Source organism: Manis pentadactyla, chromosome 4 (assembly GCF_030020395.1).
Source record: "Manis pentadactyla isolate mManPen7 chromosome 4, mManPen7.hap1, whole genome shotgun sequence".
NCBI lineage: Eukaryota > Metazoa > Chordata > Mammalia > Pholidota > Manidae > Manis > Manis pentadactyla.
In genome coordinates, this window is record NC_080022.1 from 143,521,799 (window position 1) to 143,792,156 (window position 270,358).

The window sequence follows — 270,358 nt, forward strand, 5'->3', positions numbered from 1 at the left end:
TGTTATAATTAACTCTCAAGTTAATAGATGTCCACTCATATATGCTTTTACAACATAGCTATGTATTAATTTGTACATTATATTAATAACATGCATATTACATAAACACTATCTACTTATAGTATATGTATAAATAATACATATATTAACAATATGTGCTTATAGACAGTATTATACTGTGCAAATCCCTTTGAAAGTTGCTTTTTCACTCATGATTATGTTTTTGAAATTCACCCATGTTGATACATGTAAATCTTATTCATTCTTTTTAAAAGCTTTATATATGTAGTTTTCCACTGTATGAATAAACCTTAGTTTATTTATCCATTCTCTTATGGATAGGCTGCTGTTCCCCTGTTATTACACACAGCACCACAATGAAGATTGTTGTATGTGTCCTTTGTGCAAATGTGGGGGTTTTTCTAACCATATAGTCACTGGATGATAATACATGCATTTCTTCAGTTAATACTAGATATTGCCAAATTTCTCTCCAGTGTTTTTCTGCAACACTTAGGACCATATTGTTTTAAATTTCAGAATGGTTTTGATCTTAAAAATACAATATGCTGAATGATTCCATTTCTTCTTGAACAAACAAAACTCTAGTGGATGGAAACAGATCAATGGTTTCCAGGGGTAGAGATGAGGAGGGGAGGTGATGGTTATAAAGGGAGAGAACTAGGGAATGTTTGAAGTTGTTCTGTATCCTGATCATGATGGTAGTTACATAAATCCACACATGACTTAAAATTCTTAAGACAGTACAAAAAGGAAAGGAAAAATTGTCATATAGTCAGTTTTATCACATGACTATTTAAAAAATAAAAATGTCTAAATCTAATATGGTGGATATACTGCATGTTACCTAAAATCCCCAGTGGGGTTTAGAGTAGCACAACATAATTAAACAGTAACATTTCTTCAGCAAAATATATAAACAACACATTAAGTTGAATACATTAAGATTATAAATAACCTCAAATTAATTCAGATCAGCTTTTTTTCTTCTTTCTTTTTTTAAATTATGGTGAAATACACATAACAAAACTTACCATTTTAACCATTTTTAACTGTCCAGTTCAGTGGTTTGAAGTACATTCACACTGCTATGCAATCATCACCACCATCCACTCACAGAACTCGTAGCATCTTGTAAAACTAGAACTCTGTACCCATTAAACACCAACTCGCCATTCTGCTCTGCTCCTAGGCCCTGGCAAACACCATTATAATTTCTGCCTTTATTATTTTAGCAACTCTGAGTACCTCATGTAAGTGGAATTATGCAGTATTTGTCTTTTTGTGACCATCTTTTTTCACTTAGCATAATGTCCTTCTGGTTCATCCGTATTATATAGTACATTACAGAATTTCCTTCTTTTTCAAAGCTGAGTAATATTCTGTTGTATGTATATACCACATTTTCTTTACCCATTCATATGTTGGTGGACACATAATGCTGCTATGAACATGGGTATACAAACATCTGCTTTCAATTCTAGATCAGGTTTTGTCATGAACTGAGTTTACATCAAATTTAGGAGGGGAAAAACAGTTTTCAGAGCTTTTTGGGTTTGGGGATTGCAGATAAAGGATTGTAGGCTTGTAGCAATTTATATTCCCATCAGAAATTTATGAGTTCTTCTTTCCCCATATCTTCACCAACATGGTATTATCAGACTTTTTAATTTTGGCCAATCTGTTGGGCATGAAATAGAGTCTCGTTATTTTTATTTGAATTTCCATGATTACTAGTGAGGATGAATATTTTTCATTTGGTTATGGCCATTCAGATTTCAACTTCTATGAATTTCATGTTTCTCTTAAATTGTTCTTTTATTGATCTATACGAACTCTTTACACATTCTGGATACAAACAAGTTGCAACGAATTATAGATATCTTGCTTTTCATATTTATGGTAACTTTTATCATAAAGGAGTCTAAAATTTTAAGGTAGTCAAACTTGTCAATAGTCTCATTTATGATGTGGGCCCTTTGTGTTTTATTTAAGAAACTTCACCACTTCAAGTTCATGAACATAGACTTGTAGATTTTTTTTTAAGTTTCAAAGTTTGACTTTTTATATTTATTTTTTTTAATGTATATGGAATCTATCTTTGAGTACGGTGTGAGTAAGGGCTCTAATTTTATGTTTTGTCTATGTTAGCCAATTGTTCTGCTATCTGGACCAATTGGTCTCTTCTTTTCCCACTGATTTGTAGTAATAGCACACCCCGTCAATATGTGGTCCATCTCCGGATCTTCTATTTAGTTCACTGAGCTGTCTATCTTTGCTAATAATAAATCTTTATGAATGGCAGGACAGCCCCCTCCCTCCTTACTCTTCTTTAGTAGTGTCTTAATTATTCTTGGCACTTTAGGTCTTTACTTATTTATATAAATTAAAGGAAAATGTGTCCATTTCTATAGGAAAACAGAGTTGGGTTTTGGTTAGTATTATCTGGAAACCACAATTTCCCTATTAGTAAGAAGAAAGAACACATTTTTTTTCTCAAAAGATAGAGGGCAGTCACACCTCACTCATTCTGAGGTTACTTTTCCACAATCTCCAATGTCTAGAACATAAGAGAAAATAAGAAGAGGTAAAAAGGTCCCTGAGAAACTATAGACACCCCAGAATCTACACAGGAAATTATACACACTTTTGTCACAAGAAACCTTAGGCCTCCCTCCAAAACTGCTTATTTTTGCTCTAGTCACTATATAAGAAACTTGATTGTCTGGTTTGCTAGCTTACAGCAAAGTAAAACTCCAACTCAGCAAAGAAGAAAGCATGCTGGTACTAAGTATAACAAAGAAAAGTCCAAATTCTCAAAAGCATATACAGGGATATAAGAGGTAGTGGAGTGGAACCTTCTAGACCCTATGGGTACTGCTTTGAATTTTGTAAACAGATGGCAGCTCTGCTCCACACGGTCATTCAGGAGCCACCCTCATCTTGTGATTTCCAGGTTGCTCTGACTATGGCCATTTTAGTCAGAGATGAGAAAGGGAAGTGAAGAACTTCAAGTCCAGCGTTCCCTCTTAGGCAAGTGAGGTGGGAATATTCACCCACCACCTGTGGTCCCATCCCTTTGGTGAGCAGTTGGCCCTTGGCCCTCCCCAGTTACACAGGGAATGGGAGACAGAGTCCTGTGCTGGAGAATGAGGCCAGACAGAGCCTGCAGACCATTGTAAGACTTTGGCTTTCACTCTGTGAGACTGAGAGCCATTGGAGGACTTGGAGCCCAGCAATGACCTGATCTGATTTGTAAAAGATCCCTCCAGCTGCTGGGTGAGAAGGCTGGGAGGGTGAAGCTGGGGGCAAGGGCAAAAGCAGGGATCTCAGTCCGCATGACCTGCTCCATGACACTTCCCCAGCCCCTTCCTGCCCGCTTCCTCCTTTGTTCCCTGTCTTCCAAGACATTTCTCACACAGTAAGCACTCATCTTTGGCTCGTCCAGCTTCCTCCAGGTTGATGTGTCCACAACACCTGGCCCAGAACAGGTGTTCAGCAACGTATGTTTCAAGCATGTTGGATGCAGCTGAAGTAACAACTGGAAACTGGGGTGTGGGTCACGTTCTTTCATTGCAAAAACAGAAATCAGTTCTGGCGATAAGAAGCGAAAAGAAAAGAAGACTAAAGAACAGAGAACTTGAGAGATGCCCAAATCCACAGGAAACCTGGAGAAGTAGGTTTGGAAGAAGCACAGGAAGCCTAAGAGGCAGCCAGGTTATGCTGCTGGGGTGAAGAAGCCAGCTGACATAACAGCCTCTCCCCACCTTATTTCAAAGGCCTGAGAAAGGGTCTAACTGGAAGGACTTAGGTTGTGTGTCCAGGCTTTGGTCCTCCAGAGAGAGGAACAACTGTAGCTGAGTGATCCTCCAGACAGCCCTTTGGCTTCCATGAGGAGAGGGCAAGTTTTACCGATTTATTGTCTCAGCAAGGCTGTACATGTCGGGGCAGGTCATGGGAAAGGAAACCCAGGAGCTGTTAGGGGAAATGAATGCTGAGTGGCCAAGTGCCACAAATGTCCACTACAATTTTCCAGGGCTAGAAAAGCACAGAGGCATGAACTGGGACCTGGGACCTGGGACCTGCGGCTTGTGGAGGAGATGCACCTTCCCCACCTTTGCATCTCTGGTGCTTAGCACAGAACCTGGTTATTCAGTAGATGCTCCCCTAATGTTTATGCAGTGAGTGAATGGATGGAATGACCAGCTGTGGAAGCCCAAGGGCTATAAGTGTCTCTTGAAACATCAATTTTATTAATCAAAGGAAATGAGATGACAGCCATCTCAATGAAGAGATTGGGAAAGAGGTTTCCTGCTGAAAAGGAAAAGACAATTTGTCTCAGAGAAGTTGTAGTTCTGTTCCCTCTGGCCCTTTCCAAAGGCTCTGTCAATCTAGCTCTGAGCTAGATGAACATTTATTTAAAGCAATTGGCCCCATGCAGCTCTGGCTGATTGCATTGGGTACAGTGGAGAGATTGGGCAGCAGGGGGTGGGCTGACTTCCAAGCTGTTTTGGAAGCCAGGGATCTGGCCCTGACAGGGCATCCAGGAGTGGAGCCCCACAGTTTCAAGGGAAGAACCAAGTGGGAAGTTTCAACTGTGTGTGCCATGAAGCCAGTGTCTTCCAAGGAAATCTGCTGGCCAGGCAACAAGAAGTGTCACCGTCCAGGCATGGGGGTTTGGCTATAGAGCTGGCCCGGAGGCCATACAGACCAGCAGTCTGCAAATGTGCTCCTGGAGCCTCCACATCCCAGAAGTGCCCCAGGTGCCTCCCAGGCGTGATGGGGAGTAGGAGGCTACATTCCCAGCCATCAGTCCTAAGCCTAGAGCAGTGACACACTTTGAGGTTTTCCATGGAAGATTGATTAAAGCGTTCTTCTGCACACCGACAACAAGAAGTTGGGGATCTAGTTCACTGACTTAGTGCACACCCGCTTTACAAGTGGCTTGGGTACATATGTGAGTAAGACACTGATCAGTTATGTGGTGTTATTAAGCCTCAATATTCTCATCTATAAAATGAGGATAACATCAGAAGACTGAGAAGAGAATAGATGGGATAATGTATGTGGCCGGATATCATTTTGAGATACCATCAATGTTCCTTTTTCTCCCTGTACATTTTCTTTTCCTTCCCCATGTTCAAACAGTTCTGAGGGATATAGCCGAGCAGAGAGGAAGAGGAAGGGGAGCAGTAATAACCTCAAACCCTTTCAGAGGCCTGAGCCCTTAGGAGAACTAAGTTTTGAGAGGAGATAAGAGGGGAAGGGATTTATGCGATTCCAGGCACCTTGGCCAGAGCAGCAGGGAGAGGAGACCCCCTCTGGGCCAGCAGGAGGGGCCCCGGGCCTGAAGAAGAATGACAGAGGGCAGAGCAGTTTGCGAGGGAGGCTGGAGCCCAGACAAATGGTTTGGAGGTGCATCTAGGCCAGAGAGTGACTGCGATGAATCAACAGGAAAATGTCAGACCTGAAGGGGCCCTGTGGACAGCGTGGGACAGCCTCAGAAGTGACTTGGGAGCTGTTTTACAGAGACCAAAATGTCTCCCTCCTGCCATGCAGCACTGCATTAAGACCTCTGAACCATGACAGAACTCCGGGAAGGAATTGTATCTTTTTCCCCACCAGACCAATGGAAACTGACTGGAAGTCAAAAATGAGGCACAGTTAATAGGAAACAAAGTTTTATTTCTTGTCCCCCTGAGATATCTGGGCACCAAGAGAAGACCCACCTGTGGACCTAAGGCCCAGAGCCCGGAGCAGGGCTGCAAACGCCCTGTGTCCCTCTCCGCCTTCCCTCTGGGCCTCTGTGGTTACCGCTGCCGCCTCTCCAGGCCTCATCTGCCCTGTGGTTTCGTCCCAACTTTGGCTGCCTCAGGAGCGTGGAGCCCCACTTTAGGAGTCCTGTGAAGTGTTGAGGGGGCAGCTTCCTTCTTCATCTGGGTCAGTTAGATTCTTGGGGTGCTGGGACAAGGGAATGAGGAAAGGATGCGGCAGGCTGATCTTTTAAGGCTCCCTGTGCCCCACGACCTGGCCCTCAAGATAAAGAGGTGGCCTGATCCCAAGACTTGGCACAACAGCCACAGATGTTTACAAAGTGATGAAAGGAGAGGAGGCGCCTAAGAAGAAAACAGCTTTCACACATGAAATGTCTGGAATATTTTCCAGACGCAGTATTGTTCTCTAGGGTGTTTTCAAGGCCAGCAGAGCCTGGAGAGGTGACTCTGGAGTGGCCTCTGGAGGTGACTCAAGTGTCCCAAGCAAATATGCAAACACTCCCTCTCTGCAGTGTGTATGTGTGAGCACATGTGTATATGTGTATGAATATGTATGACTGGGTGTGTATACATGTGAGTGCGAGTGTGTGTGTTCTGTGTGTGTGTGTGTGTGTGTGTGTGTGTCCATCCCAGGACAAGGACTCTCCCTAGATCTCTAGAGCCAGCAGAGCACCTAGCAATCCCCTAAATGCAACCACTTCTTTCCAGGGATATGGAAACCAAGGCCTAAGGGACATGACCCATCTGAGGTCACACCACTCTTCAGAGATAGAGGAAGTGGCCTGGGACTCTGAAATGGTCTTACCTGCACCCAGCATTGGTCCCTCTTGCCTGGTGGTGGCCACGCTTTCCAGATGGCACAGCCACATGATGAAGATAGCACAGGTGCTGTGCTCAGCACACCACCCTAGACCAGGCCCTGTGCTCTGTAGTTTTCATAGGTTATGTCATTCCATTTACTCCTCACAGTCATCTTCGAAAAGAGTCATTTTAATCTAGATTTCACAGATGAGGAAATGGAAGCCAGGTGTGTTTTGTTTTCCACAGCTGGCACTCATTCTATTTATGCATCTGATTGATATTTTTTTTGGTATCATTAATGTACAATTACATGAGCAACATTAAGTTTACTAGACTCCCCCCATCACCAAGTCCCCCCAACATACCCCATTACAGTCACTGTCCATCAGCGTAGTAAGATGCTGTAGAATCACTACTTGTCTTCTGTGTTGTACTGCCTTCCTCATGCCCACCCCCTTACATTATGTGTGCTAATTGTAATGCCCCTTTTTCCCCCTTATCCCTTCCTTCCCACCCATCCTCCCCAGTCCCTCTTCCTTTGGGTTCTGTGAGTCTGCTGCTGTTTTGTTCCTTCAGTTTTGCTTTCTTCTTATACTCCACAGATGAATGAAATCATTTGATACTTGTCTTTTTCCGCCTGGCTTATTTCAATGAGCATAACACCCTCTAGCTCCATCCATGTTGTTGCAAATGGTAGAATTTGTCTTCTTCTTATGGCTGAATAATATCGCATTGTGTATATGTACCACATCTTCTTCATCCATTCATCTACTGATGGACACTGAGGTTGCTTCCATTTCTTGGCTATTGTAAATAGTGCTGCGATAAACATAGGGGTGCTTATGCTTTTCAAACTGGGCTTCTGCATTCTTAGGGTAAATTCCAAGTAGTGGAACTCCTGGGTCAAATGGTATTTCTATTTTGCGTCTTATGAGGGATCTCTATACTGCTATCCACAATGGTTGAACTAGTTTACATTCCCACCAGCAGTGTAGGAGGGGTCCCCTTTCTCCCCATTCTCACAAACATTTGCTGTTGTTTGTCTTTAGGTGGCCATCCTAACTGATGTGAGGTGGTATCTCATTGAGGTTTTAATTTGCATTTCTCTGATGATTAGTGATGTGGAGCATATTTTCATGTGCCTGTTGGCCATCTCAATTTCTTCTTTGGAGAACTGTCTGTTCAGCTACTCTGCCCTTTCCTAATTGGATTATTTGCTTTTGGTTTGTTGAGGTGTGTGAGTTTTTTATATATTTGGATGTCAACCCTTTATCAGATCTGTCATTTACGAATATATTCTCCCATACTGTAGGATGCCTTTTTGTCCTATTGATGGTGTCCTTTTCTGTACAGAAGCTTTTCAGCTTGATATAGTCCCACTTGTTCATTTTTGCTTTTATTTCCCTTGCCCAGGGAGATATGTTATGAATAAGTTGCTCATGTTTATGTCCAAGAGATTTATGCCTATGTTTTTTTCTAAGAGTTTCATGGTTTCATGACTTACATTCAAGTCTTTGATCCATTTCGAGTTTACATTTGTGTATGGAGTTAGACAGTGATCCAGTTTCATTCTCTTACATGTAGCTGTCCAGTTTTGCCAACACCAGCTATTTAAGAGGCTGTCATTTCCACATTGTATATCCATGGCTCCTTTATCATATATTAACTGACCATATATGTTTGGGTTAATATCTGGACTCTCCATTTGCTCTACTGCTCTGTGGGCCTGTTCTTGTGCCAGTACCAAATTGTCTTGATTACTGTGGCTTTGCAGTAGAGCTTGAATTTGGGGAGTGAGATCACCCCCACTTTATTCTTCCTTCTCAGGATTGCTATGGCTATTTGGGTGCTTTGTGGTTCCATATGAATTTCAGAACCATTTGTTCCAGTTCACTGAAGAATGATATTGGTATTTTGATAGGGATTGCATTCAATCTGTAGATTGCTTTAGGCAGGGTGGCCATTTTGACAATAATTCTTCTACCGAAGAGCATGGGAGGAATTTCCATTTGTTAGTGTCTTTTTAATTTCTCTTAAGAGTGTCTTGCAGTTTTCAGGGTATACTCTTTCACTTCCTTGGTTAGGTTTATTCCTAGGTATTTTATTCTTTTTGATGCAATTGTGAATGGAATTGTTTTCCTGATTTCTCTTTCTGCTAGTTTATCGTTAGTGTATAGGAAAGCAACAGATTTCTGTGTGCTAATTTTGTATCCTTCAACTTTGCTGAATTCAGATATTAGTTCTAGTAGTTTTGGTGTGGATTCCTTAGGGTTTTTTATGTACAATGTCATATCATATGCAAATAGTGACCGTTTGACTTCTTCTTTACCAATCTGGATGCCTTTTATTTCCCTGTGTTGTCAGATTGCCATGGCTAGGACCTCCAGTACTATGTTGAATAACAGTGGGGAGAGTGGGCATCCCTGTCTTGTTCCTGATCTTAGGGAAACAAGAAAGCTTTCAGCTTCTCGCTGTTAAGTATAGTGTTGGCTGTGGGTTTGTAATACATGGCCTTTTTTATGTTGAGGTACTTTCCCTCTATACCCATTTTGTAGAGAGTTTTTTATCATGAATGGATGTTGAATTTTGTCGAATGCTTTTTCAGCATCTATGGAGATGATCATGTGGTTTTTGTCATTTTTATTGATGTGGTTGATGATGTTGATGCATTTTTGAATGTTGTACCATCGTTGCATCTCTGCAATGAATCCCACTTGACCATGGTGTATGACCCTCTTGATGTATTTTTGAATTCAGTTTGCTAGTATTTTGTTGAGTATTTTTGCATCTTTGTTCATCAGGGATATTGGTCTGTCATTTTCTTTTTTGTGGTGTCTTTGCCTGGTTTTGGTAGTAGAGTGATCCTGGCTTCATACAATGAGTTTGGAAGTATTCCCTCCTCTTCTATTTTTTGGAAAACTTTAAAGAGAATGGGTATTAGGACTTCACTAAATGTTTGATAAAATTCAGCAGTGAAGCTATCTGGTCCAGGGGTTTTGTTTTTAGGGAAGTTTTTGATTATCAGTTCCATTTCATTGCTGGTAATTGGTCTGTTCAGATTTTCTGTTTCTTCCTTGGTCATCCTTGGAAGGCTGTATTTTTCTAGAAAGTTGTCCATTTCTTCTAGGTTATCCAGTTTGTTAGCATACAGATTTTCATAGTATTCTCTAATAATTCTTTGTATTTCTGTGGTGTCCGACGTGACAAAACTCCTGGGCAAGATGAATTCACCACTGAATTCTATCAGACATTTAGAGAAGACATAATACCCATTCTCCTTAAAGTTTTCCAAAAAATGGAAGAGGAGGGAATACTTCCAAACCCATTCTATCAAGCCAGCATCACTCTACTACCAAAACCAGGCAAAGACCCCACCAAAAAAGAAAATTACAGACCAATATCCCTGATGAACATAGGTGCAAAAATACTCAAGAAAATATTAACAAATTGAATTTAAAAATACATAGAGAGGATCATACACCATAGTCAAGTGGGATTCATCCCAGGGATGCAAGGATGGTACAACATTCGAAAATGCATCAACATCATCAACCACATCAACAAAAAGGACAAAAACCACATGATCATCTCCATAGATGCTGAAAAAGCATTTGACAAAATTCAACATCTATTCATGATAAAAACTCTCAACAAAATGGGTATAGAGGGAAAGTACCTCAACATAATAAAGGCCATATATGACAAACCCACAGCCAACATCATACTTAGCAGTGAGAAGCTGAAAGCTTTTCATCTAAGAATGGGAACAAGACAGGGATACCCACTCTCCCCAGCTTGGTAATGAAGAAGTCAAACTGTCACTATTTGCAGTTGACATGACATTGTACATAAAAAAACCCTAAGGAATCAACTCCAAAACTATTAGAACTAATATTTGAATTCAGCAAAGTTGAAGGATACAAAATTAATACACAGATATCTGTTGCACTCCTATACACTAATGATGAACTAGCAGAAAGAGAAATCAGGAAGACAATTCCATTCAGAATAGCATCAAAAAGAATAAAATACCTAAGAATAAACCTCACCAAGGAAGTGAAAGACCTATACCTTGAAAACTACAAGACACTTATTTTTTTGAGAGGGCATCTCTCATATTTATTGATCAAATGGTTGTTAACAGTTAGTAACAATAAAATTCTGTACAGGGGACTTGATGCACAATCATTAATCCACCCCAAGCCTAATTCTCATCAGTCTCCGATCTTCTGAAGCACAAAGAACAAGTTCTTACATGGTGAACAAATTCTTACATAGTGAATAAGTTCTTACATGGTGAACAGTACAAGGGCAGTCATCACAGAAACTTTCGGTTTTGATCACGCATTATGAACTATAAACAATCAGGTCAAATATGAATATTCGTTTGATTTTTATACTTGATTTATATGTAAATCTCACATTTTTCCCTTATTACTATTATTATTATTTTTTAAATAAAATGCTGAAGTGGTAGGTAGATGCAAGATAAAGGTAGAAAACATAGTTTAGTGCTGTAAGAAAGCAAATGTAGATGATCAGGTGTGTGCCTATAGGCTAAGTATTAATCCAAGCTAGACAAGGGCAACAAAACATCCACGGATGCAGGTGATTTCTCTCAAAACATGGGGGGTGACGTTCTAAGCCTCACCGCTGTTGATCCCTACAAGACACTTTTAAGAGAAATCAAAGAGGACACTAACAAATGGAAAATCATCCCATGCTCTTGGCTAGGAAGAATTAATATTCTCAAAATGGCCACCCTGCCTAAAGCAATCTACAGATTGAATGCAATCCCTATCAAAATACCAATGGCATTCTTCAACGAACTGGACAAATAGTTTTAAAATTTGTACGGAACAACAAAAGACCCCAAATAGCCAAAGCAATCCTGAGAAGGAAGAATAAAGCGGGGTATCTTGCTTCCAACTTCAAGCTCTACTACAAAGCCACAGTAATCAAGACAATTTGGTACTGGCACCAGAACAGACCCACAGACCAGTGGAATAGAATAGGGAGTCCAGATATTTATCCAAACATATATGGCCAATTAATATACAATAAAGGAGCCATGGACATACAATAGGGAAAAGACAGCCTCTTCAACAGATGATGTTGGCAAAACTGGACAGCTACATGTAAGAGAATGAAACTGGATCATTGTCTAACCCCATACACATTCGTAAATTCAAAATGGATCAAAGACCTGAATGTTAGTCATGAAACCATGAAACTCTTAGAAAAGAACATAGGCAAAAATCTTTTGGTTGTAAACATGAGCAACTTCTTCATGACAATATCTCCCTGGGCAAGGGAAACAAAAGCAAAAATGAACAAGTGGGACTATATCAAGCTGAAAAGCTTCTGTACAGTAAAGGACACCATCAATAGAACAAAAAGGCATCCGACAGTATGGGAGAATATATTCATAAATGACAGATCCGATAAAGGGTAGACATCTAAAATATATAAAGAGCTCATGCATCTCAACAAACAAAGAGCAAATAATCCAATGAAAAAATTGGCACGGGATCTAAACAGACACTTCTCCAAAGAAGAAATTCAGATGGCCAACAGACACATGAAAAGATGTTCCACATCCCTAGTCATGAGAGAAATGCAAATTAAAACCACAATGAGATTATCACCTCACACCAGTAAGGATGGCCACCATCCAAAAGACAAACAACAAATGTTGGCAAGGATGTGGAGAAAGCGGAACCCTCCTACAGTGCTGGTGGGAATGTAAATTAGTTCAACCACTGTGGAAAGCAGTATTGAGATTCCTCAAAAAACTCAAAATAGAAATAACATTTGACCCAGGCATTCCACTCCTAGGAATTTACCCTAAGAATGCAGGAGCCCAGTTTGAAAAAGACATATGCACGTCTATGTTTATCACAGCACTATTTACAATAGCCAAGAAATGGAAGCAACCTAAGTGTCCATCAGTAGATGAATGGATAAAGAAGATGTGGTACATAGACACAATGGGATATTATTGAACCATAAGAAGAAAACATATCCTACCACTTGCAACAATATGGATGGAGCTAGAGGGTGTTATGCTCATTGAAATAAGCCAGGCGGAAAAAGACAAGTATCAAATGATTTCACTCATCTGTGGAGTATAAGAACAAAGAAAACATCGAAGGAACAAAACAGCAGCAGACTCTCAGAACCCAAGAATGGACTAACTGTTACCAAAGGGAAAGGGACTGGGGAGGATGGGTGGGAAGGGAGGGATGAGGGAAAAGAAAGCCGGGGGTGAGGGCATTACTATGAGCATTCATAATGTAGCGGGGTCACGGAGAGGGCTGCACAACACAGAGTAGACAAGTAGGGATTCTACAGCATCTTACTATGCTGATGGACAATGAATGTAATGGGGTATGGAGGGAACTTGGTGGGGGAGAGTCTAGTAAAGATAATGTTCCTCATGTAATTGTAGCTTAATGATACCAAAAAAAAAAGAAATTAGAGATTGGAAATATGTTACTAATAGAAGCTATCTTTGAACTGGCAGATCATAGATGATAACCAATTTCTTATTTTGGATAGAGTATTCTTGGTTCAAGGCCCTTCTGTTTCATTAAATATATCACGCCATTCTCTTCTGGCCTGTAAGGTTTCTGTTGAGAAGCTTGATGATAGCCTGATGGGTTTTCCTTTGTAGGTGACCTTTTTCTCTCTCTGGCTGCTTTGAATACCCTGTCCTTGTCTTTAATCTTTGCCACTTTAATTATTATATGTCTTGGTGTTGTCCTCCTTGGGTCCCTTGTGTTGGGAGATCTGTGGTCCTCCATGGTCTGAGAGATCATTTCCTTCCCCAGCTTGGGGAAGTTTTCAGCAATTATTACTTCAAAGATACTTTCTATCCCTTTTTCTCTCTCTTCTTCTTCTGGTACCCCTATAATGAGAATATTGTTCCATTTGGATTGGTCATACAGTTCTCTTAATATCCTTTCATACCTAGAGATCCTTTTATCTCTCTCTGCCTGAGCTTCTCTGTATTCCTGTTCTCTGATTTCTATTCCATTAACAGTTTCTTCCACTTCATCCAGTCTGCTCTTAATTCCTTCCATTGTTTGTTTCATTCCTCATATCGCCCTCTGGAATTAATCCCTTAGCTCTTGCATATTTCTCTGCAGGTTCATCAGCATGGTTGTGACTTTTATTTTGAATTCTTTTTCAGCAAGATGTGTTAGTTCATTCTCACCACACCCTCTATCTGGTGTTTGAGTGATTTTGGACTGAATCAGATACTTCTGCCTTTCCTTGGTGATAGAATTGATTGCTGGCATGTGGCGTGTGTGTGTCAGCTAAGAGCACAAAGTCCCTTCCTGCTTGCTGATTGCCTTGCCCATCTCTGCTGCCTGTGCTGGTTACCTGCACACAGGTAGCAGCCTCTGGTTTAATCCCCTGAGCTGTCATGGGCAGGGTGGTCCTCAGGATTGTCTAGGGCACTGGCAGGAGTTGCAGGCAATCTGCATGTGTTTGCTGCAACAGCAGAGCCCCTACATGCCTTCTGGACTTTGCACTGGCTTCCTCTGCCTGTGTCAGTCAACTGGGTGCAGGGGGAAGCTTCTGGGTTAATCCTCTGAGCTGCCCTGGGCAGGGGGCCTTTTGGATGGCTTAGGGCACTGTGGGGGTTGCAGGTGAGCAGCACGTGTTTTCTGTGAGAATAAGCCCCTTTGTGCCTTCCAGGCTCTGCACTGTCTCTCTGCTGTCTGTGCCAGGAAGCTGCACACAGGGGCAGCCTCTGGGTCTGGCCTGGTTAGCTGCTTGCTGGGAGAAGACTGTGTGGTTGCTGTGGGCAGGGCTGCTCCCCAGCTGTTCTGCAGCAATGGCGGGTCAGCCAGTTTGCTTGCAGTGCTGGCAGGGGGTAATGAATGGCAGGCTGCTTATCACTATGAGGGGCTTCAGAGCTGCATTGCCACCCAGGGGATTAGGGCACCTTAAGTTCCTTAAATTTCCCAGCCTGCTGGGCTGAGTGTGCCAGGACGATTTTGTCCACCTGTTAAACCCTTTTCCCTTTAAGACTTTTTAAATAATTAATTAATTAATTTTTTGGTATCATTAATATACAATCACATGAACAACATTGTATTTACTAGATTCCCCCCATTATCAAGTCCCCCCCATTACAGTCACTCTCCACCAGCATATTAAGATGCTATAGAATCACTGCTTGTCTTCTCTGTGCTATACTGCCTTCCCCATGACCCCCCCATTATGTGTGCTAATCATGAAGCCCCTTTGTGCCCTTATCCCTCCCTTCCCACCCACCCTCCCCAGTTCCTTTCCCTTTGGTAACTGTTAGTCCATTCTTGGGTTCTGTGAGTTTGCTGCTGTTTTGTTCCTTCAGTTTTTTTCTTTGTTCTTCTACTCCACAGATAAGTGAAATCATTTGATACCTGTCCCTCTCCACCTGGCTCACCTTTAAGACTTTTAAAGTGCCCGCTTTTCTTTTGTCCCAGGGCAGCCGGCTGTGGAGACCTATTTGCAGTCTTAGTCTTGGATTTTACTTTTCTGTTTCTCTAATATCCATTACACCATGCAATGTGTCCGTGCTCCCAGCGCAGATTACTAGGGTTGGTCATTTAGCAGTACTGTGCTTCCACTCCCTCCCCACTCTGACTCTTTTCCTCCCATGGGTGAGCTGGGGTGGGGGTGCGTGCTCAGGTCCCGCCGGGTCATGGCTTTGTATCTTACCCTTTTAATGAGATGCTGAGTCCTCGCAGATGTACATGTACCCTGGCTGTTGTACTGTATCTTCTGGGCTCTCTCTTAGGAATAGCTGTATTTGCTGTATTTTCAAAATATATATGGTTTGGGGAGGAGATTTCCACCACCCTACCCACACTGCCATCTTGAGAAGCTCCTCTTCACCGCTGAATTTTATCGAACTTTTAGTGAATACCTAATACCCAACCTCCTTAAAGTTTTCCAAAAAGTAGAAGAGGAGGGAATACTCCCAAACTCATTCTCTGAGGCCAGCATCACTCTAATACCAAAACCAGGTAAAGACACCACAAAAAAAGAAAATTACAGACCAATATCCCCGGTTTGGGTCAGGCCGTTAAACACTACAATAGGACATCTGGAGCCATGTGTAGCTAAGAGCTTTGCCATGAAGTTTAAATTTGTCATTGAGAAAGAGGGCACCTGCTTTGACAGGAAGCTCCATCCTGGCCTCGCAAACAACAAAGCAGTTTAAAGAGGCGAGATGTTTACCAAAAGCCATATCCTAAGGCTTGGTATGGGGAGTTCCTGGGGTTACAATTTTAGGTTTGGATAATCTTAGCCTAGCCTTGTTCTTATAGAGCAAATGAAAAGAAAATGAACTATCCAAGAATCTAAATTGAAATGCAAATAACACTCAGTTGTCTTAGGCATGTTATTCTGTCCTGGAGAAATTACCTAGCTCCTCCTCCCCACATTCCTCACCTAACGTTTTTTCACCATTTCTGATCAGGAGAAGTAACAAAAAAATGAAATCCAAAGAAGCCATTCTACTGCTGGGTAACAGCCTCTGCATAAGGCTTGATGAGGAAGAATGTCTGACACCCGGCCCCCCTCCCCCAGCACCTGGTGCAGTGCGGATTTCATTAATTAGGGTCTCCTGTCCCATGTGCAGGACCGCAGGATTATGCAGAACTGCCAGCAAAGTGGAAGCAGCCCCGTGGTGTTTTAACACCCCTCACCTCCCCCCTCCCCACCCTGCTGAAAGGGCCCCTAAGGACTAAATCTGGATCATGCCTCTAGGCCAGATACCATGGGACTCTGATTTTTTAAGATAATATCTTCTGGAGAAATTATGGTTGGTTTCCTTTCCTTTTTCATAGGAAAGCAAGCTTGCAGGGGGTGGGTACACAGACATATACCTTTTCGGTATAGTCTTGAAGCTCTCAGAACAGCAGAACAGCCCTCGTCCAGGTTCCACTAATTCCCTTGGACCCACAGCACTAACACCTAAGCCCTCAACTATTTCTCCTCCATGGCCTTTGGGCTCACAGGCTATCTCAGGAAGCTGCTTCTTTTTCATCTCCTCATCGCTACTTGACGGCATCACTACTTTTTCAGTCCCCTTTGGCCAAGAAAGTACAGTTCCTATTCAAGCAGGTTTGGGTGACCATGTCCTTTAGTCTAGCAGTGAAGGAATCACCTGAATTGGCTCTGCTTTGGTTAATAGCAAATCACATGACACCAGTTAGAGAAACCCCAGCTACACTTTTCTGAGAGAATGTGAGTCCCTCCTTGAACAGAGTAAGCTACAAGTCTGAGGAAGCAAGGAACAAACAAACCCAAAGTACCACTGACTTGGAGTTTTCCAGGTAGTGAGTCTTCAGCGATCCTCTCAGGCCTCATTTGCAACCTCTTGGTCTCCTCATTACTCATAAACACCTTCAGGCGGTGAGGGGGAACACTCCAGTGATGTAATTAAAGGAGGCATTACTTCTGAAGTAGAGACTGGGTCCTCTGTCTACACCAATGGATCAGAATGCAGGAAGCAGACAGCTGCCTCTGCAGGCTTCTTTGAGTTCTGCTAAGTTCTGATCTCTGATACCTAAGGCTGCTAAGTGATAAATTAACTCTCTCAAAGATTTAGTATATTATGTACTTATACATAGGTGTCTAGGGTGGCTTGGCCAAAGATGGCAGTATGAAAAGCAAATCACCAGATCCTTGCTTTGAGATTTGTCATCTCTCTTTTGAGTGGATATCCTTTCTAAGACTTGAGTACTGTTAGAAAAGAGGGACTGACACAGGAAGTGTCATCTTGGATTATATATATATAACCTCAAAACCACCAGAGTCAGAAGCTCCTCTGTATTCATCTTCCACCCAGACCACAAGATCCTTTGTAAATCACTCTTAGTAATAATGCCAAGATCTCTCTCTCTAGAAATGAACTTCAGCATGAATCCTCTCCTTGCTTAAAGAAGCAGATATACTTGGTCACTTTGGTAGAACTTGGTAACAATGCCAATGAGTATCAGTGATTCTACAGCCAAGCCACAAAGGACAGCATCAGAAATTGTGTTCACTATTTTGTAGAGATAAGATTGAGAAGTTGCACCTATCTGGGTGCCCGGAGATGGAATGAATGCCTCAGGAGGCAGTTTAAGTGCCACATCTTTGGTGGGATATGCAACCTGGACTGCCACTTGGCACAGATCATGGAAGGACATGTGTGGGGAAATAAGGTGGCCTAGATTAGATGTAAGGTCTCTTCTCATCTGAGAGCCGGTGAGCTGCAATAATGCTATTGAGCTCAGTGGGTTTAAAATTGCCTGGTTGGTTTATGGGCTTGAAGATCAGATCACAGACCTGATCCAGATCCTAGGAGTTGAGAGATGACATAAAGGTTTTAATTAAAATAACTCTGCAAAAGTGACCAGAGGATGTTTTTAAAATAGCCAATAATCATGCTCTAAAGTGTCCAGGAAGAGCTAAAAGTTTGAAGGAAAAGTGGAATTTCATGAAAACAAACAATAAAAGACACCAACACATAAAAAATAAACATCTCTACCTTTCAGCCATCCTGTGTAATCAGAGAATACCTTGCCCTAGTGTTTATCACTAGTGTGGCTGAACAAAAATCACTCTCCAACTTGTTTGCCTCTGAATAATATATGTTTCCCTGCAATGATGGAATGTCATTATTTTTTGAATGTCCAGAAAGAAATGTTCTGTCTGTCCTCTGAAGCTCTGTGTGCTGAGCCATGCTCGCCCGCCTGTGGAGCTGGCAGAGCCCCCTGTCCACCCTCCGTCCTCTAGGTGCTGCTTCTGTAGATCTAGCCTCTGTGCCCAACATTAACCAGTAGCGGCTCTGTTTAATCAACAACCTGGCCTCCTGCTCCGGGCTAATAATTTGCCAGCAAGCTCAAAATTTCGATTATCAATGGTACCTAAGTAGCGATATTTTCCAGAGGGCAATTAGTAACTTGTGTGGGGGATAGAGCACTGAGGTAGTTTGGAGATGTGGCTTCTAGTTTCTACTTCATCTGACTCATGACCTTGGGAAAGTTATTTCATGAGCTGTTCCCTATGAAAAAAACTTGAGACTGTGAATAGACCTTAATTTGGTCTGTTAGAATATAATGAAACAGTCAAAGCAGCTAGATCCTGTTCTCTGAGTCTATTAAAGATCTCTATGATGAAATGGCGTCTACTTTATGATCCAAATCTATTCTCCACTTCTTACAAAGCCGGAAGTCACAGTTATTAATTCCATTGCAAAGTTGGGAAGGGCCTGGAAGATGGGCATCTCTGAGGCTCTCAGGCTGGGCCCTGGGCTGCCCACTGTACACTCCCCACACACACTCTGAGAACCATAATATGGCTGATGAGTCTCACACTGGTTCATTTTTTCCAGCCAGAAACCACCTGTTTTCCTATTTCTTTTGAATCATGGTCAGAGAAGCTGTGGTTAAGATCTCACAACTAGTATTGATGGGGCTGAAGATGAGGACCCAGATCAGTGCTCTTTATGCCACACTTTTCCTAGTCAATCACTGGCTGAGATGACAGGAAATAATGCTCATTTTAGACTCTATAATGTAAAGGGTGTTTAAAAAAGGTGAATTAAACTCTTCAGAGCTGCTGGAGTCTACAACTCTGGGGGACCCACACACAGTACAGATGGCACTCCTAACCTTGTTTATGCACAGCCTGCACAGCCTTAAACCCCCTTTGCTGCCTTGTCCCCCTCTATCCGTTAAGAACAAGCATCTGCAAACTTAGTAGCAATTAGTCACTAATTGCCCACAACACATCCGGGAAAACCCTGGTCCCATAGTTCCGTTGATGAGGTGTAGGTGCTAGCACCAGCTTGTAACCACCAGGCCATGGAGCTGGCCAACCACTGTGGTAAACTTAATGTTCAAATTTCCAGTCAGGAAGGATAGGCTTTAAAACCTCAGCTTAACTCAGCATCTTTGATGTACTCAGATGATGACAACATTGGTTTTGGCTTGTTGACATGGGATACAGGCTAGAAGCACATTTTATTAATACTCTCCTTCCGCTGTAGTTTGATGAGCCCAGTTATGGGGATAAAGCAGGAAGAAATCCTGTTTTTTAAACACTCTTTGAGTTCCTCCAAATTCAAGGTGGGGCAGTGAAGTGCTAGAGACAGGAGACCTGGGAGCTAACACTGGCTCTGCCACACAGTTGCTTGACCCAGGCAAATAAAACACTATATAAATGTTAACCTCAAAATAGCTCAGTATCAACATTCTAGGAATTAAAAGCTGTGTTAAAAAGGTGAAACTGCTATTTTTCTGACAGTCTTCTATCCAATAAAGTAGGTGATCTCAATCATATTTTTTTTAATGAGACTTCAAACTATTTTCTCATTTAAAAAAAAACATAAATTTCAGCCTATGAAACCCCCTCCTCTGAAAAAGCCTTCTGACAAAGTCACTTAAACAGTATTTTAAACAACAGGATTGGGTTCAATATTCTGGACAATAATAGGGCTAAAATATGCTGATTATCCAATCTGGGAAGCCCAGAGGACATCACCTTGGAAGCTTTGTACAAGGTCCACGAACTACATACCTCTGTGTGTTCTTATTGAGGGGAGGAGCTGGAGGTATACAGACCACAACATAGGTGTATATAAAACTATTTGCGTTAAGCTATTAGAGCCTACAGTAGAATTATCTCACATCCACACACAATAGGCCACTTCACTCTCTGGGCAAACAGAATTGCAGCAATTAGACCTGAGAGCTTATGTCTGTTATCAGGAGTTAGTTCACTCTTACCTGTATCTTCTCACTTTTTAATCCTGAAATCCAGCACTGTGCCTGAGACTCAGTAATTATCCAACAGCCCCTGAGCTAAAATATACTTTATCTTTATGGTAATAAATTTTTAAAAACTGAGCAGACACTCTGTGTACTAAAATTACTTTATTACAGTTGATTTTTTAAACATTTCCTTTGCTATGATACAAAGGATACTTACAAACAAAATATTACATATGACCTTCTTTTTGCTCTTATGTTCTGACAACTTGGTAACAGCTTAAATGCACAATCTATACAATTAATACAGGTTATATATGAACTATAAGGTATGTTGAACCAGAAGAATACTGACAATATACTGTACAATAAGCCTTACCAATTAGTGCTGCGGACCATTTCTACCAAAAGGAAAATGCACATCTGTACAGTCACCTTTACCAGCTGGTGCTGACAGTGAGGGAGAGGCTTCTTCCTCATTGCAACCCTTGATAAGCCTCCACTGTGGGCATCTGTTTGGTCTGAAAATTGAGAGGACTGTGTATATTTAAAATTAGCCATCGGTAAAGTGGCATAATGTCACTTTCAACATGATATTCTCTAAAAAATCAGTTTTAGTTTTAAAAGAGCGTACATCCTTCGTCAACCATGAAAACCCTACAGGCTCAAGGGCTTTGGAAGATGAGATGAAGGCTGCCAAAAAAGGAGGCAAGAAACCAAGCCAAAACCTAGGTCTTGCAAAATCATCATTTCCCCTTCACCAAAGGGAACTAGAAATGTACAAATTCATCGATGAACCTCAATGATAACATATCAGTTAGCTGATAACCCTCATTTTTATCTGGACCCCTGACTTGTGGGAATAACTGAAAGAGACTGTGAGTAATATATACCACTTTTAGAAAAGAACCTCTTACTTAGTTAAAATATTCCCTTTAGCTACCAAAGCTGGTGTGTGCTACTACAGGTGTGCATTCATTTCTCAATGGTCTACTCAGAAATGATAAGGTTACAGCTTTTTTTCCTTTTTTTTTTTAAATAAAAAAGCAATTGACTGAAGCATTTTTCTTTTTTTAGGTAAATAGCAAAAATAAAAATAAAAACCAACCCTGGCATTTGCACAAATAATGCAAATGGAGCAATATGGCCTATAAGGAAAGGGCTTAAAGAAAGGAAGACAGGAGTGAAGAAAATCCATAGGAAATGATGTATTAGTTTTTCTTTTTAAAAATTTCTACAATACATGTGCAAAAAAATCATGCTGATTGAGGAAAACAAAAGGAAATGAGTATATAAAACTAAAGACATAAATAATATGTTTGGATGACTGGTAAAAGCAGAAACCAACCTGGGTTACAAAAAGGATTATACATTCAAGATGCTCTTAAACCCAGTGGGATAACTTATGTTAAAACTGTGTTAATAGTTACATTAAAAATCTCAAGTTTGTTTTTAAATCTTCACAATACAAGCAAAGCTGTTTTTTAAAATATACACTATACATATTTCTCATAGTCTCTCCAACCTCATTAATGCACAGTTATCTTTTTCATATACTAAAACAAGGGGGTTCTGAAAGCTAAACTGCTCAGAGTAACCCATCCATTACTAAATGTCTTAAGTTTTAAGTGGGTTAAAAACTTGAGCAGACTTATGTAAATAGGATTTAGCAACAAAAATGTTTGTTAGTTAAAAAAACTCTAAAGCATTTACAAATTATCAGGTTGGAATAGTCTGGAGAAGTTATGTGCACTATACTTTAAAATGCTATTTACATCAGAACATCGCTTTTGTAAAAATTTTCCTAAAATATAAAAAACAAAACTAAATAAATTTGGAGAAAACCTATTCTAACATAGTAGAGAAGGACCGTAGCAAGGAAAGGTACAGTAAGAACAAAATGACCTCCTAATGGAAACCCCATACGTCCCTCTCCACCTTGATCTTGCTCTATGAGACCACCTGCACTCCTCCTATAAGGCTCATATGTCAAGTGTGAAGACAACGTGTAAAATACCTTCTCAGATAAATTACTGGCTTAAGTGGGGTTTTTTTCCCACCTTGTGTCTCTGGCTTGGATTATTTTTGGACATGTGTATGTAATTGATTGGAGGGGCACTCTAAGTAGGCACAACTCCCATTTAATGTGCAATAAAAGGTGTAACATACAAAATGCTGTTGGGGAGAATGGGTGATGGTTTCTTTGAATTATGAAATGCAAGGAAACATATCTGGAATGGGGACCAAATAGAGCTATCTGGCAAACACGAGGGCAGCCAACATCTTAAACTTGATAAGAGAAAAAAGGGTTAGAAGGGTTCCAATACCTGCCCACCCCAGGTTTGTCTGTATGTGCCAGTCACATGGACCAGCCAGAATCTGCAAATGTTAAGCAGTTACATCCTTTTTAATCACATAATTGACTCCATGACCATGAGCGATTTATAGTAACAATAATGTTCATGCTGAGGCAATGTATTTGAGGGCTCAGGAAAAGCAAAATATGCCACTGAGAGAAACCTGTTCCCATACCACTGGTCTTTATGCTAAGGTGGCCCTAATATACCTTTGATGCTAAGCCCGCCATGCAAAAGCAAAGAGCACACACTTTTCAATAACACTGGTATCTCATTTCTAAATTCCACTGACCTCAGAGTTGCCAGAGAAACATGGGTACTGAAAGCATACAAATGAGGGTTTATGGATGTTTAAAAATGCATTTCCCTCACCTATGTTCACCAGCCTTTAATACCTTAGGCTATAGGACCTATCAGAGAAGGAGTAAATGGGGATAATGACAAAGGAACATATGTAATTCTGAAAACAGGAAAAAAAAAAATGCTCCAGAAATGGGATCAATGTGCCAGCAACAAGCATAATTAATTTCATTTACAAATTCAGCTAGAGAGCCTAATGAACAGTTTCAAGCCATAATGTTATCACCTGCATCATTTATACAAACACCAAAACTCTTATACTTTATAGATAAAACACACTTCTGTAAACATGGCCACTGGGGGAGGGAGGCTTCCTACCTCATTCATGATTCAGGACATGTAATCGGTATATTAAATAAAATGACTGCACTTCAAAATATTTAAAACCTGACCAATGATTAAGCTTCATTGCCCCCTGTTTAACATTTAAGCATTAATTCTAAAAATGTCACCTAGGATGGTTTCAGGGTTCGATGCTACGACCACATCTGGCAATGACAGCAACTCCTCTCTAGCTGGCACAGACTTATAAATTTTAGTACAAAAACAAAAAAATACAGAAACTAGGTCAATTTATTAGCTACATATTTACAGATAATTACATGACTTTTCACTCACAATTGCTAAAAACTATGAGTGTAAAGGAAACTGTGCAGGTTGAATTACCCGTACTTTGGGGGGAATCCTTGGGCATCAGGATACCCTTTTCATTCATTCAGAAGTCTCACCTTCTCTCCACTTTTCTTGGCAAACTACCTACAGATGTCCAGACTAGTATATCCAGTGGGCATCCTGTTTCAGAGAGGATTAACCTTTTTCTCTATGTAAGAAGAATCTCTTGTATATTTAAAAACAAAACAAACCCAAAATAATCAGACACATACACACACACAAAAATCTCTGAAACCTCAGGATTGCTGGGAAACAGGTAACAGTGATGGTGACATAGTAAATGGCTCCCCAGTTTGAATTCTCTGCCTGTATTTTCTTTAAGGACCATCTATTTTTGGGTGAGTGGGAGGGAAGTGCAAGTTTTAGAAAACCACAACAGGCAGATAAGGTGCATATTTTCTATTTCTTGTGATCTGAAGACAACCATTAGGCCAAATGGTTTCTCTTCCCTTGTATGAGTGAGATTTTGTAAATCTGAATATAAATGAGGGAAAAATTAGTCAATGTGACTTTAAAGAGGGCTCCTAGAATTCAGTAAAAATTATAAATGCACAATAAAGGAAGAGTTGCCAGCTTCGATTTCTTTTTCTAGATGGTGTTCAATAAAATTACTTCCTCACAAAGAGTCATTTCCAATGCAGACCTATTGCAGTGATTTCATAAAAGTGCAGACAACATAACCAGACACACAGCAAAATAGACTTCAATCAGTAGTCCTTGTACACTAGAGGCAAGTCTGCTAAATGTATAGCACACTCTTCATCCTTTTAAGGAATCTGAGCATGGGAAACTTCCAGTTATTACCAACTTAGAGTGCCTTTTCAAAGGCAATGCTACAAACTGGTTGGAGTACTACCATGTTAGATGAGAAAAAAACAAAATAGTGAATTTGTTTTTCTTTAATAATGATCTGTATTTTGGTAAGCATCTCAGAGATGGCAGCCCAAGATGTGACTTTTTTCCTTAGAGGAAGAAGTTTATCTAAAGAACAAGAACCTCCTTACATCACTAATATTCATACTTTATACTTAAACATATTATTTCCAAACTTGTATACACACTAGATACTTCACATTGCGAGAATGGGACAAAAATATGCAGGACCATATAAAATTCCTAGGAAAGGGCTGCTGTTGGGCCAAATCTGTACTTGTATAGTAGTGGCTCAGAAGGGGTGGGAGATGCACGAAGAACTATTAGCAAGCAAGAAGAGGCAGCTAGAGAGAGAAAACCCCAGGCCAATACCATATCCCTCTCTCCCAGTGGCCACTGCCTGTTGACTTAAGTTTAGGAGAACCTTAGATGCCTTAGCAGTAATTCCTTTCTTGGCTGTTTTGGTCCTCAGCAAAATTTTTAATTATTAGTATTAATGGAGTACAGAAAGTACAAGGATCAATGGCAACACTAAGAAAAATGTATAGATAGCATACATGAAGATTATGTGATTGGTTATCATCTTTGCAGAGGAATCACCACCAGTGTTTTTCAATTTCCACGGTTCATTTCTCTCTGCATCACTTATCTTTTACTGTATCACAACACAGACCCACGGAAACACTAACTGGCTCCATCCCCAGTACTATTTTACTGCATTGCAACTTATGGATCCATATTTTACCAAACTTTCTTTCCACCCACACAAGTGTTGAGGGTATTGAAAAAGAAAAGATAGCATCTAATGACCATCTTTTCATAAATATCAACCCAGAGTACTCACTCTTAACAAACACATGCATTCTTGCCTTAACTGAGGACTGAAATAACAAAGTAACAGAACCTTAAGTGCCCTGATGGAAATGTACAGTATGAGGTACATTCACCTATCTATACACACATATAGGCACTCATATGTATATACAATATATACATACAAATGATAATAGCTATACCAAAAATGTGCATATTTAACAGTTTTTTAAAAAGCCAGTAGATCATGGTATAATACAATTTATTTCCACTAGTGAATGGCACAAATGGAGAAATGCAAAAGAGGTGTTTCAAGTACAATGAAGTCATTTTTCACAGGTGAAAATAAAGAGTATTATTCCAGTGTCCAACACAATGTACTCTATAAAAGTTTAAAATGCCAGACATTTAGTACTTAAAGCAGAAAGTTACTAAAGTCTGCCTTATGGTCTGAAAAAGACACTCATAATAGAGTTTTTGAGTTTTGAAAAGGGGGTGAGGAAAAAGGTGGGAGTGGGAAGGAGAGTCAAGGACAGTTTCTTAGTGTGCTGAGTGGTGTTTACCTGATGTCCAGGAAGCTGAACATCATAATGATTATGCTAAAAAGTTCAATTTACTGATAAATCCTTGGCCTAGAGTACCAAGCATATTATACCTGTGGATGTGGCTTCAAATGCAGGGCTATTCATCTCTAGGTACAGAAATTACTAAAAAGAATGGCAGCTCTGAATACAAATAATTTAAATACATTTTCCAGCTAACCTTATGTAACAATGAAAATGCCTGTAGATACTGTAATTTGGGAATACAGCTGATTTTAATAAAGGGAGAAAAAAAATATGTATCAAAAGAAGGGAACCCAATTAAGGAATATCTCAAGGCATGAGGTTTTACATTTTCAAAATGCTAACTTAAAAAAAGGGAGAGAGAGTAAACACAACATTTTACTGCCAAGTTCTGGATACCAGATATAACATTTACAGATTTCTGATATGCTGGACAAATTTCCCATATTTTTTATTTTCTTAAACACATATATACTAAGTGAACACCAACACTGGGGAGGAGGTAGTATTAATTTAATCAAAGGTTGACATTTAAGCACTGATTGAGAAAGTGCCTGCTTCTTTCTTTAGGATCTTTCAAAATCCTTCCAATTTTCCTGCTTTTACTCTTTGATGATTCCTACCACGATTGAGATTCCTCAGAAGTTAATCTTACAAACACACACAAACCAATCTGAATGTTAAATCTGAATTAATTTGAATCTTTTTGCAAACTATATGTATTTTAATTCAAATTAACTTAATGGAATAATCCAGGTACAGTGATGTAAAACTGGTTGCCACACAACTCAATCTGATACAAAGCCCTACTGGACAGACATTTGGAGTCAGTATTCAATCACGATTTTACAAGTACATATACTCTGCATCAACTCAGTAACTCAATTTGACTAATTTAAGTCCTTTATGGACTTTAATATGTATTATTGGTCATTTTTTTGATTTTAAAGAGTTTTATATGGAAAACTGATCTGCTTCAGTAGTGTAAAAGAGCCAAATCTAGTAAGAATTTTTTAAAAGCTATCAAATTCCATTATATTTTTGGAAATTTTATTAATTCTAGAGCGTGGTCCTATTATTTTCCTCTAAACATGTAGATATCTCAATTTGTCTGACATACTGTGCAATATTTGAATGCAGAAGAGATATTGAAAAAATTAAAAGTCCCTTTCAATAGATACAAGTACATGTTATGTTCACCTAAAAACTGGTGATCTCAACCACGGCCAAGAGGACAATGGACCAGAGTGCTACCTGAAACACTGTCTAAAATTGTGTCTGAATTCTACTGCGATCTTGGCTTTAAAAATATTTACATTAAAATACGAATTTTTCTTCCAGTTACCTTTAAAGGAATGATAGAAACTCCTAAAGGGGTGGATTCAGGCAGACTGGACTGACATACCAGGAGAAGACTTAAATTGGTTGAGAAAACCAAGATTTCAATGGTGATTAGTCTGGTCTAGGTGGAGAGTATCACTGAGAGGGCCTTGGAGAATTCTACCTTGAAGCCCTCTGTGAAAAGCAGGAATCAGGCAGCAGCAGGGCCTCTGGTTCTTCAAGACAGCTGGGGAGAGGGCAGGACAGTAACCTAAAGGAACTTTGAGAGCTCACTGGAAAGGACATTTTTTCCCTTCAATTCATATTCATGGCTCCCCACCCAACTGCAGCTCAGTCTCCACACTGACGGATGGGACACCAAGTCACACCCGACTGTCAGCATTGGGGTGGTCCTTCATTGCAAAACAAAACAAAACAAACAAAACAAAACACACCCCTCTCTGGAACAAAAAAAGTTAGCTTTAGTCAAGAGATTTCCTGACCACTGTAGCTCACTTTAGTTTTTGTTTGTTTGTTTGTTTTTTTAATTTACCAAACTTGCTAGTTCCTTTTCAGTAGTACTTTAGCACAGAGGCTTCAGACTTCTGGAAGTGGTGTTTTCTGTGGTGTGATGATAACATGATGCCAAACAGTCACTAAGTCTCAAGGAACTAGAAATTTGTAAAGTATTGCAGCAACAAAAACAGCAATAAAAAAAAAAAAAGAGGACCTGCACATGCAGCAAAACCTACTGTGGTGCTGAGGGTTAGTCAGCAGCTGGCAAAGTCACTGGCTCAGTGACTCCTGGTTCACTATGGCAACTAAGCACTTAAATAATTCGCTATTCTACTTGTAAACAGGAAATCCCATAAGCCAAAAGGGGGTAATTGAATTATCTAAGAAGTGTAATGAGAATTCCAATGTGTTCCGTAAATACGGCATCATTCAAATACCTTTTGGCATTTGATTTGTATTGGCTATATGTCTTTGTTTTTGTATAAACAAAGTAAAAGTACTGTCTGGGGTCTTAGAAGTTAACAGAGCTTAGCTGAGATATCACAGTATAAGCAACAAAACGTCAGGATATATATAGGCTTCAACTCCTCACTCTGCTGTTGCACATACCCATCGCATGAGCTTTCAGGGGCCCCTCTCACCCTTTTTGTCTTCCCCTTTGGAGGCTCACAGGTTTGGTGAAGCAATTCCCATAAAACTTGTGATCCCCTGAAGCACCTCCATCTCACCATGCCACAAAGAAGGCACAATTGAATGGACAAAAAAAAAAAAAAAATCACTGACAAACTTGCAGCATTCAGAAAAAGAATTGGGTTGTCTTCTACTCTCTGAAAAAGTCAGTGCAACTCTTTAGTGTTCATGGATTTCCACTTTCTTTTTTACTCCAAATGAGGCCAATTTAATAAACAAAAGTCAGACCAATTTAATAAACAAAATATATTGGTGAGGGGATACAGGTGTTTCCATAATAACTTGCTTAAGCATATGCTGCCTGCTGTGAGTGGCTCATAAGAACCTGGGTGGGGTATATGGAGAAAGGCTTTAGATCTTTTCACAAATTTCTTAGGATAGAGTTGCCCAAAAGTGATGACTCAAGCCACTTTGCTGGATTCTGTTTTTGCAGTTTTCAGAAAATACCCCAAATCTAGCCAGTTTCTTTTTACCACATGCATTATATGTGTGTGTGTCTGTGTGTATTTGATAAACACACATATACACCAATTCCCCATTTCAGAAAATTTCTCCAAAAGTTAAAAACAAAACAAAACACAAAACCCAGCAGCCAAATACTATTACATCCCAATTAGTAAACACAAAACAGAACGTTTTACAAAAATGAATAAAATATACCACATGCACTCAGCTTCCACACGGTAGTACCCAAGTGAGGAGGCTGCTGGGGTGATGTCTGTAGGCAGTTTCTTTTGGCGGACAGCTCCAGCGGAATTGCCATTCTCAATTATTATGTGTAAGACATGTGTGACCCATTGGATATTTGTGAAGTGACACTCGTGCTTCTGCTCATGCCTTGTTCCGTCCGTCCCCCGGAAGCTGTCCGCCTTAGAGCCTGAGGGCTATTGCGGACTCCCATACTGCTACCTCGGGGTACCCCTTGCATTGGCCCAGAAGGGTGACCCCATGGCTGAGGGCCACCTTGCATTGGATGGCCCCAGGCTTGTGGTGGGCCACCTATGGGATGCCCCCAGTGAGGTCCTGGACCCCCAGTAGGATTGTGAGGCCAACCAGAAGCTCCCGGATAGCTGTGGCTGAATGCCTCAGGGGCAAGGTTAGAAAGGACCATGTTACTAAAACCTAGTCTCATGCTTTCAGAGTCGAAAGCTTCAATTTCTCTGGCTTGACGCTCCAGCAGGCTTCGTATTCTTTCAGTGCGTTCATTCTGCAATGTCAACATCTCTTCTTCAATCTGTTGTGGGGTTGGGGGAGGAAGCAAAAAGAATGCTCATATATTTTTTTAAAAATCTATAAACTACAGAAGCAATAATTATTCTGGTTTAAAGTGAATCATAAAAATGTCCACTCTCTGGGGAACCCTCCTACACTGCTGGTGGGAATGTAAATTAGTTCAACCATTGTGGAAAGCAGTATGGAGGTTCCTCAAAAAAACTCAAAATAGCAATACCATTTGACCCAGGAATTCCACTCTTAGGAATTTACCCTAAGAATGCAGCAGCCCAGTTTCAAACAGACATATGCACCCCTTTCTTTATCGCAGCACTATTTACAATAGCCAAGATATGGTAGCAACCTAAGTGTCCATCAGTAGATGAATGGATAAAGAAGATGTGGTACATACACACAATGGAATATTATTTAGCCATAAGAAGAAAACAAATCCTACCATTTGCAACAACATGGATGGAGCTAGAGGGTATTATCAGTGAAATGAATCAGGCAGAAAAAGACAAGTTATCAAATGATTTCACTCATCTGTGAAGTATAAGAACAAAGAAAAAAACTGAAGGAACAAAACAGCAGCAGACTTATAGAACCCAAGAATGGACTAACAGTCACCAAAGGGAAAGGAACTGGGGAGGATGGGTGGGAAGGGAGGGATAAGGCGGAAAAAAAAAAAAGTCCCATTACTATTAGGAGACATAATGTGTGTGGGGCACGGGGAGGGCTGTACAACACAGAGAAGACAAGTAGTGATTCTATAGCACCTTACTATGCTGATGGACAGTGACTGCAATGGGGTATGTGGGGGGGACATGGTGATGGGGGGAGTCTAGTAAACATAATGTTCCTCATGTAATTGTAGATTAATGATACCAAAAAAAACACTAATGTCCACTCTATTTTAAAGGATGTACATTTAAAAATCAAAGAGCTGTACTGTAAGAATCATATGTAACTTATATTGCTAAAATGTGTAAAATAAAGTTCTTAAAAGCAAAGGTAATAACCTCTATTGAAATAATACATCAAGGCAATTATCATTAATGGCTACTAAATCTATTAGGTAAAGAGAATGAAAAAGAAAATGTGTAAGGAGAATCTAGCCTTATAAGACATACCATAATGTCACTCTAATATAATAAATATGGTATTGGTGTAGGAATCAGCAATTAGTAAAACAAAAACAGAATAAAGTTTGTAAGTTTTTAATGCACAGCAAGAGTAATAATTAATTTAATGGGAAAAACAACACAGGCACAAGAGGCCAACCATCTGGAAGAAAATAAAAATGAAACCTCATCTGATGCCATATTCCAGATGGATCAGAGCATTAAGTGAAAACAAACAAAAACTGTAAAGTTTCCATTAGAAAGTTAGAAAACTCTATGTACTTAGAAATTAGTGGGTAGATAGCCATCATAATCAGTTCTGGACAACTCGAAGGTTTACAAATATATATAGCTGACTATAATTTTTTTTAATGTGAAAAAGTACATAATAAAGTCAATGACAATGGGAAGAAGTTGATAGAGAACTTGTTAATGAATGAGAATACCTGAACCCACTCATCAAATATCACTTCAAAGTGGGACAACTAGACATTATATATTTTTTGATGTGATGCAAAAGGAAGTGTAACACAGTAACCCTTATGAAAATTCCTCACAAAAATTTTTAAAAGGAAAAAAATTTTAAGTAAATATAATCATGCCCCTAGATCTAATAACCAGTTTACAGGAAATACAAAGTAAAGAGGAATGCATTAAATGACACCATGAGGATGGAATCAGCGAAATCCAAATGTGAGAATTCCTACAAAGCAAATGACCCAGTCCACAATAATGAAAAAAAGGGCAGGGGAGACCAAAAGACAATCAAATGCAATGTCTACAACATGTTTGAGCCCCAGTCTCAATAAACAAAGAAGACATTTTTTAGATACAAAGGGAAATTCATGTATGGACTGAGTATTGGGTAATCTTAAATATTTATTATAATTTTGTTAGTTAACACAAAGGAATTATGACTATGTTAAAGTATAAGAGTCCTTATTTCCTTATCTGTGTTTGGAGTTAAATGATTCTATGCTAGGATTCGCTTTAAAATATTCCAGATACTCTGCCCCATCTTCTGCTCCCCTAAAAAGCTGCATGTGGAGTGGGGAACCAGATGAAATATTAGCAAGATACTGGTAACTGTTGAAGTTGGGTAATGAGTATTTGGGGACTTCATTGTACTAATTCTTAATAATTTCATTAATACTTTTTGTGTGCATTTGAAAATTTCCATGATACAAAGTTTTTTAAAAATAGGAAATAAAGAGAATGTGTAAAGAAGTATTCAATTAGGTTTCAAGATATTTGAGGACTTAAGCCAATCAAGTCATTGTTCTCTACAGAAATCTAGTTCAACAAATATGTTTAGTTTTTTTGTATCTTTTTTTATTACTAAGTTATCATTGATATACAATCTTATGAAGGTGTCACATGAGCAACACTGTGGTTACAACCTTCACCCATATTATCAAGTCCCCTCTAATGTATCGTTTTTTAAAGTGGCCTTTTAAAAAAAACACAATTTAGCAATGGAAACACATGCAAATAAAAAACTGCAACATAATATGATCAGACGTAATAACAGATTTATAAGGTGAAGCAGAAATACAAAGGGATGGAGTAATTCACTCTATAGGAGAAGAAGAGTAGGGCAAAGAAGTCTTCTCAGAGAGGGTGACAGAGACTGGATTCTGAAGGAAAAGCACAAGTTTACCAGAAGACAAGGGAAGGGAAAGATATTTTCAGCACAGGGAACGTGGGCAAAGGCATGCAAAATGATAAAATGTGTGTGGGGAATTACAAATAGACCAGAATGGACTTTGGTAGGGTGAGTTTGAAAATTATTAAACTCTGAGTACTAAAGTGTTACAAAGGTTTACAGAGGGCACTTCCTAATGAAGGTTGAAAGAGAACTTAAGATTAGACACAAGGTTTCTTCTAAGGGAAAGATATCAAATTGTTAACTGTGGTGACTTCTGAGTGGTGGGATTAAAGACATTTTAATTTCCATTTGTTTCTATATAATTGCCAAGTTTAACAAAATATGTTTGTAAAATAATTTTTCTACTTTTAATATCTACATATAAAATATCCAATTCATATAGAATTAATGTAGATATCTGCAAGGATTCAAATAACTTCAAATTTTTCTTTTAAATCTTTTCTATTTTAAAATTTCAAAAATCCATTTATTAAGAGCATTTATTTCAAAGGACCTAATAAAAGCCTTGTACTGAGTATTTAACTTGAGTGCCTTGTATATTATTTGAAGGAAACTCATGGTAAAAATGTTAAACACATTAATGCTTATCCACTTTTATCCAGTAAGCACAGCTTCAATTTTGTTTGCTGAGTTAGTTTTGTCATTTAAGAAATTCAGAATATTTTTCAATAAAAATAAAAACTAAGATTTGTGATAGGCTACATTAACCCCCATTTCTTTGAAAATATCTTACTTATTACTGTAAATAAGAAGGGTGGTTTCACTGGGTATAAAACTTCTGAGACTTTTCTCCTTATCTATCTTCTCTGAAATCAAATGTGATATTTTTTGTGTGAATATTACCAGTCCGAAAGGTCCGATAAGATATTCCAATTGTCAATTCTTATTTAAAAACTACCAACCATGATGTTGATACTAAGTGAAATATTCAGGGAAAATTAAAGGAAATGATACAACAAAGAAAAGCCCATTTATACTTTGGAAATACTGCCACTTCTTATGCATGTATGAAATTCACATAGAATTTAACATTTATAGTTATGTTGTCATTTTGCTGAAATTTAATGTAAATGAAGCACAAGGAAAGTTGCAGTAAGACCTCATGTGAGCCTCAACTGAGGCTTACTCTATTGGTGACCTGAAGGACAATTCTTGATTCATTTGGAGGCTGAAAGCAATCTTTAAACAGAATTATTATTCATCTAGAAACAACTAACATTCTCTCTGGTTCCACCTCTATTTTCAGATGACTGTTTCTTATCTGTACAACCGGTAAGCACAAAGTACAGAAAATATAGATGTTACGATGTTTACAAATCATACCATGGGTGTATCACGGCCTTGGCAGTAGCCAACTGGCTGACCCCAAACTGCTTTATAGTCACGCACTTCACTTGAAATGTAAACATGAGCCCTAAAAATCAAGTAGCAACTCAAAGCACTGTAGATATATTCCACTGTTTCTTCTATTATTTTTAATACTAAATAATCTTATGCATGTCCATTATCTAAATAATATAAACCACACAACCAATCTACCATATTAATATAGCCATTATAAGCATTAGTTCAATTCACCTTAAGTGTGATTTGTCTTTATTTTATTCAGCACCTCATAAGCATTTTTTCACATTAATACTAATACTATCTTTATAGCCATCATTTAAATGGTTGAGTAAGATTTTAAGTGGCTTGGTCATGAGTACTTAATTATTTTAGATGGTGTTTTAAACCATTACAAATGATGCCATAATTAACATATTATGCATATTGCTTTCCCTGTATTCAGGATTTCTTTTCTCTGAATTCTCAAAATCCTTTGTTTACTGTTTGCCCTGTATTCTGGATTTCCTTTCTCTAAATTCTCTAAATTCTTTGCTTAACATCTGCACTCTTGGCAATGGTATCAACCCTATGCCAACACTTTACCTGGTTTTGTAGAACACAAAGGCTTTAGTTCATATATTGAAATAAGACTACACCTAAGATACTTATTAGAACTCTTTAACTCTGAGCCACTAGGTGGAGCTAAAAATACAAATAAAACAGTACCAATATTTCTCTCATAACACTGTTAGTGAAATATCATAGGTTTTTCTTTTAGTGATAAATTTGAAGCATAAGAGATGGAACTTTATATTACATTTTAAATATTCAAGTTGAAATCAGGCAGATTTATGAATTCTGTACATGGGACGATTACATTTTTCTAAAAATTTATATGTGTTTCAATCTGCCCATCTTGAATGAGAAACATAATTGAGGTAATTTTTAGAGGCAAATAACTGTCTAAGGAGCCAGTAATAAAGATAGCTGAGCCAGTGAAACAGCAACACCTTATTTAGGTGGACTTTTAAAGAATATATTTTTTAAATATAAATGAAGTATTCTACTTCTATCACAAGAACTGTAGAAAATAGAAGAAAATCTATGGGCCAATTAATGGTCCAGATGCAATGACAATTTTTAATAGACAAAACCATTAGGCACGTGTTAACTTACAATGGACCAATGGACCTAAGACCATACCAGCTGCTGGGAACTTATGGCTCAGGAATTCTGGAACATAGCATTCAATCCTAGAGGCAACTGACATTCTACTACTACTCAATAATGCCTTTCTTCTTTCTTTCTCAAAATCTTCTATCCATCGTTCTTTCTTCAACATACACACACACATAAGCCTCAGTACCTTAAAGGATACAAGTGAATTTAGGGATTCTAGTTCCAATATATGTGACAAAGAATAAGTAAAATAAATAAAGATATATCTAGATATAATATTTTCAGCCTAACTCTTCCTCTGTGTAAAACTGGTTTTACATTCTGTTTTCTAGTAATCTACCAATCTGTACAGTTCCAGACCAAGGATGAATGAATAAAGTATATTCCTGATCCTTTTTCCTTGCCTCTCCCAAGCAATTACTAAAGTTTTTCCCTTCACTATCCAACTTTTTCTCCAATTTCTTTAGGTACAACTAGGTACACAAAAAAACTGAGCAAGACAGAGCCAGAGCTATCCTTCCACAATTCAACTGCATCATTCCTCTAGCAATTACTACGTAGGTATAGTCCCTTAATATATCAAACTCATTAATTTTAAAGAAAAAGAAAACACTACGAAAACTAGAATTAAGCAAATATGGTGTTGTGAAAACAATCTAATGCCACCTCTATCATCATGAAAATATATTTACAAAATTATTTTGATGAAAGCAAATACTAGCATAATTACTTTTTTCTATTACTTATACCTTTTGTTCTAAGAGTGCCCTGCGGAGGGAGACCCTCTGTTCAAGCTCCCGAAGCTCTCGATCATGTTGTGCCTCAGCCTGCATCTTGATTTTGCTCTGATATGCATTCAACAGCTCCAGTTCCTGCTGCAGCTGCATTTTCAAAACCTGGCACTCTGCCTCCTGTGCTTCATCCAAACGCAGCTGAAAGAGAGAAAGAAAACAGATATATCCTCCTGTGAGCTATCTTTCATGACCTCTGGAAAGGAGGAGGTGTAAGTTAAGACAGACTACTCTTCTGTAGAGCACAGCTGTTCTCTCTTACATCTTGGAGTAAACATCTCTGAAAAAGGAAAACATAGCACCAATGATGGCATTATAAGGATAAAGCTATCATAAGCTATTTGGATGATGCCTAAATAATCATTATTTTTTTAAAGAAAAATATAGAATCTGATTGATATAAGACTCTGAATCTCTTCTCTCCAATGGAAATAACTATAGAACAGGGACAAGCATGCTACAGCTTATGGGCCAAATCTGAACAGCTACCTGATTTTTTGTTTTTGTTTTTCAATAGCCCACTAGTTAGGAATGTTTTTTATATTCTGAAATGGTCACATTTAAATGGCTATGTAAATACCCACATAATAACCTCAATTTTTCCTCCTGGCCCACAAAGTCTAAAATATTTACTATCTGGCCAATTAAGAAAAAGTCTGTAAACTTACATAGCAAATATTTTTTATCTGCACTCAAATGTAACCACCTGGATTCCCAATCAAGTACTACTTTCTGAACACTGCTTAACAAAGCTGCTTCTCTAATCTTGATACGCTGTTGGTGTATGTACTAAACCCCTGCAAGCCACCAGCAGAGAGCCTATGTAGAACCTCATGTCCAAGTGTATCAAAGAGAATTATATATACATCATGCATATTTCCAAGCAATGCTGAGAACAAGAAGAATATGGACCAGCAGCACTATTTCCCAGGTGAAGCAGAGTTTCATTTCCAACTTAATATTTTAATTGTTGGGATTTATTCAGGTGGTGGAAGGAAAAGGGCACTAAATTTGTTTTGCCTAAATAAAATAAACTTACAGCTTGTGTGGAGAGCATTTCATTAATGCTGTGGTCATACTGCTCAGCTAAGATGGCTAACTTCCGGGTCTGCTCCTCCTTAAGCCGTTTCAGAACAGCCTTGTGCTCACTCTTTGGTGTAGTCTCCAGTAAGTGATTTCTTAATGCTTTGTACTGTCTGGTTTGGATTTTGCAGGTGTCCTGGAACTGCTTTTTTATTTGGAGTTCTTTAGACTGGAAAGAAAAAAGATATATAATTTTTAACACATGGCATTTGGTATAGCATATGCTTACATGAAAAGGCTAGAATAAAAAAGAAGAAACAAAAACTCAGATCATAAGGTTGCAGGTACTTCGTATACTTGGGTCAAACCATTGGATTCCATGCAATTTTATAACAAACTCTAAAACATAAGAATACCAAGAACTTCATTTATCATAGGACTTCAGGCAATACTTATTTTGTTTTTAATTTAGTGACCTGAGTAAATATTAAAATTACCTTTGATTACTGTGTACACTGATGGCAGAAAATTACATTTCTTTTCATGCACTAAGGGCAGTAGACATAAAATAATTTTATTGGCCAGACAATATTTTATCAGATCCCTGAAGCAGAAAATAAGCATATTTACTCTGTTCCTTATCTAAGACATTTTGCTCCAATTTCTTTTAATGACAATCTCAACTGTAAATATAGTCTGTGACGGACCCCATAAAAGTAGGGCACTAGTAACTGACTGATATTGTTACTACAATTGTCTTTTCCTTAAGATACTGAACTAGGTAGAAACTACTTCATAAGGGCTTACTCTTTAGCACCATGAGCAAAAACCTGAAAGTTAACTAATCTTTCAAAGGTCAAAGAAAAGTTATGAGGCAAGGGAAGGGATGACAACCCTTCTTGCGGTAATGATCACAGACATGAACTACATAAACAGTTTTGAGATAAAATAATTTGAGTTCAGAAACATAATAACTCTGGCTTTAAATCATAGGTTAATTATTCTATGAACTCAAGTTTTAATAAAACTTAGTAAGATGAGATATTTTCTAAGGTATACCCATCAAGCCTACAAGTAGCAACACTCATTTACTACACAAAGGCAGAACCTATAGTTGAAATTATTTACCTTAATATATATACTGCCAGATATTGAATGGTTGATTTGGTGTGCAAATGCATGTATGACCAAACACTCTTGTCAAGGAACTAGTTCACACTCTTTGCTCCAATACTACAAAATCAAATATATATCCTTTCTGCATTTTATACCAATTGAGGTACTAAGTCATAGTCATGTACCTTTATTCTGCGAAGGATCAAGAAATGTCTAGCTAGAAAGACAAACTCTTGGTTTAGTTATGCTTAGCACTGCTCTTAAATACTGCCCTTGGTTAATAAAATTCCTCCAAGTTAGGAATGGAACAATGAAATTTAGAATTCTCCTCTGACTTTGTGTAACAGACTCCATTCTTTAAAATACTTTTAAATATTCAAATATTTTGCCAAGAAAACTATAGTCACTCCGTATCCCTCGCTAATGACAAAAAGGAATGCCCTGAAATTTTTTTTCAACAAGATTAATACTGATACCAAGAATAAACTATATCCCTCAATGTTTGACTCAAGTGAAAGCAGGATAAACATGTTCCAGTTGTTTCTTAATCATTTAATACTGACAAAACATCACCTGATGGCAGATGAAGAAATGGCAGATAGACAATAGGTGTTTACCCAAGCCATTCTACAGAAATGGTGCCCCAATGTCTACAAATACTGTCAGCTTACCTAAGTGTACACAAACTGAAGTCCTCCTATCCCCCTTTACAGTCTTGGAGAAAGCTGGAATAGTTGCAACTATGGAAGCTGAACTATTACTTAGTAAATAAAAATTTACCTAAAAAAGTTGCAACTGTTACTTGCGTAAATGAAATGACCTGGTCTTAAAATAGAGTCTGTTTTCTCCACAAAGGGACTAGGGTTACAAAGGGAAGTGTTTGGGGAGCATGGGAGGGGAGGGAGGGAGAAGGTCATTAAGGAGCACAATAATTAGCACTCATAATATAGGGGGGGTCATGGGGAAGGCAGTACAGCACAGAGAAGACAAGTAATGACTCTATAGTGTCTTACTACGCTGATGGACAGTGACTGCCATGGGGTGGGAGGGATTGATAGTATGAGTGAATGTTGAAACCACAATGTGCTCATGTGAAACCTTCATAAGATTGTTTATCAATGATACCTTAATTTAAAAAAAAAGAGTGTTTTGTTCAAATTGTGCAAGTAGATAGATATATACAACTAAGAGGAACATGGTGATTTTCTTTCCCACTAAAGTAACAGAACAATTTCTTTTATCAAAATCTTGAGCTTATGTATCATGAGAAGGAAGCTTTCTATCCAAGGTCTGACTATGATTGTGAAACATTATTTTTCCCCTTGATTTTTTAATAGCATCTGTGAGAATAAGACTAGTGTTTACAACCTTTCAAACTGAGAAGGCTGCAACAAAAGGGAAAAAAAAAGGAAAGGTTAAACAGCAAACTAACCTATTCCAAGCCCCAGAGAAATGAAGTCGTATCAGATTTATGGTCTGACCAAAGAAAACCAACAAGCTTTCAGTTTGGTTTACTTCTGGGTGCTGCTCATTTTAAAATTGTGATTAATTTTATAGACATGCTTTAAATACCTTTTGGTGGGAAACTTTACTGTGTAGCCACTACAAAGACAAAATAAATCTGGAAAATCATTATGAAATCTGATTTTTATAAGCATTAACTAATGATGGCTATGTGGGTAGTCAACATATGAGCCACTCTGTAAACGATGTTCATTAGCTGTTTTGAAGATACAGCAAAGTAACATTTTTCTTAGATTCACAAGGAAAGGGTGAATCTTAGCTTTTCTTCTGTATTTTGTTCAGGACAACCTATATGAATGGAGTTGAACAGGAATCAGAGATACCACGAGGTGTGGCTTAGCTTCTGGTTTTGACACAGATTACTTCTATGAGTGAATGTCACTTCACTTCAGGAGAGTTATTCAGGTAAGTGTTGTTACCTGGTAGTTTTATAGTTAAATTGTCAGAGTTGGAAAATGGGGGTAAAGAAGATATTGTGGGACCTGGGCCTTATTAGATGTAAATAAAAGTTTAAAATGTGCAGAGATGTACAGATTAATTGAGGTACTACTATGGATGACAACATATATAGTGGGTCGTTTTGATTTTTTGTTCATTAAGATTCATGTCATACTTCACATATTTATTACAAGTTATTTGAAAATTCCTTGGAATTGTTAACTCTGGTTGATTTTGGTAGAGCGGGCTGGACCAGGTGGCTTAAAGGACAAGGAGAGGGAAACCTTTAACTTTATAATAAATACGCTTTGGTATCTTTTGAATTTTGTATCCTATGAATGAATTCCTCTATGCATAGCAAATACAAAATTTAAAGTCCTTAGATATTATTATACATCACCAACACTTGTCTTTCCTTATTTGTCTACAAGAGGGCATATAATAATAACTTGCTTCACTCTGATGTACTAATTTAAAAAATATACTCCAACTTTACACATGCCCTGGTCTTACCTATGCTACCAAGCACAGAAAGAATGGGAGTAACGTGGTAATTCCACTATTCCTCTTAGGATGAGTATAGACAATGAAGGGAGAGGGGGTAAAAAGGCATTTTTTATTCACTGGTTTCTGTACTCATCAACAGCTTACTGCCTCTCTTGGATACAAATCACATTCAGAGGAAGTAAGATTCCAAAACTATAAAACTTGGAACAACAGAGAGAAGCCAACAGGTTAGTATGTTGATATATAGTTGTAGTGTCAACATTGGACATTTGGGTACACCTAAAATAAGAATTTTGAATCTAATTTATAATACTTTTCACAGTTAAGAAGTTCTGGCCATTTTTTGGTACTCTGCTGAGAAATACATAAGCAGAAGTCTGTAGCTACAGATCCTCTACATCAAAACTAACCAAATATGCTTAAAATGAAAAGAAAAAAGCTTATTCAATTTCTTTATGGCAGACATCTGGCTTAGACTTTTAGTGTTTACATGATGCCTTTTATCTGTTCTTCTTTGTCAAGAAGCTTAGGCTAAAGGTACCTTCAGACTCTTAGGCTGTTGTCGAACCTCCATGACATGCTTTCGCCTTAGTTCTCGTTCTCTCCGTTTATTATACTCCAGCTGGTTAGTGAGTTCGGTTTGATGCTGCAATCTGATCAACTCACAGCGCATCTTCTGAATTGTGTTGAGGTGGCGGAACTCCAGTTCTTGCATGGATTCATGCTGTCGCAGTAGCATTGCATGCTCCAAGTCCTTTTGAGTCTGTCTCTTATTTAACTCCTAATTCATAACAAAAGACAAAGGCATAATTTACTGATGTACAATGCCAGGGGTAAAAGATCCTAAGAAACAGAATAACCAGGATATAGATGTAATCCTCTGATTTAGTAATGCCTGCACAGTAAATATTAGTGTTTTATTATTTTAACTGTAGAAAATGGGCAAATAGTATCATAATTTATTTATCTGTTCATTTACCATTTACACTATTTTTAGCAATAAGCTTAAGATATATCAAATCTGTACCAAGAGACTTAATGCCCTTTCTACTCTCTTTCCTTCATATATGTTTCCTAATTTTGTATTTGAAGATGATTTCTAAGTCATCCTTTGAATTTCTTCAGAGTATACATTCAATTCTATTACATGCAGTATACCCAGTATAGTGTAGTGGGTAAGAACACAAGACTCTAGGGCTAGACTGCCTGCTTTCTAAATCCTGGCTCTGCTACCAACAAGCAGTAAGTCCTTGGGTTAATTACTTAAACTCTCTGTGCTTCAATTTCATTACTTCTCAAATGGAGACCATAATATAGGTGTTTCATAAAATTAACGTGAGGGTGAAATGAGTTCATAAGTGGAAAGCTCTCAGAATATATACCTCATGATCAAGAAATGTTATTACAATTTTTTTCAGTTTAAAAAGATCAAATGTACAACACACACACATACACACTCTCTCTCTCTTTCTCTATAGAAGTAAGTCGAACTTGCCCCCTTTGCCTCTGCTGCCCCTTCTCCAGAGGTCAACAATTTGGTGCATGTTTCCCAACCTTCCCCATGCTTATCGTGACACAACTATTACACAAAAACATACACTTTCAAAATTGAATAACAATGTATATTTTAGGCATATAATATGCTTTCTTTACCTAAAAATATAATGTACAAATATCCAGATCAGATCAGGACATACAGATCTTTTTTTTAAAGTTTTATAGTAAGCTTCTGCTTTGTGATGCCATAGCTTTTCCATTTTTTGCTTTATGACAAATTTTCAATAAACATCAACATGATACAACTTACAATTATGTTATTATTTCTTTAGGATAGAATTCTAGAAGTGAACTTGATGGGTAGAAGATACATGCAAATTAAACTGTACAAGCTGAATTATGCTCCAAAATGGCAGTATCAATTTATATTCTTACCAACATTGCCCACTTTCCCATGCCACTACTAGGACTTAACCTATTTTTTAGACTGTTCTTATCTAAGTGGTGCAATTGTTTTACTTTGAATTTATTTAATTATTAGTAAATTTGAATAATTATATTATATTTGAAGCTTATTTTAAGCCACTCTTGGAAATAAATTCATCTGTGCTCATAGGTATACCTGAAAATGAGAACCATTGTTTTCATTGACACAAAAGTTTTTACATATGCCCAATGAATAATTTCATGATTATAAAAATATATTAAATGGTAATATATACCTTCATGGCACCCATTTCAGATGAAAAGACATAAATTATCCAATTAATTTTCTCATATTTAAAAACTAATACTTCTTTCATTCATGGATTTAATATTTATTAAACATTTACATAATACATATTTATTGAATACCTATTATGGGCCAGTCACTACATATAAGGCCAGGATATATCTAGCCACTGGATATAAAAGCCCTGAACAAAACCTGGGACTTCATATAATTTCCATTCTAGTTGGGGAGAGAGAGATCCCCATAAAAAGTGTGTCCATGCACTCATGCATGCACGTGCGCGCGTGTGTGTGTGTGTGTGTGTGAGAGAGAGAGAGAGAAGAGTGCAAGAATATTTAAAGGAGAAGGATTTGGTGATCAGAAGTGAGGAGACATGAAGTGATGGAGAAGGTGAACCGTGTGGGTTGGGTTTCCAGGGAAGAAGGACTTAGGCAAAGGGAAGCAGAAGCACTCTAAGGCCTTAAGGGTGGGATGTGATTTGACATATTTTCAGGAAGATTCTGATTTCACACCATTTAAACATACCTCCCTGACAAGGTCCTGCTCCAAGTTATGGCGCCCAAGTAACATCCTTCTTTTGAAGCGACGGCATTCCAGCTCTAGGTACTGTCTCTGACGCTGAAGAAGATTAGCCTCTTCCTCTGCTTGGAAATGCTGTATATTCTCTTTCTGCTTTGAAAGCCATTCCTGTTTTTCTTTTTTGGGGGTGCTCTGGTTTTCATTCAGCTCCTGGCAAGATGAAAAAAACAACTGAGTTCAAAATATATAAAAATCAACTACATGAATATATTATTTGGTAGCTGGTAATCTTCAGTAAAATTACTTAATTTGTGCCCTGTCTTACGGGCAGGCAGGGCAAAGACCTTAAGGAGGTAGGTAGTAATTTTCCATTTCTTGAGTTATCCATGAAGTAGGACAAGAAAAGAGAAAACATACACCAGAAAACATGCATACTTTTTAGCTTTGCACAGCTATAATTATGATGACTCCTGGCTTTGAAAGCACACAATGATTGGTTAATAAAGTAAAACATCTTTCTTTAAATCCTTCCAAATCTGATGTTCTAGTATTGAGTTTAGCTTTTAGATTACAGTAATGGGAATACATAGCAGGTTATACTCTTTAGAGTTGGAAAAATCTCTTCAATGAATCTCAGTCAGCAGGGTATATATAGCAAGGCTTTGTGCCACCAATATGTCCTTAATAAGACTTATATATCTAATTATAAGTCAAATTCCTACACACACAAAAGCACTGTACCAAAGAGATTATGGTTATTTTATCAAGATAAATTTAACTGTGTGCTAATAATTTATTACATGGGCTAAAAATTTCAGTCCATCAGTCTGTAAGAGAGGGTGTAAACTGGGTAAGATTTGGTGGGTGGGGAATTTCCTTGGCAAAAGATTTTGAAAAACATGGCCAAGGGAATCTTTGTTTATATGCCTGTATTATCTCTGTCTTTTCATTGACATCCTAAAGTTGAGTACTACAGGTTCATGTGCTTTTTATATTTATGTGTTTGAGTATTTTATCAAAGAAAGTAATAAAGAATTGGTTTCTTTCTGAGTAACAGGTGAAGAACCATAAGGTCAATAGTCTCGGAAAAATCATCTTATACCTATGAAAGATGGCTGATTTACATTCGCTGCAATATAATACATATGCAATAGTTGACACATATCATTTTCCTGTCCTGACCACTATCCTGAATTATAATCCCCTTTCAGAAACTGCCTCAGAACAAATATGGCTTTCCTCAAAGTTGGACCACATCTGCGATAAAAAGAAGTTCAAGGAGGGATCACAGGAAGATGGTGGTGTGAGTAGTTCAGTGGAAATCTCCTCCACAAAACATATATATTTATGAAAATACAATAAATACAACTACTCCTAAAAGAGACACCAGTGGATGCATTACAACAGCCAGGATACATCTATATCTGTGAGAACTCAACATCACTCGAAGGGGGTAAGATACAAGCTGCGGCCAGGTGGGACCTGAACACTCCCCCACCCCAGAACCCGGTGGGAAGAAAGGAGTCAGAACAGGGAGAGAGTGAAAGCCCAGGACTGCTAAACAACCAGCTCTAGAAAGACGCACCCAGAGCGCAGACACAAGGTGCACGGTGTGCTGGATATTAGAGAAACGGAAAAGCAAAACCAGTGGGCAGGTCCCCACAACCAGCGCCCTTGAGACAAAAGAAAAGCGAGTGCTTTCCGCAAGTCTTAAAGAGACAGGGACCTCCACAGCTGGACGAAGTGATCCTAGCACACTTAGCCAGCAGCTGGGAATCCCGGGGAACTTTAGGCGCTCTAAACCCCGAGGCGGCAGCGCAGCTCTGAAGCCCCTCATGGCACTAAGCAGCCTGCCAGTTGTTCCTCCAACTGGTGCGGACCCTGACACACCGGCCCAGTAGTGAGAGATTGGCAGAGCGCGCCAGGGGCGGCGGCACTGGACGGGACCGGGAGCGGATCACGTGCGCCGGCAGCGCCAAAGGGGACCGGGAGCGGCTCGTACAAGCCTGCCGCAGCGGTGACCAAACACCCTGGGGGTGGGCCACGCGCGCCGGAGGCAGTGGTGCCAGAGGAGCCCAGGAGAGCTCCGCGTGGGAGAGGCCCGCGTGCACCTGCAGCGGTGCCAGAGGGAGCAGCCGCACTCCCAGCAGCCAACCAGAATCCCAGCTCGACGCACAGCCGCCTGGGCCAGACCCAAAGGCTGCTGCTGGCACACAGCTGCCAGGCAGGGGCGCCGCTATTGCAGAGGAGCGCACCTGGCGTGCCTCCCACTCGTGCAGGGCTCCACGCTGCTCTGACAGAGACCCCGCCCACAGCAGCATAGGGGATTAACCCAGTGGCTACTCCAGGAGTGCGGGTAACTGACACAGGCAGCGGAGAAGGGCAAGGCATTCAGCAAGCAGGAAAGGACTTTCTTTTCCCAGCTGCCACACCCGCAACCTGCCTACAGCCACCGCTATCACCATGAAAAGGCAAAAAAATTTACCCCAGTCCAAGATAGTTCAGACAACACCTGAGAGAGGATCTGCAGAGACAGACCTAACTAGTCTCCCTGAAAAAGAATTAAAAATAAAAATCATAAACATGCTGACAGAGCTGCAGAGAAATATACAAGAGCTAAGGGATGATGTCCAGAGGAAGATTACAGAAGTGAAACAATCTCTGGAAGGATTTACAAGCAGAATGGATAAGATGCAAGAGGCCATTGATGGAATAGAAACCAGAGAAGAGGAATGCATAGAAGCTGATGCAGAGAGAGATAAAAGAGCTCCAGGAATGAAAGAATATTAAGAGAAATGTGTGACCAATCCAAAAGGAACAATATCTGCATTACAGGGGTACCAGAAGAAGAAGAGAGAGAAAAAGGGATAGAAAGTGTCTTTGAAGAAATAATTGCTGAGAACTTCCCCAAACTGGGGAGAAAATAGTTGCTCAGACTATGGAAGCACACAGAACTCCCGAGAGAAGGGACCCAAGGAGGACAACACCAAGACACATAATAATTAAAATGGTAAAGATCAAGGAAAAGGACAGAGTATTAAAGGCAGCAAGAGAGAGAAAAAAGGTCACCTACAAAGGAAAACCCATCAGGCTATCATCAGACTTCTCAACAGAAACCTTACAGGCCAGAAGAGAATGGCATGATATATTTAATGCAATGAAACAGAAGGGCCTTGAACCAAGGATACTGTATCCAGCACGATTATCATTTAAATATGAAGGAGGGATTAAACAATTCCCAGACAAGCAAAAGTTGAGGGAATTTGCCTCCCATTAAACAACCTCTACATGGTATCTTAGAGAGACTGCTCTAGATGGGAGCACTCCTGAAAAGAGCACAGAACAAAACACCCAAAATAAGAAGAATGGAGGAGGAGGAATAAGAAGGGAGAGAAATAATCATCAGACTGTGTTGACAATAGCTCAATAAGCGAGTTAAGTTAGACAGTAAGGTAGTAAAGAAGCTAACCTTGAACCTTTGGTAACCACGAATCTAAAGCCTGCAATGGCAATAAGTACATATCTTTCAATAATCACCCTAAATGTAAATGGACTGAATGCACCAATCAAAAGACACAGAGTAATAGAATGGATAAAAAAGCAAGACCCATCCATATGCTGCTTACAAGAGACTCACCTCAACCCCAAAGACATGCACAAATTAAAAGTCAAGGGATGGAAAAAGATATTTCATGCAAACAACAGGGAGAGAAAAGCCAGTGTTGCATTACTCGTATCAGACAAAACAGACTTCAAAATAAAGAAAGTAACAAGAGATAAAGAAGGACATTACATAATGATAAAGGGCTCAGTCCAACAAGAGGATATAACCATTATAAACATATATGCACCCAATACAGGAGCACCAACATATGTGAAACAAATACTAACAGAATAAAAGGAGGAAATAGAATGCAATGCATTCATTTTGGGAGACATTAACACACCACTCACTCCAAAGGACAGATCCTCCAGACAGAAAGTAAGTAAGGACACAGAGGCACTGAACAACACACTAGAACAGATGAAACTAACAGACATCTATAGAAATCTACATCCAAAAGCAACAGGATACACATTCTTCTCAAGTGCACATGGAACATTTGCCAGAATAGACCACATACTAGGCCACAAAAAGAGCCTCAGTAAATTCCAAAAGATTGAAATCCTACCAACCGACTTTTCAGACCACAAAGGAATAAAGGTAGAAATAAATTGTACAAAGAAAGCAAAAAGGCTCACAAACACATGGAGGCTTAACAACATGCTCCTAAATAATCAATGCATCAATGACCAAATTAAAATGGAGATCCAGCAATATATAGAAACAAATGACAACAAGAACACAAAGCCCCAACTTCTGTGGGGCTTCTGCAGCAAAAGCAGTCCTAAGAGGAAAGTATATAGCAATCCAGGCATATTTAAAGAAGGAAGAACAATCCCAAATGAAGACTCTAATGTCACAACTATCGAAATTGGAAAAAGAATAACAAATGAGGCCTAAGGTCAGCCGATGGAGGGACATAATAAAGATCAGAGAAGAAATAAATAAAATTGAGAAGAATAAAACAATAGAAAAAATCCATGAAACCAAGAGCTGATTCTTTGAGAAAGTAAACAAAATAGATAAGCCTCTAGCCAGAATTATTAAGAGAAAAAGAGAGTCAGCACACACCAACAGAATCAGAAACAAGAAAGGAAAAATCACGAAGGACCCCACAGAAATACAAAGAGTTATTAGAGAATACCATGAAAACCTATATGCTAACAAGCTGGAAAAACTAGGAGAAATGGACAACTTCCTAGAAAAATACAACCTTCCAAGACAGACCAAGGAAGAAACAGAAAATCTAAACAGACCAATTACCAACAATGAAATTGAATCAGTAATCAAAAAGCTACCCAAGAACAAAACCCCCAGGCCAGATGGATTTACCTCGGAAACTTATCAGACATACAGAGAAGACATAATTCCCATTCTCCTTAAGGTTTTCCAAAAAATAGAAGAGATGGGAATACTCCCAAACTCATCCTATGAAGCCAACATCACCCTAATATCAAAACCAGGCAAAGACCCCACCAAAAAAGAAAACTACAGACCAATATCCCTGATAAACACAGGTGCAAAAATACTCAACAAAATATAAGCAAACCGAATTGAAAAATACATCAAAAGGATCATACACCATGATCAAGTGGGATTCATCCCAGGGATGCAAGGATGGTACAACATTCGAAAATCCATCAACATCATCCACCACATCAACAAAAAGGACAAAACCACATGATCATCTCCATAGATGCTGAAAAAGCATTCGACAAAATTCAACATCCATTCATGATAAAAACTCTCAGCAAAATGGGCATAGAGGGCAAGTACCTCAACATAATAAAGGCCATACATGATAAACCCACAGCTAACATCATACTGAATGGCGAGAGGCTGAAAGTTTTTCCTCTGAGATTGGGAACAAGACAGGGATGCCCACTCTCCCCACTGTTATTCAACGTAGTACTGGAGGTCCTAGCCACGGCAATTAGACAAAACAAAGAAATACAAGGAATCCAGATTGATAAAGAAGAAGTCAAACTGTCACTATTTGCAGATGACATGATATTGTACATAAAAACCCTAAAGAATTCAGTAAAGTTGCAGGATAGAAAATAAACACACAGAAATCTGTGGCTTTCCTATACACTAACAATGAACTAATAGAGAAATCAGGAAAACAATTCCATTCACAATAGCATCAAAAAGAATAAAATACCTAGGGATAAACCTAACCAAGGAAGTGAAAGACCTATACCCTGAAAACTACAAGACACTCTTAAGAGAAATTAAAGAGGTCACTAACAAATGGAAACTCATCCCATGCTCCTGGCTAGGAAGAATTAATATTGTCAAAATGGCCATCCTGCCCAAAGCAATATACAGATTCGATGCAATCCCTATCAAATTACCAACAGCATTCTTCAATGAACTGGAACAAATAGTTCAAAAATTCATATGTAACCACCAAAGACCCTGAATAACCAAAGCAATCCTGAGAAGGAAGAATAAAATGGGGGGGATATCGCTCCCCAACTTCAAGCTCTACTACAAAGCCACAGTAATCAAGACAATTTGGTACTGGCACAAGAACAGAGCCACAGACCAGTGGAACAGAATAGACTCCAAGCATTAACCCAAACATATATGGCCAATTAATATATGATAAAGGAGCCAAGGACATACAATAGGGAAATGACAGTCTCTTCAACAGATGGTGCTGGCAAAACTGGACAGCTACATGTAAGAGAATGAAACTGGATCACTGTCTAACCCCATACACAAAAGTAAATTCGAAATGGATCAAAGACCTGAATGTAAGTCATGAAACCATAAAACTCTTAGAGAAAAACATAGGCAAAAATCTCATGGACATAAACATGAGTGACTTCTTCATGAACATATCTCCCCAGGCAAGGGAAACAAAAGCAAAAATATCAAGCTGAAAAGCTTCTGTATAGCAAAGGACACCACCAATAGAACAAAAAGGCATCCTACAGTATGGGAGAATATATTCATAAATGACAGATCCGATAAAGGGTTGACATCCAAAATATATAAAGAGCTCACACACCTCAACAAACAAAAATCAAATAATCCAATTAAAAAATGGGCAGAGGAGCTAAATAGACAGTTCTTTAAAGAAGAAATTCAGATGTCCAACAGACACATGAAAAGATGCTTCACATCGCTTGTCATCAGAGAAATGCAAATTAAAACCACAATGAGATATCACCTCACACCAGTAAGGATAGCCATCATCGAAAAGATAAACAAAAACAAATGTTGGTGAGGAAGTGGAGAAAGGGGAACCGTCCTACACTGCTGGTGGGGATGTAAATTAGTTCAACCATTGTGGAAAGCAGTATGGAGGTTCCTCAGAATGCTCAAAATAGAAATACCATTTGACCCAGGAATTCCACTTCTAGGAATTTACCCTAAGAATGCAGCACTCCAGTTTGAAAAAGACAGATGCATCCCTATGTTTATCACTGCACTATTTACAATAGCCAAGATATGGAAGCAACCTAAATGTCCATCAGTAGATGAATGGATAAAGAAGATGTGATACATACACACAATGGAATATTACTCAGCCATAAGAAGAAAACAAATCCTACCATTTGCAACAACATGGATGGAGCTAGAGGGTATTATGCTCAGTGAGATAAGCCAGGCAGAAAAAGACAAGTACCAAATGATTTCATTCATATGTGGAGTCGAAGAACAAAGGAAAACTGAAGGAACAAAACAGCAGCACAATCACAGAACCCAAGAATGGACTAACAGTTACCAAAGGGAAAGGGACTGGGGAGGATGGGTGGGAAGAGAGGGATAAGGGCGGGAAAAAAGAAAGGGGGCATTATGATTAGCATGTAAGTGTGGGGGGAGCACCGGGAGGGCTGTGCAGCACAGAGAGGACAGGTGGTGATTTTACAGCATCTTGCTCTGCTGATGGACAGTGACTGTGAAGGGGTATGTGGGGGGGACTTGGTGAAGGGGGGAGCCTAGTAAACATAATGTTCTTCATGTAATTGTAGATTAATGATACAAAAATAAAATAAAATAATAAATTTAAAAAAAAAGAAGTTCAAGAAAGCACATAAAGGGCAAACACACATGAAATCATGTAGCCATAAAAACATAATTATCATGCTTTCCTATAAAAGAAAATGTGATGAGCAGAAATGCCTCTTACCCTTATACTACTGTGTTACAATCAGAATAAGAACAAATTATTGTAATCTGAGCCCAAACTAAGAAGATATGATTTACTTCTAAAGGAAGAATGTATGGCTCTTTTTCACAGCTAAAATATTTTTATTTCTAGTGACTCAGTTACTTAATAAGTGCTTAGGAAAGCTATTATAAATGATAGCTTTATAAAATAATTTACATTTTCAAGAGATTACTCTTTTTAGATCCCACTCAACTGAGGATCTCAGCCGTTGAAAAGTTAATACATTATAATCACTGTCCTCACTTATACTGATATATAGTTAGTGGCCACATACAAAAGAAAAATTTATCTTAATGGTTCTATGAGTAGATCAATATTGGATATAATCAGTAAGCATGTAAGTGGCTTGAAAATTTATATAAAGTAAATACCTCCTTAAGCTGTTCCTTTCGAAGTTTATATTCTCTCTTCTGGGACTCCAAAAAGCTATTTAGTTCTTTCTTCTGTTGGGCCTGAATATGTTGCTGAAATTTTTTCTCCTCGTTGGACATCAGTTTGGCCTATAGGAAATTTTTTAATGGATCAAATTAGCTAAGCAGATAAGCTTCAAAGCAGCCGTTTAATACACATTAGCAAGTATACTTCCTCCTACCTAAGAATATAAAATCAGTATAATCATTACCAAAACAAGAATATCCCATAAATTATTAATAAGTATTACTCAGCATCCTTATTATCTAAATTTCAGAGAACCAGTAAAATGGAACTCATCTTTAAAATGCTGATTTTTTACATGGTCAGTGTTTTCACCTTTTTTCCCCCATTTAACTGGAATACGCTGCCCAAAACCCATAATAAAACAAAACAAATGTAATTAAGTTATGACCTTTTATCTAGCTTGACTTGTATATTAAACACTCATCTTCAAATTAAACCTTGACTTTAAATTTTTATCTGAAATAATACGAAAATATTAAATACATGCATAATATTATTTTACTTCTCATGATATATGCAATATTTGACCCTTAAACAACGTGGGGATTAGGGGTGCTGACACCCCACATAGTAAAAAAATTCTTATATAACTTTTCACTCTCCAAAAACTTAACTACTAATAGCATGCTGCTGACTGGAAGCCTTACTAACAACAGAAACAGATATTCACACATATTCTGTATGTTGTATAAAGCCTTACTAACAACAGGAACAGATATTCACACATATTCTGTATGCTGTATAAATTATATACTGTATTCTTACAATAAAGAAAGATAGAAAAAGAAAATTATTTTCAAACTGTCTCCCAAAACATTTTCCAAGATCTTTGCTGAAAAACAATATGTGTATAAATGGGCCTGTGCAGTTCAAACCTATGTTATTCAAGGGTGAACTATACATATTCATTGCAGAACATTTAGGAAATACAGAAAAACACAAAGAAGAAAAATCCCTCTTAATTTAACATTCTCTGTATATTACAGTACTCTTCAATTATTCTGATGTAAAAATTCCACTATAAATTTAAGGTTTCCAAAAAGTACACACTGAATGATGTATGATTTTTTTAAAACCTAAATCACCTACTGATTTATTAAACTCTTCAGATAACCAAAGTACAGAAGGCCTAGAATGGAAGAATACTTAACGACCTTTTTTTTCTATTAAGGCATTTCTGATATACACTCTTATGATGGTTTCACATAAAAAACAATGTGGTTACTACATTCACCCATATCATCAAGTACCCGCCCCATAGCCCATTGCAGTCACTGTCCATCAGTGTAGTAAGATGCCATGGTCACTACATGTCTTTTCTGTGCTACGCTGTCTTCCCCGTGATCCCCCACACCATGTGTACTAATCATAACAGCCCTCAATCCCCTTCTCCCTTCCTCCACAACCGCCCTCCCAGAGACCTCCCCTTTAGTAACCACTAGTCCCTTCTTGGAGTTTGTGAGTCTGCTGGTGTTTTGTTCCTTCAGTTTTGCTTCATTGTTATACTCCACAAATGAGGGAAACAATTTGGTATTTGTCTTTCTCTCCCTGACTTATTTCACAGAGCATAATACCCTCAAGCTCCATTCATGTTGTTGCAAATGGTAGGATTTGTTTCTTCCTTATGGCTGAATAGTATTCCATTGTGTATATGTACCATATCTTCTTTATCCATTCACCTATTGATGGACACTTAGGTTACTTCCATTTCTTGGCTATTGTAAATAGTGCTGGAATAAACGGAGGGGTGTGTATGACTTTTTAAATCTGAGAACCTGTTTTCTTCAGGTAAGTTCCTAGGAGTGGAATTCACGAATCAGATGGTATTTCTACTTTTAGGTTTTTGAGGAACCTCCATATTGCTATCCACAATGATTACACTGATTTACATTCTCACCAGCAGTGTAGGAGAGTTCCGCTTTCTATGCATCATCCCCAGCATTTGTTGTTCCTACTCTTTTCGATGTTGGCCATTGTATCTGGTGGGATGTGATATCTCATTGTGGTTTTAATCTGCATTTCCCTGATAATTAGTGAAGTGGAGCATCTTTTCATGTGCCTGTTGGCCATCTGAATTTCTTCTTTGGAGAAGTGTCTGCTCAGATCCTATGCCCATTTTTAATTGGGTTATTTCCTTTTTGGTTGTTGAGGCATGTGAGCTCTTTATATATTTTGGATGTTAATCACTCGTCGGTTATGTCACTTAGAAATATATTCTCCCATACTGCAGGATGCCTTTTTCTTCTGCTGATGGTGTCCTTTGCTGTACAGAAGCTTGATGTAGTCCCATGTGTTCATTTTTGCTTTTGTTTCCCTTGCCCAAGGAGATGTGTTCAGGAAAAAGTTACTCATGTTTATATTCAAGAGATTTTTGCATATGTTGTCTTCTAAGAGTTTTATGGTTTCATGACTTACATTCAAGTCTTTGATCCATTTTGAGTTTACTTTTGTGTGTAGGGTTAGACAATGATCCAGTTTCATTCTCTTGCATATGCCTGTCCAGTTTTGCCAACACCAGTTGTTGAAGACAATGTCGTTTCCCCATTCTATGTCCATGGCTCCTTTATCATATATTAATTGACCATATATGTTTGGGATTATATCTGGGCTCTCTAGTCTGTTCCATTTGTCTATGGGTCTCTTCTTGTGCCAGAACCAAATTGTCTTGATTACTGTGGCTTTGTAGTAGAGCTTTAAGTCGGGGAGCATAATTCCCCCCACTTTATTCTTCCTCATGATTACTTCGGCTGTTCGGGGTCTTTTGTGGTTCCATATGAATTTTAGAACTCTTTGTTCCAGTTTGTTGAAGAATACTGTTGGCATTTTGATAGGGATTGCATTGAATCTGTAGACTGCTTTAGGCAGGATGGCCATTTGGACAATATTAATTCTTCCTATCCATGAATATGAAATGTTATTTCCATTTATTGGTATCTTCTTTCTCTTGGCTGTCTTGTAGTTTTCAGGGTATAGGTCTTTCACTTCCTTCGTTAGGTTTAACCCTGGGTATTTTATTCTTTTTGATGGAATTGTTTTCCTGATTTCTCTTTCTGCTAGTTCATCATTAGCATATAGGAATGCAGCAGATTTCTGTGTATTACTTTTCTATCCTGCAACTTTGCTGAATTCAGATATTAGATCTAGTAGTTCTGAGTGAATTCTTTAGGATTTTTTATGTATAATATCATGTCATCTGCAAACAGTGACAGTTTAACTTCTTCTTTACCAATCTGGATGCTTTTTACTTCTTTGTGTTGTATGACTGCCATGGCTAGGACCTCCAGATCTATGTTGAATAAAAGTGGAAAGAGTGGGCATCCTTGTCTTGTTCCTGGTTTTAAAGGAAAAGCTTTCAGCTTCTTGCTGTTAAGTGTGATGTTGGTGTGGGTTTGTCATACATAGCCTTTATTATGTTGAGGTACTTCTGTACTCATTTTGTTGAGAGTTTTTATCATGAATGGAGGTTGAATTTTGTCGAATTGCTTTTTCAGCATCTATGGAGATGATCTTGTGGTTTTTGTCCTTCTTTTTGTTGATGTGGTGGATGATGTTGATGCATTTCCAAATGTCGTACCACCCCTGCATCCCTTGAATAAACTTTACTTGATCATGATGGACGATTTTTAAATGTATTTTTAAATTTGGTTTGCTAATATTTTGTTGAGTATTTTTGCATCTGTGTTCTTCAGGGATATTGGTCTGTAATTTTTTTGTGTGTGGTGTATTTGCCTAGTTTTTGTATTAGAGTGATGCTAGCCTCATAGAATGAGGGTGGAAGTATTCCTACTCTCCTACTTTTTGGAAAAATTTAAGGAGGATGGGTATTAGATCTTCACTAAATGTTTGATAAAATTCATCAGTGAAGCCATCTGGTCCAGGGATTTTATTCTTATGTAGTTTTTTGATTACCAATTCAACTTTGCTGCAGGTAATTTGTCTGTTCAGATTTTCTGTTTCATTCTGGGTCAGCCTTGGAAGGTTTTATTTTTCTATAAAGTTGTTCATTTCTTCTGGGTTATCCAGTTTGTTAGCATAAAATTTTCCATAGTATTCTCTAATAATTCTTTGTATTTCTATGGTGTCTGTAGTGATTCTTTCATTTTCATTTCTGATTCTGTTTGTGTGTAGACTATTTTTTTCTTGATAAGTCTGGCTATGGGCTTATCTATTTTGTTTATTTTCTAAAAATACCAGCTCCTGCCTTCATTGATTATACTGTTTTATTCTTCTTGATTTTATTTATTCTTGCTCTAATCTTTATTATGTCCCTCCTTCTACTGACTTTGGGCCTCATTGGTTCTTCTCTTTCTAGTTTCGTTAATTGTGAGTTTAGACTGTTCATTTGGGATTGTTCTTCTTTCCTGAGGTAGGCTCATATTGCAGTATACTTCCCTCTGCATGGCCTTCGCTATGACCCATAGATTTTGCAGTGTTGAATTACTGTTGTCATTTGTCTCCATATATTGGTTGATCTGTTTTTATTTGTCATTGATCCATTGATTATTTAGGGGCATGTTGTTAAGCCTCCATGTGTTTGTGGGATTTTTCACTTTCTTTGAGTAATTTATTTCTAGTTTCATACCTTTGTGGTCTGAGAAGTTGGTTGGTACAATTTCAATATTTTTGAATTTACTGAGGCTCTTTTTTGTGGCCTAGTATACGATCTATTCTTGAAAATGTTCCATGTGCATTTGAGGAGAATGTGTACCCTGCGGCTTTTGGGTGGAGAGTTCTGTAGATATCTGTTAGGTCCATCTGTTCTAATGTGTTGTTCAGTGCCTCTGTCTCCTTACTTATTTTCTGTCTGGTTGATCTGTCCTTTGGAGTGAGTGGTGTGTTTGTTGAAGTCTCCTAAAATGAATGCATTGCATTCTATTAACTCCTTTAATTCTGTTACTGTTTGTTTCACATATATTGGTGCTCCTGTGTTGGGTGCATAGATATTTATAATGGTTATAACCTCTTGTTGGACTGACCTGCTTATAATGTCCTCTTTGTCTCTTGTAACTTTCTTTGTTTTGAAGTCTATTTTCTCTGATACAAGTACTGCAACTCCTGCTTTTTTCTCCCCATTAGATGTATGAAATATCATTTCCCATCTCTTTACTTTCAGTCTGTATATGTGTATTTATTTCTGGGTTTGACGTGAGTCTCCTGTAGGCATCATATAGATGGGTCTTGTTTTTTTATCCATTCAGTGACTCTATGTCTTTTGATTGGTGCATTCAGACCATTTGCATTTAGGGTGACTATTGATAGGCATGTACTTATTGCCATTGCAGGCTTTAGATTCATGGTTATCAAAGGTTCAAGGGTAATTCCCTTACTTATCTAACAGTCTAATCTAACTCACTCAGTATGCTATTATAAATACAACATAAAAGTTCTTTTTTTTCTCTTTTCTTCCTTTTTCTTCCTCCTCCATTCTTTATATATTAGGTATCATATTCTGTACTCTTTGTCTATCCCTTGCTTGACTTTGGGGGTAGTTGATTTGATTTTGCATCTGCTTCATAATTAATTGTTCTACTTTCTTTACTGTGGTTTTATTTCCCCTGGTGACAGCTGTTTAGCCTTAGGAATACTTCCATCCAGAGCAGTCCCTCCAAAATACACTGTAGATGGTTTGTGGGAGGTAAATTCTTCCAGCTTTTGCTTATCTCAAAATTGTTTGAAACCTCGTCCAAATTTAAATGATAATCTTGCTGATTAGAGTATTCTTTGTTCGAGGCCCTTCTGCTTCATTGCATTAAATATATCATGCCACTCCCTTCTGGCCTGTAAGGTTTCAGCTGCGAAGTCTGATGATAGCCTGATTAGTTTTCCTTTGTATATGATCTTTTTTACTTTCTCTGGCTGCTTTTAATAGTCCGTCCTTATCCTTGATCTTTGCCAATTTAATTATTATATGTTTTGGTGTTGTCTTCCTTGGGTCCCTTGTGTTGGGAGATCTGTGTACCTCTATGGCCTGAGAGACTATCTCCTTTAGACTGGGGAAATTTTCAGCAATCACCTCCTCAAAGACACTTTCCCTTTTTCTCTCTCTTCTTCTTCTGGTATCCCTACAACACAAATATTGTTCCGTTTGGATTGGTCACACAGTTCTCTCAGTATTGTTTCATTCCTAGAGATCATTTTTTTCTCTGTGCCTCAGCTTCTTTGTATTCCTCTTCTCTAATTTCTTTTTCATTTATCATCTCCTCCACCATATTTAATCTGCTTTGAAATTCCCCTATTGTATTCCGTAACGAATGGATCTCTGAATTCGCTCGTGAGTTCATGAATTTTTTCTGTACCTCCATGAGCATGTTTATGACTTTTTTTTTGAAATCTCTTTCAGAAAGGTTGATGAGTTCATTTCCACTTAATCCTTTTTCTGGTGTTTTTGGGATTTTGGTTTGAACCAAGTTTCTTTGATGTTTCATATTTGTGTGTGGCACCCTCTAGTACCCAGAAGGTCTACTCTCTGGAGCTGCTTGCCCATGGAGCAATGTCGGGGTCACATAGGAGTGGTGACTGGGGGTTGGGAAGAGCTGTTTCCTGCTCCCCGGCTACTGTGCCTCTCTCCACAGCCAGACCAGTGGGCCAAACACACAGGTGTAACCCTCTATGCTTTGCATTTGTAGCTACTGTAGGCAGGGCTTCCCACTGGCTTGACTGACTCCAGGGCAGGGGCAGCTGGTTTGCAAGCCATTGCCAGTTGGTTGGAAGGTGCAGCAGGCTGCGTATCATGGTGGAAGGACTCAGAGCTGTGTAGCCAGCCAGGGGGATGGAGCATCTGAAGTTCCTGAAAAGTTCCCAACCTGCTGGGCAGAGTGCACCTGAACAATTTTGTCTACCTGTCCTTTTTCCTGAGCAGCAAGCCCTGTGCAATCCTTGCCCCTTTAGTAGCCCTCTCACTGTTAGGAAGTCTCTTAGACTGCCTCCCTTTCTTTTGTCCCAGAGCAGCCAGATGTGGATCCCTGTTTTCCACCAGCAGCTGGAATCTCAGTCTCTCAAAGTATTCCTCTTGTCTAAGCTTTCCAACCCAACTAATCTGCAGAGCATCGTGCAATGTAGGTTCCTGCTCTCAGAGCAGATCTCCAGGGCTGGGTGTTCAGCAGTTGTAAGCCTGCACCCCCTCCCTGCTCTGTTTCTCTTCCTCCTGCCAGTGAACTGGGATGGGGGAAGGGCTTGGGACCCTCTGGATCCCAGCTTTGATATGTTACCCTTTTTGATGTCTGTTCTTTTCTCCAGGTGTAAGCAGGCTGTTGCAGGCTTCTTTCCTATTGATCTTTTAGAGTTAGTTGTATTAACTATATTTTTGCATTATATGTGGTATTGGCAGGAGGCCTCTGTTTCACCTCTCACGTCACCATCTTTAATCTGATCTACCTGACTTAACCACTGTTACACTATAAAACCATCAAGTTATCAGGACATAATCCCATACCTACTGGTTCCCAGACTCAGCACTTGATATTTTATCTATTATATAAATACTTCTCCCTTTCCCCAATCGATTTGCTTGGTTCTGGGGAACAGACACCCTAACATCAAAATGCCATCTTGGTTAATTTTGAAATAGTCACAAGTTAGAATAAATACATTAGTAATAATGATCAGCTACCTCTTTTTCCATAGCAGCCTGATGTTTCTTGATAAGTTTCTCCATTTCTGCCGCAAAGTTGTTACGCTGAGTTTCAAGATCTTTGTCTAATCTGAGACGATGCTCGTCCATCTCAGCCTTTAGCTTATTTTCCAGAGTCATCAGCTGTTTTTGATGTTGCCGCCTCATTCTCTTATAACCAGACATTTGTTCTCTAAGCTCAGAGTCCTGCTCATGTTCTTGCATTTGCCTTGTAACCTACAACAATGGAGAGGAAAGAATGAAGTAAAGCAAAACCTTTTTTTTTTTTCCAAAACCATCTTAGACCTGTCTACTATCAACTAAGTAGGTAATTAGTATAGGAGATCCCAGTCGACAACTTCTAATAAAATTTCACCTGAAGAAGCAGACAAGCTGGTTCTAAAATTTAAATGGGAATGTAAAGGACCTAGAATAGCCAACATTTTGAGAGGGGATAAAAAGTTGGAAGATGTAAACTTCAGTAATCACAACAGTGTGCTATTGGTATAAGGACAAACTGAATAGAGCAAAGGAACACAGTAAAATCTAGAAACGGACCCACATATATTCAGTCAATTGATTTGTTACGAAAAAGTCAAGTTAATTCAAAGAGGAAAGGAAGGTATTTTTAACAACTCCTGCTGTAACAAGTTGTTCTCTGTATTCAAGATAAATAAATGCTTAATCATGCTATATACAGAAATTAATTTGTAAAGAGTCACCTGATCTAAACCTAAAATCCAGAATCATACATCAGAAGAAAACACAGAATATTGTCATGACCTTGGGGTCAGCAAATATTTCTTGGGTAGGACACAAAAAAACACTGACTATAACGAAAAAATGTACAAACTGCATTCTCAGAGGCAAAATTCATAATGTAAGATTAACCATGTAAAGTGAACAATTGAGTAGCATTTTGTATATTCATGATGTTCTGCAACCACTGCCCCTACTATAAAGAAAAAAATGTACAAACTGGATTCTTAAATAGAGACAAAATTCACACAATGTATGATTAATCTTTTAACGAGAGGAATTCAGTAGCCCCTACTATAAAGAAAAAAATGTACAAACTGGATTCTTAAATAGAGACAAAATTCACACAATGTATGATTAATCTTTTAACGAGAGGAATTCAGTAGCCCCTACTATAAAGAAAAAAATGTACAAACTGGATTCTTAAATAGAGACAAAATTCACACAATGTATGATTAATCTTTTAACGAGAGGAATTTAGTATATTCATGATGTTCTGCAATAACTTCCCATATCTAGTTACAAAACACATTTAATACCTCAGAAGAAAACAGAAAACCCTGTATGTTTTAAGCAATTGCTCCCCAATCTCCCCTTCTGGTCATGACCAATCTATTTTCTGTCTATGCATTTATCTATTTTAGATGTTTCATATGCTATGTGACCTGTTGTATCTGGCTTCTTTCACCTAGCATGTTTCCAAGGTTCATCCATATTGTATAGCATGTATCAGTACTACACCCCCCCTTTTTTTTGGTATCATTAATCTACAATTACATGAAGAACATTATGTTTACTAGGCTCCCCCCTTCACTAAGTCCCCCCAACATACCCCTTCACAGTCACTGTCCATCAGCATAGTAAGATGCTATAAAATCACTACTTGTCTTCTGTGTTGCACAGCCCTCCCCGTGCCCCCAAACACACTATCCACGCTAATTGTAACGCCCCCTTTCTTTTTCCCTGCCCTTGTCCCTCCCTTCCCACCCATCCTCCCCAGTCCCTTTCCCTTTGGTAACTATTAGTCCATTCTTGGGTTCTGTGATTCTGCTGCTGTTTTGTTCCTTCAGTTTTTCTTTGTACTTATACTCCACATATGAGTGAATACATTACCTTTTATAGGTGATTAATATTCCACTGTATGCACATACCCTAATTTGTTTATCCATTTATTTGTTGCTGGACCTCTGTGTTGTTTCCACCTTTTGGCTATTGTGAATACTGCTGTTATGAACATTTGTGTATATGCATTTGTTTAAGTACCTGCTTTCAATTGTTTTGGGTATATATCTAGGAGTAGAATTGCTGGGTCATGGGGAAATGCTATGTTTAATTTTTTGAGAAATCATCAACTGTTTTCCACAGCAGCTGACATTTTACATTCCTACCAGCAATATACAGCAGGAGTTCCAGTTTCTCCACATGCTCCCTAATTGTCATTTTCCATCTTTGTTTTTGTTTTTCTCTTTTAATAGCTAGCCATCCTAACGAAACAGCAACAGACTCACAGAGTCCAAGAAGGGACTAGCGGTTACCAAAGGGTAGGGGGTAGGAAGGGTGGGTGGGAAGGGAGGGAGAAGAGGATTAAGGGGTATTACAATTGGCACACATAGTGTAGAAGGGGGAGACGGGAAGGCAGTAATAGCACAGAGAAGACAAGCAGTGACTCTATAGCATCTTACTATGCTGATGGACAGTGACTGCAATGGGGTGTTGGGGGGGACTCAATAACATGGGTGAATGTGGTAACCAATGTTGCTCATGTGAAACCTTCACAAGATTGTATATCAATGATACCTTAAGAACAAAAAAAAAGCACTAGCCATCCTAGTGGCTGTAAGGTGGTACCTCATTGTGATTTTGATTTGTGTTTCCCTAAAGACTTTATATTGAGCATCTTTTCATGTGCTTGTTGGCCATTTGTATATGTTCTTTGGATAAATGTCTATTCAAGTCTTTAACACATTTTTAAAAATTGAGGTATAGTTGATATATTAATTCTAATAGTTTTTTGGTGGAGTCTTTAGGGCTTTCTGTATGTAGAGTCAGGTCATCTCTAAACAATGACAGTTTCACTTCTTCCTTACCAGTGTGGATGCCTTTTATTTCTTTTTATTGCCTGATTAATGTAGCTAGGACATCCAATACTCTGTTGAATAAAAGTGTTGTGAGTAGGCATCTTTGTCTTATTCCTGATTTTAGAGGAAAAGCTTTAAGCTTTTTTTTACGGCCTTTACTCATCTTTAATGGGTTGTTTAAATTGGATTTTAAAACTAAAAAGTTTTAATTTATCACAGTTGGAGAAAAAATATTTTCAGGACATTTCTGAGATATAATACTTGTATCTACACTATATAAAAACTCCTACTAATTAGTATTAAAAAGATGAACACTTGAATAAGAAAATAGACAAAAGACTTAAAAAGATACTTCACTAAAGAGATACATGAATGGACAATAAACACATGAAAAGGTGATTCTGGTGCCATGTTCAGTCATAGGGAATTGCAAAAACAACCATCATGAGGTTCCATTTCATTCCCACCAGAACGGCTAAAATAAAAAAGACTGACAAACCAAATGCTGGAGAAGATGTGAACCAACTGCAACTCTTATACATTGGTAATGGGGATGTGAAACAGTACAACCATTTTGGAAAGCTGTTTGACAGTTTCTTTTGAAATCCAACATACATATGCCCTATGACTCAGCAACTTTACCCTATGTATTTGTCACAGAAATTAAAACATCACATTCACATAACACATGTACAATGTTTATAGCAACCTTATGTATAACAGTCCAAAATAAGAATCAAACAAAATGTTCATCAATAGAAGAACGGATAAAAAAATTGTGGTTATTCACACATAATGGAAAACTATTCACAGTAATAAAAAAGAATGAATTTGATAAGCACAACACATGGATGAATAACAAAAACATTAAGCTGAGCAAAGTAAGTCCAGCACAAAACAGTACAGTCTGTGTGACTGCATTTACAATCACTGAGTTAGACTGAGTTATGGCATATAGTATTTATATCAAATAATATAGCTATGCTTATCTTTGTACATTAATCTATATATTCTCTGAATGTTTTATTTGAAATAAATGTAATTACTGGGCTTAAGAATATGGATCTTAAATTTTCTAAATTCCTAATTTAAGAGTGTCCTTAATTAATCTGATGAAGCCAAAATTTAGGACCAAAGACTTGCTTGTTTAATACATGCCAAATCACATTGGTGTTTTTCCATGAGCTGGTCCCTTTCTAGGTATTACTTAAAATAGTCATGAAATAATTAGGCAATTTTTGCCACTTGCTCTACTCAAAGAGTTATTTACACGTAGCAAAATAGACTTAAGTCATCCCCCACTGACTTAAGTGGGGGATGGCATTCTTGACCCCAAGCCATACAGAGTCATGGGCCATAGAAGGGGATTTATAAAATCTGCTTATAAGGTTGGTAAATCAGATAATGCCTTCTTTTTATATGGTATCATAACATTATTTCTTTCTATTCCTAGTATCTTTTATCATATTTTGCTCCTACTTATATGATTGATCAGGATTGTAAAGTACCCCACTATAACAACATCCTTATAATGGATATCCTTTTTATTGTTATTTGGGAAATTAGAACTGTATTTTAAATATATCAAATTGGATTACCTGCCATATCCCAGATATTCACCCTCATTTTGGTTATACTCAGAATTTCCTTATCATCAATTCTTTTGTATTTTTTCACTCTGCTTGTGCGCAAAAACAACTGCTTATTAAAGGCTAAAACCATTTGTTTTATAAATACTTTCTTTATGGCCCAAATCAAAAGTAATCTGAATTCATATTCAGTACCTTGTAACCCTCTTAGGCATTTAACATATTCTACCACACTAGTTATTTGTTTTGAAGACATAATTAGTTTAATGTCTCTCAGAGTACTTTGTAGGTTTTCTCATAAGAAGCACTTAAATGTTCACTATTTAGCTAAGTAAATACAAAATACAAAAAAATAAGATATAGTTATACTTGATTATACACGTCTAAGTCCAACGTAAAAAAATATATTTCTGATTCAGGGGAGGTACATACCAGTGATGCCGTCCGTATAGTAGCAAAGTGTTCTCGGTTACGGTAGTGTGATTTATGACGAGATACTTGGGGTGGAGACTGTGGATCCGATGCTCTTGTTCTAGGATCTCCCTCTTCTCTGTAATTTTCTTCCTCCTAGTTGAAGAAAGAGATAATACTATATGAGGCAAACAAACACAGTTCATTTGAAATTTTAAGAAAATAAAAGTTTAAAGACAACTTGATCAATAAATCTAACACACAATTTTAAAAAGGAACAACAAAAATTGGGAATGCTGGCATTTTATTATCAATATAATTAGTATACAGAGACATTTTTTCCTCAGTGTTTGAAAATAGCACACAGATTCAGAATAAGTAAATGTATATGGCTAGATTTATATCCTATTCATTATACACAAAATTGAAAAGCTTTACTATAATTTAAAAAGGAAGATGATGAAATATGCAGACAGTTATTTTAAACAGCAATAATAAAATTAAGTATCTTGGGTTTTAGAAGCAATAATGTAGCTTAAAAATATCTTTGCAATACTTTATAATTTATAATACCATAATTTTGTAATTTGTCCAAGTAATTAAAAGAGTTGAACGGGTATCTTTCCATGCTGAAAAATACTTGACAAAATTCAACATCCATTCATGATAAAAAAAACCCAACAAACTGGGTATAATAGAAGGCACGTACCTCAACATAGTAAAGGCCATATATGACAAACCCACAGCCAACATCATACTGAACAGCAAAAAGCTGAAGGCTTTTCCTCTAAGATTGGGAACAAGACAAGGATGCCAACCCTCCCCACTTTTATTCTACATACTACTGGAGGTCCTAGCCATGGCAATTGGATGACACAAAGAAACAAAAGGCATCCAGATTGGTAAGGAAGAAGTCAAACTGTCACTGTTTGCAGATGACATGATACTGTACATAAAAAAAGCCTAGAGAATCCACCCAAAAACTACTAGAATAACTGAATTCAGTAAAGTTGCAGGATACAAAATTAATACACAGAAATCTATTGCATTCCTGTCACTAATGATGAACTAGCAGAAAGAAAAATTCCATTTACAACTGCATCAAAAAGAATAAAATACCTAGGAATAACCCTAATGAAGGAGGTAAAAAACCTACACTTTCTTCAAGAGAGAAATTAAAGAAGACACCAATGAATGAAAATACATCCCATGCTCATGGATAGGAAGGAAGAACTAATATAAAAATGGCCATCCTGCCTAAAGCAATCTACAGATTCAATGCAATGCCTATTGAAATACAAACAGCATTCTTCAATGAACTAGAACAAATAGTTCTAAAATTCATATGGAACCACAAAAGACCCCAAATAGCCAAAGCAATCCTGAGAAGAACAAAACTGGGGGGATTACACTCCATAACTTCAAGCTTTACTACAAACCTACAGTAATCAGAACAATTTGGTACTGGCACAAGAACGGACCTGACTCATAGATCAATGGAACAGAATAGGGAGCCCAGATATAAACCCACACATATATAGCCAATTAATATACGATAAAGGACCCACAGATATATAATGGTGAAATGACAACCTCTTCAACAACTAGTTTTGGCAAAACAGGATAGCAACATGGAAGAGAATGAAACTGCATTACTGTCTAACTCCACACACAAAAGTAAACTCAAAATGGATCAAAGAAATGAAAGTAGGTCATGAAACCATAAAACTGGAGGAAAACATAGGCAAAAATCTCTTGAATATAAACATGAGCAACATTTTCCTGAACACACCTTGTTGGGCAAGGGAAACAAAATAAAAAATGAACAAGTGGGATTATATCAAACTAAAAAGCACTGCTACAGCAAAGGACACCATCAGCAGAACAAAAAGTCATCCTATAGTATGGGAGAATATATTCATACATTACTTACCCGACAGGTTGTTAATATCTAAAATGTATACAGGAATCACATGCCTCAACACCCAAAAAACACCCAAAAATCAAATAACCCAATTAAAAAATGGGTGGAGGATATGAACAGATACTTCTCAAAAGAAGAAATTCAAATGGCCAACAGGTACATGAAAAGATGCTCCACAACACTAATCATCAGGGAAATGCAAATTAAAACCACAGTGAGATATCACACCAGTTAGGCTGGCCAACATCCAACAGACAAGAAACAACAAATACTGGTGAGGATGTGGAGAAAGAGGAACACTCCTATACTGTTGATGGGAATGTAAATTAGTTCAACCACTGTGGAAAGGAATATGGAGTTTCTTTAAAAAACTAGAAACAGAAATACTTTTTGACTCAGGAATTCCACTCATGGGAATTTACCCAAAGAAAACAAGATTCTTGATTCAAAAAAACATATGCACCAATGTTTTTCGCAGCACTACTTACAACAGCTAAGAAATGGAAGCAGCCTAAGTGTCCATCAGTAGATGAATGAATAAGAAAGAGGTGGTACATATACACAATGCAATACTATTCAGCCATAAGAAAGAAACAAATCCTACAATTTGCAACGACATGGATGGAGCTAAAGGATATTATGCTCAGTGAAATAAGCCAGGTGGAGAAAGTCAAGTACTAAATGATTTCACTCATTTGTGGAGTATAACAACAAAGCAAAACTGAAGGAACAAAACAGCAGCAGACTCAGAATTGAAGATGGGACTAGCCATTACCTAAGGGGAGAGACTGGGAGGGAGAAGGGGATTAAGAGGCATTATAATTTGCAATCACAACATAGGCAGGCCATGGGGAACGCAGTATAGCATGGAGAAGACAAGTAGTGACTCTATAGTATCCTACTATGCTGATGGACAATGACTGCAATAAGGTGGGGGGTACTTGATAATATGGGTGAATTCTGAAACCACAAAGTTGCTCGCGAAACTTTCATACGATTGTGTATCATTAGGATTCAAGACAGTGGCATGAGATGTAAGAGAGAGAACTCCTCCCAAAACCACATATAATACGAAAATATAGTTACTACAACTAACCCTAAAAGAGCAACAGGAAAGAAGGCTGCACCAGACTGCATACACCTGGAGAATAGAGCAGAACTCACAAAACAGGGTAACATACCAAAGCCTTGATCTGGTGGTACCCAAGACCTTCCCCCAACCCAGCTCACTGGCAGGAGGAAGAGAAATGGAGTGGAGAGGCAGCAGAACCCTAGGACTGCTGAACACCCAGCACTGGAGATCTGCTCTGGGAGTAGAAACCTACATTTCATGGTGCTCTGGAGATTAGTGGGGTTGGAAAGCTAAGATAGGCGGAATACTTGGAGAGACTGAGATTCCAGCCATTTGTGGAGGACGGGAATTCACATCCAACTGTTCTGGGACAAAGGAAAGGCAGTGGAATGAGAGGCTTCCTAGCAGCGAGACGCCTGCTGAAGGGGCAGCGTTTGCACGGAGCTTGCTGCATGGAAAAAGGGATAGTTAGACATGGTTGACTGGGCGTGCTCTGCCCAGGAGGTTGAGAACTTTCAGGGGCTTCAGGCCCTCCAACTCCCTTGGGCTGCCTACTCAGCTCCAAGGCCCACCACCGTGATATGCAGCCTGCTGCACCTTCCTCCTGGCCTGCTGGCATTGGCTCGCAAACCTGCAGTCCCAGCCCGGGCGTCAAGCCAGCCCGAGGGAGGCCCCGCCTACTACAACTACAGACGCACAGTGCACAGGCTTACAGCTGTGTGCTCCACCCACTGGTTCTGACAGTGGACACAGGCACTAAAGAAGGGAAGCAAGAATCAGCTCTTTCCTCCCTCCAGGCACCAGTGCCACTCCCCTGCAACCCAAGAAATCACTCTGGGGGCTGAGCAGCTTCAGACACTAGAGCTACTGAACACTAGAAGGTGGCATATATAAATGAAATGTCAACAGAACCTGGTTTAAACGAAATTCTCAGCAACACCAGTAAAAGGGCCAAATGAAACTGAACACACCAATCTTCCTGAAAGAGAATTCAAAATTAAAATCATAAACATGCTCATGGAGGTAAAGAAAAAATATTCAAGAACTCAGGGGCGAATTTAGGATGGAGATTCAATCAGAGAGAGGAAAAGGGAAAGAAAGAGTCTTTGAGGAAGTAATTGCTGAAAATTTCCCCAATCTGGAAAAGGAGATCGTTTCTCAGGTCATGGAGGAGCACAGATCTCCCAACACAGAGGACCCAAGGAAGATAACACCAAGACATAATAATTAAAATGGGAAAGATCAAGGATAAGGACAGAGTACTAAAGTAGCCAGAGAGAGAAAAAAGATCACACACAAAAGAAAACCCATCAGGCTATGATCAGACTTCTCAGCAGAAACATTACAGGCCAGAACGGAGTGGCATGATATATTTAATGTAATGAAGCAGGAAGACCTTGAACCAAAAATACCATACCCAGCAAGATTACCATTTACATTTGAAAAACAGATTCAACAATTTTCAGATACACAAAAGCGGAGAGAATTTACCTGCAACAAACCACCTCCACAGTGCATTTTGGAATGCTGGAAGTACTCAAAAGGCTAAACAACTGTCACCAGAGGTAATAAAACCACAGTAAAGAAAGTAGAACAGCTAATTACTAAGCAAATGCAAAATTAAATAAACTATTCCCAAAGTCAATTAAGGGATAGACAAAGAGTACAGAATATGATACCTAATATATAAAGAATGGAGGAGGAAGAAAAAGGAGGAGGAAAAAAGAACACTGAGATTGTGTTTGTAATAGCATATTAAGTGAGTTAAATTAGACACTTAGATAGTAAGGAAGTTAACCTTGAACCTTTGGTAACCACGAATCTAAAGCCTGCAATGGCAATAAGTACGCACCTATCGATAATCACCCTAAATGTAAATGAACTGAATGCACCAATCAAAAGACATAGAGTCACTGAATGGATAAAAAAACAAGACCCATCTATATGCTGCCTACAAGACACTCATTTTAAACCCAAAGACATACATAGACTAAAAGTGAAGGGATGGAAAAAGATATTTCATGCAACTAATAGGGAGAAAAAAGCAGGAGTTGTAGTACTTGTACCAGAGAAAACAGACTTCAAAACAGAGAAAATGACAAAGAAGGACATTAGAAAATGATAAAGGGGTCAGTCAACAAGAGGATATAACTGTTATAAATATCTATGCATCAAATACAGGAGCACTTAAATATGTGAATTAAATACTAACAGAATTAAAGGGGGAAAAAGAATACAATTCAATCATTTTAGGAGGTTTCAACACAACTTTCACTCCAAAGGACAGATCAACCAGACAGAAAATAAGTAAGGAGACAGAGGCACTGAACAACATATTAGAACAGATAGACCTAATGGACATCTACAAACACTCCATACAAAATAAACAGAATATACATTCTTCTCAAGTGCCCATGGAACATTATCAAGAATAGATTATTTACTAGGCCACAAAAGAGAGCATCAGTAAATTAAAAAGTATTGAAATTGTACCAACCACCTTCTCAGACCACAAATGTATGAAACTAGAAATAAATTATTCAAAGAAAATGAAAAATCCCACAAACACATGGAGGCTTAACAACATGCTCCTAAATAATCAATGGATCAATGACCAAATAAAAACAGAGATCAAGCAATATATAGAGACAAATGACAACAATAATTCGACACCATAAAATCTGTGGGACACAGAGACGGCCATGTGAAGAGGGAAGTATATTGCAATAAAGGCGTATCTCAGGAAAGAAGAAAAATCCCATATGAACAGTCTAAACTCACAATTAACAAAACTAGAAAAGAAGAAATGAGGCCCAGTAGAAGGGGGCCATAGAAGGAGTGAGTAGAAGGAGGGACATAATAAAGATTAGAGCATAAATAAATAAAATTGAGAAGAATAAAACAATAGAAAGAATCAATGAAAGTCGGAGCTGATTTGCTGAGAAAATAACAAAACAGATAAAGCCCTAGCCAGACTTACCAGGAAAAAAAAGAGTCTTTACACATAAACAGAATCAGAAATGAGAAAGGAAAAATAACTACCAACACCACAGAAATACAAAGAATTATAAGAGAATACTATGAAAACTTATATCCTAACAAAGTTGATAATCTAGAAGAAATGGACAACTTTCTAGAAAAATACAACCTTCCAGGGCTGACCCAAAAAGAAACAAAAAATCTGAACCACTTATGAGCAATGAAATTGAATTGGTAATCAAAAAACTACCTAAGAACAAAATACCTGGATCTGATAGCTTCACTGCTGAATTATATCATTTAGTGAAGATCTAATACCCACCCTCCTTAAAGTTTTCCAAAAAGTAGAAGAGGAGGGAATACTCCAAAACTCATTCTAAGACCAGCATCACTCTAATATCAAAACCTGGCAAAGACACAACGCAACAAGAAAATTACAGACCAATATCCCTGATGAACATACATGCAAAAATGTTCAATAAAATATTAGCAGATTGAATTCAAAAATACATAAAAAAGATCATCCATTATGATCAAGTAGGATTTATTCCAGGGATGCAAGGATGGTACAACATTCGAAAATGCAACATCATCATCCACCACATCAATAAAAAGGACAAAAATCACATGTTCATTTCCATAGATGCTGAAAAGGCATTAGACAAAATTTAACATACATTCATGATAAAAACTCTCAACAAAATGGGTATATAGAGGGCAAGTACATCAACATAATAAATGCCATTTATGACAAACCCACAGCCAACATCGTATGTAACAGCAAGAAGCTGAAAGCTTTTCCTTTAAGATTGGGAACGAGACAAAGTTGCCAACTGTCCCCACTTACAATCAAAATATTTCTGGAGGTCCTCGCCAAGGCAATCAGATGACACAAAGAAATAAAAGCACTCAAGACTGGCAAGAAAGAAGTTACACTTTCACTGTTTGCAAATGACATGATATTGTAGATAAAAAACTGTAAAGAATGCACTCCAAAACTACTAGAACTAATATCTGAATTCAGCAAATTGCAGGATGAACTAGCAGATAGAGAAATCAGGAAAACAATTTCATTCACAATTGCATCACAAAGAATAAAATACCTAGAAATGATCCTAACCAAGGAAGTGAAAGACGTATACTCTGAAAACTATAACACTCATGAGACAAACTAAAGAAGAGACCAATGAATGCAAACACATCCCATGCTCATGGAAAGGATTAATTAATATTGTCAAAATGGCCATCCTGCCCAAAGCAGTCTACAGAGTCAACGCAATCCATATCAAAATACCTAGAGCAAATAGTTCTGAAGTTCATATGGAGCCACAAAAGACCCCAAATAGTTAAAGTAATCCTGAGAAGGAAAAATAAAGTGGGGGGGATTACACTCCCCAACTTCAAGCTCTACTACAAAGCCACAGTAATCAAGACAATTTGGTACTGGTACAAGAACAAACACATAAACCGATGGAACAGACTAGAGAGCCCAGGTATAAACCCAAGCATACCTGGTCAATGAATATATGATAAAGGAGCCATGGATATGCAATGGGGAAATGACAGCCTCTTCAACAATTGGTGTTGGCAAAACTGGAGAACTACATGCAAGAGAATGAAACTGGATTATTGTTTAACCCTGTACACAAAAGTAAATTCAAAATGGATCAAAGACCTGAATATAAGTCTGAAACCATAAAACTCTTAGAAGAAAACATGGGGAAAAATCTCTTGAATATAAACATGAGCAACTTTTTCCTGAACGCCATCTCCCAGGGCAAGGGAAACAAAATAAAAAATTAATAAATGAGACTACATCATGCTAAAAAGCTTCTGTACAGCAAAGGACACCATCAGCAGAACAAAAAGGCATCCTGCAGTATGGGAGAATATATTTGTAAATGACATATGCGACAAGGGGTTAACATCCAAAATATATAAAGAACTCACATGCCTCAACACCCAAAAATCAAATAATCCTGTTAAAAAATGGGCAGAGGATATGAACAGCACTTCTCCAAAGAAGAAATTCAGATGACCAAGAGGCACATGAAAAGATGTTCTACATCGCTAATTGTCAGGGAAATGCAAATTAAAACCACAATGAGATATCACCTCACACCAGTTAGGATAGCCAACATCCAAAAGACAAACAACAACAAATGTTGGTGAGGATGTGGATGGAGAAAGGGGAATCCTCCTACACTGCTGGTGGGAATGTAAACTAGTCAACCACTATGGAAAGCAGTATGAAGGCTCCTCAAAAAAACTCAAAATAGAAATACCATTTGACCCAGGAATTCCACTTCTAGGAATTTACCCTAAGAAGGTAGGATCCCAGTTTCAAAAAGATATATGCACACCTATGTTTATCGCAGCACTATTTTTAATAGCCAAGAAATGGAAGCAACCTAAGTGTCCATCAGTAGATGAATGGATAAAGAAGATGTGGTACATATTCACAATGGAATATTATTCAGCCACAAGAAGAAAACAAATCCTACCATTTGCAACAACATGGATGGAGCTAGAGGGTATTATGCTCAGTGAAATAAGCCAGGAGGAGAAAGAGAAGTATCAAATGATTTCACTCATTTGTGGAGCATAAGAACAAAGCAAAAACTGAAGGAACAAAACACCTGCAGACTGACAGAACCCAGGAATGAACTAACAGTTACGAAAGGGAAAGGGACTGGAGAGGGTGGGTGGGAAGGGAGGGATAATGGGAATAAGGGGCATTACAATTAGCACACATAACATAGGGGGGTCACAGGGAAGGCAGTGTAGCACAGGGAAGACAAGTAGTAATGCTATAGCATCTTAGTACTCTGATGGACAGTGACTGGAATGGGTATGTGGTGGGGACTTGATACTGGGGGGAAACTAGTAACTACAATGTTGCCCCTGTCATTTTATATTAAAGATACCAAAAAATTTATATGTAAAAGAAAAACATTGTGTATCAATGATAGAAAGAGAGAAAGAGACAAAGAAAGAACTGATATCTCTGCTGATATGTAAGGTGGATAATTAACTGAAGAGAAAGCCAATTATGTTGGCAACCAAATAATTGTGGGAATAACCTTTTTCATGGCTAATTCTACTGCCTAAGAGTATAAAGATTACACATTATATCAACCTGAATAATACAACTACTTAAAAATCATTCCTAGTAACTCTGTATGTGTTGTAAAACATATATAAAATTTGACATTTTAACCATTTTTAATTTATGACTAAGTGGTGTAATAACATTTTCAGTGTTACAGAAACATCATATCACTATTTTGAAAATGTTTCCATCAAACAGAAACTGTATATATTAACAGAAAGTATTTATTTCATCTTTCACTTCCCCTTAGCAACCTCTAATCTACTTTCTAAGAATTTGCCAATTTTAGATACTTCATATATGTGGAATTCTAATAATATTTGTCTTTTTGTATCTGGCTTATATCACTTAGCATGTTTTCAACATTCACTCACATTTTAGAATATATTAGAATGCCATTCCTTTTCACAGTTGAATAATATTCCATCATATGAATATACTATGGTTTGTTTAGCCATTCATGTGTTGATGAACACTTTGATTGTTTCCATTTTTACCTACTGTGCCTAGTAACTTTTTGGTAATATTGAAAGCAGTGAAGTTAAAAAGGAAGCATTCCTATCAATTGTGAAAAGAAGTTACCTGACCTTCAAATGTTTTCAAGAAAACTTAAAATCTTACATATGAAAGTGTACCAAACATCCGTATTTCCTAAACCGAGAAGTTGTAATTTGCTACAATTACACTCAGTTTTATTTTAAAAATGTAAACATTATGGAAAATGCAAAAATGATTTTTGATATTCACCCACCTTACCCTTTTTACACTTCCCAAAGGCAACCATTATCATTAATATCATGTTGTATACTTACTATTTTTAAATACCTTCATTTTCATCTAAGTAACTTCAAATAACACATTATCAGGTATTTATTTATTTATTTATTTATTTATTTATTCTAAGATTTAAAAAATATTCTTTTTGCATTCTCAAAACATGTTTCCTAAATGCAGATATTAAACTGGTAATTAAAAAGCCTTTTGCCATTTTAAAATAAGTTGCCTAAAATTATGTTCCAAACTTCTGAAACATCAAAGGAAAAAAAAACCCAACCTCTTAAACTAACCAGACTAAGAAAATTAGTTACCAAAGTTGAAATTTTTTTCACTGAAATTGAAATACTCACGGGTTTTAAATGGATGACAGAACTATTAGACATGACTGTGTGGTCTCCCTCCATCATGTCTAGCTCACTCTTGTCATCTGAGGCATCTGGAAGACTGTTAACACTACTGCTTTGACTACTGGCACTGATGGACATACTGGGAATAGACTGATTACTTCCAACACTATTCACTGTTCCTGTCCGTCCAACACCGTGATCTTGTTCCTGAGGGAAAAGAGCATTAGATTCAAATATCTTCTCCTGAATTCTTGCATATTAGCATCTAGCACACTGCTTGGCACACACAGTCTTTAGAAAGTTAGTGGTCTATTTTGAGAAATTCCTTGTATTTGCCAAGACCAGGAAGTTTATCAATTGTTAGTTGACAGATTTAAAAAATGACCAACAAGTAAATACCAAAAAGCCCAACCATGTGAAAAAGTTAATCAATTCTGAGTTATTTCCAAAGTGTAGTCTTTTCTGTAAAATTTTTGACATTAGTTCAAAATCCATTTCTATTACACATCTCATGCGGTATACACAGAGACACTGCTCATTTCTCAATGATTCCAATGGTGAAAACAAACCCAAACCTTTTCTATTTTTAATCCTGTTAACATCCCATTTAGTTATTTTTTATTGAAGCCTTTTATATTTTTTTCTTCTTAGAATATAGTCTTTAGCCTAACCTTCTTCCACTAAGTAACTTCATATTAATTCTATTTTATGGGTGTGTAAAATTAAAAATTGTATATATACACCAATATTATAGTCTTACCAAACCAAAACTCTTTAAGATATGTGGAATAATAAATACAGACCCATGGTATATAGAGGATCTTTTCTTACATCCACAGCCTAACAAAGTTGCTGTCATTCTAATGTTTAATGACATTAGAATTTTATTAATTTCGCTTTACTAAAGTATTTCACATACCTAAAATAGCTCAATTTTCTAGTGACTACTGTTAGAACTAAAAAACAAGATAAAAACAACATCAAAAACACCAAAACTGTATGTAAGAAAGTCTTTTATTTTATAGTTCATTAATTATGTAGTGCTATTAAAAAGAAAAGTAACCACTACTCCTGTTTTCAGAATGCAGGGATCTTTCTCACTAGAAAGCAATAAAAAAGAATCAAAGCTTTGGCATTCTGGCATAAACAAAGAAGAAAACAGAAAATACTTAGACTAAAAAAGATAGCTCCACAAATAATAAGCTTTACATTTTCCTTGTGAGGAACTTCTGTAACATTTCTACTGCAAATTTGGAAACATGGCAAAATGGAAAGAACATGGTCTCAAGAGTAATATATGAATCCAAACCCATATGCTTCTACAGTAAGTTAGTTAACCACTCTGAGCCTTACTTAACTCACCTGTAAAATGAGTATTTTAGAACCATGTAGAGGACTGAATCCCTATACACAACTGAAAAGAATCGAGTGTTCTTTTTTTTTTTACTTATTTTAATTAAGGTATGATTGATATGCACTCTTATGAAGGTTTCACATGAAAAACAATGTGGTTACTACATTTACCCATATTACCAAGTCCCCACCCATACCCCAATACAGTCACTGTCCATCAGTGTAGTAAGATGCCACAGGTCCACTATGTGCCTTCTCTGGGCTACACTGTTCTCTGTTTGAAGAATCAAGTGTTCTTAGTAACAGAATAAGAATGCTTGGTAATTTTTTTTCCGCCAGGATAGATTTAGCTAACTCACATGTTTATTTTATTTATTTATTTATTTTTAAAGAAGCAAGAAATTTCCAATTTAATAAACATTTATCAAATATTATATAAAAGCCACTAGGGGAAAGGTTTATACAGTAACCAAAATAAGGAGAATGGTTGGTAATTCTAATGACTTCTGTGTGAGCACCGTCAACTTCCAAAGCCTGTAATTTCAAATACTTCCAAAGGTGTGTCCCATGCTATCAGACAATCAGGCAAAAAAGTGTTCAGTGGCCCAGAATTTTGAGAGGGACTAGATTAAATAAAAATTGAACAGGTTTCTTTAATAAAAGACTTCACAGAGCTTTACTATGCTAATATGCACTACCAAGAGGTTGGTTTAAAGAATGCAAAACCTGGGGAGGGGCGGAAGATGTCGGCGTGAGTAGAGCAGCGGAAATCTCCTCCCAAAACTACATATATCTATGAAAATATAACAAAGACAATCCTTCGTAGAATAAAGACCAGAGGACACAGGACAATATCCAGACCACATCCGCACCTGAGAGAACCCAGCGCCTCGCGAAGGGGGTAAGATACAAGCCCCGGCCCAGCGGGAGCCGAGCACCCATCCCCCCAACTCCCGGCAGGAGAAGAATAGGCAGAGCGGGAGGGAGACAGAGCCCAGGACTGCCGAACACCCAGCCACAGCCATCCGGGCCCAGACACAGTACATGCCCAGGGGGCCCTGGATACTGGGAAAACAGGGCATCAAGAACAGTGAGCGGGCACCGGAGGCCGGGCGCCGGAGGACATAAGAAAAGCGCGTGACCAATTTTTTTTTTCTTTTTTTTTGCTGCTTTGTTTTGGCGAGTGCTTTTTGGAAGCCTTAAAGGGATAGGGACCCCAATACTAGGGAATCAGGGCAGCAAGAACAGTGAGCGGGCACCGGTGGCCTGGCGCAGGAGGACACCAGAAAAGCGAGCGCCAATTTTTTTTTGTTTTCTTTTGTTTTGGCAAGCGCTTTTTATAAGTCTTAAAGGGATAGGGACCCCAATACTAGGGAAACAGGGCAGCAAGACCGGTGAGCAGAGGCCTGAGGCTGGCACCAGAGAATAAAGAAAAACGAGCGGCCACCTTTTTTTTTAATTACAAAGAAAATTTTATTTTTTTTATTTAAAAATTTTTTTCTTTTTTTTTTTTTTGGTGGTCGTTGTTTTGTTTCAGCGGGTGCTTTTAGGAAGTCTTAAAGGGGCAGGGCAGGACACTTAATCCAGAGGTAGGGAATCAGGGGATCTCTGGGCACCCTAACCCCTGGGCTCTAGGGAGCTCGGAAGCCCCTTAAGGAGATAAATAGCCTCCCAGCAGCTCCTGCTCCAACGCAACTCCACCACTTTGGAGTAGCTGCCCAAGCCAGGCCACGCCCATAGCAACAGTGGAGATTAACCCCATAGCAGCCGGGCAGGAAGCAGAAACCCTGTCTGCGCGCAGCTGCGCAGCACAAGCCACTAGAGGTCGCTGTTCTCCCAGGAGAAGAGGGCCACAAACCAACAAGAAGGGAAGTTGTTCCAGCCGTCACTTGTCCCAGCTCTGCAAACTATTCCTATCACCATGAAAAGGCAAAGCTAAAGGCAGACAAAGATCACAGAGACAACACCAGAGAAGGAGACAGACCTAACCAGTCTTCCTGAAAAAGAATTCAAAATAAGAATCATATACATGCTGACAGAGATGCAGAGAAATACGCAAGAGAAATGGGATGAAGTCCAGAGGGAGATCACAGATGCCAGAAAGGAGATCGCAGAAATGAAACAAACTCTGGAAGGGTTTATAAGCAGAATGGATAGGATGCAAGAGGCCATTGATGGAATTGAAATCAGAGAACAGGAACGCATAGAAGCTGACATAGAGAGAGACAAAAGGATCTCCAGGAATGAAAAAATATTAAGAGAACTGTGTGACCAATCCAAAAGGAACAATATCTGTATTATAGGGGTCCCAGAAGAAGAAGAGAGAGGAAAAGAGATGGAAAGTATCTTAGAAGAAATAATTGCTGAAAACTTCCCCAAACTGGGGGAGGAAATAATCGAACAGACCACGGAAATACACAGAACCCCCAACAGAAAGGATCCAAGGAGGACAATGCCAAGACACATAATAATTAAAATGGTAAAGATCAAGGACAAGGAAAGAGTTTTAAAGGCAGCTAGAGAGAAAAAGGTCACCTGTAAAGGAAAACCCATCAGGCTAACATCAGATTTCTCAACAGAAACCCTACAGGCCAGAAGAGAATGGCATGATATATTTAATACAATGAAACAGAAGGGCCTTGAACCAAGGATACTGTATCCAGCACGACTATCATTCAAATATGACGGTGGGATTAAACAATTCCCAGACAAACAAAAGCTGAGGGAATTTGCTTTCCACAAACCACCTCTACAGAACATCTTACAGGGACTGCTCTAGATGGGAGCACTCCTAGAAAGAGCACAGCACAAAACACCCAACATATGAAGAATCGAGGAGGAACACGAAGGGAGAGAAGAAAAGAATCTCCAGACAGTGTATATAACAGCTCAATAAGTGAGCTAAGTTAGGCAGTAAAATACTAAAGAGGCTAACCTTGAACCTTTGGTAATCACGAATTTAAAGCCTGCAATGGCAATAAGTACATATCGTTCAATAGTCACCCTAAATGTTAATGGGCTAAATGCACCAATCAAAACACACAGAGTAATACAATGGATAAAAAAGCAAGAACCATCTATATGCTGCTTACAAGAAACTCACCTCAAACCCAAAGACATGTACAGACTAAAAGTCAAGGGATGGAAAAACATATTTCAAGCAAACAACAACGATAAGAAAGCAGGGGTTGCAGTACTAATATCAGGCAAAATAGACTTCAAAACAAAGAAAGTAACAAGAGATAAAGAAGGACACTACATAATGATAAAGGGCTCAGTCAAACAAGAGGATATAACCATTCTAAATATATATGCACCCAACACAGGAGCACCAGCATATGTGAAACAAATACTAACAGAACTAAAGGGGGATATAGACTGCAATGCATTCATTCTAGGAGACTTCAACACACCACTCATCCCAAAGGATAGATCCACTGGGCAGAAAATAAGTAAGGACACAGAGGCACTGAACAACACACTAGAACAGATGGACCTAATAGACATCTATAGAACTCTACATCCAAAAGCAACAGGATACACATTCTTCTCAAGTGCACATGGAACATTCTCCAGAATAGACCACATACTAGGCCACAAAAAGAGCCTCAGAAAATTCCAAAAGATTGAAATCCTACCAACCAACTTTTCAGACCACAAAGGCATAAAACTAGAAATAAACTGTACAAAGAAAGCAAAGAGGCTCACAAACACATGGAGGCTTAACAACACGCTCCTAAATAATCAATGGATCAATGACCAAATCAAAATGGAGATCCAGCAATATATGGAAACAAATGACAACAAGAACACTAAGCCCCAACTTCTGTGGGACACAGCAAAAGCAGTCTTAAGAGGAAAGTATATAGCAATCCAAGCATATTTAAAAAAGGAAGAGCAATCCCAAATGAATGGTCTAATGTCACAATTATCGAAATTGGAAAAAGAAGAACAGATGAGGCCTAAGGTCAGCAGAAGGAGGGACATAATAAAGATCAGAGAAGAAATAAATAAAATTGAGAAGAATAAAACAATAGCAAAAATCAATGAAACCAAGAGCTGGTTCTTCGAGAAAATAAACAAAATAGATAAGCCTCTAGCCAGACTTATTAAGAAGAAAAGAGAGTCAACACAAATCAACAGTATCAGAAATGAGAAAGGAAAAATCACGACGGATCCCACGGAAATGCAAAGAATTATTGGAGACTACTATGAAAACCTATATGCTAACAAGCTGGGAAACCTAGGAAAAATGGACAACTTCCTAGAAAAATACAACCTTCCAAGACTGACCCAGGAAGAAACAGAAAATCTAAACAGACCAATTACCAGCAACGAAATTGAAGCAGTAATCAAAAAACTACCAAAGAACAAAACCCCCGGGCCAGATGGATTTACCTCGGAATTTTATCAGACATACAGGGAAGACATAATACCCATTCTCCTTAAAGCTTTCCAAAAAATAGAGGAGGAGGGGATACTCCCAAACTCATTCTATGAAGCTAATATCACCCTAATACCAAAACCAGGCAAAGAACCCACCAAAAAAGAAAACTACAGACCAATATCCCTGATGAACGTAGATGCAAAAATACTCAACAAAATATTAGCAAACCGAATTCAAAAATACATCAAAAGGATCATACACCATGGCCAAGTGGGATTCATCCCAGGGATGCAAGGATGGTACAACATTCGAAAGTCCATCAACATCATCCACCACATCAACAAAAAGAAAGACAAAAACCACATGATCATCTCCATAGATGCTGAAAAAGCATTTGACAAAGTTCAACATCCATTCATGTTAAAAACTCTCAGCAAAATGGGAATAGAGGGCAAGTACCTCAACATAATAAAGGCCATCTATGATAAACCCACAGCCAACATTATATTGAACAGCGAGAAGCTGAAAGCATTTCCTCTGAGATCGGGAACGAGACAGGGATGCCCACTCTCCCCACTGTTATTTAACATAGTACTGGAGGTCCTAGCCACGGCAATCAGACAAAATAAAGAAATACAAGGAATCCAGATTGGTAAAGAAGAAGTTAAACTGTCACTATTTGCAGATGACATGATACTGTACATAAAAAACCCTAAAGACTCCACCCCAAAACTACTAGAACTGATATCGGAATACAGCAAAGTTGCAGGATACAAAATCAACACACAGAAATCTGTGGCTTTCCTATACACCAACAATGAACCAACAGAAAGAGAAATCAGGAAAACAACTCCATTCACAATTGCATCAAAAAAAATAAAATACCTAGGAATAAACCTAACCAAAGAAGTGAAAGACTTATACTCTGAAAACTACAAGTCACTCTTAAGAGAAATTAAAGGGGACACTAACAGATGGAAACTCATCCCATGCTCGTGGCTAGGAAGAATTAATATCCTCAAAATGGCCATCCTGCCCAAAGCAATATACAGATTTGATGCAATCCCTATGAAACTACCAGCAACATTCTTCAATGAACTGGAACAAATAATTCAAAAATTCATATGGAAACACCAAAGACCCCGAATAGCCAAAGCAATCCTGAGAAAGAATAATAAAGTAGGGGGGATCTCACTCCCCAACTTCAAGCTCTACTATAAAGCCATAGTAATCAACACAATTTGGTACTGGCACAAGAGCAGAGCCACAGACCAATGGAACAGACTAGAGAATCCAGACATTAACCCAGACATATATGGTCAATTAATATTTGATAAAGGAGCCATGGACATACAATGGCGAAATGACAGTCTCTTCAACAGGTGGTGCTGGCAAAACTGGACAGCTACATGTAGGAGAATGAAACTGGACCATTGTCTAACCCCATATACAAAAGTAAACTCAAAATGGATCAAAGACCTGAATGTAAGCCATGAAACCATTAAACTCTTGGAAGAAAACATAGGCAAAAACCTCTTAGACATAAACATGAGTGACCTCTTCTTGAACATATCTCCCCGGGCAAGGAAAACAACAGCAAAAATGAGTAAGTGGGACTATATTAAGCTGAAAAGCTTCTGTACAGCAAAAGACACCATCAATAGAACAAAAAGGATCCCTACAGTATGGGAGAATATATTTGAAAATGACACATCCGATAAAGGCTTGACGTCCAGAATATATAAAGAGCTCGCACGCCTCAACAAACAAACAAAAAAATAACCCAATTAAAAAATGGGCAGAGGAACTGAACAGACAGTTCTCCAAAAAAGAAATACAGATGGCCAACAGACACATGAAAAGATGCTCCACATCACTAATTATCAGAGAAATGAAAATTAAAACTACAATGAGGTATCACCTCACACCAGTAAGGATGGCTGCCATCCAAAAGACAAACAACAACAAATGTTGTCGAGGCTGTGGAGAAAGGGGAACTCTCCTACACTGCTGGTGGGAATGTAAGTTAGTTCAACCATTGTGGAAAGCAGTATGGAGGTACATCAAAATGCTCAAAACAGACTTACCATTTGACCCAGGAATTGCACTCATAGGAATTTACCCTAAGAATGCAGCAATCAAGTATGAGAAAGATCAGTGCACCCCTATGTTTATCGCAGCACTATTTACAATAGCCAAGAATTGGAAGCAACCTAAATGTCCATCGATAGATGAATGGATAAAGAAGATGTGGTACATATACACAATGGAATACTACTCAGCCATAAGAAAAGGGCAAATCCAACCATTTGCAGCAACATGGATGGAGCTGGAGGGTATTATGCTCAGTGAAACAAGCCAAGCGGAGAAAGAGAAATACCAAATGATTTCACTTATCTGTGGAATATAAGAACAAATGAAAAACTGAAGGAACAAAACAGCAGCAGAATCACAGAACTCAAGAATGGACTAACAGGTACCAAAGGGAAAGGGACTGGGGAGGATGGGTGGGTAGGGAGGGATAAGCGGGGGGAGAAGTAGGGGGGTATTAAGATTAGCATGCATGGGGGGGTGGGAGAAAAGGGAGGGCTGTACAACACAGAGAAGGCAAGTAGTGATTCTACAACACTTTGCTATGCTGATGGACAGTGACTGTAAAGGGGTTTATAGGGGGGACCTGGTATAGGGGAGAGCCTAGTAAACATAATATTCGTCATGTAAGTGTAGATTAGTGATACCAAAAAAAAAAAAAAAAAAAAGGGCAGTTCCTGTGTGGTAACCTCCAATGAGTTCTACACAAGGGTATAAAGGGTATATAAAAGTGTAGGCAGAGTCTGTTTGTGTTTATACAGAGGATCAAAGCCTAATTGGGCTACCCCGAAAATGAACTAAGATACGATATGAAAAAGAACTTCCAACATCAGCACCCTCTGGAAGACTCATGCCAGAAGATGATCATCAAAAAACCCCAACAAAGATCCACGCACTGCTACAGCTGTAGATGCACTCATCCCACCAGTTCCTGGACTTGCCATGGGAATGAGGAAGGAGATATCTAAGCTGGCCTGTGCATACAGTAAAACAACAAATTTGACTGGATCTATACTGTTGGAACTCAACCAAGAATTGGGAGAAGTGCAAATTGTAGCGCTCCAAAATCTTACAACTACAGACTATTTACTGTTAAAAGAACATAAGGGATGTGAACATTCCCCAGGAATGGGTTGTTTTAATTTGTCTGATTTCTCTCAGACTGTTCAAGTTCAGTTGGACAATATCCACCACATCATAGATAAGTTTTCACAAATGCCTAAGGTGCCTAACTGGTTTTCTTGGTTTCACTGGAGATGGCTGGTAATTACAGGTATGCTTTGGTTATGTAACTATACTCCTATTATGTTAATGTGTGCGCGCAATTTAAGTAGTAGCTTAAAACCTATACATGCTGAAGTTACTCTACAAGAAGAAATGTCAAAGAAATAATCAATCTTCCCATGCTTTCTTCCATCTGCTACTTCTATAGCTTTTCTTCTTCCTTCCTAATTACAACCCTTAAATAGAATTCGTGCCTCATATCAAATTTACCGAGTATCATAATTCTTCCAAGTGGTAAAGATACCTCAAGACAAATGCTGGGCATAGAAGCTACAGGGCATAAATATGCAAAGAAATAAAAAGCTAACCATTTCAAACAATAAGGCTTCTCTCTCACTTACCAACTTTACATTTCCCTGTATGGCCCCGGAAGATGACTGGTTAGCCAGAGACGGGTAAGATTCCTCAAGGGAGGAACAACCTAAGACAGGCACAGTCGCAGGGGGCCATGTGGTGAGAAAATGGGGAGCAGCAGAGGTGAGGCTTAGCACCTCCCCCCTGATGTTCTGAGAGAAATCTTCTGCATACATGGATGTTTATTGCCCTCGTCTAGCTCGGATTAACACATAGTCTACAGGCACACACCTGATCATCTACATTTGCTCTCTTACAACACTAAACTCTGTTTTCTACCTTTATCTCGTATCTACCTACCACTTCAGCATTTTATTAAAAATAATAATAATAGAGAAATGTGGTATCCACATATAAATCAAGTTTAAAAATCAAATGAATATTCATATTTGAACTGACTGTGTATAGTTCATAATGCATGAACAAAACCGAAAGCTTCTGTGATGACTGCCCTTGCCCTGTTCACCGTGTAACTTATTCACTATGTAAGAATTTGTTCTCCATGTAAGAATTTGTTCGTTATGCATCAGAAGATTGGAGACTGACGAAAATTAGGCTTGGGGTGGATTAATGATTGTGCATTGAGTATTGACCCCCCTATACAGAAATTTATTGTGGTTAACAACTATTTGATCAATAAATATGACAGATGCCCTCACAAAATATATATATATATATATATATATATATATATATATATATATATATATATATATATAAACACACTTCCAATTGTAAAATAAATAACCGGGATGTAATGTATAGCATAAGGAATATAGTCAAAATATTGTAACAACCTGGTATGGTGATACCTGGTACCTAGAATTATCATGTATATAAATGTTGAATCACTGTGTTGTACACCTGAAACTAATGTAATGCAATACTGTTGTCAACTACCCTTCAATTAAAAAAAAAAAAAAAAAAAAAAGAACATAAGGGATGTGCACATTCCCCAGGAATGGGTTGTTTTAATTTGTCTGATTTCTCTCAGACTGTTCAAGTTCAGTTGGACAATATCCACCATATCATAGATAAGTTTTCACAAATGCCTAAGGTGCCTAACTGGTTTTCTTGGTTTCATTGGAGATGGCTGGTAATTACAGGTATGCTTTGGTTATGTAACTATACTCCTATTATGTTAATGTGTGCGCGCAATTTAAGTAGTAGCTTAAAACCTATACATGCTGAAGTTACTCTACGAGAAGAAATGTCAAAGAAATAACCAATCGTCCCATGTTTTCTTCCGCCTGCTACTTCTATAGCTTTTCTTCTTCCTTCCTAATTACAACCCTTAAATAGAATTCGTGCCTCATATCAAATTTACCGAGTATCATAATTCTTCCAAGTGGTAAAGATACCTCAAGACAAATGCTGGGCATAGAAGCCACAGGGCATAAATATGCAAAGAAGTAAAAAGCTAACCTTTTCAAACAATAAGGCTTCTCTCTCACTTACCAACTTTACATTTCCCTGTATGGCCCCGGAAGATGACTGGTTAGCCAGAGACGGGTAAGATTCCTCAAGGGAGGAACAACCTAAGACAGGCACAGTCGCAGGGGGGTCATCAGGTGAGAAATTGGGGATCAACAGAGGTGAGGCTTAGAACCTCACCCCCCCTGTTCTGAGAGAAATCTTCTGCATCCGTGGATATTTTATTGCCCTGGTCTAGCTTGGATTAACACATAGTCTACAGGCACACACCTGATCATCTACATTTGCTCCCTTACAACACTAAACTATGTTTTCTACCTTTATCTTGTATCTACCTACCACTCCAGCATTTTATTAAAAATAATAATAATAAAGAGAGAAATGTGGTATCCACATATAAATCAAGTATAAAAACCAAATGAGTATTCATATTTGAACTGTTTATAGTTCATAATGCATGAGCAAAACCAAAATTTTCTGTGATGACTGCCCTTGTACTGTTCACTATGTAACTTATTCATTATGTAAGAATTTGTTCTCCATGTAAAAACTTGTTTGTTATGCCTCAGAAGATTGGAGACTGACGAAAATTAGGCTTGGGGTGGATTAATGATTGTGCATTGAGCATTGACTCCCCTATACAGAATTTTATTGTCGTTAACAACTATTTGATCAATAAATATGAGAGATGCCCTCACAAAAAAAAAAAAAAAAAAAAGTACAGACTTCCAATGGTAAAATAAGTAAGTAACCGGGATGTAATGTATAGCATAAGGAATATAGTCAAGATATTGTAACAGCTTGGTAGGGTGATAGCTGGAACCTAGAATTGTCATGTATATAAATGTCTTATCACTGTGTTGTACACCTGAAACTAATGTAATGTAATACTGTGCGTCAACTACCCTTCAATAAAAAATAATTATCTACAAAAAAAAAAAAAAAAAGAATACAAAACCTTTTTCCCCACTTGAGACCTTAGAGAATCACTGTTAAGACACAATCTGGAAACCACTGATATAAAAGATTCTTGGCAAGAAAAGCTGCATAAGGAAAGAAACCCATAAAGAGACCCCAATATCTGAGCCATTTCTCAGTTATTACCTCTTCTTCTTCCTGTGCTTCTACTGCTGGTCCATTATGTGCCTCCTGGAAAAGGAGCTTCTTCATCTTTCGATACTGCAGATTGTCCAGCTCTCTTACTGCATCCTTTGTCCTTTGAATGAGATCTATTAACACTGTTTCAGGGCGCTCCCGAAGAACAAACATGTGCTGGTTAAGAGTAGAAGGCAAAGGTCAGGTTGAGACCTATATATTTTTTCATTCAGAACAAATGAATCCCTTCTTAAACCCTAGAGTAACTATCCTAAATAATGATAGATAATGCATGTAATCAATAGCTATCTAATTCTGCTATGCTTTTTACTTCTTATATTTATAAAATTTAATTTACATGTATACACTCTATGCCTACATAACATCCCCCGCACTTTTTATGAAAACTTTGAACATGACACTTTGTTGGCCAACTGAAAATGCAGAGTTGAGATAATCAGAGTCTAAGTAAACATTAAGAATTAAGTCCAACTAGAAGTCCTAAGTAAACGCTTACAAATCCTTAGAACTGATTTCATAGAGGAGACACGTTCAGTTCTGAATTACATTAGATTTCAACAGGAATGTATTTAGTGATGGTGAATTACATAACATACCACTTGGGTATTACGTCTTACTTTATCTTGCTTAAATGACACTTCATAAAACACTAGCAGTTGATTAAGATATTATGTATTAGTGATATTTACCATTAATATTTAATAAAGCTTAACATTATCAAATACAGAAAAGTAGAAAGAACAATTCTACTATAGATTATCACTGTTACTTTTGGTATTTTTTTGGATATTTATTTCTTCTCAGAAATTTTCTGTGTATAGATTTTGTTTTGTAGTTAGCATACATTGCAGAAAGATGACTTGTGCACTGGAGTTCATGAGATGATCTTGAATTCTTTTAACTTTTACCTCCTTTATTAGCTCAAATTTATTTCTTCTCTGAAGAGTTGTAACTATATATTATTCTCTTTTCATTGCTGTAAGTATTATGCTATTTCAACTCATAAACATAATGCCTACAGACTATTTCATCAAATGTTCATGCTAAAATTACATAAGCATTATTCTAATTCTGGATAATTATTTTCAATTTTTCATTATGAGATAAATAGCTTCATATATTAAATCACTTTTTTCCATTTTATTTTTTTTCCTTAGGACAGACTGCAACAGAAATGTGATTAGGCCAAAGGGAAGGATGCACTTGACAGATATTTCCTATCACTTCCAATAAGGTCAATACACAAAATGGACCAGCTACATGAATATATATGCAGGATCTGATCACCCAAGGCCAAGTATCCATTCCTGGAGGGTTGGGTTATTACCAAAAGAGCTTCTTTTGCCTTCACGAGGCAAATGTAAGAAGCCAGTCACATTCTTCCTTTTCCTGAGCCTTAGCTTGGTATGTACCACTATTTATGATATTTGGTCTTTTTTATTTGAAAATAATATATCTTGTACTTCTAAGTTATTTAATAGTTTTCTATAAATGGATCCTGCTTATTTTTCACTAACATAATTCATAGCTATACTAAACCTTTTGTTGCTATTGTGAACAATTTTTTAGGCCTTCATTTGAGACTGTAAGTGTGCTTATGGCCTAAAATTTTAAGTGTTACTGAAACTATATTGCTCTTCTACATACTGCAGTCGCAAATACTACTACTGAATATATACATGATCCTTTCAATATCCTTGCATCTTGAAATGCGTGTTGGTGAAAATAAACTGAACCTCTTTGAAATTCTAAAATACTCATGCAGAAAGTCTAATTTTCTAGTGAAAAATCCACAAAATTCCTTAGAGTCACAAAGAGATAGAGTCAACTGCTACTCACTAATGCCTTATCTAGATGTTTTAAGAACTATATTAAACTGAACAATACTATTTTTGCAATCAATAAGATGTCAACCTCTAAATGAAATAAAACATTTTTGAGAACAGAAAGCATACACTAATAATTTATTTTAATTAGGTAACCAAACCTATTGAAAAATGAATAGAATTCACATTACTTTTAAAATATTTTCATTGCTAAGTTAGAAAAACATATTTCTCAAAAGGAAACAAAAATGTGATATCCATTTTTAGCAGTTCTTTTGAAATCTCTTTTCTCCCACAGTATTTACATAAATGTATTACACATCATTTCTCTTACTTCCATATTATTTTATATAGGATAGATAGATATATAAAGTGTGGTAGACACAAAAATTAAATCCAAAGTTAAACTATGTTTTCCCAATTCTGAAATGCCATGGTTCCACATGAATTAAAATTTATAGTTGTTAACTCATGAATATATGCTTGCACATATAAAAATTAAGCCATTTAGTACTACTAAATTGGATATTTAACTATATATTCTATTCAGACATGGTAAAAGCAGCAAATTTTGAAAAACAAATGAGAAAACTTAGCAACTAAGAAAGTTTCCAAGAAAGAACAGTATTATGAAATTAGTATTTTAGCAAAAACAAGCACAGCGTACTTAATACTGATTTGTAATCAAAGAAGAATAAAACACATTCTTTAAAATATTTCTTAGGTTTTCAAAACAGAATATAACTGACCTTTAAAAGTTCCTCTGATGTAGGGCGATCTTGAGGGATTTTCTGGAGGCAAGAATCTACAAAGTTGCGAAAATAATCAGACCTATTGTAAAGGAAAGTATCAAGTGAACATATTGCTACTTCGTTTAAAAACACATTCACAAATCAAGGCATGGGAGAATAGAAATGATAAAAAAAAAAGCAGACACAATACACTATATATTTCATCATGTAAGTCTATAAAAAGCTATGCAAAGCAACTAATGAATCTTTACCATTTTCCAAAGATAAATTTGCACACATTATTTTAAAATCCTGCTCCCACATACTTAAGTATCACAACTCATTCTACATTGAGGTAAATTAGAGAAGTTAATCATTTTCTTTTTTGCATTCAAATCTAAGATAATGATCTTCTTAGTTATTTTTTCTTTTCTGTAACCACCTCTCTTTCTTACTTGACCCCTCGATCATCTTCCATATAGCATGTTTCAGAACATCACAGTATTCGTTTTGGAAGGAACATTTTTTATACCAAAGTGTTTAGCATCCTCGAGCAAATGGATAAAAGTTCCAGAAAACAGTAAGATGTTTTTAAAAAAATCTGAATTCTGGAATACACTATTATATAGTGTTACTGATGAGAGTTCAGTAAGGCAGTAAGTAAAAAATATTCCAACAATGCCTGTCACCAATAATAAAATAAAAATTTTAATTATTTTATACAAGAATGTTTGTCATCAATATTAAAATAAGATTTAATTCTTTTATACAAGAATTCTTTTTGAATCCCCAAAGTATCAACAAGTATAAAAACAGCCTGTATTTAGTGTACTTATTATTCAGATGTATCATAATAAACTGTGTCAAGATTTCTTCAAAATATCTCTACAGAAGCAGCAAAGACCTATGAACTTGTCTTAATTACATAATGCTTAAAAATAAATTATTGCTACTTTATGCATATTACTTGTGAATTTTAAAGTATGCTAGGTAGTCCCCCAGAACTTTTCAAATGCTAGATACACCTGAAGAATTTCCAATAAAAATTTTCTATTACTGATAAAAATCCTTGCTTCCTAAAATGTCCATCTGTTCCCAATAAACTTCTTTACATGAGTAACAGTATTATCAAAGAAATAGGAGATGCAACATCAAAGCAAATTCTTAATAACAATTAGAATGATCCAAAAATTATAAATTACCTGGTAACTCTGATAAATTATCAAATCATTTTTACCTATGTTTTATACCGTATCAATTATAAACCATTCCCCAATTAAATATCTCTGTAGGTTGTGGAAATCTATATATTGCAGTTATAAAATATGAATGGTCAAATCATGCTATTTATTACATAATCAGGGTTGTATGTGTCGCTAAAGTATAAAAAATATATTAATTTTTATACAAAAGGCATACTTTTTGCTCCCATGTACCATCATGTATCTTTTATTTCTAAACTGAGTTACATATAAGCTATGAAAAGTAGAGATAATAAAGGATAAACATGATATAAGGATAAAATAATGCTATTTTAATATTTCTTCAGGTTATATACACTTCACCTAATTGAAATGAAATCATTTTGATAACATCATGAAAAAGTATTTAAATTTTACCATGTTGAACAATATATCTCTCAGCCATACTCACCATTCATTAGACTGTAGTGTAGGGGATTCATTTTGGGCTATGTGATATAAGGCACTCATTGCATTCATATTAAATAGAGGAGGCTTCCTTTCCGCTATAAAAGAAAGAAAACTTCCTGTTAAAATATGTGCCTGTTATATAGGAGCGTGGAAGTACTGTTGTCTTTTTTTTCTTTTTTAATAAACCCCAACTTGGCAAAAAAGTTTCCAGTAGAGTTCAGAGAACTGATTCAAGTAAGTCAATAGAGTAAATTGCAGCCCTGATGCACATCATCTGTAAATAGTGTATTTTTCCAAAAAACAAGAACATTCTAAGAGAACCTAATATTCATTAAATCAGACCATTAATATGAATACATGACTATTACCTAATCCTCAAACTCCATTGTAGTTTCAATCAAATGTCCCACTAATGTCCTTTGTAGCAAAAATGGGCTTTGATCATCTGCATCCTTCAAGGAAATTGTCCATTTTTTCTAAGTTTTAAGCTTCCATAAAATTTCCCTTATAATCCTTTCAATATGTGTAAAATCTGGAGTCATGTCCCCTGTCATTCCTGATATTGGTTGCTTGTGTCTTCTTTCTGCTCAATCTAGCTAGAGGTATATTAATTTCATTAATTTTCTCAAAGACCTAATTTGCGATCTCATTGATTTTCTCTATTATTCTCATTTTCTATTTAATTGATTTCTGCTATGACATTTTTGGGTCTCTTTATTCTGTTTACTGTGGAATGAATTTGCTCTTCTTTTTCTAGTCTTAAGGTGACAGATGAAGTCATGAGCTTGACAATTCAGAAATACAAAATTTTGACTCTTGAATGTCCTTCAGTTTGCCTTTGTGCTGTTATTAAATTTAGTTTACACATCTGTGGCAGGAATATCAGAAGCAAATGTCACACTTTTCTCAGTGTATTCTATAATGTGGTACGTGGTTTCCGATCATCTTGTCATTGATAATGTTCACTTTGATAACTTAAGGCCATTCCACAAGGTTTCATGGTGAAGTTTCAATTTTTTCCTTTGTAATTAAGAATTTGTGAAAAGGTACTTGAGTCTATATAGATATTCTGTTTTGCATGAAGATTTTATTTTACTCTCTTACTGTATGGATTTAGATTCTTCATTTAATAATTTATAACCTGCTACTATCATTCATTTTGATGTTGAAATTGTTTCATTTTTCAGCAGTTAAGAATCTTCTTAACCTGACTTCTGTCTTTCTGGCATGGCTCCGTCATTCCCTGCTCAGTTCCTTACTTTCTGGCACACTAAGATGTTTCAGGATCATATTATCCTTTCCCTACTGCAGACACAGCTCAACCATTTCTCCAGGGAGCTGTGACAGTCAATGTGCTCACTGCTACAGCCCATGTCACTTCTCTTAGATCCTGTCAGTGGATAGAGGAAGGGAACACATGTCCCTCATATATTTGTATTCATACTTGCACATTAAATATTTACTGCCTTTATTTTATTTTTATTTTGTTATCACTAAAATAAAATTACATGAAAAACATTGTTTATAGGCTCCACCCTTCACCAAGTCCCACCACAAACCCGAATACAGTCACTGTCCATCAGCGAAGTAAGATGCTGTAGAATCACTACTTGTCTTCTCTGTGTTGTACAGCCCTCCCCATGCGCCCCCCCCAAATTATACATGCCAATCGTAAAGCCCCCTTTCTTTTTCCCCGCCCTTAACCCTTCCTTCCCACACATCCTCCCCACCCAGTCCTTTTCCCTTCCGAAACTGTTAGTCCATTCTTGGGTTCTGTGATTCTGCTGCTGTTCTGTTCCTTCAGTTTTCCTTTCTTCTTATACTCCACATATGAGTGAAATCATTTGGTACTTGTCTTTCTCTGCCTGGCTTATTTCACTGAGCATAATACCCTCTAGCTCCATCCATGTTGTTGCAAATGGTAGGATTTGTTTTCTTCTTATGGCTGAATAATATTCCATTGTGTATATGTACCACTTCTTCTTTATCCATTCATCTACTGATGGACACTTAGGGTGCTTCCATTTCTTGGCTATTGTAAATAGTGCTGCGATAAACATAGGGGTGCATCTGTCTTTTTCAAACTGGGCTGCTGCATTCTTAGGGTAAATTCCTAGAAGTGGAATAACTGGGTCAAATGGTATTTCTATTTTGAGTTTTTTGGAGAAACCTCCATACGCTTTCCACAATGGTTGAACTAGCTTACACTCCCACCAGCAGTATAGGAGGGTTCCCCTTTCTCCACAACCTCCCAACATTTGTTATTGTTTGTCTTTTGGATGGTGGCCATCCTTACTGGTGTGAAGTGGTATCTCATTGTGGTTTTAATTTACGTTTCTCTGATGACTAGCAATGTGGAGCATCTTTTCATGTGTCTACTGGCCATCTGAATTTCTTCTTTGGAGAACTGTCTGTTCAGCTCCTCTGCCCATTTTTTTATTGGATTATTTGCTTTTTGTTTGTTGAGTTGTGTGAGCTCTTTACATATTTTGGATGTCAACCCTTTATCGGATCTGTCATTTATGAATATATTCTCCCACACTGTAGGATGCCTTTTTGTTCTATTGATGGTGTCCTTTGCTGTACAGAAGTTTTCACCTTGATATAGTCCCACCTGTTCATTTCTGCTTTTGTTTCCCTTGCCTGGGAAGATATGTTCATTTGGAAGTCACTCATGTATATGTCCAAGAGATTTTTGCGTATGTTTTTTTCTAAGAGTTTTATGGTTTCATGACTTACATTCAGGTCTTTGATCTATTTCAAATTTACTTTTGTGGGATTAGACAGTGATCCAGTTTCATTCTCTTACATTTAGCTGTCCAGTTTTGCTGTTTTGCCAGCACCATCTGCTGAAGAGATTGACATTTCCCCATTGTATGTCCACGGCGCCTTTATCATACATTAATTGGCCATATATGTTTGGGTTAATGTCTGGAGTCTCTATTCTGTTCCACTGGTCTGTGGCTCTGTTCTTGTGCCAGTACCAAATTGTCTTGATTACTGCGGCTTTGTAGTAGAGCTTGAAGTTGGGGAGTGAAATCTTCCCCACTTTATTCTTCCTTCTCAGTATTGCTTTGGCTATTCAGGGTCTTTGGTGGTTCCATATGAATTTTTGAACTATTTGTTCCAGTTCGTTGAAGAATGCTGTTGGTAATGTGATAGGGATTGCATCAAATCTGTATATTGTTTTAGGCAGGTTGGCCATTTTGACAGTATTAATTCTTCCTAGCCAGGAGCATAGGATGAGTTTCCATTTGTTAGTGTCCCGTTTAATTTCTCTTGAGTGTCTTGTAGTTTTCAGGGTATAGGTCTTTCACTTCCTTGGTGAGGTTTATTCCTAGGTATTTTATTCTTTTTGATGCAATTGCAAATGGAATTGTTTTCCTGGTTTCTCTTCCTATTAGTTCATTGTTGGTGTATACGAAAGCAGCAGATTTCTGTGTGTTAATTTTGTATCCTGCAACTTTGCTGAATTCCTGTATTAGTTCTAGTAGTTTTGGAGTGGAGTCTTTAGGGTTTCTTATGTACAATATCATGTCATCTGCAAATAGTGACAGTTTAACTTCTTCTTTACCAATCTGGATTCCTTGTATTTGTTTTGTCTAATTGCCATGGCTAAGACCTCCAGTACTATGTGGAATAACAGTGGGGAGAGTGGGCATCCCTGTCTTTTTCCTGATCTTAGAGGAAAAGCTTTCAGCTTCTCGCTGTTCAGTATGATGTTGGCTGTGGGTTTGTCATATATGGCCTCTTTATGTTGAGGTACTTGCCCTCTATGCCCATTTTGCTGAGAGTTTTTATCATGAATGGATGTTGTATTTTGTCAAATGCTTTTTCAGTATCTACGGAGATGATCATGTGGTATTTGTCCTTCTTTTTATTTATGTGGTGGTAATGTTGATGGATTTTCGAATGTTGTACCATCCTTGCATCCCTGGGATGAATCTCACTTGGTCATGGTGTATGATCCTTTTGCTGTATTTTTGAATTTGCTTTGCTAATATTTTGATTAGCATTTTTGCATCTACATTCATCAGGAATATTGGTCTGTAATTTTCTTTTTTTGCTGGGTATTTGCCTGGTTTTGGTATTAGGGTGATATTAGTTTCATAGAATGAGTTTGGGAGTATTCCTTCCTCTTCCTTTTTTTGGAAAACTTTAAGGAGAATGGGTATTATATCTTCTCAGTATGTCTGATAAAATTCTGAGGTAAATCCATCTGGTCCAGGGGTTTTGTTCTTGGGTAGTTTTTTGATTACCACCTCAATTTCTTTGCTCGTAATTGGTTTGTTTAGATTTTCTATTTGTTCCTTGGTCAGTCTGGAGGGTTTTATTTTTCTAGGAAGTTGTCCATTTCTTCTAGGTTTTCCAGCTTGTCAGCATATAGGTTTTCATAGTATTTTCTAATAATTCTTTGCATTTCTGTGGGGTCCGTCGTGATTTTTCCTTTCTCGTTTCTGATTCTGTTGATGTGTGTTGACTCTCTTTTTCTCTTATTAAGTCTGGCTAGAGGCTTATCTGTTTTGTTTACTTTCTCAAAGAACCAGCTCTTGGTTTCATTGACTTTTTTCTATTGTTTTATGCTTCTCAATTTTATTTATTTCTTCTCTGATCTTTATTATGTCCCTCCTTCTGCTAACTTTAGGCCTCATTTGTTCTTCTTTATCCAATTTCGATAATTGTGACGTTAGACTTTTCATTTGGGATTGTTCTTCCTTTTTTAAATATGCCTGGATTGCTATATACTTTCCTCTTAAGACTGCTTTCGCTGTGTCCCACAGAAGTTGGGACTTTGTGCTGTTGTTGTCATTTGTTTCCATATATTACTTGATCTCTATTTTAATTTGGTTGTTGGTCCATTGATTATTTAGGAGCGTGTTGTTAAGCCTCCATGTGTTTGTGAGCCTTTTTACTTTCTTTGTACAATTTACTTCTAGTTTTGTATCTTTGTGGTCTGAAAAGTTGGTTGGTAGAATTTAAATCTTTTTGAATTTACTGAGGCTCTTTTTGTGGCCTAGTATGTGGTCTATTCCTGAGAATGTTCCATATGTACTTGAGAAGAATGTGTACCCTGTTGCTTTTCGATGTAGAGTTCTGTAGATGTCTATGAGGTCCACCTGTTCTAGTGTGTTGTTCAGCGCCTCTGTGTCCTTACTTATTTTCTATCTGGTGGATCTATCCTTTGGAGTGAGTGGTGTGCTGAAGTATCCTAAAATGAGTGCATTGCATTCTATATCCCCCTTTAGTTCTGTTAGTATTTGTTTCACATATGCTGGTGGCTCCTGTGTTGGGTGCATATATATTTAGAATGGTTATATCCTCTTGTTGGACTGCCCCCTTTATCATTATGGAATGTCCTTCTTTATCTCTCTTCTTACTTTCTTTGTTTTGAAGTCTGTTTTGTCTGATACTAGTACTGCAACACCTGCTTTTTTCTCTTTGTTGTTTGCATGAAATATCTTTTTCCATCCCTTGACTTTTAGTCTGTGCATGTCTTTGGGTTTGAGGTGAGTTTCTTATAAGCAACATATAGATGGGTCTTGCTTTTTTATCCATTCTATTACTCTGTGTCTTTTGATTGGTGCATTCAGTCCATTTACAGTTAGGGTGATTATTGAAAGATATGTACTTATTGCCATTGCAGGCTTTAGATTCGTGGTTACCAAAGGTTCAAGGTTAGCTTCTTTAGTATCTTACTGTCTAACACAGCTTATTGAGCTGTTCTAAACACTGTCTGGTGATTCTTTATTTCTCTCCCTTCTTATTCCTCTTCCTCCATTCTTTATATGTTGGTTGTTTTATTCTGTGCTCTTTTGTGTTTCCTTTGACTGCTTTTGTGGGTAGTTGATTTTATTTTTTGCCTTTAGTTAGTATTTGGTTGGTCTGCTTTCTTTGCTGTGATTTTATTTTCTCTGGTGACATCTGTTTAGCCTTAGGAGTGCTCCCATCAAGAGCAGTCCCTCTAAAATACCCTGTAGACGTGGTTTGTGGGAGGCAAATTCCCTCAACTTTTGCTTGTCTGGGAATTGTTTAATCCCTCCTTCCTATTTAAATGTTAATCGTGCTGGATACAGTATTCTTGGTTCAAGGCCCTTCTGTTTCATTTTATTAAATATATCATGCCATTCTCTTCTGGCCTGTAATGTCTCTGTTGAGAAGTGTGATGATAGCCTGATGGGTTTTTCTTTGTAGGTGACCTTTTTCCTCTCTCTAGCTGTCTTTAAAACTCTGTCCTTGTCCTTGATCTTTGCCATTTTAATTACTATGTGTCTTGGTGTTGTCCTCCTTGGCTCCCTTCTGTTGGGAGTTCTGTGTACTTTTGTGGTCTGAGCGACTATTTCCTCTCCCAGTTTGGGGAATTTTTCAGCAATTATGTCTTCAAATACACTTTGTATCCCTTTCTCTCTTCTTTTCTGGTACCCCTACAATGCGGATATTGTTCCTTTTGGATTGGTCACACAATTCTCTTAATATTGTTTCATTCCTGGAAATCCTCTTATCTCTCTCTGCATCAGCTTCTATGAGTTCCTATTCTCTGGTTTGTATTCCCTCAATGGTCTCTTGCATCTCATCCATTCTGCTTTTAAATCCTTCCAGAGACTGTTTTATTTCTGTAGTCTCCCTCTCTACTTTGTCTGTTAGCTCTTGCATATTTCTCTGCAGCTCCATCAGCATGGTTATGACCTTTATTTTGAATTCTTTTTCAGGGAGATTGGTTAGGTCTATCTCTCCAAGCTCCTTCTCTGGAGTTGTCTCTGTGATTTTGGTCTGGATCAAATTATTCTGCTTTTTCATGGTGATAGAGGTAGCTGTGGGGAGCTGTCACGTATGTCGGCTGGGAGAACGCCGCTTCTTGCTAGTTTGTGGCCTTCCTCTCCTGGGAAAATGGCAACCCCTTGCAGCTTGTGCTAGGCAGCTGCGCGCAGACGGGGTCTCTGATTCTTGCCCGGTGCTGTGGAGTAAGCTCCGCTGTTGCTGTGGGCGTGGCCGCTCTCAGGCTGCTCCTCCACTATGTTGGGGCTGCGTCGGAGGGGGAATGGGTGGGAGGCTGTTTATCACCATGAGGGGCCTCAGAGCTGTGCTGTTGCCCAGGGGGTTAGGTCACCTGGAGTTCCCTAGGATTCCCAGCTGCTGGGCTAAGTGTCCTGGGATGCTTCCATCCAGGTTTGGGGTCCCTGTCCCTTTAAGACTTTCAAAAAGCACTCGCTTTTCTTTGTCCCAGGGGCACCGACTGTGGGGATCTGCTCACAGGTTTTACTTTCCCGTTTCCCTAGTATCCAGCACCCGATGCATTGTGTGTCTGCGCTCTGGTCCAGATGGCTAGGGCTGGGTATTTAGCAGTCCTGGGCTCCCTCTCCCTCCCCGCTCTGACTCCTCTCCTCCCGCCGGGAGCTGGGGTGAGTGACACTCAGGTCCCGCCAGGCCGCGGCTTGTATCTTACCCCCATCGTGAGGTGCTGGGTTCTTGCAGGTGTAGATGTAGACTGGCTATTGTCCTGTACCTTCTGGTCTCTCTTTTAGGGATAGTTGTATTTGTTGTGTTTTCAAAAATATATATGGTTTTGGGAGGCTTCCGCTGTCCTACTCATGCCACCATCTTGGTTCCTCCCCCTGCCTTTATTGCACATTAAGGATCTTCATATGTTTATTGAAAACTGAGTTCACTACAATATCTCAAATCCAATACTATACTACTATTTACTCGAGCCTTCTCTTTCCATTATTTGTAACACCCTTTTCTGACAGTAAGAAACCTCTCTCATTATCCTTAATATATTTGATGCATCACCCCTGATGATCTGTCATCTTGGCCACCAACCTTTCCCCTTTTCCCCATCAAGTTTTCAAACCCCATTCCAAGTCTGTCTACTTCATCCACTCAGTTTCTGACACCCCATCCAAACTGGATCACTTTCTGCAGTGAGGCCCTCCTCATCAGTCCTCAGGAGGGAAGCCCCCTTCCTTTCAATCAGGCACTGCCATGTGTCAGGTTACCCACCCCCAAATATGGACCTGCTCCTTGGCCTCTGACACCCCATGCTCGGCTACTTCCAGGTATGAATGCTTCGGTTACCCCACCAGGACTCTGAATCTCCAAACTTAACTGTCCCCCTACCTGCGTAGGTTCTGTTTCCACATACAAGGCATTCTGTGCGTGGGAACTCCCTCCTCTACTCACAGGACAATGACACTCCACATTGGGCTACCATAGCTGAGTAGGTGACATGGACACCTACTTTATACTGTCCTACAACAGCTCTAAGAATGACTAGTTTGAACCAGCTATAAGAATGACTAGTTTAAGAATTACAAAAGAAATTCTTTTTTCTTTCTTTTGGTATCATAAATCTACAATGACATGAGCAACATTATGGTTACTACACTCCCCCCATCATCAAGTCCCCACCACATACCCCATTACAGTCACTGTCCATCAGTGTAGTAAGATGCTATAGAATCACTACTTGTCTTCTCTGTGTTGGACAGACCTCCCCGTGCCCCCACCCCCTACATTATGTGTGTTAATTGTAATGCCCCTTTTCTCCCCTTGTCCCTCCATTCCCACCCATCCTCTCCAGTACCTTTCCCTTTGGTAACTGTTAGTCCACTCTTGTGTTCTGTGATTCTGCTAATGTTTTGTTCCTTCAGTTTTTTTCTTTGTTCTTATGCTCCACAGATGAGTGAAATCATTTGATACTTGTCTTTACCGCCTGGCTTATTTCACTGAGCATAATACCCTTTAGCTCCATCCATGTTGTTGCAAATGGTAGGATTTGTTTTCTTCTTACGGCTGAATAATATTCCATTGTGTATATGTACCACTTCTTCTTTATCCATTCATCTACTGATGGACACTTAGGTTGCTTCCATTTCTTGGCTATTGTAAATAGTGCTGCAATAAACATAGGGATGCATATGTCTTTTTGAAACTGGGCTGCTGCGTTCTTAAGGTAAATTCCTAGAAGTGGAATTCCTGGGTCAAATGGTATTTCTATTTTGAGTTTCTTGAGGAACCTCCATACTGCTCTCCACAATGGTTGAATTAATTTAAATTCCCACCAGCAGTGTAGGAGGGTTCTTTCTCCACAACCTCGCCAACATTTGTTGTTGTCTTTTAGATGGCGGACATCCTTACTGGTGTGAGGTGATATCTCATTGTGGTTTTAATTCACATTTCTTTGATGATTAGCGATGTGCAGTATCTTTTCATGTGCCTGCTGACCATGTGTATTTTTACTTTGGAAAAATATCTGTTCTGGTGTTCTGCCCATTTTTTATAGGGTTTTTTTTTGGTGTTTAGTAGTATGAGTCTTTTATATATTTTGGATGTTAAACACTTATAGGATAAATCATTTACAAATATACTCTCCCATACTGTAGGTTACATTTTTGTTCTGCTGATGGTGGTCCTTTGCTGTACAGAAGCATTTTGTTTGGTATATAGTCCCACATGTTCATTTTTTTTTTCTCTTCCTGAGCAGTTGTGTACAGGAAAAAAATGATCACACTTATGTTTGAGAGATTTTTACCTACATTTTCTTCTAAGAGTTTTATGGTTTCATGTCTTACATCTAGATCTTTGATCTATCATGTTTACTTTTGTGTGTAGAGTTATAGACAGTAATCTAGCTTCTTTTTCTTGCATGTAGCTGTCCAGTTTTGTCAACACCAGTTGTTGAAGAGTCTGTCCTTTCACCATTGTATACTCATGGCTCCTTTAGTATATATTAAGTGACCATATATGCATGGGTTTATATCTGGGCTATTTTGTTTCATTCATCTATGGATCTGTTCTTGCGCCAGTACCATACTGTTTTGATTACTGTAGATTGATAACAGAGCTTGAAGTCAGGGAGCAAAATCACCCCAGCTTTGTTCTTTCTCAGAATTGCTTTGGTATATGAGGTCTTTCGTGGTTCCAGATGAATTTTAGAACTATTTGTTCTGGCTCATTGAAAAATACTGTTAGCATGTTGATACGGATTCCCTGACTGTAAATTGCTTTGGGCAGGATGGCCATTTTGACAATATTAATTCTTCCTATCCATGAACATGGGATTATTTCCATTTATTGGTTAATTTCCTCATGAAGAAGGTATAGGTCTTTTACCACATTTGCTAGGTTTATTCCTAGGTATTTTATTCTTTTTGAGGCAATTTTAAATGGAATTGTTTTCCTGATTTCTCTTTCTGCTAGTTTGTTCTTAGTATATAGGAATGCAACAGATTTCTGCATATTAATTTTGTATCCTGCAACTTTTGTGAATTCAGTTACTAGTTCTAACCATTTTCTGGTGGAGTCTTTAGGATTTTCTATGTGTAATAATATCATGTGATCTATAGACAGTGACAGTTTTACTTCTTCCTTCCTGGTCTGGATGCCTTTTGTTTCTTTTTCTTGTCTAATTGCTTTGGATGGTATTTCCAACACTATGTTGAATAAAAGTGGTGAGGGGATATCCTTGTCATGTTCCCAATATTAGAGGAAAAACTTCTAGCTTTTAGCTACTAGGTAGGGTATTAGCAGTGGGATTGCTATATATGGATTTTATTATGTTGAGCTGTCTTCCCTTTATACTTATGCTAAGAGTTTTTATCACAAATGGATGCTGAATTTAGTCAAATGCTTTTCTGTGTCTATTGAGATAATCATGATTATCAGCCTTCATTTTGTTAATGTGGAGGATCACAGTGATCTGCAGATATTGATCCATATTTGCACCCTGGGATATATCACAGTTAATCATGGTGTATTATCCTTCCAATGTATTGTTGAATTACGTTTGCCAGTGCTTCACTGAAAATTTTTGCACCTATGTTCCTCAGGGAATTTGGCCTGTAACTTTCTTTTCTTGTAGTGTCCCTGTCTGGTTCTGATTATGAAGGTAATGTCGGCTTCATAAAATGAGTTTGGAAGTACTCCCTCCTCTTAAGTTTTTCAGAAGAGTTTGAGAAGGACTGCTATTACTTCTTTACATGTGTGTTAGACTGCAATAGTGAAGCCTAACTGGCAGTGGGATTGCGAGTGAATTTCCTATTTTACTTCTGGTCCTGGATTTGGTTTCTGGGATGTTTTGATTACTAATTCAATCTCTTTACTAGCACTCAGTCTGTTCAGATTTTCTATGTTATCATGATTCCGTCTTGATTGGTTGTATGTTTCCAACAATTTATCCATTTCTTCTATGATGTCCAATATGTTGGCATATTAACTGCTCATAGTAGTCTCTTGTGATCCTTTGTATTTCTGCAATATCAGGTGTAATGCCTCTTCTTTCATTTCTGATTTTCAGGCCTTTTTATCATGGTTAATTCTAACTAAAGGTGTGTCTATTCTTTTTATCTTTTCAAAAAACAAGCTCTAAGTTACATTGATCTTTTCTGTTAACTTTTTAGTTTTTATTTCATTTATTTCTGCTCTCATCTTTGTTTTTTCCTTTCTTCCTCTAACTCTGGGACTGGTTTATTCTTGTTTTTCTCATTTCTTAAGGTTTCAACTAAGGTTGTTTATTTGAGAAACTTCCTAGCGTCTTAAGGTACCCATTTATTGCTATGAACTCCCCTCTTAGAACTGCTCTTGGTGCATCCCATATATTTTGGTATGTTGTATTTCCATTATTTGTCTCCTTATGTCTCCTTCTCCTTTGATGCATTGGTTGTTACAATAGCATGTTCTTTACTCTCACATAGTTGTGAATTTCCCATTTTTCTTGCAACTGATCACAAGTTTCATACCATTGTCTCAGGAAAATGTTTGATATACTTTTCATCTTCTTAAATTTATTGAGACCTGTTTTGTGTCCTAACATATGATCCATCTTGAAGAATGTTCCATGGGTGCTTCAGAAGAATGTGCATTTTGTTGTTTTGGGATGGCATGTTCTGTATATGTCTGTTAAGTTCATCTGGTCTAGTGTTCTGTTAAAGGCCAGTGTTTCCATATTAATTGTTTTGTCTGAATAATCCATGCATTAATGAAAATGGGATGTTGAAGTCCCGTACTTTTATTGTACTGCTGTCTATTATTCCCTTTAAGTTTATTAATATTGCTTTATATACTTAGTTGCTACCACGTTGGGTGCATAAATATTTACACATTATATCCTCTTGTTGGACTGATCTCTCTATCATTAGGTAATGTCCTTGTCTCTTATTAGTCTGTTTTAAAGTCTATTTTGTCTTTTGTAGGTACAGCTACCCAGGCTTTCTTTTGGTTTCCATTTGCATGGAATATCTTTTTCTATCCTTTCACTCTCACTCTGTATGTATCCTTACATCTGAAGTGAGGCTCTTGTAGGCATCATACACATGAGTCTTATTATTTTTAACCCATTCAGCCACACTGTCCTTTGACTGGAGAATTTAGTCCTTTTATAATTAAAGTAACTAGATAAGTATGTACTTATTGCCATTTTGTTTATTGCTTTCTGACTGTTTTGTAATTCCTTTGTTCCTTTCTTTTTCCTCTTTCTGATTTGATTTCCTTGGTAGTGGTATGTGTAAATTCCTTTTTACTTTTTGTGTATCTACCATAGCTTTTAACTTTGTGGTTATCATGAGGCTTACATAAAACTAATATTTATAATTATCTATTTTAAACTGAAAATTGGGAAAGCATTTAAAAGTTCTACATTTTTATTTCCCATCATGTTTTACATTTCTGATGTCATAATTTACATCCTTTTATTTTGTGTATCCTTTAACAAGGAACTGCAGTTACAATTACACCGTTGACATTTCTGAAATTTTATACTCTCAACATGTACTTTTATAATCAGAAAAAAACGGCACATTTTATTTTCATAAAAAGAACTGTGCAATCATGCACATTGCCTGAAAAGCAACCAAATTGGGGTCTTTTTCATGAAATTGTGAACAAACATATAAAATCTATGCGAAAATTCAAGTTATTGCAACCTCTAAATTCATAAATAAACATGAGTAAATCATTCATTAATACTTGTCATATTTATTTAGAACTGTATTTACCAAAACCAAAGACACTAAAATTGACTTCACTTTTGCTCTCTTACCTACCCTGTAAGAAAAGTTGGCTTTAATTCATTATCCTTAATTATTTTAAAGTAGAAAAGCATGTAACATATATTTCCCAAGACAGCTAAGCGAATTTGCATACCAATATCAGGCCTTGAGAGGGAGAAGCCAAGATGGTGGCGAAAGTAGGGGAGCAGAAATCTCCTCCCAAAACCATATATATTTTGGAAAATACAACAATACAACTATTCCTAAAAGAGTGACCAGTGGATAAAGTACAACAATCCTAGATCTCCATTTGTGAGAACTCAGCACTTCACAAAGGGGATAAGATACAAGCCACGGCCCGGCAGGACCTGGGCGCTCCCCAGCGGGAGGAAAGGAGTAGGAGCAGGGAGGGAGTGGAAGCCCAGAACTGCTAAATAACCAGCTCTAGTAATCAGCACCAGGAACACACTCATTGCATGGTGTGCTGGATATTAGAGAAACAGAAGATTCCCCGCATCTGTGAGCAGGTCCCCGCAGCCAGCTTCCCTAGGACAAAAGAAAAGTGAGTGCTTTTTGAAAGTCCTAAAGGGACAGGGGCCTCACACCTGGATGGAAGCATCCCGGCACACTCAGCCCAGCAGGTTGGGAATCCTGAGGAACTTCAGTCGTCCCAGTCCCCTGGTGGGAACACACCCCTGAAGCCCCTCACGGTGATAAGCAGCTTCCAGTCTTTCCCCAGCCAGCGTGGCCCCAACACACCAGTGGAGCAAATGGAGAGTGGCCGCACGCACCCGCAGCGGCAGAGCAACTGGAGAGTGGCTGCACTCAGAACAACTTCCCAGAATCTCCTTCAGCGGCGCAGCCAGCTGGGTCAGACCCAGAGGCAGCCACCAGCATGCAGCTGCCCAGTAAAGGAAGAGGAAACTGGAGTTAGGCGCGAAGGGATGCCATTCCCGCAGGAGCGCACACCCGGCACGCCTGCCACTCCCCATAGGGCTCTGGGCTACCCTGATGACGACCCCACCCTCGGCAACTTAGGGGATTAATCTGGAGGCTATGGCAGGTGTGTGGGTAACTGACACAGGTAGCTGAGAAGGGCAAGGCAACAGCAAGCAGGAAAGTACTTTGTTCTCCCAGCTAACACACACACTACCTGCCTACAGATACCTCTACTGCCATGAAAAGGCAGAAGAATTTGGTCCAGTCAAGAATTACCCAGACAACTCCCCGAGAGAGGGCCTGGGGAGATAGATTTAACCAACCTTCCTGAAGAATTCAAAATAAAGGTCATAACCATGCTGATGGAGCTGCAGATAAATATGCAAAAGCTAAAGGATCAAGTTAGGAGGGAGAATACAGAAGTAAAACAATCTCTGGAAGGACTTAAGAGCAGACTGGATAGGGTGCAGAAGGCCGTTAATGGAATACAAATCAGAGAACAGGAACACAGAGAAGCTGAGGCAGAGAGAGAGATAAAAGGATCTCAAGGAATGAAACAATATTAAGAGTACTGTGTGATCAAGCCAAATGGAACAATATTCGGATTATAGGGGTACCAGAAGAAGAAGAGAGAGAAAAAGAGATAGAAAGTGTCTTTGAAGAAATAATGGCTGAAAACTTCCCCAAACTGAGGGAGGAAATGGTCTCTCAGACCATGGAAGCCCACAGATCTCCCAATACAAGGGACCCTAGGAGGACAACACCAAAACACATAATAATTAAAATGGCAAATATCAAAAACAAGGACAGAGTATTGAAGGCAGCCAAAGAGAGAAAAAAGGTCACCTACAAAGGAAAACCAATCAGGCTATCATCAGACTTCTCAATAGAAACCTTACAGGCCAGAAGAGAATGGCATGATATATTTAATGCAACGAAACAGAAAGGCCTTGAACCAAGAATACTGTATCCAGCATGATTATCATTTAATATGAAGGAGGGATTAAACAAATCCAAGACAAGCAAAAGTTGAGGGAATTTGCCTCCCACAAACCACCTCTACAGGGTATTTTAGAGGGACTGCTCTAGGTGGGAGCACTCCTAAGACTAAATAGATGTCACCAGAGAAAATAAAATCACAGCAAAGAAAGCAGACCAGCCAAATACTAACTAAAGGCAAAAAATAAAATCAACTACCCACAAAAGCAGTCAAAGGAAACACAAAAGAGTACAGAATAAAACACCAAACATATAAAGAATGGAGGAGGAATAATAAGAAGGGAGAGAAATAAAGAATCATAAGACTGTGTTTACAATAGCTTAACAAGCTAGTTAAGTTAGACGGTTAGATAGTAAAGAAGCTACCCTTGAACCTTTCGTAACCACAAATCTAAAGTCTGCAATGGCAATAAGTACATATTTCCAATAAACAACCTAAATGTAAATGGAATGAATCCACCAAACAAAAGACACAGAGTAATACAATGAATAAAAAAGCAAGGCCCATCTGTATGCTGCTTAGAAGAGACTCACCTCAAACCCAAAGACATACACAGACTAAAAGTCAAGGGATGGAAAAAGATATTTCATGGAAACAATAGGGAGAAAAAAGCACGTGTTGCTGTACTTGTATAGGAGAAAATGGACTTTAAAACAAAGAAAGTAACCAGAGATAAAGGACATTACATAATGATAAAGGGATCAGTCCAACAAGAGGATATAACCATTATAAATATATATGCACCCAATACAGGAGCACCAAAATATGTGAAACAAATACGGACAGAATTAAAGGAGGAAATACAATGCAATGCATTCATTCTATGAGACTTCAACACACCACTCACTCCAAAGGACAGATCCACCAGACAGAAAATAAGTAAGGACACAGAGGCACTGAACAACACACTAAAACAGATGGACTTAACAGACATCTACAGAACTCTACACCCAAAAGCAGCAGGATACACAATCTTCTCAAGTGCACATGGAACATTTTCCAGGATAGACCACATACTAGGCCACAAAAAGAGCCTCAGTAAATTCAAAAACACTGAAATCGTACCAACCAACTTCTTAGATCACAAAGGTATAAAACTAGAAATAAATTGTACAAAGAAAACAAAAAGGCTCACAAACACATGGAGGCTTAACAACATGCTCCTAAATAATCAATGGATCAATGACCAAATTAAAACAGAGATCAAGCAATATATGGAGACAAAGGACAACAACAGCACAAAGCCCCAACTTCTGTGGGATGCACCGAAGGCCATTCTAAGAGGAAAGGATATAGCAATCCAGGCCTATTTAAAGAAGGCAGAACAATCCCAAATGAATAGTGAAAAGTCACAGTTATTGAAACTGCAAAAAGAAGAACACATGAGGCCCAAAGTCAGCAGAAGGAGGGACATAATAAAGATCAGAGAAGAAATAAATAAAATTGAGAAGATTAAAACAATAGAAAAAAATCAATGAAACTAAGAGCTGGTTCTTTAAGGAAATATATAAAATAAATAAGCCTCTAGCAAGCCTTATTGAGAATCAGAAATGAGAACAGAAAAATCACGACGGACCCCACAGAAATACAAAAAATTATTAGAGAATGCTATGAAAATCTACATGCTAACAAGCTGGAAAACCTAGACAAAATGGACAACTTCCTAGAAAAGTACAACCTTCCAAGACTGACCAAGGAAGAAACAGAAAATCTAGACAGACCAATTACCAGCAAAGAAATTGAATCACTAATCAAAAAACTACCAAAGAACAAAACTCCTGGTCCAGGTGGATTCACCACTGAATTTTACCAGGCATATAGAGAAGACAAAATACCCATTCTCCTTAAAGTTTTCCAAAAAATAGAAGAGGAGGGAATACTCCCAAACTCATTCTATGAGGGCCAGCATCACTCTAATACCAAAACCAGGCAAAGACCCAACTGAAAAAGAAAATTACAGACCAATATCCCTGATGAACATAGATGCAAAAATACTCAGTAAAATATTAGCAAACCGAATTCAAAAATACATCAAGAGGATCATACACCATGACCAAGTGGGATTCATCTCAAGGATGCAAGGATGGTACAACATTCGAAAATCCATCAGCATCATACACATCAATAAAAAGGACAAAAACCACATGGTCATTTCCATAGACGCTGAAAAAGCATTCGACAAAATTCAACATCCATTCATGATAAAAACTCTCAACAAAATGGGCATAGAGGGCAAGTACCTTAATATAATGAAGGCCATATACGACAAACCCACAGCCAACATCATACTTAACAGTAAGAAGCTGAAAGCTTTTCCTCTAAGATTGGGAACAAGACAGGGATGCCCACTCTCCCCACTGTTATTCAACATAGTACTGGAGGTCCTAGCCACAGCAATCAGACAAAACAGAGAAATACAAGACATCCAGACCAGTAAAGAGGAAGTCAAACCGTCACTATTTGCAGATGACATGATATTGTGCATAAAAAAACCCTAAAGACTCCACTCCAAAACTACTAGAACTAATATCTGAATTCAGCAAAGTTGCAGGATACAAAATTAATACACAGAAATCTGTTGTTTTCCTATGCACTAACAATGAACTAGCAGAAAGAGAAATCAGGAAAACAATTCCATTTGCAATTTCATCAAAAAGAATGAAATACCTAGGAATAAACCTAACCAAGTGGATGAAAGACCTATACCCTGAAAACTACCAGACACTCTTAACAGAACTAAGAGGACACTAAAACAAATGGAAACTCATCCCATGCTCTTGGCTAGGAAGAATTAATATTCTCAAAATGGCCATCCTGCCTAAAGAAATCTACAGATTCAATGCAATCCCTATCAAAATACTAACAGCACACTTCAACGAACTGGAACAAATAATTTTCAAATTCATATGGAATCACAAAAGACCCTGAATAGCTAAAGCAATCCTGAGAAGGAAAAATAAAGTGGGGGGGATTACACTCCCCAACTTCAAGCTCTACTACAAAGCCACAGTAATCAAGATAATTTGATACTGGCAGAAGAATAGAGCCACAGATCAGTGGAACAGAATAGAGAGTCCAGATATTAACCCAAACATGTATGGTCAATTAATATATGATAAAGGAGCCATGGACATACAATGGAGAAATGACAGCCTCTTCAACAGTTTGTGTTGGCAAAACTAACATGTTAGAGAATGAAACTGGATCATTATCTAACCCTATACACAAAAGTAAATTCAAAATGGATCAAAGACCTGAATGTAAGTCATGAAACCATGAAACTCTTAGAAAAGAACATAGGCAAAAATCTCTTGGACATAAACATGAGCGACTTCTTCATGAACATATCTCCCCATGCAAGGGAAACAAAAGCAAAAATGAACATGTGGGACTATATCAAACTGAAAAGCTTCTGTACACCAAAGGACACCACCAATAGAACAAAAAGGTATCCTACAGCATGGGAGAATATATTCATGAATGACACATCCAATAAAGGGTTGACATCCAAAGTATATAAAGAGCTCACCACCTCAACAAACAAAAAGCAAATAATCAAATCAAAAAATTGTCAGAGGAGCTGAACAGACAGTTCTCCAAAGAAGAAATTCAGATGGCCAACAGACACATGAAAAGATGCTACACATCGCTAGTCATCAGAGAAATGCAAATTAAAACCACAATGAGATATCACCTCACACCAGTAATTTGGCCACCATCCAAAAGACAAAAAAACAATAAATGTTGGCAAGGTTGTGGTGAAAGGGTAACCCTCCTACACTGCTGGTGGGAATATAAATTAGTTCAACCATTGTGGAAAGCAGTATGGAGGTTCCTCAAAAAACTCAAAATAGAAATACCATTTGACCCAGGAATTCCACTTCTAGGAATTTACCCTAAGAATGCAGCAGCCCAGTTTGAAAATGACATATGCACTCCTATGTTTATCACAGCACTATTCACAATAGCCAAGAAATGAAAGCAATCCAAGTGTCCATCAGTAGATGAATGGATAAAGAAGATGTGGTACACATACACAATGGAATATTATTCAGCCACAAGAAGAAAACAAATCCTACCATTTGCAACAACATGGATGGAGCTAGAGGGTATTATCAGTGAAATGAGTCAGGCAGAAAAAGACAAGTTATCAAATGATTTCACTCATCTGTGGAGTATAACAACAAAGAAAAAACGGAAGGTGCAAAACAGCAGAAGACTCACAGAACCCAAGAGTGCACTAACGGTTACCAAAGGGAAAGGGACTGGGGAGGATGGGTGGGAACGGAGGGATAAGGGGGGTGGGGAAAGAAAGGGGCATTATGATTAGCATGTATAATGTGTGTGTGGTGCACTGGGAGTGCTGTACAACACAGAAAAGATAAGTAGTGATTCTACAACATGTTACTACACTGATGGACAATTACTGAAATGGGGTATGTTGGGGAACTTGGTGAAGGGGGGAACCTTGTAAACATAATGTTCCTCATGTAACTGTAGGTTAATGATACCGAAAAAAAAAGAAAGTGCATAATGAAAAAAAAGAAAAAGAAATACAACTGCATTGTACGTGTATGTTGTACATGTGTATACCACATGTACTTATATGCGTCTATACTGTAGCACATTTGGGTTGTTTCTCATCTTTGTTGTTTACTATTAAAAAGACTGATGCATTGAATCATTATGTTGTAAAACTAAATCTAAGATAAAATCATATGTCACTTCAATTTAAAATAAAAATTTTTTAATTAAAAAAATACCAGGCCTCTATACCTGTTTTGTCTAAAAGAGCAGCTACATGTTACTATTTAAATGCAAATTATTTTTTTAAACAATTTTTAAAATTAAGTTATTATTGATATACACTCTTATGAAAGTTTCACATGAAAAACAATGTGGTCACTACACCCATATTATCGAGTTCCCCCCATGCCCTATAAACGCAAACTTATTTAAATGAAATAAAATTTTAAATTCAGTTTCTCGGTTGCACCAGCCACATTTCAAGTGCTCAAAATTCATGCAAATACAGAATATCTCTATCACTACAGAACATTTCATTGGCCTATGCTACTCTAGATCTTTCCCCTGGGTCCAGTGTCAGGTTCTGGTTCATGACATTTCAGAATTTAAAACATCTGTAAGTAAAAATTTTAAAAGTGATCATGTAGGAGTTTCTAAAAGTTGAAGATGCCACATGCATGCCTAAAACTCTAAGAATTTCTTCGAAATGTCTCACTCCTTAAAAATTATCTAAAGGCGGTCACATCTGAAGTTGCTGTATTCTAAGTGTAAAAACTCTCATTGTGAAGGATGTCTATTTTATGAACTATAATAAGAAACTAGAAAACATGGAAAAATAAGAATCCATCCTATAGAAACTCTGGAGTTTATACACTTCTTTCTCAGCAGTATAATTAGCCAAGGAATACTTTCTAATCAAATGAATATCAAAATATATCAATGATATCTAAAAGGATCATTAATGCAATTTCACTATCCAAAAGGGGCACATACATGCATCAACCACATACCCCATGAAAATACCCCATAGCCAGAGCATATTAACCAGCTTCTGTACATTTACACCCAAGTTTCTTAAGAAATTAATTAGGATGTACTGGTAGGAAAAAGAATCAGGAGTTAAAGAACAAGAGTTTAAGATACCTAAAGATATTTTCAAATGGAAGAAACACTTTGAAAACCTCAAATTGAGACCAAAATATCAGAAGAGGATGACATGGTAATCTCCAAATCTCTCTTTGCTGATGTCAAGCTTTAAAATATATATGATGATATAGAGCTTGAAGGGAATGATTAATGTGGGAATCCTAACAAAAGTGAAAAAATATAAAGGTTATATATATTATTTTGGAAAAATATTAGATTGCAAGAAAGAAACAGCCTGGTTATAGTGGAAATTATAGTATTTATTGTGTAGTGATAAGCAAGCTTTTACTTTTATTTTACCTCAATTTCCCTATCTGCTTTTTTTACTACTGACAAACCCAGGTTAATGATTTATCCAAATGACACATAGTTTTTACTTTAAACGTGCTGTTTTCGATCTTTGGTCACTCCTGGAATTGTTCAATAAAATATTCCCAGTATTTCCTACTATTAAATAAAGCTTAAAGGAAAAAAAAAGGGAAGGTATTATGGACTGGTGCAGGGACTCAAGAGCAAGAAGATGGCCATCAGCTTCAATTATACTGACAGTTCAATTACCCACCCTGGCTCACTTACAATGGGAGTATTAGCAGTTTTGATGGTCCACTGCTTTAAGCATAATTCCACTTAAGGCAACAGAATAAAATGTGTGCATAAAATCAAACTGTACAATAAGGTATGCAGCCTGATAATCTAATCTTGATCCCTAATACAAAGTATTAAGTAACCAAAGTAGTGATAAGTAATTCATGAATGCTTTAGAGACCCTTCATACATGGTAAATCTATAACCATAGACATATTCTAGGTGTTTAACAAATACTCATTAAATGTTAGACACAGATACCTCAAAAAATTAATACCACAGTAGAAACTATTTTAGACCTAATAATATATTTAGAGCTAAGCAAATGTAATTTACCTAAACTAACATATATATAAAAATTGCCAAATAACAAAAGTAACAACTTTAATAGATTTATTGCTCCCCTTAAGCACTGGTATAAAAATAAAAATCTGTAATTTGGTACAGAAATTGAGGTAAAACATTGATCAAAACTTACTATACACAGTAATAAAGAGCAATGCTTACCTAGTTCAATACATGTTATTCCAAGAGACCATACATCTACTTTGCCATCATACTGCCCTTCATCCATGGCTAAAATTACTTCTGGGGCCATCCTAAAACATAAAATGTCATTTAAAGTTAAAAAAGAAAAGTACACTATTCTTTAAAATCGTAATGACCATCTACATGGAGAACACCTGTGTGAATTCCAGATGATATATGTGGACAAAAGAATTCTCACAATTGGAAATAAAGGCATTACAGGTTGTGAGGTAAATATTTACCATTGCACATACAGTGTGGGACTTATTCTCACCATTTGTCACGATCATGTAACAGCGTCCTGGAGGAAAGATTCCCCAGAGAAGGGTTGTATTCTGCATCAATTCAAGTTTGCAGATTTTAATACTGTATATACTTTATGCCAGTGGTTCTCAAACATTTTGGTTTCAGTATCTTATTACAAAAGTCTAGATTTTGCTTGAAAGAGGGCATTTTATCACTGGCACTGTTTCCTTGAAGTAAACAAGCTCACTACATTTAGCTGAGAAAATATCTGCCACAATAAGCAAAAATGAATAAGCAGTCTGTCAGTCTTTTTTTCTAATAGTAGTAGTGTTCTGTGATCAAATTGGCTACGACTGCTACTCATAACTAAATAAATCATACAATTATTAACCTTAGAGGCATCTCGGTTATAAAATGAAACACTAATTCGCATCTTCAGCTAGACTCTAATGTTCGCACTGGTATGCTTCACCTTATACTTCCTTTGTACTTGTTAAGCACAGACATTTAGAAGAGTTTCTGACTGCTCAATAAGATTATCACCAGGAGTATGTGTGTTCCTGTGTGTAAAAACATGTAAATACGTACACAGTACTGTTTTCCTAATATACTATGTACAAATTAACACATGTAACTTTCAATTGCCAATAATAGAGGGGTTCTAATGTGTTAAGATGTTGAAGTAAGCTTGGGGAGTCACTAAGTTCAACAAAGTTTAAAAAGTAGTTTTATTTCTAATGCACAACTTTCTAGCTCCTTTCTAGTATCTAATATTGATCACTGATTTGTAAAGAGGGGGACCATTAAGAAGCATTATTTGTCCAAAGAACCCCTTTTTTATAGAGGGGCAGAGAATTCTATCTAACTAGGGTTCTACATAACAAATTTTTGGTCATACAGAGCAGTAGTCTTCAAATTTTTTATTTTCTTACTTCCAATGAATTTATTTTAAAAATGTATCCACTTGTACATTTTTGAGTTGGCATCAAAATTTTATAAACTTAATAACTGCAAAGGATATAATTCACACATATGTATGTACATTATTCTGTATATGTGCTTTACAGATATTTACAACTTGGAGCTGAGGACCTAGCTCATTCAATTCATTAAAAACACTGCTGTATAATAACCTAATTAGCAAACCCAGTCTGCACGGTCATATCAACCATTCAAATCAGAATTATTTTCTATCAGGAAATGCCAAACTTCTTTTTCAATGTAAATAACATGTTAATGTGTCCTCATGACAATTGTCCCAGTTATAAATGAGGTAATTCATGATCCACTAGAAAAGAAGATGGGAGGGAAGATAACTGGGGAAAAGAAAGAGCAAGGAGTAAAAGGAAGTGAAGAGAGATGACTGTGAAGGCAGAAGGCCCTTGCCAAAACTTTGTGTCCTAACTCTTCAATATTTCTAATGCTATATATTCTAATGTTATGTATTCTCAAGTTGTCCCTCTGGTGATGGTTTGAGGCTTTTAATCCTCAGAACAATGCATCATTCTACTTTCAGGACTGGTGAGAAGCCTTTCTTTAACAAAGTGGGAGTTGGGAGATTTGAAAGGTAAGTGGAAAAGAAAATGCAGTAGACCTAAGACACCTCTCAACATATACAGAGAGAAAACACCTATGGAAGGTGAAGATGTGGAAAATTATTCCCCTCAAACTTGCTGACATTAATATGGAATTATTTATGAATAAAATTAGATGATGTCTAGAACTTGCTTCAAATAACTGGAGGTGGAGGGAGGGCAAGAGGAGCAAGTACACAGGGCAGCTGGGCCCTGGGGTAGTGCTGTTAGGCTGAGCTGACCGCTATGTGAGCCTTCCTTATATTTTTGTCTATTTCCCTGTATACTTGAAATTCTCTGTAATAAAAAATTAAAACAAAAAATTCCTCATCAGCTACCAGTCTTCAGGTACTCTTATTCAGAAGATGACACACAGTAAGTATAAATCTAAAGAAAATTTCCACTTAGGATTATCTATCTTCTCCCTTCTTATATATTTAAATTTTTTTCACTCCTACACCCAATATATGATGTAGATGATAACAGGAAAGAAACGTTGGGGGGACAAATGAAATAATAGGAGATACAAGGGCAGCACTCCAAATCTATATTTGAAACTAACCATAGTGCTTATTTAGAGTAATATCTAAAGTAGCACTGTATTTCCAAGATAAAGATAAAGCATCTGAAAAAAGTACAACCACACTGCCTATTTCAATTATGAGGATCAATACCAGACAGAACTATTCTTACCAATATGGCGTTCCCACAAAAGAATTGGCAGGAGAGGCCATGGAAGCAGATCCAAAGTCAGCAAGTTTCACCTGGCCTGGTTCTGTCAGAAGGATATTTCCTGCTTTGATATCTCTGGGTTTAATTAACACAGAAAATTAATTCTCTTTCCTTCATAAGATTATACTGAAAATGATAAAAAGCATATAAAAATTTATAAATAGGGAAGAAGAAATCATAATAATTAAGGCCCTGGTTAATCTCTCAGGTGGGATGAGAATTAAGATCCAAATTAAGAAATGAGAGACACAGAATTCCTGTAAGTATATAGTAACAATTTTCTAAAAGAGAAGATAAAATAGCAGTAGAAAAAGAAGAAAAAATTAGGTAATTAATAGCACATACTCTATATTTGAGTTTTTGTTTATTGGTACAAATAATGGTTTAAAATTTTAGCTGTACATTCTTATGTAACTATAAGATTTCCGAGTATATCCTTAACATTAAAATGGAGAAAAAGAACCTCATGCCCCAAATTTATTTTTTTTAATTACTCATATTATTCCTAACTTTAGCATAGTTCTCCTACCTAAATACGAAATGAAAACTGAAAAACAAGGATAGGTATTATCAATGATCCCAAATTTACTTTTAAGCTCTTTTCTAAATCAGTAATGTACATGTGAACTAAGAAAATTATGATGGGATTGTATGCCCAATGGGCACCATAACATTCAAAACGAAATAAATTTCTAAGCACTTGTCAATTTATACTATATAGTATTACAGTGGATATAATATTAAGTCAATCTATTTTCTTCCATTTGATTTTTTAACAAATGGATAGGTTCTTTGAAGTTGAGAAGACCTTAGGTTTTACTTCTAACTCTTCCATTCTCTTACTTACTATGCATGTGGATTTCTCTTGGACCTTAGTATCCTCATCTAAAAAACTGATAACCCATTAATTTGCAGCGACTCTACTTTAAAGTTTACTATGTATTGTCTGGTTCACATAGATAATTTTTTAAATGCTAGCTTCCTTCTAAAAACAGGGAAAACCAATACCAATGTTAAAAATGTAGTTTATGATGGTTTAATCTTTAAGGTACTATCCACTATCAAGGATTATCAAGGATTATCTCAAAAGCATAGAGTCTTAAGTAGCTTTTACTTGTCTCTGTCATGGAATCAAATCTGGCATTATGAGTCACCAGGAGGACAAAAGATCTAGGTTAGTTCTAGTCTAATCTATCTTGCTTGTAAGCTTTGGGAAGTTAGTCACAAATTGGGGCATCAGTTTCTTCATCTGTAAAATGAAAAAAGTAAGAATACATCATCCCTATTGTCTCTTCCACCTCCCAAATTATTCTATAATTAAATTTCTATCACAAATCTATAAAGTGCACATACTTCAGAAAGCCCAGCAGCATGTGTAGAAAAAGATAAAAATTATCCTCAACAAAGAGATCAAATAAATTAGTATATTCTTTTAAAGAAATGGATAACCTAAAAAAATATGAGTTTCTAAAACTCCAGAATACTTTTATTTAGCTAAAACCACAAAGCTTTCAGGATTAATAAATTCAAGGTCTGATAAATTCAACAAGCCATTTGCTTACTGATATATGATAATTTTTAAAGTACTTACCTATGGATCATGGTATGAGAATGTAAGTAGGCTAATCCCTGGAGAGCACCATGTGTAATTGCTGCTATTTCCATTTCTTGTAATGGCTTTTTGTGAACTTAAAATAAGAATTTATTTGAAAATAATTATTCTATAGAACATTTCTATTTAAAAATATATATACACATATCTAATATATGGGGAAATTTTTAAAAACTAACATTTAGCAAGAAGGAATTTTTTGCTTTCCAAGATACACAAGGCAACTGAACTTTATAACAAGCATGCAGTTGTGCCTAGTTGTTATAGTTCACAGCCAATTTTCCTCTAACATGTAACAATTATTTCGTGATTATAAAAACACTGAAAGAGAAGCTTTCCCTTTTTATATTTCTACATATCTTCATTCTGAACAGAAGGAATAAATCAAGTTTAATGATAAAGAAAGCAGAAAAATGCCTGTTAAATCATAAAGAAGGAAAACTCATCTGTTACGTTAAAACATAGTATTTAATGAAGACAGTGCACACCCATGCTGAGACTCTAGAAAAGGCAAAGTTTTTACACTTCCTGGAAAGTTTTAACATTATTTTAAGAATCTCTTACTGAATGAATTCTCATTTTATTATACTAATACTTTTCTTTTCTTATTGAATAAAGGAAACTTACCTTCCAGCAAATCTGAAGCAGATCCTAAACAATATTCCATTACAAGCTACAAAGCAAAAAATATTATAAAAAACATTAAAATACACTGCTAAAATAAAAAGATTCTTTCTGAGATAAAATAAATTCACCAAGGAGATCGAGAAGATAGTTTGAAGTGAAACAAACACTAGTTATCAATTACCTTTAAATATAAATATACATTTAGGAACTTGTTAAATGCATACATGAAGTTAAGCCAATGCTACACTAATCTTTTATAATGCCGACACAGAACTGCTTGCAGATGTGTGTTTCATATAATTACTAACTAAAGCTATAAAGGAATATACATATTCTATTAATATTAACCTATAGTAGCAACACTGGTATTGTTAGGAAGCAGAAAATTGTCCTCTGGTACTATATATACAAAGTTTAGGTTACAGTTTAAATCTTTCCTATAAAGCAAACACAGAGCACCTCTTATGTGCCAGGTATTTTATATATATTAACTAATTTAATCCTCATAACCACCTTTGGAAGTAGACCCTATTATCATCCTTGTTTTACAGATGGAGAAACCTGAAAGACAGAGAGGCAGCCTACCCTCTCTGCCACTGTTATTTCCTTAACCACAGCCTCACATTTAGGAGTAATATCACCACCATATTAAACCAAACATTACAAATCTAAATCTAAGTTCTGTATATTAAAATGATAATCAGTTATAGCTTATTAAAAATAAAAGGTATTCCTGTTTAAAAACTTAGCCTTTCTCTTAAAAGACATAATTACTATGCCTATACTGTTGTAAGATCACTACCTCATCTTAGTGCTAACAATGGAGCAAAATTAATTTCCATTTTCTGCAATAAAATGTCTCAATTGTCTACCTTTAGTACTACTATTCACCAAAGAATCACAATCAGTTCAGATTTCACCAGGATTCACCACCAATATTCCACCCAAGATACTTATGGTTAAATAGCTTGCAATACATTTATGTTAAAAATATATGCTGATTTTCATCCTTGCATGATAGGACTGTTCTCAACAAATGTTTGATAAAGCATTTGAAGAATGATACCGCTAACATACATCAGAACATTTTCCCATGCAAGTAATGATCAGGTGAATCTCTGAAGTAAACTGGCAAAAGTTCTATTATCTCTACTGCCCAAGAGTTCTAGGAAAAGGTGCTCCTCCTTTCTCAGTATGAACTAACATTTCAAGGTGTTTGTGCATGGCTTTACACGACTATTTTGAGACATTTTAGAATTAATTATAAACTAAACCTTCTAAAATTACAGCAAGGGGAGAGAAGATACCTACCCATGCTGTGTGCTCACGTAAATAGCAGCCTTTGTATTCTATACTGTTGGGATGTTTTATTCTTTGTAGAAACCTGACTTCCTTAATAATATCCTGCCATTTCTGTGGGGAGAAAAAAAAGAAAAAAGAATTAGGAACCGTTGCCTTTCCATAGAAAGCTATATAAGAAAAAAGTAACTGTTAGATTAAAAAGTTAACAAGAACATACAACTCTGCTTTATTTGTAATATGTAAATGTCAAAGTAATACATTTTAAAGAAATTACATTAATATAGTTTACAACTGAATTAAATAAAATTCATTCAAGGTAGGACATATTTTTAGTTTCATAAAATTTATTATGTCTTATTAAAATTTTACAACCACACACCAAGCCTGCTGAAAACTATATACTACATTTAGTGATTTTTCCTCAAAAGTTCAACCTCTCCCTTCTTTTGTGCAGCTTTATTGTTACATAATTTGCATACCTTAAAGTTCAGCTGTTCTGTTTTTGGCTTATATTGTCTACCAAATGTTAAGTTTTTTCTGCTGTTTAAACTCAAATCAAGTAATTACCTAGATTCCTAAACACACATATTCTAAAATGCTAGTGAACACTTAGGTTATCACAGAGGGAAGTCGACAGAAAAACCAATCAGCATGAAAACATTTTCCTACAGGATTTTATGAAGTCTTCCCATTGACACCTACTAGTAAATAACAGATAAACCTTCAGCAATAAAAGCTACTCTATGACAACTTCAGAAACTTCAGCCATATCCTAATATAGTTACTTGTAAGAAGCAATCAGGGAACTCTGAAAATACAGGTGCTTGGGTCCATACCCAGAGACTCTAGAGGCTTAGTAGATGTGGGATGGGAACTTGGAATCTGTTTTTTGTTCTTGTTTCAGTTTTTCCAAGCTTTGCCACTCACTTGTATCATATTTTTAGAGGAAGTGGAACTAGAATACAGAACTTTAAGAAATGTTTTGCACTAGAATTTAAGATCCTATATCCCCTGTGTTATTTCATGAGCCCTCAACGAAATAGAGCAAAAGATGTTCACAGTGTAAAATGTGTAAGCTATAAAATGCTAAGTTCAGAAAGTGTTTTATGGGCTTTACATTTCAAATATAGAATGCTCTGGGAGGCAAACTCTCAAAACAAAACAAAGCTAAAACCTATATTCTTCAATGTAATGAAAATTTCCATGAAGGATACAATATTAGATGAGAGATGATGATGCCCGTGAAACTTTTTGTTCTAGGCATGACTAATTAAACAGACTCCAACACAAGTCTGCTATGAAAGCTAGTTTTAAAGTTATACTATAGAATGGCAAATAAAATTAGAGTGAAATTGTCAAAAATGGAGGTTTTTTTAGTGATTTTAGAAATTATTAAGAGATTTTTTTTAGGTATCAACATGATGGAACAGTGATCAATCACAATGGTGTTATCATACTCATAAATATGATTATCACAAAAAACAAGATTTGTCATAAAATAGAGATTCCAGAAATGCAGAAAACCAAAATCTTTAAAAATTAAAGACTGATCCAGCCATTCTACCTCTGTGCATATACCCTAAAGTATTAATAGCAGGGATTCAAAGAAATACTTGTGTACCTATGTTCATAGCAGCATTATTCACAATAAACAAAGGGTAGAAGCAACTAGGCGTCCATTTACAGATGATGGATGGACAAAATATGGTGTTTTTACACAGACACACACACACAGAGTCACAAACACACACAACAACATGGATGAACTTTGAGTACATTATATTAAGTGAAACAAAGCAGTCACAAAAGGACAAATAGTGCATAATTTCAATTACATGAGATACCTAAAGTAGTCAAATGCAGAGAGACAGAAAGTAGAAAGGTGATTTCCAAGGGCTGCGGGGAGAGGGAATGAGGAGTTATTGTTTGATGAGTGTAGAATTCCACTTCTGCAAAATGAAAAAGTTCTGGAGATGAATGGTGGTGACGGTTGCACAACAATGTAAATGTCCTTAAGACCACTGAACTTACACTTAAAGTGGTTAAGATGGTAAATGTTTTGTGTACTTTACAATTAAAAATAATTAAATTTTTTAAAGAATTAAAGATATATATAACAGACTTAGAAAGTAGACATTTTATAAACTTATCCAATTAAGAACTAATCAGAATACTGAAGAACAAAAGTACATGCAATACAGTATCAATAATTTTATTTCTCAGATTATTACCACTGCCTTATTTTTCAGACTAGATATATGCTGCCTGATGATTATTTGAAACAGCCATTAAACAATTTCTCAACCATTAAAAATTTATATCCAGTATACTTAGTGTCAAATGTACCTTAGTTTACTTTCTTAGACATGATAATCCCATTATAGAATAATCTTCTAAATAACAATTTAAAAAATTAAACTCATGTTAGCAGGACATATTTAAAAATATGAAAAGTAAGGGACACAGATGGGAGGCTTCTGGGATGTCAAGAATAGTGTTTATGGCTCTAAGTACAAGTTAAATGGGCACACTGAGACTGTGGAAGAAAATTCACTGAGATATACACTTAATATTTGTATACTTTTCAATATACTTTTTTTTAATTCCCACCTATCCCCAATTAAAAATGGTATGGCTTTAACAAGCCAATACAAACATATATATTTCACCTACCTCAGTAGACTGCTTTCCACTATAAGACATTTTCTTGATAGCCACCACTTCATTGGTGCGCACATCTCGTGCCTAAAAAAGACAAAAGACCATTGTAAAAATTAACAGATTAAATCTGGGCAACCATTTCTCTGAGAATAAAAGAATTTATAAACTACCATGTCAAAAAAGATATCAAAACTGCTTTTAAAGAACATTAAAAAATAAGTAAATAGCAAAAAACGTATCAAATTATCAAGGATCTGGTACTTTAGAAACAAAAATAATGCATGTTTTTCTTTGAATGAGCTAGTTGAGAGGAAAAATATAGAATTTGAAAATAGAACTATAAACAAACAAAAAAATGACTAGTACATACAAGTCTATGGTAGGCCTGTAAACTTCAAAATTTCAATGAAATGGACAATTCTCTAGGAAAGAACTACTAAAATTGATCTAGAGAAGAAAATTTGAGTAAAACACTGGTGGCAGATTGAAAAGAATACTAATAGTCTTTAAAATAGTTGTGAGTGGGAAAGTTTCACCAGGGGAACTTCCCAGGATAAAAGGGGAAAAAAAAGGAAAGCTATCCCATTAATTTTATGGAGGCAGTCTAACCCAGCAACTAAACCCTCACCAGCAGCACAAAATAAAAAGTTAGGGACCAATTTGACATGTAAATATAGACAAAGGAACGCTAAATAAAATTTTAAAACCAAATATTACAGGGCATTAAAAGAATATTTCATTTGGATAAAACATTATCACAGAAATGCAAAATTTTGATACAGGAAAACATTTCATAATGTGCCATATTTTTTTTACAAATCAAAGGGGAAAAATATATACTTACATATATATAAATACTCAATGAATTCTGAAAATGCAGAAAGGGCCCAACTCTAAATGTATTCAATGCAGGGAAGACCAAACTCTTAGAAAACCCACGTGGGAAAGGTAATTCCTCAACATGATAAATCATGTCTATTGTAAACAACTATTAACTAGAATTAAGACAAGACAGCTAAAATGTTATCACAATTATTATTTACCACTGTTGTAGAAATTTTGATAAAAAAATAAAAGCATAACAGAAACATGAAAGCTAACTCTTTAGAAACTAAACCCAAATTCTCATTATGTGTTTAAAAAAAAAAGATGATATATGAAGAAGGCACAAGAGGACAGTTGCAAAATATTTCAAATGAGTTCAGTAAAAAGGGTTAATCATCTCTAGTCATCCGTGGAAGAACTCATCTTCAATTCAGTCTTTAATGAATTCCCAAAGATAAAATGTTTTAAAATAGATGATGGTGATAGCAACAAAATTCTAAATTACTAAAAATCTATGAAATGCACACCTAAAATTGGTGAACTTAGAGTGTGGAATTTAAATCTCAAAAAAGCTGTTAAAAAGTTAGACAAGCACATATGTAAATGATACCTAAATAGACTTGCTTAAAAATATATATATATATTATATATATAATATATATATATTCTTTTAAGTGGGTCCTGGGAACAACTAATGACATTCCAATTTCAATTACTGGCAGACTAGTTAATGAAAACGTGCACCACTTACCATAATGCATGAAGTGGATCTATCCACGTAAGATCTTGAATATGAATTAATTTTTCCAAAGTGTTCTTTACTCATCTATTTGTGAGCCCCTTGATTTTAGTCAATAGGTCTAACCAGCTATATTCTTTTCTAACAGTTTTAATGAGATATAATTTACATACCACATATTTCACCCATTTGAATGTGTGTAATTCAATAGCTTTTAGTACACTGACAGATACATGGCAATACTGATTGATATGACAGATATATGCAATTTACTAATAACTACAATTTTAGAACTTTCATTACCTCAAAAAGAAACTCCAAATTGTTTCATTTAAAAATGGTTAAAATGTTAAATTTTATATTATGTGTATCTTACCTCAAATTTTTTCCCAATTAAAAAAAAAGAAAAAAGAAACTCCACACCCTTTAGCTATCACTCTCCTATCCCTTTTCCTCACCCCTTCAGCCCTAAGGAACAACTAATCTACTTTCTGTGTCTCTGGAGATTTGCCCATTCTGTACACTTTGGAACCATATAATATACGGTCTTTTATGATTGGCTTCTTTCAATTAGTATAATTTTTCAAGACTTGTGACAAGTGAATGTTGAGCATCTTTTCATTTGCTTTTTGGACATTAGTACATCTTTGGAGAAATGTCAATTTAGATCCTTTGCACATTTAAAAATTGGGTTGCCTTTTTATTATTGAGTTGTAAGAGTTCTTTATATATTCTAGACACAAGTCCCTTAGCAGACATATGATTTCAAATAATTTCTCCTATTCTGTTGGTTGTCTTTGCACTGTTTTTAAGCATAGAAGTTTTACATTTTGATCAAATCCAATTATCTATGTTTTTCTTTTGTTTATGCTTTTGTTGTCATTTCAAAGAATCCTTTAACAAAACCAAGGTCATGCAGTTTTACCCCTAAGAGTTTTGTAGTTTTAACTGTTATATTTAGATCTTTGACACATTTTAATGTTCATATATGGTAAGAGGTAAGGGTCCAATTTCATTGTTTTGCTAAAGAGCTACACTTCCAACTAGCCTAAGATAAAGTTCAAAAGTGGGTATACTAAATGCAGTGTAGTATCCTGGAGTAGATTCCAGAACAGAAAAGAGCACAAAGACTGGGAAAATCTGAGTAAAGTATGTAGTTTAGTTAATAGTATCAATGTATCAATTTTGATTTCTTAGTTTTGATAAAGGTATTGTGGTTATGAAACTTGTAAACTTTAAAGAATTTGGTTGAAGATTATAGGGTAAAACTCTTTACTATTATTGCAAAATCTGCAAATCTAGTATAACTTTAAAACAGTAAGTTAACGTGACAGTGATTTATTAAAATCCAAACTCATTAGTAATGACAATTATATTAAAATTAAATCAGATTAAGATGAGATTACTTTTGCCTATCACACATACACAAATAAAAACCCCACAGAAAAATATTTAATGTCCACAGTCATGTTTCTCTCTCCCTTCAGGATTACAAGTTGTGCTTACTCATGTCTTATTCATCTCCTCTAATATGGAACAATTTGCTCAACCCTTCCTTGTCTTTTATGACACTGGCAGTTGTTGAGACTACACAGCAGCACTTACCTTACTAAATTTGTGTTTGAAGCTTCTTCAAGATTAGATTCTGGTTACATATCTCTGGCTGAAATACTACATGAGTTATATTGTGTCCTTTTCAGGGTATCATATCTGGAGGCATACAATGTCTGTTCATCACTGGTTACTAATTTTCATCACCCACTCAAGGTATTTGACTGTTTCTTCCAATGTATATAGTTATAACCCCTGTTTCCTACTTTGTATCTAACAAGCAATCTGTGGAGAGATACTTTTAAACTATATAAATATCCTGCTCATCAAACTTTCCCCCTAGGTTTAGCAACCACTGAAGATTCTACCCAAAACAATCTTTGCAATGATTGCTGCAATCTTCAAAATGCTGGTTTTTCCCAACTCTACCATTCCCTTCACATGTATCAGTCAGCATTCTATTATAAAGAAAAGCCCTCCCTTTCCAACTATCTATCCATCCTTCATCTATCATGGAAATTAGGAATTCCTATTTTATTCAATGGGTTATAATCAACAAATGTTTATGTTGATGCTCAAATTGTTCCAGATCTGGCCAGTGGGAGCACCTTCAAGCTGGTTCTAGCATCCTCTTGAAAGAGCCCCCCCCCCTTTTTTAAAGCACTTTTTAACCTTCTGGTACAAGATATTCTAAAGCTTATCTTTAATGATCCCAGTCCCCACAATAGAATGAACCATTACTCCAAGAGCTCTTGATCCATGTAGTGAGGAATTCAAGATCTGAGTGCTAAATGTGCTTGATGCTACTGGGATATAAATGCAACTAGAATCTTACAGAAGAGAGAGCTAGGAAATATATATGTCATATAATTAGTTCATATTAATGCCAAAAATTCCTATCCAATACCTATCTAGTCCCACATGGTTCTTGCTCACTTTCGCCAATTTCCTATTTCTACAATTCTTTCAGTTAGGATCTGACTACAAATGACATCAAAATTATTCACTGCTTAATCTTTAAACACACAGTTTCAGAACTGTCACACCCATACCAATATGAAACAAATTTACTGAGAAGAGTTCAAGATTTGTTTGCAGTTTCCCCTTCCCAATGAGACAGAGGGTATAAAGTTAAAATACTGTGTATGAAGTTACTCGTATTAATTTTGGTTTTTAATCCAATGTGGTTACAGCCCAAATACAGTTGGATTCATTGTTCCTGTTTACCTTTTCATGACTCCCCCCATACATAATGACTTAATTTTAACTTTTAAATATATAAAATATTTATTATCAAAACAGGTAAAACAAGTTATCGTTCTGTCCTCTATCTACTTCTTTCTAGTCCCCACACTATCACCATTCTGTATCTTGAATTGTTGCATGGCATATAACTTGTCTAATTTCATCAAACTATACATTTAATATATCTGTATTTACTGTATATAAATTATACTTAATAAAATAAGTCAATTAAAAAACACTACTGACACACATCGAAGGGCTACATGACAGGGATTTTTTCAACAGGGTTCTCTTATTGGTTCTCTTATACAAGAGTCTGTATATTTTTTTCCTTTACTAGTCTATATTTCTCCACATTAGTATTAAGGAGAATAACGGGAGAAGCATACATTCAGAAAAAACTGTAACAGAGAAAATGGTTGTTTATGAAATACCTGTTTTATGAGTGCCTCTTCCCTTATTCTGTGTCCAATCCAGAAATCAAACAAACATAACCTACATCACACACACACATAAGCATGCGTACACAAAAAGATCCTGCAAGATGTTTATCTAAATGTTAACAGCAACTGTCCTTGGGTAGGAAAATTACAGAGGGAGTTTCTACTACCTCATTTTTACCTCTAATTTACAAATGGGAAATAAACAAAAAGTTCAAATTGTTAAGAATTTGGAACACATTTTTTCTAAGGAAAAAATATTTCAATTGCTGTTTTATTCTTAAGATACCCATTAAAATTAAAAAACTAAATCTGTAATACTACCAAAATATTAAACATCTACACAAAACTTGTTGCTGAGAAAAAAAAAAGCAATCTTAATAGGAAGAAATAATGAATGAATAATAATGAGATGTGGACTTTACATAAGTCAGTGTTTTGCAATATTTGATTCAATAGCAATGTAAGTCATAAAACTGCTAAAGTAGTGTAAACAACATGGAAAAGAGAGTATCTTTCCCATTTTTTCAATAATATAAGAAGCTCAATAAATAAAATGATCTCTTTTCATATACACCTAATGCAAGTGACTATAAAATAGACTATTGCCTATGTTTTTATATTACTGGTTTTTACTCTGCCAGGACTGGATATTAAATAAATGCTGGTCACTGACATTAAGCCTTTAACACTTACAAAGTATACCGCTCCAAAGCTTCCATGGCCAATTTCTCTGAGATCTGTGAAGAGCTTCTCTGGATCTTCTTTGAAGAAGAGTTCTGCAATTTCAGGGTCCTTCAGACTGCCCGCTCGGTTAGTTGATGGCATCCTGCTGGGCAATCAGCTGTCTGATTCTAATTGTATAGCGCTAGCCCAATCCTTGGTTCATCCGTATGAATGAAGCCACGTTGGCATAAACTACTGTAGAGAAATAAGAAAAGAAAAACGTCAGGAAAAGCAAAAGTTGCTAAGAATAATTAGCATAACATTATTTTCTGACAACATATATAAAATTATCTTAGACCTGGAATTTCACTGAAAAGAAGTGTTGCCTACTAGTGCAGGAGTCTTAAACCCGGCTCATCATCACAATCACCTACGCTGCTTTGAAAAAAAAATTCCCACTATACAAAGTATGTAAGTACATACTATACATACACTTCTAAAAATTAGATAAATCTTTATGTCCTGGAAGACTTTCTGTATCAGTACTTAAAAGATTTATCTAACTGATGCAATAAGCTCATCAGCAAAAGAGATAATATAGTAGGAAGACCATTAAAAACATATGAAACAACTCAAAATGTACCCATAAGTTTTTAACAACAGGAAGATTCCCATCTATTAATCCCTTCAAATGTAAGAAAACAGACAATAGATTTAATTCAGTAAGATTTCTTTTCCTTTCAGATATCACATGGCAGTGTTTTAACAACACTAACACAGACATTCCTAAGAAAAATGCAATGGGAGAAAATAATGAATTTAACATAGATAGATAACTGCTTCCTAAATAACCTGATTCACATTAAAAAATGGCCTTATCAAATCTGCTTCGTTACATAAGTAGATACACTACAGAATTCCCTGGTGGTCCTGATATCGGTTCCTTTATATCAGATTACCAAATTTTTTAAATGACTGCCATAAATGAGAGGCTTCAGAACCTGGTTCTAGAATGACACTGCCTAGATAGGAATCCTGGCAACAATTATTAACCAACTATGAACTTGGGTAGCCTAATTTTCCAAATCTATGAAATGAAAGAAACAACCCACCTCCTAGAGTAGCTGTGAGGGTTAAATGAATTAATAAATGTTAAGTACAGACTAGTACACAGGTGGAGTAAGCACTATATTAAATGTTAGTTATCATGACCTCCTTAAATTTACCACTTGAAATAAAAAACTCCAAAATTGATTTCATTAAACTCATAAGGGAAAATAAAGCTCTAGCCAGTTCTTTCCATGCCCAAAGCATATTTTTTTAATTTTTAAATGTTTTTAATTTCAAAACGTTTTTAAACTAAAAACAATTTTTAAGCCTGTCTCATTTTTAGTGAAGTCAACTGAATCAATTGTAATGCTTGTTATTAAACTTCTAACTACATAACACATTTACATATCTTTTGCACCTCCCTAAATTAATACTACATTACAGTAAAAACTCAAATTATTAGTTTGTATTCCTTTTCTAACATATTTTCAAGGCTGCCAGATAGAGTATACTTTTACCAATCTCTCTACTCTGGAATTTCCCTGGAACAGTGCTTCAGTAACAATTCTTCCAAGAATATGTGACCATAGGAAAGTCACTTACCACTTCTAAAATGGGGAGCTTGAACTACATTCCATATAAAGTGTTACTGTTCAATTAATATACCTGTAAAAAACAAAAAGTCTTCTATATCACATAAGACCTTATTTAATAACTTTGATTTATCAAATTACAGCACCTTTATTACAAGCATTATTTTATAAAATTTTTTAACAACTTCCACAATTTGCATCTTCTTTTCTATCTGCATAACAAATTACCATTCAAAATCTTACAAAGTTTAGATCAAAGGTAATGTTTGTGAAGTTTTAACTCTACTAGGAGACCTGGTCACTCTCCCTTCATGCTTCAAAACATTCTTCAGCATTTACTATACCACAATCATCTCTCTTCCCTAGAAAAGTAGGCACAATGTGACTCATTCATCTTTACATTACCTTTCTACATCCTACACACTAACTCTTACAGTTAATATACAAATATATGTTGAAATAAAAGAATACTTAATTCTTCTCCCTACAGCCCCTTTAAAAATGCTTTTGCTTCCACAAATATTTACTGAGGGGTATGAGACTATGATGCACAAAATATTAATGTTGATAACAGAGAAAGAGAGTAAATTCATAATGACAGCACCCTCTAGAAAATCAAAGAAACAAAAAATAAGGGGGGAACTGGAATATATGCTCTACCAAATACCAAAAGAGAATACAAAAATGTCATCACTAGAATAAAATAGAGCAAGTAAATCAATATGAAAGATTTCAGAAACAAACCCATGTATGTATATCTGGAGATTTAGCATATGATTAGGGGAGAAATAAACTTCAAAGAAATGGAGAACCAACTTGAAAAACATTTTAAGATTATATCCTAGAAAAAGATGGCAGTGTGAAAGGTGAGACAGAGGCTTTTTCCTAAAATCGCATATAATATGAAAATATAATTAATACAACTAATCCTGAAAGAACAACAGGAGAGAGGACTGAGCCAAACTGCATACACCTAGAGAAAAGAATAAACCTCACGGAACAGGGTAACGTATCAAAGCTGTGGCCCGGCAGGACCCAAGCCTTTCCCCACCCCAGCACACTGGCAGGAGGAAGAGAAACAGAGTGGGTAGGGAGTGGAGGCCTGGGACTGCTGAATATCTAATTCCAGAGATCTGCTCTGGAAGCACAAACCTATATTTCATGATGCTTGCATGGTACTCTCATGATTAGGGCGTTGGAAAGGTAAGACAGGCAGAATTCCTGGAGAGACTGAGATTCCAGTTGCCTGTGGAAAGCGGGGATCCATATCCGGCTGCTCTAGGACAAGAGAAAGGTGGGCAGTCTGAGAGACTTCCTAACAAGGATGCCCTTAGCAAGAGGACTGCCAAAGGGGCAAGGATTGCACAGAGTTTACTGATCAGGAGAAAGGATAGGTAGATAAAATTGTCCAGATGTACTCTGCCCAGCAGGTTGGGAGCTTTCATGACCTTCAGGTGCTCCATCCAGCTCCCTGGCTGGCTACACAGCTCCAAGGACACCCTCCGTGATACACAGCCTACTGTGCCTTTCTCCTGGCAAGCCCCACCTGGCTCAAAAAGCGGCAAACCCTACCCTGGCGTTAGGCCAGCCAGAGGGAATATCTGTCTTCAGCAACTGCAAACACAAACCACAGAGGTTTATACCTCTGTGCTCAGCCAACTGGTTCAGGCAGTGGAGACAGGCATAGCAGCCAGGAAGCAAGAAACAGCTCTTTCCTCCCGCCAGGCACCAATACCACTCCCCTGAGACCTCCAACATTGCTTCAGGAACTGAGCAGCTCCAGAGAGTAGAGCTTCTGAACACTAGAGGGTGACATACACAAATATTAAACGCCAAAGGAACCTGGTTCAAAGTAAAATTATTAATACAACTTCTGAGAAAGATTTAAATGACATCGACCTCATGAATCTTCCTGAAAGGAAGTTCAAAATAAAAATTATTAATATGCTCATGCAGGTACAGAAAGATATTCAAGAACTCAGGAATGACTTCTGGTCAGAGATCCAATCATTGAAGAGAACAATGGAGGATATTAAAAGGAGATTAGATAAGGTGGAGGAAACGATGAACTACAGAAGATGAATACAAAGAAGCTGAGGCACAGAGAGAAAAAAGAATTCTCTAAGAATGAAAGAATATTGAGAGAACTGTGTGACCAATCCAAACTGAACAATATTCACATTATGGGGTACCAGAAGAAGAAGAGAAAGAAAAAGGGAGAGAAAGGGTCTTTGAGGAAATAATTGCTGAAAACTTCCCCAATATGGGGAAGGAGATAGTCTCTCAGGCCATGGAGGTCCACAGATTTCCCAACACAAGGGACCCAAGGAAGACAACACTAAGACACATAGTCACTAAAATGGCAAAGATCAAGGATAAGGACAGACTATTAAAAGCAGCCAGAGATGGTAAAAAGATCACATACAAAGGAAAGACCATCAGGCTATCATAAGACTTCTCAGCAGAAACCTTACAGGACAGAAGGGAGTGGGCATGATGTATTTAATGCAATGAAGCAGAAGGGCCTGGAACCAAGAATACATTACCCAGCAAGATTATCATTTAAATTTGAAGGAGAGATTAAATAATTTCCAGATAAGAAAAAGCTGAGACAATTTACCTCCCACAAACCATCTCAACAGTGTATTTTGGAGGGACTGCTATAGACGGAAGTGTTCCTAAGGTTTAATAGCTGTCACCAGAGGTAATAAAACCACAGTAAAGAAAGTAGAACAGCTAATTACTAAGCAACTGCAAAATTAAATCAACTATCCCCAAAGTCACTCAGGGATAGACAAAGAGTACAGAATATGACACCTAAATTATAAAGAATGAAGAACAAAGAAAAAGGAGAAGGAAAAAATAAGACCCTTTAGATTATTTTTGTAATAGCATATTAAGTGAGTTAAGGTAGACACTTAGATAGTAAGGATGTTAACTTTGAATGTTTGGTAACCACGAATCTAAAGCCTGCAATGGCAATAAGTACATACCTATCGATAATCACCCTAAATGTAAATGGTCTGAATGCACCAAACAAAAAACAGAGTCACTGAGTAGATTAAAAAACAAGACCTGTCCATATGCTGTCTACAAGAGACTCACTTTAAACCCAAAGACATACACAGACTGAAAGTGAAGGGACGGAAAAAGATATTTCGTGCAACTAATAGGGAGAAAAAAGAGGAGTTGCAGTACTTGTAGCAGACATAATAGACTTCAAAACAAACAAAGTCACAAGAGACAAAGAAGGACATTACATAGTGATAAAAGAGTCAATCCAACAAGAAGATGTAACCGTTATAAATATTTATGCGCCCAACAAAGGAGAACCTACATATGTGAAACAAATAGTAACAGAATTAAAAGGGGAAATAGAACGCAATGCATTCATTCTAGAACACTTCAACACTCCATTAACTCTGAAGGACAGATCAACCAGACAAAAAATAACTAAGGAGACAGAGGCACTGAACAACACATTAGAACAGATGGACCTAACAGACATCTACAGAATTCTACACCCAAAAGCAGCAGAATACACATTCTTCTCAAATGCACATGGAACATTTTCAAGAATAGATCATATACTAGGCCACAAAAAGAGCCTCAGTAAATTCAAAAAGATTGAAATTCTACCAACCAGTTTCTTAGACCACAAAGGTATGAAACTAAAAATAAATAGCTCAAAGAAAACGAAAAAGCCTACAAACACATGGAGGCTTAATAACACGCTCCTAAATAATAAATGGATCAATGACCAAATAAAAACAGAGATCAAGCAATATATGGAGACAAATGACAACAATAATTCAACACCACAAAATCTGTGGGACCCAGCATAGGCCATGCTAAGAGGAAAGTATATTGCAATACAGCCTTACTTCAGGAAAAAACAATCCCAAAGGAACAGTCTAAACTCACAATTAACAAAACTAGAAAAGGAAGAACAAATGAGGCCCAAAGTCAGTAGAAGGAGGGACATAATAAACATTAGAGCAGAAATAGATAAAATTGAGAAGAATAAAACAATAGAGAGAATCAATGAAAGCAGGAGCTGGTTCTTTCAGAAAATAAACAAAATAGATAACCCCCTAGCCAAACTTATCAAGAAAAAAAGAGACTCTACACATATAAACAGAATCAGAAATGAGAAAGGAAAATCACTACCGATACCACAGAAATATAAAGACTTATTAGAGAATACTATGAAAAATTATATGGTAACAAACTGGATAACCTAGAAAAAATGGACAACTTTCCAGAAAAGTACAACCTTCCAAGGCTAACCAAGGAAGAAACAGAAAATCTGAATAGACCAATTACCAGCAAGGAAATTGAACTGGTAATCAAAAACCTACCTAAGAACAAAATCCCTGGACCAGATGGCTTCACAACTGAATTTTATCAAACATTTAGTGAAGACCTAACACCCATCCTCCGTAAAGTTTTCCAAAAAGTAGAAGAGGAAGGAATACTCCCAAACTCATTCCACAAGGCCAGCATCATGCTAACCACAAAATTAGGCAAAGACACCACAAAAAAAGAAAATTACGAATCTAAAGCCTGCAATGGCAATAAGTACATACCTATCGATAATCACCCTAAATGCAAATGGTCTGAATGCACCAAACAAAAAACAGAGTCACTGAGTGGATTAAAAAACAAGACCTGTCCATATATCGCTGATGAACACAAATACAGAAATACTCAACAAAATATTAGCAAACTGCCAGCCCTCTGCAGCCGGGCTGTGGGCAGCGGCGGGGGTGGGGCAGGCTCCCAGGCGCCCCTGCCCTGCCAGGCCCTGCAACCTGCAGCCCCGGCCTTGCGCCTCCTCCCTGACTATTAAATTAATGCTTTTCACTGTCAACAAAGTAGAACAGAAAAGCACAAGGAAGGAAGCTCTTGGGCCGAACCCTTGATCCCCGGAGACAACTGGGTTAACATTAAGCCCTCCTTGTAGCCTGGAAAAGATGACAGATCTTGTAGCCATTTGGGATGTTGCTTTAAGTGATGGAGTCCATAAGATTGAATTTGAACATGGGACAATGTCAGGCAAACGAGTGGTATACGTAGATGGGAAGGAAGAGATAAGAAAAGATTGGATGTTCAAATTAGTGGGCAAAGAAACCTTCTGCATTGGAGCTGCAAAGACAAAAGCAACCATAAATATAGATGCCATCAGTGGTTTTGCTTATGAATACACTCTGGAAATTAATGGAAAAAGTCTCAAGAAGTATATGGAGAACAGATCAAAAACCACCAATACTTGGGTATTACACTTGGATGGTGAGGATTTTAGAGTTGTGTTGGAAAAAGACACTATGGACATATGGTGCAATGGCAATAAAAAAGGAGATGGCAGGTGAGTTTGTAGAGACGGGACTGAAACTCACTTCAGTATTGGGAGCCATGACTGTTACATAAAGGATGTCAGCAGCGGCAAGTGGAAAGAAGGGATCATTCATACTCTCATTGTGGATAATAGAGAGATCCCGGAGATTCTTGAATGACTTCATGTTAATGAATTTTCATCTTAAGAAGTAAGGTCAGGACTTTTAAATTACTGTGGTAATCAAATATGTTCAGTATGTACTTTCAGTACATTTAGTCTGCCATGTTTTCATTTCTTACTTGAAACTAGTCTTTGAAGCATCAGGAAAGAAAAGAATTATGTACAATCATAACAATTGCAATTTATTTTGTGAATAATGCAAAATATTTTAAAGCCAAGTGGAAAATAAGATATGGACCCAAATCACCAGTGTTTTACAAGAGGAGCTTCTACTCTAATAAACACTAAAAAATAAAAAAAATAAAAAAAATATTAGCAAACCTAACTCAAAAATACATGAAGAGGATCACACACCATGACCAAGTGGGATTCATCTCAGGGATGCAAGGATGGTACAACATTCAAAAATCCATCAACATCATCCACCACATCAACAAAAAGAAGGACAAAAACCACATGATCATCTCCATAGATGCTGAAAACGTATTCAACAAAATTCAACATCCATTCATGATAAAAACTCTCAACAAAATGGGTGGGCAAGTACCTCAACATAATAAAGGCCATATATGACAAACCCACAGCCAACACTATACTTAACAGCGAGAAGCTGAAAACTCTTCCTTTAAGGGTGGGAACAAGAAAAGGACGCCCTCTGTCCCCACTTTTATTCAACATAGTTCTGGAGGTCCTAGCTATGGGAATCAGATAACACAAAAAAATAAAAGGCATCCAGATTGGCAGGGAAGAAGTCAAATTGTCCTTGTTTGCAGATGACATGATATTATACATAAAAAACCCTAAAGAATCCACTCCAAAATTACTAGATGTAGTATCTGAATACCGCAAAGTTGCAGGATACAAAATTAATACACAGAAATCTGTGGCATTCCTATACACTAACGATGAACTAGCAGAAAGAGAAATCAGGAAAATAATTCCATTCACAATTGCATCAAAAAGAACAAAATACCTAGGAATAAATCTAACCAAGGAAGTGAAAGATCTATACTCTGAAAACTACAAAACACTCATGAGAGAAATTAAAGCAGATACCAATAAATGGAAACACATCCTGTGCTCATGGATAGGAAGAATTAATATTGTCAAAATGGCCATCCTGCCTATAGCAATCTACGGATTCAATGCAATCCCTATCAAAATACCAACAGCAGTCTTCAGCGAATTAGAGCAAATAGTTCTAAAATTCATATGGAACCACAAAAGACCTCAAATAGCCAAAGCAATCCTGAGAAGAAAGAATAAAGTGGGGGGAATTATGCTCTCGGACTTCAATCTCTACTACAAAGCAACAGTAATCAAGACAACTTGGTACTGGCACAAGAACAAGCCTATAGACCAGTGAAACAGACTAGAGAGCCCAGATATAAACCCAAGCATATATGGTCAATTAATATATGATAAAGGAGCCACGGACATACAATGGGGAAATGACAGCCTCTTCAACAGGTGGTGCTGGCAAAACTGGACAGCTACATGTAAGAGAATGAAACTGGATTATTGTCTAACCCCATACACAAAAGTAAACTTGAAATGGATCAAAGACCTGAATGTAAGTCATGAAACTATACAACTCTTAGAAAAAAAACATGGGCAAAAATCTCCTGGACATAAACATGAGCGACTTCTTCATGAACATATCTCCCCAGGCAAGGGAAACAAAAGTAAACATGAACAAGTGGGACTATATCACACTGAAAAGCTTCTGTACAGCAAATGACACCATCAGTAGAACAAAAAGACATCCTACAGTATGGAAGAATATACTAATAAATGACATATCCGATAAGGGGTCCAAATTATATAAAGAGCTCATGCACCTCAACAAACAAAAAGCCAAATAATCCAATTTAAAAATGGGCAGAGAAGCTGAACAGACACTTCTCCAAAGAAGAAATTCAGATAGCCAACAGGCACATGAAAAGATGCTCCAAATTGCTAATCATCAGAGAAATGCAAATTAAAACCACAATGAGACATCACCTCACACCAGTTAGGAACCAACATCCAAAAGACAAACAACAACAAATGTTGGTGAGGACGTGGAGAAAGGGGAACCCTCCTACACTGCTGGTGGGAATGTAAGCTAGTTCAACCATTGTGGAAAGCAGTATGGAAGTTCCTCATAATAGTGAAAATAGAAACAGCGTTTGACCCAGGAATTCCACTCCTAGGAATTTACCCTAAGAATGCAGCAGCCCAGTTTGAAAAAGACATATGCACACTTACATTTATTGCAGAACTATTTGCAATAGCCAAGAAATGGAAGCAGCCTAAGTGTCCATCAGTAGATGAATGGATAAAGAAGATGTGATACATATACACAATGGAATATTATTCAGCCATAAGAAGAAAACAAATCCTACCATTTGCAACAACATAGATGGAGCTAGAGGGTATTATGCTCAGTGAAATAAGCCAGGTGGAGAAAGACAGGTATCAAATGATTTCACTCATCTGTGGAGTATAAAAACAAAGGAAAAACTGAACGAACAAAACAGCAGCAGATTCACAGAACCCAAGAATGGACTAACAGTTACCAAAGGTAAAGGGACTGGGGAAGATGGGTGGGAAGGGAGAACTAAAGGTGAAAAAGGGGCATTACGATTACCACACGGGGAAGGCAGTATAACAGAGAAGACAAGTAGTGACTCTGTATCATCTTACTACACTGATGGACAGTGACGTAATGGGGGTGTGTGGTGGGTACTTGATAATAAGGGAGTCTAGTAATCATAATGTTGCCCATGTAATTGTACATTAATGATACGAAAATTTAAAAAATTTTCTCATTCCCTCAAATTTGGAAGGCTATATATACCAAAATGTTGACAATTGTTATGTGTGGGTGGTAGGATTTATAGATGACTTATTGTCATTTTGCTTATCAGTATTTTCTAAGTTTATTTTGCTTTCTTTGGATGTAGTTTGTGTGAATTTTTTAAATGTAAATTAAAAAAACAATAGAATTGCAGTGATTCTTGAAAGTGTCAGAAACTTATATGCATGTAGGAAAAGGCAGGATTTTTTAAACTTCAATATATCAACAAGTGTTAAAACTTCAGAAAGGAGAAAATATTTTTGTTTAAAGTTTGCAAAATTTCCGTGCATGCATTGAAAAACAGTATTCTGAAAAAGTATTGACTCAAAGATTTGGGGAGCAGAAAAAAGACTGTCAAAACTATTTATCTACAATTCCACGCTAAATTTTAAAATCTCTCAAGGGAAGATTTTCTGTTAGAACAGAAATTAGCTTCAAAACAAGTCATATGAAGTCTTCAAAATGTCATGAAAAACAAAAAAGACTTGGGAAATGTTTTAGAGATCAGAGACTGAAGAGACATAGCAAATAAATGCAATGTGTGGTAATTGACCTAGGGGAGAAGAAATTCAGCTTTTAAATACATTGTTGTGACAAACTGGAATAATCTGACTACAGACTGTATATTTCATAAAGAGTATTACACATTGTTAAATTTCCTGTCACAATTTTATTGTGCTTTAGTAGAAGAAAGTCCTTGCTCTCAGGCAATACATGCTTAAGTATATAGTCATGTCTACAATTAACTCAATTAGTTCAGGGGAGAAAAGTGTGTGTATATGCAATACAACAATAGTTATTGTATGTTACATATATGTTAACTGGTGATTCTTCGTAAGGAGTACAATGGGTATGCACTCTCTTGGTCTTGCAACTTTCCAATCAATTTTACATTTTTCAATATAAGAAGTTGGAAGAGGGTGATGATGGCAATGAGGCTGTGGGTGCCTCCTCAGGGCCCAGGCTACCACCATTAGCCCGGGGTAGTGGAACTGCCCACTGAGGATCTGAAAGGGCAGGAGGTAAAGTGAACTCTGTGCTTAAAGCTGCTGCCCATCTCTATAGCACAGTGTGATTAGCCCAACAAGGAGTTCGTGATGTGTGGCTAGGAAGAGAAAGATCTGTGAGAGTATTTAAAAACGGCAAGCTGGTCAGCAAGTATGCCACAGACTTAGGCAGATAAACTATGAGGAGTTTTTTACAGAATATTGGGACTTGCACTGATTATTCCAGCCTGCAGTTATTTCAACACTGTCACAAACGGCAGACAAAGTTTGACAAGTGTGTGCTAGACAAATTGGGCTGCTTGAGACCTGACCTGGGAGAGTTGTCAAAGGTCACCAAAGTGAAACAAAATCTCTCTCACTCAAGACCAAGACCACAGCCCAATCCTGAGAAAGAAGATATGAAGCCTGCCAAACATACCAACTACCTTTTTTTCTCACCCACATAAAGACTGGTCCAAGGCCCATATTCAGTCCCATGCTCAGACAATGAATGATGACAATTCCAAAGCAGTTTGCATCAACCAATAGAGTGTTCTTTCAGGGATAACAAACATTAACAAAAAAAGTTCATTTGTATGACATGGCAGTTATTCTGTATCCTTTCCTGGCCATTAAAAATTTTTAAGGAAAAAAAAAAAGTTGAGGAGGAGGAAAAACTGGAAACAACTTAAAAGCCTAACTGATGGAAATAACTAAAACTTGCTCAAGAGGTAGAAAGAATGACAAAGTATTACATTCAGTTATGATTTAGAACTTGATAGTTGTATTGGTGAGTACTTTCCAACTTCAAAGCAGAAAGGTAGGAAAATTTTTTAATTTGTTTTGATACTTGCATAGCCCTAAGGATAGGAAAACAAAAACAAAACAAGAAAAATCCACCAACCAATTTTACTTTGAATTCATGTAAAGGTTCTATTTTCTATAGAATATTCAATAAATAATATTCAAACAATGTTTAAATTTGGGATTACAGATATGAATGCTGTCACTGTCTTCTCAGTACTCCTCCCCCATATTTACAGAAGACTTTAATTCACCAGCATTCTTTGAGGTCTACATGCAGCTCCACAGTCCTTATTAGCATCTCCCCTTCATTTCATTAGAACCAAAGTAGAATGCAAAACTTATTTCCCACTTCCAGATTTTCTGCTTTAAAAAAGCTAAATTAGATTCCTATTCCTTATATATCATATGCCAAAATTAATTGGAGATAGACTGACGAGTTTAGTCAGAAATAAAAACTAGAAAAACATTATTTGAAAATTCTTCTTTCATAATGGAACAGATTAAAGATAAAAATATGTAAGAAACCCCAATATATGGGTGGGACTTGATAATATGGGTAAATGCAGTAACCACATTATTTTTCATGTGAAACCTTCATAAGAGTGTATATCAAGCACACCTTAATAAAAATAAGTAAAAAAAAAGAAAAGAAAGAAACCCCAATAAAAAAATACAGCTATATAAATTTTAAAACAAGTATTCCTAAAAGTGTTGAAAATTCACAAACTTCAAATTGCTAGAAATAATTTCAGGCTATATTTTAATATAAATAAAGGCCATCAATAAAAAAATCAAATAAATAAGTAAGGAAAAAATCAGTAAAAGAAGGACTACATCATGTAAGTTCACTCTGTCAATAAAACCACACCAATAAAAACACATATGAAACAAACGGGCTTTTAGGAAACTGAAATCTCAAAGGTTTTTGTGGGTTTTTTTAATGGCAACACTCAGGGCTTGCAAAGATACATTCTCATATGTACATAAGAATTTATGAGAAATCAGAATGTATACTGATTCTCATTTATGGAAAGCAATTCAGGACTAGGTATCAGTATAAAAATATTCCTGCCCTGAGGAGCTGAACAGACAGTTCTCCAAAGAAGAAATTCGGATGACCAACAGACACATGAAAAGATGCTCCACATCACTTGTCATCAGAGAAATGCAAATTAAACCCACAATGACACACCACCTCACACCAGTAAGGATTGCCACCATCCAAAAGACAAACAACAACAAATGTTGGCGAGGTTGTGGAGAAAGGGGAACCCTCCTAAACTGCTACACTGCTGGTGGGAATATAAATTAGTTCAACCATTGTGGAAAACAATATGGAGGTTCCTCAAAAAGCTCAAAATAGAAATACCATTTCACCCAGGAATTCCACTTCTAGGAATTTACCCTAAGAATACAGCAGCCCAGTTTGAAAAAGACAGATGCACCCCTATGTTTATCGCAGCACTATGTACAATAGCCAAGAAATGGAAGCAGCCTAAGTGTCCATCAATAGATGAATGGATAAAGAAGATGTGCATATATACAATGGAATATTATTCAGCCATAAGAAGAAAACAAATCCTACCATTTGCAACAACATAGATGGAGCTAGAGGGTATTATGCTCAGTGAAATAAGCCAAGCGGAGAAAGAGAAATACCAAATGATTTCACTCATATGTGGAGTATAAGAACAAAGAAAAACTGAAGGAACAAAACAGCAGCAGAATCACAGAACCCAAGAATGGACTAACAGTTACCGAAGGGAAAGGGACTGGGGAGGATGGGTGGGAAGGAAGGGATAAGGGCAGGGAAAAAGAACGGGGGCATTACGATTAGCATGTAAATGTGGTGGGGGTGCACGGGGAGGGCTGTGCAACATAGATAAGACAAGTAGTGATTCTAGAGCATCTTACTACACTGATGGACAGTTACTGCAGTGGGGTTTGTGGGGGGGACTTGGTGAAGGGGGGAGTCTAGTAAACATAATGTTCTTCATATAATTGTAGATTAATGATACCAAAATAAAAATAAATAAAAATAAAAATATTCCTGCCCTTTGATTCAATTCTATCCCTATGAATTAAAGAAATAATCATAACAAATACATTCAAGACCAGCATTATTTATAAGAGCAAAACAATTCAAAATGATCTAAAGGTCTATCACTGCAGTAAATGAATCCACTTGATGAACTTCTACAGTCATTTAAATTTCATTTTCAAAGAATATTTATGACATGGGAATGTGGCCCCAATAAAAGCTTTAATAACAGATTAAATACATTGCATGTATATGCAATTCTTAAAAGTATGTAACATTTATTATGTCCGAAGCACTATACTAAACATATTACATCCCTTAATTTATCCTCTTAAAGGCACTATTTAGTTGGTCTTAAATAGGCATTTATGAGGATCAAGATTTTATACATAACATATGGAGTAAAGTACCCAACACAGCACACAGTAACAGTAACATTTACTTTTATTATTCCCATATCACAGATGTGAAACTCAAGAGTCAGAGAAATTCAGAAATATGCTAAATATCACATAGCTAATAAGTGATGGAACAGAAATCTGAACCCAGGGGGTTTAATTCTAGAATCCCCACTCTTAATTACTATACTGCATACCTCCTATATATTAAAACTTCAGAGAAACAATAGTAAAGGAAATACGCCAAAACCTAGTGATATCTCGAGGTGGTAAAATCAGGGGTGGTTTTTATCTTCCCAATGTTCTACATCTATACATGAATTACTATTAAAGCTGTTTTTTTCCAGAGAACTTAAAAACATTAGGAACATATATATCAACTTTAGGACCTAGAAGTTATAAAATTTGCATCAAAAGCTTAGTCTTATTATTTCAATATCACAATGCAGAGTGCCCACATATTTTCTTATAAAGGGAAACTACTGGATCTAAGCTCAATAATCAAAATCATATAACCTCAGAATAATTTTCAACTTATTTAAGAAACATTAGTCACATCTTTTTTCAAGAAAACTTTAAGAGAATAGTTAAAATACCCAATATGCCCAAATGTATAAAGTAATACTGTGGCGACTTATCAGTGCTGTATCAAATAAATACGATGGGGAAATAAAAACACCTTCCTTCTGGTATAACTATTCCTATCGTAATCTATAGTAACCTGGATAGCTGTAGTTTAGGTAAACCAATAATGATTTATTTATTAACAAAAGGAAGGAGACATTTAACTTCAATATCCAAAATGGATTGTTTTTAAACCATTAGATTTGGATTAGCCCTCTTCTCACTAGTCATTTCACAGGGTATACTCTTGGTTCTGCCATTCTCCAAAGGAGAACTGTCCTAACACTTACCTGAGTTGCTTGCCTTTTAGATCAAAAATCTTTTCACATTATTTTATTAGCTCTAATAACTGACAGTCAAACTCTATTTACATTCTTTTTGTTTACCAGTAACTCAAGAGACAACAACTGTGATATAACCCTGGAAAAGTATAATCAGCTATGTTATTAGAGACAAAAGAATGGGCAGCCCATTTATTGACAACAGAGAAAGTTCAAAGACACTATAAAACTATGTATTTGACATCTCCACTTGAGTATCTCAAAGGCACTTCTAACTCAACATAATATACTCACTCAGTCTTCTTTCTGTGTGTCCTACATGAAATAAAGTGAACCAACCTAACGTAGCCAATTCAACAACTCTGAAACCTAAGAGTTATTTCTTGTCATCCTCCTTTCTTTCACTAATAACCCAATCCATCAGCATGTCTTGTAGATTTGTCCTAAATCTTTCTCAAATTTATCCACTTTCCTGGATCTCCACAATCACTTCCTTAATTCCAGTCAGGCAACTACTTTATCTCACTCAGGCTACTTACTGTAACAATCTCGTAAATAGTACCATTGCATCCACTCTTGGCCCCTCTCCAGTCCATTTGGTCTACTCTAACCAGAATGACCTTTCAAAAATGCAAATCTGATAATGCCATTCCCTCTACCTAAGTGTTCAATGCCTTTACACTGTACTTTGGTTGAAACAAAAATCCTTAACATGAATTTCAAGGAATTACATGGTCTGACCCTACCTACCTAAAGCCTCATCTCCTTCCAACTTCAGTGCTCTGATTACACAGGCCTCTCAGTTTATTGCCATGCTCCTTTTATCACAGAGCCCTGAGCACACAGTAACTAAAAACACAGGTTCTGGAATCATATCGTCTAAGTCCCAAAACTGGACCTGCCAAAATACTAACCGTTGGCAGTAAACTTTCAGAACAAATAACTTAGTATCTCTGACCTCAGCTTTCCCATCGCTAAAATAAGGAAAATGGTTAACACCTGTATCATGGAAATTTTGTAAGAGTTACATGAAATATGTGTAAAGAATTTAGTGCTCATAACCAGTATACAGTTGATGCCAAACTCTCTCCTTTCTTCAATTTCTGGTTATCATTTCCACTGGGAAACTTTCCCCAACTCTTCTCCTAGGCATAATTAATTGGTTGTATGTATATGTGATGCTTCCATAAGGTTTGCTTACACTTAATAAGTGCTTACATCATCTCAAGTACTGAATTATTTGTTTACAGATATATCTCACCATACAAGGTAAGTTCCTTAAAGAAAGAGGCCATCTTACTTATCTTTGTATCTGGTATACTTAATCACAATGTTTCTTATAGATAGTAGACATTCAAGAAATGTCAGAGTGAATACAGCAATTACACAGATGAACAAAGAAAAACCCAATTTTAATAAGCAGGATTTTGATAGTATATATAAAATTTTGGTGCACATTTGTATTCTGTCTAAGTGTGTCCAACAGCCAACTACATGAGAACTATCAAGTGTGTTTTAAAAATACATACTCCTGGGCCCCTCATCTAAACTAAGTATGGATTTCTGGAAGCATGGTACAGGAATCTGTAAATTTCTTTATAAGCAGTTTTCTTTTTATTTTTGTAAATCAAAGGTTAAGAGTAGCTAGATTAGAATAATTAATGAAAGCTAACATAATTATTTAAGTGTAAATTTAAATAAGAAAATGAATAGAATGGTCAGTCAAATACTACACACTTCAAGGGCCTTAAAAGTAGTAATTAAGTTATTTAACTGAACCTACTGTTGAATCAGTTGATTATTTATAAGTCAACACTATTGGTAGGTTGTGTTGAGTAATTTCTGAATAGAAGAACTTAGGAATAAAATAAACTGTCTTCAGATTATTTCCAATGTGATACTCTCTATAACACAGACCTAGCTTGAAGTGAAAAGGGCCAACAAATTAAAATATAGACAATTTAGCTTTACCATACCATGCCCAAACCTGAAAAGAAAATATTCAGCAGCAAAATATGAACTACTTTGGATTATTTTTTTAAAGACTTATCTGTTCCCAACAATTATCTCCATTATAAATTCCACTACAGGATGGTCCACTTTTAAGGGACATTTCTAAGCTTTGTGATCTTCCTAATATTCCCAAAAGAAAAGGCAGATACCCAAGTTTAAGGATTCATATTTTATAACTTTTTCAATCATCATACAAATGAATAAAGAAATTGTTAACTAATACTTGGGTAGAGAATGAGTTAAAGGACAAAGTCTTCTTTTTTGTCATTTTTGCTCAATGCAAGGAAAAGCCCTTCTGAGTTTTCCCAAATTTCAATATGTACTTTTCCTTTAATACTAAAGTAAATTTACAAGATGAAAACTGAAGTTTTTTTACTCTCATCAAGACCTGGTGTGCTGATGAGATCTTAGAATCACTTCCAAAATAAAAATAGGGCACTCTGTGTGACAGATATAAACAGACTCAGAACATCTGAGCTACAAAAGGTACCTTAGATATAATTTAAGTCATTATTTACATTATGGGTAAGAACCTGAAGGACCGAGTTGCATGCCTAAGGTGGCAATAACAGAACTAGGACTAAAAATCTAAATTTACTAAATACAAGGTAGTATCCTGAGTTGGGTCCAGGAACAGGAAAAAGGACATCAGTGGAAAATCTGGATAAATCTGAATGAAGTTAGTGATTTACTTAATAGTATTGTATTAATATTATTATATTCTTAGTTTCGACAAATATACCATAGTTATTTTAAAATGTTAACATTAGAAGAAGCTGGGTGAAAGGTATGTGAGAACTCCCTGTGGTATCTTTGTAATTTTTCTGTAAGTCTAAAATTATAAAATAAAAATGAAAGCCTTATTTAAAAAATTCTAAATCAAAACTACTTTTTAATCCAGAATGCTTCTCCCTTCTGTTTCCATAAAAATCCCCAAACATAAAGGCATTAAGTTCTAAACCAAGCTTACACAGTTAACAAAATACAGTACCTCTACAGCATCTCCCAACCAGAACCAATCAAAAGAAATCTTAGAGGTTTTAATTTTCCCATCCAAAAAAAAAGAAATCTTGTTTTTTGGCTTAATAACATTAGAAATTAACACTCAGTGAGCTGATGTTATATTCCAGGTGCTTTGCTTATTTTATTATTTCTCACAATTATCCTAAAATAATTATCAACCCAAATTATACTTGAGGTTCAGAGAAGTTATTTCCTACCATACAGCTAGTAAATTTAACAGAGCCAGATTTCCATTATCAACTTCCTTCCATTACCTAGGCACTTTAGAATCACCTGTGTATTTGAAAGAGTAAGAAGCATCTGTTACTAATTTACAGATTCTATCTTGCACAGGGTTTTTCACATCAAAACCCCACTGCCAATCACATTGCCACTACTTTTTTGTTCAGGTCTCCATAACTTTCTTGTCTGTTCTAGCAAAAAAAAAAAAAGCCTTTCAAACAAGCATTCCAATCTCTACTCTTTCTCCCTTAATCCATTATGATGTACAGCTACAGATGTTTGATGGCCTCCCAAAAACTATCCCCACTTTTTAATAATGTTGATTTCCTTTGGGGAAGTTACCTCTCCTCTGCCTAGGCAGGACTATCTATAAAGATGCCTAGTTCACCCCTCACAGATGAATGGACATGAACCAAGCTAAGCCTACTGTACTTTGGTTTCAGGGACTCTCAATCTTGAGTAAAATCACACACGTTTGGAGAAAAAAATGGGTGGCACACATTCATTCTAGTGATGTCCTGACTAGACTGTCAATTTCTTCTTGATATCAAGATCCCAAGAACTGCCCCAGATTGGCTCTCCAGCCTTCCTTTTGAGTCTATGAGAAGTTTAATAACCTTACACTAAACGTCCTTTCTCCTTATGACAGTTGTCAGTTTTCTGGTTGCAAACAAAGACCTTAAGAGACACAGCACCCTTGATTCATATAAGATCTCTAAGGCACCTCTAAAGCATGACTCAATTCTCCCACTCAAAAACTTTAAATGGCCCACAAGTTGCCATTATTACAATCTTCTCCAAGGTGACTTTTCAGGGTTCTCCCCATTCAGGTCTAACCTACATTTCTGAACTTCTTTCTCACCAAAGGCATTACATTTGTTTATTAGTGCTACTCTCTCCACTTGGAATGCTGTCCATCAAACACCATCTCTGCCGGTAAATCTTATCCACCCAAATCTACTTCAACTGTTTGTTCCCCTGGATGTAAATTCTTACAGATTCTACTAACCCAGTAAAATATTGAAGGAAAAAATTCTCATGCCGCTTTTTATCTGTTTTATTGCATATTCTACATATACTTATTTCTATATGGGATACCTTCTTCCACTGGCCTCACCAACTCTTCCAAAAGGCCAAAGAGGGTGTAGAAATGTGTTAAGTATGTGCAGTCACAATTGACTCAATAACGATACCACAATATTGGCCATAATACTATGACAAATTTTAAACCAATCAAAATGTTTCTGGAACTTGGTGTACACTAATTTGGGATTGACACCTGCTTCGGAGTAATGTTTGAAGAACTAGGACAAGATTCACCTTCCTGTAATAAAATACCTTAAAAACTGGAAAAATGTAAAATTCCTTTTTAGACACTTAACAAGAGGCAACACTTGACTACAATCTCTGAAAGAGGTAAAATGAACAAGGTAAGTTCTATGGTTCCTGGCTTTCTGCCTGGAAACCCTTTCTAGAATGCAGTACAGGGAAAGGGATTCTAAGTAAATACAGCAGTCTCTCTGAGCTGAGAGGGCAGAGGTCAGAGTTCAGGAAGGTCAAGCCAAATGAAATAGAGAAAGTAGGATTTCTAGGGAAAGAATTCTATAACTGTTCCGAAGATATCTTCAAGTATCTAACTAAATAATAAGTTGCACATACATATGGTGAAACTCCCCAAGGCTGGTCAAAGAACTACTATTAGGAAGCAGAATCCCCAGAGGTCATACAAGGCTGAAAGCTATCTGAGTTCCAACTCAATCACAGTGGAGTGTTTGTTGAAGACCTGGAGCATTCAGTAGAAACTGCAAAAGGGCTGTACCTTAATTGTAGTGCTCAATTAGCCCTAGCATAAAGGCTACTCTAAATTCACCTTAACAAAGCTTTAAAAAGCCCTAGAAGGATCAAGCTGACCCACAAGATTTAACTGTCGTGAAATGAAGTGTGACACTCTTTAAAGACAGATGAAAAAAATGCAGCACATGAAGAGGAAAACTGACAACATATTACACTTCATCAAAAATTAACACATACCAAAAAAGAGGAAATGTTAGCCATAACCAGCAGAATTCATCAACAAAAACAGACCTCACAATGAAAGATAAGTTCACAGAAAAGGGCATTAAGTTACTTATTCTAGTATCTTCAATTATTTAAATAAGAACATACATAACAAGAAGAGAAAAAAAATTTTAATGGAACTTCAAAAGATGAAAAATGCAACTCAAAAATAAATGAACTAAATGGGACTAATAGCATATATGATACTGCAAGAGAAAAGATACAGAAATTTTTAAAGATCCATTAATATTGAGATATTGAAAATAAGAACTAAATAACAGCACAGATATAAAAAAGAATTTTTTAAATGTGCAGAATCACAGTAACTGTGGGACAATATTAAATGGTTTAACATATGTGCACTTTGCATACCACATCAGAAGGTGGACTAAAAGAATTATGAGGATAATCACCAAAAATTCATTAATTTTGATGGAAAATACAAGCCCAACAGATTTAAGAAACTAAAAAAATAAAACAACCCACCAGTATGACTTCAAATAAGGCAAAAGCACATCATAATCAACTTGCTAAAAAATCAATAGCAAAAAAAAGTCTTAATTAAGAGTAGCCAGGAAAAAAGACATTTCTTACAGAGGAACAAAGGTAAGAGTAATTGCAGATTTCTCAGCTGAAACTATGAAAATCAAAAAACATAATGACATGAGACCTTTAAAGTACCTAAAAAAAATTTGTTTTGGTTGTTTCTTATGCCCCTTTTCCCTGCTTCTGTCTGGATCGAATATAGTCATCCAATCTTACCCCCTCTTTTGGCTTAACAAACCATAATTTTTTTAGTGGTAATTGTAGGGTCATTGTAGGCCTCTTTAACTTACCACAATTCACCTGCAAATTTACATTTTTCTTGTATGTATGTCAATCAAAATATTATATGTAGTAAAATATACTTTAAAAATGAAGGAGATACTACACACTTACCAGAATGGCTAAAATAAAAAAACAATTACAAAACCAAATGCTATCAAATATGTTAGTCATCAAAGGCCAAAAATTGTATGATTTGTTTCACAGGAGGTTCCTACAGTAGAGAAATTGATTCAGAGAGAAAGTAGAATGGTAGTTGCCAGGAGCTGGAGATGGGGAATGAGAAGTTAGTTTTTAGTTAGAACTGAATTATGATGGGGGAAGATTAAAAGTACTGGAAATGGTGTGGAGGGTTGCACAATGTAAATGTACTTAATGCCACAAAACTGTACATTTAAAAATAGCTGAAATGTTAAATTTTATATTATGTATACTTTCCACAATTAAAAAAAATGTTGGTGAAGATGTGAGGAAACTGGATTACTCATCTACTGTTGGTAGGAACGTAAACAGTTATAAACACTCTAGAAAAGTATGGCAGTTTCTTACAAAACTAAACTTACCATATGACCTAGCAATTGCACTCTTTAATATTTCTCCCACACAAGCAAAATTATGTTCACACAAAAACCTATATACCATTTGTGTATCTGTACTTTATTTGTAATTGCAAACTGGGAAATACCCAAATACCCTTCAACAGGTGAATGATTAAACAAAATGTGGTACCCAGCAATAAGAAGCAACAAACTATTGGTACATACAACTTTGATGAATTGCAAGTGAATCATGTGAAGTTTCAAAAACTTACACACCATATAATTCCATACATTCCATAAACATCAAAATTATAAAGAACAGATGAGTAGTTTCCAGGGGTTGGGGTAGATAAGGGAAAGAGATGGCTGTGACAATAAAGGGTAGCACAAGTGAACCTTGTGATACTATTCTGTATCTTGACTGTGGTAGTTGTCATACTCATCTACACGTGACAAAACTACAAGCAACTAAATATACATACAAACACAAAGGAATGTAAGTACAACTGATGAAATTAGGGTCAAGTGGACTGTATCAAAGTCAATTTCCTACTGGTGATACTGTACTATAGTTATGCAAGATGTTACCATTGGGTAACAGATCTCTCTGCATTACATCTCATGAATCTGCAATTATGTCAAACAAAAAAGTTTCTCTTAATTAACGTGAAATAAAGACTTTTTCTGCCAAAATCTCTCAGAACTCATTAACAGCAGATCTGCACTTCAAGAAATGTTAAAAGATCTTCAAACACACAAAAAGTAGTATCAAATTGAACTTGGTATGAAGAGCAAAGAATGAAGAGCAATAGAAAAGGTAAATATATGGTATAAATATAAAAGACTTTAAAAAATAACTTAATTATTTTAAAATATAATGTTTTAAAGCAAAAATAACAACAATGTAATGTGTAGTTTTTAACATACATACAAGACAAAGTATGACAACAAGAGCACAGCAGATTAGAGGGGAAAATAGAAGAATGCCATTGAAAGGGTCTTGCATTATATCTGAAGTGGTAAGATTATTTGAAGGTGAAATACTGGTAAGTTAAAGAGGGCTACCATTGGCTCCCCCCTGACTCTGACCTGCACATTTGGAGGGAACATGACAGAAGGCTGAAGATCTGAAAGGCCAGCTAGGGGACTCAAGGCATTGCAGCACAAGAGTAATGCCAAAAAGGCACTCTTCATATTTATTGAGCAAATGCACTCAAACATCTAAAGAATTCTGAGTAGGGAGTTCAACACATGATCAACACACAATCATTAACTGACCTTGAGTCTAGCCCTAGGGCCTGACGCTCCTCAAGGATAGGCGGTCACAAGTTGTAGGAACTGTTTTGACTCTAATCATTCCGTTTTTTATTACGCATCAAGAGTTGTAGGAAAAATAATCAAGTCATATATGTATTTGTACATTTGACTTCTATTCTACTTGATTTGTGTATTAATTCCATTAATTCCACATTTCCCCTTTTTCTTTTAAGTAGTAGATAGTTTCTAATAGGCTTTTAACATAGTTAACTTCTCCATATTATGCAGTATAAAATAAAAAGTCTACTTCTTGAATTTACATGATATAAAATAAAGATAGAAAGTAGATGTAGTGGAATTAGAAGGTAATTGCAGGTAATCAGGGCTATGCCTATAGACTGGGTTTTGATCTGAGTTGGGCAAGGACAGCAAAACAGCCATGGGTACAGAAGCTTTGTCTCAAAACTGGGGGGGTGAGGTTCTAAGCCTCACCTCTGTTGACCCCCAATTTCTCACCTGATGGCCCTTCTGTGACTGTGCCTCTCTTAAGTTGTTCCTCCCTTGAGGAATCTTACCCGTCTCTGGCTAACCAGCCATCTTACGGGGCTATACAGGGAGATGTAAAGTTGGTAAGTGAGAGAGAAGTAGTATTCTTTGAAGAGGTTAGCTTTCTGCTTTTTTGAAAATTTATGCTTCATGGCTACTATGTCCAGTACTTGTCCTGAGGTATCCTCATTAGCTGGAAAGGCTTTGATACACTACAATTCTATGTATGAGACAAACTCTAGAAAAAGGGTTGTATTCAGGAAGAGAGAAGAAAAGTTTTAGAAGTAGCAAACAGAAGAAAAATGTGAGAAGATTGACTATTTCTATGACATAACTTCTTGTAGAGTAGCATAAGCCTGTATAGGTTTTAACAGACTATTAATTAAATTACGTACACACATTAACAGAACAGGAATACAGATACATAACAAAAGCAGACCTACAATTAAGGGCCAAATCCAATGAAACCAGTTACGTAACCCAGGCATTTGTGAAAACTTATTAATAGTATCATGAATACTGTCTAGTTGATTTTAAATGGTTTGAGAGAAGTCAGGCAAATTAAAACAACACATTCCTGGAAATTGTTCACATCCCATATGTTCTTTTAACAACAGACAGTCTATAGTAGCACGATTCTGAAGTACTGCAACTCGCACTTCTCCTAGCTCTTGACTGAGTTCAGATAATATAGAAGCAGTCAAATTTGTTGTCTTGCTATACACACAGGCCAGCTTAGGTATTTCCTTTTGCATTCCACTGACAAGTCCAGGAACGAGCAGGATGAATGCAGTTGCAACTGCAACAGAGGTGGGATCTAAAAGTTTCAAGTTGTCGTCACAATCAGACGGCAGAGCTCGAAGAAATCTTTTATGACTATTTCCGGGATAATCTATGAGAGCAGGAAGGATGGGTCCCACGCCACATATACCTTGATAATGGAAGAAAGGGCTTAGAGTGTGGACTTGTACCACTTGCCCTGCCCCTAAGGTGGGCTGGGTTGTTGTCTGTTTGCTAGGGCTGTATTGCAGAAGATAAATTTCTTCCATTTCAGGGAGTCTAGTTTAAAAACCTCCCAATTTTTTAGGATAATGATGAACCCAATAAATAGAATAGATTTCCACCAAAATAATTTTGAAAACTAGTTCCATATGTAGTAGTTCACGGGACTTTTGACTGTTTTCTTTCCTTGCATTAAAATAAATGTAGCTGCATAACCTTATAATATTATATACTTCTCTCAGGGGCCAAGACTTTCTAATCAGAGACTTAAGACTGGTAGCCGACGCTAATCGTCTTTTAAGTGGCTAACGGGTGCCCAGACACATTTTATAAGATAAAGAATACAGCATTTAGTCAGGAATAAGAGCAAAGCATGGATCTCCTACCTTGCAGTGGTGGGCATCCGATTCTGTGAAACTGATTAAGTTAGAAGAGAGTTAGGAACGTCCCCTACCTCACTCAGAGACCACACAGCCTGAAGAAGCAGGCTGGAAGTCAGAGATAGAGAGTCACTCCTCATGGACACCCAGTCGGGCTGTCGGGGGTCTGATTCCAGACACACGGACCTTTGAGAAGCTGCTGAAGTGTAGCCTCAGCCTAGACTCTCGCAGTTGCCCATGGCTTTCCTCAGTCCCTCGCATTCAAGGAGATGCCTCTGAAAGGGAATCCTGGCCTCCACTCAGGTGACTTTTCTGGCTCCCAAGGGAGATGGGGGATCCACTGAGGGAGACGCAGGGGAATCTGTCACTTTAGACTTTGAGAACGGCAGCCGGGCTAGTCCCATTTAAGTGGCTGACGAGTGCCTGATGTTGAGTGAAAAAAAGGCAGGCTTAGATGCTGATACTCACCTCCGAAGTTATCCCGGACGAGCCCCCAAAAATGATGCTTGGGTTCTTGTTTGCGGAGTCAAAGAATGAACTTAGCAAACAGTCAAGGTAGGAAAGCTAAGGGGAGGCTTTTATTTAGAGATAAAGTGAAAGGACAGACAGAGCTCCTGGCTTACACCAGGAGGGGACAAGAGAGCCGTGTGCACATAATTTTGACAAATTGTAGGATTATTTAACATTCCTCAAGGAAGTACTTTCCATTGGAATCTTTCTGAAGGAGCTTGCAAATTTGAGGAGGGTACAGTAAAAGCAAACTTTTCCCTGCCAAAGCTAAAGGAATTGTAAAAAAACCATCTTTAAGATCAATGATAGCCATGTCCCAGTCTTTTGGAATCATAGCCAGAGAAGGGAGGCCTTGTTGTAAAGGTCCCATAAGTTTGAGGACTGCATTAATTTGTCTTAAGTCATGTAAGAGTCTCCATTTTCTGGACTTCTTTTTTATAACAAATACAGGGGAATTCCATGGACTCTTGGAGAATTCTTATCTATTCAACTGAAGCTGTTCCTGAACTAATGTGTTTAAAGTTGCCAGTTTTTCTTTATTGAGGGGCCATTGATCCACCCAAACAGGTACAGGGATAATGTTTCCCTGTCTGTGAGCCTTTTTGAAACCTCTTAATACATTACTCCAATCACCTTGTCTGAGGGTTCCTTGTGGGGGCAACCAGTAACAATGTTTTTTAATATATCTGTGAAGTTGAGCAAAATCGTTTTTAGAAATTTTCACTCCTGATGTTTTTAGAAGGGAAAGGAGTAATTTTAAGTAATCCTCTGCTTTATCTGCTTTAGTTTCATTTTAGCCCATTATAGTGTTCCTGACATCTCAATCCGGTCCCTATATATGCTTTCCCAGGAGTCTTACCGGATCAACGATCTTCAGGAGCTTTCCTGCTCTGAGCTTCAGGTCCCTGTTTGGGCGACACTTGTCGGCTCCCCCGGCCTCTGAGGTGCAGATTTGGAGGGAACACGACAGAAGGCTGAAGATCTAAAAGGCCAGCCAGGGGACTCAAGGTATTGCAGCACAAGAGTAATGCCAAAAAGGCACTCCTCATATTTATTGAGCAAATGAGCTCAAACATCTAAAGAATTCTGAGTAGGGGGTTCAACACATGATCAACACACAATCATTATCTGACCTTGAGTCTAGCCCTAGGGCGTGACGCTCCTCAAGGATACCAGAAACATGACTGCGGTCACGAGTTGTAGGAACTGTTTTGGCTCTAATCATTCTGTTTTTGATCACGCATCAAGTTGTAGGAAAAATAATCAAGTCATATGTATTTGTACATTTGACTTCTATTCTACATGGTTTGTGTATTAATCCCATTAATCCCACAGGCTACTATGACCCTAGAATAACCACTTAACAAAATTATCACTTCTTAAGCCAGAAGTGGGGATAAAATTGGATGAATGTATTTGATCCAAACAAAGGCAGGGAAAAAGGACAAAAGGAACAAACAAAATGTTGTGATTTTCATTAAACATAAATGTTCTAAGAATATACCAAGTAAAAGGCAGAGATAGAATGAATAAAAAACCAAGACCCTTTTTATAATCAACTAAAAAAGTTGTCAACAAGAAACTCACATTAAATATAAAGAAAAAACTAGGTTAAAAGTAAAAAGATAGAAAAAGATAATACTATGCAGATACTAAGTTTAAGAATACTACAGTAGCACTAGGTACATGAAAGAATTGAAAGCAGGGACTCAAAGATATACTTGTACACCAATGTTTGTGGCAGCATTATTCACATCAGCCAAATTGGTGGAAACACCACAAATGTCTATCAAACAGATGAATGGATAAACACGTGTGTGTGTGTGTGTGTGTGTGTGTGTGTGTTTGTACGTGCACACATGCAATATGGAGATATGGAGTATTATCCTTTTAAAAAGGAATGAAATTCTGAGACATGCCAACAACATAAGTGAGTCATGAAAACGTTATTCTAAGTGAAATAAGCCAGACGCAAAAGGACAAATACTGTATGATTTCACTTATATGCAGTACCTACAATAGGCACATTCATAGAGATAAAAAGGAGAACGGTGGTTACCAGGGACTGGGGGGAAGAGGGAATGGTAATTGTTTAATGGGTACCTCATTTCTATTTGGGATGATAAAAAGTTCTGGAGATGAATAGTGGCAATGGTCATACAACACTGCGAATGTACCTACTACCATGAATTATATACTTAAAAATGGTCCATCTTATATTATGATATATTTAATTTATTTTATAATTGTTTAAAGAATGCTGTACTGGCTATAATACCAAAGGACCTTTCAGAACAAGGAATATTACCAAAAATAAACAGGAATATTACATATAAGAAAAGGGCAGTTCATGAAGTACACACTACAATCCTAAAAATGTATGCTCCTAATAATGAAGATTCAAAATACATGAAGCAAACCTAACAAAAGTGAAAAGAAAAATAGATAAATGAGTAATTATAGTTGATATTTCCACATGTCTCTCTATAGTTAACAGAGGAAGTACAGACACTCAATAGGTATACAGAAACTTAAAACAACACTCAAACTCCTCCCACAAACCACCTCTACAGGGTATTTTAAAGGGACTGTTCTAGACGGAAGTACTCTGAACGCTAAATAGAAGTCACCAGAGAAAATAAAATCACACCAAAGAAAGCAGACCAACCAAATACTAACTAAGGCAAAAAATAAAATCAACTATTCACAAAAGCAGTCAAAGGAAACACAAAAGAGTACAGAATATAAAGAATGGAGGAGGAGGAATAAGAAGGGAGAGAAATAAAGAATCATCAGACTGTGTTGATAATAGCTTAATAAGCTAGTTAAGTTAGACAGTTAGATAGTAAAGAAGCTACCCTTGAACCTTTTGTAAGGACAAATCTAAAGCCTGCAATAGCAATAAGTACATAACTTTCAATAATCACCCTAAATGTAAATGGACTGAATGCACCAATCAAAAGACACAGAGTAATAGAATGGATAAAAAAGCAAGACCCATCTTTATGCTGCTTACAAGAGACGCACCTCAAACCCAAAGACATACACAGACTAAAAGTGAAGGGATGGAAAAAGATATTTCAAGCAAACAATAGGGAGAAAAAAGCAGGTATTGCAGTACTTATAGCAGACAAAATAGACTTCAAAACAAAGAAAGTAACCAGAGATAAAGAAGGACATTACATACTGATAAAGGGGGCAGTACAACAAGAGGACATAACCATTATAAATATATATGCACCCAATACAGGAGTACAAACATATGTTAAACAAAAACTCACAGAATTAAAGGAGGAAATAAAATGCACTGCATTCGTTCTAGAAGACTTCAACCACTCACTCCAAAGGACAGATCCACCAGACAGAAAATAAGTAAGGACACAGAAGCACTGAAAAACACACTAAAACAGATGGACTTAACAGACATCTACAGAACTCTACACCCAAAAGCAACAGGATACACATTCTTCTCAAGTGCACATGGAACACTTTCCAGAATAGACCACATACTAGGCCACAAAAAGAGCCTTAGTAAATTCAAAAAGATTTGAAATTCTACCAACCAACTTCTCAGATCACAAAGGTATAAAACTAGAAATAAATTGTACAAAGAAAACACAAAGGCTCACAAACACATGGAGGCTTAACAACATGCTCCTAAATAATCAATGGATCAATGACCAAATTAAAACAGAGATCAAGCAGTATATGGAGACAAAAGACAACAACAGCACAAAGCCCCAACTTCTGTAGGATGCACCGAAGACAGTTCTAAGAGGAAAGGATATAGCAATCCAGGCCTATTTAAAGCAAAAGACACCATCAATTCAACAAAAAGGCAGTATGGGAGAATATATTCATAAATGACACAACCGATAAAGGGTTGACATCCAGAATATATAAAGAGCTCACGCACCTCAACAAAAAGCAAAAAATACAATTAAAAAATGGGCAGTGGAGCTGAACAGACACTTCTCCAAAGAAGAAATTCAAATGGCCAACAGACACATGAAAAGATGCTCCACATCGCTTGTCATCAGAGAAATGCAAATTAAAACCAAAATGATATATCACTTCACACCAGTAAGGATGGCCACCATCGAAAAGACAAACAACAACAAATCTTGGGAAGTTGTGGAGAAAGGGGAACCCTCCTACACTGCTGGTGGGACTGTAAGCTAGTTCAACCATTGTGGAAAGCAGTATGGAGTTTCCTCAAAAAAACTCAAAATAGAAATACCATTTGACCCAGGGACTCCACTTCTAGGAACTTACCCTAAGAATGCAGCAGCCCAGTTTGAAAAAGACATATGCACCCCTATGTTTATCACAGAACTATTTAGAATAGCCTAGAAATGGAAGCAACCTAAGTGTCCATCAGTAGATGAATGGATAAAGAAGATGTGATACATATATACAAAGGCATATTATTCATCCATAAAAAGAAAACAAATCCTACCATTTGCAACAACATGGATGGAGCTAGAGGGTATTATGCTCAGTGAAATAAGCCAGGAGGAAAAAGACAAGTACCAAATGATTTCACTCATCTGTGGAGTATAAGAACAAAGGCAAAACTGAAGGAACAAAACAGCAACAGACTTACGGAACCCAAGAATGGACTAACAGTTACCAAAGGGAAAGGGACTGGGGAGGATGGGTGGGAAGGGGGTGACAAGAGGGGGAAAGGGGCATTACAATTAGCACACATAATGAAGGGGGTGGGCACGGGGAGAGCTGTACAACACAGAGAAGACAAGTAGTGATTCTATAGTACTTACTATGCTGATGGACAGTGACTGTAATGAGGTATGTTTGGGGGACTTGTTGATGGGTGGGGGTCTAGTAAACATAATGATCCTCATGTAATTGTAGATTAATGATACCAAGAAAAAAAGAAAAAAAAACACTCAAACTACTTAACCTAATTCACATACAGCACTCCATTCAACAAATGCAGAATAAAACATTCTTCTCCGAGGTATACCTACACCTTCAGCTTGCATTAATGGAGGAAGCCATTCATTTGTGTTCTATTTGATTTATTGTATTAATTTCCAATATATAACCACCCTTTTCTGATGATTTACTTATTTTCTCTAAGACTTCTTTCTCATGGAATAACTGGCTTTTTTTCCATTAAATCTAACAAGCACTGTGAATGTTATAGTGAATATTTCTCTTCTTACTTTGAAAAACAGCAAGTTAGAACAGAAAGATTTTCAGTCCACTTCTTTCAATAATGACTATAATGAAAATGTTAAGAGGATGGTTCTCATGTTAAGTTAAATTGTTACCACAAAAACAAACAAGAAAAACCCAAAGAACACTGAGAAATTCTGGAAGTGATGGACATGTTTAGTATCTTGACTGTGATGATGGTATCCTCAGTATATGCTCTTGTCCAAACTTAACAAAATGTATACACTAAACATGTGCAATCATTTGTATATCAATTATGCTTCAATGAAGCTTTAAACAATAGTGACTATCATGGATTCTTTCAGACTATTTTACTAGAAGACTCATCTTGTTTTCCTACTGCTATTTCACTTGGTTATTTTTATTGTCTATTGAATTTTGATATGACTTATATGTGGAATCTAAAAAAAAAACAAAACAGAAATAGACTCATAATACAGAACTAGAAAGAGACTCATAGAAAAAGGAATAGACTCATAAACATAGAACAGATTGGTGGTTGCCCTAGGGGACAGGAGTGGAGGTATGGATGAACTAGGTGAAGAGAAAAAAAATTAGTGAAAATGTTTGATTATCTTGATCTGGGTGATGGTTACATGACTGTATACAGATGTCAAAATTTATCAAGCTGTACAATAAGACTTGTGCATTTTATTTTATGTATCTCAATAACAAATTTTTTCAAGAGATCAAAAAAATAATGTAGTATGTTTTTATATTAGTCATTTAAAAATCAAGTAATTCAGTATACATAGAAACTTTAAAAATTGTGTTTTATGCATAAAATTGAATGGGAATTTTTCAATGCCAAGTCAAAAGACAATATTCAAATATTTCAAGAAATGTCCCCAAATTTCTGTATCTATATTAAAATGTATAATTGTATCATTATATAATTGTATAATATTAGAAGGGGTCTTAACCTCTAAATTTAAACTAGTCTCACCATATCTCCTTTTTTAAATTACCCATAGTACTTTGAATTTGTACCAAACAGTTTGGTACTTAACTATATAGTAACACCAAACATTTCATATCTTCAAAGATTTTACTTGGTAACTTAAGCACACCTTTCAGGGAATCAAATTTTTATTTTATATTTTTCCAAAGAAGATACATGAATGACCAATACACAAATGAAAAGATGTTCAACACCGTTAGACACTAGGGAAATGCAAATCAAAACCACAAAGACATAGCACTTCACACCCATTAGGATGGCTTATAATAATTTTAAAATTTTTTAATAGAAAATTACTGCTGAAATGGATATGGACAAACTGGAACACTTGTGCACTGCTGATGGAGATGTAAAATGGTTCAGCCACTGTGGAAAATAGGTGGCAGTTCCTCAAAGTTAAACGCAGAATTACCATAAGATCAAGCAATTTCACTCCTAGGTATATACCCACAAGAAATGATACATCTACATCTTGTAAAGAAGTACATCTACAGGCATGTTCACAGCAACACTATCCACAAAAGCAATAAGGTAAGAACAGCCCAAATATTAATCAACAGATAAACACACACAATATTATTCAACTATAAAAATAATGAAGTACTAATACATATTACCATGTGGATAAATCTCCAAAACATTATGCTAAGTGAAAAAAGCCAGACACAAAACGTTGTATATTATATGATCCTGTACATATGAAATGCCCAGAATAGGCAAATCTACAAAGACACAACACAGACTGGTGGTTATCAGGGACAGGGGGACAGGCAAAAGAGACAGCAACTGCTTAATGGGTAAATGGTTTGCTTCTGATGTAAGTAAAATGCTTTGGAACTTAGAGATGGTAGTTACACAAAACTGTGAATGTACTAAATACTACTGAAATGCTTACTTTAAAATTACTAACTTATAGTTATATGAATTTCACCTCAATTTTTTTAATGTTTCTTTTGACCATCTGGGATAAAAGTATTTCCTGACTATATTAGATATTCCCATTCAATCTTGTTTCCCTTTTTATAAAGTAAAGCACACTGAACCTAATTAATACATTCCTGTTGACTCAGGATCATCACTGTAACAACGAATATATGAGTAAATCACCTCTTATGTATTCTCTGAGTCTCAGTTGTCTCCTCTGTAAAATGTCATGATTTGGCTAGATCACAGGATTTTTACCATTTTTTCAGCCACAGATCCTTTTAAAAATCCAGTTAAGTTGCAGACACTTACCCTAGAAAAATTCACATGTGCACATACACGGCAAATTGCATACAACCACAGGACATTCACAGACCTGTGATAATGTACACAATCTATTACCATGGGTGCAGCATTAAGGGGGAGCAAATGCCTGATTTGACTATCTCTATGATCCTTTCCAGTTCTAAATTTCAGATTGTACTGAAATCTAAAATGCTAGGACAGCTTCAAGATCTGTAGAGATTCATGGGGGTATGTTTTTTGGGGGGTTTTGAAGGTTTTTTTTTTCTTAAGGTATCATTGATATACAATCTCACGAAGGTTTCACATGAACAACATCTTGGTTTCAAAAAACACCCATATTATCAAGTCCTCACCACCCTCCATTGCTGTCACTATTAATGTACTAAGATGCTATAGAGTCATTACTTGTCTTCTCCATGTTGTACTGCCTTTCTCATGGTCTACCTATATTGCGATTGCTAAGTATAATGCCCCTTAATCCCATTCTCCTTCCCTCCTCACCAACCCTCTCCCATCTCTTTCTTTTGGTAACTGCTATACCCTATACACTTCTTGGAGTCTGTGAGTCTGCTGCTGTTTTGTTCCTTCAGTTTTGCTTTGTTTTTATACTACACAAATGAGTGAAATAATTTGGTACTGATGTGGACCATCTTTTCATGTGCCTGTTGGCCATCTGAACTACTTCTTTGGAGAATTGTCTGTTCATATCCTCCACCCACTTTTTAATCAGGTTATTTATTTGCTTTTTGGGTGTTGAGGTGTGTGAGTGCTTTATATGTTTTGGATGTTAACCCCTTGACAGATATGTGATTTACAAATATATTCGCCCATACTGTAGGATGCCTTTTGTTCTACTCATGGTGTCCTTTGCTATACAGAAAATTTTGAGTTTAATTTAGTCACTTGCTCTTTTTCACTTTTGTTTCCCTTGCCCAAGGAGATGCATTGAGAAAAAAGTTGCTCATGTTTATATTCGAGATTTTTTTCTTATGTTTCTTCTAAGAGTTTAATGGTTTCATGACTTACATTCAGCTATTTGATCCATTTCGAGTTTACCTTTGTGTATGAACTTAGACAATAAAGCAGTTTCATTCTCTTGCATGTAGCTGTCCAGTTTTGCCAACACCAGCTGTTGAAAAGGCTGTCATTTCCCCCATTACATATCCATGGCTCCTTCATCATACATTAACTGACCATCTATGCTTGTGTTTATATGGGCTCAATATTCTGTTTCACTGACCTATGGGTCTGTTCTTGTGCCAGTACCAAATTGTCTTGATTACTGTGGCTTTGTAGTAGAGCTTGAAATCAGGGAACATAATCCCCCAAATTTATTCTTTCTTCTCAGGATTGCTTTGGCTATTCGGGGTCTTTTGTGGTTTCATATGAAATTTAGAACTATTTCTTCTAGTTTGTTGAAGAATGCCATTGGTTTTATGACAGGAATTACATTCAATCTGTAGATTGCTTTAGGCAGGATGGCCATTTTGACATTAATTCTTCCAGTCCATGAGCATGGGATGTATTTCCATTTATTGGTGTCTTCTTTAATTTCTCTCATGAGTGTCTTGTGGTTTTCAGAATACAGGTCTTTCACCTCCTTCATTAGGTTTATTCATAAGTATTTTATTCTTTTTCATGCAATTGTGAATGGAATTGTTTTCCTGATTTATCTTTCTGCTAGTTCATCATTAGTATATAGGAATGCAACAGATTTCTGTGTACTCATTTTGTGTTCTGCAACTTTACTGAATTCAGTTATTAGTTCCAGTAGTTCTGGGGTGGATTCTTTAGGGTTTTTTATGTACAATATCATGTCATATGCAAACTGACAGTTTAACTTGTTCCTTACCAATCTGAATGCCTTTATTTCTTTGTGCTATCTGATTACCATGGCGAAGACTTTCAGTACTATGTCGAATAGAAGTGGGGAGAGTGGGCGTCCTAGTCTAGTTCCCGATCTTAGAGGAAAAGCTTTCAGCTTTTCGTGTTAAGTATGATATTGCCTGTGGGTTTGTCATGTATGACCTTTATTATGTTGAGGTACTTGCCCTCTATACCGATTTTGTTGACTGAATGGATGATGAATTTGGTCACATGGTTTTTCAGCATCTATGGAGATGATCGTGTGATTTTTGTTTTTCTTTTTGTTGACGTGGTGGATGATGCTGATGAATTTTTGAAGTCCTCTCCCCTCTGTTCTGGTCGACCACATGCAGGGAGCGCCCTCTGGGTCTGGGCCGGTTAGACGTGCACAGGGAGAAGCCTCCGTGTTAAGCTGTGTGGTTGCTGCATGTGTGGTTGCTATAAGCAGGGCTGCTCTCCGACTGGTCTGCAGCAATGGCGGGGACAGCCGGTTTGCTTGCAGGTGCTGGCAGGGAGGAAGGAATGGCAGGTTGCTTATATCCGTGAGGGGCCTCGGAGCTGCACTGCCAACCAGGGGATAGGGCACCTGAAGTTCCTTAAAGTTCCCAGCCTGCTGGGCTGAGTGTGCCAGGACGATTTTGTCCATCTGTTAAACTCTTGTCCCTTTAAGACTTTTAAAGCACCTGCATTTCTTTTGTCCCAGGGCAGCCAGCTATGGGAACCTGTTTGCAGTCTTAGTCTAGGATTTTGCTTTTCTGTTCCTCTAATATCCACAGCACCATGCAATGTGTCTCTGTGCTCCTGGGCACATTACTAGGGCTGGTTAGTTAGCAGTCCTGTGCTTCCACTCCCTCCCCACTCTGATTCTTCTTCTCCCGCCGGTGAGCTGGGGAGGGAAGAGTGCTCAGGTCCCACCAGGTCGCAGCTTTGTATCTTACCCTTTTCATGAGATGTTGGGTTCTCACAGATGTAGCCTGGCTGGTGTACTGTATCTTCCAGTCACTCTTTTAGGAATAGTTCTATTTGCTGTATTTTCAAAACGTATATGGTTTTGGGAGGACATTTCCACCACCCTACTCATGCCGCCATCTTTTCCTCTCTCTTCCCCATATATTACTTTTGCAAGTAAGTCTTTCTATTTTATTTTTTATTGAGGTACGAGAATTATAGCATAATTGACATATAACGCTACATTAGTTTCAGGTATACAGCATAATGATTTGATATTTGTATGTATGGCAAAGTGATCACCACAGTAGGTCTAGCTAACATCTGTCATCATACATAGTTACAAATTTTTGTGGGTGTGTGATGAGAACTTTTAAGATCTCTCTTAGCAACTTTAAAAAATGCAATACAGTATTATTAACTATAGTCACCATGGTGTACATCACATACCCATGACATTTATTTTATAACTGGGAGTTTGTACCTTTTGATCCCCTTCACCCATTTCACCCAATCCCCACCTCCTGCCTCTAGCAACCACCAATCTATTCTCTGTATCTGTGAGCTCACAATTTTTTTTTTTAGATCCACATATAAGTGAGATCGCGCAGTATTTGTTTTTCTCTATCTTATTTTACTTAGCATAATGCCATTAAGGTCTATCCATGTTGTCACAAATGGCAAGATTTCCTTTTTTTATGGCTAAAAAGTACACACACATACATGCCACACTTTCCTAATCCATTCATCCATCAATGGGCACTTAGGTTACTTCCATATCTTGGCTATTGTAAATTATGCTGCAGTAAACATGGGGATATATATGTCTTTTCAAGTTAGTGTTTTTCTTTGGCTAAATACCCAGAAGTTGAATTGCTGGATCATACGGTAGTTTCGTGTTGAATTTTTTGAGGAACCTCCATACTATTTTTCATAATGGCTGTACCAATTTATATTCTTACAAGCAGTTCACATGGGTTTCCTTTTCTTCAACACCCTTGCCAACACTTGTTATTTCCTCTCTTTTCAATAAGAGCCATTCTAATAGGTGTGAGGTGATACCTCATTGTGGTTCTGATTTTAAATTCCTTGGTGATTAGTGATGTTGAGCACCTTTTGATGTACCTGTTGGCTATCTGTATGTCTTCTTTGGAAAACTGCCTACTTAGATCCTCTTCTCATTTTTAAATCAGATTGTTTTGTGCTTGTGAGTTCTGAATTATTTATATATTTTGAATATTAGCCCCTTATTAGATATATAATTTGCAAGTGTTTTCTCCCATTCCACTGGTTGCCTTTTCATTTTGTTGATGGTGCCAATAATTCTTTTAATTTTTAAGATTATCTGTGATTGGCCCCTCCATATATATGCATCCTTATTTCACATTACTGCCCAGCACACAACAGTTACATACTGCTCAGCCTATATCCCTAATTTCCCTTTACTGTCTTTCTGATCTCATCTGTCCTGTTTTCCCTGGCCCTTCAAGTCTTCCTCCATGAAATTTTCTCCCAACTTCTCCAGCTTATACTGGCCTTGTTCTTGTCTAAGTTCTTTTTGGTTCATAATCAGTATTCTAGTTTAGTGCTTAATGAGATATTTTCATTTTTTTATAATCTTTATTATCTTAACTTTAGGAGATAGGAGATGACAGAAATGATAGTTACTTTCTATTCCTTCCTTATAATGCCTAGCATAGGACATCTAGTACAATTACTGAATAGAATCCAATTGAATTTTTAAATTTAAGTTCTCTTATGTATTGAAAAGCAACTAGCAATTGTAGTTGAGAAATTGACATTGAATTAGGACAACTATATGTAAAAATCATAGCTCTAGCACACTGAAGGTTTAATAAGTGTTGGTTATGATTGGCTTAAAGATGGCAGCATGAGAGATAAGACAGAAACCTCCTCCCAAAACCACACATAATATGAAAATATAGCAAATACAACTAATTCTGAAAAAGCAACAGGAAAAAAGGCTGCAACAGATTGCCTACATCTGGGGAAAAGTGCAGACCTCACAGATAAAAGGGTACAGTAGCAAAGCCACGGTCCAGCGGGACCCAAGCCATTCCCTCATCCCAGCTCACCTCCAGGATGAAGAGAAATGGAGCAGGAAGGAGGTCATGGCCAAGGACTGCTGAACACCCAGCCCTGGAAATCTGCTCTGGGAGCATGAACCTATGTTACATGGTGCTCTGGAGAATAGTGGGTTTGGAAAGCTAAGACAGGTGGAATACTTGGAGAGACTGAAATTCCAGCCACTTCTGGAGAACAGGTACCCACAAACAGCTCTGGGAGGTGCTGTCTGGAAAGGCAGGCAGTCTGAGAGACTTCCCAACAGTGAGAGGGCTGCTGAAGGGCCAAGGACTTTACAGAGCTTGCTGCTCAGGAGAAATGACAGGTGGACAAAACTGTCCTGGCACACTCAGCCCAGCAGGTTGAGATCTTACAGGAGCTTCAGGTGCTCCATCCTCCTGGCTGGCAATGCAGCTCCAAGGCCCCCACTGTGATATGCAGCTTGCACTCCTTCCTCCCGGCTAGCACCGGCTTGCAAACCTGCTGCCCCTGCCATTGTGTCAGGCCAGCCAGAGGGTGGTCTCACCTATGGCAGCTATAAGGACATAGCAGAGAGGCTCCTCCCTGAACAATCAGCCCACAGGCCCTGGCAGTGGACACAGGCACTGAGCTGGGAAGCAGGAAAGAGCTATTTCCTCCTCGAAGACACCAGCGCTGCTCACCTGCGACCCAGCGGTGAGCAGCTCCAGACAGCAGAGCTTCTGGGCATTAGAGGATGCTGCCTACACCAAGTTATTCTTACAAATATGAAATGTCAAAAGAACCTGGTCCAAACCAAAATCCCACGAACACCAGGAAGAGGGCCAAGTGAAACTGAACTCATCAATCTTTCTGAAAGAGATTTCAAAATAAAATTCATAAATATGCTCATGTAGCTAAAGAAAATTATTCAAGACCTCAGAGAGGAATTCAAGAAAGAGACAGAAACAGAAAAATACAGTATCCAAAATGAAACATGCAATGGAGGGATTTAAAAGGAGATTAGATGAAGCATAGGAGATGGCAAATGAAATAGAAATTAGAGAACAGGAATACATAGAAGTTGAGGCACAGAGAGAAAAATGGATCTGGAGGAATAAAAGAATGTTAAGAGAACTGTGTGAGCAATAGGGGTACCAGGAGAAGAAGAGAGAGAAAAAGGGATAGAAAGTGTCTTTGAGGAGGTAATTGCTGAAAAATTCCCCAATTTGGGGAAGGAAATAGTCTCTCAGGCTATGGAGGTGCAAAGATCTCCCAACACAAGGGACCCAAGGAAGAGAACACCAAGACATATAATAATTAAAATGCTCAAGGGTAAGGACAGAGTATTAAAGGAGCCAGAGAGAGAAAAATATCACATACAAAGGAAAGCCTAGCAGCCTATCATCAGACTTCTCAACAGAAACATTACAGACCATGAGAGAGTGACATGATATATTTAATGCAATGAAACAGAAGGGCCTCAAAACAGGAATACTCTACCTGGCAAGATTATCATTTAAATTTCCAGGAGGGATTAAACAATCCCCAGATAAGCAAAATTCAAGAGAATTTACTTCCCACAAACCATCTCTACAGGGATAGAAAAAGATATTTGAAGACATTGCTATAGATGGAAGTGTTCCTAAGGCTAAATAGCTGTCACCAGAGAAAATAAAACCACAATAAAGGAAGTAGGCTGATTAATTACTAAGCACATGCAAAATTAAATCACCTATCCCCAAAGTCAGTCAAGGGATAGACGACAAAGAGTACAGAATATGATACCTACTATAGCAAAAGGAAAAAAAAGCTTCTGATTCTGTTTGTAATACTGTACAAAGTGAGTTAAGTTAGACTGTTAGATAGTAAAGAAGCTACCCTTGAACCTTTGGTAACCATGAATCTAAACCTTACAGTGGCAATAAGTACATATGTATTGATAATCACCCTAAATGTAAATGATCTGAAGGCACCGATCAAAAGACATATTCACTGAGTGGATAAAAACAAGAGACCCATCTATATGCTGCCCACAAGGGACTCACTTCAAACCCAAAGACATACACATACTAAAAGTGAAGGGATGGAAAAGGTATTTCATGCATCAAATAGGGAGAAAAAAGCAGGAGTTACAGTACATGTATCAGACAAAAAGACTTCAAAACAAAGTCACAAGAGACAAAGAAGGACATTACATAATGATAAAGGGGTCAGTCCAAAAAGAAGATATAACCATTATAAATATCTATGCACCCAACACTGGAGCACCTACATATGTGAAACAAATACTAACAGAATTAAAGAGGGAAACAGAATGCAATGCATTCATTTTAGGAGACTTCAACACACCACTCACTCCAACGGACAGACCCACCAGACAGAAAATAAGTAAGGACACAGAGGCATTGAACAACACATTAGAACAGATGGACCTAAAAGACATCTACAGAACACTCCACCCAAGAGCAACAGGATACACAGTCTTCTCCAGTGCACACTAGGCCTCAGAAAGAGCTTCAGTAAATTCAGAAGGACTGAAATTGTACCAACCAACCTCTCAGACCACAAAGGTATGAAACTAGAAATAAATTATGCAAAGAAAACAAAAAAGGCAACAAGCACATGGAGGCTTAACATGCTCATATATAATCAATGGATCAATGACCAAATAAAAACAGAGACCAATGAAAACAATAACTCAACACTGCAAAATCTGTGGGATGTAGCAAAGGCCGTGCTAAGAGGGAAGTATATTGCAATAAAGCCTTACTTCAGGAAAGAAGAACAATCCCATATGAACAGTCCTAACTCACAATGAACGAAACTAGGAAAAGAAGAACATATGAGGCCCAGTCAGTAGAACAATGGACATAATAAAAATTAGACCATAAATAAATAAAATTGAGAAGAATAAAACAATAGAAAGAACCAATGGAAGCACTAGCTGGTTCTTTGAGAATATAAAGAAAATAGATATACCCCTAGCCAGACTTATCTAGAAAAAAAGGAGAATCTACATACATAAACAGAATCAGAAATGAGAAGAGAAAAATCACTATGGACACCACAGAAATACAAAGAATTATTAGAGAATACTATGAAAAATTATATGCTAACAGATTGGATAACCTAGAATAAATGGACAACTTTCTAGAAAAACACAACCTTCTAAGGCTGACACAGGAGGAAACAGAAAATCTGACTAGACCAACTACCAAAAATGAAATTGAATTGGTAATCAAAAACTACCTAAGAACAAAACACCTGGACCACATGGCTTCAATGTGGAATTTTATCAAACATTTAGTGAAGACATAATACATATCCTCCTTAAAGTTTTCTAAAAAGTAGAAGAGGAGGGAACACTTCCAAACTTACTCTTTTAGGTCAGCATCACTCTAATACCAAAAGCAGGCAAAGACACCACACACACACAAAAATTATAGACCAGTATCCCTGATGAAAATAGATGCAGAAATCCTAACAAAATATTATCAAATAAAATTCAAAAATACATCAAAAAGATCATCCATCATGATCAAATAGGACTTTTTCCAGGCATGCAAGGATGGTACAATATTCAGAAATCCATCAGCATCATCCACCACATCAACAAAAAGAAAAACAAAAATCACAACATCATCTCCAAAGATGCTGAAAAAGCATTTGACAAAATTCATCATCCATTCACTCAACAAAATGGGTATAGAGGGCAAGTACCTCAACATAATAAAGGCCATTTATGACAAACCCACAGGCAACATCATACCTAACAGTGAGAAGCTGAAAGCCTTTCCTTTAAGATCGGCAACATGACAAGGATGCCCACTCTCTCCACTTTTATTCAGCATAGTTCTGGAGGTCCTTGCCATAGCAATCAGACAACACAAAGAAATACAAGGCATCCAGATTGGTAAAGAAGAAGTTAAACTGTCTCTGTTTGCAGATGATATGATATTGTACATAAAAAACCCTAAAGAATCCACTCCAAAACTACTAGAACTAATACAGGAATTCAGTAAAGTTGTAGGATACAAAATTAATACACAGAAATCTGTTGCATTCATATACACTAATGATGAACTAGCAGAAAGATAAATCAGGAAAACAATTGCATTCACAATTGCATCAAAAAGAATAAAATACCTAGGGATAAACCTAACCAAGGAAGTGAAAGACCTATATCCTGAAAACTACAAGATACTCTTAAGAGAAATTAAAGAGGACACTAACAAATGGAAACTCATCCCATGCTCTCGGCTAGGAAGAATAAATATTGTCAAAATGGCCATCCTGCCTAAAGAAATCTACAGATTCAATGCAGTCCCTATCAAAATAACAACAGCATTCTTCAACGAACTGGAACAAATAGTTCTAAAATTCATATGGAATCACAGAAGACCCCAAACAGCCAAAGCAATCCTGAAAAGGAAGAATAAAGCAGGGGGGATCTCACTTCCCAACTTCGGACTCTATCACAAAGCCACAGTAGTTAAGACAATTTGGTACTGGCACAAGAAACAGACCCACAGACCAGTGGAATACTATAGAGAGTCCAGATATTAACCCAAGCATATATGGTCAATTACCATATAATAAAGGAGCCATAGATATACAATGGGGAAATAACAGCCTCTTCAACAGCCAGTGTTGGCAAAACTGGACAGCTACATGTAAGAGAATTAAATTGGACTACTGTTTAACCCCATACACAAAAGTAAACTCAAAATGGAAGAAAGATCTTAACGTAAGTCATGAAACTATAAAACTTTTAGAAGAAAATATAAGCAAAACTCTCTTGAATATAAACATGAGCAACTTCTTCATGAACTTATCTCCCCGGGCAAGGGAAACAAAAGCAAAAATGTACAAGTGGGACTATATCAAACTGAAAACTTTCTGTACAGCAAAGGACACCATCAGTAGAACATAAAGGCATCCAACAGTATGGGAGAATATATTCATAAATGACAAATCCAATAAGGGTTGACACCCAAAATATATAAAGTGCTCACATGCCTCAATAAACAAAAAATAATTCAATTAAAAAATAGGAAGACGATCTGAACAGACACTTCTCCAGAGAAGAATTTAGATGGCCAACAGGCACATGAAAAGATGCTCCACATCGCTAATCATCAGAGAAATGAAAATTTAAACCACAATGAGATATCACCTCACACCAGTTAGGATGGCCAACATCCAAAAGACAAACAACTACAAATGTTGGCAAGGATGTGGAGAAAAGGGATCCCTCCTACACTGTTGGTAGGACTGTAAATTAGTTCAACCACTGTGGAAAGCAGTATGGAGGTTCCTCAAAAAAACTCAAAATAGAAACACCATTTGACCCAGGAATTCCACTCCTAGGAATTTACCCTAAGAATGAAGCAGCTCAGTTTGAAAAAGACATATGCACACCTATGTTTATCACAGCACTATTTACAATAACCAAGAAATGGAAGCAACCCAAGTGTCCATCAGTAGATGAATGGATAAAGAAGATGTGGTACATATACACAGTGGAATATTATTCAGCCATAAGAAGAAAACAAATCCTACCATTTGCAACAACATGGATGGAGCTAGAGGGTATTATGCTCAGTAAAATAAGCCAGGTGGAGAAAGATAAGTACCAAATAATTTCACTTAACTGTGGAGTATAAGAACAAAGAAAAAACTAAAGGAACAAAACAGCAGCAGACTCACAGAACCCAACAATGGACTAACAGTTACCAAAGGGAAAGGGACTGGGGAGGGTGGGTGGGAAAAAAGGAAGAAGGGGAAGAAGGGGCATTACGATTAGCACACATAATGTAGGGGGGACACAGGGAAGGCAGTATAGCACAGGGAAGATAAGTAGTGATTCTATAGCATCTTACTATGCTGATGGACAGTGACTGAAATGGGGTATGTGGTGGGGACCTGATAATGGTGGGAATCTAGTAACCACAGTGTTGCTCATGTAATTGTATATTAATGATACTAAAATAAAAAATAATAATAACATGCATCTGCTTTTGAAAAAGCACATATAAGCAAGATCAAAAACAAATGATAAATTGCAAAAAGATCTTTGCAAATGTATATGGCAGATAAATGTCTCTTTTTCTCTATAAAAAGTCACTACAAATCAATGTAAAAATGAAAAACACAGTTTAAAAATGGAAAAATGATATGAATAAAGTTCACAGATAAAGAAAAATTCATTGCCCTGACATATATGAAAATATATTTAACCTCACTTTTCATGAGCGGAATACAAATTAAAATTACAATGAGATGTCATCTTTATTCATCTAAATTCAACAAATATAAAGAAAAAGTAATCTATGGTAAAGAAGTTAAAACAGATGTGGGAAGTATACCTACTTACAGGGAAAAGACAAGGGGGAAACTTTTGTAATCACAGAAACTTTCATGACTTAATCTTAGTGGTGGATACATTTGTAAAACATCATCTGTGCACCTTGCTTGCTTGTATATTTAACCAAGTGAAAAAAAAAGACACACAAATAGTTGCCAGATGATACAGGACCTTTGTGGATTTGAACAAGTAGCTGAAGAACAGGTGTGTTCTTAAATAAATCTTAAAGCAATATGTAAGAGGAACTAAAATGGTAAAGGAAAAGATAGCTTTTTAAGTAACTGAGAATTAAGGTAATAATACTATCTAACACTTAAAAAACACAATATGCTAGCCATTCTAAGAATTGTACATATAATAATGCATCTAATCCTTTTAACAAATCCTATGTGACAGTTATTATTATTATCCCCACCATTTTACAGATGAAACTAAGGCCCAGAGAGGTTAAATAATTTTCTCAAGATCACATAGCAGTGAGAACATCTATGACAATAAACTTGCTAACACATCACTCTACACTACTTACATACCCATAAATATACAACAAAAAACAAAACAGACTAAAAGTGGCAATCTCAACCTACCAACAAAAACAGAACTGAAACAATGCTTAGAAGGATGGAGTGCATTCAGCAGCAACACCCCTTTTCCCATCATTAACTTCAATGTCAGCACTATCCTCTCACTCAGGATTCCCATCTGACTAAACTTGACTCAGCAAGGACACCATCGCATAATCAACCTTACATTCCCTACTCCTACAATAAGGTTTCATGAAATAAAAAGTTAGTTTCACACAAGAATGTTAAAGATCCCTGGAAAAGAGAACAAAGGATGAAACATATTTCAAAGGAAGAAAGTCCATGACTTTATAACCTACTGGATGAATATAGGTGGGGAAAGCAGTTAAAAGAATCAAAATAATCCATAAGTTTCTAGTTTGCAAGACTTTAGAAAGGTTAACAAAAGTAAAAATAGACTGTTGAACCACTGTATTGTATACTTGAAACTAAAATAAGACTATATATCAATAAAAAAATAAAAATAAAAATAAATGTCCATAAAAAGCTTGAACAAGAATTTTCAAAGCAGCTTTACTCATAATAGCAAAAAAATGGAAATTATTCAACTACCAGTCAACACGTGAATGGATAAATTAAGGTATAGCCAAACACTGGAATATTACTGAGGAATACAGAAATGATCTACTAATGCAGGCAACAACATGGATCAATACCAGAGAAAGAACCCAAACACAACAAAATATAATGTATGAGTCCATTTCTTTGAAATTCTAGAAAAGATAAATCTAATTCACAGTACAGTTGATCCTTGAGCAACAAATGGGTTAAGGGGGCCAACTCCCTGTGCAGTCAAAAATCCATATGTAGGATGGAGCTAGAGGGTATTATGCTCAGTGAAATAAGGCAGGCAGAGAAAGACAAGTACCAAATGGTTTCACTCATATGTAGAATATAAGAACTAAGAACAAACTGAAGGAACAAAACAGCAGCAGAATCACAGAACCCAAGAATGGACTAACAGTTACCAAAGGGAAAGGGACTGGGGAAGATGGGTGGGAAGGGAGGGATAAGGCAGGGGAAAAAGAAAGGGGGCATTATGATTAGCATGTATAATGTGGGGGAAGGCACGGGGAGGGCTGTGCAACACAGAGAAGACAAGTAGCGATTCTACAGCTCTTACTACGCTGATGGACAGTGACTGTAATGGGAGTTGTGGGGGGGACTTGGTGAAGGGGGGAACCTAGTAAACATAATGTTCTTCATGTAATTGTAGACTAATGATACCTAAATAAATAAATAAATAAATAATCCATGTGTAACTCTGACCCTCCAAAAACTAAAATAATAACAGCTTACTGCTGACTGGAAGCCTTAACAATAACATAAATAACCAATTAACACATATTTTGTATACTAGATGTATTATACACTGTATCCTTACAATAAAGCTAGAGAAAATGTTTTTCCAGATTGTTGCATATCTCAAAAAAAATTCCCAGTGTATTTATTGAAAAATATCTGTGCCTAAGTGGACTGTGCAAGTCAAATCTGTGCTGTTCAAGGGTCAACTGCACTAGAAAACACATCAGTGGTTGCCTAGGAGTAAAAATGGGATGAGACTGATTGCAAACGGGACTGTGCAATTTGGGGAGGGAATAAAAATGTTTTGTATCTTCACTATCATAATGGTCATAGCCACTGATCTGTACACTAAAAATGTGTGCATTTTACTGCAAGTAAATTATACATTGGGAAAGGTGACTTAAAAAAAAAACACATTATTAACACTGAAACAGGTAAGAAAATGAAGAGAACTTTTGGCAAGAGAAGATGAAAAAGATGAGCTCATTTTAGATGTCTTGAACCTGACGTGTCTACAGATATCCAAGAAGTACAAGACATCTCAGGTACATGTAAAATAAAATTTTTAAGAAGGAAGGGGATAATAAATAATGTCAAGCATTACAAGGAACTAAAGGACATAAAGGACCACACATGTATTTATTCTTGTGAATTATAAACCTGTCTTTCACGAACACCTGTTTTTCCCCCAGGACTTGCTTTATTCTGAAAACAAGGGGAGAGTCTCTCTAAACTCCAAGTCCTGCTCCCTGAATAAACAACTGATGTTTTAGGCACTTAAAGATATTAAAAAAAGAACACAGGGTCAGGAGGATGGAGGTCACAAGCAGATTTATGCTCTTAGAAAAAAATGTCTACATTTTTTCCACACACTAAATTACTAATAGAATACCAATAACATTTATATATCCTAAATTAGCTATGTGCACCACGCAGTTAATCTGCTAACTATAAATTTCTCATGTCTCTCCTCAGTTTTGATGAAGTGCTTGTAAATAAGTACTGCTCTTCTGCAGACATGCATACTAAAAGGGTTTCTTTTTCCTCCCATGCCTAATCCATCATTCAAATGTTTAATGCCAACTGTCTTTGAAAAGATATACAAGAACTTGTGGTTGCCTTGTAGGAAAGGGTACAGGATGAGTCGAGGATAGGCACAGAAGGGTATTTACTTTTCATGGAATAATTTATTTTAGTATCTTTTGAATTTTATATCACGTATAGTTATAACTTATTCTAAATAAATTAACTTTTTCTCATTATTTAAGGCCTTTCTGATTTTAAGGCAAAAGCTACTGCTTTTCCAAAGACTAACCATGGTATCAAGATGCAAGGACAGCTGGGATGATGGAAATGCTTTGACTTCACTTCTCTCAGGCCTTCCCCATTGTGCACAGCCTTAGCTCTGACCATTAACTTTTCACATCAAAGTACTGTCAACCTCTCAAAGATAAGTCCTGGCCTATAACAGAGGTTAAGAAGACAGTTTTAGACATTAGTTTCCTTTAATCTTTCCTAAGGTTTTCTGACAAAATCTTTACTCCTGACTTAACCTTCTACTTGACTTTTCCATTCGTAACAGTCAGACTCCCTTATTTTAATTACCAGCACGTCCATGACTAGCAATTCACACACCTGAAAGGAACTCTCACTAAGAGTAATAGAGAAATCCCGTACAATAGCATTTCAAGTAGAGTACAAAAAACTGGTAGAAGATTTTCACACTCAAACACTATATAAGCAGCCTTAATACTGATGGACAGTGACTGCAATGGGGGGTGGGGGAATCTTGATAATATGGGTGAATGCTGTAACCACAATGTTGCTCATGTGAAACCTCCATAAGATTGTATATCAATGATACTTTAATTTAAAAAATAATACTGTAAAAAATAAACAAATATGTAGTCTTAGAGAAAAACTTCAGCAGGAATAATACAGGCAGAAATCAGATAGAAGATAGTAAAAAAGAAAACAGAACTGTGGATAAGAAACAGAAGCTTTTAATCTATGAACCTTTAAAATGTAGTGAAATAGGCTAAACTAGCAAAATTTTAGAAAAATCTTGGAGAAAAATGTTATTTACAGGAAGAACACCACTGCTAATTCTTTTAAGTCTAAATGAAAATATTTGATTGGTTAGTCAATCAGAAGGCTTTTTTCCCCTCCCTCCACCCAACTGCCAAGCAGATTCTACTCAACCCAGTACAACTAGCTCAGGCTTTACAGACACACTCGGGCTCCATCACTTACTGGCTATCTGTTTCAAACAAGTTATTTAACCTCATGAGTATCAGTTTCCCCACTATAAAATGGGACTGCCATCTACCTTGCAGGGGTGTTTAAAAAAATAAAAATGTATCTTAAAATATCTGACACACAGTAAATGCTCAATAAATGGTGGCTTTTATTAGTACTAAATTTCTTACTATAAATTTCAACATAAACCACTTTTTGAAAGACTAAATAAGCTATAACTTAACATATGACAAATACTTACCATGACTGAAATATTTCAGTTCTCATCTTTAGGACACACAGGACTGTACTTTCTTACCCTGTCTGTGAGATCTCTTAAGAGCATACAACTTGCACTTGCTTTGGTCAAGGAACAGTAAGCTGAAATGACCCTCTTCTAGGTAGACAGTTTAAATAAAAGCCAGTGAGTTACTAGCAGTAGTCTCCTTCCCACAGTCATGGAGATCACGGAACCCTGTGTTGTGATGGAGCTGACCATCAGTCTGTTACATAGTGAGAAAAAGAGTCCTCCACACACACTATACAAATAATATGTCAAGCAAAAAATGTTTGTCCTGTGAAAAGCCACTTAAATCTTGGAATTCTTTATTACCACAACATAACCTGGTCTCTCCTTACAAATCATTATCTTTTCCTTGTCCCCTTGCAAAATAGTCATACCCAACATTCCTTTCTCCTACCTCTATTAAGACCCCAATTCCATTAATTTTTCTTTCTTAATATCTCTCAAATACATTCTTGTCAGCACTACTCCTTATTTAAATCTTTAATAACCTCCTAACCAATCTCCTACATACAACTTCTGCCTATCTATTCTCCACAATACCTGCACAGTAATCTTTTTAAAACACAATTCTGATCATATCATGCTCCTGCTTTTACATGATTTTCACATCAATTAGGAGCATAACAAAAAGAAACCGGCAAGAAAAAACTCTAAGAGGTGCTGGAAATGTTTCATATGTTGTTCTGCATGGTGGTTACATACATCCACAAAAATTCAACAAGATTACACTTAAACTTTATGCACTTTGCTGCATTAATTATACCAAATTAGTTAAAAAGTAAGAAAAAAGATATGGCCCCAAAATACCTTTCCAGCTTTATCAACTAACCACCCCAAATCACATAAATAACCTATAGACACAAACTATTAGTGATTACTTACTGCGATATAATGAGTCATAGGAAAACCATATTTCATCATCTATATGACCAAATATGTATTTCCCAGGTATATTTGTTCTTCATCCACAGTTCCTGAAAACACCGCTGTCTTAAAGGTGAAATGGGTGATTTGTCTTATTAATGAGACTTTTGGACCCCACCCCAGGGCAGGGGCTGGAGGCTGGATCACCCAATGGCCAATGAAGCCCTCACAAAAACCCCCACAGAAAGCCCTGAGAAGAGCTCATCATTCTCAGCTCTATTGGATCCTGCTCCTCAGTCGGGGAGAGCTTCTATGCTTGAGGAACCAGAAAGCTTCCACGTGCCACTGAGCCAGGCCCCAAGTTCCATAGCGACATAAGCTCCTTTATTTGGGACCTTGCCCTATGTCTCTCTCCCTCTGGTCGTTAACTTGTATCCTTTAGGGTATCCTTTATTAAACTGCTAAACCTAGTGTTTTCCTGAGTTCTGTGAGCCACTCTAGCAAATTAATCGAATCTAAGGGGAAGGTCACTGGAACCTCCAATCTGTAGCCAGTAGGTTAGAAGCACAGGTAACTGCCTGGGGCTTGCGACCGGCATCTGGAGTTGGGGCTGGAGGGGCAGTCTAGTAGGATGGAGCGCTTAACCTGAAAAATCCGGTGCTGTCTCCCAGCAGACAGCATCAGAACTGAGTTGAGTTCTACAATACTCTGATGGTGTTTGAGAATTGCTTGGTGGCGTGTGTGGGAAGACCCCCTCTCACATACTTATACACATTGGAATCAAGTCCGGGAACCCAAATGAAGTTATACTACTATTACTGCTGTGTATTAATATTGTTATTGTTATTGATATATTTATGTAGAAAAAGAATATACCCTCTCACATACTGCTCACACTCTCAAAATTTATGTAAAATATCACTCCCTCAGGAGTCATTCTACCTAACATCCCTTAACTCTACTTTACCTATGCTCTAACAATTCTTTGTACATTCCACTTACAGTATCCTTAGCATTCACTAACCAGTGGGTCTCAGTCAGAGGTAGTTTTGGTCCCCAAGGGACATTTGACAACATCTGGAGACATTTTTGATTGTCATAACTGAGGGAAGGGAGTGCAACTGGCATTGCAGAGGTAAAGGCTAGATGCTGCTAATCACACTATAATACACAGCACATACACACATAACAATGAAGTATCCTACCTATAATGTATGAAACTACAATGGTTGATAAACCTTGCACTGTATTATTGTATGTATTTGTCTGTATCCCTACTAAATTGAAAAATGGGGGGATCAAGTCTTACTCTTTTCTGTATCCTGGCACAGCACCTTAGCAAACAGCACTCAAAAATGTGTAATAGATGTGTCAATACTGAAGCTATTTTGATAAGCACAGTAACTACAATGTAGCACTCAAAAGATACATAATACAGGTATTATTACTGAGTCTTATTTTGGTACTAAAGTTACATCACTTCCTGGCTAAACTGGTAGTCTTTAAATTCAAATTTCATCAAGTACTATTTTGATTTGGTGTTTTCATAGTACATATCAACAAATCAAAAATTACAATCTATGAGACTATCTCAAAATTGTTAAATTGAAATTGGTTTCTATATTAAGCATAAGTAAATAGCTTAATGACTTCTTCAAAAGGACTTTACAACACTTTCAAAAAATTTTTAATCTCATGTCATGATGCTGAGTAAGATAAAGTAAAATAAAGTAAGATAATAATATAAAATTTGAGATAGCATTTCACCAAAATTTAATCCAATACAATTCATGTTAAAAAACAGAATGGTGATGTACGATAACATACTGTCAAAGCAATTAAAGTTTTTGTATTACTTAATAAACATTTTACATCTCAACAATAGAACCATTTAATTGTTATGACTGGATTTACCACCTCAAAGATAATTATAAACCACATTTTAGGTGTTTGCTTATTGTATCTATTTTATCATTCTTACCCTAATATATTTCATGCCATCACCTGGAATGTTGAGCAAAAATCTGTATTTATAAGGCTCTTAAATTAACCAGATGTCTTGTTAAATTAAGTTGTCTAGGGTAGTTAGACAGTAAAATATAGGAGGCTAATTCACCAACTTAAGGTAAATTTTTTAAAAGTTGACACATTATATTAAAATAGCTACATTCCAAATCTGATAAATAAAAATAGACATTCTTTATTTGATTCTTACTTAAAAAGTTCTCAAAACACAACTTCCAAAGTAGGTTTGTTCCTGTTGATTAAAAAAAAAATTCAGAAGTCACATTTGGCCCTCCTTACAGGCACAAAATCCAATTCAATTCCAAAATTAAAACTACTAAATGCAAAAACAGAAGAAAAATTATAAAGAAATGCCACTCTTAATCATTTATTTGATTATTAAATAATAAACAGCATCAACTTTATATGTATTCAACCAGAGAATGAAAAAAGTTCATTTGGTAACAATCCATTACTTAGAGTTTTGGTATCACATCTTTTACTACAGCAAACTCTCGTATAAAACATATTTTTCTAATGTACCAGATTATCTAATACATACCACAAAAACAAAACTCACATATCAGTATTTTTTTCCTCTAAAACCATGCTATTCTTGAATTGTGGCTTTCTCTAACCAATTTACTGTAAATGACTACATATATGTACTATATACTAAGCCAATCAAAATGTCACATAAACAAAGAAATATCTAGTTTCAGTACTTTCTGTTGCTGGTAATCAAGATTCTCTACTCTAGGACATTTCTTCCCTAAATAGAAAATGTTCACATCTTTTTCCTTCTTAAAAGACCTTTTACTCTTCATTAAAAATTTATGGCATTATTTTATAGAATTGAAATTCATACATGATACACAAAAATATCTTTTCAGTAGCTTTAAACATAAAAGGATATTTTCATTATTTTAAAATTATCTGTTCTTTTCTAGATAATGAAAAAATTATCACTGACAACTATACATCAAAGTAAACAATCTGAAAGTGAGCACATTATATTGCTCCTCTGGCACTCAGAACTCTTGAATTCTAAGAAACAAAACTAACTATAATGCGACAGTCCCTATAAAACACGACCATCACCTACCGCTTATACAGAATGAGATTATTTAAAAGGATATATATTAAATTCTATAACATATACCATACAGTGTTTCTGTACAGCAGTGAAGAGTGAAGTTTCTTTATCAAGTACAATTATATGTTAGAAAGCAATTTTAGTCTTTACGGTCAAAGATCTGTGTGCTTTTGGCAAGGAGACAAAACTTTATTTTTCAATTTTGAGTGACACTAAATTACCAAGTGTAAAAAAGAAAAAACCTTGATTCTGTTTAGTAATGCTGTTCATCAATTTTTTCTGAAACCTCTTTCAGTATCAAAGGGGATAAATTGGAAGAAATCAGTCTGAAGTACAAACTAGAGACACAATACCACCACCAGTGGACTAAAAACATCAAGCAGAAAAAGGATGTCGTTAGATGTAAATAACTGAAGCATAATGAAATATTAAAAATATACTTAATATTCTTATTTGATTAGTCACATTATAAGTCTTATTAAAATATATGTTGTAATTAATTTTTTAAAACTAAATTTATGTGTGCTCCAAGTAAGGTAAATTTCTCAGAAAAAAAATATTTCTCAAGCTCCAAATAAAGTTTTGTTTTTTAAAAATAAATTCTACAATTCATGAGAAACTGCACTCACACACACTAGATAACGTTTTAACACAGTTTCCAATGCAAAAACCATAAAAGATACCATCATACCCAAAACTGCTGGTACCTGACCCAGGATCTTTTAGGCAGTCTTCAGTACCCTAACAAGCTTTGAGACCTAGGAAACATAAACATATACAACACAACTACCCTAGAAACTGGAATCATGACAGACTGAAAATTGAGTTGTTGAGAGAAAAAGAAAAAACAGACAAAAAAAGAAGCATATTCATACTTCAGAGACATTAGATTAGAAGTAAAAAGAATGAGCTGAAAAAGAAATCTCAAAAACACTTAACTAGGTACCCTTAAAAAAACTGTTACTGTGACCCACTAAATTGAATTCAGAAGACACTAATACATCACAACCTAAAATTTCAAACTCATGAACTGACAACCACTGGAATATCCTTGCTTTCTTATGAATGCTCGTTTGAGAAAACTATTCAGGAGGTGGAAAAATGAGAAGACATTGTGGAAGACAAAGCACTTTCAAAGTGAGGACACACCTAGAAAGGATACTTTTAAAAAAAGCTTAGGAGAACATGAGTACTTAGGATGCCTTCAAAGCGAGGGATGGAGAAAAGAATACCAAGAGGTAGCAGAGTGTACAAAATGACTCAAACAAATGAAGTACCAAATGGAAATGAAATTTTGTTCTTTATGCCATGCTTTACATCCAGCAAAGGAACAAAGAAAATCTCTTGTAGAATTACATAGCAGTCCATTATAGGTACAAAATATTTGTAAGTGAAAAAGCTGGGGAGCAGCCAAGATGGCGACTTGAGTACAGCAGCAGAAATCTCCTCCCAAAACCATATATATTTTTGAAAATACAACAAATACAACTATTCCTAAAAGACAGACCAGAAGACAAAGGACAACAACAGCCAGACCACATCCACACCTGCGAGAACCCAGTGCCTCGCAAAGGGGGTAAGATACAAGCCGCGGCGTGGCAGGACCCAACCACCCCTCACCCCAGCTCCTGGCGGGAGGAGAGGAGTCAGAGCAGGGAGGGAGAGGGAGCCCAGGACTGCTAAATAGCCAGCCCTAGCCATCCGCACCAGAGCACAGACACACACTGTGTGGTGTGCAGGATACTAGGGGAACAGGACAGTAAGACCTGTGAGTGGGTCCCCGTGGCCGGCGCCCCTGGGGACAAAGAAAAGTGAGTGCTTTTTGAAAGTCTTAAAGGGACAGGGACCCCACAGCTGGACACAAGCATCTCGGGACACTTAGCCCAGCAGCAGGGAATCCCAGGGAACACAGGGCGCCCTAACCCCCTGGATGGCTGCGCAGATCGGAGGCCCCTCACTGTGATAAACAGCCTCCCATCTCTCCCCTCTGACGTGGCTCCGTCATTGGATGATATTGGAGCAGCGGACCAAGGCCGGCCATGCCCACAGCAACCGCTGAGCTAAACTCCACAGTGGTCAGTCAAGAATCAGAGGCCCCATCTGCGTGCAGCTGCCCAGCACAAGCCGCTACCGGTTGAAGTTCTCCCAGGAAAGGAAGGCCACAAACCAGCAAGAAGGGACGTTCTCCCAGACGACACACAGCGCCAGCCCTGCACAACTACCTCTTTCCCCATGAAAAGGCAAAAGAATTTGATACAGACCAATATCACAGAGTCAACCCCTGAGAAGGAGATAGAACTAACCAATCTTCCTGAAAAAGAATTCAAAATAAAGGTCATAACCATGCTGACAGAGATGCAGAGAAATATGCAAGAGCTAAGGGATGACGTCTGGAGGGAGAACACAGAAATGAAATAATCTCTGGAAGGATTTATAAGCAGAATAGATAAGATGCAAGAGGCCATTGATGGAATAGAAACCAGAGAACAGGAACGCATAGAAGCTGATGCAGAGAGAGATAAAAGGATCTCAAGGAATGAAAGAATATTAAGAGAACTGTGTGACCAATCCAAAAGGAACAATAACCGCATTATAGGGATACCAGAAGAAGAAGAGAGAGAAAAAGGGATAGAAAGTGACTTTGAAGAAATAATGGCTGAAAACCTCCCCAAACTGGGGGAGGAAATAATCGATCAGACCATGGAAGTACACAGAACTCCCAACAGAAGGGACCCAAGGAGTACAACACCAAGACACATAATAATTAAAATGGTAAAGATCAAGGACAAGGACAGAGTTTTAAAGGCAGCTAGACAGAGGAAAAAGGTCACCTACAAAGGAAAACCCATCAGGCTATCATCAGACTTCTCAACAGAAACCTTACAGGCCAGAAGAGAATGGCATGATATATTTAATGCAATGAAACAGAAGGGCCTTGAACCAAGAATACTGTATCCAGCATGATTATCATTTAAATATGAAGGAGGGATTAAACAATAACCAGACAAGCAAAAGTTGAGGGAATTTGCCTCCCACAAACCACCTCTACAGGGTATTTTAGAGGGACTGCTCTCGATGGGAGCACTCCTAAGACTAAATAGATGTCAGCAGAGAAAATAAAATCACAGCAAAGAAAGTAGACCAACCAAATACTAACTAAAGGCAAAAAATAAAATCAACTACACACAAAAGCAGTTAAAGGAATCACAAAAGACCACAGAATAAAACAACCAACATATAAAGAATGGAGGGGGAGGAATAAGAAGGGAGAGAAATAAAGAATCACCAGACAGTGTTTATAACAGCTCAATAAGCGAATTAAGTTAGACAGTAAGATACTAAAGAAGATAACCTTGAACCTTTGGTAACCACGAATCTAAAGCCTGCAATGGCAATAAGTACATATCTTTCAATAATCAAAATGTAAATAGACTGAATGCACCAATCAAAACACAGAGTAATAGAATGGATAAAAAAGCAAGACCCTTCTATATGCTGCTTACAAGAAACTCACCTCAAACCCAAAGACATCCACAGACTAAAAGTCAAGGAATGGAAAAAGATATTTCATGCAAACAACAGGGAGAAAAAAGCAGGTGTTGCAGTACCGGTATCAGACGAAATAGACTTCAAAACAAGGAAAGCAACAATAGATAAAGAAGGACATTACATAATGATAAAGGGGGCAGTCCAACAAGAGGATATAACCATTATAAATATATATGCACCCAACACAGGAGCACCAGCATATGTGAAACAAATACTAACAGAACTAAAGGACGAAATAGAATGCAATGCATTCATTTTAGGAGACGTCAACACTCCACTCACTTCAAAGGACAGATCCACCAGACACAAAGTAAGTAAGAACACAGAGGCATTGAACAACACACTAGAACAGATGGACCTAATAGACATCTATAGAACTCTACATCCAAAAGCAACAGGATACACATTCTTCTCAAGTGCACGTGGAACATCCTCCAGAGTAGACCACATATAATGGATCAACGAACAAATTAAAACAGAGATCAAGGAATATATGGAAACTAATGACAACCACAACACAAAGCCCCAACTTCTGTGGGAAACAGCAAAAGCAGTGTTAAGAAGAAAGTATATAGCAATCAAGGCATACTTAAAGAAGGAAGAAGAATCCCAAATGAACAGTCTAATGTCACAATTACCGAAATTGGAAAAAGAAGAACAAATGAGACCTAAACTCTGCAAAAGGAGGGACATAATAAAGATCAGAGAAGAAATAAACAAAATTGAAAAGAATAAAACAAAAAATCAATTAAACCAAGAGCTAGTTCAAGAAAATAAACAAAATAGATAAGCCTCTAGCCAAACTAATTAAGAGAAAAAGAGAATCAACACACAGCAACAGAATCAAAAACGAGAAAGGAAAAATCACGACAGACTCCACAGAAAAACAAAGAATTATTAGAGACTACTATGAAAACCTATAATGCGAACAAGCTGGAAAACCTAGAAGAAATGGACAACTTCCTAGAAAAATACAACCTTCCAAGACTGACCAAGGAAGAAACACAAAATTTAAACAAACCAATTACGAGCAAAGAAATTGAAGCAGTAATCAAAAATCTATCCAAGAATAAAACCCCGGGGTCAGATGGACTTACCTCGGAATTTTACCAGACATACAGAGAAGACATAACACCCATTCTCCTTAAAGTTTTCCAAAAAATAGAAGAGGAGGGAATACTCCCAAACTCATTCTATGAAGCCAACATCACCCTAACACCAAAATCAAAGACCCCACCAAAAAAGAAAATTACAGACCAATATCCCTGATGAACGCAGATGCAAAAATACTCAACAAAATATTAGCAAACCGAATTCAAAAATATATCACAACGATCATACACCACAACGAAGTGGGATTCATCCCAGGGATGCAAGGATGGTACAACACTCGAGAATCCATCAACACCATCCACCACATAAACAAAAAGAAGGACAAAAACCACATGATCATCTTCATTGATGCTGAAAAAGCATTCGACAAAATTCAACATCCATTCATGATTCAAACTCTCAGCAAAACGGGGATAGAGGGCAAGTACCTCAACATAATAAAGGCCATATATGATAAACCCACAGCTAACATCATACCGAACAGTGAGAAGCTGAAAGCTTTTCCTCTGAGATCGGGAACAAGACAGGGATGCTCACTCTCCCCACTGTTATTTAACATAGTACTGGAGGTCCTAGCCACGGCAATCAGACAAAACAAAGAAATACAAGGAATCCAGATTGGTAAAGAAGAAGTTAAACTGTCACTATGTGCAGATGACATGACATGGTACATAAAAAACCCTAAAGACTCCACTCCAAAACTACTAGAACTAATATCGGAAAACAGCAAAGTTGCAGGATAGAAAATAAACACACAGAAATCTGTGGCTTTCCTATACACTAACAATGAACCAATAGAAAGAGAAATCACGAATACAATTCCACTCACAATTGCATCAAAAAGAATAAAATACCTACGAATAAACCTAACCAAAGAAGTGAAAGACCTATACCCTGAAAACTGTAAGACACTCTTAAGAGAAATTAAGAGGACACTAACAAATGGAAACTCATCCCATGCTCTTGGCTAGGAAGAATTAATATCATCAAAATGGCCATCCTGCCCAAAGCAATACACAGATTTGATGCAATCCCTATCAAATTACCAACAACATTCTTCAACGAACTGGAACAAATAGTTCAAAACTTCATATGGAAACACCTAAGACCCCAAATAGCCAAAGCAATCCTGAGAAGGAAGAATAAAGTGGGGGGGATCTCACGCCCCAACTTCAAGCTCTACTACAAAGCCACAGTAATCAGGACAATTTGGTACTGGCACAAGAACTGACCTGTAGACCAGTGGCACAGAATAGAGAGTCCAGTTATTAACCCAAACATATGTGGTCAATTAATATACGATAAAGGAGCCATGGCTATACAATGTGGAAATGACAGCCTCTTCAACAGCTAGTGTTGGCAAAACCAGACAGCTACATGTAAGAGAAGTAAACTGGATTACTGTCTAACCCCATACACAAGAGTAAATTCGAAATGGATCAAAGACCTGAATGTAAGTCATGAAACCATAAAACTCCTAGAAAAAAACATAGGCAAAAATCTCTTGGACATAAACATGAGTGACTTCTTCATGAACATATCTCCTCGGGCAAAGAAAACAATAGCAAAAATGAACACGTGGGACTACATCAAGCTGAAAAGCTTCTGTACAGCAAAGGACACCATCAAGAAAACAAAAAGGTACCCTACAATATGGGAGAATATATTCGTAAATGACAGATCCAATAAAGGCTTGACATCCAAAATATATACAGAGCTCACGCACCTCAACGAACAAAAAACAAATAATCCAATTAAAAAATGGGGAGAGGTTATGAGCAGTTCTCCAAAGAAGAAATTCAGATAGCCAACAGACACATGAAAAGATGCTCCACAAAGCTAGTTGTCAGAGAAATGCAAATTAAAACCACAATGAGATATCACCTCACACCAGTAAGGATGGCTACCATCCAAAAGACAAACAACAACAAATCTTGGTGATGTTGTGGAGAAAATGGAACCCTCCTACATTGCTGGTGGGAATGTAAATTAGTTCAACCATTCTGGAAAGCAGTATGGAGGTTCCTCAAAAAAACTCAAAATAGACATACCATTTGACCCAGGAATTACACTTCTAGAAATTTACCCTAAGAATGCAGCAGCCCAGTTTGAAAAAGACAGATGCACCCCTATGTTTATCGCAGCACTATTTACAATAGCCAAGAAATGGAAGCAACCTAAGTGTCCATCCTTAGAGGAACGGATAAAGAAGAAGTAGTACATATACACAATGGAATATTATTCAGCCATAAGAAGGAAACAAATCCTACCATTTGCAACAACATGGATGGAGCTAGAGGGTATTATGCTCAGTGAAATAAGCCAGGCAGAAAAAGACAAGTATCAAATGATTTCACTCATGTGGAGTATAAGAACAAGGAAAAACTGAAGGAAAAAAACAGCAGCAGAATCACAGAACCCAAGAATGGACTAACAGTTACCAAAGGGAAAGGGACTGGGGAGAATGGGAGGGAAGGGAGGGATAAGGGTGGCGAAGAAGAAAGGGGGTATTACGATTAGCATGTATAATATGGGGGGAGGACGGGGAGGGCTGTGCAACACAGAGAAGACAAGTAGTGATTCTACAACATCTTGCTATGCTGAAGGACAGTGACTGTAATGGGGTTTGTTGGGGGGACTTGGTGAAGGGGGGACCCTAGTAAACATAATGTTCTTCATGTAATTGTAGATTAATGATAACAAAAAAAAAAGAATATAAGATAGCAAATATATGTATGAAAGATGAAAAAAAAAAGTACTGAGGCCAAAGGCACAGTAAACCAGTGCAATTACATAGAGATTCTAAAAATAAACCTGCACATTATTTGGAAAATATATATATATATATATATATTTTTGTAACCTACTCTTGATTAGAAATTCTAAACATTTCTTCCAAAAATACATGTCAAGCTCCAAATGTATAAATACAACTTCAGGTCAAATTTATGGAATGCAATTCATTCTTAAATATTAGACTCCCTGTATTCATCTCTAAACATTTAATAAGTAGTTAGGGTATGAGTGCCAGCAACTTAGCGCGTACTTACTATACATCAGGCGATGCGTTAAGGACCTAACAAGTGTTATCCCAGTTACACCTAAAACCTTATAAAGTAGGTACTATCTTCATTTTAAAGATAGGGAAATTGAGGCTCAAAAAGCAACATAAGGAAGTTATACAGCTAATAAATGGTGGAATTAAGATAGAGTAAGTGCCATTTTTATTATTACTGGTGGCTCCAAGTCAGAATATTTTTTTCCATTCCATTATTTGTTAATGCTTTTTCAGAAACTAAACTTTGCATGTCTTTCTACATAAAGTAATTCATCTACTTCTAAACCTACATATCACTATTACAATTGAATAATTTTATCAGAAGGAAAAATTAGCCCCTTACCAGCTTTAAAGATGAGTTAGAGGCCAATTAAATATAGTTATTTTTAAATAACATATCACTGACACTGACATTTTTAACAGGCTACATGCTTTATGCAAAGTACTTAGAAACACTTTTATTTACATGCCAGGTACTTATATTTTGAAAAATCTTTTCACCTTTTACAGGCACCTGATTTTGTCACCAGGTAAGATGCATGCAGCCTTAGACTGTATTTCAGAACAAAAAGTCTGCTTCTAGCACAAATGGAAGAGACTCAGAGAGAACTGTTACCAAATGTTGACAGATACATCCCAATTGAAAATAACTGTTACTACTCCTTTTTAATTCATGTGGACTTTATAGAAGGCATGAAACATCTTTAATGAAATTAAACACACCAATTTTTATCACTAAAAGTTAAAATACTTTAACTCAACAGTGAAAATATAATGGGATGAAATAACACAGGTTGGTATATTTTTCACTTACATTTTTAGAATTTGAAAACTTGAAGAATATAAAAAAAAAAATCCAGCCCTGAACTTGTACAGAAATCTAAAGGTAGATGAACAGTCACTGGCACTCTATTTAATGGGAAAAAAATTGCAATTTTATGCAAGACATAACTACAAAAATAACACTTTTTTGAAAATTCATTCATATATGATCCTTAACTGAGCAGTAGCCCTTAACTAAAACATATCCAAAAAAAGCTCCCAATTTCTAAAAGGTTAAACTAGTATGAATGCAATTACTGTACTGGAAACTACTGATAAACAAAAGAAATACAAAGAAAAAAATGACTGACTTTAATATATAAATCAGTCCAATGAAAAACACAGAATTTATTTCCAAGTAATTTGTATAACAGATTAATCTCAACTCCAATTTCAATGCCAACAGTTGGCCCTTAGATAACGTCTGGGTTTACTAAGTATTCATATCTACTAAGTACCAACAAATTCTCAAAATAAGTTATATTCTTTATGGTTAGTTACAAGCATCCAGTCTTTCTGGTATTCTGTAACTAATTAGTGGGATGGCATTATAACATGGGACCAAGTATCATATATATATATATATATATGCCTTGAAATACAGAAAGCTTGTTTTATATTAACCACATTCAATTAACTACCATATCCACAGTTCTCACAAAATCTACACTATAAAAATACAATAATTATTTTCTGTTCAGTTTACTCATACTTTTGGTGCTGTACACTGCTGTTTAAACCGCCTTAAAACCTCTCAGAGTTTAAATTTGTTTTGGAAGGAAGTTTAGTTACTGTCAAGCTAATCTTATTGACAATTCAATGCCTTTAAACCCAGTTAATTCTTAGAAATTTGTCCATCTATAAAACATGAAAATAACCAAATTAACAAATCAGATACCAGAATGCCAAAAATTAAGTCATTAAAAAAGAATCCAGAGAAAGAGGCAGCTGTGAAAGAACAGGAAGTGATGTACACTGCCATTTTGTAGATGAACTATTTAGAAACATAAGTACCAAACCAACCCAGACAAACAGCTCTCAATATTCCTTTCTGTAAGCAGCATCAGAGGTCAGCTGAAATAACCCTTAGGCAAGTTTTTTCTTAATAATCAGTTTATCTAATTGATCATGAATATACTTTTACCATTTTTAGCAGAATTCCTACCAGCCATTGAAAGCAGGATTTCTTTTCAGTTGTCCTCAAGAGTTCTTAGTTCTAACATGCTGAAATACAGCAAGTTTACCTATATCCTGTGTACATCCTTTAAGTTTTGTAGCCTTTATTGACAAATCCTCTCTTGGATCTTTCCAAGACAATAACAGTCACTTTTTACTGAGCAGTATGTTTAGTTTATACATGCTAGTATATGAATTCTCAACAACAACAAAAAACTTAACATAGAGAATTACACTTTATGGCATAATTTGCCACTAAGGAGAAAACTGCACACAACATGCAGCTTCGTGCTATGATATGAAGATTCCAATGAGAAGTGCTGTTTAAGTTTAAATGAATTCAGATAATAATCCAAAGGGAATAGAGTTCCATTTCTGAGGAAAAATAAAACCGATTTAACATACCATTAATGTGTCTCCCTAGAACAAAATCATGAAATAAGTTGACAGAAGTAAACAAGTGCCTAACACTATTACTACTATCTTTAAATCCCCGTCTTAAAAAAATAAGTTTCAAAATGCATCAGACACACCAAAAAAGCTCTAAGGAGGACATGAAATGTAGATGGCATTTGGAAATATTAAAAAACAATTCACTCACTAAGTAAAGCTTAAACACAAAATACAAGTTGTTAGTAAAATATGTTTGAAGACAACTCAGATCTGTACATATTTTAGTCATCTTCATCACTTTGTGAAAAAAATTATTCTATTGCATATTCATATATGGAACATTTTTAAATCACTTCTAAATACTTAAAAACATATCTGATAGACCTCAAGATTACTCTGGTCACAGAAAAAGCACTTAGAAACATACTTCCAAAATGTTAAAATCATTTATTTCTACTTTACTAGGGACAAAACCAACAAGTACTACTGTAACCCAGATAAGATGATCTGTTTTAAACAAACATAAATGAAGCAAAAGAACTAGAAAAATGACTACGGAATATAGATACTATCACAACATGATTGGGCAAATTAATGTTTTCTTTCTTCATTTCCTTAAGAGACAAATTATTTGCTACAGGAAGGTCTGTAACCTGATCATTTTCAAAAAATTCCAATTTCAATGTTATACAAAATATTAACCCTAAAAATTCACAGCTCTGGGAGAAGGAATACCTACCCATCAGACCGCCTGTCTGTATGAATTTATCTTTAATACTTCTTCAAGAGCTACAAAATTCATAGGAAGGGAAACGAAGAGGGAAATGAGGGAATACAAAATAATTTTATTTGAATCCTAACGAACGCCCAATATGCTCACAAAAACAAGTCAACACAGTGCTTAAAAGACATCAAAACTGTTCTGATATTGGCTGGGTCCCTCTCGAGAGGCCGTATCTCCCAACAATAATAACAGGAACAGACATTCTTCCCAGGGACAAATCTCAGGGGAAGAATATTAAACCGGTACTGTTATCGACTTAAAACCAAGGAAAAAGGGTAACCTTTCCAAGGAAAGCGCCATTATTTCCCTCTCCTGCTCCCCCTCCCTTCAGTGCATCCACGGGTCTGTGTATGAAGGAACTGCCTTGGACTTCTGCAGCATTGCAGCAGACTAAAGGATGAGGAAGGGTAGGGGGAGAGAAATGCTTCCATCATCCTTACGAAGAGGGATGTAGTTTCCTTGAGCTGGGGAGGGATGCACCCAGCAGGCTACCCAGAGCAGTTTCCCTTCCCGAGAACGCACAGACACTACAAAGGAGCAGAGGGAGGAGCAGAGGGACCAGAAGAAAAAGGACCTCGCTCCTTTAAATCGGGGTGCACATCAACTCAGTCTCCCTAGGAGGGCCACACCTTCCTCCAGACATCCCCTTCCACCACCCCTTCCGTTGACCCTCAGGAAAGAGGAACATAATTGCTCTTGCCCCTCAAAATGGGAGGACACCCAACTCAACAGCTTCTTCACCCCACTCACAGAATCACAGACCCTCCTTGTCTCCCTCCCCCACCCCACCCCCACATCCCTCCTTCCGCGCAGAGGCCAGAGCGGGCCGAATTTCCCCGCCCCCTCCATGTCTCCCTTCCCCAAAGCAGCGGTGCCCTTACCCTTTCGCCGACGGGTCCGGGTAGGAGCGCTACCGGGGAGCGCTTGGGTAGCCGCTACGCTGGAGAGCAAGGAGTGAGGAGGAGGGGGCCAGGCGACACACCACCGCCCCCCCCAAGCCCCAGCAAGCCGCCCAGCCCAAGCTCTGCGACAAGGGGCAAGGGGGGGGGGGGGCGGCGAGGGGACGACCGGGGTCGAGGAGGCGCCCTCAGCGCTTGGGCTCAACTAAGATGGCGCGTGTAAGTGCCGGGAGCCGCCGCTGCCGCCTCGGGGTAACCGGCCCGGGCCTCGGCCGCCTCGCGCCCTAACACAGCCGAGGCCCTATCGGTCCCCCGCCGCGGCCCCTCGGCGGGCGGGCCCACGGACAGCCCTCCGCCACCACCACCACCCCTGGGAAGGGGGCGCTCACAAAGGGAAGAGAGGCCGCGGGGCCAGTCGGCCGGCGGCGGGGCGGGGTCCCCAGGGGCCGGGAGGCCTCAGAGGTTCGCTGGTGTCTCGTGCCCTCGGCCAGCGAAGGGCGCAGGCAAGCGGGACCCCTCCTCTCTCCTTAGACAGGCGGCGGCACCGACTCACTCTCTTTGCCACCCTCCCTCTCTCTCTCCGAGCCCTGTAGCACACAGCCCAGCCGCTGCCCAGATTCCCCCCCTGCCCCGACACCACTCCCCTCCTCCCGACAGTCATCCCAGTCTCCGATATCGCGAGATTTCCCGCCTGACAGGCCCGACCCTGCGCGAGCACGACTGCGTACGCGTGCGCGCACTCCCGGGAGCGCGCTAGTACTTGCACTGGGCGGAGTCTCCCAGAGAGTCCCAGCCTCTGTCCAGCTCGGCTTCACGCAGCTGGCGAAGCTCTTCTGCCACGCGGGCATTAGGTGCAGTCATTTCACCTTGAAATCCGAGAAAGAAGAGAAATCTGCACTCCTTCCCCTTCCCTTTTCCCACTCCTGAAACATCCGCGCCACCCCCTGCGCCCCCGCGATTAACCCTGCGAACGAGAAGTTTGCCCTGACACACCTAGTTCAACCACTTCTTGGAATTCGGAGATAAACTGGTCAGCGTAATCAGTAGGTAATGGAGTTTTAAGGTTCTAAAAGTTTATACCAATTTTGGGGACGGTAATGAGAGTTGGATATACAGATCTAAACCGGCCTATTTATAAGTGATGGTAGAAGAGATAAATTCTTGAAAAGTTTTTGAGGGTTTTCTTAGGTTGAGTAACAAGTAGTTTTTGAAACGAGCAATAAACTAAAGAGTCCTAAGGGTCCTAATGCAGGGAAGCGGTAGAGCTTCTTGATTTTTGTGTGTGATGAAAAGTTCTATTTAGAGGAAAACCCCTTCAGCAGATTACAAAGAACAAAAACCAAACGGTGTGCTTTATGTGCAGTAATAAAAAATCTTGGTTCTTCAACCAATAAAACAACTGCAATAAATCTGTTGTGTGAGACTTCTGAGTAAAAATGTATTCCAGAACAGTTATTGGAAGTTAGGTAAACTAAGAAAATACACAGACGGTGATCAGAAAAACAAGCCATCTGCTTCAGTGGTACATACATATAATTTGTTCTAAATATTCCCTCCTATAGTAAGGGTCCTTATTCTGTGTGTCAGTTGTGCCTCTTTTCACCTATACTGTCAACCACTCTCAAATAGCAACTTCCCCTCAGCATAAAAACATGCCCTGGTTTCTCCTTGTGAAAGAAAGATTACAATGTTCCCCTTTATAGACAACTTCTTTGAAAAGGTGTCTGTCAACCTACCTCCACTGAAACTGATCATGCCAAGGTCAAGAGTGACTTCCTAGTGGCTATGTCTAGGAGAGTCATTTTAATCCTTTCCTTCTTGACACCTGCAATAATGACATAATCAATACTCTTTCCATCTTGAAACTGTGTTCCTCCTCGGCTTTTTCAACACCACACAAAAACAGTTTTTTATCTTCCTGTCCCTGCGGTCCCTTTTCCAGCATCCACCTCTTCAATGATGCCCGTCCAACCCTGATCCCTTCTTCTGAAAATGTAACACCATGTTCCCTTAGTAACATATTGGAATGGAAAGAAATTCAGGTTTTCTCATTGTATTTGTTATTAATTTTTTATGGAAAATTTCAAATACATACAAAATAGGATAGATAGACTAATAAACCTCCATGTGTCCATCACCCAGTTTCAGCTGTTATCAGTACTTAATCATTTTCCTTCACCAATTCTCCCATAACCTTTCTCAACCCCCTGATGTATTTTTACATAAATTTTTAGTAAGCTATCTTAACATTCACCTGTAGGTATTTCAATATGTATCTCTAACAAATACTTTTAACATATCCACAATATCATTATTACACCGTTACAATAGATCCTTAATATCATTTAATACCGAATTCATATTCAGTTTTTCCCAACAGCTTTCAAAAATGTCTTTCTATAGTCCATTTATCTGAATAAGGATCTGAATAAGGATCTGAATAAGTTGTGTGCTTTGTATTTGATTGATAAATATGTCTCTTAAGTATCTTTTCATGTATAACATTTCCCCTTCAGTTTTTCTTTTTTGTGTGCAGTTTCTTTGTTGGAGAAATCAGATTATATATATTCTGTAGAATTTCCACTTTCTGGACTCAGCCAATTGCATCATCACAATGTCATTTCACATTTCCTTCAATGCCCGTATTTCTTTTAAACTTAGTTAAATCTAAAGGTTTGATGTTGTGTAGGTGGTATTTTATAATATTTTGTATCTGCCACTACCTTGTTCGCGCACTTAATTCCACTTCTACTATAAATTGTAGCACCCACCCCCACTATGTTTTCCCAGCACATAGGGCATTTTAAGAGACCCTGGCTATCTTTTTTATTCTTCTTCCAGGTCTTTGCCTATGATCTGATGCTAATAGATCGGCCTCCTCAACTTCTTAAAATCTCACACACTCAGCATACGCACATACATACACATGGGTTTATTAAATGTCAAATTTGTTCAGCAGTAAAGTATCGTTAGTAAAGATACTGCAAGACATATCAGTTATTTTTTCAATTTTATCCAAAAAAAGAAAATTGTACTCCTCAATGGCAGGAAAATAGTACGTCAATGCTTAGAATAGGTGCAGACATTGCACTTTCTGTGGATTTAACTCCCAAACATTTCTCTGATTTGTCCCATTCATCCCCACTGCCTCTGCTATGGTGGTTCATACCTCAGTTTCTCACCTGGGGTACTATAATTGCCTTCAAACTACTTTCCTTGCCTCCCAGCTTGCTCCATTCTTTATACTGAGGTGAATGGTTTTAATCTTCCTAAAATGCAATTTCTAAAAGCCAAATGTATCATTTCTTTGCTTAAAACTCTTCTTTGGTTTCCCAAAGCTCTCCAAGTAAAATCCAGACAAAACCTCTACATACCTTTCTAGCCTTATCTAGGATGTTCCCACCATACTGAACTATTTATTCTTCTGCTAACTGACAATATGCTGTCTTCAGGATGTAGCACTACATTCTTCTGCCTGAAATGCCTTCTCTAGTTGGCTAATATTCTTCAAGATTTAACTCAAGTGTCACCTTCTGAGATATCTTCTTGTATCTCAGTTAGATATCCCTTGAGATATCTTCTTGTATCTCAGTTAGATATCCCTTGAGCCTATAAATTGTAGTCAGAAAACTCTGGGAAGAAGAATGGGTACCAACTGTCTTTTACCTTGATAGAAAAGTTATCTAAGCAGTGACAAAACCAAGAAAAAGCTCCTTCCATAATTGTCTATTTAATCCTCACAACAAACTTGGGAGGTAGATACTATTATTATGACCTCCATTTTATAGGTAAGGAAACCAGGGTTGAAAGTGCTTACATCACTTGCCCAAGATCACATTAATAAATAGTGAGCTAGAATTTGAACCTCATTGTAATGAATCAAAAACACACACTCTTTCCATCATATTATACTCCTGGCACCACCAACTGAGGACAGCTTGGTGCCATGTACATATTTCTATTGTATGTAAGAGATGCCTGACTATGTGTAATATTAGTGTATTTGTTACCATACATGTATCTGTATGTGAAAAACTAATGTGTAAATAGGTGCACTGACTGATACAGTGTCTACCCAGTGAAACCATATTTTGTCACTCAGTGTAAGACCAAGTCATATTCAACTTGATTTAACAACTACTTGTTGGATTTCTACTGTATTAGACTTAAGTAAAATACAGAAGGGACAAAAGAAACTAACTTTTACAGTTACTGTGTTCCTAGAACCGTATGAAGCAAGTGCTTTACATTCATTATCCCCTTGATCTTCCCAACAACCCTGAAAGAAGATGATGACAATTCCCATTACAGAGGAGGAAAGCTCCAAAACGTTAACTGTGCAACATCTCTCAGTTGGTAAGTGGAGAGTTAAGAGTAGAGTACAGGTTCAATCTGAATTTTAAGTCCCCCCCTTTTTTAATGCTAGGAACTCTAAATCCTGTTTGAGAGATAAGCTCTGTACGCACAAAACATTTCAGTAACAATGCAAAACAACCTATGAGCAAATAATGATGTACTGAGCCAGGCTTTAATTTTTACTTATCTGAGCCTCAGTTTCCTATCAAACTACAATAGGCTAAAATGATCTCTAGAGTCCTTTTAGTTAAAAAATTTATAGTTACAGGAATGATGCAAATAATATGTATAGATAACTTGAATTCTAAAGCACATGTGTGTATGTGCACATATGTGCATATTGAGAAACAGCAAGAGAAAACGCTCCTTTTGCATTCTACCAGAATCCTACTAAAATCCTAAAATCTGGTGGGGAGCTTCATTGGTCATGGCGATATGTCCATCCAGCATTAAGTAGTGTACACATTTTTTTTTCTGGCATCACATTTCCATTTTTATTTTCAAAATTCAAAATTGATTTTTAAAAGAAGCCATTATTTTCTCACAGAATCTGAAAGGCTTTGCATGTGTGAAAAAGAATGAATTGGCTGTTTCTTTTGGAATCTTGGAGGTGTTTTATTTTTATTAAAGTATCGTTGATATATAATCTTAAGTTGGTTTCAAATATACAACACAATGATTCAACAGATACCCATATTATTAATTCCTCACTCCCTCTAGTGTGCTTACAATCTATCAACATAGTAAGATGTTACAGAATCATTGCCTATATTCTCCATGCTAGTGTATAAGTGTTTCCATAACATTATGATTACTTAAGGAATCTTTTTCCTCATAGTAGGAGGCAAAAACCAATAAAACCAAGTGTGTGAGACGGTCTTTGGTGAGAGGGATGTGTCTTAGAATTTTCAGTTTAGAAACAGGGACAAAGCACTTCATGGAACCAATAATCATCAAGTAAATAAATAAATACATTACTGGAAGCCCATTCAGTGCATTCATATTTTTTGTCTTTAGGTCCCAGAACCAACCAAGGTGGGTTTGAGGCTGGTTGTCATATGTCACTCAGACATATCTACAAAAGGCTGCCTAATAGAAGCATGGTATCATAGGCTGGAAAACAAAGCTCATCATGTATAGAGTTGTTCTTGAGCTCTGTATTCTCATATAATTGGGTTCATTCTGTAAACACTTATAAAATGACAACCCTTTACAAATACCCCATATGTGGAGGCAGCAGGTTCTTTCATTTTAACCACAGGAATAGATAAATGCTGGCCCAAGCTACCCTAAGAGTGGTGGAATACAACTGAGTTCAAGAAAATCCTGACCTAGAAACCTGTCAGTCTCAGGTTTCTATCAGATAAGCATCTGCAGCAAGGCATGAATAAGTGAAATCAGCTGCACCAGAATCTAAAAGAAATCCAGCCCTGAAGATATCAAGTAATGGATGTGAAATTAGTACAGCAGTAGTTAAAAACGTTGGCTATGAAGTTCCACCTCCATCAATTATTAGTGTCATTGACTATGCCACTTTGTGTCAATTTCATAACCAGACTTACCTGTAAAATTGGGTTAACATTACCCTCCTTAGAGGGCTGTGTGAGAATTAAATAACATGTAAAGAGCCTTGCCCATACAAAATGTCTTAATGTATTTGCTCTTACTGTGTACGGGTAGGGAAGTAGGTATTCATTCCACTGCTCTGATGCTACCCTCTGACAGATAACCCATGATCAGTGCATCATAATTGTCTGGATCATCTGTGAACGTGGGAAGGGTTGGGCAGCATGTTTGTGTACTGAGAGGTTTTTGGAATGTATTTTCAGGACTGATTGGTGATCTTGTCATGCCTTCCTTTTGGCTGACATCTGCCAGGATTAAGAAAGAAAAGACACAAATTCCTAACAGAGTTGTGGCACATAGGATATGAAACAAACAACTGGCAATCAAAACAAAAAATATGTTGATATTTTATTGTCCTGGGATTGTCTTTGGGCTTCCTCTTTAGCCTTCTCTTTATTAGGTAGTAATACTATACCAGTAAGAAGTCTTTTGGCTGAAAGTGACATTGCAAATTAGCTTAAGGGGAAAAAAAATGTATTCGATCCAGTAAGCCAATGCCCCAGGAATTCAAAGAGTTTTGTTAGGTGTTTTCTCTTTCTGTCTCCCCTTTTTCTGTCTCTCCACACACCATACCCAGCCCCCAACTGCTTAGCTATTTTTCTCTATACATTGGGTTATGTTATAAGGTTGTCTGTGTTTGTACTGGGGAGAGTACAGTTGGGGGATTCAGATGCTGCCACCTAGTTTAATATACCCCAACACTGAATGCTGCCTTTAATACTGTCTACAAATAGGCAATGAATCAAGGAGATTTCTAATATTGGTTTATAATCAAATTTTCTTTTACTGATATGTTGCATTATGATCACTAGTGACAGGAGCCCCTGTTCCAAGGTTCAGGTTTATACAACCACTTAAGTTTACCTGCTATGTGACCTTTCCTACATAACCTGCTCTCTTCTACTTGCTGCCCCAAACCCCTGAGCAGGGGACAGAGGTCTAGTCTAGTTATCAAATGGCCTCATATAAATCGTGATCATGAGATTCATCCTTTATCTTTCCTCTTCATGAACATTCTCAACACAGAAATGTAAAATATTGTAAATGGAGAAATTGAGGGCATTTTGGATTTTGTGAGCATGAGCAGATCAGAATTTGGGATTTATGGAACTATTTCCATGAGAAATTTAAGCAAGCTTCACATTGATGCCCAGATGAGTTTCCATCTTCATAGTTTATTTCATGCAGCAGAGAGATGATGGTCTGGGGTGCAGAGCAGAGTGGAATGGGAGGAATGGTCACAGAAGTCCAGATTTATATTATCCCAGTTTAGTGACCCTAAAGGCAAAGGAAACCTTCTCATTCTCACATAACAATATGTAAAATCTAGAGGAACAGCTGAGTGACCCAGCTTGGGCCCTGTGTAATATGCCCTTCTGCAGGCTTGTAGCTTCACCAGGGGGTAAATATTTTGATTGCCCTAGCTGGGATTTTGTGTCTACCCTGTGGCAAGAGGCTCAGAGTAACAGCTCCACAAGAACTACATAGATTAATGGAGAAAAAATTCTGCTAAGGAATGTAGAGCACTTTTTTGCCAGAAGAAGAGGGAGATATTCTGGACAGACAAAAACAACAGATGTTCACTATGAGTAGAATAGTACTGACAAGTGATATGCTTTTATGGAGTTGCTAGCTAGAGTAGAATATGCTAGTACTTGCTGTGATCAAGAAAAAAAAAGCAACTGTCACCTGAATAAAATAGACCTTTCATTTCTATGACCCATTTTGATCTTCACCATAACTCTGAGATATAGGTAGGGCATACTCATTCAAGCAACACAGAGAAGCACAGCCAAAAACATAGACTTCATATGACTCTATGGGCCAGGTATAAATATGCCATGTACATTGATTTGGGAGGCAGGTTCCTTCCAGACATTCTTGGAACCTTAGACAATCCTGAAACTATCTGGCATGTGCAGGAACCAGAAAATGCCCATCAGCGAGGAACATAGTGTCAAGTTGACAGCAACTTCCTGGGAACTCTAGCATATGTGTGTATCTTTTCCTAGGGTTCTCTATCATAATAACCTTTGTAGTTGCTATTCTTCCATGCACTCCAGGAAAACAGCTCTTATTCACTCATTCGTATTTCCATCTCCCTCAGCTAAACCAATTTCTGACACACAGATGACCCACAATAAATGTTTATGTAATCAGGAGTTAATACATTTATGTTTATGTGATAAGGAATAGAAAACAGTTATTGACTGTCAGTTATATGGATTATGCTAGACTCTGTGGATTTAGAGATGGATAAAATACCATCTTCCTATTCTTGAGATCACAGCCTAATGGGAAAGACCAACAAATAAACAGTTTTAAGTCATTCAGGACTCTCAGATTCAAGTGGCAGACACCAGACCCAAAGTCTTTAAGAAAAATGGGAATATTTTGGCTCACACAAGCTAAGAAGTGCAGAGTTAGGGCTGGGTTTGGGCAGAACTAGTTCCAGGGCTTAAATGCTCTGGTTTCATCTCTAGGACTTCCATCATGTTACCTTTGGTCTGGGGCTTCACAGCAAGAGGCATCAGCACTTCCGGTCTTATATCTTCTCAAGGCAGTAAGTGCAGTGGTTTAGTGTGAAAGCTTGTTGACACCTGGCCTCACCACATACTGGCTATGACACCTTTAACAAGTTAATCAAAACACTCTATGCCTCAATTCCACCATTTGTAAAAAGGGAATAATAGTCATAGCTACTCAATATAGTATTGCAAGGAGTGAAGAAAATCAACTCAGTGTTCATAACTTTCTATGGCGTACAGTAAGCACTCAGTGAGTGTTAACTATTTCATTATTATTGTTATCATTATTGTGATCTTCAAATTCAGGAAAAAAATAAGAGAATTTCTTTCCCCGAATTGACAGCAAAAATCTTATTGTCTCTCACTGGCTCTAACTGGATCATGTGCCCGTCCCACCGGAAGCAGACCTGGGGGAATGCCATACACTGCCTGAGGCCTGATAAATACCTTCCATTTCAGGAGTGCAGAGGAGAGTCAACTTCACAAGAACCACGTAGACTCCGATAGGCTAGTTCCCAGCAATGGAGATACAACTATCAGAAAGAGAGGCAATGGGTGCGAGGCAGCAAAAACACACAAGCAGTGCAGCAGCACAATTTGATGGTACAGTTTGGCCACTGCTATGACAAGGCAGGCATGAGAGCCCATCTGAGGAGCCTCTGACTCATACAGGTGGTGATTTCTTTAATCAACTACCTATGTACCCTAATCCAAATGGAGTTGTGGTAACATATGCATAACAAATTTGCTGTTTTAATCATATTAAGTGCACAGATCGGTGACATGAAGTACATTCATATTTGTTGTACAACCATCACCACTGTCCATCTCTAGACATTTTTTCATCTTCCCAAACTGAAATTCTGCACCTGTTAAACAATACCACCCCATTCCCTCCCTGCCCCTGTGCCAGTACCTGGTCATCTCTTTTCTATTTTCAGTCTCTATGAATTTGACACTCCAGTTACCTCATATAAGAGGAATCATACAATGTTTGTCTTCTTGCGACTGGTTTATTTCCCGTACATAATGTCTTCAGATTTCATCTGTGTTATAACTTGTGTCTGAATTTAATTCCTTTTTTAAGGTTGAATAATATTCCATTGTATATGTATACCACTTTTGTTTATCCATTTGTCAGTGGACATTTGGATTGTTATCACCATTTGTCTATTGTGAATAATGTTGCTATGGATGTACATATACGAAGACCTGTTGGAAATCTGCTTTCAAATTATTGGCTGTGCAAGGGGGAACTTTTTAAAAACAAACAAAAAAAGCAACTTTATTATCTTTTTTTTTTCTTTTTCTTTTTGAAAGGCTATGTGAAATCTCCATATTCCCATACCTCTTCTGGCTTTGATGACTCTCACACTATTGCCAAACCATAGAGTCAGCCCTTATTGCTGAGGACATTGATGAATACAGAGGTTTTCCCTATCACCACCACTGGACCCAATACTCTGTTTTGGAATTGGATAACACTGAGAAAGCTGGTTTTCCTCTCAGGTCAGACTCTTTGAATGATAGGATTTGCTTAGGATTGAGAAATTTTGGTTACCTGGGAAGGAACATGCCAGCTGTGAAAAGCCCACAGTTGTAAATTGTCAGATGGTGACTGCCTATGAAACCTATCAAGATTCCTGACAGCTCAGCTGAGAACCTAATTACCAGTTACAAAGAGGACAGGAAAAACGTGTTGTCAGAGAGTGCCTGGTCAGAGAGAATGAGGTACAGGGTCCTGGCCTCGTCATCAGCCTCCGTCTTGTTACAACTAGAGCAAAGCACATTAGTATAATTGACATTACACATGTTTATTATATGGAACAAAGGAACCATGTCAAACCACAGCCCTGTGTCAGCTGAGTCTTTGGTAATCACATAAATTGAACAGTGGCATTTGACCTGATTGTTCAAACATTTCCAGTATGCTCAATGCCAAGGGTGATATCAAATCATATTTAACTTTTCTCCTGGAATTTACACAAATTTCAACCAATCCTCCTCCTTTCCTGCAGTGAAGAGGAGCAGTCCTTTGTTCTGATGAAACCTAGGGAGGGAGAATAACTTACCTAAGGTCAATCAGCAGCCCAGCATATTATCTTCTATGAATAATAAATCAGTATCAACCATGCTGCTGCAGCAACATAAGAAAACCAACATCTCCATCAGGAATCCCTAAATTGGGGAAAAGCAACACTAGCAAATTCACATGCTAATTTTTACAACGTCTTGGTTCTCTAGTCTTGCAAAACACTCACACTTCCCACTTACTTGCCTTTCTTTCTTCAACTGCATTAGCAGCACCTAAGCATGGAAGCTAACTTTCTCAATGGGAGCTCTTTTTTCAGATTCTTTAAAATCAGGGACCTGGTACTACAGCAGCAGGAAATTGGAAGAAAAGAGAGAGAGTTAACATTTACTGGGCACATTTATTATGTTCCAGATACTATGTTGTACCTCTAATTTAATCTATAAACCAACTGGCAAAGTTGATACTGTTATATTTATCTTCAGATGCCATACCTGGAGCTCAGAGAGGTTTGGTAGATTGCCACAGATCACACACCTAGTAAATGGCAGAGCAGATTTTTAAAAATTTTTATGTATTTGTTCATTTTTTAGGATGGGTTTGGTTCATTTCTGGCTCCAAAGCCTATGTTCCTTGTAATGCATTAAACTACCTCAGTAGAAGAGAAGAAACTAAAAGTCCTTCCAAGAGATAAAGAGGTAAAGAGACTCCTAAGAGATCAGCCACTCTGAACTTCTAGTGCATTTTATTTTCTTTTACATGCATGGATTAGAACTGCCTGGTTAAATAGAAGGCATTCAGCAAAATACCCCCATCAGATTCAACACTACTACAGAGAATAGGGAACTGGGATGGAAAAATGGAAAGAAGGAAAAGAAAAGAAGTGGAGGAGGCGAAAGAAGACCAGGAAGGGACTAGCCCTGGGACACATAATGGGTAGCTGGAGGTTGTTGTCAGAGCCTTCTAACAAAACTCAAAGAACAGTGCAGACATTGACTCTCCTTTTTTGCTCCATTCACCATTTATTTTCTCTTCTCCTATAAAAGGATTAGCAGGTTGGGCTCAGTGGGAAAGAAGGCCCCTGTTACCAGCCATCTGTGTTCCGTTCTTCACTTCTGAAACAAGACAGCTCCAAAACTGAACTGGAGAGGGAATTGGAGCTGCATACAGATCAGCAGAGCTGTTGCTAACAGCCCTGACGCCTGCAGGATGACTCAACCCTCTGTGCCTGGCAGAGTCAGCTGTGGTCCCCTGGAGCCTCCTACTCTTGGGGGAACATGAGAGATGTAGCAAAATGCCAATATCCTTGATCTTAGGCAGGAATTCAGGCCAGGAGGATAGGTAGGGGCACCTTGAGCCTTCATCTGAGAGTCTGCCTGAGGATGGGGGAAGGATTAAATGTGACAACGAGGAAAACACAATCCTTTATACACTTCAACTGCTCTGCAAAATAAATAAACTGCCCACAGGATGGGAGTAAGCAAAAGCCATATGGCTGTGTCACCAGGAATCTCACTCACTTCCTGGGTGAATTTTACTTAGGTACAGGCATCTCCTGCTGTTCCCTCACTTTCTGAGGAGCCCAAATACTTTTCCCGTCCTTACGCAGCACCATTATACCTGAGAATATTCTTGTGCCAAGCAGTTGCTACCTTCAGCCCTCGCCCCTGCACCATTCACTCAGATCTCTGAGATGAAGGCAATTAGGAGTAAGCTACTCACATAGGGTGCCAGGAGGCATCTGGATTTGTCCTATACCACTACATGAACACCTGCTCCACACCCCACCCCAACTGTCCCAGGATTCCTCAAAAAGCTTTCCTTTCAGCTGGCTCCTTATCACTCACCAATAACTCCCTGTTGTCATGGCAACCCAAAGAAATGGTTGAAGTTGCCAATAAAGGCATCTGCAAGAGCTCCCTAAACTCAGATTCCTTTAAAAACAATAGAACATTCAACCATTGTGGAAAGCAGTATGGAGTTTCCTCAAAAAACTCAAAATAGAAATACCATTTGACCCAGGAATTCCCCTCCTAGGAATTTACCCTAAGAATTCAGCAGCCCAGTTTGAAAAAGACATATGCACCCCTATGTTTATCACAGTACTATTCACAATAGCCAAGAAATGGAAGCAGCCTAAGTATCCATCAGTAGATGAATGGATAAAGAAGAAGTGGTACATATACACAATGGAATATTATTCAGTCATAAGAAGAAAACAAATCCTACCATTTGCAACAACATGGATGGAGCTAGAGGGTATTATGCTCAGTGAAATAAGCCAGGCAGAGAAAGACAAGTACCAAATGATTTCACTCATATGTGGAGTATAAGAACAAAGAAAAAACTGAAGGAGCAAAACAGCAGCAGACTCACAGAACCCAAGAATGGACTAACAGTTACCAAAGGGAAAGGGACTGGGGAGGATGGGTGGGAAGGGAGGGATAAGGTGGGGGGGGGGGAAGAAAGGGGGCATTACGATTAGCATGTATAATGTGACGGGGGTGCACAGGGAGGGCTGTACAACACAGAGAAGACAAGCAGTGATTCTACAACATCTTACTACGTTGATGGACAGTGACTGTAATGGGATATGTGAGGGGAACTTGGGGATGGGGGGAGTCTAGTAAACATAATGTTCCTCATGTAATTGTAGATTAATGATACCAAAAAAAAAAAAACAATAGTACAAAGTGGAAACACCGCTTTATCCACCCTCCCCACCACTCTATCCATTCATACCCTTAGTCGTCCATTTTTGGAAAGACTCTTTTCTCTTGGAATAGCTGAGAAAGTGGCTCTTTTGCCCTTGAGGAAAGGCTTTCATATTCTAATACAATTCTTTCTTTAGACACTAGCCTAGAAATCTGATCAACCTATCAGGTATTAACACCTCTGAGGATCCATGAAGTTTACAAAATATGTCTGTATGTGCCCTTCTACTTCATTTTCTGTGCCTGCAGGAGGAGTCTGGGTATTTGGTATTTCAGGGCTAGAACTGCTAGCTGCTTTACCACAGAGGGTGAGGAGATGCCTGATGTCTTCATATAATACGTGTGAAGGTACTTTGTACCCTGTATAAGAGTTTTCAAACAGTCATATTAACAACTATTCCCTGTCTGCAATCCCCTTTAGTTCAAGGCCGTATTGCATAGGCGTTAAACTCATGGACTCTGGTACCAAAACAAACTTCCTGGTTTGAATCCAGGAACTCTTTCCTTTGCACTTTTGGCAAGGTTTTGTCTGTGCTTCACTTTTCCCATCTGTCAAATGAGGAAAATAATATTATCCACTTAGATGGCTTTCATGAGGATCAAAAAAATTAAATATGTAACGTACTTAGATCAGCATCTGGTTTTATATATCAAATATGCTTCTAGAGAGAATACGTTTCTGAGAAACACACAAGATACCCTGTCCTTGAAATGCACAGTCCGATATCTACATGGTACAGATAGACAGACCAATGATTATAGGTAATATGGCAGATGCTTCTCTAACAGAGAAAGAGAACAGAGAAGAGCACCAGAAATTCAGCCCTGAAGGATGCTTGGGTTTTCCTAAAAGAGAGAAATGGTTTATCCAGTAGGCACTGTAGGTTGCTAAGGACAACTCATCTCATGAAGTTCAACAATTTTATTTAAAAGATATAGATCATAGAAATCCAGGTAAACTAACAGCCCAGAAGAGCAGGAGACAGCATTTCAGCTATTTAAATCCTAATGCTCAATCATTAGCATGATTTAGCCATTCTCCTCTTGACAGGGCCTCTTTTACCACTACCGGCTGGTTCCTTACTCTTTGCTTTTTATTGATGTCCTCTACCTCATAGCTTCTATTTCCTGATAGATATTAGCTTGCCTTGACCCCTCATGACTCTGAGTTTGTCTCATGGGTTTTCCTTATACATCATTTTAGCTCTTGTTCATGCCATTAATAGCTTCATTCTCCCCCTTTTCTAACTCAAGTTTTAGAGAGTGAGAATCTGATGGATCTACTCTTTTATTGGTGCCAGGTATGTTGTAAGATTAATCAGGTTCTGGATTGCATCAGATGCCAATTCTGGTCCAATCAGCTAAGGCAAGTGTACCTCTGTGAACTGCATATGAACTTTGGCTATCAAGGGCTGCCTCCTCAACAGAGGTTGCAGGAGGGATTCCCTTGGAAAGGAAATACGGATGTAGCAGTCAAGATATTCTGTGTACAACATAAAGAAGAAATGACATATACAAAGAGCATGGAAAATAGAAATGCAGTAGGCCTCGAGCTGATTCAACACATTAATGGAGGCATTGGTAAGTACCAGTCACAATGCCAGGAGTGGTAACAAATGCCATGATTAAGGTCATACAGCAGGCTATGGGAACCCACTGCAGGGCTACCTGAACCAGACATGGGATATCAAGGAAATCTTAAAGGAAGTAAACTCTACATTGGGACCAGAAAGAGGAATAGGAATAAAAAAGAGTATGGCATGTTCCAGGATCTGAAAGTAGCTTACTGGGGCTGCCAGGACATGAGGGAACAGGAAGAGGCAGGTAGGAACAACATCACTCAGGTCCTGATAATTGTAGTTCCCATTTATTGGGCACAGAACCCAACACTCCACTAAGCATTTTACATGTATTAGCCTATTTAATCCTCTCAACAACCCTATCAGGTAAGAATAATTATTGTTCACATTTTTAAATGAGGAAACCAAGACTCAGTGATATTTAGTAACAATCTTATGATCACTTAACTAGCAAGTGCCAAAACTGCTAAGTTTTACTTACTTTGTGGGACACATTAAGATATTATTTTAAGAGCAATGGGAAGCCATTGAAGGATTTTAAGCAAATTTGCATTTCAGAATGATCACTCTTGTTGCAGAATATAAAACAGATTACAGGGAGCAAAGGGGTACAGAGAGAGACCCCTTGGGCTCCTATGTACAGACCAGGTGAGAGATGGTGGTAAGGTGGACTAGGACGGTAACAATGACATGGATGTATTCATTCATTTATTACTTTGATCAATAAATATTTAATGGGCTCCTACTAAGAGTGCTTGGCAGTGAGGATATATATAAAGGTAGACAAGGTAGATGAGGTTCTTGCCCTCAGAATTTACCTAAAAGATAGAATAGACAGGAATTAGTGGAGTTGAATGTGAGAGTGGGAAAAGGAGGAGACTAGGATAGTTTACTTCAATGCCCCTGCCCTTCCCACCTCATTACTTCCCCTAGGGTTGTGTAAGTTCAGTTGGGGAGTAGAGGGTAAACCAGCAAAGTTAGGAAGGAAGACCAAGGGACAATTCGGGAAGAGCTTTGTATGCCATTCTCATCAGCTCAGACTTCATTCTGGAGACTTGAGGGAACCACTGAAACTCTATAAGTAGGAAAATGGCTTGAGCAAATATCCATGTTAGTAAGTTCAAGATTTATCCCTTCTGAAACTTAGAATTCCTCCAGAGCCCATAGCCAGTTTGAGAGGGTAAGAAAACCCAGATCTTCTTTTCATATTGTGCCCTCTAGTGGTAAAGGGAAAATCGGTCCATTCCAACTCCACAGTTTTGTTTAGGAGCAGCCAGCTTTTGATTTCCCCTGAATGTCACAGCTGCTGTGTCTCTCATCAAGTTCTGCTGCTTAGTCTTCAGCAGAGACCATTCATTCATTCCAGGAGACCCCCAGCTCTAAAGGTACAGCTGTGTATCTGACTGTAGAAAGCCCTCTTCGGAGAACTCTCAGTAGCCCGATTCCCAACCTCCCACCTGATCTCCACACTCTTCCGTGTCTTTGCAAGACAGATCTCTCTGCCGGCAGCCACAGGGAGGCACCAGAGACCAGCACTGCTGCCCTCAGGTGGGGACCTAATGAAGTGCGCATTGCATTTCTCCTGGACCACCTCCCTCTCAGAAAAGTCAGTTCTTTAAACTTGGCGTCTCATTGAGCATCCACTTCATTTACATCCGTGTTCTAAAACTCCCCCTTATACTCTCCAGCTCAAATCTAAGGAAGCAATGTGGAGGGGGAAAAAGCAGAAGCTCCTCCTTTCCACGAATTCAGCATTGTCATCACCATTACCAGCAACAGACTCAAAAACAACTTCTCAGAGGCTTGAAAATATAGTAGAAAGCAAGGACATCTGCTTTCCTTGAAAAGAGAGGGTCTCTTTCTCTCACACCTTTATCCTCGTCCCTTTGCCTCAGGGGCCCTCTGATTCTAAGATGGAGCTCTGATAATGTCTATCATAAGAGTCTTACTAGTCTGTGAAGCTTGGAAATAAATAATGGAATTGCTTCTCAAAAATCTGGATTGATTTAAAAACGTTCTGGCAATGTTCCTCTGGCATCCTCGCCAATGTGCTTATGAACTTGGGCCACAGTCTCCTTCACTCATTGACTCAGCACTTAGTGGCAAAGTGACCCTTTAAGTCTCCTCAGCTAAGATAGCTCCTCTACCCGCTAAAAGGGTGATTTTGTGAATTAAATACCGAAGCTGCATAAATACTGATTTAGCACATGCACATCACCCACAGACAATTTATTCCAGAATTTCTTTGACAGCCAGGGGCTTTAAGATTTCTGACCAACAGATTCCTCCCCCATTCAAATCCCCTATTCACCCAGGAATTTGCGATGGAAATAGTACTGCTGGCTGGAGTAGAGTGGCATTCCAGTGCTGCTGCAAGCTGAGTGGCCGTTGCCATGGGGGCGAGAGTGTTTGTATAGAACTGTCTGTACAGGTGGTAGGCTTTAGGGCTGCTTAGATTTAGAGGATTCTAGAATTGAGCCAGCCCCCTCATTTTACAGATGAGGTTACTGAGGCCCAAAGACTTAGTTAGATGACTTATTCAAGGTCCCAGGGCAAGTTAGAGACAGAGTTACGCTGTTTGTAATACCATTCCCCTTTTCATGAAAACACTCTTGCTGGTTGAGTGGGTGCTCCTCCAGCCATTTCCACTAATGCCACTGTGCTATTCCAGCGCTACCAGTTCCAGAGAGAAGTGCCAGGAAATGTGGGATTGTCAATAAGGGCATGTCAATACCTTTGCATTTCTATGCATGTGCCTACCTGCAGGCGATTGTGCTAACTAGGTATTTTTATAGCACTCTGATTACTGGAATCATCACACCTCAGATTCCTCATGAGTGAAATTCAGATAAGAAATAGTACCTATCTCAAAAGATTAATTGAGATCATGTATTTGAAGTACTTAAGCACAGTAGCTGGCATATAATAAGTTTGGGATAGGATAGTATTTCTATTACGTCTTTCTGAAGTGGAATGTGTCAGGGATTGCCTTAAAGGCTTCATCTTTTTCATTTAATTTTTACAAAACCTTTTGAAGTAGATTCTTTCATTTTTCTGTGAAGCACTGATGAGAAAACTAGGGCTACAGAGGTTGAGTAACTTGCACAAGGTCACAGGGCTAGGAAGTGGATAAGAATCAAAACCAGGTCTGTCTGATGTAAATGCTCTCAATCTAAATAACTAAGTTAGGCTGCCTCTCTGGTAGAAAAGTGGAGGAATCACTGGTCTATTCTGGTGTTTTGGGATTTTTTGCTAGAACTCCAACTCTGAATCTATTAGATACATATTGCATGTGGAATGGGCTGGCTTATCCATATATATACATCCTAATTAAGCCACTGAAACTGTAAGCAAAAAATTTGTTTTCACTCCCCTTCAATTACAGTTGTTTATAGAGACCCTACTTAGCCATTTTGTACAAGAGACAATTTCCCAGTGACTGATGCCATTTTATTGAACATGCTATTGTTCCAAAACTCCTAGCTGGTACTGGTGAGACCAATGTAAAATACAGCAACCTAACTGAAATCATATCACAAAATGCTTGGGATCCTACTTATCTGGTAGGCTGTCTATTCTTTGAAATCTCTTCAGACATAAGAGACAGAAATTAAACATCTTTTTAAAATAGATATGCTCCCATTTTTATTTAAAAATACCAATGTTAGGATCTTCCAGAGTCTCAAACCCAAATGTCTCTTGTGGTCACACCATTCAGTTTCTATCAGAAATTAGTTGTTCCCTGTTCCTTCCTTCTCTCTTGTTTTTCCCCTCAGTAATTTCATCCACCCCTATGCCTTCAACTACCTCTGCTAGATAGATAAACACCACATCAGTCTTTTTATTCAATAAACTTTAATTAACTTCCTGCCATGTGCTACAACCTGGATGACACTGACCCGATCAGACATCTGTCCTAAGCTCCAGTCCAGATGTTCGAGGAACATCTTGGACAGGGTGATGTGCGGTATCTCACACCCTGTAAAAGTAGCTCTGGGTGAAAGTACTTTGGCCTTTCAGTACTCCAGTCTTGGCATTACCTCTCTGACCCTCTTTATGCTTACAGTAGCAGTACACAGTCTCTGGAATTCTCTACACTGACTCTGCAAATCTCCTTATCTCAGTCCAACTTTGAGCCATGCTAGAAATAACTAGTGTTAGCGCTCCAAAGTCAACAAACCTCAACCTACATCATCACCTTCTTCACCAAATCACTCTGGGCTCTTCATGTCCTTCAGTATTTCATTTGATAGAAGCATGTTTCCTCTAAAAGTTTCCCTAAGCCTCCTGATTGCCCTGACACAAGCCACTCCCCCTTTAGTAACTAAAATAATGTTAAAACACAAATCCAGTCATGTGGTTCCCTGCTTAAAATCAGTCCACAGCTTCCCATTGCTCTAAGAATAAAAATCAAATTCCTTACCAGGGCCTCGAGAAAACCTGAATGATCTGCCTCTACCCACATACCTGCTGTTATCTTATGCTGCTCTCTCCTGCTGTGCTCCGGCTGCACCGGCCTCCTTTTAATTCCTAGAACATGCAAAATTCCCCCTTCTCCTAAGGCTTTAGTAAAAACAGCTCTTTCCTCTGCTCTTGTCTCGTTCTTTGAGTTTTGGTCTGAGGCTATTTCCCTTCTCCAACCTGGCTTTCATCCCTAACCATTATCTTTTCTCATGCTACCTTTTGTTTCTTCATAGCATTTACCCCAAAGACAATGTTATATATTTTTAAAATATACCTATTTGTTATCTTCCTCCCCTACTAGATTGGAGGCTCCATGAGGGTTGAGACCATGTCTACTTAGTTCATCAATGTATATCCTGCACTTAGCAGTGCCAGGCACATGGTCAGTGCTCACAAATGGTAGCTGATATCAATATTCCCCTTTTCTCATTCTGTAAAATGGGTTTTTCAAAGCTTTACTACTCTTTTTGAACTACCTTCTCTAATCTTACCTCCTTAGAAGCTGACCAGAAGTTACCATCCTATTCTCATTTTCTGTAATTTCCTCAAATGCCCTACATTTTAGTGACACTGGACCACTCAACATTCCATCACACCTCCAGCCCATGGTTCATACTATTTCTCTGCCAGAAATAACCTCTCTACCTACTTTCCATCCCTCATTATCATTTTGTCCTTAAAGCCCAGTGCAAATGGCACATTTCCTTGTCAGTTTTCCCTACTAGCCCATAATTAACTTCTCCCTTATAATCATTCTCAAAGACTTTCACAGTATCTTCACATGAAAGTTCCCACATTTTGTGTGTGTCTTTACCCTGAAGGGAATTCTTTAGGGGTAAAGGATTTGTTTTCCTCTTTAAATCCCCACCATTAAACACAGCTCTTGATGCATGCTATACAGTCAATATGTAATAATCAAATTAATAAATCCACAACAGAACATTTCTAAGAGAAATTCAAAACCTGTCCCAGCAACTTGTAATATGAGATGTGATAGGAGTCTGAGAAAAGCCAAGTGCTGTGTTAACCACGCCTCAGATACATCTTTTGTTCAAAACCCACAGAAATCCTCGAAGAAGTCTCTCTTTGGATTTTCTTCCTATGCAGAAAAACAGAGAAATCCAGGAAAGAAGTGAAAATTGGGTGAAATCAGGGCTCCCTGGGCTGACTGCTAGGTCTTTGGGAAAGTTGGGTACTCATTACTTAGGAAAAGTGTGTTACCTTTTTCTCCTTTATTCTATAGTGAAGAACTGGGCTCTACCTATTCTGATTTAGTTGGTTTAGCATACATTTTGAACAGCTCCCAAGATGATTAATGTGCAGCGAGGATGGAAAACCAATTCCTAGACTGTTGTTGTGCATTGAATGCTTGGGTCCCCTCAAACCTCACATGCCCTAACCCCCAGTGTGATGGTATTTGGAAGTGAAGCCTTTGGGAGGCAGTTAGGTTTAGAGAAAGTCAGGAGGGTGGGGTCCCCCTGGTGGGATTAGCATCCTAATAAGAGGAAGAGACCAGGGTTTTCTCCCAATCCCTATGTGATGATACAGCAAGAAGATGGCAGCCTACAAGCCTGGAAGAGAGCTCTCCCCAAGAACCCAACCATGCTGTCATGCTGGTCCTGGGCTTCCCAGCCTCCAGGACTGTGAGACATCAAAGTCTGTTGTTTAAGCCCCTCAGTCTAAATATTTTGTTATAACAGCCCCAGCTGACTAAGACAATTGACATCCATATGGTCTTTCATATGGATGTACTGGTGCACAGAGATTCAACAAATAATCATGATCATACAGAGCATTTTGGAACATTGCCTGGCACATAGAAAATGCTCAATAGATGTTGGCTGTTAGCAGTAGTATTAGCATTATCATCACCATCATCAAGCAGATAGATAACCAGGGATTGTTACATACTTTCTTACTTCCTCTATTTTTCAATAAAGAACTAAAGTTAATTATTTTTCTGATAAAGAGATAAAGACTTAGGAGAGTTAAGTGGCTTGACCAAGGGTTCAGAGTCAGGGATTGAAATTATGACTGAAATCTGAATGTCTTTCACTACACCAGGCTAATAGCAGGAGAAACAGCTCCCTGTTTACAGTTACTCAGAATAACAATTCCCAAGACTAATATTATGATGCATGTTTACCTTGCTTGTTGGTAATCATCCTCTTTCATTTTCCAGATTAATCCCTCCAAGAAAGACTGAAATAGAAGTCAGTATGGGCTAAAACCAAATATAGATAGGCAGAACTTTTGACCTAAAATTCTAGTGGTTTTACCTGGGAACAATTAACTCTATGTACAATACAGAGCCTCCAACTCTTGGGTTACCTTCCAGGTACCTTGAAGAGATCAGATTGCTAATGACAGCATTTGTCTAGAGGTTAATTCCTTATTGAGCATATAACTTATCTAGTACCTATCTAGCCCTTCTACCCTTGGTGATTTCTGAAATTGTTCATTTCCTAAAAACTCAGAGGATAATGCCCAGAAATGGGTCCAGAAGAAAGAAGAGGTGAGGAGAAGGGCTATTGCTGACATTACCCTAATATCCCCAGGAACTCAGGTCAGTCCAGGGAACTTTTTGTGCCCTGGTTATTTTACTGAGTCCAAAATTGGATCAGGTTTTTAATAGTCTGATTTCCTTGAGGTGAGACAAAAACCTAAAGATAGGCCAGATGCCTACTAGGAAGCCCTACATTTCACTCTGCTAATCTCTCTTAAAGAACTAAATCAAAATCATCTCTTTTGTGGCATCATGATAACATTTCCCTCTGTTCCAATTTGGATTGGAACTACCTTTATTATTGCACTTATCAGTGTATTAGAATTATTTGATTAGCTATCATTTTCCTTCATCTTGCAATGAACACAAGGATCATATCTTCTTTTACTCTACTCTGCCTCTAACAATAGCAATTGCCCATTGGAGATTGAAACATTGGAGATGCTCAATAAATGATAGTTAAATTGGTGCATGAGTGGATAGTAGGCCTTTGGGTCTTATTTAAGCCTGAACTGACGACGCAATTGCAGGGGATATACTTTTGAATTATTGGGCCCATATCCACGGATGATACTAGATGATTAACTAGATGATAAACTATTCATCTTTGTATCTTCCACAGCATCCGTTTTTAAGAAATATATGTTGAGGATCTGTTCTGCTCAGAAATGGAATGGAATTCACATGTCTTAACTGGGGTTAAATCCATCCATAAATTTAATAGACATTTTCTTTTTATTCCTGCTATATGCAGAACATGGTGGGAGATAGAATGTACAAAGGGTTGAGTCAAGATTAGTCTTATAGAGAATATGAATCTGGAACTGCATTTTTAAAAATTGTAAGTTTGGGATCATAAAATAGCAGGGCATTTTAGGTTACAGAAAGAGTATAATCAGAGGCAGAGAGAGATAAAATGATACAGCCACTTTAGAAAACAGTTTGAGAGTTTCTTAAAATATTCAACATAAATTTACTATGTGAGCAAGAATAAGTATGGTATTGGGAGGCTTTGGTTGGGTGGCATTAACTTTGTAGTCAAGGGTTCTAATCAAAGAAGATACATGAATTACTAACAAGTGCAGGAAAAGATACTCAACATTATTAGTCATTAAGGAAGTGCCAGTTAAAATTACAATGAGATATCACTTCATATCTACTAGGATGGTTATAATCCAAAAGACTGAAAATGCCAAGTGTTGGTGAGGATGTGGAGAAATTGGAAACTTCATACATTGTTGATGGGAATATAAAATGATACAGCCACTTTGGAAAATGGTTTGAGAGTTTCTTAAATTATTCAACATAAACTTACTATATGAGTCAGACATTTCACTCCTAAGAATCACCTACAAAAATGACAATATATACGTCCACTCAGAAATTTGTACACGAATGTTCATTAACATTATTCATAATAGCCCCAAGATACAAACAACTCAAATGTTTATCAGTTGGTGAATGGATAAAGAAAACATGGTATATCCATACAACAATCCATACAAGCAATAAGAAGAAACAAGTTACTGACATATTGTGCAACTTCACTGATGAACTTCAAAAGCATCATGTTAAATGAAAAAAGCCAGACACAAAGAATTCCCTTTATAAGCAATTTAGGATTCTATTTATATGTGTTCCACAAAAGGCATCTCTAAAGAGATAGAGAGCTGCTTAGTAGTTGTCTGAGGCTAGGAGTGGCGGCAGGAATTGACTCAAATGAGCACTAGGGAAATTTCTGGGGTGAGAGAAATATTCTAAAACAAGTTTGTGGCAATGGTCACACAACTCTGTAAATTTACTAAAAATCGTTGACTCATACACTGCAACAGGTTAATTGTGTGCTATGTAAATTATACTTCAATAAGGCTGCGAGACTGTCTGAGAAGGTTTAAATAAAATCATGGCTCTACGACTACCCAGCTATGAAACTTGGACAAGTTATCTCAGCTTCATAAACTCTATTTTCCCACATGCAAAATATTTTCCCATCTGATAAAAATAGTACAGTGGCTACCCAATGTAGACTAAGTAAGGTCATGCAGTAAAATATAGAGCACATGGTAAGTGCTCAGTTAATGTTAGTTCTTGTTATTATTAGTATTGTCAGAATACAGTGAAGAGATCTGCCTGACATGATGAACAGACAGCCCATATCAACAGCATGAGAACTAGGGGACAGTAAGTGAGGTGGGATCAGTTGTGAGAGACTGTCTTACTTGTATTTACTTTCAAAAGTTGCATGGAGACATAGAAGGAAGAGAAGATCTCAAATCCCAAACTGGAAAGGAGGTAACTATGGTACTATTTCTTTTTTGGTACCATAAATCTACAATTACATGAGGAACATTGTGTTTACTATACTCCCCCATCACCAAGTCTCCCCCACAAACCCCATTACAGTCACTGTCCATCAGCGTAGTAAGATGTAGAATCACTACTTGTCTTCTCTGTGTTGCACAGTTCTACCCGTGCCCCCCAGACATTATACATGCTAATCATAATGCTCACTTTCTTCCACCCCCCTTATCCCCCCCTTCCCACCCATCCTCCTCAGTACCTTTCCCTTTGGTAACTGTTAGTCCATTCTTGGGTTCTGTGATTCTGCTGCTGTTTTGTTCCTTCAGTTTTTTCTTTGTTCTTATACTCCACAGATGAGTGAAATCATTTGGTACTTCTCTTTCTCCGCCTGGCTTACCTCACTGAGCATAATACCCTCTAGCTCCATCCATGTTGTTGCAAATGGTAGGATTTGTTTTCTTCTTATGGCTGAATAATATTCCATTGTGTATATGTACCACTTCTTCTTTATCCAATCATCTACTGATGGACACTTAGGGTGCTTCCATTTCTTGGCTATTGTAAATAGTGCTGCAATAAACATAGGGGTGCATCTGTCTTTTTCAAACTGGGCTGCTGCATTCTTAGGGTAAATTCCTAGAAGTGGAATAACTGGGTCAAATGGTATTTCTATTTTGAATTTTTTGGAGGAACCTCCATACTGCTTTCCACAATGGTTGAACTAGCTTACAGTCCCACCAGCAGTGTAGGAGGGTTCCCCTTTCTCCACAACCTCCCAACATTTGTTATTGTTTGTCTTTTGGATGGTGGCCATCCTTACTGGTGTAAAGTGGTATCTCATTGTGGTTTTAATTTACATTTCTCTGATGACTAGCAATGTGGAGCATCTTTTCATGTGTCTATTGGCCATCTGAATTTCTTCTTTGGAGAACTGTCTGTTCAGCTCCTCTGCCCATTTTTTATTGGATTATTTGCTTTTTGTTTGTTGAGTTGTGTGAGCTCTTTATATATTTTGGATGTCAACCCTTTATCGGATCTGTCATTTATGAATATATTCTCCCACACTGTAGGATGCCTTTTTGTTCTATTGATGGTGTCCTTTGCTGTACAGAAGTTTTCACCTTGATATAGTCCCACTTGTTCATTTTTGCTTTTGTTTCCCTTGCCTGGGAAGATATGTTCATGAAGAAGTCACTCATGTTTATGTCCAAGAGATTTTTGCCTATGTTTTTTTCTAAGAGTTTTATGGTTTCATAACTTACATTCAGGTCTTTGATCCATTTCAAATTTACTTCTGTGTATGGGGTTAGACAGTGATCCAGTTTCATTCTCTTATGTGTAGCTGTCCAGTTTTACCAACACCAGCTGCTGAAGAGGCTTCCATTTCCCCATTGTATGTCCATGGCTCCTTTATTGCATATTAATTGACCATATATGTTTGGGTTAATATCTGGACTTTATTCTATTCCACTGGTCTGTGGCTCTGTTCTTGTGCCAGTACCAAATTGTCTTGATTACTGTGGCTTTGTAGTAGAGCTTGAAGATGGGAAGTGAGATCACTCCCCCCTACTTTATTCTTCCTTCCCCGGATAGCTTTGGCTGTTCAGGGTCTTTGGTGGTTCTATATGAATTTTAGAACTATTTGTTCTAGCTCGTTGAAGAATGCTGTTGGTATTTTGATAGGGATTGCATTGAATCTCTAGATTGCTTAAGGCAGGATGGCCATTTTGATGATATTACTTCTTCCTAGCCAAGAGTATGGAATGAGTTTCCATTTGTTAGTGTCCTCTTTAGTTTCTCTTATGAGTGTCTTGTAGTTTTCAGGGTACAGGTCTTTCACTTCCTTGGTTAGATTTATTTCTAGGTATTTTATTCTTTTTGATGCAATTGTGGATGGAATTGTTTTCCTGATTTCTCTTTCTGCTAGTTCATCGTTAGTGTATAGGAAAGCAGCAGATTTCTGTGTGTTAATTTTGTATCCTACAACTTTGCTGAATTCAAATATTAGTTCTAGTAGTTTTGGAGTGGAGTCTTTCGGGTTTTTTATGTACAATATTATGTCATCTGCAAATAGTGACAGTTTGACTTCTTCTTTACCAATCTGGATGCCTTGTATTTCTTTGTTTTGTCTGATTGCCATGGCTAGCACCTCCAGTACTATGTGGAATAACAGCGGGGAGAGTGGGCATCCCTGTCTTGTTCCCGATCTCAGAGGAAAAGCTTTCAGCTTCACGCTGTTCAGTATGATGTTCACTGTGGGTTTGTCATACATGGCCTTTTTTATGTTGAGGTACTTGCCCTGTATACCCATTTTGTTGAGAGTTTTAATCATGAATGGATGTTGAATTTTGTTGAATGCTTTTTCAGCATCTATGGAGATGATCATGTGGTTTTTGTCCTTCTTTTTGTTTATGTGGTGGATGATATTGATGGATTTTTTAATGTTGAACCATCCTTGCATCTCTGAGATGAATCCCTCATGGTCATGGTGTATGATCCCCTTGATGTATTTTTGAATTTGGTTTGCTAATATTTTGTTGAGTATGTTTGCATCTATGTTCATCAGAGATACTGGTCTGTAATTTTCCTTCTTGGTGGGGTCTTTGCCTGGTTTTGGTATTAGAGTGATGCTGGCTTCATAGAATGAGTTTGGAAGTAATCCCTACTCTTCTATTTTTTGGAAAATGTTGAGGAGAATGGGTATTATGTCTTCTCTGTATGTCTGATAAAATTCTGCAGCAAATCCATCTGGCCTAGGGGTTTTGCTCTTGGGTAGTTTTTTGACTACTGATTCAATTTCATTGCTGGTAATTGGACTGTTTAGATTTTCTGTTTCTTCCTTGGTCTGTCTTGGAAGGTTGTATTTTTCTAGGAAGTTGTCCATTTCTTTTAGGTTTTCCAGCTAGTTAGCATATAGGTTTTCATAGTATTCTCTAATGATTCTTTGTTTTTCTGTGGGGTCCGTCATGATTTCTCCTTTCTCGTTTCTGATTCTGTTATGTGTGTAGATTCTCTTTTCTCTTTGTAAGTCTGGCTAGGGGCTTATTTGTTTTGTTTATTTTCTCAAAGAACCAGCTCTTGGTTTCATTGACTTTTTTCTATTGTTTTATTCTTCTCAATTTTATTTATTTCTTCTCTGAACTTTATTATGTCCCTTCTTCTGCTGACTTTAGGCCTCATTTTTCTTCTTTTTCCAATTTCAATAATTGTGACTTCAGACTATTCATTTGGGATTGTTCTTCCTTCTTTAAGTATGCCTGGATTGCCATATACTTTCCTCTTAGAACTGCCTTCGCTGCGTCCCACAGAGTTGGGGCTTTATGCTGTTGTTGTCATTTGTCTGCATATATTGCTTGATCTCTGTTTTAATTTGGTCATTAATCCATTGATTATTTAGGAGCACATTGTTAAGCCTCCATGTGTTTGTGAGCCTTTTTGTTTTCTTTATACAATTTATTTCTAGTTTTATGCCTTTGTGGTCTGAGAAGTTGGTTGGTAGAATTTTAATCGTTTTTAATTTACTGAGGCTCTTTTTGTGGCCTAGTATTTGGTCTATTCTGGAAAATGTTCTATGTGCACTTGAGAAGAATGTGTATACTGCTGCTTTTGGATGTAGAATTCTGTAGATGTCTATTAGGTCCATCTGTTCTAGTGTGTTCTTCAGTGTCTCTGTGTCCTTACCTATTTTCTGTCTGGTGAATCTGTCCTTTGGAGTGAGTGGTGTGTTGAAGTCTCCTAAAATGAATGCATGGCATTCTATTTCCTACCTTAATTCTGTTAGTATTTGTTTCACATATGTTGGTGCTCCTGTATTGGGTGCATATATTTATAATGGTTATATCCTCTTGTTGGACTGCCCCCTTTATCATTATGTAATGTCCTTCTTTATCTCTCTTCTTACTTTCTTTGTTTTGAAGTCTATTTTGTCTGATACTAGTACTGCAACACCTGCTTTTTTCTCCCTATTGTATGCATGAAATATCTTTTTCCATCCCTTGACTTTTAGTCTGTGTATGTCTTTGGGTTTCAGGTGGGTCTCTTGTAAGCAGCACATAGATGGGTCTTGCTTTTTTATCCATTCTATTACTCTGTGACTTTTGATTGGTGCATTCAGTCCATTTACATTTAGGGTGATTATTGAAAGATATGTACTTACTGTCATTGCAGGCTTTAGTTTCATGGTTACCAAAGGTTCAATGGTACCTTCTTTACTATCTTACTGTGTAACTTAACTCACTTATTAAGCTATTATAAACACAGTCTGATGATTCTTTATTTCTCTCCCTTCTTATTCCTCCTCCTTCATTCTTTATATGATAGGTGTTTTATTCTGTACTCTTTTGTGTTTCCTTTGACTGCTTTTGTGAGTAGTTGATTTTATTTTTTGCCTTTAGTTAGTATTTGGTTGGTCTGCTTTCTTTGCTGTGATTTTATTTTATCTGTTGACATGTGTTTAGCCTTAGGAGTGCTTCCATCTAGAGCAGTCCCTTTAAAATATCCTGCAGAGGTGGTTTGTGGAAGGCAAATTTCCTCAACTTTTGCTTCTCTGGGAATTGTTTAATCCCTCCTTCATATTTAAATGACAATCATGCTGGATACAGTATTCTTGGTTCAAGGCCCTTCTGTTTCATTGCATTAAATATATCATGCCATTCTCTTTTGGCCTGTAAGGTTTCTATTGAGAAGTCTGATGATAGCTTGATGGGTTTTCCTTTGTAGGTGACCATTCTTCTCTCTCTGGCTGCCTTTAATACTCTGTCCTTGTCCTTGGTCTTTGCCATTTTAATTATTATGTGTCTTGGTGTTGTTCTCCTTGGATCTCTTGTGTTGGGAGATCTGTGGGCTTCCATGGTCTGAGAGACTATTTCCCCCCCCAGTTTGGGGAACTTTTCAGCAATTATTTCTTCAAAGGCACGTTCTATCCCTTTTTCTCTCTCTTCTTCTTCTGGTACCCCTATAATGCGAATATTTTTCCATTTGGCTTGGTCACACAGTTCTCTTAATATTCTTTCATTCCTGGAGATCCTTTTATCTCTCTCTGTCTCAGCTTCTCTGTGTTCCTGTTCTCTGATTTCTATTCCATTAACGGCCTCTTGCACCCCATCCGGTTTGCTCTTAAGTCCTTCCAGAGATTGTTTTATTTCTGTATTCTCCCTCCTAACTTAATCCTTTAGCTCTTGCACATTTCTCTGCAGGTCCATCAGCATGGTTATGACCTTTATTTTGAATTCTTTTTCAGGAAGATTGGTTAAATCTATCTCCCCAGGCTCCCTCTCAGGGGTTGTCTGGGTAATCCTGGACTGGATCAAATTCTTCTGCCTTTTCATGGTGACAGAGGTAGTCGTAGGCAGTTGGCACATGTTTCGGCTGGGAGAACAAAGTCCCTTCCTGCTTGCTGGTTTCCTTGCCCTTCTCCGCTGCCTGTGCCTGTTACCCGCACACAGGGAGCAGCTTCCGGTTTTATTTCCTGAGCAACCATGGGCAGGGCAGCTGTCCAGGCAGACCAGAGCCCTGCAGGGAGTGGCAGGCGCCCCGGATGTGCTCTCCTGCTAGAAGGATGACCCTTCATGCCCTGTCCTGGCTTCCTCTTTCTGTGCTGGGCAGCCGTGCACCAGTGGGTCCTCTGAGTCTGGCCTGGGCTGCTGCGGAGAATGCTCTGGGCAGTTGCTGTGGGTGTGGCTGCTCTCAGGCTGCTCCCCTGCTGTGGCAGGGCCACGCAGGAGGGGGAATGGACGGGAGGCTGTTTATCACTGTGAGAGGTTTCAGAGCTGCTCTGCCTCCCAGGGGGTTAGGGTGCCCGAAGTTCACTGGGATGCCCAGCCTGTTGGACCAAGTGTGCTGGGACGATTCCTTCCAGCTGTGAGGCCCCTGTCCCTTTAAGACTTTCAAAAAACACTAACTTTCTTTTGTCCCAGGGGTGCGAGCTGCGGGGACCCGCTCACAGGTTTTACTGTTCCATTTCCCTAATATCCAGCACACCATGTACTGTGCGACTGTGCTCCCGGTGTGGATTTCTAGGGCTGGGTATTTAGCAATCCTGGGCTCCCACTTCCCTCCCCATTCTCACTCCTTTCCTCCCATCAGTGGGCTGGGATGAGGGGAGCACTTGGGTTCCCCTGGGCTGTGGCTTGTATCTTACCCCCTTCATGTGGTGCTTAGTTCTCGCAGATGTACATGTAGCCTGACTGTTGTATTGTATCTTCTGGCCTCTCTTTTAGGTATAGTTGTATTTGTTGAATTTTCAAAAATATATATGGTTTTGGGAGGAGATTTCCGCTGTCCTACTCACACCACCATCTTGGCTCCTCCCAGTATAGCCATTTTGATGGTATTAATTCTTCCTATCCATGAGCATGGGATAGATTTCCATTTATTTGTGTATTTTAAAATTTCTCTCATGAGTATCTTATAGTCTTCAGAGTACAGATCTTTCACATCTCTTTAGTTAGGTTTATTCCTATGTACTTTATTCTTTTTGATGTGAGTAGATGACTTTTAATGTGGAAAAGTCTAGAGACATTGTTCTCAAGTTTTAACTGCCATTAAAATCACCTAGGGAGTTTAAGAAAACAAAACAAAACAAACCAATGCCAATGACTCCAGATATCCTGATTTAATAGGTCTTGGGTAACCTGGACATGCCTATGTTTTAAAAACTCACCAGGAAATTCTAATGGGCAAAGTTGAAATGACTGTAAAACACCTAAGGATTTTGTTAAAATGCAGATACTGATTCAGTATATCTGGGTTAGGCCCGGGATTCTTGCATTTCTGACAAGCTTCCAGGTAACACCACAGCTACTGACCTTCAGAAAATACTTTGGAGAATAAGGCTCTAGAGCAGCAATATTTAATATGTGATCTGGGGACCCTTAGGGTGAGAGGAATCGCTTATATGCATAAGAATAGCAAGATGTTATTTGCCCTTTTCAGTGTTGACATTTGCACTGATGCTTTAAAAACAATGGTGAATAAAACTGCTGATGCCTTAGCGCAAATCAAAGTGGTGGCACCAAACCATGCTAATACTCACTGTATTCTTTCCTGACATCTACTTGCAAATTGAAAAAAAAAGGATGCAGTTTTACTGAAGAATGTCCTTGATTAAGCAGTAAAATTTATTAATTTTATTATATCTTGACCCCTTGGTACATGTGTCTTTAATTATTTTGTATGACAAAATGTAAACTATGCATGAAGCTTTTCTACTACATGAAGAATGGTCGCTTTGAGGAAAAACATTTATGTGACTCATTGAGTTGTGATCTGAGGTACCTGCTTTTCTCATTGACTACCATCCATTTTTACTTGAAACAATGACTTAAACAAACTATGGCTATTCAGACTGTGTTTGGGGCTGAAATTTTCACAGAACTGAATAAAGTGAACCTGCACTTCAAAGAAAATGACTGACAGGATTTCTTGCCAATGATAAAATTTGAGCTTTCAAACAAAAATTGAAATTTTAGAAAATTTGTTTCCACTATGAGCTCACAGCTTCCCACTACTTAAAAGGCTTTTCTGATGATAATAAACATGATTTTAAAAATATTGTGTAATGAAATGTATTGACATTTAGAAGATATGCCTAATCCACAGAACCAATATTTTCAAATGACCAGTGCATATTAAATTATGCATAGGTAAAAGATCCATTCAAAGGGCAAGAAAGACCAATAGATTTCACTGAAACAGAAAACAAAAAGTTCATAAGATAGTTTCAGATTCTACTCTGCAATTAACCTTTAAGAAATTTACTTGTTGAGTTTCCACATAGTATCAAAAAGTAACAATCATCTGGAAAAATCTTATTAAAATACTTGCTCTTTGCCAACTACATTTCTGTGTAGGGCCAGATTTTCCTCATATTGCAACAACCTGAATGCAGAGGCATATATGAGAATCTAGCTAAAGCAGATATTAAAGAAGTTTGTAAAAATGTAAAGCTCTGATACTCTTCTTATTACATTTTTTGTTATTTTGGAAAATATAGCTACCTTTCATAAGAATTTTATTTATGTTAACATGTAATGTTTGTTATTTTTAAATGAAGTAGCTATGTCTTTATCTTAATTTCCAATACAGTAATTATTGAAAGGTATAACTCCTATACAAAAGCTCATTAATTTTTAAGAATTTTTGTTTTGAGAACTGCTCTTATATAACTTTTATTAAATTCCAAAGAGGCACAAGACCACAAAATGGCTAAGAACCACAGACCCTTAAAAAAGAATGAATGAACTGATTGCATATTCTCTACAAAAATTTTTTTTCTCAGGTAAGCTTTTCAAAACTATGGAATGGCAGTGAGTTCTAGATTGTATTTCTGACAAGAACTTGGAGTACAACAGTCTTGATCTGCCAGTTAACTATTAAGCCTCAATATTAACAAGTTGAAAACAACTCTTAAAACTCAAATCTAGTTCCCTAATATGATGTAGAAAGCATCTTTATGTGCTTCACAAGAATTAAGCAATTTAATTTGTGACAACACTATGTGGTAGGTACTCTTATTATCTCTGACTTGTACATTTGTTGACTGAATGAACGAACAAATATATGAGTAAATAAAATTAATTTTTTTCACCTGCATAAAAATCCAATGTAGAAAAGAGAAGGGTTCTCAATACAGCTCTACTAATCCAATTAGTGATAATTTCCTTTCTTCTTCTCAGTATTGGCCTATCTGAAGTTTTCTCCTGAGTTTTTATTGTCACCTGCCTCTTCTCTATTTTATCTTGTTAAAAGTACCACAGTTAGGGTAGGAGCCAAGATGACAGTGTGAGTAGGGCAGAGGAAAACTCCCAAAACCATATATATTTTTGAAAATACAACAAATACAACTATTCCTAAAAGAGAGACCAGAAAATACAGTACAACAGTCTGGCTACATCTACATCTGGGAGAACTCAGCACCTCATGAAGGAGCTAAGATACAAGCCGTGACCCAGTGGGACCCGAGCACTTCCCTCACTCCAGCTCCCCAGCTGGAGGAAAGGAGTCAGAGTGGGAAGGAAGTGGGAGCCCAGGACTGCTAAATACCCAGCCCTAGTACATGGTGTGCTGGATATTAGGGAAATGGAACAGTAAAACCTGCGAGTGGGTCCCCGCAGCCGGCTCTGCAGGGACAGAAGAAAAGCGACTGATTTTTGAAAGTCTTAAAGGGACAGGGGCCCCACAGCTGGACCAAATCATCTCAGCACACTCGTCCTGCAGGCTGGGAATCCCAGTGAACTTCGGGTGCCCTAACCCCTGGGAAGCAGCACAGCTCTGAAGCCCCTCACCGCGATTAACAGCTTCCCATCCATTCCCCCTCCTGTGTGGCCCTGCCACAGCAGGGGAGCAGCCTGAGAGCAGCCACACCCACAGCAACTGCCCAGAGCCTCCTCCGCAGCCACCCGGGCCAGACTCAGAGGCCCCACTGGTGCATGGCTGCCTGGCACAGACAGAGGAAGCCAGGACAGGGTGCGAAGGGTCACCATTCTCACAGAAGAGCACACCAGGCATGCCTGCTTCTCCCTGCAGGGTTCTCGGCTTCCTCGATGGCTGCCCCGCCCACGGTGGGTCAGGAAATAAAACTGGAAGCTGCTCCCCGTGTGTGGGTAACAGGCACAGGCAGCGGAGAAGGGCAAGGAAACCAGCAAGCAGGAAGGGACTTTGTTCTCCCAGCCGAAACATGCGCCAACTGCCTACGACTACCTCTGTCACCATGAAAAGGCAGAAGAATTTGATCCAGTCCAGGATTACCCAGACAACCCCTGAGAGGGAGCCTGGGGAGATAGATTTAACCAATCTTCCTGAAAAAGAATTCAAAATAAAGGTCATAACCATGCTGATGGACCTGCAGAGAAATGTGCAAGAGCTAAAGGATTAAGTTAGGAGGGAGAATACAGAAATAAAACAATCTCTGGAAGGACTTAAGAGCAAACCGGATGGGGTGCAAGAGGCCATTAATGGAATAGAAATCAGAGAACAGGAACACAGAGAAGCTGAGACAGAGAGAGATAAAAGGATCTCCAGGAATGAAAGAATATTAAGAGAACTGTGTGACCAAGCCAAATGGAAAAATATTCGCATTATAGGGGTACCAGAAGAAGAAGAGAGAGAAAAAGGGATAGAACGTGCCTTTGAAGAAATAATTGCTGAAAAGTTCCCCAAACTGGGGGGGGAAATAGTCTCTCAGACCATGGAAGCCCACAGATCTCCCAACACAAGAGATCCAAGGAGAACAACACCAAGACACATAATAATTAAAATGGCAAAGACCAAGGACAAGGACAGAGTATTAAAGGCAGCCAGAGAGAGAAGAATGGTCACCTACAAAGGAAAACCCATCAAGCTATCATCAGACTTCTCAATAGAAACCTTACAGGCCAAAAGAGAATGGCATGATATATTTAATGCAATGAAACAGAAGGGCCTTGAACCAAGAATACTGTATCCAGCATGATTGTCATTTAAATATGAAGGAGGGATTAAACAATTCCCAGAGAAGCAAAAGTTGAGGAAATTTGCCTTCCACAAACCACCTCTGCAGGATATTTTAAAGGGACTGCTCTAGATGGAAGCACTCCTAAGGCTAAACACATGTCAACAGATAAAATAAAATCACAGCAAAGAAAGCAGACCAACCAAATACTAACTAAAGGCAAAAAATAAAATCAACTACTCACAAAAGCAGTCAAAGGAAACACAAAAGAGTACAGAATAAAACACCTATCATATAAAGAATGAAGGAGGAGGAATAAGAAGGGAGAGAAATAAAGAATCATCAGACTGTGTTTATAATAGCTTAATAAGTGAGTTAAGTTACACAGTAAGATAGTAAAGAAGGTACCATTGAACCTTTGGTAACCATGAAACTAAAGCCTGCAATGACAGTAAGTACATATCTTTCAATAATCACCCTAAATGTAAATGGACTGAATGCACCAATCAAAAGTCACAGAGTAATAGAATGGATAAAAAAGCAAGACCCATCTATGTGCTGCTTACAAGAGACCCACCTGAAACCCAAAGACATACACAGACTAAAAGTCAAGGGATGGAAAAAGATATTTCATGCATACAATAGGGAGAAAAAAGCAGGTGTTGCAGTACTAGTATCAGACAAAATAGACTTCAAAACAAAGAAAGTAAGAAGAGAGATAAAGAAGGACATTACATAATGATAAAGGGGGCAGTCCAACAAGAGGATATAACCATTATAAATATATGCACCCAATACAGGAGCACCAACATATGTGAAACAAATACTAACAGAATTAAAGTAGGAAATAGAATGCCATGCATTCATTTTAGGAGACTTCAACACACCACTCACTCCAAAGGACAGATTCACCAGACAGAAAATAGGTAAGGACACAGAGACACTGAAGAACACACTAGAACAGATGGACCTAATAGACATCTACAGAATTCTACATCCAAAAGCAGCAGTATACACATTCTTCTCAAGTGCACATAGAACATTTTCCAGAATAGACCAAATACTAGGCCACAAAAAGAGCCTCAGTAAATTAAAAACGATTAAAATTCTACCAACCAACTTCTCAGACCACAAAGGTATAAAAGAAGGAATAAATTGTACAAAGAAAACAAAAAGGCTCACAAACACATGGAGGCTTAACAATGTGCTCCTAAATAATCAATGAATCAATGACCAAATTAAAATAGAGATCAAGCAATATATGGAGATAAATGACAACAATAGCATAAAGCCTCAACTTCTGTGGGACACAGTGAAGGCAGTTCTAAGGGGTAAGTATATAGCAATCCAGGCATACTTAAAGAAGGAAGAACAATCCCAAATGAATAGTCTGAAGTCACAGTTATTGAAATTAGAAAAAGAAGAACAAATGAGGCCCAAAGTCAGCAGAAGGAGGGACATAATAAAGATCAGAGAAGAAATAAATAAAATTGAGAAGACTAAAACAATAGAAAAAAATCAATGAAACCAAGAGCTGGTTCTTTGAGAAAATAAACAAAATAGATAAACCCCTAGCCAGACTTACAAAGAGAAAAAGAGAATCTACACACATAACAGAATCAGAAACAAGAAGGAGAAATCATGACGGGCCCCACAGAAATACAAAGAATCATTAGAGAATACTATGAAAACCTACATGCTAACAAGCTGGAAAACCTAAAAGAAATGGACAACTTCCTAGAAAAATGCAACCTTCCAAGACTGACCAAGAAGAAACAGAAGATCTAAAGAGACCAATTGCCAGTAACAAAATTGAATCAGTAATCAAAAAACTACCCAAGAGCAAAACCCCCAGGCCAGATGGATTTACCGCATAATTTTATCAGACATACAGAGAAGACATAATACCCATTCTCCTTAAAGTTTTCTAAAAAATACAAGAGGAGGGAATATTTCCAAACTCATTCTATGAAGCCAGCATCACTCTAGGCAAAACCAGGCAAAAGGCACCACCAAAAAAGAAAATTACAGACCAATATCCCTGATGAACTTAGATGCAAACATACTCAAAAAAATATTAGCAAACCAAATTCAAAAATACATCAAGAGGATCATACACCATGACCAAGTGGGATTCATCTCAGGGATGCAAGGATGTTTCAGCATTCCAAAATCTGTCAACATCATCCACTACATCAACAAAAAGGACAAAAACCACATGATCATCTCCATAGATGCTGAAAAAGCATTCAACAAAATTCAACATCCATTCATGATTAAAACTCTCAACAAAATGGGTATACAGGGCAAGTACCTCAATATAAAAAAGGCCATGTATTACAAACCCACAGCCAACACTATACTTAACAGCAAGAACCTGAAAGCTTTCCCTCTAAGATCAGGAACAAGACAGGGATGCCCACACTCCCCACTGTTATTCAACATAGTACTGGAGGTTCAAGTCATGGCAATCAGACAAAACAAAGAAATACAAGGCATCCAGATTGGTAAAGAAGAAGTCAAACTGTCACTATTTGCAGATGACATAATATTGTACATAAAAAACCCTAAAGACTCCACTCCAAAACTACTAGAACTAATATCTGAATTCAGTAAAGTTGCAGGATACAAAATTAATACACAGAAATCTGCTGCTTTCCTATACACTATCAATGAACTAGCAGAAAGAGAAATCAGGAAGACAATTTCATTCACAATTGCATCAAAAAGAATAAAATACCTAAGAATAAACCCAACCAAGGAAGTGAAAGACCTATACTCTGAAAACTACAAGACACTCTTAAGAGAAATTAAAGAGGACACTAACAAATGGAAACTCATCCCATGCTCTTGGCTAGGAAGCATTAATATTGTCAAAATGGCAATCCTGCCTAAAGCAATCTACAGATTCAATGCAATCCCTATAAAAATACCAACAGTATTCTTCAATGAACTGGAACAAATAGTTCAAAAATTCATATGGAACCACCAAAGACCCCAAATAGCCAAAGCAATCCAGAGAAGGAAGAATAAAGTCGGGGGGATCTTGCTTCCCAACTTCAAGCTCTACTACAAAGCCACAGTAATCAAGACAATTTGGTACTGGCACAAGAACAGAGCCACAGACCAGCGGAACAGAATAGAGAGTCCAGATATTAACCCAAACATATGTAGTCAATTAATATATGATAAAGGTGCCATGGACATACAATGGGGAAATGACAGCCTCTTCAACAGCTGGTGTTGGCAAAACTGGACAGCTACATGTAAGAGAATGAAACTAGATCATTGTCTATCCCCATACACGAAAGTAAATTCGAAATGGATCAAAGACCTGAATGTAAGTCATGAAACCATAAAACTCTTAGAGAAAAACATAGGCAAAAATCTCTTGGACATAAACATGAGCGACTTCTTCATGAACATAACCTCTCCGGGTAAGGGAAACAAAAGCAAAAATGAACAAGTGGGACTATATCAAGGTGAAAACTTCTGTACAGCAAAGGACACCATCAATAGAACAAAAGGCATCCTACGGTATGGTAGAATATATTCATAAATGACAGATCCGATAAAGGGTTGACATCCAAAATATATAAAGAGCTCATGCACCTCAACAAACAAAAAAGCAAATAATCCAATAAAAAAATGGGCAGAGTTGCTGAACAGACAGTTCTCCAAAGAAGAAATTCAGATGGCAAACAGACACATGAAAAGATGCTCCACATCACTTGTCATCAGAGAAACGCAAATTAAAACCAAAATGACATATCACTTCACACCAGTAAGGATCGCCACCATCCAAAAGACAAACAATAACAAATGTTGGGAGGTTGTGGAGAAAGGGGAACCCTCCTACACTGCTGGTGGGACTGTAAGCTAGTTCAACCATTGTGGAAAGCAGTATGGAGGTTCCTCCAAAAAACTCAAAATAGAAATACCATTTGACCCAGTTATTCCACTTCTAGGAATTTACCCTAAGAATGCAGCAGCCCAGTTTGAAAAAGACAGATGCACCCCTATGTTTATTGCAGCACTATTTACAATAGCCAAGAAATGGAAGCACCCTAAGTGTCCATCAGTAGATGAATGGATAAAGAAGAAGTGGTACATATACACAATGGAATATTATTCAGCCATAAGAAGAAAACAAATCCTACCATTTGCAACAACATGGATGGAGCTAGAGGGTATTATGCTCAGTGAGGTAAGCCAGGCGGAGAAAGAGAAGTACCAAATGATTTCACTCATCTGTGGAGTATAAGAACAAAGAAAAAACTGAAGGAACAAAACAGCAGCAGAATCACAGAACCCAAGAATGGACTAACAGTTACCAAACGGAAAGGGACTGGGGTGGATGGGTGGGAAGGGAGGGACAATGGGGATAGGGGAGAAAGAGGCCATTATGATTAGCATGTATAATGTGGGGGGTGACACGGCGAGGGCTGCGCAACACAGAGAAGACAAGTAGTGATTCTACAACATCTTACTACGCTGATGGACTGTGACTGTAATGGGGTTTGTCGTGGGGGGGACTTGGTGATGGGGGGAGTCTAGTAAACATAATGTTCCTCATGTAATTGTAGAATAATTATACCAAAATTTTTTTAAAAAAGGAAAAATAATGGCTTTACTGACATAAGCAAGTTATATATTCAATGCAATCCTTCTCAAAATGAACTAGAACAAATAGTTTTAAAATTCATATGGAACCATAAAAGACCCTGAATAGCCAAAGCAGTCCTGAGAGAGAAGAACAAAGCTGGGAGGATTATGCTCCCACACATACATGGTCTATTAATCTATAATAAAGGAGCCATGAATATAGAATGGGGAAAAGACAGGCTCTTCAATAACTGGTGTTAGGAAAACTGGACAACTACATGCAAGAGAATGACACTGGATTTCTGTCTAACTCCATACAGAAACGTAAACTAGAAATGGATCAAAGACCTGAATGTAAGACATGAAACAATAAAACTCTTGCAAATGAAAACCACAATGAGATATCACCTCATACCAGTTAGAATGGCCACTATCCAAAAGATAACAAATAACAAGTGTTGGCAAGGATGTGGAGTAACAGGAACCCTCATACACTGTTGATGAGAATGTAAATTTGTACAACTGCTGTGGAAAGCAGTGTGGAGAGTCCTCAAAAAACTAAAAATGTAAATACTATTCAACCCAGTTACTCCACTTCTAGGAATTTACCCAAAGAAAACAAAACCCCTGATTCAAAAGTCATAGTATCCCTGTGTTTATTGCCATATTATTTACAATGGCCAAGATACAGAAGCAACCTAAGTGTCCATCAATAGATGAATAGATAAAGAAGAGGTGGTACACATACATAATGCAATATTATTCAGTCATGAAAAGAAAAGAAATCCTGCCATTTTCAACAACATGGATGGATCTAGAGGGTATTATGCTCAGTGATATAAGCCAGGTGGAGAAAGACAAATATTGTATGATTTCATTTACTTGTGGAGTATAAAAACAAAGCAAAACAGGATGAACAAAACAGCAGTAGACTCATAGACACTGAGAAGTGACTACTGGTTACCATGGGGGAGGGGTTGGGGTGGAGGTATGGGGAAGGGCATAAGGGGCCACAAAAAGTCTCAATCATAATATAAGTTGGTCATAGGGACAGTAGTACAGCATGGGGAATATAGTCAATGATTCTGTAACATATTTCTATGTTGACTGCACTAGAGGAGGTGAGGATTTAATAATATGGGTAACTGTTGAACCACTGTGCTGTATATTTGAAACCAATATAAGATTGTATATAAATGATACTTCAATTAAAAAAAGAAAATGCATCTATTATTAGATACATATTTCTTTCCTTAAGACTATTTTTTTAGAGCAATTTTAGATTCACAGCAAAATTGAGAGGAAGATACAGAAATTTCCCATATATCCCTTTCCCCACACATGCCCAGCCTCCCCCATTATCAACATCCCATCAGACTGGTATGTATGTTGCAACTAATGAATTCACATTGACACTTTATAATCCTCTACATGACACAATATTTTACATACATTTCAGAGACTTTAGAAAACCTTAAATGTTGCTCAGGAACTCCAGATTAAGAAGTTTTATACTAGATACTTTAAATTAAAAAAACATAGCTATACTAACACTATGAGAGAGTTGCTTATTTTCTGGACAGCATCATCATCATCATCATAATAATAATGATAAAATTTTGCCCTTGCTGAACTGCATGTGGCTGTAATGTTTTCAGCTTTTATTACAGGCACTGTAGGAAATAGCTCTTCAAAATTTAACTCCATGCTTTCTACAGGAGGATGCTATTGAAGGTAACATTTTTCACAAGATTTGCAAGCTGAAAAAGTACAGGAGAAATTTATGTCAAATCTTATCTTCAGGGAAGGTGGTGATATTCCTAAATAACCAAGCTGGTTTTGTCTATGAACACTTCAAATATTGTTAGAACTGGTCGCATTCTCCTTTTTTTTTGGTGCCAGGGAGCTTAAAGTCAAAATATTTTTTGTCCTTATTAGCAAGTGTATAGGACTTCATGGTATGCATTTTTTAGATTCCCACACTTATGGCTCCATTTTACTTTCCTACCCTTATATCCCCTTTGCTTCACCTGTCTTACATGTAACATATTTTGCCTTACTATTTGCTTTTGCAACTTTCTAAGCCATCTGAAATTCTTTTTTGCAAGAAAACATACTATAGCTGAATGAATGAATGAGTTCAATTAAAATGAAGCATTTCTGTAAAGCCCAATCCTGGAATCTTGATTGAAGACGGAACCAGTCGTTTTTCTTAGGTAGGCTTTTAGGACATATACTTTGAATAGATTTAATAGTCATGAAATATATATTTATTAAGCATCTTCTATCTGTCAGGCTCTAGGCTGGGCAGACCAGGAAGTGGAGAAGCCCACTTTTATTTTTAAAGGAAAAGTTAAATACAAAGAAAGGAAGCAGACAAGTCCTTCGAGTGAGAACAGAAAAAAAGTTATTGATGGATTAAAAATCCTTATATTCTTTGACACAGTAATTTCACTTTTAAAAAATTATCCTAAAGAAAACAATTTAACAGAAAAATAAAAAGTATATGGATGAAGGTGCTTAATCTTTATAACAGTGAAAGTAGGTTTTTAAACAAAGGTGTTAGCTGCACAATAGTAACAGCTACTTCTTAGAGAGGTGTGATGAATGAATGAGATAATGCATGCAAATTACTTAATGTAGTGCAAGGCACAAATAGGCTTAATAAAAGGTGGCTGGTATATACAGTCAACTAATATCTGACATGGAGCCAAGAATACTCTATGGTGAAAGGATGATCACTTCAGTAAAGTGGTGTTGGGAAAACTGGCTATTCCATGAAAAAGAATGAAATTGAGCCCCTATCTCACACCAGTCACAAAATTAACTTGAAATAGATTGAAAACTGGATGAAACCATAAAATTCCCAGAAGAAAACATATGGAAAAACTCCTCATCAGTGGTCTTGGCAGTGATTTTTTTAGATATGACACTAACAGCATGAGCAACAACCGCAAAAATCAACAAGTGGGACCACATCAAACTAAAAAGCTTCTGCGCAGCAAAGGAAACCATCAACAAAATGAAGAGGCAATCTACAGAATGAGAGAAAATATTTGCAAATCACCTATCAGATAAGAGGTTAGTATCCAAAATACATAAGGAACACATAAAACTCAGTATCAAAAAAACAATCTAAAAATGTGCAGAACATGAATACACATTTTACCAAAAAAGACATACACATGGCCATCAAATATATGAAAAGGTGCCCAACATCACTGATTCACTAGGGAAATGTAAATCGAAACCAAATGATACTACCTCATATCTGTTAGAATGATTTTTACCAAAAGAAAAGAAATAATAAATGCTGGCAAGAATGTCGGGGAAAGGGAAACCTTGTGCACTATTGGTAGGAAAGTATTAAATTGGTGGAGCCACTATGGAAAACAATATGAAGGTTCTCAAAAAATTAAAAATAGAACTACCACATAATCTAGCAATCCCACTTCTGGGTATTTATCCAAAGGAAATGAAATCACTATCTCCTAGAGCTATCTGTACCCCCATGTTCATTGCATCATTTACAATAGTGAAGATATGTAAACAACCATATCTTGAAGTGCCTGTCAAAGGATGAATGGGTAAAAAGATACACACACACAGAGACACACACCTCATACATACAATGGAATATTATTCAGCCATGAGATAGAAGGAAATCCTGTTGTTTGCATCAACTTAGATGAAACTTGAGGGCATTAGGCTAAGTGACATAGGTTGACAGAGAAAGACAGATACTCTAAGATCTCACTTCAACGTGAAATCTAAAAAAGCTGAACTCACATAAACAGTGAGTAGATTGGTGACTGCTAGTGACCAGGGGGTGAAGGAAATGGGTGAAGGTGTCAAAGGGTACAAACTTTCAGTTATAAGAAGAATAAGTTCTGGGGATGTAAGGTATACTCTAGTGACTATAGTTAGCAATACTGTATTGTATACTTGAAAGTTGCTGAGGGAGCAAATCTTAAATGTTCTCACTATAACAACAACAAAATGATAGTTAAATGAGGTGAAGGATCTGTTAACTAACCTTATGGTGGTGGTAAACATTTTGCAATATATATGTGTATCAAGTCATCACATTGTACACTTTAAACTTACACAACATGATATGTCAATTGTATCTCAATAAAGCTGGGGAGAGATGGTGGCTGGTCCTAATGCTAATAAGCAATGCACACCTTTGCAATGCCTATCTCCCTCTCTCCCCCAATCCTCCATACTTAATAGAGACCTGTACACTCGAAAAGCTGCCTTAGGAAAGCAAGAGAACCATACCAACCTCTGCTGCCCACCTCTTAAGTAGGTCCCTACCACCTCAATTCTCCAACTTTCAAATACATAGTACCTTAGAGAAGTAGAGCCAACCATACTTGCTGATGGATTTAATAGGGGATTGAAGGTCGGCAAAAGAAAAGAATCCAGAATGACTCAGGCTTTTAGTAACTGAGTGGATGATTGTACCATTTATTAAGAAGGGAAAAGCTAAGGGAAGATAAGACTTGGAAGAAAATCAAGATTGATAGAATAAAAGAGTGTCCAGGACCAAGTCTCGGAAAGTCCAAAAGGACAGTTTACTAGGTATGTGCTGTGGTTTAAAATATATCCACAAAATCACTGATACTCCTCTCTTCAAGAGATGGTGTTTAACATTCCCTTCGTGTGAGCTGGACTTGGTGACTCACTTCTAGTAAACAGAATATAGCAGAAGAGATGGTGGTTGACCTCACAGACAAGGTCACAAGAGGCATTACAGCTTCCTCCTGCTCTCTCTCAGATCACTCACTCTGGAGGAAGCAGTGGTGTGAGGGGGCACACACTCACAACAGCTCCTTGGAGAAGTTCACGTGTTGATGAACTGAGGCCTTCTGCTCTCAGTCACATGCGTGAGCCCTCCTGGAAGCAGATCTGACAGTCTTCACAGGTCGATAGCCCTTACTGACATCTTGATCTCAACTTCATGAGAGACCCTGAGTCAACTAAGCTCCTTACTTCCACATTCCTGACCCTCGGAAACTGTGAAGTAATAAATGATTGTTGTTTTCAACTGCCAAATTTTGGGGTGATTTGTTGTACAGCAAAAAATAACTAATAAAATACTTCTTCTACATATTCTCCATTTCTATAGCACTCCAGGTAAGTTGGCATTATTTATTCCCATTTTATTAAAGAGACAGTGAGGTTCAAAATTGTTAACTGATTTGCCCAAAGACTTTTCACTATTGATTTTTGGAACAGATGGTAATTTATGAAACTGGAATTCGAAGTCCAACTAGTAACAAACACTCATGTTTTCTGTGTATTTTCTCTGTCTTTTTACCCTCTCTTTTTACCCCTCTACAGTCTCAATTTCAACTCTCCTTCTGTGGATGACCCTAAATCTATATATTTCATTTAAGTTTTTCCTGAATTCTAGTCTTATGTCCTGACTTTCCTGAGTGTATCAGACTTAACCTGCTCCAAAATGAAGATATTGGTTCCTTATCCAGTGCCTATAAGCCTGACTCAAATAAAAGTTCATCCTTCTGATTTCCTTTTTTCTGATGACAACATCATAATTCTAGTTACCTTTACTCAAAACTTCAACACATTGCTTTTTCTTTTACTTTTTAAAAATTAAGTTAATGCTACATATCTATTGCAGCAAATGTGGACAAGCAACAGTTTTTTTTAATTTTAAATTATTTCTAAGCAACAGTATGAATAACCATAAATAAGGAACTTCTGAAATAAATTATGGAATATCCACATAATGGAATATCAGTCAGTAACTTAAAAAAATTTTAAAGAGCTAAAATTAAAATTTTATATTACAAATAAAAGCCAGCTTTCTAAAGTATAGGTAATACTTGTAAGGAAATCTTCTTTTCCACAGATGTAGACAAAAGATAAAAGAAATGGATATATTCCCTCCATTGTCCACAGACTTGCTTCTCATATTCTTAAACTTGGAGAATGGCAGTACCATCTGCCCGGTTGCCAAAGCCAGAAACTTGAGGGTTATCTTCAGCCACTCCCCATCTCTCATTGCTTCAGCCAATAGGCAACTTCTTCCATAGTTCTTTGTTCTCTTCTATAACTCAACGGATTCTTTGTGCCTCTTGTCTAGACAGCCACAATATCATCATAGATATCCAGGATTTTAAAATCTCCCTCCTCCAACCGTTCTTCTACACTGATGTCATAGTTATCAACCCTGGACCTGGATAATAATAGGTAATTTTTCTGCTATTTGCTTCTGAGACCTGAGAAAGTTTAACTGTGTAACAGATTCTGAAAATGCCATGTTTCTACTTCTATATAGCAAGACTGTTTTCTTTTTTTTTTTGCCTGGAAAATTCCATCTCACCTTTTTTTTAAATTGAAATATGGTTGATACACATTCTTTTTAAAAAAAATTAAAGTATCATTGATATACAATCTTATGAAGATTTCACACGAGCAGCATTGAGGTTTCAACATTCACCCATATAATCAAGTCTCCCCCAACTCTACTGCAGTCACAGTCCTGGTTGATATACAATCTTATATTGTTTTCAAATAAAGAAATCAGTGGTCCAACAGTTATCCATTTCATCTTTTAACATAGCTCAAATGTTAGTTACTTCCTCTCTGGCTCTATTAGCATTACTCTACTTTTCTCTGTACTTCCAAAAGCACTTTGCAAAGGCACCTTTTCTCCTAGGTTTTCCAGCTTGTTAGCATATAGGTTTTCATAGTGTTCTCTAATAATTCTTTGAATTTCTATGGGGTCCGTCATGATTTTTCCTTTCTCATTTCTGATTCTGTTGATGTGTGTTGATTCTCTTTTTATCTTAATAAGTCTGGCTAGAGGCTTATCTTTTTTGTTTATTTTCTCAAAGAACCAGCTCTTGGTTTCACTGATTTTTTCTATTGTTTTATTCTTCTCAATTTTATTTATTTCTTCTCTGATCTTTATTATGTCCCTCCTTCTGCTGATTTTAGGCCTCATTTGTTCTTCTTTTTCCAATATCGGTAATTGTGATGTTAGACTATTCATTTGGGATTGTTCTTCCTTCTTTAAATATGCCTGGATTGCTATGTACTTTCCTCTTAAGACTGCTTTTGCTGTGTCCCACTGAAGTTGGGGCTTTGTGTTGTTGTCATTTGTTTCCATATATTGCTGAATCTCCATTTTAATTTGATCGTTGATCCATTGATTATTTAGGAGCATGTTGTTAAGCCTCCATGTGTTTGTGAGCCTTTTTGCTTTCTTTGTACAGTTTATTTCTAGTTTTATACCTTTGTGGTCTGAAAAGTTGGTTGGCAGAATTTCGATCTTTTTGAATTTACTGAGGCTCTTTTTGTGGCCTAGTATGTGGTCTATTCTGAAGAATGTTCCATGTGCACTTGAGAAGAATGTGTATCCTGTTGCTTTTGGATGTAGAGTTCTATAGATGTCTATTAGGTTCACCTGTTCTAGTGTGTTGTTCAGTGCCTCTGTGTCCTTACTTATTTTCTGACTGATGGATCTATCCTTTGGAGAGAGTGGTGTGTTGAAGTCTCCCAGAATGAATGCATTGCATTCTGTTTCCTCCTTTACTTCTGTTAGTATTTGTTTCACATATGTTGTGCTCCTGTGTTGGGTGCATATATATTTATAATGGTTATATCCTCTTGTTGGATTGACCCCTTTATCATTATGGAATGTCCTTCTTTATCTCTTGTTACTTTCTTTGTTTTGAAGTCTATTTTGTCTGATACTAGTACTGCAACACTTGCTTTTTTCTTCCTGTTGTTTGCATGAAATATCTTTTTCCATCCCTTGACTTTTAGTCTGTGCATATCTTTGGGTTTGAGGTGGCTCTCTTGTAAGCAGCATATAAATGGGTCTTGCTTTTTTATCCATTCTATTACTCTGTGTCTTTTGATTGGTGCATTCAGTCCATTTACATTTAGGGTGATTATTGAAAGATGTGTACTTATTGCCATTGCAGGCTTTAGATTCGTGGTTACCAAAGGTTCAAGGTTAGCTTCTTTAGTATCTTACTGCCTAACTTAACTCGCTTATTCAGCTATTATAGACACTGTCCAGTGATTCTTTATTTCTCTCCCTTGTTATTCCTCCTCCTCCATTCTTTATATGTTGGGTGTTTTATTCTGTGCTCTTTTGTGTTTCCTTTAACTGCTTTTGTGGGTAGTTGATTTTATTTTTTGCCTTTAGTTAGTATTTGGTTGGTCTGCTTTCTTTGCTATGATTTTATTTTCTCTGGTGACATCTGTTTAGCCTTAGGAGTGCTCCCATCGAGAGCAGTCCCTCTAAAATACCCTGTAGAGGTGGTTTGTGGGAGGCAAATTCCCTCAACTTTTGCTTCTCTGGGAATTGTTTAATCCCTCCTTCATATTTAAATGATAATCGTGCTGGATACAGTATTCTTGGTTCAAGGCCCTTCTGTTTCATTGCATTAAATATATCATGCCATTCTCCTCTGGCCTGTAAGGTCTCTGTTGAGAAATCTGATGATAGCCTGATGGGTTTTCCTTTGTAGGTGACCTTCTTCCTCTCTCTAGCTGCCTTTAAAACTGTCCTTGTCTTTGATCTTTGCCATTTTAATTATTATGTGTCTTGGTGTTGTTCTCCTTGGGTCCCTTCTGTTGAGAGTTCTGTGTACTTCCGTGGTCTGAACGATTATTTCCTCCCCCAGTTTGGGGAACTTTTCAGCAATTATTTCTTCAAATACACTTTCTATCCCTTATTCTCTCTCTTCTTCTTCTGGTACCCCTATAATTCAAACATTGTTCCATTTGGATTGGTCACACAGGTCTCTTAATATTGATTCATTCCTGGAGATCCTTTTATCTCTCTCTGTGTCAGCTTCTATGCATTCCTGTTCTCTGGTTTCTATTCTATTCCATTGATGGCCTCTTGCATCTTATCCATTCTGCTTATAAATCCTTCCAGAGATTGTTTCATTTCTGTAATCTCCTTCTGGACATCATCTCTCAACTCTTGCATATTTCTCTGCAGCTCCATCAGCATGGTTATGACCTTTATTTTGAATTCTTTTTCAGGGAGATTGGTTAGGTCTATCTCCCCAGATTCCTTCTCAGGGGAGGATGTCTGGGTTAGTCTGTTCTGTATCAAATTTTTCTGCCTTTTCATGGCAATAGAGGTAGTTGCGGGAAGCTAGTGTGTGTATCGGCTGCAAGAATGTCCCTTCTTGCTGGTTTGTGGCCTTCCTCTCCTGGGAGAACAGCGACCCCTAGTGGCTTGTGCTGGGCAGCTGCACATAGACGGGATTTCTCATTCTTGCCTGGTGAAAGAAGCCGCTGTGAAAGAAGCTCTGCCCTGCTGTCTCAGGCTGCTACTCCACTATGGCGGAGTGGCGTCAGAGATGAAACAGGCAGGAGGCCGTTTATCTCCATGAGGGGCCTCCAAGCTGCACTACTGCCCAGGGGGTTAGGGTGCCCGGAGTTCCCCAGGATTCCCAGCCGCTGGGCTAAGTGTCCTGGGATACTTCCGTCCAGCTGTGGGGTCCCTGTCCCTTTAAGTCTTTCAGAAAGCACTCGCTTTTCTTTGTCCCAGGGACACTGACTGTGGGGACCCTCTCGCAGGTCTTACTGTCCCGTTTCCCTAGTATCCAGCACCCCATGCACTGAGTGTCTGCGCTCCAGTGTGGATGGCTAGGGCTGGGTATTCAGCAGTCCTGGCTCCCTCTCCCACCCCGTTCCAACTCCTCTCCTCCCTCTGGAAGCTGGGGTGAGGGGTGATTGGGTCCCACCGGGCCGCGGCTTGTATCTTACCCCCTTTGTGAGGCGCTGGGTTCTCGCAGGTGTAGATGTAGACTGGCTGTTGTCCTGTATCTTCTGGTCTCTCTTTTAGGGATAGTTGTATTTGTTGAATTTTCAAAAATTTATATGGTTTTGGGAGGCGATTTCCACTGCTCTACTCACGCCGCCATATTGGCTCTGCCCTCCTATAGTCATTTAGTTTTATTAAGACAGAACTATCTTTTAATAGGTCTTTAAAAAATATATTTATGACATAGACAATTTTCTGGTAGGTTTCCAATACAGTGTGGAATGATGGATGTCAAAAGAGTATCAAGCATTCTATGAGTTACAGTTTAAAATGGTAACTTTCCATACCTGGATGCAATACAGGCTCTTGTATTAAGAAACATGGTTATTGTGGGTATGTAAGGGAGAGTTATCTGTATCAGAAGGGACTCTTTATGTTGCAAATGGTAGAAAAATCCAACCAGAATTGGCTAAACAGAAAAATAAAAATAAAAATAAAAACAAAAGACAAAAACAAACAAAAAGAGATTTACTGGCTCACATACTCCTCAAACAGTTTCTTGCTTCTGATAGAGCTTGATCCAGGACTCAAATGAATCTACTTCCATTCTCTGCAGGCCCTCCTTTCTTGGTGCCCAGCTGGCTGCTAACAGGTCCTGGAGTTATATACTTCCATCCAATGTATATACTTCCATTGTATATTCATGGATTCTTTATTGTATATAAATTGACTGGTCTTTCTACTTGAACATTTAGAAGGCTGTGAACACCTACACCTGCAACTTTTTTGAATCTTTGATTTGGCCGTGGTCCTGAGGCAGAAGTTTGAGGATGAATAGCCATGGTCTAGGTCATTTCACTGGTGATCTGATAACTTGACTCCTGGAACTTGTGGCCATCTGAACATGCTAAATGATGGCTTGGGTGCTTGCTGCTGCTGAGTGGATAACACAACTATCCACTCAGCTAGTCTATTCTGAGATAAGTGAGGTTTGGCCCTGACCGCAGGCTTACAAAGATGTGCATTTCCATGTTGAGACTGAGGACAAATTGGCATGAAGTTACTTGGCAGTGTGAGAGTATATGATACAGGATTACCTCCAGCTCCCATAGTCACCACTTTCTCTTTACAGTTCCTGGTGAGGAGAGCCTAGTGCTCCTCCTCGCTTTGTGCAACAGCCAGGTGCAGTGGTTTGGTGATCACAATTCTTCCATTCATGCCATGATAGCTTTTAAGATTCCTCAGGAAATGTAAAGCAAAGCCAAAGTCTTTGCTGTGGCCAGCTTCCATCATGACCCTGGCACTAGCGACTGTGCCAAGGAGGGAGAATTCTCTTCTTGGTGATTTGTCATTAATACCATCTTCAAGATTTCTCACATAAAAATTACACTCTTGCACCTGAAGAGTTTGTCCTGTTTTATTTGCTCAAATTTTTGTTTTAGTTCAGATTGTTTCTCTACTTTGTTCTGACCTCCACTAACATAAACTTGATTTCCAATAAGGACTTTTCAGTTCATTCCTTCAATGACTTTCTGGACATTTCCAAAATTCTCAAAACTCAAATCCAAACTTTGGATTTTTCACTTCCATCAGTTATTTTTGTCAAATTATATGATATTAAACATAAAAACCCTAAAAACTCCATCAAAAAAAAGTTAGAACTAAGAAATGAATTCAGCAAGTTGCAGGATATAAAATCAATGTACAAAAACCAGTTGTGTTTCTATACACTGATAACGAACTATCAGAAAGAGAAACTAAGAAAATCCCATTTGCAATTGCATCAAAAATAACAAAATACCTAGAAATAAATTTAACAAAGGAGTTGAAATACCCATACACTGAAAACTGTAAGATACTGATGAAAGAAATTAAAGACACATATAAATGGAAAGCTATGCCATGCTCATAGATTTACTAAAATGTCCATCCTACCCAATGCAATCTAAGATTCAATGCAATCCCTACCAAAATTCCAGTAACATTTTTCACAGAAATAAAACAAACAACTTATAATTTGCATGAAATCTCAAAAAGAGCCTGAAATTCTGAGAAGGAACAAAGCTGGAGGCATCTTGGTCCTGATTTCAAACTATGTTACAAAGATGCAGTATTTAAAACAGTATGGCATTGGCATAAAAGCAGACATATAGATCAATGCCACAGAATAGAGAACCCAGAAATAAACCCATACATATATGGTCAATCAGTTTATGGCAAAGAAGCCAAGAATATACAATGGGGAAAGGACAGTCTCCTCAATAAATGGTGTCAGGAAAGGTGGGCAGCCACATGCAGAAGAATGAAACTGGACCATTTTCTTACACTCTACACACAAATAAACTCAAAAAGTACAGACTTGAATGTAATATCTGAAATCATAAAACTCCTAGAAGAAAATATAAGTGGTAAGCTCCTTGCAATTGGTCTGAGTGATGATTTTTTAGATTTGACACCAAAAGCAAAAATAAAGAAATGGCACTAAACCAAATAAAAAGCTTCTGCACAGCAAAGGAAAACATCAACAAAATGAAAAGTTAATCTATGAAAAATGAGAAAATATTTGCAAATCATATATCTGATAAGGGGTTAATATTCAAAATAAATAAAGAAGTCATAAAACTCAAGAGCAAAAAACAAACAATCTGATTTAAAAATGGGAGGATATGAACAGACACTTTTCCAGAGAAGACATGCAAATGGCCATGAGAAGGTGCTCACATCACTAATCCTCAGGGAAACGCAAGTCAAAATCACAAAGAAACATTACCACACACCTGTTAGAATGGCTACTATCAAAAAGAAAAGAAATAACACATATTGGTGAGGATGTGGAAAAAAGGGAAAACTTATGCACTGCTGATGAGAATGTAAATTGGTGCAGCCCCTGTGGAAAATAGTACAGAGGTTCCTCCAAAAATTAAAAATAGAACTACCATATGATCCAGCAATTCCACCTTTGGGTATTTATCTGAAAGAAACAAAAACACTAACTCAAGAAGATATGTGTACTCCCATGTTCAATGCAGCATTATTTACCACAGCCAAGGCCTGGAAACAACCTAAGTGTCCACTGTAGATGAGTGGACAAAGAAAGTGCAGTATACATATACAATGGAATAATATTATTTGGCCATAAAAAAGAAGGAAATCTTGCCATCTGCAACAACATAGCTAGACCTTGAGAGCATTATGCTAGGTGAAATAAGTCAGACAAAGACAAATACGTATGATCTCTCTTATATGTAGAATCCAAAACAAACAAACAAAACAAAACTCATAGTTATAAAAAAGTCCTGTGGTTGTACAGCATGGTGACCACAGTTAATAATGCTGTATTGTATATTTGAAAGTGGCTAAGAGAGTACATCTTAAAAGTTCTCATCACAAGAAATACAGTGTTAATGGTATAGCATCATTTCACAGTATACACACATGTAGAATCATTATGCTGTACACCTGAAACAAATACAATGTTATATGTCAATGACATCTCAGTTCTTTAAAATGCACTCAAAATAATACTTCCTGAAAACAATTAAGAATTTCTTCATTAATTACGATTCAGAATTCTTTGCTCATTTGTCATTTACTCCCCTCCACTTAGTGGCTACTCCAAGCTATTTTATAGTTTTTGGCCTCATATTCTAAATTAAACTTAGCTTTTACCCCTTATTCTATGCACATTTACTTCTAGTTAAAATATAGCTATCAAAAGGATACCATCAGCAGAACAAAAAGGCAACCTACAGTATGGGAGAATATACTCATAAACGAATTATCTGATAAGGGGTTAACAGCCAAAATAATAAAGACCTCACACGCCTCAACACCTAAAAAACAAGTAACCCAATTAAAAAATGGATAGAGGACCTGAACAGACATTTCTCCAAAGAAGAAATACAGCAGGCCAACAGGCACATGATAAGATGCTCCACATCACTAATCATCAGAGAAATGCAAATCAAAACCACAATGAGGTATCACCTCACACCAGTCAGAATGGACACTATCCAAAAGATAAGAAATAACAAGTGTTGGCAAGGATGTGGAGAAAAGGGAACTCTCCTACACTGTTGGTGGGAATGTAAATTGGTACAACTGCTGTGGAAAGCAGTATGGAGGTTTCTCAAAAAAACTCAGAACAGAAATACCATTTGACCCAGTAACTCCACTTCTAGGAATTTACCCAAAGAAAACAAAACCCCTGATTCAAAAAGACATATGCACCCCTATGTTTATCGCTGCATTATTTACAATAGCCAAGATATGGAAGCAACCTAAGTGTCCATCAACAGATGAATGAATAAAGAAGATGTGGTACATATACACAATGGAATACTATTCAGCTATAAAAAGAACTCCTGCCATTTGCAAAAACATGGATGTATCTAGAGGGCATTATGCTCACTGAAATAAGCCAGGCAGAGAAAGACAAATACCATATGATTTCCCTTATTTGTGGAACAAAGCAAAACAGAATGAACAAAACAGCAGTAGACTCATAGACACCGAGAAGTGACTGGAGGTTACCATGGGGGAGGGGTTGGGGTGTATGGATGCAGAGTATGAGGGGGATAAATGGGCCCAAAAGTTCTCAATCATAATACAAGCTGGTCACAGGGATAGTAGAACAGCATGGAGAATATAGCCAATGATCCTGTAACATTTTTCTATGTTGACAGATAGTAACAGCACTAGTGGGGGTGAGGATTTAATAATATGGGAAACTGTTGAACCACTGTGTTGTATATTTGAAATCAAGATAAAATTGTGTATCAATGATACTTCAATAAAAAATATATAGCTATCATTAACTTTAATATCTTTCTGGAAATTATCTTTCTACCAACTCTAGCGGTCTCTGTAAGATTATTTTAGCCCTCATTTTTTGTTCTCAGTTTAAATGATTGTTCTGTCCAGTTTCTGAGACTTTTCTCTCCTGCTGATCTTTTGAGAGACTCCAAACTTCCTTACTTGTGAAAGCTATGGCAACTCAGTTTTTCTACCCTTCTACCTGAAAGCAAATATACCAGGAGCCAGTAATTTGGGGGGCTCATAGTAGAATTCTGCCTAAAAAAATTTTATCATCTGTTTGGTGTAACTATGTCTTGAAAAATTGTTTTAAATTTTGTAATTTTATCTTTCCTGTTTTGATTTGTGGTCAGTCAAATTTTTTTATTTGATATAAAATACTTAGGAATCCAGTCTTTATTGTTTTTATGAGAAAATTTAAACTGCTTCATGATAATCTGCTATAAAAATAGGAACCACTAAGCAATGAATAAGTCAATTAACAGTTTATAGGGCATTTACTAGGTAAAGGCTGATGTGCTAATTGCTGAATAGATAACTAGTTTTAAATGTACACAGCAGTACCTGCCATGAAGAAATTTGTAGACAAGAAAGAAAGGAAAGGAAAGGGAAGGGAAGGAGGGAGGGAGGGAGGAAGAAGGTTATAGACAAATTGAGGGAATAAGGCATAGAATAATCTAGTGTAGCCTGTGATAATAATAAGACAGTCTTTTATTTCTAGCCTTATTTTGATGCTTTCATTCATGGCTTCCTGTGCCTTGAGTTTCTGATCCTCAAAAGAGGAAAAGAAAATATCTAGGGGAAATCTGAAACACAACCAGCTTCTCAGGGAGTTCTCTGGATTAGATATGAACTTGTTTTAAGCCATTATCCAGTGTCATCTTGACCCAGACTTCTGGAGCAAGCTCCAACAAGACTAGAGCTGGTTTGGGTTAATTTATTTAACAGCATTTGCCTAAGTCTAAAAACTGCCATCTTATCCACAAAATGGGATATTTGCAAATCAGATATCTGTAAGGGATTCATATACTGAATATATAAAGAAATCTTACAACTCAACCATAAAAAAAACAAACCCAATTGAAAAATGGTAAAGGACTTGAATAGGCATTTCTCTGAAGAAGATGGAAAAGAAACACATGAAAAGATGCTCAACATAATTAACCACCTGGGAACCACAAGATACCACTTCATACTCAGAAGAGCTATTGTCAGAAACAGAAAAAACAACTGATTGTGTATTATTGGAGAGAATTAAAAATAGTGCAGCCACTGTGGAAAACTGGCAGTTCCTCAAAAAGTTAAACTTAGAATTATCAGATAATCCAGCAATTCCACTTTTAGGTGCATACCTGAAACTATTGAAAGCAAGGACTCCAACAGGTATTTGTACAAGTATGTTCATAGCAGCATTATTCACTATAGTCTGAAAAGTCGAAACAACTCAAATTTCCATTGAATGATGAATATATAAATAAGAAGTGGCATTTACACACAATGGAATATTATCCAGCCCTTAAAAAGGATGGAATTCTGATACACGCTACAACATGGATGAACTTGAAGACAGTATATTCAATGAAATAAGCCAGTCACAAAAAGACAGATACTGTATGGCTCCACTTACATGGGATACCTAGTATAAGCAAATTCAGAGACAGAAAGTATAATAGAGGTTACTAGGTGGGTACAAAGAGGAGTTATTATTTAATGGGTATAGAGATTCATTTGGAGATGATTAAAAAGTTCTGTAAATGGATATTGTTGGTGATTGTACAACATTGTGAAGTGCTCAATTCCACTAAATTTCACACCTAAAAGTGGTTAAAATGGCAAATTTTGCATTATGTATATTTTACCACAATAAAAAAATATTTTTAAAGATTAGCACATAATTTTTTTTTAAAGCCTTCCATCTTGTATCAGTCATAGTCTTCTCACTCAGATCTCATTGTTAGTGAACTTGTCCTTCCCAAGTGCCCTAGAAGAGAGGGCAACCTGAAACAAACTAGACCAATCAGATTCCTTGTCTCAGGAATGTGGAACTGAGAAGATGAGACTGAGACAACTAGTAAATGGTGGGGTTGGCTAGGCACTGCAGAGGCTAGGCCATGGCAAGCCAACCGTGAGAGGGCTAAATTTTGGTGGATACACAGAGAAAGTGGAATCAATAGACCAAGCAGTACATGAGAGGTGGAGCAAGAAGCCTAGCTTACCACTTTATAGGTTGCTTGTCCTGAGCTGGTAGTACTATATTTCATGTGGTAGTCTTTGCCTTATACTTCTTAGATATCATGAATCTTTTCACTTATCTCCATTACTGCTGTTATTACCCCAGACTAAAGCCTCATCATCTTTCACCTGGATTGTTCCAATAGCCTGTTTATTGGTCTCTTTGCTTCTACTCATACCCAGTCCATTTGCCACATTACAGTCCTGGTAACTTTTAGAAACATAAATTAGATTATGTTACATCTCTGTTTAAAATTCTTAATGACCTCTATTGCTTTAAAATGAAACCTAAGCTTCCTTATATGACTTTAAGTGACTATATGATTGAGCCCTTGTCTATCCTTCCAATCACGTTGTATATCACTCCCCTCTACACTTATTATCTTCAACCACTATAGTTCATTTTTCTGTGTGGGTGTCACAGTCTACTTTCCTGCCTGGAATACACTTCACCAGTTTTGCAGGTTATGTCATTCAGGTCATGTCACAAGTTCAAAGGGTATTAATTTAACAGCGTTTCTCAGCTGGGAGTGATTTTGCTCTCACAGAGACTTGGCAATGTCTGGAGACATTTTTGATTGTCACAATTAGAAGGCTTGTATATTACTGGCATCTAGTGAGTAGAGGCCAGGGATACTACTAAACAAACATCCTGGTATGCACAGGACAGCCCCCTACAAGAAAGAATTGTCTGGTACAAAATGGCAATAGTGCAGAGGTTGAGAGACCCTACAAATAACACGCTAAATAACACTCTATTTAAAGTGCTCTATTTGATTGTCGTGTTTATTTCCTTCACAGCACTTATCACAATTTGAACTTATCTTATTTGTTTGTTTGCTAATTCTCTTCATGTCCTATTAAAACATAAGCTTCTTGAAGTGGATATTCTTATTTGCCTGGCTCACTGCTGTTGAATGAATGAATGAATGGCCTGTACCTATAACTACTATATACTTTCCCCACTAATTTAAAGTTATATTTTATAAATTAACCTAATTCATTTCCCAAAAAATCATCTACTTTTATTCGTTACTCCAACAATTTTTCTCAAAAGAAAAATTCTTTTGAGCACCAACTATGTGCCAAGCAATGAGCTAGGTGCTAGGTATGTAATGGGGAACAAGACATGGCCTGTGAATTAAAGGATTTAAAGTCAAACGTTGGCTGGGAATGGATGCCTTTATGTAAAGAGGCCACTTGGAGTTTGGGATTCTATGGGGAATCAAGGAAAATATATGGTCTTTGCTCTCAAGGGGCTTAATCTCTTCTGGGGGTGGGGGCAGATGAAAGATGTACACATACAACTACAAATACCAGAAAAGAATGCAAATAAGAAAAGCAAGATCTGTACTAGCTATGGAAATCAGAGAAGACTTTGTGGAAGAGGTGTTATTTGATTTGAGACATATAAGAAGAGAGATGAGAGTCTGATAAAATAGGAGGAGGAAATGGAGACAAGGGGAGAGGGCATTCCAGGCAGAGAGAATGGCAAGAGCCAAGGCACAGAAGTGTGTGTGCCAGGAACAAGTAGACGTGTTTGGCTAAAGCACAGGAGACCAGTGAGAGCTTAGGCTGGGAAGGGAGACTGGGTCCAAACTGGGTCAGTTGAATATGAATACAAATGACCCACATCTTGCCCACATTTCCTATGATTTAGAGCAGCATTTCCTTCATGCACACAGGGAAAGGGAAGCTTAGAGAAATCTGGTGACTCACAGACATTAGTAGACCTTTATTGTTTTGACTGTCAGGATTTGGGGGAGGTTCCTGGCCTACTACACCTCCCAGGAGCTCGGTTTGATGACACACATGAAGTTTGACAGAGTTCCTGATATATAATAGGGACACTTCCTGTCTCAGTGTGTGAACAATGTGTTAACAGGTTTAATTTTGAGGGAATAAAAAGGCTCAAAAAAGAGTATTTTCTTTCATTCCAAGGTGTGATAGGAGTGGGTGTATACTAATGAAGGGGGGATAAGGAAACAGGAGAGGGACCAAATAATGGGAAGAATAGGTCAGTTTGTTTGAGAAACAAGCTATGCTAAAGTATGTATTTGCAAAATTCCAGTTGCCATAGCGATTGGATGCTGCTTTTTCCACTGTTCCTCCTTTTATCCTTTGCGTGGCCCTTAAAGAAGTTGTTTCCTAGGCAGATGTAGTCCTTGCCGTTTATCTTAAAAGAGATTTCGGAACATTTATTTCCAACTGCTTTTCCTTTTCTTTTTTTGTAACCCAAAACCAGCCATTCATCTAGTAAGAACTAAATAGGGCTGGCCATTTCAGGAGCAGGACCTTAAGATTAGAGGAACATTACCAAGCCAGATGCAAGTGGAAATGCCCAGCTGCTGCCTTCAGTAACATCCCAACATATAAATAAGTGATAAGTATAGAGATTAAGTAAAATATAGAATGGCTTTAAAAACAAAAGCAAAAGAGCTTGCAGGCTCTGAACCTCAAGATGAGAATGACGCCCCCTATTGGGAGTGAGCAACAATGATTATGAGAATCACACTATCTTATCTCAGTAGATCCTCACAGCAATCCTATAAGCCAATGCCAGCTAACACTTAATGTGTGCTTACTCTGTGCCACACCCTCTTCAGACCCTTTGTTATCTCACCTAAGCCCTCACAGCAACCTTTGCTGCAGATAATTATCCCTATTTCAAAACTGAGACAAGAACATAGACTTAACAATTATTGAACACATACTATGTGCCAAGGCATTGTGCTCAGCACTTAACATGCATTTTCCCATGCAGACCTCTGATCTGGGTCTGTTTTACTGAGGATCAAGGAGCCTAAATAGCTTGCCAAAATCTACACAGTGAAGAAGAGGAAGAAGCAAGATTCAAAGCTAGCCTTTCTTATTCCAAAGCTCATGAGCTGAAGTACTCCAAAAATAGAAATGGACTTCCCCAAATTTGCACAGCCAGCAAATTACAGATTGATTATCTGAATTCAGGTTTGTCTGATTCCAGAATTGGAATGCTGACATTTTGCAGTAAGAAAAATAATGGAAGGTGATTTCATTCTCTCATTTGAAGCTGATTCTGAAAGCAGAGCGATCAACTGGGTTTTATTTCATTGTACTCTTTAAATACAATTCCCTTAGAAGTTAGTTTGTAAATCACTAGTCAGATTTTTTGGTATTTGGCTACTAACCTGTAAACTTATGAGGCAAGTGGTTCCCATTCTAAAGGTGTTTACCACCTATTTAGGGGAACTAGACATTTAAGGAGAGACAGAAGGGATGAAGTGGGGGAGGCCAGTATGCAGAGAGGAAGAGTTAAGAAGGTAGTGAAGGAATAAAAATAATAGTACACCAGGTGGGATAGATAGGGTATTTACTTTTATCTTTAACTTCTGGAGCTAGTGAAGATGACTTTTACTGCCTACATTTTGTAGGTGAGACCAGAATGGATTTTGCTACTAACTGGTGAAATGTTCAAACTCAGTGCTTTTTAAACTTTAATGTGCAGATGCATTACCTAGGGGATCTTCTTAAATGCAGATTCTGATTCAATACATCTAGGGTAGCAACTGAGATTCTGTATTTCTGACAGGATCCTGGAAAATGTTAATGCAGCCAGTTGTGCATCATACTTGAGTAGCAAGGGTCTACCATAAGTGGTGTGATTTATTTTAATTTAAAAAGTATAAATGTAAAAATGTAGAAGAAAACCTAACTCACATTAAACTGTAAGTATTTATATTTACCTTATTATTTAAAGATTATCATGAAGATCTCCTTCCTCCAAAATATAATCTCCACTGGCCTATCCAAGCATTCAACATTTTTCATTCTCATGGTTCCCTCTCAGCTTAAAGTATCCTCTCCTGAAAGTTTTATTCAGAGGTAAACATATGGGCCTGCCTGTCTATGTACCTTCCTTCTTGCTTGTCTTCCTGTCTTCCTGACCCCCTCTCTTCCTGTGTGATTCAGTCCAAAAGCCATGAGGTGAGGCCAGGCAAGGTAGGTGTTCACAGGGACGAGGGATGAAGGACAGTGTCAACCGGATGCAGGTCGTTGGAGTTGAGAGGAGTGAGGATAGTGTTTGCTTGGGGAGGAGGTATCATGCACATGGGCAACCAGTCACTTTGGAGAATATGGGGGATGGGGGGAATTGATTCAATAAGTAAGTATTAAGGATATTTCACTGTGGGAGTTACAAATAAGGAAAGGGAGAAAATTAGAATGGCCCTCTAATGTTATATTAGAATTGGACTTGTCAGTGTGAACTCATGGTTTAAAATATATATAGACAGACATAAAAACAATATAGATGTATACACACAATGCATATATATGTATATAATATTATATATTGATATATTGTATACAACGTATATATGTATTGAAACTATATATATGTACATGTATATATGTGCATATGTATGTGTTTGTGTGTGTGTATACCCTTATATATATATATATATATCCCTTAGCTTCTAGAGGGCTTGGGGGCAGAAACAACCCAATAGCAATGAGCACAGAAGTGCCCATATCTTGGTTTCTAAGTAGTACTCTCTGTTAAAAGGTATCAGGGATGCTGGGAGAAATAGCTTATGTCAAGGCTAGGATATGGAAGTTACAAAATAAGCTTGAAACATTTTATTGTGCCAAAATAATAAGGTAGTACTCAAAGAATGCTGGGGGTATATCAAAAGGACACAATAGCCAGCTCAAAGGAGCTAAATATGAGATGATTTAAAGCCTAATAAATAATGATAGTAAGGGATTATATAAAATGGGAGTCTATGAGTCCATATTGATATAAGTAAATAAATGAATAAGCAAATGGGAATAGTAGAAAGATTTTCTTTACACTTGAATGTTAACTAATACATGCAGAAAGAATACTGGAATTAGAAAATCACCATTTGGCAATCATTCCTAGTTAATTCGGCCAAGAAACATCTTTCATGCTGAAATTAGTGGGTGAAAATATGATGAAGAACAGGATATTCTCAAAATACGTCCCCAAAAAATGCTTAATTACAAAGTGAAAAAGAGTAACTTCAAAGTGAAGAAACCTAGCAAATACCACATTCATTAAGTGATCGGAGTTACCATCACCAGTAACAGAACAAATTGAAATCACCTACCATTTGATAGGATGTGATAAGAAAAATGCAGTATCACTTCTGTGATAATTTTGCCAAAAAATGCATTACTTGAATCTAATCATTAGGGAACATCAGACAGACCCAACTTGAGGGATATTCTACAAAATAATTGGTCTGTAGTCTTCAAAAGTTAAAGGTATTGAAAGTCAAGGAAGATTAAGGAACTATCGTTTCAGCTAACAACTAAACGCAACATAGGATCTTGGATTGAATCCTATAGTTACAAAGGACAGTAGGACAATGGGTGAAACCTGAGTAGATTCTGAGTTTTAGGTAGTAGTCATGTATCAGTTTGGATGATGTGTTGTGGTTATGTAAGAGAATATGCATGTTTATAGGAATTATATTCTAAAGTATTTGTGGATAATGGGGCATGATGTTGACAGCTTTCACCCAAATGGATTGAGGTGGGGAGGAGTTCTTTATATTATTCTTGCCAAAAAAGAAAAGTAAACCTATAATGCTGAAAAAGTGACTCAAAAAAATTCCATTATCAAGACAGGCACAGTCGCAGGGGGGCCATCAGGTGAGAAATTGGGGATCAACAGAGGTGAGGCTTAGAACCTCACCCCCCCTGTTCTGAGAGAAATCTTCTGCATACGTGGATGTTTTATTGCCCTGGTCTAGCTTGGATTAACACATAGTCTACAGGCACACACCTGATCATCTACATTTGCTCTCTTACAACACTAAACTATGTTTTCTACCTTTATCTTGTATCTACCTACCACTTCAGCATTTTATTAAAAATAATAATAATAAAGAGAGAAATGTGGTATCCACATATAAATCAAGTATAAAAACCAAATGAGTATTCATATTTGAACTGACTGTTTATAGTTCATAATGCATGAGCAAAACCGAAAGTTTCTGTGATGACTGCCCTTGTACTGTTCACTATGTAACTTATTCATTATGTAAGAATTTGTTCTACATGTAAGAACTTGTTTGTTATGCCTCAGAAGATTGGAGACTGACGAAAATTAGGCTTGGGGTGGATTAATGATTGTGCATTGAGCATTGACTCCCCTATACAGAATTTTATTGTCGTTAACAACCATTTGATCAATAAATATGAGAGATGCCCTCACAAAAAAAAAAAAAAAAAGGACAGACTTCCAATGGTAAAATAAATAAGTAACCAGGATGTAATGTATAACATAAGGAATATAGTCAAGATATTGTAACAGCTTGGTAGGGTGATAGCTGGAACCTAGAATTATGTATATAAATGTTCTACCACTGTGTTGTACACTTGAAACTAATGTAATGTAATACTGTGTGTCAACTACCCTTCAATAAAAAATAATTTAAAAAAAAAATTCCATTATCAATTAATGATATCTATTGTGTGTGCAGGATAGTAGTATCCAAGCAGTATATTTTCTGACTGCAGCCTCTGGGCATCAAATAATCACCATTTACCAGTGTGATAGACCCAATTTGTTACCCACTCAACTGTTGTTCCTTTCTCCCATTCTGTCTTGCTAACAGAACCCAAGTTTTATTGAGACAAGGATATCTGGGTCCTCCCTATCTCCAGGAGGTGAACTTTTATTTGGCCTAAACCAATCATATTTAGGCAGTGGCATGTAATATAATTCTATCTAATGATATGTGAAACAGGTCTGTTGGAATGAGTGGGAGATCCTGGCAGGGGGTGGGGGAATTTCCTTGCTAATAGAAAGACACTCATAGAATGAAATGGTTCCTCTTGATGTGGTTGTGTCTACACGTGATACCTTGGAATTGCAGTAGCTATCTAACAATCACGGGGAGACAAGACTGAGACAAATCCAAACACATTGAAGATGACAGGGCAGAAAAACAGAAAAAAAACCTTTACATCCATGATAATATAATTTGCTGCTAAATTAACCAACCTAGTAACTACCCATTCTGTCAGATAGTAAATTTTTTTATGTAAATAATTTGAGCTGGAATTTTCTGTTGCTTGCAACCAAAAGCAGACTGAGAAAGACAGCCAAGAGAAATTTTTAGCCCACAGACTTTCTAAGATAGATCTAGTTCCCCTAAGGGAAGAAGCCCTCTGCCTAATAAACTCACATGTACCCTATTCCCATGAATTTGGATGGAGTTTGAGCTCATGGAAGAAGACAGTAAGCCAAATACTTATTTAGTTCACACATGAAGCTTGACATAATGTTTTTAGGAACTTAATGGTGTTTCCCTGGCTGGAGTATGTCTTTAACACTTCCCACAGTATAGACTGTTCTGCTTGACTGATTATAAAATTTTCCTCAAAGATCTATATGGAACACCCTATATTTATCACAGCACTATTTACGATAGCCAAGAAATAGAAGCAACCTAAGTGTCCATCAGTAGATGAATGAATAAAGAAGATGTGGTACATATATACAATGGAATATTATTCAGCCATAAGAAGAAAACAGATCCTATCATTTGCAACAACATGGATGGAGCTAGAGGGTATTATGCTCAGTGAAATAAGCCAGGCAGAAAAAGACAAGTATCAAATGATTTCACTTATCTGTGGAGTATAAGAACAAAGGAAAGAACTGAAGGAACAAAACATCAGCAGACTCACAGAACCCAAGAATGGATTAACAGTTATCAAAGGGAAAGGGACTGGGGAGGATGGGTGGGAAGGGAGGGATAAGGGGAAAAAAGGGGGTATTAATGATTAGCAGACATAATGTAGGAGGGGGGCATGGGGAGGACTGTACAACACAGAGAAGACAAGTAGTGATTCTACAGCATCTTATTACACTGATGGACAGTGACTGTAATGGGGTATGTGGGGGGGACTTGATGATGGGGGGAGTCTAGTAAACATAATATTGCTCATGTAATTGTAGATTAATGATAAAAATTATATATATGGTACATTCCATTATTTAGCATAATACCAATGATATATGCTATTAAAATTTTTATTGATGCATAATTGATGTACAATATTATATTGGTTACTGGTGATGATATATGCAATTGTTCACTCTTTCTCATGCCTTTATATAGCAGCAAAAGTTAATGTAAGTGTTAGACATAAAATTTCACAAATATCTCTATTAACTGCAGACTAAATAGATTCTCATTGAATAACTACATCTGTTCCTAGTCATATACAATAAGTGCTTGGACAGAATTAATATTTCTGCTTATTTTTAATTATATTCACTTGTCTTACCAGATTTTTCCCGATGTTCAATTTCTGTCCTTTTGTTGTATTTTGGTCATATGCCCATTCTTGAATTTAGAATAATATAGTAGTTAAAAGCTTGAGACCAGGGTTTTCTTATTTTCTTTGTGACCTTAAACAAGTTACATAACTTCTCTTGGCCTCAATTTTCCAATCCATCAAATGGGGATTTCAAATGCCTCATAGGGTGATTGTGAGAATCAGGTGATAAAATGAATAGAAAGGTCTGTGTGTAGCACCTATGACCTCATTTGGTAACTCATCAAATAATAGGAATGTGATACTAAAATACCACCTAGGCATCACCTTATGTAACTTTCTGTAGAATTTTACTGTTATAATTTGTTTAACTAAATCCCTATAAATGTACTTCAGGAGATAGTACTGGTTAAGAATATTTGGCTTAGACATTGAGTTGAGCAGAACTCTGTTTGAATCCCATCTCCACCACTTTTTATCAGAATGAACTTGGAGAAGTTAATCTCTCTGATCTTCATTTTCTTCATCTGAATAATGAAAATCACAAACCTACAGTTGAGCCTCATTATTTACAGATTCTGTATTTGTGAATTTGCCAACTGGCTAAAATTTCTTTGTAGTCCCCAAATCGATACTTGTGGTGCTTTTGTGCTTGTTCATGGACAATGCAGCGCGGCAAAAAGTTTGAATTGCCCAGCTTGCACGTTCCCAGCTGAGATTCAACAAAGCAACACTTTGCGTCCTTATTTTGGCTCTCATGCTGTAAACAAGCATCCTTTTCTGTGTGTGGTCTATTTAGTAGCATATTTTTTGCATTTTCATGCTTTCTGTTGGTGATTTCACTACTTCAAATGGCCCAAAGCACAGCACTGAAGTGCTATCTAGTGTTCTCAAGTAGAAGAAGGCTACCGTGGAGAAAATACACATTAGACAAGCTTCATTCACATGAATTGTTGTATGGTTGGCCGTGATTGCAATATTAAGGCATCAATAATATATATTAAATGGGGTGTATGTAAACATAAACATACATAAAACAAGGTTATGTTTGATCAGCTGATGAAACTATTATGACCAGAGGCTCAAGGAACCTAACACTTTATTTCCTTTAGGAGCAATGGTTTATTTGTTTGTTTGTTTATTTATTTATTTATTTGATTGATTTGTATTATTGATATACACTCTTACGAAGGTTTCATATGAAAAACAATGTGATTACTACAGTCACCCATATTATCGTGTCCCCCCCATAACCATTGCAGTCACTGCCCATCAGTGTAAGATGGCACAGTCACTATTTGCCTTCTCTGTGCTACACTGTCTTCCCCCTGTTCCCCCGACACCATGTGCACCAATCGTAATACCCCTCAATCCCCTTCTCCCTCCCTCCCCACCCGCCCTTCCCCACCCCTCCCATTTGGTAACCACTAGTCCCTTCTTGGAGTCTGTGAGTCTGTTGCAGTTTTATTCCTTCAGTTTTGCTTCATTGTTATACTCTGCAAATAAGGGAAATCATTTGATACTGGCTTATTTCTCTGAGCATATTATCCTCCAGCTCCATCCATGTTGTTGCAAATGGTAGGATTTGTTTCTTTCTTATGGCTGAATAGTATTCCATTGTGTATATGTACCACCTCTTCTTTATCCATTCATCTGCTGATGGAAACTTAAGTTGCTTCCATATCTTGGCTATTGTAAATAGTGCTGCAATAAACATAGGGGTACATATGTCTTTTTCAAACTGGGCTGTTACATTCTTAGGCTGACTTCCTAGGAGTGGAATTCCTGGGTCAAATGGTATTTCTATTTTGAGTTTTTTTAAGGAACCTCCATATTGCTTTCCACAATGGTTGAACTAGCTTACATTCCCACCAGCAGTGTAGGAGGGTTCCCCTTTCTCCTCATCCTCACCAGCATTTTTGTTCTTAGTCTTTTCGATACTGGCCATCATAACTGGTGTGAGGTGATATCTCATTGTGGTTTTTATTTGCATTTCCCTAATAATTAGTGATGCAGAGCATCTTTTCATGTGCCTGTTGGACATCTGAATTTCTTCTTTGGAGAATTGTCTGTTCATATCCTCTGCCCATTTTTTAATTGGCTTATTTGCTTTTTGGGTGTTGAGGTGTGTGAGTTTTTTATATATTTTGGATGTTAAACCCTTGTCGGATATGTCATTTACAAATATATTCTCCCATACTGTAGGGTGCCTTTTTGTTCTGTTGATGGTGTCCTTTGCCATACAGAAGCTTTTTAGTTTGATGTAGTCCCATGTGTTCATTTTTGCTTTTGTTTCCCTTGCTCGAGGAGATGCATTCAGGAAAAAATTATTCATGTTTATATTCAGAAGGTTTTGCTTATGTTGTCTTCTAAGAGTTTTATGGTTTCATGACTTACATTCAGGTCTTTGATCCATTTCAAGTTTACTTTTGTGTATGGGGATAGACAATAATCCAGTTTTATTCTTTTGCATGCAGCTATCCAGTTTTGCCAACACCAGTTGTTGAAGAGGCTGTCATTCCCTCATTGTATGTCCGTGGCTCCTTTATTGTATATTAATTGACCATATATGCTTGGGTTTATATCTGGGCTCTCTAGTCTGTTCCATTGGTCTATGGGTCTGTTCTTGTGCCAGTACCAAATTGTCTTGATTACTGTGGCTTTGTAGTAGAGCTTGAAGTCAGGGAGTGTAATCCCCCCAGCTTTATTCTTCCTTCTCAGGATTGCTTTGGCTATTTGGGGTCTTTTGAGGTTCCATATGAATTTTAGAACTATTTTCTCTAGTTCACTGAAGAATGCTGTTGTTGATAGGGTAGGATCACATTATAGAATATAAGTACTGCAAATAAATCTCATAACTGAACTACTGCATTCAAGTTTCAGCATTGTGCCTGGAACATGGGGATTAGAGCCAGATCATGGTCTAGATGGGGTTATGACTCGATATATTCTTGTCAGTTTGATTCTGACACATGTCTAAGTACAGATAGTTCAAAGCAGGAGTATATCTGAATGAAAGCCATGAAGGTCTACAAGCTACAAAAACGAATTCCCAGACTAACTCACTGGATTCCCCTTGATAAAGCTTCAAGTAGACCATTCCCTTGCAAATAACAGTTTCCTTTTAGAAAAACAAATGACCTAGTTCACAATCATAATTAGTCTTCTGGAATTGAATGACAATTGCAAATGAGTGACTATAGTTTTCTGTTTGCACTTTCCTAAACTGCTGGGGAGTGCCTATTCCTTTTCCTCAGAATGAGCATTTTAGTAGTAAAAATGCCATGTTTTGTTAATTATTACATTACACATATGCTTATGTAACATCACAAAAAGGGGAATTATTTTACAGATGAAATATAATGAATTTTCACAAAAGGGTCAAATCCATAATTCTCATTTCAAGGATGCTGAAACAAGGCCCAGCATAAAATTAAACAAAGGCAGCAGACCTGAGTAAGACCAGTGTTGCCACCATCCCCGGGCTGTATTGCTGCCCTGTGTTCTCTTCTTACTGGGATTAGGAACAGTGGCACCTAGCCATACCTTTCTGTAAGAGATTACACTGGCCTTCTGTCAGTTACCCCAAGGCTCCAAGCTTTTTTTTTTTTAACCTCATGGCCTTTGCATATGCTATATTCTTTTCCTGGAATACTCTTTTCCATCCTTACCCTAACTCTTACTCATCTTCTGGGTCCTAGCTGAAATATCACTTACTCAGAGATACACTTACTCATGTCTGACCACTCCTTCTCCTACCCTAAAAAATCCCCACCCCCAATTCTCTTTCATAACACTCTGTATTTTCCTTCATCACAGTTTGCAGTTATACGTCTATTTGTACACGTTTGTCTATCTTCTCCACTAGGCTCCCAGCCCTACACAAGCAGGGGCCCCATCTGTTTTGTTCTCCACTGTAAATCCAGTGCTTAGCACAGTGCTGCATGTTTAAGAGGCCCATAAACATTTTTAGAAAGAATATATGAATGAACAAAATGTTGTCACACACTACTCAGGTAAAGGATAGCCTGGAGTGGAAATGGATGTTACTAATAATACTTTAAAGACTGGTGGTGGGTTTCATCATCCTGTACTCCCCCCAACCTCTACCACCACCCTCAAGTAGCATTTGTTTAGTACAACTAATCTCCTAGTGCCAGACCTAGTCTCTGTAAATTTGGAGACTGGTTTGTGGAACAGATACATGTACCAGAACTGATTCAATTTGTAGGATTTTAGGCTTAGAAATTCTTACTGAAATGAAGTTTGACTTCATATTATTTTGGACTAACTCCAGGCATTCACCATTCAATGTGAATAATTCAATATCACTCTGGAGTAACTCCGAGGCATTCACCATTCAGAGGAAAAGACATTTGTTTTGCTTTGCTAAAACTGAACTCAGGCTATATGAAAGACACTGTTGCATTTCTAATTTTGTGCATTTTAGGTTATCTTACAATGGATATTGCTTTTGGATGGTTATAACATATTCTTTGTGTTTGAATTGATATTCGAAGCTTTTTATTATAGATTTTAAATTAATTTAATAACTACTTTTCTAACCATAAAAGTGAGTATATTCATTGTATAAAAGTTGGAAAATACAGAAAAGCATGAAAGAGAAACATAAGGTATAAAGAAACAAAAAAATCACTCAAAATTGTACTACCTAGAAATAACCATTGTTAACACTTTGGTATAGTTTTCTCTTGAGTCTCTTTCTATGTGTATGTGTACATAGGCACACACACCCATATTGTATTATATATAACATGTATATACATACACACATTCATGTTATATAATATGCATATGTGTACAATATATGTATAGTGATGTATTTGTATATATAATATATACATATCATATATTTAATATATGCACCTATTATATATATAAATAATGCACACACATATATATATAATAGTTATCAGTTACTGTGTATGCCAGGTACCTTGATTTCATTTTTATACATATTGTCTCATAATCTTCTCAATAGTTCAATGAGAAGATATTGTCATTCTCACTTTACAGATGAGTAAAGTGAATATTAATTTGCTTGCCTAAGGTCATTAGCCAGTAAGTGGTAGATCTGAAATACTGAGAGTGTTAATTTGTTCGCCTAAGTTCATTAGTAAGTGGTAGATCTGAAATACAAATCTAGATCCAATTTTAAAGTCTATAATCTCAACCATTATGCTACAGACTGCTTGTACATTTCTACAACTTAAATCAAATTGGAATTACTGTAGAAATTATTTTGATCCACCTTGCTATATTATCTACATAACATTTCATATTCTTTACTAACCTAATTTTAGTGGCTTTATGATAGTCCATAAGATCATTGAAATAATAAATGAATGAATGAAATATTGTTTATCACACACTACTCTGGTACAGGATAAATTGGGTAGATACTCTGATGTTTCAGACTCTTTCTGTCATTTTATTTTATCTTTCCTGTCATTCTGCATTATTTTCTCTTTTTCGTCTCTTACTACGTGAATTTTGTATTTTTTGCTTTTTAAATCCTGTTTCATGCTTAATAAGTTATACATCCTGTTTTTATTCTAAAAGTGCTTACCTTTAAATTAAAGAAAAGCACCTTATTTTCAATATCACAGTGACATAATAGCTCTTGATTTCTCCTGTGCAAGGTGAGGTATTTAGCACACTTTTATTTCCCCTCATTCTTTTACCTCCCACTCCCCAACCCTCCCAGCTTGGTTTTAGTTCATGCAATCTGACCTTTTGACCTTGATTATTCCCCTTGGAAAAAACATTTTCTCTTATGTATTTTCTCTTATGAGAGTTACTCTAGAGATCTAAATAAAGTTCTTTTAAGCGTATGTCCTTTTATGCCATGATTTTCTTCTTATTCAGCAGTATATGTTTGAGCAGTTCTTTATTTTAGAACAGAAAACTGGGTAGTTTCATTTCTGAACCCTTTATATCTGAGTATTTATTTCTGAGGCTTTCCCAACTGCATGACAACTTGGCTGAGTGTAGAATTCTTATATTATAAATATTTACCCTCAGAATTCTGGTGGATATACCTTATTGACTTGTATCTCACAGATTTGCAGAATTCTAAGGCCAGCCTGAGTTTAGTTCCTTTAGAGATAATCTGTTTTGTTTTTTGTTTTTCCCTGCCTGGATTCTTGAAAGCTTTTTTCTTTATCCTTAAATATTAAAAAATGTCACCTGACTAGCCTAGATATTCATTTCCTTTCATTCATTTTGCCAGCATACTTAACTCTTAGGCAAATTATTTAATTATTGCTTCTATTCCTACCCTGTTTCCCCCTTCTGTGATTCCTAATGTATTCAGCTAACTCATTCAACAGATACTAATCAAGCAACTTACTTTGCCTAGGCACTGTTTTGGGTATTGGGGTGGATCATTAGGGAATGCAAATGCTTCCATTTTTGTTGATTTGATCTTCTGAGTCTGCTCTATGTATCACCCACTTTTGTGCTGATTTTTTAAGCCAACCTCATCCTTTGAGCTGCAATGTCTTTTCAAAGTCCTATAGTTTTTCTCTGTTTTCTCATCTTAACATAGAGAAGTCTACCCATATCCAGCTTTCATTAATATTTAACTAGGAACTGCAGTGGGTTCTATTAGAGACTGAAATGGATCTTAGTGTATGCTTTGACTATTTCTTCACATGCCCTCACCTAGTCATCAGCCCTGAATAAAGGGATGCTCAGGGCATTCTATTAGGGTGATAATATATTTTACAGAAGTGGAATCTTGACCTGGCCCTTCCTTTTAATTGAGCCCTTCTACTTTTAACTAGCAGAAATTCCTCAAAGTTTCTGTTATGTGGAAGGTCTTCCCTCTATGTTTATTCCTTTGATCTTTTCTATGTGAATTTAGAATGAGGTGATTCAGAAGCGTGTCTTCACAAAGCCATTTTATTTTAAAACCACAAGACAATATTCTTTCTCCGTGTTGAGAGGGTTAGAAAAAAATGCTCAAGACCCATTGTTGTAGGTTTGAAATTTTTCATAGAGGGTCTCGAACCCATTGTGGGAGTTGGGAGAATAGAGTCTGGTTGTGTAGTGGTTGCCCTGTGGCTTTGAACAAACTATTTGAACTTCAGGTTCTCTAATCTCAGATCTTCTTACATCATAGTGTGATGATAGGAAAGCACCAGAAAAAAATAAACGTGGAAGCTCTTTGAACTGTTCAAAGATAGACACTATGGAAATCAGAAGATTTTTTTTGTTATTGTTTGAATGCTATTATAGCTTTGAGCGCTTTCAAGCTAGCCCAGAGTGTCTGGTTGAGGAATAGCAAATGAGGCCTGGTTGCTGGGAAGCCCAGGTATGCAAAGTATTTTTGAAATGTGGCTGGGAAGGAACATTGCTTTGGACTCTGTCATGTGGCGTAAAATCCAAAAGAGAGGTAAATGTGGACCCACTTTTCTGTTAGATCAAATTACCATGCCAAACTTACCTGAAATTAGTTTATCTCTCTTCTTCATGGAAATGAAGCCTCTGGGTAGGTGAATCAGGCCTTAAAAAAAAAACTTTTATACTTCTGGCCAGCATAGGCAGCAGATGTTGTCTATCTTTGTGAGATGATTCAAAAGTGTGCAAAAGGAAACATCCATATGATTATCTCAGAAGCTTAAAGAAAATATCTTGTTAACTTAGGCAAAATTTCCAGGTTATCCCTCCATACTATTCATCCTTCCTGTATTTTACAATTAAATTTCTTTATGAAATTCCTGTAAGATTCAGTACAAAATTTTCTTAATGGTGGGAAAAAATATTGTCTTTGCTAAGTTCCATGACACTGCAGCTGTTTCTGCACTATGGTGATGAATGGCTCTCATTAGTCTCAGACAAGTGACTCTTTTAAAAAAAATAATGGACATGAAATGGGAGAATAAGAATTTCTCCCCTCTGCACAATGTTGTGTAAATCACAATGGTAACATATAGGCCAAAACAGAATAGGCCACCTTACTTTTGTTCAACAACTGATTAATCACCTGCTGTGTACTAGACACTGCACTAGGAGCTAGATATACATCAGTAAACAAGACACCAGTTGCTGTCCTCAGGTAGCTTCAATTCTAGGGGGAAGACTAATCAAATATTTTAATTGAGATAAGTTGCCACAAAGGAAAAATATAGGATGCAATAAATGTACATAAAAGAAGGGGAGAGCTCTGCTTCTATAGGGCAAGGAGGAAGACTCTGAAATGACATTTGAGTGAAGTTTTAGGATGAGAAGGAAACTTCTGGCAAAGAGCTGGAAGAGAAACATTACAGCAGAAGAAAGAGGATGTGCTAAATTTCTTGACCTGTCAAAGAACTGAGCGACACAATAAATGGCTGTAACACAGTGGCTGAGAGAAGAGTAACATAAAATGAGTTTGGAGAAGAATGCCATAATCGGATTCATATTTTAAGATTACTCCACCTGTTTTGCGGGAGAATGGTTAGAAAGCCAGGAATGGAAGTAGAGAGACCAGTAACTTAGACTAGGAAAGAAGTAAATGCAATTCAAATATATTTGTAGATATTGATAATAGGACTTGTGAATGGGAGTGGGAGGAGGGATGAGAGAAAGGAGTCAAAGAGACTCCCAGGTTTCTGGATTAAGCCACTGCTGAATGGTAGTATCATTACAGATGGAGGAGATCAGGGAGAAAGGGCTTGGAGGAAAAACCTAGAGTTTGCTTTTGGACGTGATAAATTTGATATGCCTGTGATATATCTAAGAATATATAGCAAGCAGGCAGCTGTGATTCTGGAGCTCAGAGGAAAGGAATGAGGCCAGACATTAGGAGTAACATTGTAGGGATAATATTTTAGCCTTGGAGATGATTGAGATCTCTTCGGAAGACAGGGTAAAGAGAGAAAGCAAGAGAGCCAAAAATTTAGCCTGCAGAACTACCTAGGTGAAGAGTTGTGCTACTAAAAGAACTACTGAAGACAACTAAGAGGAACATGTGGTTTGGAGAGGAAATTGATGATTTATCTTTGGAACTTGGTAAGTTTGGTATACTGACTGGATTCTTGTTATTTCTAGTGCGGTGCCTGGGAAAAGTGTATAGGTTCCCCTTCATAACGTTAATGCTGTATTTATATTTTACTTTATGATTCAGTCTTATGATATCTCTGTGAGTTTTCAGAATATGACATCCCTAATCATTCCTGAGTTGGAGCTTGGAATAGGAGAAAACTCTGAGATCCATGACGCTGCAGCTGTTTCTGAATTATGGAGATAAATGGTTCCCTATGTCATCAGTCTTAGATAACAAGTGGCTATTTCTTTTTAGTAATGGACATGAGATAAATAAAGAAGAATTTGTCCAATGATGCACAAATGTACTTTACTGGTAGCACACAAGCTATGGAGAATGCAAAGATACTACACATATATTCAGCATTACCATGTGCCAGGCACCATGCTAGGTTCTGGGGATAACCCAGAGAACAGGACATGCAAGACTTGAAACTGACAGCTTACTTAGAGCTCCTAATAAGGGAGATGGAAAAAATTAACAAATAAAAAACTGCAAAGTATAGTAAGTGCTATGAAAGAAACAAATACAGGAAATAAGCGAGGGAGGCACTTCAGATGACCTTCAAAGATCCCTTCAATGAGAAGATAGTATTCATACCCTCCTCAAGTCTAGTAGGGTATTCAGGGAAATCTTCCTTACATAGGTATCACTTACCTAAGACTAAGTTGATTCCTGAAGGATAAGAAGTCAGTTATATTAAGATGAGGAAGTGTGGCTGGCCACTGATGAACCACCAAATTGTTTTATGCAGTATTTGGCCCTGAAAAGTTAAGGGAGGCTGAATAGCTCATATTGGAATATTCAGTAGTGGCACACCAAGGGTGGGGGAGGTATTCGGAGTGGTCTGCCCCAACAGGGAGTATTTTATCACTGACATTGTTTAAAATTCCAGCATATGGTGATAATAAAGAACAGACTGACATTTAGTCAGTTTTACTATTATTTTTAAATTCTTTTAAACAATGCCCCTGTTGTGGGCTGAATGGTGGGCCCCCCCAAAAAATATGTCCAAGTCCTAATCCCTGGTACCTGTAAATAGTTAACTTATATAGTAAAAGAGTAAATATAACCTTATGTGAAAAGATGGGATTAAGGATTTTGATCAGATTATCTTTTAATAAAATGAATGCAGTTATTAGACTGAGAAATTGCTACCCAGTTCTTAAGGTAAATAGGTATATATTTTTAAGAGAGCTATCACCATAGAAGTTGATGCTGTATTGGGAGAAATGTTTCTTATATTGAAGTTTGCTTATACCTAAGTAACTTAACCCAAGTTAAGGGTTAAGGAGGCCTCCTGACAGCTCAGGTGAGCCCTCTCAAGACAGGACTACAAGTTGTTAGGTTCCGATACTGACCAGTATTAAGGACTCACACTAACCAAACTCACAAGTCTGTCAAATGACAAAATTCAAGTGTTTAAAAATATTTACTGATTTAACAAATGAGGAACTTGTGTGTGCTGATTAGTATACTTTCTTCCTTTTAAGTCAAGTCATATACAATGTGAGTTATATTCAGAATACAGGTAGATGATAACATCAGAGCAAGAAGAACAAGTTTGATGAATGTTTTTATACCTACAGCAGGCAGTCTCTGAGGTGACCTTCAATGAAAGTATAGTATTCATGTTCTCCTGTGATCCCCTCCCCTTGTGTATAAGTTGGACTCACTTCTAATGAATGGAATGTGGCAGAACTGAGGGGATGTCACTTCCGATATTAGGTTACAAAAAGACTGTGGCTTCATCCTGAGTGCTCCCTCTTGTTCTGTTGCTCATCCTGAGGGAAGACAATTGCTGTGTTGTGGGCTGCCCTATGGAAAGGATTCTGGCCAACAGCCAGTGGAGAACTGAGGTCCTCAGTCCAATATTTCATGAAGAATTGAATCTCACCAACAACCACATGAGTGATCTTGGAAGCAGATATTCCCAACCATCTCAGAGAGAGCTTGAGCCAGAGACACCCAGCTAAGCAGCACTCAGATTCCTGACCCTCAGAAACTGTGAGATAATACATGTTTATTGTTATAAGGCACTAAGTTTCAGGATAAACTGTTACACCAAAAATAACACAAAACCAATCATATAACCTTCAAAATACTAATTTAAAAACACTAAAAGAGAATAGGGGGAGAAATAATATAGATATGCTGTAGTTTCCAAGGTTACACTATTCATTTTCTTATACCTTTTCAGGCACTGTAATCACACTGACTACAGCCTGTAATCACACTGACTAACCTATAAATGGTTAATTTCATCCATTTTATGTTGTGTCTTACTAGTTTTATGCTCAGGGAGTGACCTTTTATCCAACTTCTGGATGCATCTAACTATGGACACTAACAAACTGACTATACATACTGACAACAAAATATTTATTGATTAATTCATACATAAATTAATTTTGTCTAAAAGGAATTCAAAATGGCATATTAATTCCCTTGGTCTTTTTTGGGGATTAATGTTCATAGGATAGTCAAATGTTGAATTAATTCATTTTAAAATACTTCTTTTTTTTTACAAAAGGAATAAGTTGTTCAATGTACAACATTTGGAGAAAATAGAGAAGTAAAAAAGAATAAAGTACAAGTCAACTTTGAACTTGCTAGTCAGAGAGGACTGCTATTGAGACTGAATGCATTATTGATTTTATTTGCCAGCATTTGCCTATCCTTTTAAAAATTGGGCAAACATTCTGCTCTTGGTTAACTTGCTAATTGATTTTTCTAAAATTCAGTTTCCTTAATGAAATATATCTGAAAGTTTAGCTTTATACATCTAATATTTAATAACTTAGTATCCTAATATTTAATATTTAGTACCCCTTACTAATGTCATAAACACTATACTCAACAACTTTATTTACATCATCTTGTTTAAACTTCATTACACCTTCTGAGTGAGGCACTAGTATTATTTCCATTTTTCAGATGAGTAAACTAATGCTTAGAGAGGTTAAATAATTTGCCCAAACAAGGTCATAAAGCTAAGCAGTTTCAGAATAGAGATTCCATCCTAGTTCTATTTGACTACAAAATGTATTCACAAACCACTCTGCTTTTGTTTCTCCCTCGAACTTTCCCCCATACTTTTCATAAAAGCAAAATGTCATTTTTCAAAACTTTCTTATTTAGAAAAGTTGTCATATTCTAGTTATTAAAAGACTAACCTCATATACTCATACCTCTGTTCAATCCCATTGAAAGTTATTTTTGAAGTTAGTGTCTGTAGGCAAAAATATTAAGATCTAAAGGAAATATACATGAATAAAATTCTTTCCCTGTTGAAATAAAACAGTGGATGTTATCAGTGATTTGCCTCATTTTGAAACTGGAACTATCATCAGAAGGCTGATTTCCATTTATACAAAACTATATAATACTGTCTCTGATTAAATAATTTCTGTAAAGTTATAGTCAGTCGTTACAGTTGAAAAACTAGATTTTTATCAGCTAAATTTCCTGCTGTTTATAATGAAATAAAGGGGCAGTCTGGAAAGAAAGAGCAGAGATAAGATCATGGAATATTAGAGTGGGAAGAATTTTGGAAGCCACTTTGCCCATTTTCCATACTTTAGAGAAAACTGAAGCCCAGAAAGTTAAATATTTCTGTATCTCTTAAGTTGTCATAGTACACAAAGTGTAAGATTAAAGGTGTGTGAAGAATGATTGTCATTTGATAATTAAGACAGTCTTGCAAATGTATTTAACCAAGTTCCAAAATTGTATCAGTAAGAGGAATAGATTAAAAAAAAAAAAAGCCCAAATAACAAAAAGCGTAATATCTGGTACATAAAAGTATGTACTAAATATTTGTGAATGAACAAATAAATAGATTTTATTGCTTTCATTTCTCAAGGTCCCTCACACTCCTAGAATTCATATTCTATATACAATAATTATGTATATATAATGTCACTTTGCTTTGTATACCTGAGTTATAGTGTCAACGTTTTTCCATGTTGTTATATTACTATAACCTTTTAAAGAACCTAGTAAAGTTATATTTCTGAGTCAGAGTCCCAAACTACGGTTAACAGGGGTAAATCCAGGTTTTGGGGGGCCCTCATTGAGGAAAACAATATGAAAGTATACGCTTAAAAAATTTTTATAAAGTAAGGAAAAATATCTAGGTCTTTCAAGAGGCCATTTCTAGGCCCCTTCCAGGGGTATATGCACAGGGCCCTACCTGAAGGGGCCTGAGCATTGAAGGACCCTGAATCTTCATTAGCTTCACAGTGCATCTGCCTCTATTAAGAATCAGACATCTTCATGGTGGTTATGATACAGCTTGTTTTTTAGAGGTTTACTAAAATCTTAGAAATGTACATCACACTTTGACAGTGTTAGAAATTTTTCTATTCAGCTGTCATGGAATCTGTATCAGGCCCCACTATAAACCTGATGGCTTTTAAATTATAAGGAAGTCTCTTAACTTCTTCAGGCCTCAAATGCCTCATCTGTAGAATGCGCTTAATATCTATCTCAGAGCTTTCACAAATGAAAACAAAGATAAAATACTTGGTACAATTCCTGATGCATAGTAAATGCTCAGCAAGTATTAGCTATTATGATTACAACAACGCTTAAAACATTAGCCTACCATATATAGGAACCTCCTGTCTCTCCATTATAACTTTCCACATTGACAATAGGTAAAATATTATATAAAATGAATTTCAAAGGATTGTGAAGATTCAATTTTTTATTTTAATTTTTTATGAGATATAGTTGATATGCAATATAATACTGGTTTCAGGTGTACAACATAGTGATTTCACAGTTATATACATTAGTAAATGCTCACAATAAGTAGTTACCATCTGTCCACATACAAAGATATTATAATTATTATTGACTATATTACCTATGCTGTAGTTTCATCCCCATGACTAATTTATTTTATAATTGGAAGTTTGTACCTCTTTATCCCCTTCACCTATTTTTTATTCTTTTAATTTTTAAAATAATGCTACTATGAAAAGCAATAACTATATACCAGAACATTTGGAAAACAAATAAAAGAAAAATATATCCATAATTTCACCACTCATGCTATATTTCCTTGTTGTGTGATTTTTTTTCTTAATGCGGATTCCAGTTTATAAAAATATGCTTGAAATAAGTAGTCCTAATTATTCTCTTTTCATATAGGTTTGATATGGCTTTACTCTCAAACACACAGCAAATCTCAAATATATATTACATAAAATAATTTTAGAAAAATCGGATGAAAAAAGGTACACATTCTACTATTGTATTTCCATACTTATTAAAAATACTCATCTTTTTACAAGGTTATGAGCTGTAGAATTTAATATGATGTATTTTTTTCTTACGTTATATCACAATGTACTTTCTCCATACTATTACATACTACTTACTAAGGTAACATTCACAACTAGAGCATTTGAAATCAAGGCTTAGTTTCCTCAACTTCATACAACTGTATGTGAAGGAACTAAGGTAGGCGAAAGTGTGGTAAGTCAGAAACTTGGAGTGCTTTTGGTTTGCCTGAAGCTATAATGTAGAAAATGTAGAAAGAAAAGCTATAACTCAGGAATTCTTGCCTTCCAACTAAATGTGTAAAACAGCAAGAGAATATAAACCCCTATGAACATAATCCTAACTTCTATATACACTTTTATTTCTTCTTTAATACGTGGGAAAGTGGCAAAGACTTCAAATGCAAAGACCTATTTGTCACGATATGTTATTATTGGGGCTTTAGCTCTCAAAATTGAATAAATGTACCCCGCCCCACCCCAAAAGGATCTTCTTTAAAAGTTAGCAAAGCTACACAAATCCTCACTGTAAAGAACAAGTCAAAGAATAAAATATCAGAGGATACCCCTGTGCTCTCCCCGTCACAACCCTTTTCTTCCTTCCTGAACAATCACTCTCCTATCATTTGCTTTTAAAAATCAGGCTGCGATGTAATAATGCAGGGTAAGTTAAATAAGCCTTACAATACCAGTACATTATCTCTTTAAACTCCAGTGTTTTCCATACATGCAAAAACTTTATTTTTAAACTTAAGAACTCTCAATGTGTTCTTTTCCCGTCTTTTGCTCTCTAAACTATTCACATTCTAAAACCTATCTTGGTTCCACAGTTGACCTCACCTGCAGTTAAAAAAAAACAAAAACTTCAGTGTAGATTTTAGATGTTCATCCCTCCCGCTCTCCCTTGCCTCCAACTACAAAGAAACAATGATTTAAACCCTTTGTGCCCTTTTAGAAAATTACACAGATACCCCATTGTAGAACCCTATAATCCCTTCGTGGAAAGAGATTAGCATATGAATACAAAGCAAAATGAATCCAGAATACTAAATGATCTACTGGATTGTGAAGCTCTTGAATTCTTAAAAATGTATTTCTTTCCTCTTTTTGTATTGCCCCTTTAGTGGTTTCAGGGTTAAGAGAATTGAGCTTCCCCTCTAGTTACCCGGAAAAAGATAAAGAAAAAAAAAAGCCAACAGATTCTAGGAGGT

At 37.4% G+C, this 270,358-nt stretch overlaps 1 protein-coding gene, 1 long non-coding RNA gene and 2 pseudogenes across 4 annotated transcripts; 3 read left to right on the forward strand and 1 right to left on the reverse strand.

The window, feature by feature from the left end:
* Positions 1-20,506: 20,506 nt before the first annotated feature.
* On the reverse strand, positions 20,507-191,136 carry TAOK1 (TAO kinase 1). 3 transcript variants are annotated; one of them, XM_057501086.1, is made up of 21 exons: positions 190,532-191,136; positions 127,876-127,938; positions 126,253-126,477; positions 120,769-120,840; positions 118,105-118,206; positions 116,794-116,839; positions 116,146-116,242; positions 114,516-114,629; positions 111,982-112,073; positions 90,296-90,389; positions 88,661-88,742; positions 86,074-86,241; positions 74,070-74,273; positions 63,877-64,011; positions 59,019-59,255; positions 51,343-51,471; positions 43,188-43,391; positions 40,974-41,213; positions 36,864-37,076; positions 35,783-35,965; positions 20,507-29,757 (listed from the first exon to the last, which is right to left on the reverse strand). In XM_057501086.1, exons 3-21 carry the CDS (start codon positions 126,382-126,384, stop codon positions 29,296-29,298), a joined length of 3,006 nt encoding a protein of 1,001 aa, XP_057357069.1. In that variant the 5' UTR covers positions 126,385-126,477; positions 127,876-127,938; positions 190,532-191,136; the 3' UTR covers positions 20,507-29,295. The 3 variants fall into 3 exon arrangements, with proteins under 3 accessions (XP_057357069.1, XP_057357068.1, XP_057357070.1); XM_057501085.1 differs by lacking the exon at positions 127,876-127,938 and having other exon boundaries at positions 126,253-126,474; XM_057501087.1 differs by lacking the exon at positions 127,876-127,938.
* On the forward strand, positions 132,818-133,693 carry LOC118935984 (fas apoptotic inhibitory molecule 1-like; annotated as a pseudogene).
* Positions 136,094-138,472, forward strand: LOC118935985 (NADH dehydrogenase [ubiquinone] 1 alpha subcomplex subunit 8-like; annotated as a pseudogene).
* A 207-nt stretch (positions 191,137-191,343) lies between the features above and the next one.
* Positions 191,344-202,334, forward strand: LOC130683464 (uncharacterized). Its single transcript, XR_008997222.1, has 3 exons — positions 191,344-191,579; positions 194,774-194,905; positions 202,138-202,334. It is a non-coding gene; the product is annotated as an uncharacterized LOC130683464 (long non-coding RNA).
* Positions 202,335-270,358: the final 68,024 nt, after the last annotated feature.

Excerpts from the sequence above, each read along its gene's own strand:
- TAOK1 (XM_057501085.1), bottom strand. The coding sequence starts at position 126,384 with ATGCCATCAACTAACCGAGCGGGCAGTCTGAAGGACCCTGAAATTGCA. Across the intron at positions 114,630-116,145 it reads TCTCATACCATGATCCATAG|AGATATCAAAGCAGGAAATA; the intron begins GTAAGTACTTTA and ends AATTAAACCCAG. Across the intron at positions 112,074-114,515 it reads TTTGTGGGAACGCCATATTG|GATGGCCCCAGAAGTAATTT; the intron begins GTAAGAATAGTT and ends TTTATGTTTTAG.